The sequence below is a fragment of the Lampetra planeri genome, chromosome 1 (genome assembly GCF_965212315.1).
Source record: "Lampetra planeri chromosome 1, kcLamPlan1.2.h2, whole genome shotgun sequence".
Lineage (NCBI taxonomy): Eukaryota > Metazoa > Chordata > Hyperoartia > Petromyzontiformes > Petromyzontidae > Lampetra > Lampetra planeri.
In genome coordinates this window covers 3,926,027-4,214,384 of record NC_136107.1, presented here as the reverse complement: position 1 = coordinate 4,214,384, position 288,358 = coordinate 3,926,027, and the positions used below count along the sequence as shown (strand labels likewise).

The window sequence follows — 288,358 nt, the reverse complement described above, 5'->3', positions numbered from 1 at the left end:
TTTTTAACTGACAAACTATGGGGTTTACGTATCGAAAAAGTACACGGATACCACGCCGTATGCCCCGGGACGAGAAAGCGCTATTTGTATTTCACATCTATCAAGTTTAAAGTAGTTAAATTAACAATTTATTCCCTTTAATCAACACAGGGTGGTGCCAGAGCACGCATCTGCGCATGCGTGAGAAAGCCGGCTCCATGGTGGTGGTTGCCCGAGCAACACACACACGCGATGTGGGAGGAATTCTCATTCGCGTTAAAATGCTAAAAAAATGTGTGCACTTACTACTATAGGGTCGGTAGATGCTACTATTATAGTCCTTAGATGATATTATTGTAGAGCGGGCGGGGGGGGGGGGTAGCATCCCAGCCTGCAAAGGTGCCACCTCGGCCGGCTGGGAAATCTAGGCGAGGCCGGGGGCTCTGCACGAGACTAGGCCTCACCACTACACTGTGAAGTTAGTACTATTATAGAGTCGATATATACAACTATAGAGTAGGTAGATACTACTGTAGAGTTTGTAGTTACTGCTACTGTAGAGCGGGCGGTGGGTCGGGTGTAGCAGCACAGCCCCAGCCTGCCAAGGTGCCACCTCGGCCAGCTGGGCAATCTAGGCGAGGCCGGGGGCTCTGCATGGGACTAGGCCTCTATAGAGTCGATATATACTCCTGTAGAGACAGCAGATACCGCTCCAGTCAGCATGTACAACTATAGTGATAGCAGATACCACCGCAGTCAGCATGCATCGCTGTAGTGATAGCAGATACCGCCAGTCAGTGTGCACCGCTGTAGTGATAGCAGATACCGCCACAGTCAGCATGCACCGCTGTAGTGATAGCAGGTACCACCACCAGTCGGCATGCACCGCTGTAGTGATAGCAGATACCGCCACAGTCAGTGTGCACCGCTGCAGTGATCACAGGTATCGCCAGAGTCAGTGTGCATCGCTGTAGTGATAGCAGATACCGCCACAGTCAGTGTGCACCGCTGTAGTGATCACAGGTATCGCCACTGTCAGTGTGCATCGCTGTAGTGATAGCAGGTACCACCACAGTCAGCATGCACCGCTGGAGTGATAGCAGGTACCGCCACAGTCAGCATGCACCGCTGGAGTGATAGCAGGTACCACCACAGTCAGTGTGCACTGCTGTAGTGATAGCAGATACCGCCACAGTCAGTGTGCATCGCTGTAGTGATAGCAGTTCCCAAGCGTCCAATGAGAGGAAAGTGCGTCTGCTGAAAAAAGGCAGAGGAAAGTGTTTGAGTGAAAAGGTAACATTTTTGACGAGACACCAGTGAGAGTGTCTGCGGTAGGCCGACATTTTGCTATAAACGACTCGACTGTGAGGTCCATTAAAAATGACGCGATTGCAATCGGGGAAAGTGTTGCGGCTAGTGCTCCCCAGAGTGCTTAAACGATAAAAACTGTGGCGTTGTTATCCAACACCTGTATCTCCCTAGGAGTCATCCACCTGAATTATGCACCATCACCTCCATCGGCGCCATCTCAAAGGTAATTAAAAAAAATCCTTTTTAAATCATTATTTATTGTAGTCATTGTTATGAAACATTTACCATTCCCCCCCCCCCCCCATGTTCACTCGTACCATTGCGACAAGGTTTCTGACATTCGCGAATTCGGCATTCGCAGGCGTTTTCAAGAACGTCACCCTCGCGGATAGAAAAGGTTCGCCGTACCTAGAATTAACTCTAGACCGTACTTAGAATTAACTCTAGACCGTACTTAGAATTAACTCTAGACCGTACTTAGAATTAACTCTAGACCGTACTTAGAATTAACTCTAGACCGTACTTAGAATTAACTCTAGACCGTACTTAGAATGAACTCTAGACCGTACTTAGAATTAACTCTAGACCGTACTTAGAATGAACTCTAGACCGTACTTAGAATTAACTCTAGACCGTACTTAGAATTAACTCTAGACCGTACTTAGAATGAACTCTAGACCGTACTTAGAATTAACTCTAGACCGTACTTAGAATGAACTCTAGACCGTACTTAGAATGAACTCTAGACCGTACTTAGAATGAACTCTAGACCGTACTTAGAATGAACTCTAGACCGTACTTAGAATTAACTCTAGACCGTACTTAGAATGAACTCTAGACCGTACTTAGAATGAACTCTAGACCGTACTTAGAATGAACTCTAGACCGTACTTAGAATGAACTCTAGACCGTACTTAGAATGAACTCTAGACCGTACTTAGAATGAACTCTAGACCGTACTTAGAATTAACTCTAGACCGTACTTAGAATTAACTCTAGACCGTACTTAGAATTAACTCTAGACCGTACTTAGAATGAACTCTAGACCGTACTTAGAATTAACTCTAGACCGTACTTAGAATTAACTCTAGACCGTACTTAGAATGAACTCTAGACCGTACTTAGAATGAACTCTAGACCGTACTTAGAATGAACTCTAGACCGTACTTAGAATGAACTCTAGACCGTACTTAGAATTAACTCTAGACCGTACTTAGAATTAACTCTAGACCGTACTTAGAATTAACTCTAGACCGTACTTAGAATGAACTCTAGACCGTACTTAGAATTAACTCTAGACCGTACTTAGAATTAACTCTAGACCGTACTTAGAATTAACTCTAGACCGTACTTAGAATTAACTCTAGACCGTACTTAGAATTAACTCTAGACCGTACTTAGAATTAACTCTAGACCGTACTTAGAATTAACTCTAGACCGTACTTAGAATTAACTCTAGACCGTACTTAGAATGAACTCTAGACCGTACTTAGAATGAACTCTAGACCGTACTTAGAATTAACTCTAGACCGTACTTAGAATTAACTCTAGACCGTACTTAGAATTAACTCTAGACCGTACTTAGAATTAACTCTAGACCGTACTTAGAATTAACTCTAGACCGTACTTAGAATTAACTCTAGAACGTACTTAGAATTAACTCTAGACCGTACATAGAATTAACTCTAGAACGTACTTAGAATTAACTCTAGACCGTACTTAGAATTAACTCTAGACCGTACTTAGAATGAACTCTAGACCGTACTTAGAATTAACTCTAGACCGTACTTAGAATGAACTCTAGACCGTACTTAGAATTAACTCTAGACCGTACTTAGAATTAACTCTAGACCGTACTTAGAATTAACTCTAGACCGTACTTAGAATTAACTCTAGACCGTACTTAGAATTAACTCTAGACCGTACTTAGAATTAACTCTAGACCGTACTTAGAATTAACTCTAGACCGTACTTAGAATTAACTCTAGACCGTACTTAGAATTAACTCGAAACAAATTGGTTTGGTGTTCATTTGCCTTTTATCCTGGATTCAAAATATGAACATAACCCTTTGGTAAACGTAACGTGAAGATATACTTCATGATTGACAATCTCAATAAGCGACTTCAAATCTGACAATGGCTTATCCCAGGAGATAAGCTATCTTCACAAAAATGCTCTCTGCCCCTCAAACACATTAAATTGAGATTGGAAAAACAACATCCATAGATGCACAGCCTCACCAACAGACACGTACAAATTGAACTCTAGAAACTATCCATTAAATTATTCACTAACATTATCTGAATGAAATCGTGCATGTAAGAATTGATAGGGTTTTTTTACAGGGGTTTCATGCAAATTATTCCTAAAGATTGCAATCAATGAAACTAAAACAAAATAGAAACACAGTATTAAAGACAAACAAGACAAAGATCCCCCATATAGCCTTAATAGGCCGTTGGGGCAAGTGCTGTTCGCGAGCACCCATTAAGGCCGGCACGGCACACAAGAGGGTGTGGAGGGGTGGCCAGGACCATGCCCGGCCGCCTTTGTCTCCCAAGTGGTGATGTTTACACATCGCACCAGGTACTCATATGAGGCTGAGTCGACCTAGCGGAGGCCCAGGACCGGTTCAAATAATAGTCATTGGTATTGGCCGTGAGCAGGAATCGAACCCAGGTCGCCAGGTTCGTAGAGCAGCGCGCTAACCGCTACACTCCCGCTCCCCCTGAAAGGCAGTAAGATACAAAAAGGAAAATGCAGTCCAAATTAATCTGCAGATTAATGTAATAATGGCCCCAAATAATTTAAATGAATTTTATCGTCATGACTAGTTCATAAACATCAGGAACTCCCATAACTGAAAGAACATTAAACATTACTGTTTGACATAAGCGGTGCAAAAATTGTCTGCATACACCTCCGATAATTATTAGCACAGTTGGCTATGCAAGGTGCGAAAAACGTTCAAAATACAAAATACAAGATTGCAAGTAACTTGGTCTGCGAGTGTTTTGCAAGACGAGCAATTTTTTTAAATAAATATTAATTTGATAAACGAGCGAGGTCTTGCAATACGAGCAGTATGTGTATACTCTGTCTGCCGAGCGTCACGTGATCACAACTGATATAAGAGTACTTTGATATACGAGTGCTTTGGATTACAAACACGTTTCCGGAACGAATTATGCTCGCAATCCAAGGTTTTACTGTATATAGTTGCCATATGTCTATTGAAGCAGACCGAGTCTGACACTGATATTGCTTATACCTGAGAAATGTCTTGTGGGCATCTCACCAAAATAATTGCACGAGCAAGCGTCGACGCCACCAGCAGGAGAATATGAATTGATGTCAATTCAGTTCGTAAATGTAAACCATTCATAATATTTACAAGTAGTCATTAAATATATTCCCTGCAATGAAGCTACCAACCTGTGGCAACCTTTGATGGGAAAGATAATAGCCAAGCCCGTCATGCCTTTCAAGTAAAATTTAAAGTACAGTACCGAACAATTTGATCATTCTCAGCCTTATACTCCAAACGTACAATGTTGAACAAAAAAACACAAGTGGCCTATTTTAACATCATTCCCCAAAGTATGTGCCATCAGAGCTGAAAGGGAGGACTTTAAACAGCAGCAAATCAAAACGAATAAACGTTGTCAAAAATAATTACTGTCATGCACAGGCTCGCAAAATAAGCATTACCACTAAAATATTCCACATGCTAAAATTAAGATAAATTAAAAACATTACTAAAACGATGTGTATTATTGGACTAGAACTCAAACCATTCATGTTTATTTCGTCTGATTAGAATATAATTGACCTGAACACAAACAACAACAAAAACAGTCTGAGCAATGTAAATATCATATAGTTCGAAGTGGACAAATGCAGTGCATCTGCACAATTGGTAGAATATCCAATGCCAACTGTTCTCAGTGTCCAATTGACCCCCATGGGAAGCCAAAAATCTAATCTGTGCCCAGTATTAATCTTTAAGCACTCATCTAAGATGTGCAAGAGGTCAAACGCACTGATTGCAATGGACAGTGAGAGAGTGTACTTAGCACTGCGACAAAAATTTGATGTTAGTAACAAAAACCATTCACATTGATCAAGGCGACGATGGTGCCCACCTGCGGCTAAAACAAGCATGGGCAGGTAGGGCAGAGCAGTGGTAACACTTGTCTCACAAACATCAAGGGCCTGGGTTTGATTCTTAAATCGGGCACTTTTCTGTATGACCATTTAAATTAATCACGTAAAAAAATCTTCAGCTAACACTGCCGTTAAAATTACTCACCATCTGTTATTGGTCAATGGAATTTGGAAAATGTACATTTTGAATTGTATGGCACTCAATTCACGAGTGGTTATTAATAACGTGTGTAATTTAACAGGCAAAACACAAGTGGCGGAATTGCATAAGTGAAAACACACAATTGAACCTCGATTCATTTGACACTCACATTCGACTCTCCTCAATACGCAGGCAGGTTAACCAACACTTTAGGTGATTGTTGAGCACTATTTGTATTTTTCCATTAAGCCGTATACCAATTAATATATATCACTATGTAACACGATTTTTGTTCCTGGGTAGTATTATTTTCCAATTGCTTATGCCTCAAAAGTATAGAAAACGGCTATCATTCCCCACAAACTTTTCTTTTGTGATCAGGACTTTATGTGAAGGAATGACACAAATGCACACGCTTTCTCATTGAAAATATGTACCAGTAAATTTCAAAATATCACTGTCCTGGTCGAAAAAGCAAAGTTTGTGGGGAATAATAGCCATTTTATGTACTTTTGAAGCGTAAGCAATTAGAAATTAACACTTACTACCCAGGAACAAAAAATAAAATAAAAACTGTTACACAGTAAATTGTCAGAGGTTATGCAATCCTTCATAAAGTATAACCAAAGAGCTTTCACTGTAAACAATACTGTGCCGACTTAATATCAAGCCAAAGAACGTCGACTTTGGAAACCACAACGCACGTCTAAAAATATCCAATAGTTAACACGTTTTAATTAAAATTCAACAGCATTGCACACCCTTCATGGTGCCGAGTGGAATAAATAAATCAGCTTGGAACGTAAAAATCGCACACAACACTCAAGAGTTCACAAGCCACAGCTGAAAGCAGCAAAGCCAACCAGCCAGGCAAATACGCAGTCGGGTAATGTGCGCAGTGACCTTGCAGAGTTGCACGGCTCTCCGTAGCTGGTACAAGTTAGAGCTGGCATCGCCGCCTCGACCCGGGTACACTGCTACGCAACAGTGTAATGTAAGCACTGCAGCGTGCCCGCCCACAGCGAGTGGCGGTGTGCCGACTGCTACACACACACACGCACCGGCAACGTGGATCCTTGGGCAGTTTCAGCCACGACTTCGCTGTCCCGGTCCGATGTCATTTTGGCCCTTTTAGTCTTCGAACACTGAAAGCAAAAAAAAAAATGAAAGAAAGCAACCAAGTTATTGACAAATCGACGACGCGCAACACACAGCCTGGCCGAGAAATCAATCAAACCTTCAGTCACCAACTCTCGACCGGATTGAAGAAACGCACCTTAACTTTAAAAGGCCCGTACGGGACCACGTCTCCTGTATACGAAAGCTCTACTTCCCAGTACGCGTCCGAGCATCAACACAATGAATGGGGCCTCCCCTGCTGTGCGTGCGCACTGTCTCGCTTCAAGGGTGAAAGAAAACGCCACACACACCGAATTCGGGGCCCCCAGGCATTGTGAACGGGGCTGGTGTCCACTTTCAAACCACGCGTGCGACTTGAACAGCTGTGGTGGGTTGGCGGGCACAACCCTTTGCATTGTGAGCGGTCAAATGGCCACCTCGGCAATGCAATGAGGCCTAGTCGCGTGTGTGGCGGCTTGCGCCACGACGCAATGTCATTAACAATCTCAATTGAAGCCTGCAAAGACCGCGAAAGACAGCGTGTGTGTAAAGCATAACGCCCCCCCCCCACTCCCCGCCACTCATTCCTTCCTGCAAATGTGACGATTCGCAAGAGGTCAATGCGCTATACAACACTCGCTTCATTGAGTACCACCCCCGGCAGGGCTAAAAAAATAATGCATCATTGCGAGTTGTCGCCACCACTGTAACGCAAACATGCGGTAGGCCCTTCACCGTAAAACTGTCGCCGCCACAGCAGCGAATTGCATAAAGGCCCGTACGCGTACGTCTACGCGCAAATCTCTGGAGAGACTTTACCACGGCAGCGCTATTATTATTATTTGTACCCCCGTATTAAAAGCAAAGATTAACAAAAGCCCCACACACGATGTCGGTTGAGTCGGCAATTGCAGGCGCACTGTTTCCCCACCAGCCCGATCCGAGGGTAAGCCGAGGAGGAGGAGGGCGTAGCAGGGGCTGAACACGCCCGCAGTGAATGTCGCAGCTACAAGCAGCAGCAGCAGCAGTGCGCACACACCACGAGGGTCGGGTGTGCACCGTCAATCACCACTGTGCACACACAGACTCACACTCACCCACTGTGCACACACAGAGACTCTCACCCACTGTGTACACACAGCCACTCACACTCACTCACTGTGCACACAGAGACTCACACTCACTCACTGTGCACACAGCGACTCACACTCACCCACTGTGTACACACAGAGACTCACACTCACCCACTGTGCACACAGCGACTCACACTCACCCACTGTGCACACACAGCCACTCACACTCACCCACTGTCCACACACAGAGACTCACACTCACCCACTGTGCACACAGAGACTCACACTCACCCACTGTGCACACAGCCACTCACACTCACCCACTGTGTACACACAGAGACTCACACTCACCCACTGTGCACACACAGCCACTCACACTCACCCACTGTGCACACACAGCCACTCACACTCACCCACTGTGCACACACAGCCACTCACACTCACCCACTGTGCACCCACAGCCACTCACACTCACCCACTGTGCACACACAGCCACTCACACTCACCCACTGTGCACACACAGCCACTCACACTCACCCACTGTGCACACACAGCCACTCACACTCACCCACTGTGCACAGACAGCCACTCACACTCACCCACTGTGCACACACAGAGACTCACACTCACCCACTGTGCACACACAGAGATTCACACTCACCCACTGTGTACACAGAGATTCACACTCACCCACTGTGCACAGAGACTCACACTCACCCACTGTGTACACACAGAGACTCACACTCACCCACTGTGCACACACAGCCACTCACACTCACCCACTGTGCACACACAGCCACTCACACTCACCCACTGTGCACACACAGCCACTCACACTCACCACTGTGCACACACAGCCACTCACACTCACCCACTGTGCACACACAGCCACTCACACTCACCCACTGTGCACACACAGCCACTCACACTCACCCACTGTGCACACACAGCCACTCACACTCACCCACTGTGCACACACAGCCACTCACACTCACCCACTGTGTACACACAGACTCACACTCACCCACTGTGCACACACAGAGATTCACACTCACCCACTGTGCACAGAGACTCACACTCACCCACTGTGCACAGAGACTCACACTCACCCACTGTGCACACAGAGACTCACACACCCACTGTGCACACACAGCCACTCACACTCACTCACTGTGTACACACAGCCACTCACACTCACCCACTGTGCACACACAGCCACTCACACTCACTCACTGTGTACACACAGCAACTCACACTCACCCACTGTGCACAGAGACTCACACTCACCCACTGTGCACACACAGCCACTCACACTCACCCACTGTGCACACACAGCCACTCACACTCACCCACTGTGTACACAGAGACTCACACTCACCCACTGTGCACACACAGCCACTCACACTCACCCACTGTGCACACACAGCCACTCACACTCACTCACTATGCACACACAGCCACTCACACTCACCCACTGTGCACACACAGCCACTCACACTCACCCACTGTGCATACACAGCCACTCACACTCACCCACTATGCACACACAGCCACTCACACTCACCCACTGTGCACACACAGCCACTCACACTCACCCACTGTGTACACAGAGACTCACACTCACCCACTGTGCACACACAGCCACTCACACTCACCCACTGTGCACACACAGCCACTCACACTCACCCACTGTGCACACACAGAGACTCACACTCACCCACTGTGCACACACAGAGATTCACACTCACCCACTGTGCACAGAGACTCACACTCACCCACTGTGCAGAGACTGACACTCACCCACTGTGCACACACAGCCACTCACACTCACCCACTGTGCACACACAGACTCACACTCACCCACTGTGCACACACAGAGATTCACACTCACCCACTGTGCACAGAGACTCACACTCACCCACTGTGCAGAGACTCACACTCACCCACTGTGTACACACAGAGACTCACACTCACCCACTGTGCACACAGAGACTCACACTCACCCACTGTACACACACAGCCACTCACACTCACTCACTGTGTACACACAGCCACTCACACTCACCCACTGTGCACACACAGCCACTCACACTCACTCACTGTGTACACACAGCAACTCACACTCACCCACTGTGCACAGAGACTCACACTCACCCACTGTGCACACACAGCCACTCACACTCACCCACTGTGCACACACAGCCACTCACACTCACCCACTGTGTACACACAGAGACTCACACTCACCCACTGTGTACACACAGAGACTCACAGTCACCCACTGTGCACAGAGAGATTCACACTCACCCACTGTGCACAGAGACTCACACTCACCCACTGTGCAGAGACTCACACTCACCCACTGTGTACACACAGAGACTCACACTCACCCACTGTGCACACAGAGACTCACACACCCACTGTGCACACACAGCCACACAGCCACTCACACTCACCCACTGTGTACACAGAGACTCACACTCACCCACTGTGTACACACACTCACACTCAACCACTGTGCACACACAGAGACTCACACTCACCCACTGTGCACACAGCCACTCACACTCACCCACTGTGCACACAGCAACTCACACTCACCCACTGTGCACACACAGCAACTCGCACTCACCCACTGTGCACACACAGCCACTCACACTCACCCACTGTGCACACACAGCCACTCACACTCACCCACTGTGCACACACAGCCACTCACACTCACCCACTGTGCACACAGCCACTCACACTCACCCACTGTGCACACACAGCCACTCACACTCACCCACTGTGCACACACAGCCACTCACACTCACCCACTGTGCACACAGCCACTCACACTCACCCACTGTGCACACAGCCACTCACACTCACCCACTGTGCACACAGCCACTCACACTCACCCACTGTGCACACACAGCCACTCACACTCACTCACTGTGTACACACAGCAACTCACACTCACCCACTGTGCACAGAGACTCACACTCACCCACTGTGCACACACAGCCACTCACACTCACCCACTGTGCACACACAGCCACTCACACTCACCCACTGTGTACACACAGAGACTCACACTCACCCACTGTGTACACACAGAGACTCACAGTCACCCACTGTGCACAGAGAGATTCACACTCACCCACTGTGCACAGAGACTCACACTCACCCACTGTGCAGAGACTCACACTCACCCACTGTGTACACACAGAGACTCACACTCACCCACTGTGCACACAGAGACTCACACACCCACTGTGCACACACAGCCACACAGCCACTCACACTCACCCACTGTGTACACAGAGACTCACACTCACCCACTGTGTACACAGAGACTCACACTCACCCACTGTGCACACAGAGACTCACACTCCCACTGTGCACACACAGCCACTCACACTCACTCACTGTGTACACACAGCCACTCACACTCACTCACTGTGTACACACAGCCACTCACACTCACTCACTGTGTACACACAGCCACTCACACTCAACCACTGTGCACACACAGAGACTCACACTCACCCACTGTGCACACAGCCACTCACACTCACCCACTGTGCACACAGCAACTCACACTCACCCACTGTGCACACACAGCAACTCACACTCACCCACTGTGCACACACAGCCACTCACACTCACCCACTGTGCACACACAGCCACTCACACTCACCCACTGTGCACACACAGCCACTCACACTCACCCACTGTGCACACAGCCACTCACACTCACCCACTGTGCACACACAGCCACTCACACTCACCCACTGTGCACACACAGCCACTCACACTCACCCACTGTGCACACAGCCACTCACACTCACCCACTGTGCACACAGCCACTCACACTCACCCACTGTGCACACAGCCACTCACACTCACCCACTGTGCACACACAGCCACTCACACTCACCCACTGTGCACACACAGCCACTCACACTCACCCACTGTGCACACACAGAGACTCACACTCACCCACTGTGCACACACAGAGACTCACACTCACCCACTGTGCACACAGAGACTCACACACCCACTGTGCACACACAGCCACACAGCCACTCACACTCACCCACTGTGTACACAGAGACTCACACTCACCCACTGTGTACACAGAGACTCACACTCACCCACTGTGCACACAGAGACTCACACTCCCACTGTGCACACACAGCCACTCACACTCACTCACTGTGTACACACAGCCACTCACACTCACTCACTGTGTACACACAGCCACTCACACTCACTCACTGTGTACACACAGCCACTCACACTCAACCACTGTGCACACACAGAGACTCACACTCACCCACTGTGCACACAGCCACTCACACTCACCCACTGTGCACACAGCAACTCACACTCACCCACTGTGCACACACAGCAACTCACACTCACCCACTGTGCACACACAGCCACTCACACTCACCCACTGTGCACACACAGCCACTCACACTCACCCACTGTGCACACACAGCCACTCACACTCACCCACTGTGCACACAGCCACTCACACTCACCCACTGTGCACACACAGCCACTCACACTCACCCACTGTGCACACACAGCCACTCACACTCACCCACTGTGCACACAGCCACTCACACTCACCCACTGTGCACACAGCCACTCACACTCACCCACTGTGCACACAGCCACTCACACTCACCCACTGTGCACACACAGCCACTCACACTCACCCACTGTGCACACACAGCCACTCACACTCACCCACTGTGCACACACAGAGACTCACACTCACCCACTGTGCACACACAGAGACTCACACTCACCCACTGTACACACACAGCGACTGACACACGCCCAACAAACGTTGTGTCTAGTTCGCAGTGTACAGTATATATGCTTAGACATGCACATAAGTGTAGAAACGTGTACATGCAGAAGTGTACTTTTTTGTTTACCAATGTACATTCAATTCAAGAATGCGTACACGAAGCACCGATGGTGAAACGCACAGATAAAAACGTGCGTACCGAAAAACGTACAGATGCAGCACGGTGTACACAAACAATGCACATGCATGTCAAGGTGTGTTATACGTGTGTTGTACACGCTTAGAAACGTGTCCTCAATTTACAAACGTGTACACGAATAAACGTGCTTATATGCAACATGTACAAGCTTAGAAACACACTCTGCTTACAGTCGCGTACCTTATGAACGTATAAACGTTCACGAACGTGTCTATTATTGTACACGTGTTTTATTCAAGTGTTGGGACGGTGTTATCGAGAGATGGTGCGGTCACATGACTTATCGAACTGCACTACGAACCCGGCCACATAAATTCGATTCCTATCATGAGCCTCGACTTGCCCAACCCGCAATTACCAGCGTGGTGAAGCATGGTCAAACAACCCCCGTGAGTGACACGTGGGCAGACCACGTCGCAGTGGAGTGGCAATGCGATGTCGTTTTGACGAGTTTGGAAACGTGCACACAACCTTGTAAACATGTCCACACACTTGTACAGGTTTACCTGTAGTTAAAGCTTGCGTACGCCATTATAGACATAACCTTGAAAATGTATTAACGCGTGCATATACCGTACAATTTAAGTATATATAACCTTGCACAGGTTCAAGTGTATAATCAAATCAACATGTATAAACGTGTGTATAGCCTTGCAGTATGCATAACCTTGTACACATTTGTCAACACGCACATATAACCTTGGCACACAGATGAAATTGTGCGTATAATCGTATGCTCCTATCCACGTATTTGATGTGCAAATAACCTTGAACACCCTAACACAGTCGTGCATATAATCGCGCGTGCTTCCAGCGTGGACGTCACCCTGCACTTACAATCGTGTCAATAACCATGGGACAAGTTCATACGTGTAATTAACTTTTGTTTTGCCGGGCATTAAAGTTCGTATGACCCTGCACACGCGAACGATCACGTACGTATACACAGTAACGTAATAACCTTGCACATGGGGTATATCGGCGGTGCACGTTGCAACGTACGGGACGAAGATTCAAATACCCCCCCCCCCCGTATAACCTTAACAGACTGTAGGGGCAAGTGCTGTTAGCGAGCACCTATGAAGGCCGACACGGCACACCCCCAGTAGCGATGTTTACACACCACCGCGCCGGGTACTCATTTGAGGCCGAGTCGACCTAGGGGCAGGCCGAGGACCGGTTCAGATAATAGTCACCGATATTAGCCGTGAGCGGACGGACAATCGACCTTGGGGAGTTCGTAGCGTAGCGCGCTAACCACTGCACCACCGCTCCCCCCACAGACACACGTGCGAGATTTGTGACGGCACCGCGATGGAGGCCTGCGCTAGTCGAGCTGCGAATTGATGACAAAAAAAAACATAACCACGGTGACAGGTGGTGGTGGTAATACTATTCAGCCTGAAACCCTCCACAATCGGCGGTGTTAATCAATGCCTCCGTGTTACGGTAGCGATTTACTAATTCGTGTACGACGACGACCCTAACGGAGGCTTCCAGAACGCGCGGCGCGAATCGCCTCGCGACAAAACCGCAAAGAAGGCGCCGCCGCGCGCGGTCGTCAAAGGGGGTAGGAGGAGGAGGGGGTGGTGGAAACGTTGAAGCTGCGACATTAAAGCGAGAGCAACACCGGCAAGGTGACAGTTGTGCCGGTACACACACAACACCAATATACACAAAGCAAAGAGAACGTTTCAAACGTTGAGGCGACGTCGAACTCGTTCGCGGTCCCTTTAACATGGCGCCGCTCGGTCTGACCTCCCCCCCCCTCTCCCTCAGCGCCAGCGCGCCGCTCTTGCTCGCTCGCTCGCCGTGCACAAACGCACGACAACAACAAGAAGAACAACAACGCGGCTATACAACGGGGGCGCGTTAACTAGCCCGCTCGCCGCCTCGCCTCGCCTCACCCCGAGTAGCGAGAAGGTGAAGAAGAGGAGCGCCGCCGCACTCCACTCGCTCCCTCCGCGCTCTCAACGGACGGGCACGAGGCGGGCTCGAGCAGAGGGGCGGGGCTGTGAGGAGGAGAGGGGGAGGGGCGATGGAAATGGGCGGGGTTAAGTAATAAAGTGGGAGGGGGGTACGAGTGGGGAGGGGGGTACGAGTGGGGAGGGGGGTACGAGTGGGGAGGGGGGTACGAGTGGGGAGGGGGGTACGAGTGGGGAGGGGGGTGTAAATGGCAGGGGTGGGCGTGTTTACGAGATAAATGGGCGGGACTATGGGTGATGTCAGCGGGTCAGGGCTATAAATGGGCGGAGTTAAATGATGAGTGGGCGGGGCTATGAGTCGAAAGTGGGCGTGTTTACGAGATAAATGGGCGTGGCTATGAGGCGAAAGTGGGTGTGTTTACGAGGTAAATGGGCGGGGCTATGGGAGATGTCAGCGGGTCAGGGCTGTAAATGGGCGGAGTTAAATGGTAAGTGGGCGGGGTTATGAGGGGAGGGGGAGGGGCTGGAGGGAAGATAGCGGCGGTGTCTCGATGAAGAAGGGAAAAGAGGCCGGGGGGGGGGGTGAGGAGCGCGGTGGCGAGTGGGGACATCAAGGGGCGGAGAGGCGCGGGACTCGGCCGTGAGGGGCGGGCTGAGGGAAGTTAAAGGAGGGGAGGGAGGGGGTGTCACGAGGTGGAGGGGCGTGGTCAGGAGTTGAGGGGCGGGGTCAGGAGTTGAGGGGCGGGGTTAGAGTTGAGGGGCGGGGTTAAAGTTGATGGGCGGGGTTAGAGTTGAGGGGCGGGGTTAGAGTTGAGGGGCGGGGTTAAAGTTGAGGGGCGGGGTTAGAGTTGAGGGGTGGGGTTAGAGTTGAGGGGCGGGGTTAGAGTTGAGGGCGGGATTAGAGTTGAGGGGCGGGGTCAGGAGTTGAGGGGCGGGGTTAGAGTTGAGGGGTGGGGTTAGAGTTGAGGGGTGGGGTTAGAGTTGAGGGGCGGGGTTAGAGTTGGGGGCGGGGTTAGAGTTGACGGCGGGGTTAAAGTTGGGGGGCGGGGCTAGAGTTGAGGGGTGGGGTTAGAGTTGAGGGGCGGGGTCAGAGTTGAGGGGCGGGGTTAGAGTTGGGGGCGGGGTTAGAGTTGGGGGCGGGGTTAGAGTTGGGGGCGGGGTTAGAGTTGAGGGCGGGGTTAGAGTTGACGGCGGGGTTAGAGTTGGGGGGCGGGGTTAGAGTTGGGGGCGGGGTTAGAGTTGACGGCGGGGTTAAAGTTGGGGGGCGGGGCTAGAGTTGAGGGGTGGGGTTAGAGTTGAGGGGCGGGGTCAGAGTTGAGGGGCGGGGTTAGAGTTGGGGGCGGGGCTAGAGTTGAGGGCGGGGTTAGAGTTGAGGGGCGGGGTCAGGAGTTGAGGGGCGGGGTTAGAGTTGAGGGGCGGGGTTAGAGTTGGGGGCGGGGTTAGAGTTGAGGGCGGGGTTAGAGTTGAGGGGCGGGGTTAGCGTTGAGGGGCGGGGCTAGAGTTGAGGGGCGGGGTTAGAGTTGAGGGGCGGGGTTAGATTTGGGGCGGGGTTAGAGGTGAGGGGCGGGGTTAGAGTTGAGGGGCGGGTCAGGAGTTGAGGGGCGGGGTTAGAGTTGAGGGGCGGGGCTAGAGTTGAGGGGCGGGGTTAGAGTTGGGGGCGGGGTTAGAGTTGGGGGTGGGGTTAGAGTTGAGGGGCGGGGTTAGAGTTGAGGGCGGGGTTAGAGTTGGGGGCGGGGTTAGAGTTGGGGGCGGGGTTAGAGTTGAGGGCGGGGTTAGAGTTGGGGAGCGGGGTTAGAGTTGGGGGGCGGGGTTAGAGTTGGGGGGCGGGGTTAGAGTTGAGGGGCGGGGCTAGAGTTGAGGGGCGGAGCTAGAGTTGGTTGAGGTCACAGAACACGTGAGCGAGCGCGCCCTTCTGGCCGGAAACTCCTTGAGCTCGCGTCTTTTCCTCCTCCTCCGCGTCCTTCTCACGCTTTCCCGCCTCTTCCTCCTCCGCGTCCTTCTCACGCTTTCCCGCGGCACCCTCCCCCACCTCGACCTCCTACGAACTTCCCCACCCGCCTGCAGCACGGGACGAGTCGTTCGTTTTCCTCGAGACATTCAGTCGACCCACGGTTCTGCCCCGTGACCTCCTGCAGCAGCCAGCGGCGAGCCTTCGACACTTCACGTGGCCTCAAAGTGCACCGAGCCTAATTCTAGATTTGAAGCTTTCGTGACTGCAAGGATTCATACTCTTAGGGTTTTTTTGGTAAAGTCACGTAGGTAAAAATACAAATAAATAATGTAAATAAAATACTTATTTTTTGTTTCTATTGTTAAAATAATAGAAATAATTTATATTATTAAAATAATAATAGAAAATAAAATATTTTATTTCTATAATTATTTTTCTGATCATGTTTACTTTGGCTCCATTAGCCCAAATCTAGCGTAACCATGATCGTCTATGATGTTTACCAATCCAAAGGATACTATCCAACCCTCAAATCTGCTTAGCTTCCCCTTAATTTCCATGTGGCAATTCACTAATTTAATCAGGAAACTTTTTATTATTCATAAAATAATTATTTTATTTCTATTATTATTTTTTTATTTTTACCTACGTGACTTTACCGAAAAAACCTAAGAGTATGCACCTAGCCTGGCACATTCTGCTGGGCCACGTAGCGAGCAGCAGAGAATGCGGCGCTGCTCGATCTGTCGTTGTGCTGCACTTCTGTGCTCCTCCCTGCCATCAACTCGCTCTGGTGTATGAGATTGACAAATATGATGTACTGATCGCGTACACATCGGATTCTACGTGGGAATAATTTCCAGTGCTGTACTTGGTATGAGAAACTTGCAGAGGTGGGACAAAGTCATTGTTATGCAAGTCCAAGTCGAGTCGCAAGTCATCAAATTCATGACTCGAGTCTGACTCGAGTCCAAGTCACATGACTCGAGTCCACATCTCATAGGTGGGACAAAGTCATTGTTATGCAAGTCCAAGTCGAGTCGCAAGTCATCAAATTCATGACTCGAGTCTGACTCGAGTCCAAGTCACATGACTCGAGTCCACACCTCTGGAAACTTGGAATATGATCATGACACAACCCTTATAAATTCCATTAATTTCCAGCATTCTGAGTTACAATGTTTCTGATCATGTTTGCTTTGGCTCCATTAGCCCAAATCTAGCGTAACCATGATCGTCTGGTGTTTACCAATCCAAAGGATACTATCCAACCCCCAAATCTGCTTAGCTTCCCCTTAATTTCCATATGGCAATTTACTAATTTAATAAGGAAACTTTTTGTTATTCATGTAAAGTACCATGAAGAAAGGTTCATTGCCCAAAACGTCGCCGATTATATAATGCTTCCTTAGGGAAGTGGTTCTAAACCTGTGGGTGCGAGATGCCCTCCCTGGGGGTAGCGAGAGATGGCTAGTTATAGTAATAGGTTTTGACCCTTTCAACTGGTACAAAAACTGACACCTTTATACAAGGCATCATGTTTGTAATAACCACAACACAAGCAGTCAAAATGCAAACAAAAAGAAACAACTCTGATAATCATATGCACTGTCAGTTTTTGTACCAGTTGAAAGGGTAAAAACCTATTACTATATTTTGCCACTGGTAAAGGGGGTCTCAGTGTAAATGCTTACCCCGAGCTCTCAATACTCTGATAGTGCGCTGTTTTTGAGTTGTACGCCTTTTGGCGTCATCTGGTCCAACACCAATGGAGACTAGGCTCTAAGAAAAGCTGTCTCAGGTGTGGACCAATCAACTTCAAGGACAGCGCATATCATTATCAGAGTTGTTTCTTTTTGTTTGCATTTTGACTGCTTGTGTTGTGGTTATTGCAAACATGATGCCTTGTATAAAGGTGTCAGTTTTTGTACCAGTTGAAAGGGTAAAAACCTATTACTATATTTTGCCACTGGTAAAGGAGATGTCTCATAGTGTAAATGCTTACCCCGAGCTCTCAATACTCTGATAGTGCGCTGTTTTTGAGTTGTACGCCTTTTGGCGTCTTCTGGTCCAACACCAATGGAGACTAGGCTCTAAGAAAAGCTGTCTCAGGTGTGGACCAATCAACTTCAAGGACAGCGCATATCATTATCAGAGTTGTTTCTTTTTGTTTGCATTTTGACTGCTTGTGTTGTGGTTATTGCAAACATGATGCCTTGTATAAAGGTGTCAGTTTTTGTACCAGTTGAAAGGGTAAAAACCTATTACTATATTTTGCCACTGGTAAAGGAGGTCTCATAGTGTAATGGCTAGTTATTTTTATGATTATTAACTTGTAACGGCGTACTGAGATTATAAATGTGGCTTTGCTCTCCAACACACCGCTGTGCTGTACTAGTAACGAATTGGCCGCGTTCCGTTTACGTGACAAACCTTACTAATTGGCTGTCGGGTTTATATTTAAGCGATCTAACCCCCAATAAACTTTTATTATGGATAATTTGTCGCGAAAGCCCGCGTGTTAAACTACCACTTTGTTTAATCAAACCTAGGTTTTCATTAAACATGCATTTTCCCCTTAACTACCATTGATAACCAAAGGGGCGCAAGGCTGAGGATTAAAAAAAAGGTTAAGAACCTTTTCCTTATGGTGAATTAGTCAGAGCACGTTTGCATATAATTTACATATCATTTGCATAACTAATCGAGGGTTGCTAGGTTACGTGTTCTTGTGTTGGGGGGGGTGAAAGGGGGGGGGGTGAGAATTTCAAACGCCTCTTCCGCCACTTCACAACCCGGTCGGCCGCGGCCAAATCAGTGCGCCGCCGCCCGTGTTGGTGGGGGTTGATCGGCGCTTTTTTCTTTTTTTCAGTAATCGCCCTGCGGTTCATTTGACGCGCCGTCGCTTTCAACGATGAGGCGCTCGGGCCAAGGAAGCACGCTCATTTTTTTTTATTCGGTAACTCAGGCGATGTTTTGTTGAAACCGCTAGCGTGCAAACGCGGCACTACTTTGTTCGACGGAGCCGAACGAACGCGCGTGCGCGCGCGGCTCGTGCCGCAGTGCGGGGCGGGGCGGAGGCGGGGCGTGTCCGTGACGTCATCACGCCGGGAGGAGACGGTTGTGCGCGATGACGTCACTTCGTTTTGAATGACGCACAATTCGACTTTGGCCATCGGCAAATCCGGCCCACTTCAGCAATTGTTTCTTGCTGTGGTTGTCCCACCTGATGACGGACGCTTGTGTTGCGCCCGAAACGTCGTGATTTATTATTTTATTTCTATTATTATTTATATGAATTTTATTCTTTATTTTCATTAATTATTTTTATTATTTATTTTTTAGCTACGTGACTTTACCGAAAAAACCCTAAGAGTATGAATCCTTGCAGTCACGAAAGCTTCAAATCTAGAATTCGAGTGCAATTCCTGTATTGGGTGGCACGTGTTCGAGGCTTTGTCAGCGTCGGGGGCCGCGTGCGATGGCCCTGCAACGCTTGTGGCCCAGTGCTTTGGAGGAAAGGGGTTGGGTGGATCACGTGGAGATTTGTAAAATTAACTTGGACAGTGCAGCAAGTGGGGTTCGGGAACCCATCTGTGCGGCCCCGTGTTTTTTTTTCCACGTGTCCGTGGCGGGTTCTCTTTGGGTACTCTGGTTTACCTCCCAAACAGCAAAACAATCCATGAAGGCCTCCACAATCCTCCCCCCAACGCGCTACTGATGCGTAAGGGAAGCAGTATCACCTGTTAAGCAGCAATAAACTCAATCCCCAGTACAACCCAATTGTGCGATTCGCTTCATGTCATTGCAAGAGCATCGTTCTTCATTGCGAGGCCCGTGGGCCCTGGTGGCCTTTAGTGCGGCCCCTCCGACAATACACAACACGTGAACACCACACACCCATCATCATCATCATAGTGCTGCTGTCAAACCCAACAATGGTTTCAAATGTGTGGCGGCCCTCACCACTGATCATGTCTTAATGGCGAAAGTGCCCCCCCTCTGAAATTTTGTGAAGAATACTGCTAGAGACGACCACGGAAGCGGATCTCTATATCCCTGTATCATGGGACCTTTTTTGGCAGTATCAAAGTATGAAAAATAAGAATAGGTTTAACGTTTTCCAACAATAAAGCAGGTGTTAAAATCTTGATTTCAAGCTTTCGTGACTGCAGGGATTCATATTCTTGGTTCTTTCGGTAAAGTCACGCAGAAGGGAAATAATAAAATAAAAAATAATATTAATATAAAACAATACAAATTTTCACGACGTTTCGACCGCAACACAAGCAATCATCATCAGGTGTGAAATCCACAATAAAGTTTTCTTTCTGTGGATTTCACACCTGATGATGAAAGAAAATGTTCTTTCTATGGATTTCACACCTGATGATGATTGCTTGTGTTGCAGTCGAAACGTCGTGAGAATTTGTATTGTTTTATATTTATATGATTTTATTGTTTCCCTTCTACGTGACTTTACCGAAAGAAACAAGAATATAGATGTTAAGATGTTCAGACACCAAATAGAAACCTTTTTCAAGGAATCAAGTCATTAACCACACGTACAAGGTGAACATGCAAATTAACATGCTCTGATAATGTGTGGGCATTGTCTTTGAGACTGATTTGGCTACACCAGAAGACAGCCTTCTTTATGGCTAAGTCAGTGTCAGACCAGTACACAGCTTCGTACTGTTCGCCTCTTGGCGTTCTCGTGTAGCCCAATCAGTTTCAAAGGCAATGCATATAATAATTATCTGAGCATGTTTGTTTTAAGTGTTCACCACAACTCTGCGTGCTTAATGCAGAATTGATTCCTTGTAAACAAAATATGGTGTTGAACATATTAACACCTGTGTTATTGCCAACACATTCCTGCGGAGGGAGCTGGTAGGAACGTTGGGTTGCTCGGTCAGGGTCAACGGCGGTGTGGTGTATTCCGCAAATATGCCCGACTGTGAGGGCGGGCACAAGCCGGCGTGAGTAGGTTAAACGTTGAGTTTTATAAGGGCACCACGGGGTGACCAGCCCCTCCCCACCCAGCCCCACCCCTCCCACCCCCTACCCAGCCCCACCCTCCCCACCCAGCCCCTCCCCACCCTCCCCACCCAGCCCCACCCTCCCCACCCAGCCCCTCCCCACCCTCCTCTCCCAACCCAGCCCCTCCCTGCACGACGGACACAATAATCACCTGTGGGCTGGTGTAACCAGGAGGTTCCTACCAGTATAAATAGTTAAACCTATTGTTATATCCATGAGAATAAACTCTGTTTTACGCAGCAGGGTGCAGCACTTCCCACCCGCAATCATCGTATTGATGCTCAATTCCATGGGGGTTTTTTTATTATCAGGGCTAAAATTGTGTTCAAAATAAAGTGAAGGATCAAGTGTCTTTCTGTGTGCAGGCATTGGTGACCTCACTGAGACGATCAACTCACGAGATAGAAAACAAATTTCTCCAGTTCGAAAACTCATTTCGCTAGATTGAAAACTAAATTCTCTAGATTGAAAACTAATTTCTCCAGATTGAAAACAAATTTCTCCAGTTTGAAAACTCATTTCGCTACATTGAAAACAAATTTCTCCAGTTGGAAAACTTATGTATCTAGTTTGAAAACGAATTTCTCTAGTTTGAAAAAAATTTCTCTAGTTTGAAAACTAATTTCTCTCGATTGAAAATTAATTTCTCTCGATTGAAAACAAATTTCTCTAGTTTGAAAACAAATTTCTCTAGTTTAAAAACAAATTTCTCCAGTTCGAAAACTCATTTCGCTAGATTGAAAACTAAATTCTCTAGATTGAAAACTAATTTCTCCAGATTGAAAACAAATTTCTCCAGTTTGAAAACTCATTTCGCTACATTGAAAACAAATTTCTCCAGTTGGAAAACTTATGTATCTAGTTTGAAAACGAATTTCTCTAGTTTGAAAAAAATTTCTCTAGTTTGAAAACTAATTTCTCTCGATTGAAAATTAATTTCTCTCGATTGAAAACAAATTTCTCTAGTTTGAAAACAAATTTCTCTAGTTTAAAAATAAATTTCTCTAGTTTGAAAACTCATTTCGCTAGATTGAAAACTAATTTCTCTAGTTTGAAAACACATTTCTCTAGATTGAAGCCTAATTTCTCTAGATTGAAAACTAATGTGTCGATTGAAAATATTTTCTCTTGATTGAAAACTAATTTCGCTAGATTGAAAACTATTTTTTTTCGATTGAAAACTAATTTCTCTCGTTTGAAAACTAATTTCGCTAGATTGAAAACTAATGTCTCTAGATTGAAAACAAATTTCTCTAGTTAGAATTTTTTTTATCTAGTTTGAAAACCCATTTCGCTAAATTGAAAACAAATTTCCCTAATTTGAAAACTAATTTCCCTAGATTGAAAACTAATTACTCTAGATTTAAAACTCACTTTTCTAGATTGAAAATGTATTTCTCTATATTGAAAACTATTTTCTCAAAATTGAAAACGAATTTCCTTAGATTGAAAACTACTTTCCTAGATTGAAAACTAATTTATCTTAATTCTAAATTTGAAGCTTTCGTGACTGCAAGGATTCATATTCTTAGGTTTTTTCGGTAAAGTCACGTAGGTAAAAAATTTAAATTAATAAAAGTAAAATAAAATAAAAATCACGACGTTTCGGAGGCAACACAAGCTTCCGTCTTCAGGTGGAACCGTCACAGCCCGACAGCTGTATCAAGTAAATGAGAGATTACAAGAGATACCACTCCGTATATATAATGGTTGAGGGGGGGGGCAGGAACGGCACACTTTTTATTATTATGGTAAGGTGCGGCTTGAGACTGTGAATAGACTGCATAACAAATGACTGAGCCTTTATTATAAATTTTTTACCTACGTGACTTCACCGAAAAAACCGAAAAATATAATTTATCTTAAGTTTCAAAACTCATTTAAAACTGCTTGTTGTGTATAGTTTGTTGTCCTTCCCCCACACCTCCGATTATCACGGCTGACTACGTACGGTGTGAAAGAAGTTTAACATAAATACACTTGCCTTGACTTCCCATTTTAATCACTGCCTGAAAATGAGCATCGGCTCCCATCTCAGCCCTCTAAACATTCTCACTACATCCCAACCCTTTTACAAGCTTGCAAAGCAGCTCCTTACTGCTACTACCCCTTGTGCTAACCATACTCCTATAGTCCACCTCTGCTGGCAACTTGGTCCAGCCGCCTTTAATCTTTTTTTCTTCAGCTTGTCACATTGGCAATCACGTGTAATGGCAGGGTCCTCAATAATTGATGAGATTCGCTGGCAAAAGCCTGAGCTTCAGCAACAGGCGACGCGAGTCTGGAGGTCATCCAGGGAAGGGATGGGCTACCTTCATAAATGAAACATTCAGTTCTATGCTTTAAAAATACCATTAAATTCCCCTTTATTTAACGAGAACCAAACTAGGGCTATAATCTATTCTCATTACTCCTGCCTCTATGTATGTGTATGTCCTTGAAATATCTAGACATCGTCCCATCAGGCAGCGTTTGCTGGGTCATGTAGCCCGCATGCCCAAGCAGCTTCTGTTTGATCGAAAAGAGGCAGCTAAACGGGCGCTGCACGGATTGGAGAAGAGAAAACGCTGATGTGGTACAGGATGATGTGGAGCTGATTGGACTTTGCCGATGACCGGTACCAGCAGCGCCAAGATCAGCCTCTGTGGAGGAGGCTCGTAAAGGACGCTACTTAGGCAATTGGAGGCAGTCGCCTTCCAGCAACAACAGAGGGCAGAAGAGCGACGCTCACAACAATGAGCAGAGCGCCAGGCGACTAAAATCCTAAAATGCAGCGAGGTGGCACAGTGAGGAGCACGGATGGTGCATCTGCCAGTCATCTCGGTCGGTTCGCCCAAACGGTTTGAGTTTGTCCTGTGACTTGCCAGCATCGAGAGCCTTCCACACCATGTGATGATCTCATAGTGCACCTATCCTGGCACAAGCGTTATGGTGAAGTTACCATCACGAATTGGGGAACGGCGGCTGTGTCTATCAGGGTTGTGTCTGTCACTGCATGCATGTGTGTATGTTCGAGCTGCAATCTCCTGGTCGAGGCACCTGGCCTGGCACAGGCGTCACCGTCACTTCGTGGCGAAAGGCGGGTATTGGTATTGGCTGAAATCTCATGAAGACGTCCTGTTAATGACGCGTATACGAGCGCGTCGCAGCGTGGACTTCGGGGACCGGTGGCGCAGTGGTTGGCGTCCTTCGGTCAGGTCTGTCATTATTGGCGAGTGATATCCGAAACCGTCCTGGGCGTTCTCGCGGGCGACTCGGCTTTAAACGAATACCTGGTGCGAAGGTGTAAACATCAGCATTGTGTGTGTGGTGGGGGGGGGGAGTGTGGAGGGGGAATGGAGGGAGAGTTTGGGGGGGGGGGGGCGAGCATGGTGACATCACACCAGAGCAGCGTTTAAGAGGCCGGGATGACCGCCCCCCCCACCACCCACTCACCCACCCACCTCTTACCGCCCTCCCGGCTCCAGCTCGGCACCATGAGCTTCACGTGTTTTCGCTTCGGCTCCAACGCTGAATGCGCACAGCAAGGGGCCCAACCTGGACCCTTCATCCTCGAGACGCATCGACTCGGGGTGACCCAACGAATGCCAGATTCACCCGACCCTGGAGTGGAATCGAACTCGGTTGCGCGGAGTCTCGACACATCCCGGTGAGGACTCTTCAGCCTCGCGCTGAGCCGGGGGGCTGTTATAGACATCGTAATGCCCTCCCATCTCCTGCTCCATCGCACCTCATCCTTCTCATCTTGCTCCACGTTCTTCCTCTCATCTCACCGTCTCGTCTCCCAGGTTTCTCTCCTTCGCTCTCTCTCTCTCTCTCTGCTCCACGTCTCCCATCTCATTCTCCTGCCTCGTCATCTCCCCCCCCCCACCTCTCTCTCCGCATCTCTCCCTCGTCTCCTTTTTTTACGATCACAGGAAACAAGAAGATGCTCGGTGTAGTCGGCACTTTGCTTCGTTTATCATTTCGGTTGTTTTGTTTATTTCCAATGCTTTGCTTTATGTGCCCCCCCCCCTTTTTTTGAATGAAAGATTTCACAAAAGACTTCACGCTCTGCTCTCCTCCTTCTTACCCCTTCCCTCTCTCTCTACCCCCTCTCTCTCTCTCTACCCCCCTCTCTTTCTCTACTCTATGTCTATGTCCCCCCTATTTTCTATGTAATATTTGTAAAAAAAAAAATACTACAAGTGCCTCTCTCCTCCCGGTCTCTTCACACTCCTCTCTACATCCTCTTGTCTCATCCTCTTTTCACTACCCATCTTCTTTCTTTCACTCTCTTCTCCACGTCTCCTCTCGTCTCTTCTATCTGTCTTCCTTGTCCACGCTCTCGCGTCTCGCGGTCTCCTCCGTTGCATCCTCCTTCTCGTGATCTCTCTCTCTTTGCGAGCGCACGCAGTCCCAGAGGCAGCGAGACTCATTTTAGTGGGGGGGCGGGGGGGTGTAGCAGAGGGTGGTACAGAGAGATCCGTCGTTGTATTATACTTCTATGCGTCCACATATATGCTTTCAATTGTCAGTTTTCCAACACTGAACTCTCCTCCTCCAACATCCTCTGCCCGCGCACGCACATTACCCACATCACCAAACATCAGCCACATCACCCAACATCAGCCACATCACCCAGCGTCACCCACATCACCCAACATCAGCCACATCACCCAGCGTCACCCACCGTCACCCAGCGTCACCCACATCACCCAACATCAGCCACATCACCCAGCGTCAGCCACATCACCCAACATCAGCCACATCACCCAACATCAGCCACATCACCCAACATTACCCACATCACCCAACATCAGCCACATCACCCAACTTCAGCCACATCACCCAACATCACCCACATGACCCGACATCACCAACATCACCCGACACCACCCACATCAACCAACATCAGCCACATCACCCAACATCACCCACATGACCCAACACCACCCACATCCAGGGCTTAAGTTCTAACTTTTCGCCGCATATTGTCCGGGTCGCTGGTGGACTGGAGTAGGCAGTAAGCCAAGAGTAGCCACAGCCCTCGCGAAATGCATACTGGATGTTGTGTGCAGGGTGTGAAAATAGTGTCAACAGTACATGGGTAAACCAAAGAGTATGGATTCCTACAGTCACAGACGCTTCAAATCAAGATTGAACCGCCTCTACGGGGAGGGTTTCCACACATCTGTGAGCGCTTTTAACAGACTGCGAGACAAGAAGGCTCACGTGATCGAGTCTCTCACCATTATTTCCTGCTGTGATTGTCCCACCTGATGAAGATCGCTTGCGTTGCGATCGAAACGTCGTGATTTGTTTTAGTTTATTTCTACCTCCGTGACTTTACCGACAGAACCCAAGAGTCACATGTGTACACCACCTTTCATCAATCGGCGGGTCGCGCGCGGTGGCGCAAATTGTGTGTGCTCCCACCCCCTCCCAAGACGCCTGAAAGCAGTCGACCCAAATACTTCCCCATCGGCGTGCTCTGCAAGAAATCCCTCTTCAGCCAGCAGTGTCGCGAGCGAGGCATTGCAGAGCCGCGCCTTTACCATAACCCCCATCCCGTCTCCCGGCAGGGTGACCACCACCCCGCCGCAGCCGACCTTGACCCCGCGGGAGCCCTCGTACCCCGGCGAGCTGCTCGTGGGGCTGGCGTCTCTGCGCGCGAGCGAGGAGCTCACGGACGTGGTGCTGCTGAGCGCCGAGCCCTCGGCCCCTTTCCGCGCTCACCGCGCCGTGCTCGCCGCGGCCTCCCCCTTCTTCAGGGCCATGTTCGCCGCGGGCTCGATGCGGGAGTCGCGCAGCGGCGTGGTGGAGCTGCGCGCCGTGGCCGCGCCCACGCTCGCCCTCCTGCTCGACTTCGTCTACTCGGGCCGGGTGCCCGCAGCGGCGTCCCTGCGGTCGGAGCAAGCGGCCGCGCTGCTCGTGGCCGCGGACATGATGCGGGTGAGAGGGGGGTGCGAGGGTCGACGGCTGCGGTGGTGGTGCTGGTGGTGGGGACGTGTGGGGTGGGACGCGCGTAGGGACATGCGGAGATGCACGTGGCTGCTGCTGCTGCCTGTGATTCAAAACTGTGGAGGTAGCAGCGAGGGTTTGTGGATCACTGCGCTGATGTAGGAACCCTCCCTTGCCGTGGGCGTCGGGGAGAGGTCGTACCCTTGCTCGCCAGGAGGCGGTAGAGCAAGTGGACTGATTGCCATCTTCTTGGTTCTTTACGGTAAAGTCGTCACGTAGAAGGGAAGTAATGAAATAATAAAAAATAAAACATAATAAAATAATTATCACGACGTTTCGGCCACAACGCAAGCAGCCGTCCTCAGGTGAAGACCAGGTCTGTCGGGGAGACAGCGTCTGAAATCCCTGCAGTCACGAAAGTCACGAAAGCTTTAAATCGAAATTTAATTGCCATCTGTTTCCATCTGTATGTGTGTATTTGGAACGAACACAGGCCTCACAGCTTTCACACTATGGGAACCTCATTTGCCAGTAAAAATATGATAATTGGTTTTTTACCATTCTATCTGGCAACAAAACTGACACCTTTTTACAAGGAATCATGTTTGCTTAGACCGCAATACCTGCAGTCATAATACAAACAAAAGACTCTAAGGAAAGCTGTCTCGGGTGTGGACCAATCAACTTCAAGGACAGTGCACATTATCAGAGTTATGTCTTTTGTTTGTATTATGACTGCAGGTATTGCGGTCTAAGCAAACATGACTCCTTGTAAAAAGGTGTCAGTTTTGTTGCCAGATAGAAGGGTAAAAAAACAATTATCAGCTTTCACACTGTCCCGTCACGCGAGGACCGACTGAGCAAAGGTCCTACTGCTTGGCGGGTTATGGGTGTGGGTTGGCGGACCACGTGGAGACACCAGAGTGTGTGCACTGTTGGCGAGTCAGTCGTGTGCAGATGCATGTTGGGCTACTTTCGCACCGTACGTAGACAATCGTGGTAATCGGAGGTGGGGGGGGGGAAGGACAACAAACTAAACACAAAAAGCAGTTCTAAAGGAATGAGTGTTCTAATCCAAAGGATTTAAAAGTGCGTAGCTCCAGTGGCTTCCGAATATCGGAGGAAAAGCATTCCAGACGGCCGCATACGCGTATCTTGAAGCGCAGTGCAGTGGCTGTCTTGTTTGATGGCCTGCCAAAAGCCGCTGCTGCAAGGATGACCGGAGTTCGCGTGATGGTCTATGCTCCTTGTGACGAGATCGGCAAAGGTACTGTGGTTCATTTGTGGTAAGCTGTTTGTGTGGAATGAGTGCGAACTGATAACATTTTGGGAAGCCAATGCAGTTTGGCGAGCACTGGACGGACACGGTCAAATCGAGTGTTACCCCCTTCACTCGCTTGGGTTGTCTCCGGGTGCTTCGGTTTCCTACATCAATGTGGCAGCAGGACCCACCTGAAAACGAGTCCTACGACTCAGTGTTGCTTCCCTGGATGAAAGTCAATTAACACATTCCTGCGGAGGGAGCTGGTAGGAACGTTGGGTTGCTCGGTCAATGGCCAGGGTCAACGGCGGCGTGGTGTATTCCACAAATATGCCCGACTGTGAGGGCGGGCACAAGCCGGCGTGAGTAGGTTAAACGTTGAGTTTTATAAGGGCACCACGGGGTGACCAGCCCCTCCCCACCCAGCCCCACCCCTCCCACCCCCCACCCAGCCCTACCCCTCCCACCCCCCACCCAGCCCCTCCCCACCCAACCCCTCCCCACCCAGCCCCTCCCCCCACCCAGCCCCACCCTCCCCACCCAGCCCCTCCCCACCCAGCCCCTCCCTGCACGACAGACGGACACAATAATCCCCTGTGGGCTGGTGTAACCAGGAGGTTCCTACCAGTATAATTAATTTTAGGGTGTGGACTGTATAGAAGGACGTGGAGGGGAGGTGAGGGTGGACTCGTGCGAAATTTGGGAGGAAACACCTCTTGAGATATTCTTCAGATCCACGTGGGGCCGGTGTGAACTGATAACGCACCTGGAACAGGTGCATCATTATCAAGGCTGACACATCTCTCCCACTGGAGATGCATCCTTCTGACATAAACTCAACTAAATTAATAAAAATAGAAGGGTAAAGAACCAATTATCATATTTTTACTGGCAAATGAGGTTCCCATAGTGTAGATGCTTGCCCCGAGCTCTCATACTCTTGTAGTCAGTTCGAATTAGGTGCACACACACGCAGCTTGGAGGCAACACTATTTATTAAACGGTAAATAATATAACGCTGTACATGAGGTGGTGACCACCTTCCTCAACTCACTAACACTCTGGAACACGACACAGACTGGACCAGGCAGGCAACGGCCTGCCTGGCCCAGGACGACGACTCGGGACTTGACGACTCGTGATGTCTTCACTTTGGAGTACAGTACAACAGCCGTCTCGCTCTGCGTTCACACCACGCTTATATTTGGTTTTGCGTCGCTGGCTCCGCCCCGGCGTGGCTGGCTCTCTTCAGGCCACGCCTCCCTTCCCAGGACACGCCTCACTTCCCCCACCTCTGGGAGGGTCCGGATCCCTCCACCACGTGACCCCCCAGGCACCCCCTTGGGGCCCCCAGCCTTCGTACGGGCCGACACAGTAGTGACCTTTCTCTGTCACTACATCACCCCCCCCTGTATAAACACACAGCCGTCCCGGGCTGTAACACAACTGTGAAACATCGAAAAGGTGTGCCTCCGAACCAACAACATCAATAAATGACCGGCGACCGATAAGAAATACAATCACGTAATATATACAGAATCGACGAGGGTAAAAGGGAACCGCATAGAAAACGGGGAATTAACAACAATTATACATGAAAACTGGCTAACCCACTTACGCTCCAGCACAGCCCCCCCCCCCCCCCCCCGTTAGAATCACGCATGCAATGACAGTCACCCGTTAGCACCCCCCCCGCCTTTCCGACGTGGCGTCACAACCAGTAGCACGCGTCGGCCATATCGGGGGGATTTTAACCCAGTCTCTCTCCAAGACTCGCATCGCAGCATATAGCTGTACCGACCGAGCTGAGACGACCCAGTCTCTCTCCAAGACTCGCATCGCAGCATATAGCTGTACCGACCGAGCTGAGACGAGCCAGTCTCTCTCGAAGACTCGCATCGCAGCATATAGCTGTACCGACCGAGCTGAGACGACCCATCGTTCACTCATTGCACAACATGCACCCTAACAACTGAGGGATACAGTCCCAACATAACAGGACAACTCCACCTGAACCTTACGAATCTCCAGCCCACTGTTTCAACGCACCTCCGAGTGTCTCACTCTCCGGGCCGTCAGGTCAAGCCATCAGACACAGCATGATGGGACCACACTCTCTGAGCCATGTGAGCGCACAGCCCACTTGGCTAGACAAGCCACGGAGTGTCTCGATCTCCGGGCTGTCAGGTCAAGCTGTCAAGACAGCATGACGGGACCACACTCTCTGAGCCATGTGAGCGCACAGCCCACTAGGCTAGACAAGCCACGGAGTGTCTCGATCTCCGGGCTGTCAGGTCAAGCCATCAGCCATTGCATGACGGGACCACACTCTCTGAGCCATGTGAGCGCACAGCCCACTAGGCTAGACAAGCCACGGAGTGTCTCGATCTCCGGGCTGTCAGGTCAAGCCGTCAGCCATTGCATGACGGGACCACACTCTCCGAGCCATGTGAGCGCACAGCCCACTAGGCTAGACATACCACGGAGTGTTTCAATCTCCGGGCTGTCAGGTCAAGCCGTCAGCCATTGCATGACGGGACCACACTCTCCGAGCCCTGTGAGCGCACAGCCCACTAGGCTAGACATACCACGGAGTGTTTCAATCTCCGGGCTGTCAGGTCAAGCCGTCAGCCATTGCATGACGGGACCACACTCTCCGAGCCCTGTGAGCGCACAGCCCACTAGGCTAGACATACCACGGAGTGTTTCAATCTCCGGGCTGTCAGGTCAAGCCGTCAGCCATAGCATGACGGGACCACAACGTTCATGTTAGACACGCAACACTCACTGGGCCATCCTGGTCAGGACCTGCGCCCCAAGATAGGTGACAACCAGCAGCACAATTCCAAATTCCTGGCAGCATGTCACCATCGCAATTTAACACCATCACAACACATACAATTTGAATTATGATCCCCCACAGAACTGATCCAATGCCGAACAGGTACGCACAATTTGTGACGATCCCGAATATTCAATGGTCACAACAATACACCTCACATCCCGTATCCGTACACATCATCTCCGAGACTCGCATTGCAGCATGCAGCTGTACCAACCGAGTGGAGAGAGCAACGCAATTTGACGGCAATTAACGGAAACGCACCCCTGATCCATATAGAACACAAGGAGCATTCCCGCACAAAAGACATCATCTGTACAACAACGGACAGGAACCAACCAGCGAGTTTGAAACAAACCGAACCTGTCATTTCTAAATCCCCTTCAACATTAACCATGGGACTCAGGGCATTCGAATTTTGAGAGCAAAAAACTATACACAAACCCCAAGAATCGCCGAATTGATTAATACAGTATATGCAGTATACGAAATTCGTACAGTAAATCGTTTGGCGCAATGCTCCATCCAGTCCCCACATGGCAACACACACAATCACTACTCCAGACAATCCGTACATAGTAAATAATCACAAGCAAGTACCCAACAGTCCCTACACTGTTAACAATTCCAAGCAAAGCTCCATACGGTCTGTACCTTGGCAACAATGACGATCAAAGTTTCTTACAGTTACATGTGACAATCACGAGCGAACCTCCATACAGTATACACAATAACAATGGCGATTTCGCAACAAAACGATGTAACAACACGAGTCATTAACACGGCAACCTACAGGATATCAACGGAGCTCGGGACACCAACACGAATTAATCATTAACTACACCCAGAAGATACCGATCTCGACGCCGTATTTAACCGTCCGCGAGGAACACAAAACCGGAGAGTCAAACTGAAAAAGTCCCTCCCAGCAGTGTCTCCAACGTCGAAACCCTCTCTTCAATCACGGGCCTCTCTCGCTCTCACCACCGATGCCCTCCCCCGCTCTTCTTACTTCAATGTGGGGAGGGAGGCCCGTAATCACAGGGCTGCAGCGGCGCGCCGCCAGGCCGGCGCAGCACACAAGGCGCAAAAGGCGGGAACGCCGCCGCCGCGGGAACGCTGGCACGTAAAAAAAAATGGCGGGAACGCCGGCACGTTGAAGTGGCGGGAAACGCCGGCATGGTGCAAATGGCGGGAACGCCGGCGCTGTGAAACTGGCGGGAACGCCGCCGCAGTGAAATGCAGGAACGCCGGCACCGCCGAAACGGCGCGAACGCCACAGCTGCATCATCTTGCAATTTCGCCATCACTCACCAACACCCGGCCACTCTCTTGCCACCAGCAGCTGGTCGAGTTGACGAGCGACGTCGCTCCAACTCGCCGTCGATGGCGACCAGCCCAGTCCCGCAGCCTCCTCCCATGCAGGCTGCAGTCGCCCATCCCCCGGGGCACACCACAGGGGCCCCGGACTCCGGGGTCGTCGCAGGGAGAGGCCAGGTGCAACCCACACCGTCCATCCGCACCTCCGGTTGGGTCTTGCACTTCGCTGCCAGCTTTTACACCATGGCAGCGAAGGGTACAGCTTCTTCAAATTAATCAGCGAAAGTTCGATGACCACTTCTACACCAAATGTAGTCAGTTCGAATTAGGTGCACACACACGCAGCTTGGAGGCAACACTATTTATTAAACGGTAAATAATATAACGCTGTACATGAGGTGGTGACCACCTTCCTCAACTCACTAACACTCTGGAACACGACACAGACTGGACCAGGCAGGCAACGGCCTGCCTGGCCCAGGACGACGACTCGGGACTTGACGACTCGTGATGTCTTCACTTTGGAGTACAGTACAACAGCCGCCTCGCTCTGCGTTCACACCACGCTTATATTTGGTTTTGCGTCGCTGGCTCCGCCCCGGCGTGGCTGGCTCTCTTCAGGCCACGCCTCCCTTCCCAGGACACGCCTCACTTCCCCCACCTCTGGGAGGGTCCGGATCCCTCCACCACGTGACCCCCCAGGCACCCCCTTGGGGCCCCCAGCCTTCGTACGGGCCGACACAGTAGTGACCTTTCTCTGTCACTACACTCTGATGGTGCATTGTCTTTGAGTTGTGCGCCTTTTGGCGTCATCTGGTCCAACCCATATGAGACTAGGCTCTAAGGAAAGCTGTCTCGGGTGTGGATCAATCAACTTTAAGGACAGTGCACATTATCAGAGTTATGTTCTTTTGTTTGTATTATGACTGCAGGTATTGCGGTCTATGCAAACATGACTCCTTGTAAAAAGGTGTCAGTTTTGTTGCCAGATAGAAGGGTAAAGAACCAATTATCATATTTTTACTGGCAAATGAGGTTCCCATAGTGTAAATTAATAAACTTTTTTTTATTTTACCAGGTAAGGCCCACTGAGCTATGTAGCTCTTTTTCAGAAGCGACCTGGCTATCACAAATTATAACTCAACGCAGTGGCTTATCGTCACGTGCAAATGTATAGCAGTAGCATGCTTCTAAATTATGGAGGGAAAAAAAAACCAGAGGACTCGGAGAAAAATCTACGCGACCAGGGGGAGAGAGAACATGCACACTCCGTATACACAGCAGGCGTCAGGCTTGGGATCGAACCCATGACCTCCTGTATACCAGTCGAGATAGTTAACATCTCCCAGCCACCGTGGCACCCCTACCCACGTGTGTCCACCCTACCCACGTGTGGCCGCGCAGGTCATGAGCCTCAAGGCGCAGTGCGAGCGCTTGCTCGTGGCCTCCGTGAGCGGGGAGAACTGCGCGGCGCTCCTGGCGCTTGCGGCGCGCTTCGGCTGCCCGGAGCTGAGGGCCGAGGCCACGACGCAAATCCTGGCGGCCTTTGGGGCCGTGTGGCCCACGGTCGAGTTCCTGCAGCTGCCCCAGGACCTCGTGGAGGAGCTCCTGGGAGACCTGAAGCTCAACGTGGCGAGCGAGGAGGAGGTGGTGACGCGTTCATTGTTTCAATGGCACAATCGTTACGAGCGTACCGCTCTCAGTAGCAATCCCCACACCTGCGTTGCTTTACCGTTCTGGCCTCTCTGTGTGCTGTGAAGGACCATTGCCCGAAACGTCGACTGTTATATATAGTAATTTTTTTATTAAAACAGTTATATCTTTATTTATTTTTTTCAGGCTGTTATTGACGAATGTTTCGAGAGGTTTTTCTTACCTTTCCTTCCATTCCGGGCACCAGGGTCCATGCCAAGCACGCTATGCTGAGGGCCTCTCACGTGGCTATGCAGTCCGTTGTAATGATGACAATTCCCGTGAATGTAACTTATAGGGTGACTGTGTCGGTGGTTGTATCCACTATTTCTGCAGTAAAGCTCTAGCCCTCGATTTGCAGGCACCTGGAGGGACTGGAAGCTGGATTACCCGGAGAAAAGCCACCACACACACGGAACTAGTAGACACCGCTCGAAAGATCCGTACAGACGGGTCAACGAACCCACGTGTTGTACATCCTGTTCTCCTATAACGCGGTAGTAGTTGCGTTCCTGAAGAACACCGCGTGATGGAAAAAAAATCGCGTTATGTATAAATAATATAGGTTAAAGCGCAGTCCGCGAGGTGCCTGGGTAGCATCTAGAAGCATCCAGCAGCATCCCAATGCCTCGTGTGATGCTACGCCAAGTCGGCCGTACAATCGCCTATTCCTACTCGCGCGACGCAAGTTCTGTTCACTCAATCGCGTCACATCCAATTCGCTTCATGAAAACACGCGTTATAGGAGACCGGACTCTACTTCATTTGCTACCCACCTCCACGTGATCAACCAACCCTCGGATCACAGGCGCGTGTCGCCCCCCTCCCCCTGCCCCCCGGCAGGTGCTCACGGCAGCCGTGGCGTGGCTCAAGTGGCCCGGCACGGAACGGCGCCGGTGCGAGGACGAGGAGGCGGCGTACGGCGTCCTGCGTCACGTCAAGTTCCCGTGCCTCCCGGGTGCCGCGCTCCGAGCCGCCGAGAATCTCGCCGCCGAGTTGGGCCCCAAGTGCCGGCGGCTGGTGGAGGAGGCGTGGAGCTACAGGCTGAGCCCCGCACGGCGGGAGGAGCTCAAGTCGGAGAGGTCCTCCCCGCGTCCCTCCACGGGACGGGTCGAGGCGCTGCTGCTGATGGGCAGCGACGCCAGCGTGTGCGTGATGCGGCCCCTGCTGCCGTCACCATCACCGTCGTTACCATCACTGTCGTCGTCGTCGTCATCGGCGTCGTTGTCAGCGGTGTTGTCGGCCGCAACATCGTCATCATCGTCAGCCTCAGCGTCATCAGCAGCACCACTGCCTTCATCAACGGCGGTAGCGTTTGCATCTTCGTCGTCACCGGCAGTAGTTGTAGAGTCGCCTGCATCACCACCACCACCAGCAGCAGTCGATCACGAGTTCTCTTTTTCGACTCGCATGGCACGGCTGCCGCCGTTGTCATCGTCGGGCTGCGCGCTGCTGCCCACGTCGAACGCGGCGGCGCTGGGCGGCTTCGTGTTCGTGCTGTGCCGCACGGGGCTCGAGGGCGCCGAGTCGCTCTGGAAGTACGAGCCGTGCGCCGACGGCTGGATCGAGTGCCGCGCCCCGACTCCCACCGCGAAGACGACGACGACGACGTCGACGAGGAGGAGGAACTCCCCAGCGCTCGTGGCGGCCGGCGAGCGCCTGTACCTGCTGGGAGGCGGCGTGCGTTCCGTCTCCTCTTACGACCCGCGCAGCAACGCGTGGAGGGAAGCCGGCCATCTGGAGCTGGCCGTCGCTTCCCCAGCGGCCGTGAGTTTGGGGGGCTGGATCTACCTGTTCGGAGGGGAGAGCGACGGCACCGGCGCAGCGGGGGGCTCCCAGACCGCGGGGGGCCACGGCGGCACGGCGTCGGTGGCGACGGCGGCCGTGCAGCGCTACGACCCGCGGCGCGAGACCACGGAGCTGCTGAGGGACATGCCGGTCGCCGAGCTGGTGCTGGCCGTGGCGTTCGAGGGCCGCGTGTACCTGGCGGCCCGGGCGGGCGGCTGCCCGCCGCGGCGCCTCCTGCAATACGACCCGCAGCAGGAGGCCGGCGGCGGCGGCGGCGGCTTCACGGAGCTGCCGAGCGAGACGCCGGGCCGTGCAGCGGTGCTCACGGCGCTGGTGGTGCACGGGGCGCGCCTCTTCGCCTTCTCGGCGCGGTTCTACGCCCGGCGCGGCCGCCCGCGGGACGCGGCGTGGGAGGCGGCCCGGCCGATCGCGGGCTTCACGAGCGTCCGCGACGCGGTCACGTTCCCCCTGGCCTGCGCCACGACGCCGGGCCGAGACGCGCCGGCCGCGGCACGGCGATAGCTGCAGTGTGCGGTTCTGTAGGGGGACTGCGCGATGGGGTTCTTTCCCGTGTACGTTGAACTTCTTTCACGCCGTACGTAGCCAAACCGTGCGGGGGGAGGACAGAATGCATGACGCACAGCAGGGCGCTTTCAACACGTGTGTGTCGTTGGGAACTAATGGCAAGTGTGACGTGCTATGAAGAAGGACCATTGTCCGAAACGTCGCCTGTTGTTTCCCTTTATTGCAGCGTTATTGACGGACGTGTCTGAGTTTGCGTCCGTTGTTCGCGTGTTCCACTGCGTGCGCAGCATCAACGAGCAATGTAACGTGTTCAAGGGTTCATCTTCTTGGTTCTTTCGGTAAAGTCACGTAGAAGGGAAGTGATAAAATAATACATAATAAAAACAAAACACAATAAAAGAATAAAATAGTATAATAAAATAATAAATAACATAATATACTTTTATTATTTTACTATGTTTTATTTTTATTATTTTATTACTTCCCTTCTACGTGACTTTACCGAAAGAACCAAGAAGATGAATCCCTGCAGTGACGACAGCTTTAAATCGTGTTCAAGGGTGTCTGTGTGTCTGTTGACGCGCGCCTTGCGTGTTGTCAAGCTCGTGCAGCGCGCTCCCGTGTCCGATGAGAATAGACGGAATGGCGTTATAACGAGCATGCACGGCGGAGTCACTGCAGCTCAATGGACACGGGTCCCTGTCTGTTCACACATGAGCACAGTAGTCAGCCTACAACTGTTCGGTAAAGTCACGGAGTTCGAAATAAAATCAAACAAATCACGACGTTTCGATCGCAACACGTGTGACTTTACCGAAAGAAACAAAGAGGATGGATTCCTGCAGTCACGAAAGCTTTAAATCAATATTGAACCGTTCTACGTTTCTCTAAGTGTACTGTGATCAGTCCAAACATCATCTGCCCGTGTCGGCTTACACTACAGGGAATTCATGATGTAACGTTATGTCCGTGCGATGTTTTACGTTTCTCGTGTGACAATTGTTTTTGCACCGATTGCTTTTTGTTATTTTCGCGACCCAGGTCACTTAGCCTGGACGTGAAAAGGGAAGCAGTGGCACAGATCCACCAACAGAAAGCGCCGGTGAGCTCATTCAAGAGGCGAGGGAGGATACATTGGCTGGGTCATGCAGCCCGCATGTCCAGCCACCGCATGCCCGAACACAGCGGTCAGCAACCGGTGGCTCTTTCAGGGCTGCTTCGTGACGTTCATTATGAGGACCATCCCCTATTCACATTACGGCTCTTGAAATATTTCGTTTTTTTTACCGAATTCCCAATAAATGGTTCTTGTTATTTTGGTTGCCGACCCATAACCCTCGCAGCGTATCTTTGGCCGGACAGAGGAAGTAAAATTGGCACGGCAAGGGCTGGAGAGAGGACTAATCTGGCACAGGAGGCTGTGGAGCTGAATGGATTGCCGATGACTGGTACCGGTGGTGTCATGATCGGCCTCTGTGGAGGAGGCTCGTGAAGGACGCTACTTAGGCAATTGGAGGCAGTCGCCTTCCAACAGCAATGGGGGGGGGGCGGAGGAGCAATACTCACAACAATGAGCAAAGTACCGGGCGGATAAAATACAGCAAGATAGCAGAGTGGGAGTTTAAAATAACATAATACGGTTTAAAACAAGCCAGACTTTATGCATTATACAAACACTAAGAAGCGCATTGTGATCCGCTAGTCTTGGGCCATCAAAATTAATGTCAGCAAATGTGACCGACTGAGAGCACACAGCAGTGATAGACAAATGTAGACCGGTATCATCATTAATGGGACTCACTTAACTGCAAAGACTGCTGCTGGATACTCTGCATGCGAAGGCCCCCACTTTCACACGAGGGGGACCCGCCCATTCGCTTGGCTAATACTGTTCCGATAACAAAATAAACTTTGCTAATGATGGGAAACGCTGTTCCGATTAGTTTTTTTTATCGTCATTTCCAGCGTTGACAGTGGGGAGTGCAGGTGGAGCCATCTGGCAGTCATCTCAGTGAACACCTGGCCATGTCCCATGACCTGCCAGCGAGCTTTCGACACTGCAGGTGGCCTCAAAATGGCACACCAACTTTTTTTTATTACTTTACCAGGTAAGGCCCACTGAGCTATTTCGCTGTTTTTTTCAGAAGTGACCTGGTCACAAATAATAACGAAAGTGGCTTGTGGCATTTTAGAGAAGCCACGTACGAGCACGGCTGTCGGGTAACGTCACCGCCACTTGGTGGCGAATGGCAGCTGCTATTTCTATGCGTGGAAAGCGGTGGCAGTGGATACGTAACACATTCCTGCGGAGGGAGCTGGTAGGAACGTTGGTTTGCTCGGTCAATGGCCAGGGTCAACGGCCAGGGCGTGGTGTATTCCGCAAATATGCCCGACTGTGAGGGCGGGCGCAAGCCGGCGTGAATAGGTTAAACGTTGAGTTTTATAAGGGCACCACGGGGTGACCAGCCCCTCCCCAACCAGCCCCACCCCTCCCACCCACCCTCCCCACCCAGCCCCTCCCTCCCCACCCTCCCCTCCACCCAGCCCCACCCCTCCCATTTTTGGATGCATGACGGACGGACACAATAATCCCCTGTGGGCTGGTGTAACCAGGTGGTTCCTACCAGTATTATCACTGTGCTATGAAGCTGGTAACTTGGATTCAATTCCCAGCCATGGCTACCATCAAGTAGCAAGTGATATCTGAATTTGTCCTGGGTTACCATATATTGACTCGGCCATAATTCAACACCTTGTGCGGTGTCTATACATCAGCAATGGGGAGACAAAGGCGGCTGGGCGTGGTTTCCGACCACACCACTCGCTCGTGCGCCGTCACGTTCTTCATTCGATCCTCCCTATCAGCACTTGCCCTGACAAATCACAAAGTGGTATAAGGGATCTTTGTGTTTGTATGTCCGAGTGTGCGCGCTCTCAATTATAAAGCACTCCACCATGCCGATGAAGCTAATCGGGGATCTGTAGTACGTGTGTGGGTGGGTGGGAGTACACTTAGGGGAACACTAAGGGGAGAGAGAGAGACGACGGGACGGGAGTTAAATCGAGGGACAGGGACGGAGTGCGTCGCGAGTCTCTAAAATAACTCCTCTGCACACGCGGCGTGCCGCGAGGGAGCGAGGAGACGGCGCTGGCGGTGTCCTGGCTTCGGCGATGAGTGCGAGCGTGTCCCTCTAGGCTCATCAGCGAGCCATTACAGCGGATCGGCTGCCTGGCAGAGCAAGTGTCATCAATAATGCACCGAGAGACGCGGGCAGAGTGGCAGGGTGAGTGGGAGACGAGGCAAGGACACACGGGGGAGGAGGACTCCAATTCACATGATGGTTCAAGTGGCTCTGATCTTGTACAGAACTTCACCCAAAAGCCAGGCAATTAACATTTGTCTTCCCGATTATTAACACAAATAATTGGCCTCCCATAAAGTGAAATGCTGAAATAATAAAAATAAAACATAAAACAATTCTCACGACGTTTCGGCCACAACGCAAGCAGCCGTCCTCAGGTGAAAACCAGGTCTGTCGAGGCGACTTCCCTTCTACGTGACTTTACCGAAAGAACCAAGAAGATGAATCCCTGCAGTCACGAAAGCTTTAAATCGAAATTTGAGATGCTGAAGCTTTTGTAAAGCGGGAGAAGTACGATTTCAGTCACTAGCACAAATCTCAAAAGAGAGCTGGCTGTGTTCACAATATAAACATAAAATAGAATTTAGTTCCATCAGCCTCTGGACCTCCTGGACCAATTATTTCCACCAGCATTTGTTCAAGCAATCAGTTCACGTTACGACGATGCACAATACATCTTGGAGTGTTGATGTTCTGCCATCCACGAACACGTAACGGTCGTACCGAACGCCTCCTTGTCTTTAACATCAGGCAATCCAACAGAAATGTCTTCTTAGGCCACCACTGCGTTGATGAGACTTGGAGAAGTCGAAATCGGTGCAGTATTTTCTGTTCAAATAAATGGTGCTGAATAACCATGGTTCAGATAGCCAAGAGGCTGATGGACTAAACTGCGACTTTTTAACTTTTGCTGAAGACCCGTGTATCTTTATTATTGTATTGTAATCATGTGTAGTTTTATATTGCGTCGTCATTCATGAAAATTGCATCTCGCAATCGTCCATGAACCACAAACCGGAAGGCATCATCAGCCTGATGGCCAGCCGCCACTTCGAACAAATGCCCAAGCTCTGCGGTTCTCTATAAATTATTTTTCTTGTCAGCCAACTGTTGAGTGATCTTACATGTGGGAGGAAACTGAAGCACCCGGAGAAACCCCGCGAATAGCGAGGGGGCAACACTGTTCCAGACAGAAGAGACGAATGGTATCAGTCGCTGTACCGCCTTCTCTTGGCACGCCAGGGTATGGCATCTTCTTGGTTCTTTCGGTAAAGTCACGTAGAAGGGAAGTAATAAAATAATAAAAATAAAACATAATAAAATTATTCACAAACCAGGTCTGTCGAGGCGACAGCGTCTGAATGAAGCTCATTCAGACGCTGTCGCCTCGACAGACCTGGTTTGTGAATGCTCATTCAGACGCTGTCGCCTCGACAGACCTGGTTTTCACCTGAAGACGGCTGCTTGCGTTGTGGCCGAAACGTCGTGAGAATAATTTTATTATGTTTTATTTTTATTATTTTATTACTTCCCTTCTACGTGACTTTACCGAAAGAACCAAGAAGATGAATCCCTGCAGTCACGAAAGCTTTAAATCGAAATTTATACAGGGTATGGCATTTCGACGCCCATAGGAAAGGGAGTATGACGATTGTCATCCACCAACCCTCACTGCCTCCAGTGCTGGATTAGAGGCGTGCATAGCTTCCACCGTATTGCTCACAATCCACGAATGATTTCTCTATATCGACGGTAGATCTGAGTTTAGCGTGTACCAATCCGAATCATGCCGTCTGTGTAATCGAGGCCGATAACCAAAACATGCACAACAGGCTTGAGCCTGGATAGTGCTTGGATGGGGCGACCGCCACGTACACAATTGGTGCTCTAGACCAGCAGCATGACTACCATTTAATCAAAGGGCAGTGCAGAAATCAAAAGCTGTACTGAACTATGCTCCTACGTCTATGTTCCCCACATAGAAAGAGTATGGTCAGACAACCACCATAATTAGCACGACATGGGAAGGTCATCATCCAGCAGTAGACTGGACAAAGAGCCGAGTGCACACGGGCTTACCGTGTGCGTCAACACGAGACGACTGCTCAGTGTGGGATGCAGTGCACGGTACAGACCCCAAGGTGTGCGGTTTATCGGTCACAAAAGCTTCCCGTCGCACGCGTCTCAAACACACAGGTGAGGGTGGAGGGTTCGCACAGAGCAGTTTAATTTATTCACCGGTTCGACGTTTCCAAAGCAACAACAATTTTGAACCTCCGAGGCCGAGAGGGCCCAACTCCACAACCCAAGTGTTGAAAATAATGAGGAGAGGCGTGCGGAAAGGTGTCAGCGTCTCGCCCCCACACACCGCTGCGATTCTTTTTACGTTCAGGTCGATGGCCTTGTCCACCGACACTCCTATCAGGAAGCCACTTGGGCGAACAGCGACATCGTCGAGGGGGACGCGGAGTGCACGAGACCACGCGAGCGAAGGGGCAACTGCAGGCTAAACCGCGAGGATGCATTGCAGGGAAAAACCCAACACCCGAGCGAACATCTCGAGCAATCGCCCTCCTTCGCAAGTCAAAAAAAAAAACAGAGCGGCATTAATGAATCCGTGAATAAATGCCATTGAATGCCAATTCCGTTATGTTTTGGCCTCCTGGGTATAGCCTGCCAGTTCACCTTTCCGCGTGGGTTCGTCACGCTCCCTCATTGCTCGATTTGAAATGGCCGGGCGTGTGAGTGGTTCTGCGTCTACGACGGACACTGGTTGTGGACGGGGTCGCACAGTCACAGGCAACAAGTTCTAGAACCCAAGTTTAGAGCATTGAGCTTCCTGGACACACGGTGTGCACGTGTGTGTGTGCGCGCGCGCGAGGGTGCATTGTGTGCGCGTTCACGTGTGTGAGCATCACATTACCAGAATGTGCAACTCGGCAGAACACGAAGAGAAGCGATGCAGCCAGGCTGCCAGTAACAATATGCAAGTCCAACCCTGTAAACAGTAGAAAAACTAGGGGTGGAGCTACCGGACGCACTGGACTGGAGCACGAAGCTCAGAGGAACAGAAGGACGTGGTGCAATCTGCTCCAGTTTGCCCCCCAAGGATCCGGTCCGGGTTGCCGATTATCATTTCCTCAAACCCATTGGTGCAGTTCATGGGCTCGGATTTGAAACTACACTTGTCGGTACCACCCAATGCGGTAAAGATATTAACAACACCAATTGTGATAGGGTCAATCACTGCGAAAACCTTTTCCGAAGGTTTTTATTTTATTTTAAACACGCACCTTTTACATCAACAAGCACTGTTTTTGGCCGTGTAACAACAACATTGATGCAAGGAGTTTCTGACTTGGAGCCATATCTGCCCAGGCAGTGTAGCGAGCAAAACTTTGAAGTTTTGTGGAAATAACTGTTCATCATCGTCATCGTCATCAATATCATCGTGCCAATTGTGGCCGTGTCACCACAGCTGACGTGCTGCGCTCTGTAAAAACAACAAAAAAAACCTCGGTTCAGACTCGTGGGCCAACCTGGAGCGGAGGGGACTTGAGACGAATCTTTGGCCAACAACGGCTCAACGTACAAAAATGCCTCCGTCAAGGAGGGCGATAAAATAAAACATTTACATAGAAAAAAGAACCGTTACACCATGGTTAACGAGGGAAGGCATAGATTGCGAGGATGCAGAGGAAGGGAGGGAGGGAGGGGGGGGCAGAGTTGGAAGCGGGGTGTGAGGCAGGCGCACGTTTTCCCTGCCCCATCGCGTGCACCTCCTTCGGCGAGAGGTCGAGAATCGGCACGGAGCGCTCGAAAAACTTCACCCCCGACACCCTTCCCTCACCCACCCACCCACTCAATTCCCGGTCGGCACTCGCAAAACGTCTTCCCAGGTCCCCGGAGTGGATTCGGTTACTCGCAACAGGATTCAGTCACTCGCGACAGAACACGGGTGACTTTCACGCGGCGTCATCGTTGCGCCGTTGCGTTTCAACGGCCGTCCCCATAGGTGGTGGGGCCCCAAGTTGCATGGACAGGCTTTGCTCTCACCCGGGAAAGATCAGTGTTGGGATAACAATATTAGCAACGGTCATAAAACGATTTGCTTTGTATTTTCATTATTTGTACGTTCCGTAAAAATCCCACTTCTGCGTCGATTCCGACAATGGCATTTGCCTCCCCGCCATGAAAAGTCTTCGCTGAAATGTAAAGGTCACGGTGTCGCGCAGCTCGTCGGCAAAACGAACACACGGCCAATCTCACGGCAGCATTCGTGCGTCGCTCAAAACTTCTCCAACAAACAAAAAACATATCGTTCAGCTCTCCAACACGTGTCCGATTGACGCCGTGAGATAACCGCAAATCCTCGAGTGTGATTGGCTGCACCAACGTGCTTCACGATTGCCTCTGGATTCACTGGCCCCGGTCAGGCCCACACAAATCTGCGGAAGCACCACTCCTTTATTTTGAACATATTTAATAGCGTTGTCACCCAGTAATCACAGGGAAGCGCCGATAAAGAGGCATGCGGTGCGGTTTAACGTGGGTGCCGCGGGGAGGAATTTAGCAAGGACAATCGCTTCGTCTGGACCAATCTCTCACTCGACTCGCTCACTTTTCCCGTGGCCCGATCCATGAAAAGAAAAACGACCAACGTCCACTTCCAAAGGGATTTGCTCCGAATCGATCGCCACATCATTTCACCAACATCAGTACTGAGAATAATAATTTCCTATTAGTTTTTTTTAAAAGCAACACTGTATTCCAATTGTACTACGGTAGAGTGATGATATGACACTAATTAAAAACTATAGCCATACGAATTTTGTGTCATAGAATGGCCCCAAAGATTGTTTCTCAAGTCCCTTCAACAGGACTTCGGAGCCACAGAACAGCCCTCGATGGGCCACTGATGTCCCATTTTTGCTCAATGCGTAACGCAAATATCCGTGCCAACTTTGTCCGTAGTGTATATTCTTTCTGCACCCCAGGTCCCATCCTGCAAAAAGAGACTCTCACCTTACCATATATAATATTAATACACGTATGCATTTTCCTATGCAATCCCCAGAGCCAGATTTTAGTCGAACAAATGTGACTTTTTTTGATGCAGTTATTGGTGACCGGGCGGAAATGATCAACTCGCTACTCTTGAGAACCCAGTTAAAAGTCATGGGTGGCTGAAACCCAGATTCGAAGCCAGGATCTCTGCGACATCAGCTTCAGTGTCTCTGTCATGGCGCTGGCCTGCAGTGATTTCTCACAGCAGCAACGGCCCCACAACCGCTGGGCTTCATTCAAGTGAGCGCACCAGAAGTCGAGTAGCACAGAAGGAAGCGGCCAATGCTTTCAACACGTCGCGATGAGACCAATTGGCGAGCGCCCGCACGCTGCAGTTACTTGCTTAAATTTCTCTTCGCCATGCCGGCTCGAGGGTAAGTCGCCGTCTCCGCCACGGAGAGCGCTTGTCCGCAGTGCAAGTGGGAAGGGGGGGGGGACATGCGCGAGCCATCGCCGTGAACCCACGATGGGCGTCGCGTCTCTCTCGCGTCTGCAGCGCGTGCGTCACCCCCCCCCCCCACTCTCCCGGCCGAGACTCGCGATGACAAAATGATGCCAACGCCTCCCTGTTACGGCGATGAACTGTCGATTTCTGCGATCGTTCGTCCAGTTTCCAGCCAAGTGAAGGTTACGGACCATCGATGGTCTCTTGAACAACACGCGAGAGGAACTCAATGTTCAAAGTAGCAGTGCCCACTTGAGACATTGTGGGAATTAAAACTATAAACGCAAACTCCGTTGTTGTTGTTTAAAAAACTACAGGGTGCCAACTGCAGTGCAGTGCCAGCTCAGATCTTCATACACCAACCAGTTCCAGGGCAGCGGAGTACTCAACTCCTCTTCCCCAGGAGATCAACAATAAGTAAATGTCCCCCTGATTTATCTACGAAATTCGATGCACTGCACCGTACAACAACAGTGCTGGAACAGTGCTCTCACCCCGACACCCAAGGTCCTGCTGATGAGACTGAAAGCAAGAGACCCATCCAGAGTTTGACGCGAGAACATACGTTTGCCGGGATTGGTCCGCAGAGTTTCGGACCAAACCCAGACCGACAGGCTGATGGACTCTCAAGGCTATATGTCATTCAAATGTGGCCGTCATATCCCTAGAGGTCGGTGGGCAATGCATGCGATCGCTGGAAACTCACCGGCCAATGACTTCCTAATGAACGCGTTTGATTGGCAGGGCTCGACAAGCGGCTCACGGAAAGATCAACGGTCGCCGCAGAACTCAACGGTTCCTAGCCACGAACGGAGTCGTCGGCAGTCTGCAGCTCTCCCAGTTTCGCGACGCGCAACGCCGTCCCGCTGCGTAACGCACGAACGGGGGGGGGGGGGGGGGGAAATCGCCAGACCCCAACCAAGAACTCCAGACTGCAGACGAGGAAAGAGGCGATGGATGAGGAGGCACAGGGGAAAGGGTGGTCAAGGATGGTCAAGAGGCAGAGTTTGGTGGTGGGGGGGGGGGGTTCGGAAGGGTCTGGGGTTCTTGGGCTATAGTATGCAGTCCGCTGGAAATTATACAAATATACAAAACACGACACGGGGGGGAGGGAGGAGGGAGGAGGGGGGGTGGGCGGGGGGGGGGGGGGTCACCCTTATAATGAAGGTGCACCTAGGAAAACACTGATCAGGTGGAAAAAAAAAGACAACGAAAAATGAGCAGCAGCCACACTGCACCGATGAGGGGCTAAATATACAAAACAAATGAACGGTTTACATAGTCACACGACGTGTAGGCTGATTGATGCGTCGCAGCGCCGAGCTGTGGACGCGGCGCCGGCTGGGCAAGCGGGCGGGCGGGCGAGCGGCTCGCTATTACTTCATTACTGCACACGAGCCGTCGATGGGGGTGGGGGGGGCGGTCTGGCGCTCCGCACGCAGAGGTCACGCGGTGGTCATGGCGCAAGTAGCGGGCTCCAGCGACGTCTCAAAGATATAATTACGCACGTCGTGTGCCCAGCATGCACCAAGCGTCGTCCGTGAATGTGTCTCGGAGGGCGGGAGATACGGACAGCTGACAAACGACTTTTTCACCTAACCCCGCGTTTAACCCCAACATAATGATGCACACGTATTTTTTTATTTTACTCTTTTTTTTCCATTCGCAACTGCAATTTCGGTCAGCCCGAGGATTTGACCGAGGAGGGTCTTTGAGGTCGGTCGTCTTCCCTCGCTTCCCGTGTCGCGTTCCTCAGTCCTACTCCTCTGTCGCTCCCTCTCCGTCTCTCTCTCTCTCCGCTCGGGTGCGTTCTCGGCCCCCGCTCGCCCCTCTATCCTCGGTGTCCGCCCGCCTCCCTCCGCCTCGTCTCGTCAGTCGGGTGGGATGAGCACCACCTCCTCGATATCGTCGAAGCTGTCAATCTCCACCATGGGCGAGAGCGACGCGGGCGGCGGCGGCGGCTTCCACGGCGACTCGGCGAGGCACGACGGGTAGAGCTTCGCTACGGTGCACTTGAAGTCGCGGCCCAGGTCCCAGAGCACGCGCTCCGACACCTGCTGCAGCAGCTCCCAGCGGTCGAGCGCCGCGTCGTAGCGGTAGACGGCGTAGCGCGGCCGGTCGGCCAGGTGCGTCTCGCGCAGGAACACGCAGAGCGAGCCGAGCAGCGCGAAGGCACGCACGCACGGGTCCGAGTAGCGGCGCGCGGGGATGCAGGCGCGCATCTCCCACGCGTTGGCCTGCGAGTCGAACACCTCCACCGAGATGGAGGAGCCGTTGAGCGTGCCCGACGGCACCCTGATGCCGCAGCCGCCGCCGCTGATGTGCAGCCCGCCGATGTAGTAGATGCGGCCGTCGAGGGCGGCGGCCGAGGCGAAGCAGCGGCTCGTGCGGCGCAGGGACAGCTCCGTCCACGAGTCGGCCGCCGGGTCGTAGCAGAAGGTGCGGTCGTGCGCCATGGCGTAGACGCGCCCGCGGCACTCCACCGCCGCGCACCACTGCCACGGGAAGGGGGCCGGCGACACGGGCGACCACGCGTCGCGCCGCACGTCGTAGCGCTCCACCGAGCGCCGGCCCGGCTCCACCACCACCTCGCCACCCAGCGCGTACACCTGGACGCGCACGCACGCACGCACGCAAGCACACGTGTACGTTTCCACCCGCGAGAACGTGCGCGCGCGCGCACGGGTAATGTGTACGTGGCGGTGGTTAGCATTGTGAAGGGTGGCGGGGAGGAGAGGAGTTGAGAGTTGGGAAGGCAGAACCAGACGGGGCAACTGGCGCCCAGGAAAGGGAGAAGAGAGCAAGGGGAGGAAGTGGGTGGACGGTAAGGAGCGGTGATCGTAGAGTAGGGGGAGACGACAGGAGTGGAATGGAGGTGACGATCGCACTTCAGGGATTGTCACGGGGAAGGAGCGGAGGATGGGGTGTCGGGGGGGTGTTTTGGGGGACGGGACTGGCGAGGGCGATGTCGGCCGTGCGGTTCCACCCCCTCCCCCACCTGCGCACGGCAGTATACGAGCGCCGGTTGCGTCCGCGCCTGCAGCATGGGCGCCTTGCCCACCCAGGCGTTCTGCTGCGCATCGAACCAGTAGAAGGAGCGCACTGGCACGCGGCCGTGCGGGTGGGCTTGCTGCGGCGTGGCCGGCGCAGGCTCCGAGCCGCCGCCGCCGCCACTCGCCCCGAAGCCCGGGGAGCCCGAGAGCGCCATGCCCCCGGCAATATAGAGGTCGTTGTCCGGCGTGACCAGCACGCCCACCTTGCGCAGCTCGCCGGGGGGGCTGCACAAGCGGTAAACCTGTGGGGTGCACACGACGGGTGGGGAGGGGGTGCAACCGTCACGACCGGATGCGTCGAACGTGGAGCCAAAGAGGGGACTCGGTTGACCCAGGCTCGGGGTGCCGAGCCTCTTTCGTACAGATCATGCATTCAGATTCTTGGTGCGGCTAAATGCAAACCCCGGTTAATTGGGGTCCGGCGAGCTGAGATGTTACCGTATATCTTGCTTTCAGCCATAAAGTAAATTTAAAAAACGCCATAAATACACACATATTTATATCAAAATATATTTAAAGGGCATTGCCTTTCCGGCCTGAGGGCTGTAGCAGATGGCCGCCTGGGCTCCCGGGCGGCTGCCCTCATCCCCAACCGGCACCTCCACAAACACCACCATCTCCTCCTTGGTCATGCCCAGTCGTGGCTTGAAGAAGCGTGGCATGGACTTGTAGAGGCCCTGCACCACCACGGACTTGTCGTTGGGCGGGAGGCCCTGGAACCAGGCGCGCTGCGTCACCTGCACAGCACGCCACACGCAAAGATAGCACCACAGAGACCATCGCCACGCGGCGCTGGGACCACCTCGGCTAATGAGATTTTTCTTTCGTACGGAAAAAATCTGTGTGGCATACGTGAAGTTAGAAATCCAGTTGATGGAATCAAGGGACGGTGAATGTACTAAAGAAAAATATTTTAGATTTGACCAAGTAAGGCCCACAGAGCTAAATAGCTATTTTTAAGAAGTGACCTGGCTACAAATGATAACTCAACGAAGTGGCTTATTGTGTGGAAACTTATAGCAAACAACTACTACTCTAAACGCACGCTTTTACACATGGAGGGAAAAACCGGAGGACCCGTACAAAAATCCGCGCGACCACAGGGGAGAACATGCAAACTCCAAATATACAGGCATCAGGGTCAGGATCGAAATCACAAACTCCTGCATACCAGGCGACAGAGTTAACACCTCGCCACCGCGGCGCCCCATGTATTCCACGCAGTCCTCCTGCGAATGAGCACAGCAACAGCGCGTTCACCAAGCAGGCCATCGTTTGTTTGGCTTGCTCCATGGTGACGCGTTGGAGATTCGTTCATCTCCCATTTACGGAGCAGGTGTCCACACCTTCCGCTGTACCGTGCTGATGTGGTTCACAGAGGAGCATTGCGTGGGAGGGAGGCCGCAGACCAAGAGAGACAAGGATGCTTCGCAGGATTGGAGTTGATGCGACAGCCACTAGTAGTGGCTGGGCTCTCTCATTACAATTTTGTACTGGACGCACGTGACACAAGGCCCTGGATAGATTTTAACTGGGGCACCCCTGGCAGGATCGGAGTCATCGTTTAGTGTTAGGACCGCCAGTCGGATTAGTGTCATTCCAATTGATTTATAACTGCCTAATTGCAAATGCATCTCAAAATGCTGTACAAAACGGATATGGACTTTGCAGAAAAGGGAGGGTTCGTGTACTTCTACGGAAAGGTGTGAATGAAAACACTTCGTAGAGAAGCGACAGTCAGTCATGGGCAGAGGAGAGAAGAGGAATATCTTGTGAGCCCGCAATTGAACAGGGGCCAACCGATCAGCGTAGCCGACAAATTAGCATGGATGGCTACGTACGGTGCTAAAGAAGTTCAACATGCGTACATAGTGCGTCAGTTGGGAGGATGAGTACTAGAGGCTGGTTGGTAGCTGACTACCTGGTTAGGTTGACGATCTGGTTTTGGTTAGTGGGAGGGCTGAAACTAGTGCCAATTTGGTCAGTTGATGAGGGTCATTGTCAGGGCTCGTGATAGTGGCTAGGTGTGGTTATGGCAAGGGATGGCATTTTATTGGCTACTTGCCACCTCCTCCCCAATGCAACCTATGGCCTGTTTTGTTTTTTACCCACATTTGAGTTGCTGATGTGCCAAGCACCATCACTCAGCCGTCAGCCAAAACCGTGGCAGCCCTCACCCCGTGTCTTCTCGGGCATTGTTTAATATTATCAACAGTTACCATTAATTTAACGGTGCATCGGTACGCGCCGAACGCTTGTGCAACCGGTCATAGGGGTTAAAGGGGCCGTGCCAGGAATTGCAGCTTGTGGGATTGCGAGGTGGTGAGGTTGTGAGTTCGTGGGGCAAGGTGTGGTAGGATTTGGAGGTGAGGGGTCGCATGGTGTCATGAGGTCACGGGGCTCAGGGTCACGTGGAGGTGGGGGGCAGCACCTCAGACAGCGCGTCGATGCGGATGTGCCCGAGCACGGCGGAGAGGTACTGCGAGCGCGACGACGGGCTGTACTCCAGCCACAGCATGGCCGCTTCCCGCACCGTCTCCTCCTTCTCCACGTTGAGGTTGTCGCTGCCGAGCACCTGCGGAGGGGACGATGAAACATTGCTATCAAGTCACACCGCACGACCCGGGGTGATCAGCGCAGGTTGGTTAAGTCAGGAAGCATTCGAGTCACTTAACATCTTCGAATGTGCTGCACCACTGCCCTCTGCTGACGACCAAATGGAACAGCCGTGCGGTCACCTAAAATTAATCTCGCATGCATTTGCGAGCACTATCCCCCCCCCGCTCAACCTTGCCATCAGCTTCCGAAAGGTGACACGATCGGACACGTCCTCCTTGGTGAATAAGGTCATAGGCAAGAGGGTAACCTAAAGGAAATCACGATGATAAAAACGTTGATTTAAAAAAATCAACTGGTACTGCCCTTTCCGCTCCTGCGATCAGATCGGCTGGCTATGTACTGTGCGAAGGAAATTCAACATACATACTTAAGCGAGTTACAATTCCTCTGGTAGCACCGGGACACCGTCAGAAACCCCTAAACGGATGTTACTGTCGCCGTCGTCGATGCCATTGGACGTCTCTGTTCCGCTCACCTCCATGAGCAGTTGCGGCTGGAGTTGCAGGAAGTGCTCGTGCCGGCACAGCGCCGGGAAGCGGTGCTCCACCATGCGACGAGCCGCCGTCTTGAGCTCGCCGCACGCATACATGTCTGCAAAGCCGAGCAGATGCAGGCAGTTCTCCGTGCACACCTTCTTCACCAGGTAGTCACGGCAGCGACACACCACCTCCTCTACCTACACGAGGCAGTGCAGCGGTGGGCGGCAGAGGGTGGCGGGCGGGAGGGAGGGAGGCCAAGTGAACATGATGTTCTTGAAATGCAGACACATTTGTAATTTATTTTCATTGAAAAAAATGTTACCACAGTGTAGTGCAAATATGCTGTCAGCGTCATGCCATGAAATGGAGGAGGAACATGGAACTCCAGCACAAGAGTGACCACCCGCCCCCCACTGTGTTAGTCAACAGCTCGTGGTTTTGTTTTAATCCACACCCAAGGGGCTGAACCACTTCTCAACTACTTTCCTATGTTAACGAGCAATAACCAAGGGCCATTTCTCGAAATGTCGCCGATTATGTCTTTGTTTTTAAGGAGGTGATATTGACAAATGTGTTTAGGTTATTTGTTACTTTCCTGTTTGCATTGCAGTAAAAATGTGTTTGTTTTTTTCCAAGACGGAATTCAGTCAAATTAAGTGAAAACCGAAATTTTAAACAACGGCTTCATCATCAACAACTCACTGCAATTGAAATCATCAGATGGCTGAAGCATCTCGGCGACACCACCGAGTGCTCCGACCTTCGAGCAACCTAGCCACCAGTATCTCGAGTTTTCATTTCAATGTCAGAGTCACGGACAACACCGTGTTTACATGCCGGGTCTTTTATGAGAATGGCGTGGACTAACACGGTGCGCAGTAAAGGACAGCGGAGGAATGAGATGCAGGGCGCAGTGACGCGGCGCCAATAACATGCGATGCGGGGTGAACGTGGCGAGGAGTGACGCGGCGCGGAATGACGCGGCGCGGAATGACGCGGCGCGGAATGACGCGGCGCGGAATGACGCGGCGCGGAATGACGCAGCAGACCTGCAGGAAGGTGGCCGTCTCAAACAGCTGCTCCGCGACCCCGTCACTCATCTCCAGGTGGCCCGTGTACGCGTAAGCCACGATGATCTGCAGCGTCGCCGAGTCCACGTTGTGCAGGTTCACATGGGTCTGCTTGCTCTCACTCAGCCCGCTCATGAACATGGCCCTGGGCGGGGAGGGGGGGTTATTATTGGAGAGCAAGGCGGTTGGGGAAGGGAAGGGGGGTAAGGAGGACAACAGTAGGGAGAGTTTGTTATTGCCAAGCCAGCACCAACATAGGCATGCGGTGCTTATTTTAAAATGAACTTTAAGAAGAAAAATATAAATGCACTTGAACATCGAGAAACAATGCACGAGTCAAACCACAAGGTATCATCTTTTGCCGAGGCCTTATTTGCACAAGAAATCAATGTCCACTGAATGCTGTGGCCCACTATTCGCAAGTCAATCCTCAGTGAGCAGCGAACCTGGCAACCCGAGTTCGAATCCTGGCAATGACTAACATCAGTGTCGAGTGATACGAACCGGGTCCTGGGGTTCCGTGCTTTACCACACCGCACTGACGCAGCGCGATAAAGTACGGTCGGATAACCCCCCTGACCGGGGAAGGCTTTCATCCAGCAGTGTACTAACAAGGGGAAGCTCATTATTTTATCTGCATTTCCCATAAATATGCTAAATTCCTTTTGATATGCAAATTATTTTGTCAAGGCGCTCTTCCCCTTCCAACCCAGCTTAAATATACGCTCCAAGCGTGGTGGTGTTTCATTCAGACGCTGTCTCCCCGACAGACCTGGTCTTCACCTGAGGACGGCTGCTTGCGTTGTGGCCGAAACGTCGTGAGAATTATTTAATTATGTTTAATTTTTATTATTTTATTATTTCCCTTCTACGTGACTTTACCGAAAGAACCAAGAAGACTCATTTTACTTTATGTATTCAATCCAGTGAGAGTCCAGAGGCTCACCATCTCTTGTGCAAGCGAGGACCTGGGTAATGTGGTACCATTGAAGCCTGCATTATAGAAAACCGGCGATGCTGTCACATGGTTAATGTCAGCTCATTTGATTGACTATCGGTGTTGTCTATGTTCTGAAGCTCAAGAACACCGTCCAATAAAAATGACCGTAAATCAGTGTCCTTAATTGCAAGGCTCGCGCGGGCCAGTGGCTGTCCCTGGTGGCATTTAGTGCGACCCCTAACGTGCGGCCCCCGACAATACACAAATGTGAAAAGACCCCCATCATCGTGCTGCCAAACCCCAATGTTTTCAAATGTGACGGCCCTTACAGAGACGATGTCTTACCGATGAAAGTGCCCCCCTCCCTCTGAAAATTAGTGAAGAACACTGTTGTAAAAAAAAAAACTCTGAACCGCAACAAGGCCAAACCTAAAAACGTCATGTTTAGTCACAGATTCAAGAGTGCTCATGCCTTGTGGAAATACTATATTTCCCAGTGTTGCTTCGTACCAAGAAGGAACATTTTCTCTCATATTTTCGTCACGATGCGAAAACTTTCATCATTAGTCACCACAATGCTCTTATAGTGCTCACCCTGCATGCTAATCCCCTCCCCCAATGCATCATCCAGCCAGACTAAAAAAAAAAACAGAGACGCTGACGCAGACCCAACACTCACAAAATCAATGCAAATTATAAACTCCAGCGCGCACAGCAAGTTCTGCGGCTTGGCATGTGCAGTGATTGCAACGAGGCCTGGAAAGTTCTAGAAAGTGCTGTGTTTAAAAATAAAAATCTTCAGCCATGACCAATCCACTGCCGGATGAAGGCTTCCCAAAAAGCATTCAATATCCATTATGGTCCAGTGATGTAACAATCCACCTAGCACCTGCATAAAACCTGATTTTATCGCTCCATCTCCTCGGCGGTTATCCTCTTAAACTTGTTCAGAGTGAATATGTCTCTAAAATGCACGTGTGTCATAATCCATGTTGTTCTTTTCTATCTCTAAAATGAAACTTCCAAGCACTCATCTTAGCCAGGCGGTGGTGCCGTACACCCGAAATCCAGCACTGCGGAGGCAAGGATTGGTGGATCGCAAAAACATTGCGTAACGCCCTTTCCGTCGCTGTTGCGATGCCATACCCTGGCTCGCAAGGAGAAGGCAGGATAGTGTTGACCCCTCGCACGTGTGAGTTTTCTTCAGACGCTCCGGTTTCCTCCCACGTGTAAACGCTCAATCATAATTTGCCAACTACACTTTCGGGTAATATACAGAATATCGCAGAGCTTAGGGGAGGGACATTTGGCACCCGTTCAACCGCCCTTCCCCGCTCGTCTGTGGTTCCTCGTACCTCTGCGTCGCTCTCTCTCTTCAAGAGTGAGATATTACTCAGTGGTGCATTACAAGTTGATGATAATATTATTTTGTTATCTCTCCATGCTCTTTTGCACATTACTCTGCTTTTCTTATATTGCCTTCAGCGGTGTCTATGTGCTTATTAAGCACTTCACACAGATTCAAAACTCTGCCCTCTAGGGCAGGGGTCCCCAACTCCCGGGCTGCGGACCGGTACCGGTCCGTGGCCTGTTAGGAACCGGGCCGCACAGCAGGAGGTGAGCGGTGAGTCCGCGCGTGGCCCGCCCCCATTATTTTATTTACCACTTCCGTCCGCGCCTTCTTCCCGCACTGCGCACTTGTCTTAGTCACAGTGTTGGTGAGCCCACAAGCTGCTAACCCCTAGTAGCCACAATGAGTAAAAAACAAACGTCGCTGGAGAGCTTCTTTGAAAAGGGGGAAAGACCCAATGATGACCCCCCCCCCTCCCGGTCCGTGAAAAAATAGTCTTCCACGAAACCGGTCCCTGGTGCCAAAAGGTTGGTGACCGCTGCTCTACGAACATTGATATCTTTGTTGCTTTTTATCGTCAATTCTAGATTTCCAAAGTCCCTCCAAGTGAATGTCACGTGCCAGTTCATTTCAGATTTTTTATCGAGGTCTGCCTTCAATAACCGACCTATTGATACGATGACCAAAATCCTTTCTTTCATAATTTTTAGTGGAAAATCATTCAAATAACCATGCACTTTATTTATCCAGGAATGCCACATTTGTCACACAGGACACTCTTGATAACAGTCAAAATAGTAATGCCAACCAGTTCCAAAGGAAAGTTTCAAGATTCTTAAGACTTTTTTTTCCAAGAGGGTAAGTAATTGCATTCGGAGATTCAGCCAATTTCATTAATGCGCATTTGGCCTGTGAATGAAACCAGAGAACCAACATTTTTTTTCATCCCAAGCACACAAGGGGATAATACACTATCAACGCCATGCAGATTAGTTCATGAATCCATTTCTGTACTAGCAAACCTAATACACTCAGTATTCTCAAAATGGTAAGCGGCAGAACTATTGGTATATTAGCTCTTTTTCATTTAAATACAGGTAGAGGGGTTAAACAGTTCAAAGCATATTGCTCTGCGAACCAGATGATCTCAATTCCATTCCCGATCATGGCGAACAGTGAAGTGATGTCTGCACCTCTGAGCGATGCCAAAACCGGTCCAAGGCGACCCTTCCGCTTCACCAACCCGTACCGACCAGCGTAGCAACGTATGGTTAAATCATTCCCGTGACCGACGCTGCACGGGGGAGCCCTTCGTCCATCGGCGGAATGGCAAAGGGCAGCACATCAGTGGAAACTGCACAGGCCCCATCATGAGATCAGGGGTGAAGAACCCCGAAAAACGTCAAAATTTCCAGCTTCGCCACGAATGGCACAGAAACTGTACACGTGCTCACCGTGTCATGAAGTGCAGTTCAAACGCTTGCCCGGCTTCAACAATTCAACAGCAGCTAAACGCGGCATGGCCAGGATTCGCACATTGGGCATCCATCGCTAGGTATAAGTCATGGTCACAAAAGGAAGGAGTCTGTGCGTGTGGGCGGACATGATGCGAGTGACTCACGCAGGAATGTGGACCCGCATGGACGCCTATGTGCACGCGAGCTGCGAGGTTGAATCCTGGGTTAGAGAACACACGAACTCCGCGCGTGCTGTGCAGATCTTAATGGATGCTCGCAAACAGCCTCAACTCTCCGTCGTTTTACATGTGTGTATACGCGTGTGTTGCACTCAATCCCGTCAGATCATTTAAGTAGGGTTAAGCCTGAATAGCGCTTGGATGGGCAACCACCATGCATGATGCCAGGTTGTTTTGAGTAGCAACGGGGCTATAATGGTGGCAGTAAACGGCAGTTTAGCAAAATCCATTGTTTCACTGTACCATTCTCGAACATTCAGAGGCCATCTGCCTTCATAAGCTACACTCTCTAGCGTGACATGGCGTACGGTCAAATTACTATTCTTTGGGTCTTTCGGTAAAGCCACGTAGATACAAAAAAATTAACTCCTTTAAAAAAGTGTTTTTTAAAACAACTTCGTTTAACTCACGGTTGAGAAGTACGTCATTGGTGTCTGAGACACGCGGCGCCTGCTTTTGTGCGAGCAGATTCCACAGTTTAGGGATCGCGGCGTTTTTGACTTCCACAAAAAAAAGTCGTCCATACAAAATGAAATGGCTTTAAAGTAGCGAATTAATTTATTAATTGATGCCGATTTTGATACAGGCATGCATTTGTCACCGGATCTGAGTACGTGTGCAAAATGTGGAATTGATCGGACAACGGGAAGTGGACGAAATTTTGATTACAAGATTTGACCACGACAAACAGAGGAATCAAGTTAAGCAAAACCGTTGAACAATAAAAAATATCACGACGTTTCGATCGCAACACAAGCAATCGCCATCAGGTGAAAAGAATACAGCGATCGAAACGTCGTGATATTTTTACTATTTTTCTATCTACGTGGCTTTACCGAAAGACCCAAAGAGTATGAATTCCTGCAGTCACGAAAGCTTTAAGTCAAGGTCAAATAACTGACGACAACCACGCGCGTCTGTTTGTGTGCGTGTGCATGTACACGTGTGCGCGAATATCGGCTCCACTAACCGGAAGTAGGAGCTGCACGCGGCCAGCACAGTCCGGTGGCACGGGAACTCGTTGCCCTCGGCAACCAGCACGACGTCGGTGAGCAGCTGGCGTTCGTAGAAACCGCGCAGCTGCTCCAGCAGGCACACGGCGTACTCCGCGTCCACGCGCCGTTCGCGCCCGCACCCCTCTGACATGGTCGCCGACGCGGACTCGCAGCGGTGCCGAAAATATGAAGGAGAGGACAATCGGGCGGGACAGGAGGCAAGCCGGGCGCCTTGTGCGGTGGGACGAGGGCGACAATGGGGGGGGGGGGGAGGAGGAGGGGGAGGAAGAGGAAGGGAGGTGCGCGTTGGGCAGGGTAGAGAGACCGGGGCAGGCGATGGGATCCGGTTGCTTTGGGGGAACGGGGCAAGGGGAAGAGGTTGCACGGCTCAGGATGCGCAGCTTTCTTCTTGCCAGAAACAAAGCTCTGCAACTGGGCAAGACGGTTCTCCCTACGAGCAATCAAAGATTGCACAGGACTCGTAAAACGTTTGCTTTTTTTAAACTAAAGGTAACGATAATCCAGTTTTTTTCCCCCCCACCCCCCCCCCCCCAAATTTTTCCACGAGCAGTTCTTTGGCGAGGTGCGGTGGATGTGTTAATTTTTCAAAAGACAGCGCTCGTCAGACCTAACCTAAACAAGCGTTTGCGCTTCTGTTTCTTCATCTGTTTTCTCTGGAGGCGAACATCGCAGAGGGGCCTGCGCGTTTCTTGGAAAAGCCCGAGACGTTATCATAAAGTTGTCGTGCAGGCGGTGCCATCGTTGGCAGCGGGGCGCTCCCACGACGCGCCTCTCTGGTGACACCGCGCAATCATTTTCGTCCCCCGTTGAGTCGGCGGTCAATTTTGTGGACAGCGATGGTACTCGTTCGTGCTGCAGACGGGACCGGAAAGCGGGGAACAAATGCACGCCGCCGTCGATGCAGCAACCTGCTTCGGCCAGCCAGTCCTGCGGAAATAACAAGCGGCGTTTCAAGAAAGGATGTTGTTTCCAATCGGACAGTTTTTGTTACAAGCTTTAGATGCGGAGTGAGGCTTGACCCGATCATAATGTTTCCACGGAAATAATATCAACCATCCTCCATGGTTCATAGCATCAGTATGACACTACAAGAATCTATTTTTAATTGGTGGGACTTGTTTTATGGGCGTATCCATGTGATACACTGCATCTCTGCAGATTTCATTGTATTCAGGCTGACTCACATCTACTAAAAATCAAAACAATGGCGTTTTGCTTGGGCTGACCCCATTATACTACATGGGAACCCTTTCTACGCTGAGATTAAACACGAAGCGTTACTACGGGATCTCTGAGATGATGAAACTGTTGATGTGGGTAATACATTCGTCCCTCGGCCACCACAGCTACCACATCGCTTAGCACAGAGTGCTGGGCGGGTGCCTGTGGGTCCGGATTACTCAACAGTGTGCACATCAACATAAAATAATGAGCAGATGTGTGACCGGACACTTGATACAGAGCTCGCATGTCATCGTAGAAGATTGCTTGATGTGGAAGATGAGCCGTGTGTGATCCAAGAGATCTAAAGTCGGCCATCCTTGCCACGGGAACACAACGATGTCCTTGTCATTTCCATGGTGTGGAAATGAACCTCATGGCGGGACCTCGGGGTCCCATGAGCCCCTGGCTCTCGCATAAACATTATATTATAATGTAAAGAAAAACTTTGCTTTTTTTCACTAATGGGTTTGAAGGATGGTGGCAAATGTTGTCTTGTTAAACTATGCCTTTAAAACTGAAAACTACTTACCTGCTGTACCTCTATTTAAATACACTATCGAAAAAAGTATTTACACCCCTGTCAATCATCATGTTTCTCAGTGTGGATTTGTGAACACACTTTGTAAACAGTACATAAAATATTAAGCGTTTTCAATGCGCTGTTCATATTGTAATAAGCGTTTATACCAATGTTAGTCTACAGAGTAGTGGGTCCCCGCTCTTCTTATCCGCATTGATACAAGTGGTATGTGGGGACTATGGCTTAACCGCAAAAAAAACCTATCTACAGAGATGCATACGGACAAGATAAGTATTGAGAATAGGTTTTCCCCTTTTTTTGGCAACAAAATAGGTGTTAAGATGTCAAAACACCAAACTGAAAACTTTTACAAGGAATCGTGTCTGCATTATGTAGTCAGAATGCAAACAAAAAACATACTCTGATAATATATGATGGCCTTATAAACTGATTGTTCCACACCAGAGACAGCTTTCTTTTGAGCCTAGTCTCAAAATGTCGTCCTCTGGTCTAACACCATTTGAGACTCGGCTCAAAAGAAAGCTGTCCCTGGTATGGACCAATCAGTTTCAAAGAGAATACATATATTACTCTTTGGTTATTTCGGTAAAGTCACGTAGAAACAAAATAATTGAAATAGAGTACGACGTTTCGATTGGAACACAAGCAACCGTCATCAGGTAGAACTAGATTTGAGAGACAAAACACAGACACAGAGACACACACGCAGACAGACACGATTCCTTGTCAAAGGTTTCCCTTTGGTGTTTAAACATCTTAACACCTGTTTTTTTTGCCAGCAAAAAGGGGAAAACCTATTCTCATATTTTGGTACTGGCAAAGGAGGTCCCATGATGAAGATAAGTATTATCAAACATGAGGAATTAACGGTGCAACGCATCTCATCTGTTAAATATCTGCAGGTAATAGGATTGTCATCGATTGATCCTGGCTGCAGACATTGGTAGTTCACAAATAATAATGAAGATGAGAGCAGTTTCACTGTATTATGCATCCCGCGATGACAAATAAAGAACTTAAATCGTGTAGGCAGTTTGAGCAGCTTTGGGTAAGACTTATGATCCTGCCCATACCCCAGCATGGAGTGCATTCGCTTGTTCAGCTCTTCTGCGCTTGGACACGACAACAGAATGATCCGCGTGCCGGGTGGGTCGCGGCGTTTATGTGCGCGGTGGGACGGAGTCGCCAAAAATAAAAAATTACGATTTTTACTTCCGTTTATTCGGGACCCCGGGGTCCCGCCATAAGGTTCAAATATCCATTTAGCATGGATTTTGTGCGGTAGATTATTAAATTTCGTTGCGCGGATTACAATTCCCCCCCCCCCCCGCGTTTTTGAATGAACCACACAGCTGTTGTCCATTTCTTACAACCGCTCATTCATGAGGCGAAACGCAGGGAGAGGGCCCTGGGAGCAGATGAAACGTTTGAGTGGAGTGACCACGCATTCTTTCACTTGTGCCAGTGGCCCCTTATTACATGCATCAATATAATCCGATTTCGTTGAACCAATTTAACTTAGAATAAAAAAAGTTTCGAATTAAAAAAAAACATCATCTCAATGAGGTCGTTTAATCTCCTTTCGTAAGTAGTTTTTTTTAAACCAAAATAATTCTTTATCGTAGTGTAAAAACAACGCCGGTCGAATGCGAAAAACAACTCTAGGCCCATCAGCCGTGTCGCAGCGTTGCAACTGCAGTGACGACCACCAGCGCGCCGTCTTGTTTCCATCTCTTTCACGTCGGGAGCGAATGCAAAAAGCAGCACACAAGCGGTCGGGAGCGAGTCACGCAATCAAACAGGTCGCGCCTTTACCTCCACAAAGCTGTCACCACCGCGAAACGACGGTCAGTCACGGACACCGCATAGCCGTACAGGTGTGCATGCGTGGCCCGTTAACTCTGGGTCGCAGGCTCGAACGAAAACAATGTATGGCTTAGGATGATGCTGCGTTCATGTTATTTTAGAGCGATGTCAAAAAATGCAGTGTCAGCGACAAAGGTGGTAAGATGTTGCTGGTGGTAATTTTTTAAGGTTCCAGTTATTTCAATCGTCGTGAGCGAATGGATTCGAGAGAAACGGAGACTTGAACACAATACCTGGGGGGGGGGGGGGTACACGCAGCTGCGAAGACGTTCCAGCCAAGTGACATTACTGTACAGTAGCAACGCGCCACGCTATGCCGTGTGGTAAGACTGCATCAGTGCGCGCGCGCGTCAACACGTACGTAATTAGATATAGGAATTACATAAAAGGGGTTGTATTGCCTCATAGTACACACCGGGATCATTACACGAAACCCAGTTAGTGTGTGTAGTGGATGCAGTACATTCCTCCGGATAACACCAATGACATAATTCCTAATTACACAACAACACGACTTCCGTCTCGCTTAATGAAGGCAGATCACGCAAAACCGATGTGTTGTATCTCTCGTGTAATAAGAGAGCAAAATTACATTGAGCATTTTTATTGTTTATCGTCGAATTGGAGTAATTACACTCATGTCGGCTTACCGTCTCTTGTCATAACCGAGGGGTTACACACACGATACGGGCTACGTCTGATGAATCAAGGACACTGGACATGTCTGTCTCGTATGTAATAAACAAATGCTACTCGTAATGAACCGGGTTTGCGATTTCTTTGCTAAGGAGACGGCGATATCCCCCGCGCACAAACCAACTCATGCGTTCTCAGCACCAAAAGCAGCAAAAACAACCGCCACTTTCCCCCGCCACACAAAACCAAGCGTCATTCAAAGACCCATTCCCCTCGCGTAGGTTCGGGATTGTAAAACGAACGACCCCAACAACAACCCAACGCCAAAAAGCGCACAATCCCGGCGGAAACCACCTCCGGGCTATGAAGCCCGCCGAGAGGAGATGCAGCCATCGCCCGGGGAGGGGGGGGGGGGGGGGAGAAATCCAGGCAAGACCGAGGCTCCGTGAGGACCTCCGGCCCAACTAGGCCTTCGCTCCTCCCGCCCTCAGGCAATCGCGGCGGTGTGGCACGGAACGCGGGAGGCGGGGGACAAAAAAAACAACAGACTGGACGAGAGGCAAATACCTCGCGCGGAGAGAGCGAGCACCGCCTACGAGCGGGATGCCACTCCTAGGAGCGCGGTTCAGGAGGAGCGTCTCGAGCCGTGCGGCCGCGGGTGGAATCGGCCGGGAGAGCAGGCCAACGGTGGGGGCTGCGCCGGAAGTTAGGCCGCATGACGTCACGGACATACCGGTTCCGGTGGCCCCCGGGTTTCCTCGGGAGGGAGGATGCGGGGGCGGAGGAGAGGGGGCGGGGCGATGAGGGGGCGGGGCGATGAGGGGGAGGGGCGAAGAAGGGAGGGGCGATGAGGGGGAGGGGCGATAAGGGGGCGGGGCGATGAGGGGGAGGGGCGATAAGGGGGAGGGGCGCTGAGGAGGAGGGGCGGGGCTTGTGAACGTCGATTGTTGTGTACGAAGCCGCGACTCAAGTCAAAGTTCATGTATTAGGTATAGCCCTGTGAGCCATTCGGCTCTTGAATCGGGTGCAACCGCAACAAACAAAAAAAAACATGAACAAAAAACATCTTAAAGTGAATATGTGACTAAGTGCAAACAGAAAATCGAAGAAAAGACAGCAAAATATTGCAGAAAAAAACACCGTACACCAACGCTGTGTGCAAAAATCCCAGTGGGATGCAAGTCAAACAACAACAACAACAACCATAAGACAACTTAGATTAAGGCCATCAGTCTAACTCTGTACTACAACAAACAAACATGGCTAAACCAATACACTTTTCGAAATCACCAAAATAAAGCCATGAGAGCAATGACAAAGCAATCATAGGAACTGTGACGGAATTTTCACAATAAATGGCATAAACAACATGTACCACCAAAACCCTGCAGCCATAGCTGGCTGCATGAGTCACTCCACAACAGCAGGAACATCAATCTGAGTATTATTTGTGTCGAGTCAAACGATGGCCGGTGATCGCTTCTGTTATTTAAAATGTATTTCTATTTTAAAGTTTTATTTTCTATATACGTGACTTTACCGAAAGAACCAAGAATATGATCGCATAGCTGTCAATCCCTTATCAGTCTATTTGTGTTTCTCCCTTATGATGGTACTTTAAGGACTGTTTGGTGACGCTATTCACATGCATTGCGGCTCTTGAAATATTGCAGGTTTTTTTATACCAAATTTTGTAAAAAAATTGACTTTCTGCTTATTTTGGTTGCCGACCCCTGCTCTATGGGTTTCTGTGTGAGTCTATGGGTCTCGATGTGAGTTTGGAGGGCTCAACAAGTTTATGTGTATGTCTCTGTGATTGAAAGCTATTTTCCGTGTGCACTTTCCTTCGTAATCGCGAATCCCCGAAGAATGGTTTAACACGTATGCTTTCGCGACAAATATTATTCATAATAACGATTTTTGGGTTAGATCGCGTAAGTACGAATGTGTCGTAACCCTCCACCACCCGACACAATCAGTAAGGTTTGTAACGTCAACCAAACGCGCCAATTAGTTACTAATTCAGCCCACCGGCGTGTTGGAGAGTAAATGCACAACATTTACAAATTGAGTAGTACGACGTTTCGCTAGTAATTACATCCAGCATCATCGGCTGATTTCCGAGAAGAGTCACCCCTAAGAGCAATTGAGACTCTGCTGTTGTACTGGCTCGCCAACTTGTACCTTTGGTGCTTTACCGCACTCCACATCGTGCTGAGTTGTGAGCCTCGCCTGTGGTTCTCTGGCAGAGGTCGCAAACGGGTTTTGATTCCTTACCCGTACCTGTACCCGGCCGCACCAGGGTCGCAAACGGGTACCCGTACCCGGCCGTACCCGTACCTTACGCCGGGTACGGGTAGGGTACGGGTATCGGGTACCTGATTGCGACCTCTGGGATGAAGCCATGTTGCAGGCGCGGGTGGGTTGATTCTAGGAACTTGAATTGTGAGAAGAGACACAAGACGTTGGGAAATGAGTGACAAACAGTTACTCACCAGTGACTCACGGTCTACCCGTACCCGGCCGCACTAGGGATATCGGGTAGGGTACGGGTATAGGGTACCCGGTTGCGACCTCTGCTCTCCGGCGCCGTGATTCATCCACGCGGGGTGGTGGTGGTGGTGCCGTCACTACCGCCAGTAGCTCACACGGGGGCAGTGTGGGCACAACAATGAAAAGCGACACAACAACAACCGACGTCACCACGGCGCTTGTGCCAGGCTCGGTGCACATTGAGGCCAGGCAAGCGTCGAAGGCCCGCTGGCATGAGGCCACGAAACAGACCCAGGCGCCATGGGTTGATTGAGATGACTGGCAGATGCACCGACTGTGCCGACTTTCTGCTTTGTATCCGTCCTGCGCTCCGCTCGTTGTTGTGAGCGACGCTCCTCTGCCCTCTGTTGTATTGTTGGAGGGCAACTGCCTCCAACTTCTCAGGAACCTGCTCCACAGAGGCCCATCTTGACACCGCTGGTACCAGTCATTGGCAAGCCCTATCACCTATCAGCTCCACATCCTTCTGTACCACATCAGTCCGTCTCTTCTCCAGCCCGTACCACGCCCGTTTAGCCCCCTCTAAACACTCCCCGCCAAGTAACAATATAATCGAACAATACAATAGGCCTCAGAGGTCGCAACCGGGTACCCGATACCCGGCTACCCGTACCCGGCCGGGTACGGGTACCCGTTTGCGACCCTGGTGCGGCCGGGTACGGGTACGAGTGGGCCGTGAGTCACTGGTGAGTAACCGTTTGTCACTCATTTCGGGTAGGGTACGGGTACGGGTAGGGAACGGGTACCCGTACCCGGCCGACCGGGTACGGGTAAGGAATGCGACCGGGTACGGGTAAGGAATCAAAACCCGTTTGCGACCTCTGTTACACATAAAAATATACAAGTATTTTTTACACATCCCATCAGCTACACGGCAGTCTGGCAGTGCACAATTTCAGCAATATTGGTTCGAGCGAAAGCAAATCCTGAACCGGTTTAGACACTCACTATCCGGCTTGCTTCGTGAACTGCTTGGTGTTTAAACTAAAGTATATTTTTTAATGGGTACGGCCCACTAAACTATATAGCTCTTTCTATTTAAAGCTTTCGTGACTGCAGGGATTCATCTTCTTGGTTCTTTCGGTAAAGTCACGTAGAAGGGAAGTAATAAAATAATAAAAATAAAACATAATAAAACAATTGTTTTATTATGTTTTATTAATAAATTATTAATAAAACAATTGTTTTATTATGTTTTATTTTTATTATTGTATTACTTCCCTTCTACGCCACTTTACCGAAAGACCCAAGAATATGAATTCTTGCAGTCACGAAAGCTTCGAGTCAAGATTTCACAAGTAATAGCTCAACGAAGTGGATATCTGTTGCAGCCAAATATGTGCTCTAAAGGCATGCACGTGAATATAACAGATTGGTGGGACTCACGTATATCTGCACCTCGAAGGGTCTCGAGGACTGGAGTTAAAGACCGTAGCAGCACACCGCCCAAGCGATTCGATTGGAATCTCAACTTGTTTTCTAATCGATAATATTCGTCTAACTTTGGTCCTCTTCGTTATTCAAGTTTCGAAACGTTCGCACATCATTCGCACATATGGTATGCGTAGAATTTAAATCCATCATAAATTACCGAGTCTCAGACGCACGATCTGATGCATAGTGTGCGCGCAAGAATCGCCTCTAAACGACTAATCAATGCATCGTGATGTGCCTATGAATGACTATTTTGCGATTAAATAGCCACCGACTCCAACAACCATCACATCGACTGAGAAATTCCCTACCATAGGCTAGCAAATAAGAAGCCAGTTCTGTGTGGATCTCGTTATAATGAGGGCGCAGCAGTGCGCTACGCCAAGACAAACTTCCAAGAACACACACCAGCGTGTTCTAATGGCCCTCGTAATTATTATGGATCATCAGTGGGCCATGTCAAGCTACATCTTCGTAGGTATTAGGGCTCATTAGTGAACCATGGCCGTACACAGACTATCAATGAGAGCCCAGTCGGTGTGATGGTTGTTGTTGAGTTGGTAAGGATCATCAGTCGGTGCCATCCTGACCCCTGACGCCTGCACATTTGGAGTTGACGTGTCTCTCTCCCCGTGGTCGCGTGGATTTTTATCCGGGTCCTCCGGTTTTCCCTCCATATTTAGAATCAACATGCATTTTGAGTATTTGGCTGCAAGACATTTCCACACGATCGGGCACTTTGTTGAGATATCATCTGTGGCCAGGTCGCTTCCGATAAAGCGCTACAGAGGCTCAGTGGGCCTTGACTGAGAAAATAAAAAAATAGAGTTTTAGTTTCTAGTTTGATTTAAAGCTTTCGTGACTGCAGGGATTCATCTTCTTGGTTCTTTCGGTAAAGTCACGTAGAAGGGAAATAATAAAATTAAAAAATAAACATTATAAAATATATTAAATGTATATTTGTATTATTTCATTATTTCCCTTCTACGTGACTTTACCGAAAGAACCAAGAAGATTTTAGTTTATAGTTTAGACATAATCCACACAGTGGTGCATTCAGGGATGGATGTGTTTCATAACGCGTTTCATCACGAGCCTCGTCGACAGCTACCATGGCTGAAACCCGATTAATCGCTGAACGATTAATTGATTTCAAATTGAAATTGCAATTTAGAAAACAATGCGATTAGCAAATCGCAAAGGCTGCGATTTTTTGCGATTTGAAAAGTCCTTTTAATTTCTTATTGGAATAGTTTATTATTATTATTATAACTTTATTTCACTTATTAATTGTTCTATGTTTGATTGTTCTATTTCATTTAAAACATTTTAATAAATACATGTTGAAAGCAATACATATCTTTTAAGTTATCACCCTTGCACATGAATATATAGAGCAAAGTTAGATTTAAAGCTTTCGTGACTGCAGGGATTCATCTTCTTGGTTCTTTCGGTAAAATCACGTAGAAGGGAAATAATAAAATAATACAATTTAAACATAATAAAATACAATTCTCACTAAAATTAAATACAATTCTCACTGTGAGAATTGTATTTTATTATGTTTTATTTTTATTATTTTATTATTTCCCTTCTACGTGACTTTACCGAAAGAACCAAGAATAATATATAGAGCAGTTCATATTTTGATGGTATCATGTGGTAATGCCCCATCACATGCTTTAAATATTTGACTTAAAAAAATGTAATCGCAAATCAAATTGCAATCGCAATGTCAGAAAAATCGCAATTAGATATTTTTCCCAAATCGTTCAGTCCTAGTGTCCGGCCCAAGCCCGCGACAACCTTCCATAACCATTCAAGACGATATCTCCAACTTGCGTACAGTAGACACTTAAGTAAGAAATAGCTTCTATATTTTAACGCAAATAATCGTTTGTATATGCAACCGTCGCCCGAGCCTCGTTGACACAGTCTGCCGGCCACTTTGTTCCCCCGTTGGCCTTCAAACCACGCGGGCAGTTGGATTTAATAAAGAACTCCCTTCTCTTCTTATCAGCCGGAGAAATCTGGTATCAATTTTCGGGTCACATGACCCACCCCGCCAACCCCCCACGCGCCCGAGATATCCCCATGCAGGCAGAGACGGGGGCTGAGTTTCCCCACCGATTGTGTTGCGGTGCAGCGGTGCGAACTGGAGTGATGTGGTAGTACCGGGCGTTGATAATGCTTTTACTCGAATAAAACAAGAAAAGGATGCAGTTAAAATATAAACATCATGTATATATCTTGGTCATGTGTGAGATACGTTTTTTTTAGAGAGACGTGTGCATTTTCCAATTTTCCCATTTTCCATGAAATGTTCACACAAACAACAACACTTCGCCATCGCCAGCCACGGCCAATTCACCGGGCAGCAGTGGGTGATTATGGCGATTCCGTGCTGACGATTACTAGGCACGATGAGAACCGATGCACAATTGTGTATCTTGCCCTTCCGACGAATATAATTGTCCACAGTTTTGTCTCGATAGTCGGCGGTCCTGTCCAAGGCTGCGTTTGTTAAACACGCCTCGTGCTGGTGTCCCGTGATGGGATAAACCGCCCCTTTGGTCGTGACAATCGCTCCTTTTGCTGCCTATAAACCAGTGACGTGCGTTAATTCTAGACTTGAAGCTGTCGTGACTGCAAGGATTCATATTCTTAGTTTTTTTCGGTAAAGTCACGTTGGTAAAAAATTAAAATTAATAAAAGTAAAATAAAAAATAAAATTAAAATCACGACGTTTCGGAGGCAAAGACGGAAGCTTGTGTTGCCTCCGAAACGTCGTGATTTTATTTTTATTTTACTTTTATTAATTTAATTTTTTTTACTTACGTGACTTTACCGAGAAAAAACCTAAAAATATACAGTGACGTGCGGTGAGGTCAACGGCTGGGGAGGCACTGATTCGTGTCAGAGCCAGGGGGCGTGTCCTCACTGAGGGGGCGTGTCCTCACTGAGGGGGGCGTGTCGGACACGCCCCCCTCAGTGAGGCAGATGTGATAGCTGCCTCTCCTGGTGCTAAATATATTTATACACGTACGTGAAATACGTTACCTGGAGTATGAAAGGCGAAGACATGAGATGAAGGGGTCTACAAACATTACATTGGTGACATACTGAGAAATAGCAACAGGCACGCGCTTATTGCCCGCTCTACATCCAGTTTCTGAGGGGTTGCGCAATCAGAGGAGAGGCTGAGCTCGTCGCTGCCTCACCTCTCGTCTCTCCCTGTATTTGCAGCGGAGCTCCGCAAATTTGGCGATTTTGGCTATAAAAATGATTGGAATCGTATAGAATTGACATTTATAACATAGATCAGTGGAAAAAATCTTAATTTTTAGTTTATTGCTATAAACCACAATGTGCGTGTGTACGTAGGCAGACTCGTGTTCCTAGCCTGCACGCAACTTAATATTTTTTGTCAGATGAGTTTGCTCATCGCTTACAAGAAGTGATAGAACTCTAGTTGACATATGACACCGCCGGTGAATCAGTGGATTCATAATGGGCCTTGTCATAGACACCGAGCCGGTACCGCTGAGATCATAGGTCCGTGATTAAACCGGGTTCTCAAACGCTGTAAGTTGATGGTCTCAGCCGTGTCACCAATGAGTGCACGAACATTTTTATTACATTAGAGGCAAGGTGTGGCATTTTTTTTTCATACATAATTTCGTTAAATCCCTTCGCTGAAAATAAAAAAAAACTATTCGCTTCGACTGACGTGCAATAAATACTTTGCAGGGCACATCCAAACGACACCCCTGGGAGTGGCCCAATAGCCGACAAGGGGATGCGACTTTCTGAACGAGCTCTGTGATATCATCTTCCGAGGGCCGTTATTCCGACGGGTCTCGAGTTCGGAATTGGGAAATTATTCGGCGCGATGACGACACAGGAATTCGACAACGGGGGCGGGGGGGGGGCCCTAAAACAGACGACCAACGCGCATATCGGCGCGTCGACCAGCTGCGTGGTCGACGCGAGTGGCTTCCGCAGATTTCTTCCTCGAGATTCCTGCGCAAGGCGACACGGAGAGCGTCACGTGACCGCGCCGATATGGCTGTGTCACGTGGCCTGGATAGTGGAAGTGGGGGGGGGGAGACCGGTGGGTGGTGGGGGGTGGAGTGAATGGGATGAAGAGGAGGGAGGGGTAGGGGGGCTGTGTGGAGATGGTGGGGGGGGGATGTGAAGAGTGGAGTTGATGGGATGAGAAGGAGGAGGGGGGAGTTTGTGTAGATGGAGAGGAGGTGGAGGAGTCGTAGAGTCGCTGTGGATGTATGATGAAGAGGGCTGCTGGGCAGGGAGGAGACGGGCAGCGGCTACAGAACTATAGATAGAGTGGCGTTAGTGGTGGCAGCTGGAGGGAGGAGCAGTCAAGCTCTCGATGGGGGAGGTGGGGAAGGGGAGAGGATGGTTATAGGAGTGGGTGCGGGGAGACGCTGGAGGAATCGGAGAGCGCGGCGCGGAGAGGAGAGAGTAGGAGGAGTGGTGGTGGTGGTGGCTGGGGGGGAGGGAGGCTGTGGCGTTGTTCGCATGGTGCCGTGCACTCGTGCGCTCCAGCGTACGGCAGCAGCAGCAGTAGCAGCCAGCTCTTCAGCAGTTAGACACACGGGCAGAATAGGACACGGGCACATCGACTGACAACGCAGAGAGACGCGACACAAAGACTCGGGGGAGATACAGAGAGAGAGAGAGACAGCGCGAGACACACAGAGAGAGAGACACACACAGATCCACGGGCCAACATAGAGACGCGGAGAAACAAAGGTTACGTGAAGACACGCGGACGAAGGGACGGACGGATACGCAGACCGGGTGAACTGAGAGTCGGAGGGATAATCCCCCAGCCCCTAAGCCCAGCCCAGGCGAGGCTGCCCCTGGCCGCTGCCCCTGGCCGCTGCCCCCAGCACCGCGGGGAGAGGGAGCCCGCATGGCCGAGCGTGGGGGCGAGGCGACTCCGCGTCTCCCGTCCGACGTGAGCGCGCGCCTCGCCGAACTGGAGCTGGAACTCTCAGAAGGTACCGAGAGGGATTTGACTCACCCTGACCCACCCTCTCTCTCCCCCGACCCTCTCTCTATCCCCACCCTCCCCCCGGCCCTATCTCCTCTCCGCTATGTATCTCCCTCGTCGATCCTCTTCCCGCCCCAGCTCTCTCCGTAAATCTCCACGAGGTGTTCCATCTCTCCGCTGTGGATGCGGAGTCCTCGTTATCTGTGCCACCTCCACCACCACCCCGACCGACCGCCCCCCCCCCCCCACGAAGCTTTCTAATCTCTCCCAGCTCTTTCTCTCTCTCTCTCAGCTCTTTATGTGATCTTCGTGTTGTCTCCATTATCTGTGCACCGCGCTTCCAGCTCTAGCCGTGATCTCCCGAGTTGTATCCATCTGTGCTGCCCCAATCCCTGCTCCCCCCTCGATCTCCGTGCATTCTCCCCGTCGCCCTGAGTCTCTCCCTAACATCTCCCTGCTTGCCCCTGCTTCCCCGTACTGTCTCCCTCCTCCCTTCTCTGTGCGTTCCCCCACGTGTGTCCATGTACGGGGGTCATTGATGCGCAGCCACTGACGCGCGTGCATATGCCGATATGCATAATGACGGGTGGGTGCGATACGTGCATTGAGCAATGTGTACATGTACGGATCAGTTTGCGGGCACGTGCATCGCTGCGTCGTAGTGTGCACACGCAGAGAGGGTCGTGGCGTGCGCATGCACAGGGTGCAGATGCTTGCGTGTAAAGATGTGATTTGCAGCACATCTTCTGCGCGACGGCTGGCGTGCTCGCATGCACGCACGAGACACGGCAGATGATGAGACGCGTGCTGTGCGTGCTGTTGATGATGGGCTGCCGCTGCCGATTTTGTTCGTGATCATTGCGAGCATCGCTTTTGTGCGAGAGTCAATCCGGCTCGTTCCGCGGATCAGCTGTGACCCCCCCCCCCCGGCCATAAAAATGTGGAATTTCCACTTCTGGCTCGGGCTAACAGCTGAAGGGCGATCGCCGTCCCAATGCTTGATCGGTGACTTGATTTCACTCGTGGTGGTGGTGGTTGTAGTCGATGGATTCTGTTGAACGCGTTCGTGGTTGTGTGTGGTTGTTTGACTAAGTGGGGGGTAGGAAATTGAAGGCCGACAACATCCATTGTTGTACTGTACTTCTATGCTCCCAGCTATGTCCTTTGCCTTCACCCACCTGCCCTGAACAGCATGAAGTAGAGTCAAATAAACCCCAGCTACCCGCGTTGCGTGTGGAGGCCTTCATCCAGCAGTGGATTGAAAAAAATAGCTGTACATGTGTGTGGTTTTGTGTGTATTAAGAGAGCGGTGGTGCAGCGGTTAACAACTGAACCGGTCCTGGGCCTCCCCCAGGTCGACTGAGCCTCAAATGAGTACCTGGTGCGGTGTGTAGTAAACATCGCCACTGGGGAGACAAAGGCGACCGGGCGTGGTGGTGGCCACCCAACCCCTCGTGTGCCGTGCGAGCCCTTTATAGGTGCTCGCTAACATCACCTGCCTCAACAGTTTGAGAAAGCCCTACGGGGGATCTGGGTGTTTGTGTGAGGGCCTGTATGGTTATTCAGTTGAACAAAATATAGTATTTATAGAATCTGCATCTCAAGATACTGTACGAGAAGTAGGGCACCACTGACATCACGAGCCACGTCTGTGGACGCGCGGGTCTGTGCGCACGTGATCAGATACGTGCAGCATCGCGGAGCTACAAAATCGAAGTCAATAATCGATCCATCTCACTCCCTCTCGCACTGCTGCTCGAGTCTTTTTCGCGAATCTCGGCCACGGATCTGTCGATGTGGGGGGGGGGGCGGTGGCTGCCCGTTCCTTGCGCTTCGTGAGCCGCGTGCTGCACTCGCTCCGGTGCGCGCAATCATCGCCGTGCGATGAAGACTCGAGGCGTTTATGCGCCAGAGGAAGATCTTTTCCGTGCCGGTTCGGTGCCCATTCGGTGCTGAAGGCACCTCGGCTTGGGGTTTGTTCATTGTTGAAAACACCCGAGATGATGATGATGATGGTGGGACGGACGTTCTACTATGCGGGAATGGTGAAATCACGGCGAGGCCCATCTCCCACGATCTCCATCATCATCATCGTCGTCGTGATGGCTCGCGTAAACTGCTGTCAGCTGTTCCCTTAAAGCGTCACGGGGAGGGCGGAGTCGGCAGGGTCCCGGTTGGAGGGGATCAGCCGCGCACTGTCTTAAAGCGACCGAGGAAATGTGGTTACGTAACGTTCATCATTGCTTTCCGTTTGAACTATTAATATTTATTCAATTGTTTAATCACTCTGACCGGCGTTGGTGTTATTAATATCGCGATCTTCATCGCGATGACTGTCGTCACAATCGTTATCCTCACCACCACCACCACCGTCAACCATGGCCACCGCCGTTATCATCTCCATCACAACTACCGCCATCATCATCATCGTCGTCGTGAGAGCGTGGACATTCATCATAGCACTCTCCTCCTCCTCCCTCTTCGTCTTCCTGTCGCTGTTGAGCGGCTGAGATCGACCAAAAATAACCGTGCACTAAGCCGTGCCCACGAACGCGAAGCAATCTCTGTGCGCGTGTCCCTGCGGGGAGCGGTGGGGTAGTGGTTAGCGCTGCGCTGCGCTATGAACCTGGCCACCCGGGTAAGATTTCCCGCTCACGGTCAACAACCGGTGACGATTATCCGACCCGGTCCTGGGCCTCCTTTAGGTCTACTCGGCCTCAAATTAGCCACTAGGGAGACAAAGGCGGTTGGGCGTGGTGCTTGCCATCCACCGCCCTCGTGTGATGTGTCAGCGTTCATAGGTGCTTCTCGCTAACAGCACTTGCCCCCAACAGTCTGTAAATGCTGTACGGGGGATCTTTGCATTTGTTTTGTGTGAGTTTGCTTGCGTGTCTTTTGCGGGGAGCGTTAGTGTAGTGCTTAGCGCACTGCGCTACGAACCTGGCAACCCCAATTCCATTTTCGCTCACGGCGGCCACAGTCAGTGGCGAATATCTGAACCGGTGCTGGGATTTCTCTAGGTCGACTCGGCGTTGAATGAGTACCTGGTACGGTGTGTAAAACATCAGCGTTGGGGAGACAAAGGCAGCCGGGCGTGGTGCTGATCACACCCACCCAACCCCTCGTGTGTCGTCATAGGTGCCCGCTAACTGCACTTGCCCTTACAGTATGTTAAGGCTATACGTGGGATCTTTGTCTTTGTATATGTGTGTGTGTGTGTTTCCGTCTCGCTGTCTGTGTGTGCCTCGCACTCTGTCTCTGTCATTTTTAGGCCAAATGCGCCAGGTGAATAATGAATGGGTGCGTGTTAATTTTAAATATTAATGCGCTCCCATTCACCGCCTATGTATTACTCAAGTGCGGAGAGCTCCTGAGCTACGCCGCGTGCGTCTTGCAGGGCGAGGCCGTGGCGGGTGGTGATGGTGGTGCTGCTGCTGGTGGTGGTGGTGGTAATGACGATTACGCCGTTTATTATGTTTGCAATGATGGTCTTCATAATGGTTATCGCGCCGGCAATGACGATGCAGTAGCATCTAGATTGATATTACGCGCGCATACAGCTGCATCTCAATGCACACTTTACGGTGATTATGATGGGAGTTGCCATGATGATGATGAGAGTAGCTGGGCTGTGGTGGTGGTGGTGGTGGTGGCTGCGCTGTGTGGAGGCAGCAGCAAGGGTTGGTGGTTCACCGCACTGATGGTGTGGAACTCTCGCCAGGAGAAGGCAGTACAGCGAGTGGACTGATCGCCATATGTTTCTATCTGTAGGGGGGTGGAGTGTTACCCTCCCCCTCCCTCCCCCCAATTAATGACCAGAGTTGATAAAACATCCGACCACGTGTTTTATAAACTCTGGTCATGAATTGGCTGAAAACATCTTAAAATGAATAAAAACCCAATGTAGCAGCAAGGACCCTCCTTAAAAAAGTGTCCTACGACTCATTGTTGCTTTCATTCATAAATAAGTGAATTATTATTCAAGTGGTGATGGTCACGATGTTTATGATAGTCATTATAATCGTTGTGACCATCACTGTGATGATTGCATCCATTATCCTGGAAACAAATCTGGACTGCACTTGTGCACAGTCCCCTTAAGACAATGGGCGTGGTTTAGACTGATCCTCTCTAACAGGGACGCTGGCTCCCGTGGCTTCCCCCTGACCCTTTAAGCGACAGGAAGGCCCCGGGTCCCAGCACTTATGAAGGGGACTGCGTTCACTTCACGTGGCATCGTGTCAGTCACAGGCATGTGTGGGACGTAAGTGTCTGTGTATGTGTGCGAAGTGCATACACGCGTCTGTATGCAATGTGTGTGTGTGCTCACGGCCAACACCGGTGACGATTATCTGAATCGGTCGTGGGCCTCCCCTAGGTCGACTCAGCCTCAAATGAGTGCCTGGCGCGGTGTGTAAACATCGCCACTGGGGAGGCAAAGGCGGTCGGGCGTGGTGCTGGCCATCCACCCCCTCGTGTACCGTTCCGGCCTTCGTAGGTGCTGCTCGCTAACAGCACTTGCCCCTCCAGTCTGTTAAGGCTATACGGGGGATCTTTGTCTTTGTGTTATGGATTGGGCGGCGGTAGTGTGGTGGTTTAGCGCGCTGCGCTGCGAACCCGGCGACCCGAGTTCAATTCCCGCTCACGGCCAAGACCAGTGACGGTCCAGGGCCTGCCCTAGGTCGACTCAGCCTCAAATGAGTACCTAGTGCTATGTGTAAAAAAACATTACCACTAGGGAGACAAAGGCGGCCGGGCGTGGTGTTGGCCACCCATCCCTTCGTGTGCCGTGCCGTGCCGGCCTTCATCGGTGCTCGCTGACAGCACTTGCCTCACCAATCTGTTAAGGCTATACGGGTAATCTTTGTTATGGATTGGCGGAGAGCAGTGGCGCAGTGGTTCGCGCACTCAGCTGTGAACCTGCCACACTGAGTTCAAGTCCCGGGCCAGGTGTGTTGCGCTCTGCCAATTACCAGCGCTGGTCAGACCTTCGCGATCGGTATTGGCTCTGGCCACACCGCCCCCCCCCCTCCCCCCTTGGCAGAGGTTCTCGCTCACAGCTCTTGCCCCAACAGTCTGTTTGCAACGGTGTGTTCAATCTAGATTTGAAGTTTTCGTGACTGCATGGATCCATACTCTTTGGTTCTTTCGGTAAAGTCACGTGGGTATAAAATAAAATCAATCACGACGTTTCGGGCGCAACACAAGCGTCCGTCATCAGGTGGGACAACCTCAGCAAGAAACAATTGCTGATTTTATACCTACGTGACTTTAACGAACGAACCAAAGATGACTGTGTTTGTTTATCACTGTGCACAACTGCCGTAACTATTGTTTTAAGTTTGCATTTATGTTTGTAATACTGTATAACAACAAAGCCCCGTCAACTATTATGAATGAAAGTTATTCTTATCAGACCGCCATGGTGTAAAGTGCAGAAACAAACTCGTATTATCCACTCTTTCTCTGGCCTCTCTAAATATGCCTTATGAAAAAGGGCCATTGCCCGAAACGTCGCCTACTATATACTTTCTCGTTCAGGCCACACACACACACGCACGGTGCTATTAAACAGTGTGCTTAGTTTTATTTTTTGGTGCACCACTGCCAACGCAGCAACAGCATCAGCAGCATCGAACAATGCGTACACTACAACAAGGCCGTAGCCATGGAGTCAACATTGGGGGGGAGCAAATCTTCTAGGGTGTCTGGGGGTCCCAACCCAGAAAAAGATAAAAATTTGAAAACTCATTTTCTGCCTAAAATATTAAAAACATCACTAACACATGGGATGGACTTTTTATTTATTTTTTTACAATAATGTCTAATAGTGAATTGTATTACATTGCTCTGTTTTTTTGTACCTTTTCTTGTTTCATTGTATGCAATGGTAGAGATTAGGGATTAATAAAGTACAACCATAACCACAATCATATAAGTAGAAATCTATGCATTGATTTATATGAAGAGAAGTCCAGATATTGTGGCCATGGTTGTTGTTCTATTTACATAGCATAGCAATATATTAGGGGGGGGGCATTTTGAGTATATTTAAATATTGGGGGGGGGCATGTGTCCCCCCCAATATATATTATAATTACGGCCTTGCAATGCAATACCGTGCCACGCGCCTGCACACTCATTCCACGGAGCGCTTTTTTGCAGCACCGTGCACGTCCGCGTGTCAGAAAGTCGCTCATTAGCTGTGGGCTCGCTCGCTTGGTCTTAAGTGGCACTGCAGCCGCCACTACTGCTGCCGCCTCCTGCCGCCGTGTGAGCTGTGAGCACGCGGCTGACCTCGCATCGACTCCCCCGGCAACAGCCGCGGCAGCAGCAGCAGCACGCGGTTTTTTGTTGCTGTTGCGCCAACGCCATTAGCGGATTAAATCGGAGCCGCGGTGCGCAAAAACGCAGCCTGCCGCTCGCCGCTTGGAGGCCCCGTAACGTCGCGTGGCCGATCTGCGGTGGGCAGACGTCGCGGCGAGACGCGGGGTGGGGGGGGGTGCCCGGGGTTTTTGGGAGGTAGCGAATGCATCTCGATGGTCAGGACGCAATCGCCAGCGTGGTGAAGTATGGTCGGACAGTCACCGCGATGGACACGGCGGCGAGCGAGGAGGCCTTCGTTCATTTATGATTGACTTCTTATCCTGCGGTGGGTTGACCGTGGCTTGGTGGCTTAGGTCAAGCGTTGAATGAGTTCTAGATTTGAAGCTTTCGTGACTGCAAGGATTCATATTCTTAGGTTTTTTCGGTAAAGTCACGTAGGTAAAACATTAAAAAAGTAAAATAAAATAAAAATCACGACGTTTCGGAGGCAACACAAGCTTCCGTCTTCAGGTGGAACCGTCACAGCCACGACAGCTGTATCAAGTAAATGAGAGATTGCAGGAGCTACCACTGCGTTTATATAATGGTTGGAGAAGGTGGTGGGGCACCCTGCAATCTCTCATTTACTTGATACAGCTGTCGTGGCTGTGACGGTTCCACCTGAAGACGGAAGCTTGTGTTGCCTCCGAAACGTCGTGATTTTTATTTAATTTTACTTTTTTAATGTTTTACCTACGTTGAATGAGTGCTTGCGGTACAATGCCTTCCAGCAGCGTTTGTTGAAACGGCGAAATCGCCGGACCGGTTTAGATGTCTCAGTGTCACCGGCAGTATTCGTTTAACAGGGCCACACCCTGCTGATGATTCTAAATTGATGTGAAGCTTTCGTGACTGCAGGAATCTATACTCTTTGGTTCTTTCGGTAAAGTCACGTTGGTATATGAAATAAAATAAATCACGACGTTTCGGGCGCAACACAAGCGTCCGTCATCAGGTGGGAAATCATCGTCTGCTGCTGGGTGTAGCCCAAGGGTTATAAAGACCCTTGGGCTACACCCATTTCAAACCATTTAAAACAGTCTGACTCATATTCTTAGGTTTTTTCGGTAAAGTCACGTAGGTAAAACATTAAAATTAATAAAAGTAAGTCTGACTCGGCAGCAGACCACGCTTTCCCACCTGATGACGGACGCTTGTGTTGCGCCCGAGACGTCGTGATTTATTTTATTTTATACCCACGTGACTTTACGGAAAGAACCAAAAAGTAAGAGTCTAAAATGTTCACCGAAACGGCCCCAGGGGTTGATGTTCAGCCTTTGCCAAGCCGCCGGCGACGCGGGTCAAGCACGCCGTGTGTTGAGTCAAGCACGCCGTGTGTTGAGTCAAGCACGCCGTGTGTTGAGTCAAGCACGCTGTGTGTTGAGTCAAGCACGCTGTGTGTTGAGTCAAGCACGCTGTGTGTTGAGTCAAGCACGCCGTGTGTTGAGTCAAGCACGCCGTGTGTTGAGTCAAGCACGCCGTGTGTTGAGTCAAGCACGCCGTGTGTTGAGTCAAGCACGCCGTGTGTTGAGTCAAGCACGCCGTGTGTTGAGTCAAGCACGCTGTGTGTTGAGTCAAGCACGCCGTGTGTTGAGTCAAGCACGCCGTGTGTTGAGTCAAGCACGCCGTGTGTCGAGTCAAGCACGCTGTGTGTTGAGTCAAGCACGCTGTGTGTTGAGTCAAGCACGCCGTGTGTTGAGTCAAGCACGCTGTGTGTTGAGTCAAGCACGCTGTGTGTTGAGTCAAGCACGCCGTGTGTTGAGTCAAGCATGCCGTGTGTTGAGTCAAGCACGCCGTGTGTTGAGTCAAGCACGCTGTGTGTTGAGTCAAGCACGCCGTGTGTTGAGTCAAGCACGCTGTGTGTTGAGTCAAGCACGCTGTGTGTTGAGTCAAGCACGCCGTGTGTTGAGTCAAGCACGCCGTGTGTTGAGTCAAGCACGCCGTGTGTTGAGTCAAGCACGCCGTGTGTTGAGTCAAGCACGCCGTGTGTTGAGTCAAGCACGCCGTGTGTTGAGTCAAGCACGCTGTGTGTTGAGTCAAGCACGCTGTGTGTTGAGTCAAGCACGCTGTGTGTTGAGTCAAGCACGCCGTGTGTTGAGTCAAGCACGCTGTGTGTTGAGTCAAGCACGCTGTGTGTTGAGTCAAGCACGCCGTGTGTTGAGTCAAGCACGCCGTGTGTTGAGTCAAGCACGCCGTGTGTTGAGTCAAGCACGCCGTGTGTTGAGTCAAGCACGCCGTGTGTTGAGTCAAGCACGCCGTGTGTTGAGTCAAGCACGCCGTGTGTTGAGTCAAGCACGCCGTGTGTTGAGTCAAGCACGCCGTGTGTTGAGTCAAGCACGCCGTGTGTTGAGTCAAGCACGCCGTGTGTTGAGTCAAGCACGCCGTGTGTTGAGTCAAGCACGCCGTGTGTTGAGTCAAGCACGCCGTGTGTTGAGTCAAGCACGCTGTGTGTTGAGTCAAGCACGCTGTGTGTTGAGTCAAGCACGCTGTGTGTTGAGTCAAGCACGCCGTGTGTTGAGTCAAGCACGCTGTGTGTTGAGTCAAGCACGCCGTGTGTTGAGTCAAGCACGCCGTGTGTTGAGTCAAGCACGCCGTGTGTTGAGTCAAGCACGCCGTGTGTTGAGTCAAGCACGCTGTGTGTTGAGTCAAGCACGCTGTGTGTTGAGTCAAGCACGCCGTGTGTTGAGTCAAGCACGCTGTGTGTTGAGTCAAGCACGCTGTGTGTTGAGTCAAGCACGCCGTGTGTTGAGTCAAGCACGCTGTGTGTTGAGTCAAGCACGCTGTGTGTTGAGTCAAGCACGCTGTGTGTTGAGTCAAGCACGCCGTGTGTTGAGTCAAGCACGCCGTGTGTTGAGTCAAGCACGCTGTGTGTTGAGTCAAGCACGCCGTGTGTTGAGTCAAGCACGCCGTGTGTTGAGTCAAGCACGCCGTGTGTTGAGTCAAGCACGCCGTGTGTTGAGTCAAGCACGCCGTGTGTTGAGTCAAGCACGCCGTGTGTTGAGTCAAGCACGCTGTGTGTTGAGTCAAGCACGCCGTGTGTTGAGTCAAGCACGCCGTGTGTTGAGTCAAGCACGCCGTGTGTTGAGTCAAGCACGCCGTGTGTTGAGTCAAGCACGCCGTGTGTTGAGTCAAGCACGCCGTGTGTTGAGTCAAGCACGCCGTGTGTTGAGTCAAGCACGCCGTGTGTTGAGTCAAGCACGCTGTGTGTTGAGTCAAGCACGCCGTGTGTTGAGTCAAGCACGCCGTGTGTTGAGTCAAGCACGCCGTGTGTTGAGTCAAGCACGCCGTGTGTTGAGTCAAGCACGCCGTGTGTTGAGTCAAGCACGCCGTGTGTTGAGTCAAGCACGCCGTGTGTTGAGTCAAGCACGCCGTGTGTTGAGTCAAGCACGCTGTGTGTTGAGTCAAGCACGCTGTGTTTGACTCGAGTTCACCTTGCTGCCACATTGCTTTAACGAAAGTAGCCTGGGACGCATTGCGGTCTGGGAGGGCCATTGATCGATCGCTATAAATTACGCGTTATTGTTTGTTGTTTATTTATTTGTTTGCTTTTTCCCCCCCAATTCAATCTCCTTTATATGTTATCCCTGGAGACCACAGGTCTCCGTGTTCAGAGAGCACCCGGGAACATGACACATAGCGAAGAGGCTCGCACACCAGATGAAGCAATTCTAGATTTGAAGCTTTCGTGACTGGAAGGATTCATGCTCTTAGTTTTTTTTCGGTAAAGTCACGTAACTTGTATTTAAGAGCTTGTATCTTGGAATGTTTTGCAATCACTTGATACAGTAAATCTAGCTGTGACGGTCCCACCTGATGACGGAGACTTGTGTTGCCACCGAAACGTCGTGATCTATTATATTATTTTGTTTCTATTAATTTTATTTTTTACCTACGTGACTTTACCGAAAAAACCTAAGAGTACAGATGAAGCAATTTTAATTAACACATTTTAATTCATCATCATTACGTTCCACGGGCAGATAGCCCTTTGAAGCATGTTTGATTTTTTTTTGGAGGGGGGGGGGGCAGAACTTTGTGACGTTATATTTGAGGGAGGGTGGTCTGACTTTTTGTAACGCCGTGTGACGAGGAAGGGGGGGGGGTTCAAAAATCGTCCAAAATCGCGTGACGCCATTTATAGACGGCCCCAAATGCGTGATGTTGATTCTGAACGTGGAGTGGGCGGAGAGGGGGTGGGGGGGCAAACCGGAGGACCCCCGACAGAAAATCCACGCGACCACGTGGATCAATGCCTTTAAAATTAACTTTCATTAATTTTAATGTTTTTACCTACGTGACTTTACCGAAAAAACCTGAGAACACGTGGATCACCTCGCACCCTGCGTCCTGGCGACAACGTCGCTGCTTTGATCAAACCCCAAATGCGAGCAGCATCAGTGAGACCGCAAACAAGAAAAGGAATTAAAATCACGACACTTGCTGAGAGGATTCTAGTTTTTCTCAACGTTTGTGGCACCCCCGGAGGGGTGGCCCCAATGCGACTTGCAATGTGCGGGCAGGGGGGAGGGGTGCTGCTTAGAAATCCTCGGCAGCTGAAATTGCTCATAAAACCGTCGGAAATCCTCTGCGGAATCGTGCGTGGATAGTAGAAATACGCGGAAGCAGCAGCGGCGGCACCCGCTTTTATTGCGCGGATAGTCGCCGTTCTTCGGAAACTTACAATTGGGTGTGCGGGGACAATAGAAATCAGCGTGCAGCAGCACCAACGTGCTCACGAATTGTTTTACGTTCGGCAACATCGCGCGTCTGTGCGCGGTAGAAACCCTTCCGGCAGCGGAATCGTGAGTGCGTGGGGAGTAGAAATCCGCGGCGGCACCGTGAGTGTGTGGGGAGTAGAAATGTGCAGCAGCATCGTGAGTGCGTGGGGAGTAGAAATCCGCAGCAGCATCGTGAGTGCGTGGGGAGTAGAAATCCGCAGCAGCATCGTGAGTGCGTGGGGAGTAGAAATCCGCGGCAGCATCGTGAGTGCGTGGGGAGTAGAAATCTGCAGCAGCATCGCGAGTGCGTTGGGAGTAGAAATCCGCAGCAGCATCGTGAGTGCGTGGGGAGTAGAAATCCGCAGCAGCATCGTGAGTGCGTGGGGAGTAGAAATCCGCAGCAGCATCGTGAGTGCGTGGGGAGTAGAAATCCGCGGCAGCATCGTGAGTGCGTGGGGAGTAGAAATCTGCAGCAGCATCGTGAGTGCGTGGGGAGTAGAAATCCGCGGCAACATCGCGAGTGCGTGGGGAGTAGAAATCCGCGGCAGCATCGTGAGTGCGTGGGGAGTAGAAATCTGCAGCAGCATCGTGAGTGCGTGGGGAGTAGAAATCCGCGGCAACATCGCGAGTGCGTGGGGAGTAGAAATCCGCGGCAGCATCGTGAGTGCGTGGGGAGTAGAAATCCGCAGCAGCACCTTTTTTACATTGGCACTATAAATCCTTGCCACCGTAACGGCGTGAATTGATATAATTATGGAAGTCATCGCCGGCCTGACGTGTTTCTGGGTTGTGCAAGATTCAGCGCAGGAAAGAGCTGAGATCCATGGCATCAGTGAGGCTCATCAGAGAGAACACCGGAGATGTCCACGTTCCCATGACGGGGAACCGCATTCCCATACAACAGCGTTTCCCCCACACTATTCATTCTCGCGCTTTACCAGGATTTTAAATGTGCCATGTGTTTTACATAAAAGCGTGTCCGTTACATTTAAACACGCCCCCGAAGAAACCCGCGGCAGCTTTGTCAATTGGCAGGAGCTCAAAGTCATAAGGCTCTGTCTTCTTGGCGCTGAGCAACGCCTTTAGATATCCGCGGAAGCGCCTGCGACTCCACTTGGGGGCCGTCCATAAATGACGTCACGCACCTAGGTGGGGGGGTGGGGGGTCAGACATTTGTGACGAGGGGGGGGGGTGAGAAATGTGACGTCACATAAAAATGCGCAACTTTAAATAAATATAGACAACACGTTCTACTTAATTAAATAGACGTTTTAATAAATGTTTTCTCCTACAACATCAGAATGCAGCGCCACATTAAAAACGCACTACAATGACAATAGTTTAAAGCGATTTGAAGCATGTTTTATTTTTTTGTGACGTCATATTTGAGGGGGGGTCTGACTTTTTGTGACGCCGTGTGACGAGGGGGTGGGGGGAGGTCAAAAATCGTCCAAAATCGCGTGACGTCATTTATGGACGCCCCCTTACCAGCGTGGTGAAGTATGTTAAATAACCCTCCACAACCTGTCCGGTTGTGGCGGGGAGCCCATCATCCAGCAGTGGACTGACTACAAGAACCGGTACGTACACGTACCAAAACAAAAAAATCGAAGTATAAAAGCAGCTTAGTCGTGCGCTCGGATGAATGGATTCCGCAGATTTCTCCATCGGGAAACATCCGTCTCTTGTTCGTGCTCAAGTTGGTCAGATCGATTGCGCTCCACTCATTCCCACACCATCGGAGAGCTGGGGGGAGGGGGGGCGCTGATGGGTGGGGGTGTGCTTTGCGGGGAGGCGGTGGAGACGTGTCGATGATTTTATAACTGGGGGGGGGGGAGGGGGGCCCTTCTCCCACCACCCCCATGGTCAAAGAGACTTTGCACCAGAGGTCCAAACCGGGTACCCGATACCCGTACCCTACCCGATACCCAGCTACCCGTACCCGGCCGGGTACGGGTAGCCGTTTGCGACCCTGGTGCGGCCGGGTACGGGTAGGCCGTGAGTCAACGGTGAGTAACCGTTTGTCACTCATACTCTTAGTTCTTTCGGTAAAGTCACGTAGGTAAAAATGAAATACAAAATAATAAAATAAAATAATGAAAATCACGACGTTTCGGAGGCGACACAAGTCTCCGTCATCAGGTGGGACCGTCACACCCTGGTTAGGCCGGGTACGGGTAAGGAATCAAAACCCGTTTGCGACCTCTGCTTTGCACCCTCCTGAGTTTGGTGCCCTGCCACGTGTTCTCAGTGTAGTGGCATAGAATAACTGCAGCGTAGCAGCGTAGCGCTGGCTGCTGGCAGGGAAGGGGATCTGCGGCTTAGGGGCAGCCCTAAAGGTCGGCAGGCCACGTGACACACCATAGGGGGATCTCGGGGGGTAAAGGTCACAGAAGGGGCACACCAAGAACCCGCTGGTAGGTTCTAGAAAGGGGGCGTGGTCTGGGGCGGATGCAGGCCACGCTGGCAGTAAAACGTCTCTGGTAAGAGATGTTTTGTCTTTGAAACGGATTGGTCTAGGCCAGAGACAGCCTCCTTCTTTGGGGCCGTACATAAATGACGTCAGGCACATAGGGGAGGGGGGGTCAGACATTTGTGACGATGTGTGACGAGGGGGGGTGAGAAATGTGACGTCACATCAAAATGCGCAACTTTAAATAAATATAGACAACACGTTCTACTTAATTAACTAGACTTGTTAATAACTGTTTTCTCCTACAACATCAGAGTGCAGCGGCACATTAAATACGCACTACAATGACAATAGTTTAAAGCGATTTGAAGCATGTTTTATTTTCAAAATGGAAATATGTTTTTGGGGGGGGGGGGGGGCAGAGCTTTGTGACGTCATATTTGAGGGGGGGGGGTCTGACTTTTTGTGACGCCGTGTGACGAAGGGGGGGGGGGGTCAAAAATCGTCCAAATCGCGTGACGTCATTTATGGACGGCCACTTTAGGGCGTAGCCTCAAACAGTGTTAGGCCAGAGAACACCAAAAGGCGAACAGCACAAAGACAATGCCATATGTTACAAGAGCATGATTTTGTTTGCATGTTCACCACAAGTTCGTGAGGTGAATGCAAATGCGATTCGTTGCAAAAGGTTTCTGTTTGGCGTATGAACATATTAACACCTTGGATTTAAAGCTTTCGTGACTGCAGGGATTCATCTTCTTGGTTCTTTCGGTAAAGTCACGTAGAAGGGAAATAATGAAAGAAAAAAAATTCAACATAATCTTGTATTGCGTTTTATTTTCATTATTTAATATTTTAAGATGTTTTATTTGTATTATTTTATTATTTCCCTTCTCTACGTGACTTTACCGAAAGAACCAATAAGATATTAACCCCTTACTTACTTGACACAGCTATCGTGCTGTGACGGTTCCACCTGAAGACGGAGGCTTGTGTTGCCTCCGAAACGTCGTGATTTTTATTTTATTTTTATTTTACTTTTATTAATTTTAATTTTTTTACCTACGTGACTTTACCGAAAAAACCTAAGAATATATATTAACACATGTTTTAGTGCCAGAAAGGGTAACATCTGTTATATAATACATCATCAAACACAGTTCCGCCACGAAGTCAGCATTGCAACGTAGTCGTCATGTTAACACATCGCATGAGACGCGTTAAGCGAACGCCGCGCATGAAAGGGTCGTTGTCTGATTTTCGATGCGGCTTTCTGTGCTGCTCTTTTGAAGTCTTAAATGTTAAAGTGGCTTTAAATAAGCCATTTCAACTGCAACTTTCAGCACGGTTTAATGGCGCGAGTGGAATGTGATTGTCGTGAGCACTTCGAGTGTGCGAGGTGTGAGATTGAGTGTAAGAAATTGTGTGTTGTGCCTGCGTGCGTGCGTGATGTGTGTGTGTGGGGGGGGATTGGAAGTGCAATGGTTAGCGCTACGCTGCGCTACGAACCCGGCGACTCGAGTTCGATTCCGATCATGGCCAACACCAGTGACGATTATCTGAAATCGGTCCTGAGCCTCCCCAAGGTCGACTCAGCCTCAAATGAGTACTTGATGCGATGTGTAAATATCGCCACTGGGGAGACAAAGGCGGTCGGGCGTGGTGCTGGCCACCCACCCCCTCGTATACCGTGCCGGCCTTCATAGGTGCTCGCTAACAGCACTTGCCCCAACAGTCTGTTCAGGCTACACGGGGAGAGCTTTGTCTTTTTTGCGTGAACGTGTGCGTTTGTGGCGTGTACGCCGTATTGGAAGAGCGATGGATGGCGCAGTGATTAGCGCACTGAACTACGAACCCGGTTCACCCCAGTTCCATTGCTGGCCATGACTAACATCAGTGCAAAGTCGCATCTAGTCCAGTCCTGGTCCTCCCCTCGCTCGCCATACCGCCCAAGGTAAGCCGCCGCAGGCCTTCACGTGCTTGCCCTAACAGGCTGCGTAGGCTACACAGGGGACGTTTGTCTTTATTACTGAGTGCGATGCTTTGCAGTGATCAGAGTCCGTGCCCATGGCTTTTCCCGGCCAAATATTTTCGCGCAGCCGTTTGGTTCGGCGGGGGCAGCGAAACCCCGAGCTGCTCGGTCTCTTCGCTTTGAGGGTCTCGATTCGTTTACAGATTTGGTGGCTTCGCGTGACGCGTTGCACGTATTGCGGCACGAACCTCAACACATCCGCGCAAAAGGGACAAAAAGTAGTCAAGAGAAGGCGTTTCGGGCAATTACCCTAATTCATTCAAAACACGTAAAAAAACACGTTCTTCATAGCCCTTCATAACACAAAACGTCACCTATTATGAACTCTTCTGTACAAGGTCACACCGTGCTATTGATGGACGCGTTGAAGTGGCTGTTGTTGGCCAACGCGGCAGCAGCGTCGCTACGTAATGATACGCAGCATAAGGTGCCGTTCATAAATGACGTCACGCACCTAGGGGGGGGGGGGGGGGAGTCAGACATTTGTGACGATGTGTGACGAGGGGGGGGGGGGTTTGAGAAATGTGACGTCACATCAAAATGCGCAACTTTAAATAAATATAGACAACACGTTCTACTTATTTAAATACTTTTTAATAAATGTTTTCTCCTACAACATCAGAGTGCAGTGCCACATTAAATACGCACTACAATGACAATCGTTTAAAGCGATTTGAAGCATGTTTTATTTTGGGGGGGGGAGGTGGCAGAGCTTTGTGACGTCATATTTGAGGGGGGGGGGTTCTGACTTTTTGTGACGCCGTGTGACGACGGGGTGGGTGGGGGGTAAAAAAATCGTCTAAAATCGCGTGACGTCATTTATGGACGGCCCCCTAAATATGAATGTAATACCTCCATGATTACACACTCGGGGGAAGAAACGAGTATCGTGAGCTTATCGATGGATCTCGATGAGTCGTGCCACTCCTGTTATTAGCGCTGTCCGACTGATGCTCCCCCACGGTGGAGTGAAACGGTGAGGACGTTTGTTTTTTAAATCCACCCGCGTCCCACACCTCCGTCCACCCAGACGTGTAAATGGGTCAATCGCAGTTCGTCGATCGGCAGGCTGCGTGCGGCGGGGTAAAGCCTGTGCATAGAGACGTACAACTTGTACAGGTCAGCGTGCAAGAGCCGGGCAGTGGCGTGGCTGCAGGCTGTGATCCAGCGCTTTGGAGGCAGCAGCGAGGGTCGATGGATCACCGCGCTGATGGTGTGGAACTCCCCTTCTACTCGAGGAGGAGCAGGTAGCCTGGGCTAAGCCAGAAGCAGGCGGTAAAGTGAGTTTGGACTAATGGCCATCTGTTGTCCATCTGCACGGGGATAGAGCGTTGCTCCCTCGCGCGTGGGGTCGGTTTTCTCGGCGTGCTCCGGTTTCCTCCCACACGTGTAGAATAAACACGCGTCATCGTCGTACATTGGCTGAAAACATCTCAACATAAACCCCAATGCAGGAGCAGCAGCAGCAGCAGTACCCTCCTGAAAACAGTCCCACGACTCTGTGTGGCTCTCCTTGCTAAATAATAAATAAGAGCAGACGAAAATAAAACGCTCACCGGTCTCGAGTTTAGAGGTCATACTGCCGACAGTGAGCGCGAGTAGGCAATTGCAGGGCTGCGCCCTTACTCGGTGCCTCGCGATTCAATAGGTCGTCACGGTGGCGCGCCTCGTGTTCAGGAGATCCTGGGTTCGATCCCGACCCTGACCGCTGCTGTATATTTGGAGTCTGCATGTCTCTCTCTCCATGGATTTTTCTCCGGGTCCTCCGGTGTTTCCCTCCACATGTGGAATGAACATCACGCGTCTCGAGTATTTATTTGGCTACTGCTATACATCTCCAGGCGACGATAAGCCGCTTCGTTGCGCTGTCATTTGTGATAGCCATGTCGCTTCTGAAAAAGAGCCGTATAACTCAGTGGGCCTTACCTGGTAAAAATAAAAACATACTTTAGTTCCAACGCAGAGCCAATGGATGGAGCCCTCGCTGGTGGTCGCGCGCGACCACGCAGAGCGCGCGCGCGCTCCCAGCGGTGATCGGCACGCACTGACGTCACGTGGGAGCCGCGTGTGTGCGCGCGCGTGCGTGCGTGCGCGCGCGTGCGTGCGTGCGCGCGCGTGCGTGCGCGCGCGCGCGTGCGTGCGTGGGTGCGCATGGATAAGCGTGGTTGTGCGTAAGCGTGCGTGATTCCCGCTCACGGCCAACACCAGTGACGATTATCTGAACCGGTCCTGGGCCTCTCATAGGTCGACTCGGCCTCAAATGAGTACCTGGCGGCGGTGTGAAAAACACCCCCACGAAGACAATGTCGGCCGGCAGTGGTGCTGGCCACGCACCCCCCTCGTGTGCCGTGCCGGCCTTCATAGGTGCTCACTAACAGCACTTGCCCCCTACAGTCTGTTGATGCCACACGGGGGAATCTTTGCGTTTGTGCGTTCGTACGTGGGGAGTGGTGGCGCTACGAATCCAGCGGCCCGAGTTCGATTCCCGCTCGTGCACCAAGGACAGTGACGGATAGTTGAAGCCGACCTTGGCCTCCCCGAGGTGTCTGGTGCGGTGTGTGGGGAGATTAAAGGCGGCCGGGCGTTGTGTTGTGTTGGCCACGCAACCACCTCGTGTGCTGTTACGGCCTCTATAGGTGCTCGCTAACAGTACTTAAAAGGCCTCGCTATGCGGGGAGGATCTTTGTGTGCGTGTGTGCCGCCCTCGGAGGGCGGAGGAGCGACGCTCACAATGAGCGGAACGCCGGGGCGGCTAAAACGCAGCGAGTTGGCACGGTCAGGGGGCGCAGGTGGGAGGCATCCTGTCAGTCATCTCAGTCGGTCCACCGAATGGCGCCCGGGTCCGTCCCGTGACCTGCCGGCAGCGATCCTTCCACACTTTACGTAACGGTCTCAAAGTGTACCTAGTCTGGCACAAGCGCGCCGGTGACGTCACCGTTGCTGAGTGGTGAAGGGCGGATGTTGTGCGCGCGCGTGTGTGCGCGCGCGTGTGTGTGTGTGCGTGCGTGTGTGCGCGCGCGTGTGTGTGCACGTGTGTGTGTGTGCACGTGTGTGTGTGTGCACGTGTGTGTGCGTGTGCGTGCGTGTGTGCGCGCGCGTGTGTACGTGTGTGTGTGTGCACGTGTGTGTGTGCACGTGTGTGTGCGTGTGTGTGCGTGTGTGCGTGCGTGTGTGCGCGCGCGCGTGTGTGCGCGCGCGCGTGTGTGCACGTGTGTGTGTACGTGTGTGTGCACGTGTGTGTGTACGTGTGTGCGCGCGTGTGTGTGCACGCGTGTGTGTGTGTGCGCGCGCGTGTGTGTGCGCATGCGTGTGTGTGCGCGTGCGTGGTGATACACACACGCACGTGGCTCGCTGCGCCCGCCGGCAGGTTATTTTTAGACGCAGTCTCTTGGAGAGGAGGAAGAGGAGGAGGAACGCATTTACTGAACGGAGACGAAGACGCAGAGTGGGTGAGAGCGGAGAGCGCGAGGTGGAGGAGTGATGCGGGACGGGAACGGGAGGGGGGTGGGATGGGTCTGGGGCATTGTGGGGGGCGGGGTCGTGGTGGTGCCAGAGTGACCTTGAGCATGCAAATGAGACCGGGATGACGCTGTCCCTTGAAGTGGCCGCTGCACCACCCCTCCCCCACCCCGCCTCCTCCCTCCCTCCCTTCACTCCCTCCCACGTCCTCCCCTCTTCCCGTCTCCACTGTCCCGTCCTTCACCGCGTGTCAACCCATTCGGTGCTCTGATCAAAACACTGCCGCTGCGAAAAACACTCCGGGCCGCCAGTCACACGCGGATTCGGTGATGATCACGGCACGCTGCTGGTGCCGCAGCTGCCGATGATTGTGTATTGTTGATGGTGTTGATGGTGATGGTGCCTGTTTGCATGATGGTGACGTTGACGGTAGTTGTATTTGTAGTGGTGGCTTGTCGCGGCTGTTCGTGATGGTCTCGGTAGCGAAAGTGCCGATGCCGATCGCCGTCATTGCGGTGTTCGCTCGCCCTGATGCTGCTGCCGATGACGATGCGGTGGTGGGAGTCCTGCAGTCTGTTAAGACAACGCGGGGGGATCTTTGGGTGTCGGCGTTGAGGTGACCTCACGTCGGTTCCCCAAGTCATTTCACGAGGCTCCTCGCTCACCCAAGATGTGCAGGGCGCGTTGCGCAACACGCACCTGCTCGACTCCTCCCTCTCCCTCCCCCTCTTCCCCCCCCTCTCAACCCCCCCTCCTCCCCTCCCTCCCATCTCCACGCACCCGTCTCGCCAGCCTCATACGGCCACTCCAGCAGCAGCGGCAGCGGCAGTAGCAGCGGCGCAATTACACGAGTGTTGCGTGCGTCCTCACGGGAAATCACTCGCGAGCGCAGCCGATACGTGGAGATAAGGAGCGGAGCGAGGCGAGGAAGGAAGAGACACAAAAAGAGGGGAAGGGAGAGAGGGAGGGAGGGAGGGAGAGAGGAAGGGAGGGAGGGAGGGGAGAGCAGAGAGGTGAATCGTTGGAGCGGTGCGTGGGGCATGCGGAGGGGAGAGTTGATGCGGCACCTTGATGGATGACAGCTGAGCCGGTGCTGTCGGGAGGAGGAGGAGGAAGAGGAGGAGGCTTGGACTGGAGGCTTGTACTGGAGGCTCGCGTGGAGCGGTGCACGGGGGCGCTGGAGCCGCAGCGGGGGGTGTCGCACATGGGGCTCTGCTGGGGCTCGGACCCTTTTGTGACAGGTGACCGGACGTGAGCGTGCGCGTGGAGTGCGTGTGTGTGTGTGTGGAGTGTGTGTGTCATTGTGTATGTGTGTGTGTTATTATATATAGTGTGTTCGTGTTGATCTGGAGTGTAGCGGTTAGCGCTACGCTGCGCTACGAACCTGGCGACCCGGGTGCGATTCCCACTCACGGTCAACATCGGTGACGGTTATCTGAACCGGTCCTGGGCCTCCCCTAGGTCGACTCGGCCTCAAATGTAGTTCCTGGTGTGGCGTGTAAAAACATCGCCACTGGGGAGACAAAGGCGGCCGGGCGTGGTGCTGGCCACCCACCCCCTCGTGTACCGTTCCGGCCTTCAGAGGTGCTCGCTAACAGCACTTGCCCCTACAGTCTGTTAAGGCTATACGGGGGATCTTTGTTTTTTATATATATAGTGTGTTCGTGCTGATCTGGAGTGTAGCAGTTCGCGTGCTGCGCTACGAACCCGGTGACGTGAGTTAAATTCCCGCTCACGACCAACATCGGTGACGATTGTCTGAACCGGTCATTGGTCTCCCCTAGGTCGACTCGGCCTCAAATGTAGTTCCTGGTGTGGCGTGTAAAAACATCGCCACTGGGGAGACAAAGGCGGCCGGGCGTGGCTTTGACCGCCCCACGCCCTCGTGTGCCGTGTCGGCCTTCGGAGGTGCTCGCTAACAGCACTTGCCCCAACAGTCTGTTCAGGTTGTACGAGGGATCTTTGTCTTTGTGACACTCAGTAGCACTGTGCGTATATCGATGAGTGCCGTTGTGTGTGTGCGTTACGTTGTGTCTGCGTGTTCCGCGTGGTTGTCCCTGTGTACACGTTACCGTGTGTGTGTTAGTGCACTGCGCCACCAGAGTTCCATCCCCGCTCACAGCGGCGAATATCTGAACCGGTCATGATCCTCCCCTAGGTTGACTCGGCCTTAAATAACAACCCGATGCGGTGTGTAATCCTCAAAGACTGCCGGGCGCAGTGATGGTCACTTACATACATCCCTTCGTGGGCCGTGCCGACCTTCATCGGTGCTCGCAAATAGCTCTTGCCCCAACGCATTGTTAAAGCTATGCGGGTGATCTTTGTATGAGTGTGTGCGTGTCAGCAGCGCGCGTGTGTAGTCTTACGCTACATGGGGGATCTTTGTCTTTGTGGTCTTATTGTGTGCGCACGAATGTGCGATCTGTGATGAACAGGGTCTATGAGTGCACGCGTGTTCCTGTGTGTGCGTGCGTGCGTGTTACTGTGGGGAGCGGTAGTGTAGCGGTTAGCGCGCTGCGCTACGAACCCGGCAAAACCCGAGTTCGATTCTCGCTCACGGTCAACACCAGTGACGATTATTTGAATCAGCTTCTGGGCCTCGCCTAGGTCGACTCAGCTTCAAATGAGTAGATGGTGCCGTGTGTAAACATCGCCATTGGGGAGATAAAGGCGGCTGGGCGTGGTACTGGCCACCCACCCCCTCGTGTTCCATACAGGCTTTAAGCTCACCTCTAGGTGCTCGCTAACAGCACTTGTCCCAGCAGTCTGTTAAGGCTATACGGGGGATCTTTGGCTGTGAGCGCCCTTGCTTCACGCCTTACCCCGTGTGCCCGCGTGTGCCGCAGCGTGTCTGTGGTGTCACCGTTTAATCACGGAATTTACCGAAATGCGTGAGAAATTCTGGCGACTTCTCGCACTCTGTGCTCATACAAATCACGTCCCAAACAGCACGTGACCACTATCTCGCGCGCGCGCGCGTTTTGTCGGGCGAGCGGTGGCGCAGTGGTTGTGAAGCTCAGCGCTGGGGAGGCCGGGCGTGGGGGGCTGGCTTTAATAGGTGTTCGCTAACAGCACTTGCCCCAACAGCCTGAGGAGACTACACGGGGGAGGGATGTTTGTCTTTGTCGTGGGGGAGTGGTGAAGCGCTCAGACCGGAGACGAGTGGCGTGACATTGATTGAGTCACGTGTCTCCCCGTAATGTGCCCTGCCTGCTGAAGGCATGAGCGGCTTAGTGCGGCATTAGTAATATCATCATCATCCATATCATAATCATCAGCAGCGCTATTCGAACCAACACCCACCATCATCACCACCAACAGCAGCAGCAACAGCAGCACTACCACCGCCATCACGAGCCGCAGCAGAGCATCCACCGCCACTACCAACATCATGACCAGCATCATCAGCAGCACCGTGCTAGATGTGACACTGGCTACATGAAGATGCGAGGCGTTGGATAGCTCAGGGGTTAAAGCGCTGATCCAGAATCGCTGACTTTCTGTGTTCGAATCTGGATTTCAGCGGCCCGTGATCAAACCGCGTGGTTCTCAACTGTAGCGAATTCATGGTCTCAACAATTTACCGCACAAAACACTCATCGTGGGGAAATGTGAATTTGGTTTCACTTACTGTGGCAAAGGTCTTCACGGACATGCTGAAATCACGTTCTCTGCGCGAAGGTTCCAGAAAACCGCCCAAGTGCGGATAACAAAGAGTACTTGAAGGAATCCCAGGAGTAGAGATGTCTCAGTTGAACACGTGTGAGGCTTTCGCGACCAATGTTATTCATAATCAACGTTTTCGGGTTTAGATCGCGTTATTTATAAATGTGTCGTAACCCTCCACCACCCGACACGGCCAATCAGTAAAAAAGTGTCACGTTGACAAAAGACAAATAGTTCACTGCTTTAGCCCACCGGTGTGTTGAAGCGTGAAACCACAACATTTACAATTTGAGTACGACGTTTCGCTGGTAATTGCATCCAGTAGAGATGTCTACGCTCTCAACTTCTGCGGGCCGCTCTCCAGGACCGTGTGGGTGCACTGCTCATCGTCCGATTTACTAACGGACACCCTCGTCTTATGGCACCACGCCCAGAGCACAAAAGTGGGATACAATTCAAAAGAAAACAGTGAATGTGATCCAAAAACGCAATCAGCTGTTATCTTGTAGTTATACACCTCGGATGTGTGTCCCGGGGCGCCACTGTGGCTATGAGATGTTAACTCCCTCGCCTGGTATGCATGAGGTCGTGGGTTCGTTCCCGACCCTGACGCCTGCTGTGTATTTGGAGTCTGCGTGTCTCTCTCTTTCATCATCATCACTGTCGCTATGAGATGTTAACTCCCTCGCCTGGTATGGAGGATGTCGTGGGTTCGATCCCGACCCGGATGCCTGCTGCTGTGTATTTGGAGTCTGCGTGTCTCTCTCTCTCATCATCATCACGGTGGCTATGAGATGTTAACTCCCTCGCCTGGTATACAGGAGGTCGTGGGTTTCATCCCGACCCAGACTGCCGTATCATTTGGAGTTTGCGTGTCTCTCTCTCTCTCCGTGGTCGCGTGGATTTTTCTCCGGGTCCTCCAGCATTTCCCTCCACATTTAGAAGCAACGTCACGCGTTTAGAGTATTTGGCTGCTATACATTTCCACGCGATAAGCCACTTGGCTGAGCCATCGTTTGTGATAGCCAGTTCCCTTCTGAAAATGAGCTGTGAAAGCTCAATGGGCCTCACCCTCTCAAATAAAAGTAGTAAGTGGAATTTTATTTCGATTTAAAGCTTTCGTGACTGCAGGGATTCATCTTCTTGGTTCTTTCGGTAAAGTCACGTAGAAGGAAAATAATAAAGCGGGCATAATGACTTTAAACCCCTCGCCAAACCTCCTACGCATTTCACAAGTAGTACTAATCGCATATCTGCATTTCCCATAAATATGATAAATTCCTCTTGATATGCAAATTATTTTGTCAAGACGCTCTCCCCCCCCCTCCATCCGAGCATAAATAGTCGCTCCAAGCCTGGGGCGTGCCATTCAGACTCTGCCTTCTCGACAGACCTGTTCTCCACCTGAAGACGGCTGCTTGCGTTGTGGCCGAAACGTCGTGAGAATTATTTCATTATGTTTTATTTTTCTTATTTTATTATTTTCCTTCTACGTGACTTTATCGAAAGAACCAAGAAGAAAGGAGTAAGTGGCAGTCGTGTGCACGTGAAGAGCCGTGCGCTGCAAACCCGGCGGTCCCAAGTTGAACTTCGCAACGGCGGCGAATAACGTAACCAGTCTGGGGCCTCCCCTACGTCGACTCAGCCTTAAATGGGTACGACGAATAAACGTCGCCACTCTGGAGACAAAGGCGGGCGGGCGGGCGGGCGTGGTTCCTGCCACAGCACCCCGCGCGTGCCGTGATGTCCTTCGCGGCGCTTGGCCCGACCGTCTGTGAAGGTTATACGAGGGATGGTCGAGGAGGAGGAGGAGGGGTTCTTTCTGTACGTGTCGCCCCTGGCGTTGTTAACAGGGGCTCGCGCGCACAGCACGTGTCGCACGCCGCTGGAGGCTATCGGCGCGGTCATCTGGGTGGGTGGGTGAGGGGGGTGCCCGCCCGGCCCCCGGATTTGTGAGTTTGTTATTGCACCGTGAGACACGAGCAGCAACAGCAGCAGCAACAGGAAACAGCTGCGAGTGGCTGGTGCCGAGACGCGCGGGGTGTGTGCGCGCGTGTGTGTGTGTGCTGGGGCTTGCCCCGACAGTCCGTTAAGGCTATAAGGGGGATCTTTGTCTTTGCTGGGGCGTGTGCGCGGGGAGCGGTGGTGTAACGGTTAGCGCTACGCTCACGGCCAACACCAGTGACGATTATATGAATCGGTCCTGGGCCTCACCTAGGTAGACTCAGCCTCAAATGAGTACCTGGTGCGATGTGTAAACATCGCCACTGGGGAGACAAAGGTGGCCGGGCGTGGTGCTGGGCACCAACCCCTCGTGTGCCGTGCCGGCTTTCATGAGGGCTAGTGAATAGCACTTGCTCCAGCAGTCTGTTAAGGCTACACGGGGGATCTTTGTCTTGGGAAGCGGTATAATAGTGGCTAGCGAGTTGTACTACAAATCCGGCGACCCGAATTCGATTCCCGCCCACGGCCAACATCAGTGGCGAATATTTTCATATGTCTTGGGTCTACCCTAGGTCGACTGAGCCTTAAACGAGTCCCTGACGCGGTGTGTAGTCACAAAGCATTCAGCATACACGTGGCCTGCGTTGGGCTGGCCACATCACTGCCCTCGTGCGTGTGATGGTGTGGTGGTGGTGGTGGTGTTTGTTGTTGTGTGTGTGTGTGAATCACGTGCTATCCAGTGGCGAGATGTCAACTACCTCGCCTGGTGTACAGGAGGTCGTGGGTTCGATCTCGACCCAGACGCCTTATTTTGTTAAATATATATGGAGTTTTTATATATTCTCTCTCCCCGTGGCCGTGTGGATTTTCTCCGGGTCCTCCGGTTTTCCCCTCCACATTTAGAATCAACGTCACGCGTTTGGAGTAGAGTATTTGCTTGCTATAAATGTCCACGCGATAAGCCACTTCGTTGAGCTTTCAGTTGTGATTGCCAGGTCGCTTAGCTCAGTGTGGCCTTACCTGGCAAAATAGAAACGTTTATGTAGTAGACGCGTGGACAGGGTACAGAGAGACACGCAGCCAAATACGTGTATACAACAGCCTGCAGATAACGCGTGAATAGGCAGCTCTGTAAATAAAGAGGAAGATAGGCAGATTGACAGCTGTTTACATACATAGGCAGATAGGTGTAGAGATAGACACCAATTCGGGGGTATGTAGACAAACAGATACACGGATAGGCAGCTGAACCGTGATGACGAAGCCGGGTGGGTGACTCTTGAAACGGAGACGACCTTCGTCTCCTGAGTTCTCTCGCCTGGTTTCAACAAAATGAACGCGAGAAACTGAGTGCGACTATAGATCCTCACCCGCCGTTGTGCGGAACGCGTTCACCGGGTTCCCAAAGGGGGCCGTCCATAAATGACGTCACGCGATTTTGGACGATTTTTGACCTCCCCCCCCCCACCTCGTCGTCACACGGCGTCACAAAAAGTCAGACCCCCCCCCCTCAAATATGACGTCACGAAGCTCTGCCCCCACCCACCCCCCCAAAACCATAAAACATGCTTCGAATCGCTTTAAACTATTGCCATTGTAGTGCGTATTTAATGTGGCGCTGCTGCACTCTGATGTTGCAGGAGAAAACATTTATTAAAAAGTCTATTTAATTAAGTAGAACGTGTTGTCTATGTTTATTTAAAGCTGCGCATTTTGATGTGACGTCACATTTCTCAAACCCCCCTCCCCTTGTCACACATCGTCACAAATGTCTGACCCCCCCCCCCCCAGGTGCGTGACGTCATTTATGGACGGCCCCAAATCGTCACATTTTGAGATTTCGCACCAATAACTTGTGGATGTTGAGCTTCGTTTTTAGCGCCGCACGTAGCCGACCGTGCGAGTCGGGGGGTGCAGATGCCGGCCCGCCTCGCACGTGGAATGCGCGCGTACGCCCGCACTGCGCGTGCATCTCCAGAGAGAGAGAGAGTCGAGAGCGAGACGTGTCGATTGACAGGGCCGTGAACCAACGTGGTGAAGTATGGTCAAACAGCTCCCCACGACCGCAACAGACTGGCAGGAGGCGGGGAGGGGGGGGGGGCTTCATCGAGTGTCAGGGGCCGGCAACCAAAATAACAAGAAGAGCCATTTGTGTTCGACTTCTGAAAAACATAAGTGATATTTAAAAATAATAATTAAACACTCTTTTATGAAATGTACTAGTAATGGCAGAACTCCACGACTCCAGGAAGTGGCCCCGAAGCTTGCTATAACGTAAGGGACCGTGGCCAATTACAGCCAACGTCAGTTGACCGTGGACAATTAGACCCAAGCCGAAACATAACATATAAAAAATAATGTTTAAAAATAAATATTTTTATGATAGAATATAGTATTGTCATCAGTGTGACGTAAGTATACGAAGTTTCCAGTCGATACCAGAGAAGTGGGTTAAAATTGAGTTACAAGATTTGAGGATACAACAGCACCAGAGTTCAAAGAAAGCGTGTTAAAAACCGACCTCAGTTCTAACAAGCACCGCAATGCACCGTGCAGTGACGACGAGACGGTGACTCTTAATATTGGTAGGAACCTCCTGGTTACACCAGCCCACAGGGGATTATTGTGTCCGTCGTGCAGGGAGGGGCTGGGTGGGGAGGGAGGGGCTGGGTGGGGAGGGGAGGGTGGGGAGGGGTTGGGTGGGGCTGGGTGGGGAGGGGTTGGGTGGGGCTGGGTGGGGAGGGGCTGGGTGGGGGGTGTGGGAGGGGTGGGGCTGGGTGTGGGAGGGGTGGGGCTGGGTGGGGAGGGGCTGGTCACCCCGTGGTGCCCTTATAAAACTCAACGTTTAACCTACTCACGCCGGCTTGTGCCCGCCCTCACAGTCGGCCATATTTGCGGAATACACCACGCCCTGGCCGTTGACCCTGGCCATTGACCGAGCAACCCAACGTTCCTACCAGCTCCCTCCGCAGGAATGTGTGTCACTTAAAGAGCCGCGTGCGACTCCTGAGCCGCAGGTTGGCAACCCTCTGATCGAGTGCATTGACTTATTTTATTGACAGGGGACAAGACGCACACATGGGGACTCAGATGGCAGGTGGCTACCCCAGGGGCTTAATGTCAGCCAACCTTGCGCACCACATCCAGTGTGTGGATATTTATTTGTTTCTCACACTCTCTCTCTCTCTCTCGCCGTGGCGACTTGTCGCGTGCCACCGACTCCAGGGGCCGCGAGCGAAACCGAAAATAACGAAAATGAAATCCGGAGTGAGAATTTGACGACTGGAAGTGGAGCAGAGTGGGACGGAACGAGGCGACGCCAGAACGCAGCGTCTCGCGACAGCCCGCGAGACGGAAGGGCAGTGCCGGGCAGCGCCCCACGTTCGTGTGAGAATCAGAATCTTTAGCTCATGAATGGAGAAATCCGATGAGCCATGAAGCGCTTTTGTTTATTTTACGGGGCACCGATAAAGGATATTAGTTCACCGATTGCAAAGCTTGGGCAAAGCAGCAAAACAACAGCAGCCCCAGACCACACCAAGGCAACGGTACAGTCCCTCTGTCACATTGCACATTAAAATTGAACTATCGATCCACGGGTCAGGATGAAAGTTACCAGGGGGGGTTGGCCAAGTGTATTCCTACCTATAACATGGCAACGGTTAGTTCTGCGTCTTAGAACTCTCGCCTCCTTCCTCCCTCTCCTCCCTCCCTCTCCTCCCTCCCTCTCCACCCTCTCCTCCCTCTCTCCTCACTCCCTCCCTCCCTCTCCTCCCTCCCTCTCCTCCCTCTCCTCCCTCTCCTCCCTCTCTCCTCACTCCCTCCCTCCCTCTCCTCCCTCTCTCTCCTCACTCACCTCCCTCTCCTCCCTCCCTCTCCTCCCTCTCCTCCCTCCCTCTCCTCCCTCTCCTCCCTCCCTTTTCTCCCTCCCTCCCTCTCCTCACTCCCTCCCTCCCTCCCTGTCCTCCCTCCCTCTCCTCACTCCCTCCCTCTCCTCACTCCCTACCTCCCTCCCTGTCCTCCCTCCCTCTCCTCCCTCCCTCTCCTCCCTCCCTCTCCTCCCTCCCTCTCCTGTCTTCCCTCTCCTCCCTCTCCCGCTCACGCACGCGGTTTTATTTTTATTTCGTGCGGCCGCCGAGCCGAGACCCAAGTTTGGTGTCGGCGCGGCGCCTTCGCAGTCGTTAAGAAACGCCACGGGGAGCCTCCCGTTATGGGCATAGGCGCGCTGCGTGGAAACCACGGAGCTGGCAGCGGTGAGGCCACCTCGAGTTCAGAGCCCACGGATCAAGGGATTTGACGTTCAATTCTCGGTTGTTTTTTTGGTAGCGTTCTGCAGTGCGCCATGTGGCTGTCAGTCAACCTCCACATTGCTGCCAACCCACAGGGGGGTGGGTTGGCCCTGAGCCGCACGCTGGCTCCATGCTCCGTGCGCCTCGGAGTCTCGGGGCATAGTACAGCACAACAATGTATGTTGCTGCACGGCTCCCGACTGCTCGCGATGGAGCCGCGCACCAGCAGTCTAAACGCCCTCACGGGGGGTTGATTCCCCCTCCTCTACCCCTCCCCCACCTCCTCCCCTACAGCCCCACCCCTCCCACACCCCTACAAAGCACTCCCCAGGCTCAAAGCTGCTTAGCTTAACAGATGCAACGCGTTTGAGCTCATCCCCGGGCGATTTGTTGGAGCGGGTGCGGTTCATTTGATGTAACGTCGTTTGGAAACATCTTACCAAGAGTACGTGTCGAAGGATCTACGTTTTGCGTGTTTGGTTTGTTGTCCTTCCCCCCCGCACCTCCGATTAGCGCGGTTGGCTACGTACGGCGCGCGAAATAAGTCCAACATGCGCACACGCAGCATACAGACTCTGTGCCCACAGTAATCGTCCTTGCGCAGTGTGGAGCACGGTGCGTTTTGGGACCCAGAGTATGAGAAGCGAGTGGATGTGAGCTGCTCCACACAGCGGTGGATGGCGTCCGAACGCAGCCAGCAACAATCGGCAACGCCTCTGTGAACGCCACGTGTCCTCGTCACAGCACGCGGCGCTGAGTTGCAAATAAATTCGGGATTATGCATGGACGTGGCGGGGAGCGCGAGATGTGATCTCTCTCGTGCCCGGTGATGCAGGAGGTCGTGGGTTCGATCTCGAACCCTGACGCCTGTTGTATATTTCGAGTTTGCGCGTCTCTCTCCGCGTACTCTCGGTTTTTCCCTCGACGTTTATGAACATTCGTTTAGAGTATTTGGCTTCTATAAATGTCCACTTGATGGTGAGCCATTTCGTTGAGCTATCATTTGTGGCCAGGCCACTTATGAAAAAGAGCTATGTAGCTCAGTGGGCCTTATGCGGTAATATATATTAAAAAGATAGTTTAGTTAAAAAATGTAGTTTATGAGCCTCATGTAGCCAATGGGAAGCAATGGCACACAATGAACGGCCAATGGGAAGCGGTCCAGCATGGGTTCGATGTGTGTGCGTTTGAGCGTGGGTTTGAGCATGGGGTCGAGCATGATTTCTCTCGATTCCTGTTCCACAACTCCCAATATGGGACAGCCCACGCCCAGGGGAAACCCGATTTGGGCACGACACACCGACTTCGCGTTGTAATTTAGGCCTCAATATTTCAGTCGCTTCACAGCGCCAGAGGCGGCGGCTGTGAGCGAGCAATCGTTGTGATAAACAGGGCCCTATAGTGTCCATGGAGGGCGCTTGCCAATTACGTCTGGTGACCCGTTTGTCATTGTTTAACAAGCCTCACTCTGCTCATGTGAGACCCACAACAGCAACACCGCTGGCTCCAGAAGACTAGTCGTTCAAAAGGTCACGTAAGGACAATTGGCTTATGGATGTGCGACATGTTTCAAACTACTGCATTTAATATTTAACATGCACGTGTCATAAAAAAACGTTAGTCAATGGCTGGTGCATTAAATCATCAAGTCAAATCGCCTCTACGCCTGAACGATCCCATTCATATAGATTAGAACGCCATGAATGTGTAGTGACGTGTATTGAGTCACTACGGCGTTAAGCGCCAGTTACTGACAGAAGAGTACAACTGTGCGTGTTAGAGCCTCTCTCTGGCACCAGAGGATGTATGGCATGGAAGGGAGCCCTAGAGGGCATGGTTCTAGTGACTGTCAGAGAGAGGGCAGTTGATGACGTGACAGTCTGGGTGAACCCGAGAGGGCACGTGACCAGGACAGGATGTCGAGGGGGGCCGAAAGGTGGCGAGAGGGACACGTGATGTATGGCCCAGAACCTTCTGGTGGGATCCAGAAGGGGGTGTGGCCGAGGGCGTGGCCGAGGGCGGAGCCAGGCCACGCCCAGGGGCATAAAAGGAAGGTCCCGAGAGCCGATCCGGGCTGTCTGTCGGAATGAAACCCGTCGGTGCTACGTCTCTTCGATCCTCGGTCTACGGTCTTTACGCTCGGCATTGTGGGTCAGGCAGTGTGTTACTGACTGACCCGGTTATGTAGTTACCCCGTTGTGGTCTAGTTAACCTGTTGTACATTTATGTAGTTACCCTGTTGAGGTGTGAGAATAAACGTGTTGCCTGCAAGTTCAAGTGTGTGCCTCCGTGGAACCCACTACACATGCACAACACCGGTGAAAATGAAGATCTGAGCCTTGCTTGGGTCACCACTCGGTTCGCTCAGCCTAAAATGAAGTCCTGATTCTCTGTGATGTTTCGGGCATTATCACTGAGAAGGAAAAACTATGAACTATTTTTTATTTTACCAGGTAAGGCCCACTGAGTTATATAGCTCGTTTTTAGAAGACACCTGGCCACAAATGATAGGAGGTCAATGAAGTGGCTGATCATGTGGATATATATAGCAGCCAAATATTCTAAATGTGAAGGGAAAACCCGGAGGACCCAGAGAAAAATCCACGCGACCACCGGGAGAACATGCGAACTCCAAATATAGTCAGTGTCGGGATCGAACCCACGACCTCCTGCATACCAGGCGAGGTAGTTAACATCTCGCCATCGCGGCACCTGCACAGCCTACGAATGCTACACAGCTTTGTCGAGGACAGAGCCAGGTAAAAAAAATGAAAATCTCACGGAAGGGGGCCAGCGACGGGCAACGGATGTGTGCCGCGTTTACCACGAGGGCCTGGCACAACATCTTCCCACCGTGGTGCCCAAAAGGCGCTGCCGGATCAGTACATCACTCTTTTGTGCTGGGTGCCAGCCTAAATAGATGCTCGCTAATTGCACGTGGATATGTGTGGGTGCGCGCGTGCGCGTTGCGACGGAGGGAGGGGTGTAAGCGAGCGGCAGCTCCTGGAGTGAAGGTGACTCGGGGGCTCGGAGCTCTTCTATTTTCACCGAGCCATTCCTTCTCCCGCCGTGTTCTCAATTAGCGACTCAATTACTGCGGGGAGAGAGTGTCACTTGAAGAGACGAGACTTCACCGCCACTTGCGTTTGTGTACGCTTGCGAGTGTGTCCGTGCGTGTGTGCGTGTGCTTGTACGGGGAGCGGGAGTGTAGCGGTTACGAACCCGGCGACCCGAGTTCGATTCCCGGTCATGGCAAATACCAGCGACGATTATCTGAACCGGTCATGGACCTCCCCTAAGTCGATTCGGCCTCAAATGAGTACCTGGTGTGATGTGTAAACATCACCACTGGGGAGACGAAGCCAGCCAGCCGGGCGTGGTGCTGGCCACACCACCCTTGCGTGTTGCTGTGCCGGCCTTCATAGGTGCTCGCTTACAACCCTTGCCCCAACAGTCTGCGTTTTAGATGATTGACCTAAAAAAATCTGGCCATGTCTCTCACCCCCAGAAAGGGCATCTCGCACCCCAGGGGTTGCGTGCGTCCCAGGTTCAGAACCTCTGCTCTTACAGCCTCTCCACGCCGTGCTGGTCGTGGGGTTATTTCACCTTGCTTCACCACTGGGCCGTCCAGATTTGGGGGAGGGGGGCAAAAGGGGCATTTGTGCAGGGCCCCCCTGCTCCAGAACTGGTTTGTCGCCGCGTATGAATGAGAAGAGGTGATTGACCCCACGTGCCGTTCTGCCCCGGAGCATCCGAAGCAGCACCAAGTCCTGCAGAAACCGCGGGGCGACCTTGCTTCACCGTGTCGGTCAGTGGTGAAGTGTGGACCAGTAACATTGAACACAACAACTTTTGATTTTTTTTTTTTTACCAGGTAAGGCCAACTGAGCTACGTAGCTGTTTTTCAGAAGCACGGTGGCTGCCACAAATGATCGCTCAACGAAGCGGCTTATCACGTGGACATTTATAGCAGTAACCAAATACTCTAAAAGCGTGATGTTGATTCTAAATGTGGAGGGTAAAAAGTGGAGGATCCGGAGAAAAATCCACGCGACCACGGGGAGAGAGACACGCAAACTCCAAATATACAGCAGCAGGCGTCAGGGTTGGGATCGAACCCACGACCTCCTGCATACCAGGCGAGGTTGTTAATATCTTGACATCTCATGTACATGGGCTCCAACGTTGTGGAAGTTGATGGAAACGCGAGAAGTGATGGGGGGCCGATTAAAATACTCAAATACCAGCTCTACCCAGAAGTGACGTAAACCCCTTTGATTTGTTCGTGAAGTTTGCGGGGACGGGGGTGGTGGTGGGGGGTTGGTGTCGTGCCCCCCCCCCCCGCACGGAGCATAATGGACCGGTGAATGAATAATGCACGCACGGAGAATGAACATTGCACCAAATTGGAATGAATGAATGCGGCACGTCCGAATAACTGGGGCACGAATGACGGCGGAGGGAACATTTAGAATCCGCGGCCGTGCTTAACAACAATAATACTAAAGCCGGGCTATTTTCAGACATCTGGTGGTCATTGAGTGCGTGTGTCTTCATTGGCGGCGGCTAGTTATTTATTTATTTGCCTGCAGCCGATGTGCCCTTGGGCAATGATACATCACAACAGCAACAATACACGAGGCGGAGCCTCATGCTCGATGTCTCCTACGCGCGTGCCCGGCTCTTGTTCGCGTCATGGTAGGCCGACACTTTTTATTTGATGTAGCGTTTAGGCCAGGGGTGGGGAACGTCCGGCCAACGGGCCGTATGAGGCCCGCGAAATCATTTGGTGTGGCCCTGCCAAGGCAACCGCAGGCGGGACTCAAAATTCAATAAATCTAGGAGCAAACCTGGAAAAGCAGTTGCGAGTAGCAGCATCATCAATACCGGCTAACATCACACGCCTAGCCAAAGAGAAGCAGTTGCAGCCATCGCATTAGGGGCGAGTTAATTAAATGTTTGACCAAATATAACGGGCTAATTGTTTAATTGAAAATTTAGTATGGCCCGCGAATGATGTTCTAAATATCCAAATGGCGCTTGGCAGAAAAAAGGTTCCCCACCCCTGGTTTAGGCTTTGATGCGAGAGTTGTTTTTTGCATTCACCGGTAATAATCGTGTGAAAATCCCTGACTATTAGAATCGATAAAAGCCATCTCCGGTTTTTAACAACCCTGTGGTATAACGATGTGTAGTAGTGAACAAAGAGTCAGTGCCTGTGCCGTCACTAAAATTGAACGGCGAGTACCCATCAGCCAATGAGCTTTCTGCACCAATGCTTACTTTGGCAGAATAAACTAGAACTGAACTATGTTAATAGAACTTTGTATTTGACCAGGTAAGGCCCACTGAGCTACATAGCTGTTTTACAGAAGCGACTTTGCCATCACAAATGATCACCATCATCATCATCGTCACGATCCATGGGCAGATACCAATGAGCTCTAGCAGTGGGAACGAGAGGGGGGAAGAGGGGGGGGGGAGGATTTCCTCGACGTCTGGTGGGAGAGCGATCAAATCGGTGCTGTTCTTTCAGCCGATGAATAATCCTCATCTTAGATGTGGCCAGGATTACTGCAATCCGCACCCTCGCCCCCTGTGGTGCACCGTGCCAGGCTCAATAGGTGCTCCCAAACATCACTTGCCTCCGACTGAGGCGAGCAGCCAGGATACGCAGCGTGGCTGCAGGCCGTGATCCAGCGCTGTGGAGGCGGCAGCGAAGGTTGGTGGATCACCGCGCTGATGGTGTGGAACTCCCCTTCTACCCGTGGGCGTCGAGGAGGTGCAGCAATCGCGGTCTCGACCTGTTCCACCCGTGCAGGATAGAGCGTTGCCCCCTCGCGCGCACGTGGCTTTGTTCTTCGGGTCGTTCCGTTTCCTCCCACGCGTAAGACTGTCATGAATTGCTCGGTAACACCTTCATATGTAGAGGACCGCAGAGCTTGGAGGAAGGGGGGGGGTGCGGTGAAGTTGGCACTGACCTGCAACGTGGTTGCTGCCGCGTTCCCGCTCCTCCGTGGCTCTTCCTCCGACGAGAGCGATGAGATCATTCACTGTGCTGCGTCGGCGGCGGCGTTACAAGTTGACAGTATGATGACAACAAGGGATCCCGTGTCATTGTGGGGGCCATGTGAGTGTGCACGCGATGGTGCGCGTGTGTGTAGCGGCGAGCGCGCTGCGCTACGAACCCGGCGACCCGAGTTCGATTCCCGCTCACGGCACATCACCGGTGACGATTATCTGAACCGGTGCTGGGCCTCCCCTAGGTCGACTCAGCCTCAAATTAGTACCCGGTGCGGTGTGTAAACATCGTCAACTGGGGAGACAAAGGCGGCCGGGCGTGGTGCTGGCCACCCACCCCCTCGTGTGCCGTGCCGGCCTTCATAGGTGCTCGCTAACAGCACTTGCCCCAACCGTCTGTTAAGGCTACACGGGGGATCTTTGTCTTGTGTAGTTTTGTATGTGTGTGTTTTCTGTGAATGGGTGTGTGGCTGTGTTTGTGTGTACATTTTGTTTGTGTGTGTACATTATGTTTGTGTGTGTGTATATTCTTGCATGTGTGTGTTATGTGAAGTTATGTGCTGTGTGTGTATGTACATGTCTCTGTTCATTGTGTTTGTGTATCCATCTGTGTGTGTGTAGGCTTGTGCACGTGAGTGTTCTCTGTTGATGCGTGTATAAATATTTGTGTGTGTGTGTGCACCATGGTGATGTCACTACCTCTGAAGGGTAAATAACAGCTGTAGATGGCAGACGATGGTAGTGATGATGGTGACGGTGGTGGTGGTGGTGATGATGATGGTGATCATGGTGGTGATGATCGTTAATGGTGGTGCTCATGGCAGTGGAAACGACGATGATGGTGATGATGGTGATAATGGTTACAATGGTGGTGTTGATGATGGTGTTGGTGCCGGTCGTGATGATGATGGTGGTGATGGTGATGGTGCTGACACTCGCACACACATGTTTTGCGTGGGGGTCACCTTCCCACGCCAGTCCACTGGAGGAGGAGAAGACACCAGCCCGAGATGCTGGACAGGAAAATAAACAAATTACATCACGAGCACAAGACTGAGTCCCAAACCAAGACAAAGATCCCCCGTGTAGCCCTAACAGACTGTAGGGGCAAGTGCTTTTAACGGCACATGAGGGGTGGATGGCCAGCACCATGCCCGACCGCCTTTGTCTCCCCAGTTCGCGATGTTTACACACCGCACCAGGTACTCATTTGAGGCTGAGTCGACCGAGGGGAGGCCCAGGACCGATTCAAATAATCGTCACTGGTGTTGGCCGTGAGCGGGAATCGAACCCGGGTGAGCCGGGTTCATAGCGCAGCGTAGCGCTAGCCACTACACCACCGCTCCCCACTACATCACGAGCACAAGACTGAGTCCCAGACACACGCAATCACACACACACAGTGACACACACGCCAACGTACACAAAACACACAATGCAGACACATGCATGAACACGCACAGCATGCCACGTGTCGCACGTACGTACGAAACAAAAGGACGCAATAAACAAACACAAAGTGTCACTTCCACATTTACAAAGATCCCACGTAGAGCCTTTGAAGAACCGACTGCAAGTGCTGTTAGCGAGCACCTATGAAGGCCGGCACGGGTACACGAGGGGGTGGGTGGCCAGCACCACGCCCGGCCGCCTTTGTCTCCCCAACGACGATGTTTACACACGGCACTCGGAACTGACTTGAGATCGAGTCGATCTACTGCACACAAACACACACACACATGCGCCCCATATGGGTGTGCACAAGCGCGCGCATGTACTGGGCACATGGCACACGTGCACACAATGCACGCACAGGACACACACACAGGACACACGCAGCACAGACGCGACGCCCACTGCATAACAGATACCGAGAAAGAGAGAGATACAAAATTTTCGTTTAAACGAAACGAATTATTTGGCGATACGCTCCACCTCTCCGGACCCTCTATGCCCTAAGGAAAGTGTCCTTGACTCGTGTGGCTGGCTGGCTGGCTTGTTTGATGTTTAATTGTTGGAGCCCGACACTGGCAATCCGCCAGAGCCCTTCCTCGGCCGCAGAGTATGCGGGACGCGTGTGGTGCTCCACTAATTAAAACATCCTCTTGTTGTTATTTTACCAGGTAAGGCCCACTGAGCTGCATAGCTCTTGTTCAGAAGCGACCTGGCCCACAAAGGACAGCTCAACGCGCGATGTTGAGTCTAAGTGTGATTCTAAGTGTGAGAGGGGGAGGGGTGGGGCTAAGGGGTGAGAAGTGGGTGGGGTGAGAGGGGGGTGAGAGGAGGGGAGGGGTGAGGGGGGAAGGGGTGGGGGTGAGAGAGAGGGGGCAGTCATCTGCCATATTCTTAGGTTTTTTCGGTAAAGTCACGTAGGTAAAACATTAAAATTAATAAAAGTAAAATAAAATAAAAATTACGACGTTTCGGAGGCAACACAAGCTTCCGTCTGTGTTGCCTCCGAAACGTCGTGATTTTTATTTTATTTTACTTTTATTAATTTTAATGTTTTACTTACGTGACTTTACCGAAAAAAATTTAAGAATATGAATCCTTGCAGTCACGAAAGCTTCAAATCTAGAGTCATCTGCCAGTCATCTCAGTCGGTAAAACCATGGCACCACCTGGGGTTGATCCGTGAATTGTCAGCAGCAAGCCTTCGACAAAGTCACGTATAAAAAGATAAAATAATAAATTAAATTACATATTTTATCTTTATACGTGACTTTACCGAAAGAACCAAAGAATAATTCCTGCAGTCACGAAAGCTCCAAATTAAGTTTGAACCCTTAGACACTTCACGCGTCGGCCTTAAGGTGCACCTAGCCTGGCACAAGCGCCGTGCTGACGCCACTGCCACTTAATGGTGAACGGCGGTTGTTGTTGCAAAGGGGGGTCCTCTCCCACCGGATTGCAAATATTAATGAATGGTATGATAATAGGGTGTTTCCCCTTTCTGGCAATGAAACAGCTGTGTTAAGATGTTAAAACACCAAACTGAAACCTTTGCAAGGAATCACGTCTGCATTAACCATATTTACATGTGGTGAACATGCAAACAAACAAGAACATGCTTTGATAGTATGTGCATTGTCTTTGAAACTGATTGGTCCACACCAGAGACAGCTTTCTTTAGAGCCTAGTCTCAAACAGTGTTACACCAGAGGACGCCAAAAGGCGTGATTGCATGTGTGTATGTGTATCATGTGTGGTCTGTGTATCCATACGTGTATCTATGCAAGTGTGTGTGTGCATAGAGGGGGTTAAACGGGCACGACATGGGCTGGAGAACAGATGGACTAATGCGGTACGGGAGGATGTGGAGCTGAGTGGACTTGCCGAAGACCGGTACCAGCGGTGTCAAGATCGGCCTCTGTGGAGGAGGCTCGTGAAGGACGCTACTGGGCAGTTGGAGGCAGTCGCCCTCCAGCAACAACGGAGGGCAGAGGAGCGACGCTCACAACAACGAGCAGTGCGCCGGGCGGCTAAGATGCAGCAAGTTGGCACAGTAGGGGGCACAGCTGATGCATCGGCCACTCATCTCAGTCAGCCGACCCATGACACCTGGGTCTGTCCCGTGAAATCCTGTCAGCGAGCCTTCGACACTTCACGTGGCCTCAGGGTGCACCTCGCATGGCACCGGCACAAATGGCGGGTATTGGTGTGTGTACAATGTGGGGAGCGGTAGTATAGTGGTTTGGGGCACTGCGCTCCCAATCCGGCGGAACCGAGTAAGATTCCCGCTCGCTGCCAACATCAGAGACGAATATCTGAACCGGTCCTGGGCCTCCCCTTTACATCGACTCAGCCTTAAACGAGTACCGTGCCCGGCCCCGGTGTGTGCAGAACAACCCCCCCACTGGGAAGACAAAGGCGGCCGGGCGTGGTTGCTAGTCGACGCACACACACCCCCCCCCCCCGCCACCTCGTGTTCTGCGTTACCCCTTCATCGGGTGCCCCGCTAACAGCACTTGCCCCAACAGTCTGTTTATACCATACGGGGGGGGGTGGGGTGGGGGGCTGGGGAGCTTTCGTCTTTGTTCTTCTGCGCGTCGTGCGTGGGGTGCCAGCCCCGCGTGTGTTTTGTGTTACTGCTCCAGACCACGTGCTCCACGATCCCTGAGCTCAGCGGGATGGAATTTTGCCACGGTGGGGTGGGGTGGGTGCGGGAGATGGAGGCGGGGGAGGGAGAGTGGCTATCGATGGGCGATGGTGGAGAGCGAAAAGGGCGCTCTTGTGGGGAGCGACACTCGTGTGAGGAGGGACGCTTCCTCTCGAGATTGATTGCTGCATGCTGCTTGCCGAGGGTGATGGTGGTGGTGGTGATGATGGTGGTGGTGGAGGTGATGATGGTGGTGGTGATGGTGGTGATGGGGAGCCGCGGTGTAGCGGTTAGCGCGCTGCGCTATGAACCCGGCGACACCGGGTTCGATTCCCGCTCACGGCACAACACCCAGTGACGATTATCTGAACCGGTGCTGGGCACCCCCTAAGTCGACTCGGCCTCAAATGAGTTCCTGGTGCGGTGTGTAAAAGCATCGCCACTGGGGAGACAAAGGCGGCCGGGCGTGGTGTTGGCCACCCACCCCCCTCGTGTGCCGTGCCGGCCTTCGTAGGTGCTCGCTAACAGCACTCGCCCCAACAGTCAGTGCAGGCGATACGGAGGATCTTCGTCTTTGCTGGTGATGGGCGTGGGTGCGGCTGATCGGGAGTGGAGAAGTGGAGGGGGTTTCGGGGGGCCGTGATGTGTTCATCTCTGTAGTAAGTAATAGGCCGTGTTGATGCGCGGTGGTGATGGGAATCATTCACTCCCGCGCTGTTGCTCGAGTCACTGCGGAGGGTGGCATTGCGAAGCTGCACTGGTGACTTGGTGGGGGAGTGAGGAGTCTTCCATCCAGCAGTGGATTGAAAATGTCCAACGATTGTATGATGGCCCCTTTTGTAAATCTCCTGGCTGGATGAGGGCCCTGCTGCCCACGCCTTTCGGGTCGTGGGATGATCTTGGCCGTCTTCTAGTGGTGAAGGGTGGGGGGGGGACATAGACGTTGGAGCAGAGTACAGTACAACCGTGTTCTTATTTTTTAAATCCTTTATATTAAGTTCACTTGCTTGCTTGCGCGCTTACGACCGTGCAAATCTTTCGATCGTTTTTTAACCCACTTCCCGTGATCCAAGCGAGCTGACATTTTGCACACAGACTCGTTGTGCGTGGCAATTTATTTTCGTGAAAAATTTTTTCCAAAATTTTCCACTTTTTAGGAAAAAAAATATTTCATATTTAATTTAAAATACCAATGTGATAAAAATGAAACTCTTACTCAAGAAAAACAGAAATGAATAATTAAATAAAACCGATGCCACGCATATGAAGGATTTATAGTGAAAAACTTTGTTTTTACGGGTTAATTTTTTCTCCGCCACCCTCTACTGGCGATGATGATTGCGCGCGTTTGAATATCGACGCAGAGTGCGCCCTCGTGCAACGCCCGTGCAACGCCCGTCCAAGACGCGAGAGCTGATGGCCAAGCAAGCTATGGCGGTACAGCAATGAATGGACTTTTGAACCCAGCTGTACGGAGCTTTGCGCACTCTCTCTCCTCTCTCTCCCCCTCCATCTCGTTGTCGCCTCCCAGCACTCTGCCGCTCCCTCTCGCGTCAAGTCCAAGCCCCCCTCCCCCCATCCGCTCGCCTAATTTACCCAGCTTTGTCGAACGCTTCCCAATCCAAGAAACGCAGTCAACGCTTTATAAATGGTGCCGTTCGTTGCTGGCCGCTTCGCGTCTTTTTGGGGCCATGCGAAGGGGAGGGTGAGGCTGCGCTCAGCAACTGTAATTTTACGAAACAATGGTAGCTGTTCCCTCTCCCCCACCCCCCAGACAAAGAGTTATTTTGAGATTCCACGAAGCTCCTTTTGGGTGACATTGCGACGAAGCAACGCTTGGCACACGGCCGCCTCGTGGCGCTGCACGCAGAGCCGACAAACAAGACACGCAGCAGCAGCAGCAGCGCCTGTGCGGGTGGCAGGTCCGGCCGGGGGTACATTGGATGCGTGGCGACAGCTCACCACGTGCGAGCTCTGTTGGGTGACTTCATCTCAAAATTCCACGATGAGTGGTGTGGTGGTGCGGGGGTGGGTGGGGGGGAGTGGAGGGTAGGGGACGTGGGGGTCAGAGGGCAAGGAGGCTCGGTTGTGGAAGGTTTTGGGAGGGAATAGTTGTGGTGAGCGGTGAGGCTACGTTGGTGGGATGGGGCCGCCAGGTGTGGCTGGGTGACCCACACCTGGAGTTTGGCCACCAGGAATGTGCGGTGCCACCACGGTGGCTAAGAGATGTGAACTCCCTCGGAGGTCGTGGGTTCGATCTCAACCCTGACGCCTGCTGTATTTTTGGAGTTTGCGTGTCTCTCTCGCTCTCGCTGGTCCTTCGGGTTTTCGTCCTCCACGTTTAAAATCAGCGTCACGCGTTTATAGGATTTGGCTACTGCTTTCAATTTCCACGTGTTGATGATGATGATCGTTGAGCTACCATTTGTGATGGTCGCTTCTGAAAAAATAGCGATGCGGCTCAGTGGGTATTACCTGGTAAAATAAAAATGTGGTTTTAGTCAGGGATACGGGGGGGGTGGTGGTGGTGGTGAGCGAGCGAGGTGAGGAGTTGTTGGTGGCCAGCAGACGCCCTCGTGGTGGCCACGTGTGCAACTTGCATCAAGCGGCACTCGCGGCAAACAGAAAGAAGGCCGCTTGGCACGATGGCCCCACAGCAGGCCCAGTGTGTGGCCTAGATTCCGTGTGCAGGGGCATTGTGGGTCGTGCTGTCCTTAATAGGTGCTCGCTAAGAGGGCGCTTGCCCTCTTCAGAGGCGATACGGGGGGATGTTTGTGTTGACGTGTGGTTCTGTCTTTAGCGCGTGTGTGCGTGTGTGTGCATGTGTTTTTGACAACCAGTTTGTGTATTTTTGCGTGGTTGTTACCTGCTAATGCGTTTGTTTTATGTTTTGCACGTGCGCGCGTGTGTTGGTATGTTTTTCTATTACAAGTGCTAATCTGTATGTAAACATTTGCACCGTTTGTCTATGTGTTTTAGTACGTGTGTGTTTGTGTGCTTAATTGTGCATGCTTGTGTGCTTAATTGTGCATGCTTGTATCAATGTGTGTTTACATGCGTGTGTGTATTTATACAGCGTAATTGTGTCTGTTTCAACATTTGCCCGTGAGTCGTTGTGTATACAAAGACAAATATCCCCCATATAGCATTAACGGCCTGTTGGGCAAGTGCCGTTAGCTAGCACCTATACACACAATCGTGTATGTGTGTATGTCACTGTGTGTCTTGCCTTGTAAAGCGGGAGCACTTGCCCTAACAATGTTAAGGCTATACGGGGAATATTTGTCTTTGTGTAGAGAATGAGGAGCGGTAGTGTAGTGTTTAGTATTTGGCGCTACGATCCTGGCAAACTGGGTTCGATTCCCACTCACGGCCAACACCAGTGACGATTATCTGAACTGGTCCTGGGTCTCCCCTAGGTCGATTCGGCCTCAAATGAATAACCGGTGCTGTGTGTAAACATCGCCACTGGTGAGACAAAGGCGGCCGGGCGTGGTTTTGGCCACCAACCCCCTCGTGTGCTGCGCTAGCCTTCATAGGTGCTCGCTAACAGCACTTACCCCAATAGTCTGTTCAGGCTGTACGGGGGATCTTTGTCTTTGTTTTCTCACGCTGGTGGAATAATCGCCGCCACCTTTCGTAGAATTCGCCGTGCCCGCGATGAGATGTCTGTCTGTCTGTATGTTGAACTTCCTTTGCACCGTACGTAGCCAACCGTGCTATCCGGAGGTGCGGGATGCTCAGATGTTCAGACGAGTTCATCCATCGGTCAAGCCGCGCACTCGCACCTGGCACCAGTGATGGAGTATTATTTCCTCGGCGACACGTGCATGGAGTTCCTCACTGCACCTTTGATTAATCGCCTCTCCATAGCCCCTCCATCGCCGTTAGATCCGTGAATCGATTTTTTTTTCCACCTTCTTTGTTTCGATGTTTGCGTGCGTTGTCGCACCTTTAGTCGCTGCGGGCGTCGTAGGAGAGTTGTTTTTCTTTCTATAAGCAAATTGATCAATTATCACCCCCAGTGGCACAAATAAACCTGTGGACTCACAAGGGGCCCTTGGATTCCCACAGATTTCCAAAGACTCGCACAGAGTTATGTAGAGGCACAAAAGAACCCAGGGACAATGTTTTTACTTTTTTTTTTATCTTACCAGGTAAGGTTCTTTTTCAGAAGCAATCTGGCCGGAAAAAACAGCTCAAACGAATTGGCCTATCACGTGGAGATATATTGGAGGCAAATACTCGCACGGTGATTCTACATGTGGAGGGAAAAGCCAGAGGAGACTCGCATACAGAGACCAAGTGAGAAGCTGGCACGCGCTTGGCAGTGGTGGCTTTCATGTCAAGATGTCCAGGCTCACTCAGCCCTGCACGATTGCAGCTCTGCATGTAGACAGCTGACCTCTGTGACCTTGTGAGGGTCCGTGTCGACCCAGCATTGCGGGAACGACACCGCGTGTAGCCATCGTCTCGCAGACGCCATCCCACCCTGCCTAGCCTCGCTCGTTACATACTCTTAGGTTTTTTTGGTAAAGTCACGTAGGTAAAAAAATTACAAAATTAATAATACAAAGAATAGAAATAAGAATAGAAATAAAATAATAAATCACGACGTTTCGGAGGCAACACAAGTCTCCGTCATCAGGTGGGACCGTCACAGCTAAATTTACTGTATCAAGCTTCAAATTTAAACTTACTCACTCGTTACCTCTAATTCAGTGTTCTTTACGAATTTTCATTGGGGGAGGCGTGGGGGGACTTTCGCCGATAAGACATCATCAGTGGTGAGGGCCGCCACACATTTGAGACCATTGTTGGGTTTGACAGCAGCATGATGATGATGGGGTGTGTGTGATCACGTGTTGTGTGTTGTCGGGGGCCGCACGTCAGAGGGCCGCACTAAAGGCCACCAGGGGCCGCCAGGGGCCCGCGGGCCTTGCGATGAAGGACGCTGATCAGATTGGCCTGCAATGGGCGGTGAGTTAGTGCGACGTTTTCTAATTGTTCTGTAACGCCGTTGTTTTCTCTGTGATTTTTGTTCGCCTCATCGCTGTACGTTATTTATTCTTGGTTCTTTCGGTAAAGTCACGTAGAAGGGAAATAATAAAATAATAAAAATAAAACATTATAAAATAATTCTCACGACGTTTCGGCCACAACGCAAGCTGAAATTCAGACGCTGTCTCCCCGACAGACCTGGTCTTCACCTGAGGACGGCTGCTTGCATTGTGGCCGAAACGTCGTGAGAATTATGTTATTATGTTTTATTTTTATTATTTTATTATTTCCCTTCTACGTGACTTTACCGAAAGAACCAAGAAGATGAATGCCTGCAGTCACGAAAGCTTTAAATCGAAATGTACGTTATTTGTTTGTGCTTTTATCCTATTGGTGACCGCAGGGATCACCGTCGCCAATGGGACTCGAGCTCTTGAGTTATCTCAGCCGGTTACACAAATCAACTTGAACCATGGATGGGTGAACTCCACGCCTAGGAGATGTTAACTACCTCGCCTGGTATACGGGAGGTCGTGAGTTCGATCACGACCTTGACGCCTGCTGCTGTATATTTGGAGTCTGCAAGTCTCTCTCCCCATGGTCGCGTGGCTTTTTCTCTGGGTCCTCTGGTTTTTCCCTCCATATTTAGAAACATGCGTTTAGAGTATTATGCATGTTGAATTTCTTTCGCATTTCGCTGCTGTACATTTCCACGTGATAAGCCACTTTGTTGAGCAATCATTTGTTGGGCAGATTGCTTCAGAAAAAGAGCTACATAGCTCAGTGGGCCTTGCCTGGTAAAATAAAAATAAACATTGTTTTATTTAAGTTTATTTAGTTTAAGCTTATAGTTATTTATCCGGAACTCATTCAAGTGACAAGGACAGTCTCATCTGGATGAGTGACCCGGGTTTTTTTTTTATTTGATTTTGAATCGTTGCAGCTATTTAGTACACAAGTGAATCGGTCACCTGCCATTCTTTTAACCTGGACGCAGTGCTACCCAGGGCTTCATTTACGACCGAATATGTCCCCTGGTCTCTTCGCCGACCCGCCTAGGTGGCATGTGACTGCTGGAGCCACAGCCAAAGTAAGAGCTTCACTGTAAAATATCAGCTGGGTTGCTGACACGGACGGACCCAGATTGAGCTAAGCCCTGTGGTGTGACCTGTTCGAATCATCTGGAATGTTGCCTGATCCCATCACACCTCAGAGGCGGAGCAAGGCTGAGCCTGAATAGATCTCGGATGGGTAAGACCAGCATGTATCGAACAGGTGTAGTGGGAAAGTATTGGGCAGAGCAGCAAACATCATGTATTAAGACTCATTAATTGGCTGAAAACATCTTCATATGTCGAGGATCGCAGAGCGTGGGCGATTGGTGGTAGCGCCTCCGGCTCCTCATTGCCCGTTCGTCCAGGGCAGTTTGCACGAACGACGCTACCTATGTAGAACAAAACATTTTGTAGCCCCCCCCCCCCTCTGCCCCCCACCTTCACCAACCCGCACTGACCATCGTGGAGAATCACGCTCAAATCACCCTCACTTCCTGCACAGAGTTGGGGAGGCCCTCATCCAGCAGTGGATAGGTGAGCGTGGCCGCACGCGCTCGCGCGACCTCTAGCGCCCCCTTCGTAGGCCGGGCGGCTCGCTCCGCCATCTCTCTCTCTCTCTCTGCTCGATCTCCCGCACCTCCTCCTCGCGCGCCCTCAACGGAGCAGGAGGAGTATGACCAGGAGGGAGCAGGAGGGAACAGGAGGAGGTAGATGGGGGAGGAGGAGGAGTCGGCGTTGTTTGAACCGTCGCGATAATGCCCCGCCGTCGGCGCAATGGAAACTCTGACAATCCCTGCAAACGCAGCAGCTGCGGTCACTAACCCCCCCCCCCCCCGGTGAGCGCCAGCCCCCCCCCCCCCGGGTCGCGTCGCTCCCTCTAATGGGAGTTGTTCTCTCGCATCCAGATATTTTTTTCGGGGTCACATCCTTGCTCGTCATCTTTTTTTTCTTTAAAGATTCAGGGATTTGCATTTATAGGGCACTTAAATGCCTCCTCAAATCAAAGCGCCAATTAATATTATCACGTCTCAACTCCAGTAAGCCAAAGACCCTCTACCGGCCCTTCCCCCCCCTCTTTGGCTAGACTCTACCTGTGTGGCACAAAGGTTAAAGGCAGCATCAGCCTGAAAGCGACCATTTGGTTTCCCAGTAAATCACAATGAATCCCTCCCCATGCCGACGGCATCCGTCACGGTCCAGTGCTGCTGCCAATCCATCTCGTGCACGTGCCACTGGTCCCTTCGCTCCATCTCCACTCTGGTTGTCCTCCTGTGTATGGGTTTCTCTCCTTCGGCTCCCATTCTGTCGCCCGTCTTGCCCAAAGGAGACCGACGCCGCATATTAAGATGAACATCCAGAGCACCGCATTCAGGATGCCTCTCGCCGCAGCTGTGACTACCAGCGGCACGTGCCCACCTGCTCCGGGCACACCAGAAAGCCAGAATATATATTCGGTGCGAACCGAAGCCACTGATCGGGGATGGATGCGAGGGCGAGTCGTGAGCTGGGGCTGCCTCGTGACCCAGCGATGAGCGACTTTAATCCTCTAAGCCGCGTGGAGGGGACGCGGTAAAATGATCGAATGTTGGGGCACCGCACACTGCCCGGTCACTCCGCGCTGTGCCCCCATGGCCCTTGTGCCAGGCACCTCGTGGTAAACGCGGCACACCCGTTGCCCGTCGCTGGCCCCCTTCCGTGAGATTTTCATTTTTTTTACCTGGCTCTGTCCTCGACAAAGCTGTGTAGCATTCGTAGGCTGTGCAGGTGCCGCGATGGCGAGATGTTAACTACCTCGCCTGGTATGCAGGACGTCGTGGGTTCGATCCCGACCCGGATGCCTGCTACTGTGTATTTGGAGTTTGCGTGTCTCCCTCTCTCTTCATCATCACAGTGGCTAGGAGATGTTAACTACCTCGCCTGGTATACAGGAGGTCGTGGGTTCGTTCCCGACCCTGACGCCTGCTGTGTATTTGGAGTTTGCGTGTCTCTCTCTCTCATCATCATCACGGTGGCTAGGAGATGTTAACTACCTCGCCTGGTTTACAGGAGGTCGTGGGTTCGTTCCCGACCCTGATGCCTGCTGTGTATTTGGAGTTTGCGTGTCTCTCTCATCATCATCACGGTGGCTAGGAGATGTTAACTACCTCGCCTGGTTTACAGGAGGTCGTGGGTTCGTTCCCGACCCTGACGCCTGCTGCTGTGTATTTGGAGTGTGCGTGTCTCTCTCTCTCATCATCATCACGGTGGCTAGGAGATGTTAATTACCTCGCCTGGTTTACAGGAGGTCGTGGGTTCGTTCCCGACCCTGATGCCTGCTGTGTATTTGGAGTTTGCGTGTCTCTCTCTCTCATCATCATCACGGTGGCTAGGAGATGTTAACTACCTCGCCTGGTTTACAGGAGGTCGTGGGTTCGTTCCCGACCCTGACGCCTGCTGTGTATTTGGAGTCTGCGTGTCTCTCTCTCTCATCATCATCACGGTGGCTAGGAGATGTTAACTACCTCGCCTGGTATGCAGGAGGTCGTGGGTTCGATCCCGACCCGGATGCCTGCTGCTGTGTATTTGGAGTTTGCGTGTCTCTCTCGCCGTGATCGCGTGGAATTTTTTCCAGGTCCTCCGGGTTTTCCCTCCACATTTAGAATCAACATCACGGATGTCCACGTGATAAGTCACTTTCGTTGAGCTATCATTTGTGGCCAGGTCGCTTCTGTAAATGAGCTATGCAGCGCAGTGGGCCTTACCTGGTAAAATTACTAATTGTTTATAGGCGTCGGTGGATTAATCCCCACACATCTCGATGCTCTCATCATTTTTCCAGCTGCATACCTTGGCATCATCATCATCATCGTCACCACGAGTCCTTGCCTACGGCGGGCGGTGACGTGGCCCAGCGGTAGCGAGTTTGCTGTTCGTTGCAGAGGTTCACGGTTCGATTTCAGCGTTCGCTCCGATTCATACTGCGGGTGGAATAACTGCGGCGTATACCACGTTCCGTCTGCTTCACGGTAGGACGTTAAAGACCCCGTGGCGTCGTTCGCAAGAGTAGGCCATCGCGTGCCGGTGTGTCAGGGTCCGCATTTTGCCAAATTAGAAAATAACCGCACCTGCCAATTACTCAATTGGGATCATGCCATGCGATAATCGCCTTCTGCTGGCTGACCGATGGCCCACTTCACTCTCGCACTTGAGGTTATTCTGGTCTCTTGAGTTCTCACCTGGCTAAACACAATAAACTTCAAACCGTTGGACGGAGACCTTCCATCGTTATCGTTTAAAGCATCTCCGGGCCATCATCATCATCATCACGCTTTATCTGTCTAACCGCGAGGGTCTCTCTCTCTCTCTCCACATCATCATATTCACCATCCATTGCATATTTCAGCTACTGGAAGAAAGTTCTCCCGCGCCATCGTCGATTCATGATCCTCGTGCTTGAAGCTCGGTTCTGCCCCCCTCCCCTCCCGCGCGCACTCCTTCCCCGTTGGGAGGTTTCTGGTTGCGTCTGTCCATCTATCCATATGAAGGCATCTCCATCGCCGTCATCACCATCCCATCCATCGTCTGTCAAATGGCAGTCAGCTGTTGTTTATTCACCGCTGGATAAATGCCTGGCCCCTCCACCACCATCATCATCATCATCGTCGTCGTCGTCTTTGGCATGGCACATTGTCTATCCACTGCTGGATGAGGGCGTCCCCACGCCGGCACCCAACTCTGGCGGGCGTGCAATGCGTACAAGTCCACCTCGCTCGCTCGCTCCGCGTGAACTCGAGTGGTGCTCGCTCGCTCGCTCGCTCGCTCCGTGTGCGTTGCTCACATTTGATATTCGTCGCAGGCGCAGTGTGACTCATATTCTTAGGTTTTTTTCCGGTAAAGTCACGTAGGTAAAACATTATAAAATTAATAAAAGTAAAATAAAATAAAAATCACGACGTTTCGGAGGCAACACAAGCTTCCGTCTTCAGGTGGAACCGTCACAGCCACGACAGCTGTATAAAGTAAATGAGAGATTGCAGGAGCTACCACTCCGTATATATAATGGTTGGAGACGGCGAAGGGCCAAGCACGGCACACTTTTTATTAATATATAATATAAGCAGTGTGACTCAATGTAGTCGCGGCAGCGCGTTTTGTCCCAGCGCGCTCGGACCCGGTGCACGGTGTGCGCACAAATCACGCGGGCGTGAGAACACGGCGAAGCACACAAAGCCAACGATCCCCCGTCTAGCCTTTAACACGCTGCTGGGGTCAGTGCTGTTCGCGAGCATCTAATGAAGGCCACCACGGCACACGAGTCGGTGGGTGGATAGCACCACGCCCGGCCGTCTTTGTCTCACCCCTGCATACCTCTCCCCTGTCAACTCACTCTACTCCCCTCCACGCACTCTCCTGCCTCTCCCCTCTCATCTCAGTCTACTCCCCTCCACGCACTCTCCTGCCTCTCCCCTCTCATCTCACTCTACTCCCCTCCACGCACTCTCCTGCCTCTCCCCTCTCATCTCACTCTACTCCCCTCCATGCACTCTCCTGCCTCTCCCCTCTCATCTCACTCTACTCCCCTCCACGCACTCTCCTACCTCTCCCCTGTCATCTCACTCTACTCCCCTCCACACACTCTCCTACCTCTCCCCTCTCATCTCACTCTACTCCCCTCCACGCACTCTCCTGCCTCTCCCCTCTCATCTCAGTCTACTCCCCTCCACGCACTCTCCTGCCTCTCCCCTCTCATCTCACTCTACTCCCCTCCACGCACTCTCCTGCCTCTCCCCTCTCATCTCACTCTACTCCCCTCCATGCACTCTCCTGCCTCTCCCCTCTCATCTCACTCTACTCCCCTCCACGCACTCTCCTACCTCTCCCCTGTCATCTCACTCTACTCCCCTCCACACACTCTCCTACCTCTCCCCTCTCATCTCACTCTACTCCCCTCCACGCACTCTCCTACCTCTCATATCACTCTACTCCCCTCCACGCACTCTCCTACCTCTCCCCTCTCATCTCACTCTACTCCCCTCCACGCACTCTCCTACCTCTCCCCTCTCATCTCACTCTACTCCCCTCCACGAACTCTCCTGCCTCTCCTCTCTCATCTCAATTGACTCCACACACTCTTACCTCTCCCCTCTCATCTCACTCTACTCCCCTCCACGCACTCTCCTGCCTCTCCCCTTTCATCTCACTCCAACAAAAAACCTTTATTGTGGGTTTAGAGTGTTAAGGATTTATCGGGCTAGGGGTTTAGGGGGTTTCGGGAATTAGAAGGTGAGGAGTTTAGGGCTTTCAGGGGTTTAGAGGGTTATTACGTATTAGTTGTTGGGGTTTGTTGTTGTTGTTGTTGATACAAACGTCCCGTAGTTGTCCGTTTAGACTTGGCGAGCAGACCGGACCTTGATGTTGTTCTAAGGGAGACGCGGTGCCTCCTGCAGCCAGACTCCGCGACTGTGGAATCTCCTTCCTCGGTCCATTTGGGATTTCGAGTTTGTGTCGCTTTCTTTGTTTAAACAATGTCTTAGAGGCCGCCCGTTTGTACTTGCAGGCTTTCCCTGGAACTTGAGATTTTGAAAAAAAAATCATGTTGTCTGATTGGATTACTCTGCAATGATTATGATTCGCTTTTTTTATCGTATATAGATTTGAAGTTTTCGTGACTGCAGGGATCCATACTCGTTGGTTCTTTCGGTAAAGTCGCGTAGGTAGAAAATAAAATAAATTAAATCATAGTTCTTCATTTTATTGGAATTTGGAGAGTAGTCATTGATATTTTTTTATCAGCTTTCTATTTCGCTTAGATTTGACCTACACAGTATTTCTGAGTGTACTTCAATGTCAAAGGCGCTTTATAAAATAGAGGTGGTTATGATTATTCAAGTAAAACATTTGAATCACGCTCGGGAGAGACAAGAGTGGCTCGTTTATCGAACCACAGTGAGCAGTGACCGGTCCCGTGCATCGCCCCCTTGCCTCGAGCTCACAACTAGAGGGAGCCTTTCCTCGCAGGGTTTTAGAAGCCCTCATTATAAACTCTTGAAAATTGTTTATTTTTAACCAGGTAAGGCCCGCTGAGCAGAGGTCGCAACCGGGTACCCGATACCCGTACCCTACCCGATACCCGCCTACCCGTACCCGGCCGGGTACGGGTACGGGTAGCCGTTTGCGACCCTGGTGCGGCCGGGTACGGGTACAGGTAGGCCGTGAGTCACTGGTGAGTAACCGTTTGTCACTCATTTCGGGTAGGGTATGGGTACGGGTAGGGAACGGGTACCCGTACCCGTCCGGGTACGGGTAAAGAATCAAAACCCGTTTGCGACCTCTGCCGCTGAGCTACGTAGCTCTAATTTTTCAGGAGCGACCTGGTTATCACAAATGATAGCTCAACGAAGTGGGCTTATCGTGTGGAAATGTAGACAGATATTCTAAACACACTCTTGATTGGAAGCCTTCGTGACTGCAGGAATCCATACTCTTTGATTCTTTCGGTAAAGTCACGTAGAAGGGAAGTAATAAAATAATAAAAATAAAACATAATAAAATAAAATAATAAAATAATATGATAATATAAAATAAAAAAATATTACTTCCCTTCTACGTGACTTTACCGAAAGAACCAAGAAGATGAATCCCTGCAGTCACGAAAGCTTTAAATCGAAAAATAAAAGATCACGACGTTTCGATCGCAACACAAGCGACCGTCTTCAGGTGATGTATTATTATTATTTTTCTACCTACGTGACTTTACCGAAAGAACAAAAGAGTATTCAAAACACACGTCAATTCTCAATGTGGAGGGAAGAGCCGGACGACCCAAAGAAAAATCCACGCGACCACGGGGAGAGGGAGACACACAAACTTTAAATATACAGCAGCAGGCGTCAGGGTCGAAGCCACGACCTTCTGTATACCAGGCGAGGTAGTTGACATCTTATTACCACCATCGTCTTCGCCATCATCACCAGTACCATGATTATCATCATGAGCACCATTGTCATCTCAAGCATCGTTGCTTTTGCGATCATCATCATCATCATCGTAATAATCAGTCGTATGCACATTATCATCACTGTAATCACTCACAACATCAGTGGATATTGTAATCATCATCATCATTCTGACACTTGAATCAGTCATGTAGTTGTCACGTTTGCATCCCACTGGGATTTTTGCACACAGCGTTGGTGTACGGTGTTTTGTCTGCAATATTTTGCTGTCTTTTCTTGGATTTTCTGTTTGCACTCAGTCACATATTCACTTTAAGATGTTTTCTTGTTCATGTTTTTTGTTTGTTGTGGTTGCACCCGATTCAAGAGCCGAACGGCTCACAGGGCTATACCAAATAAATGAACTTGAACTTGAAACATGCCGTTGCTATTCTACAGCGAGCGCCCTTTTGACTAAAGGCAGCGATGTAAATGCAATTGTTTAGTGCCGATACCGAGAAGGCCATGTGTGGGCAGTGACAGTGAGGCTGGGAGCGATGTCTGTGCTCGGATAGCAACCGCAGGCACTCTGCGCGCGCTAAATATACACGCGCGTGTACATTGGCATTCCTTCACACAGACATCCCCCATGGAGGTTTTCGGGCGACCGTTTCGTGTGATAGAAAAAAATAATAATAATGTGAATAAAAAAAAATCAAATATCACGACGTTTCGATCGCAAGCACAATCGGTCGTGATGACGATAATAAAATAATAAAGTCAATAAAAAATAAAAAAAAATATCACGACGTTTCGATTGCAAGCACGACCGATTGTGTTGCGATCGAAACGTTTTTATTATTTTTAATTCACTTACTTTTTATTATTTTATTTTATTCTTCTTTTTTTTTTCTATCAACGTGACTTTACCGAAAGAGCCATAGAATATGAATTCTTGCAGTCGCGAAAGTTTTAAGTCAAGGTTCGTGTGATGTTGGTACTCAGCTTCTATTGAGATTTGAATGTCGCATGGGGGGGGGGGGGGTGGAGATAGCGTGTCCAGAACCACGCTCGGCAGTCTTTGTCTCACCAGTGCTCATGTTTACACACTGCACCATTTTAAGTCTGAGTTGACCCAGAGGAGGCCCAGAACAAGTTCATAAATCACTCGCCACGCATGTTTACCTTGGCTAGGACTCAAACCCAGGTCGGTCGCCGGGTTCATAGCGCAGTGTGATAACCACTACACCACCGCTCCCCAACACACACAGCCAAAGATCCCCCGTGTAGCCTAAACAGACTGTTGGGGCAAGTGCTGTTAGCGAGCCCCTATGAAGGCCGGAACGGTACACGAGGGGGTGGGTGGCCAGCACCACGCCCGGCCACCTTTGTCTCCCCAGTGGCGATGTTTACACATCGCACCGGGTACTCATTTGAGACTGAGTCTACCTAGGGGAGGCCCAGGACCGATTCATATAATCGTCACCGGGAATCGAACTCGGGTGAACCGTGTTGGTAGCGCAGCATAGCGCTAACCACTACGCCACCGCTCTCCGCGCACACGCCCCCAGCAAAGACAAAGCTCCCCCTATAGCCTTGACAGACTGTCGAGGGCAAGTGCTGTTAGCGAGCGCACACACACAGATACACTTGCACAGTTCCATACAACTCACGCAGACACAACAACAACCGCCGGCATTGTATGAGATGTACCACCACGCGGCAGTGACACGCACACATTCTCTCATTCCACTTCGCCCGAGGGAGATGCTCTGATTGCCCACAACCAACACAACAGAGGAGCTGCTGGGGGTAGGGGGGGGGGCATTGTGCCCCCCCTCCTCCTCCTCGTCCCCTCCTGGGGCCTGGCGCGGTTGGCACGGGTCCTGGTGCAAGGAATGTGTCTGTGTGTGTTTGTGTGTGTCTGTTTGTGTGTATGTGTGTTTGTGTGTGTGTCTGTGTTTTGTGTGTGTGTTTTGTGTGTGTGTTTTGTGTGTGTGTTTGTTTGTGTGTGTTTGTTTGTGTGTGTGTCTGTGTGTGTGTCTGTGTGTGTCTGTGTGTGTGTCTCTGTGTGTGTTTGTGTGTGTGTCTGTGTGTTTGTGTGTGTTTGTGTGTGTGTGTGTCTGTGTGTGTCTGTGTGTGTCTCTGTGTGTGTTTGTGTGTGTGTGTGTCTGTGTGTGTGTGTTTGTGTGTGTGTGTGTCTGTGTGTGTGTTTGTGTGTGTGTGTCTTTGTGTGTGTGTGTGTGTTTGTGTGTGTGTCTGTGTGTGTTTGTGTGTGTGTGTTTGTGTGTGTGTTTGTGTGTGTGTCTGTGTGTGTTTGTGTGTGTGTGTTTGTGTGTGTGTGTGTCTGTGTGTGTTTGTGTGTGTGTGTGTCTGTGTGTGTGTGTGTGTTTGTGTGTGTGTGTGTGTTTGTGTGTGTGTGTGTGTGTGTTTGTGTGTGTGTGTGTTTGTGTGTGTGTTTGTGTGTGTGTGTTTGTGTGTGTGTGTGTGTGTGTCTGTGTGTGTGTTTGTGTGTGTGTCTGTGTGTGTTTGTGTGTGTGTGTTTGTGTGTGTGTGTGTGTCTGTGTGTGTTTGTGTGTGTGTGTTTGTGTGTGTGTGTGTGTCTGTGTGTGTGTTTATGTGTGTGTGTCTTTGTGCGTGTGTGTGTGTCTGTGTGTGTGTTTGTGTGTGTGTTTGTGTGTGTGTGTCTGTGTGTGTGTGTGGTGGGGGGGGGCGACTCAGGTGGGGGGGGGCGAGGTGGTGGGGGGGGGGGCGACGAGAGGGGGGGGGACGCAGGGTGCGCAGTTGTGCGTCATGGAACGCGTGTGTGCAGATTTAAATGACAAATTGCGTATTTAATTTGGGATGTTTTGTTTATTGTACGATGAAAACTTCACGCACGTGGCAACTCATGTTGTCTTCCCCGGCATGAGTGACTTTGCGCAACGATGTGATGGGACCTTTCTTGTCAGTATATTAAAATATAACAATAGCTTTTACACTTGCTGCCAATCAAACCGGTGTCAAGATGTTAAAACACCGTGCAGAATCCTTATTCAAGGAATCCCTGTCTGCATTAGGGGTCGTCCATAAATGACGTCACGCACCTAGGGGGCGGGGGGGTGGTCAGACATTTGTGTGACGATGTGTGACGATGGGGGGGGGGGGGGTGAGAAATGTGACGTCACATCAAAATGCGCAACTTTAAATACATATAGACAACACGTTCTACTTAATTAAATAAATGTTTTCTCCTACAACATCAGAGTGCAGCGCCACATTAAATACGCACGACAATGACAATAGTTTAAAGCGATTTGAAGCGTGTTTTATTTTCAAAATGGAAATATGTTTTTTTTTTTGGGGGGGGGGGGGGGGGCAGAGCTTTGTGACGTCATATTTGAGGGGGGGGGGGGGTCGGACTTTTTGTGACCCCGTGTGACGTCAGGGGGGGTCAAAAATCGTCCAAAATCTTGTGACGTCATTTATGGACGGCCCCTTAACCACGCACAGTACAACTTTGTGGTGAACGTGCACAACAAAACACAAGCTCTGACGTGCTGCTTCCCGAGTACAGATGCTGACGGGAGTACAGGGGGCTACAGGGGATGGAGCTTTGTGCTTCGGTGGAGTTAGGGGCATGGGGTGTCCTGCTGTCGGCGTGCGTACACGCGGGACGCCGTGTTCTTGTGATGCCAGCAAATCCCATCAGCGGCGTGTGGACCCGGCAGCAAGGCTGCCTGAGCAGAGGTCACCTGGTCGCGGCGGCAGTAGCACGGATCGTGATGACCTTTCGCTCTCCATCCCTGCAGAGGAGACGGCTCTGTGGGCTCTCATTCGGTTCCCACGTGGCTGGGTTTGAAGGTTCGCAGGTGTCGTCATCAAGCAGTAGCAACAGCATCAGCAGTGGCAGCAGCAGCAGCAGCAACAATGGTGGCGGTGGCGTTATTGTCGTCATCGGGAGTAGCAGGAACAACAATAGCAGCGTTATCTACTACAGTGGCAGTAAGTCATCATCATCATCATAAGCAGCATCAACAGCAGCAGCAGCAGCAGCATAGTCATCGCCAGTTATCACCACCGTCGTCATCATCATCATGACTTTATCATCAGGGCAGCATCATCATTGGCGTTGCCTCATCCGGAGGTGGGAAAGGTAAAACGATTACACATCGCCACGCACGTCCGAGCAGTGAGTTGATCACGTTTGGGACGTCCAGATATTTCAACCCACAACCACGGATGCCTTTAAGGAGTCGCTCGAAGTTGCCGACCCACGCGCGCGCGTGAACCTTGCGTGCGACGGCGTCGTCCGGGGCCTTCCGCGGATTTCCGTGCGTCCCATTGTTGTGGCAGCCGCTTGCTGCCGGGGGTCGTGTCGGGCGGGGGTCAAGGATGGAGTTTGACCCTCGCCCCCTCCACCCCTTCCACGCCTCCCCCCTCTCTCTCTCTTTGTTCAAGAAATCTCATTGTGTTCACCGCGACTTCGTGAGGACAAGTGGAGCGAGTCGGGATGGCGGTGGGCCAATGATTAGCCATGGACAATCGATCACGGATTTTGATTTTTTTTTAATCGATGTTCCGTTGCAACCTGGTCACGTGTTTTCATTGTGTGCCTCGCTGCTGCTGCTGCTCGGAACAATGGAGTGGACTTGAGGCGTCCAGTGGTCTAACCCTCGCCGTGCCCACGCGCACACTCACGGGCCCCACTCGCCTTCAAACGACTCCCCCCAAGTTCTCTCTGTTCATACTCTTGGTTTTTTCGGTAAAGTCACGTAGGTAAAAAATGAAATTAAAATTAATCAAAATAAAATAATAATAAAAAATCACGACGTTTCGGAGGCAACACAAGTCTCCGTCATCAGGTGGGACCGTCACAGCCAGATTTGCTGTATCAAGTAAGGCAGGGATTCCAAGATGCAAGTTCTTAAATACAAGTTACGTGACTTTACCGAAAAAACTATGAATCCTTGCAGTCACGAAAGCTTCAAAATCTAGAATTCTCTCTGTTTCTCTCGCTTTGTTCGTATCACTCTTTGTGCGTCTGTCACCGTGTCCCCGTCATTAACACCATCGTCGCCGCCGTCGTCATCATCATCAATATCAATCAACGCGATTAGCGCCGATGTCTTGATCGACCCTGTCCGTCCAGTGCTCGCCGAGCTGCATTGGTTTCTGGTTACCAAACGAATACATCGTGAGGTCGCGCTCATTACGCACACAAAGTGCTCGCCACAAATGAACCACGACACCTTGCTGATGTCGTCAGGAGCACAAACCATCATCACGCGAACTCCACTCATCCTCGCAGCGGCTTTCGGCGAACCGTCAACCAAAGGCGGTCACCGCATCGCGCGCGTTCAGATGCGTTTCTGCGGCCGTCTGGAACGCACTCTTCCTTCCGATATTAGGAAGCCACTGGAGCTACGCACTTTTAAATCATCTAGGTTGAAAGCTAATTTCTTCGTCGCTGCTTTTTGGTGTTTCGTTTGTTGTCCTTCCCCCGCGCCTCCAATTAGCGCAGTTGGCTAGGTACGGCGTGAAAGAAGTTCAACATACAGCATCATTGTCAAGAGGTTGTTCATCATCTCTTGTTGCTACCATCATCATGATTATCTACCGCCGTTGTCACCATCATCTCCGTCGCTCATCAGCATCACTAAAGCCACCACCGCCAGTCGTGGCCACGTCAAGCACAGGCGAGGTCCTGCCATAGATCCATGGAATTGGCGCCGCTGGCTAAAGGCCACACCTGCGACTTGCACGTGGGGTTGGGGGGGGGGGCAGGGGGGGGGGTGCCCGTGACCGCCTGCGAGCTCGTGAGAAATGCTGAGAGGGTGGCGTGGAGCTCACTCCACTGGGAGCCGAGAGGAGTCAAGTGCGAGGCGAGAGGGGGGACTGCGTGATTAGGGAAGGGGCGGTGGGGGGGAGGGGGGGGGTCAGTGGGAGGTGAAAGTTCACGATTTAACAGCTGTTGCAACGCTCGCGTTCGCACTTTGGTATAAATAACCGCGCTGCTGCTGCTGCTGCTGATGCTTATGAAGGGAATTTTGCGTGGGAGGCGGGGGGGGTAGGGGGTTCGCTGCTACCGACTTTGAACGGCGCCCGTACGACTTCGCGACGCAGCCGGCGATCCGGCTAGTGGAGGCAGCGGCGAGGATTTGGTGGATCGCCGCACCGATGCGGTCAAACCTCCCCTGCCCTCCCCTGCCCTCCCCTGCCCTCCCCTGCCCTCCCCTGCCCTCCCCTGCCCTCCCCTGCCCTCCCGAGGAGGAGCCGTGTCCCGACTCGCCGGGAGAAAGCGGCACGGCAAAATGTGGGATAGGGTGTTGCTCCCTCACTGGCACGCGTGGGGTTTCTTCAGGTGCTCCGCTATCCTCCCACTTGTTAACGCTCATGAATTGGCTGATAATGCCTTCATATATAAAGGACTGCAGATCTTGGAGGGGGTGGTGGTGGGGGGGGGATTTGGTGCCGACTCCTCACCCGCGTGGCTGCTCTCTGCGAGCGTGAGGAGGGAACGCTGTGCGGCGAGATTCTAACCTTTGGTTGCCAGCGTTCGGTTAAAATCTCGACTGATTGACCTTTAAAAAAAAACCAAATAGCTCAGGTCACGCTGCGTCCTGAGCTTGGCTTCTGTCAGAGTAGGCGAACCCGGCTCACACTGCAACCCACCGTGCCTCTCGCTCTGGCCACGGCTACTGCCATTGACTTAACTCCACCAGCGAGCGACCTTCGAAAATATCGAGCAAAAAAATTACGTCCCTATTCTTAGGTTTTTCTGTAAAGTCACGTAGGTAAAAAAAATGTAATTAATAAAAGTAAAATAAAAATAAAATTAATTTTAATTTTTTACCCACGTGACTTTACCGAAAAAACCTAAGAATGGTGAATCCTTGCAGTCACGAAAGCTTCAAATCTAGAATTACGCCCCTGCACACAGCGCCAACATGGCCGTCACGTGACCCGACCAAGTGGGGTTCATCTCGTACTGACATCTCACAGACCGCAGCAAGCCGTGCGACTCGTAGCCAGAGCCATCGCGAGGGCGGCCACGGTGGGTGCGGTGCGTCGGCCGCGCAAATATCTTCCGTGTCACCGACTCTGATGCATCCCGGCTGGGATGACGCCTCTGGTGATGGAGTCGATGTAGCAGCCCCAGGTCACCCGAGCAAAAGAGGCGACTTTTCACGAGCCTCGATTGGTAAAGGTCTGCTCCTGGGGGGTGGCTAAATAAAAGACCCCTGGCTTCTAAATGTTCCTCCTGCTTGATTAACTTGTACGTTGAAGAGCGCGGTGACGTCGGTGCGGCCAAGGGTTTTGCCCGCCGCGAGCCGTCCTGGCCCCACGTGTCCCGCCACCGGGGCACCGGCCTCGCGACACGAGCGTCCTCTCGTGTCTTCGGGAGGGGCCACGTGGTGCCAGGTCCCAGCCACCGTCCATTCGAGGCTTTTGGGGTTTTGGGAGAGGAGCGACCTCGCATCCTGCTCTGCGTGGGCCCCGTTATGAAACGACTCGAATTCAATTCGTGGTAGTGGCCCGCGGATTAAATGCGGGCTCGCTCGAGACATCGGGAGGCGCAACGCAGACGCATTCATAGACAAATCACTTTAGGGGGGTTCGATTACCATCTCGTCATCTCTGCGGAGCGTTCCCGCGTTCCCCGCATGCCCGCCCGCCTGCGCCCTACCTGCTGCCCGTCCTTCGTTCGCTCGCTCGCTCGCTCGCTCCGTCCGTCTCGTGTTTTTCTGATTTTGTGATGCCCCTCTTTAGATCCAGATGCCAGAGTGTGTGCGCGAGTGCGTCACGTGACTGTCCGTGCCTTTGCGTTACAAACCCGGCTAGATTTCTGGCTACGACTAAACATTTGTTGCGAGTGATACGAAGCGGTGCTGGCCTTCCCCTGGGTCGACTCAGCCTTCAATACACAACTGTTGCATGGTGTAAACATCAGTACGGGAGAGACAAAGGCGGCCGGGCATGGTTTTGGCCATACTGCGCCGTCCTTCCTAGGTGCTCGCAAACGCCCCAACAGTGTGTGAAGGCTACACACGGTGGCTCTTTGTATGTGTGCGTGTGTATGTGTGTGCGTGTATGTGTGTATGTGTGTGCGTGTGTCGTGAGTGCGTGTGTATGTGTGTGTGTGTGCGTGTGTATGTGTGTGCGTGTATGTGTGTGTATGTGTGTGCGTGTGTGTGTATGTGTGTGTGTGTCGTGAGTGCGTGAGTGTGTGTGTATGTGTGTGTATGTGTGTGTGTGTGTCGTGAGTGTGTGTGTGTGTATGTGTGTGTGTGTGCGTGTGTGCGTGTGTGTGTGTATGTGTGTGCGTGTGTGTGTATGTGCGTGTGTCGTGAGTGCGTGAGTGTGTGTGTGTCGTGAGTGACTTCCACAGATGCCTTGCGATGCCTCCCCCCAGGCTGCTGTCATTGCCGCAGCACGCCATCTGCTGTTAAGTGAACATTAACGACCCCCGTGACCCCAATTCGTCAGGTCAAGTCATCACCGACCGTTGTGTCTTTGGATGTCGCAGCCAAATCCTAAAATCGTGAAAGTTTTCTCCGGTTGAGAGAGAAAACTCAACACATCCATCAAGAACGCTGGCATGATGTGGAACAAATACAAGCTAGCGTTCGGGGCAATGGATCTTCTCAATAGCAAAACACTGCTTTTGTGTTTCGTGTTTTGTCCTTCCCCGGCACCTCCAATTAGCACGGTTGGCTACGTACGGTACAAAATAAGTTCAACACACACACATACATATTTACATAATAACATACAAAACAGAGAGACACAGGATGGATAATACAAGTTGGAGACTGCACTTTACACCAGGGGATTTGATGATGATGATAATCACATTTTCTAAAATGCTTCCTGTCGCACAGGTTTCAAAAATGACACGTGAGTGGTTTCCTACGAGCAGCTGATGAGTTGAGAGATGCGCGCGTGGGATCCCACTGGGGAGACAGGAAGAGAGGAGAGCTCACGGATAGCCAGGACATACGCACGTTGACCGTTGAGAGCAATAGGTGTGGACTTGGGCCTGTACGGGGTTCAAGTTCATGTATTAGGTGTAGCCCTGTGAGCCATTCGGCTCTTGAATCGGGTGCAACCGCAACAAACAAAAAACAAAAACACGAACAAAAAACATCTTAAAGTGAATATGTGACTGAGTGCAAACAGAAAATTGAAGAAAAGACGGCAAAATATTGCAGAAAAAATCACCGTACACCAACGCTGTGTGCAAAAATCCCAGTGGGATGCAAGTCAAACAACAACAACAACTACGGGGTGGAAGCCGACTGACCGTGAGGACATCCACCGCGGAGATCCAGCGTTGAGGTCGCCTCACGGCAGAGGTCGCAAACGGGTTTTGATTCCTAACCCGTACCCGTACCCGGCCGCACCTGGGTCGCAAATGGGTACCCGTACCCGTACCCGGCCGGGTACGGGTACCCGTTCCCTACCCGTACCTGTACCCTACCCGAAATGAGTGACAAACGGCTACTCACCAGTGACTCACGGCCTACCCGTACCCGGCCGCACCAGGGTCGCAAACGGCTACCGGGTATCGAGTAGGGTAACGGGTAGGGTACGGGTATCGGGTAGGGTACGGGTATCGGGTAGGGTACGGGTATCGGGTAGGGTACGGGTATCGGGTAGGGTATCGGGTAGCCTACGGGTGTCAGGTAGGGTACGGGTATCGGGTAGGGTACGGGTATCGGGTAGGGTACGGGTATCGGGTAGGGTATCGGGTAGCCTACGGGTGTCAGGTAGGGTACAGGTATCGGGTAGGGTACGGGTATCGGGTAGGGTACGGGTATCAGGTAGGGTACGGGTATCGGGTAGGGTATCGGGTAGCCTACGGGTGTCAGGTAGGGTACGGGTATCGGGTAGGGTACGGGTATCGGGTAGGGTACGGGTATCGGGTACCCGGTTGCGACCTCTGCCTCACAGGCAGGCGCCCGGCGGGGCGTTGCACCGCAGGAGGGATGACGGTGGCTTGGAGAGGCCTTCGTGCGGCAGTGGATTGAGCGTCGCCCCGTGATCACGTGACGGTAGAGGTTGCGTCATTTTAGAAGTATTTTCAGCACGCGACCCGAAGATATTTGACGGCATTCGTTAATAACGCCGTGGGTGCATGTGTGTGGCCATGAACGCAGAAGTATGTAATAGGCGACGTTTCGGGCAGTGGCCCTTTTTTTTTATAGCGCATCAACAAGCATAGTTTAGCTTCACTTATGTGCTGTGAAGGGCCATTGCCCGAAACGTCACCTGTCATATACTTTTAAGGCAGTGTTGGTGACGATTGTGTTGAGTTTTTTTAGAATATACACTGTTGTGTGTGTGTGTATCTCCATGTAGTGTAGAGCGATAGTGCAGCGGTTTGCCCGCTGCACTACGAACCTGGCGACCCAAGTTCGATTGCCGCTCATGGCCAACACAAGTGAAGATTATCTGAACCGGTCCTGGGGCCTCCCCTAGGTCAACTCAGCTCTCAAAATGAGTACCTTGTGCGGTGTGTAAACATCGCCACTGGGGAGACAAAGGCGGCCGGGCGTACGAGGTGTTGGCCACCCACCCCCTCGTGTGCCGTGCCGGCCTTCATAGGTGCTCGCTAACAGCACTTGCCCCAACGGTCTGTTCAGCCTATACGGTGGATCTCTGTCTTTGAGCTTTGTGTCTCCATGCAGAGACAATGGGGAGTCACCGTGGCAACTCCGCCGCGAGGCGTAAATGCCAGGATCGCCTGGCAATGGGGAGGATGTTGCTCCGTGGAGTTGTCTGGCTCTTCGCCTGGAAATGAAGGGTGCCGTTAACCCATCTCATCAGAAGGAGTAATTTAGACCTAAATAGCAATCGCTGCTTTTGTCTGCCACGTAATTGTTGTAAGGATTTTGTTTAAACAAATTGATCCACGTCTGGGTGCGAACAGCACAGAAACTTTCAAACTTTAGTCGGGTTTCGTGTGCGCGCGTGCGTGCGCATATCTGGTTGTGTGTGCGTGTGAATGCGTGTGTGTGCGTGTGAATGCGTGTGTGTGTGCAAAAACAACCCCCTACCTCCTCGTGGTGCCGGACGGCAACGCCGTGGTGGGCAGTGCCGTGGGTGGAGGGCCAATTTAAATTGGCCTTTCCGCTCATGGCGTTTGTAACCACCACAGTGGCCCAATGGGGGCTCTGGACGGGTGCGAGGGGCTGGTAATCCCTCCACCTTCAATTAATTACCAGTAAACCACGACTGAAAAAATGTAATTAATAAGCTTGTGCCGGAGGCCCCGGGGTGACAGGCGTCTATGATGTCTCCTGGCCAAATCCCATTTGGCGGAGCCAGGAGACTGAATCCTTACCCTCGGGGCTCCTCCAGAAACAACAAAAACCATTACGTGTGGCCACGTGGAATGTTCGAACGCTCACTGCAGAGGAGAGGTAGCCACTCCTTTGTCGGGAGTTGGACCGGGACCGCCTGGATCTCTGTGGTATTCAGGAGGTCTGGTGGATCGGCTCTGGCTCCTGCCATCATGAGGGGTGGACAGTCCTCTTCTCGGGGCAGGAGACTGCCAAACAACAGGGAGTGGCTCTTCTTCTGAACAAAAGAATGAAGGGGGCGTGGGAGCGTGGTGGCGAGGTGTGGGAAGCTGTAAGCCCCAGGCTACTCTGGGCTCGCCTTCCCATCAACCAGAGGCGAGGAGTGTTGGTCGTGCGACAGGGATGTCCTCTGGCTCCCACATTATTCAACATAGATTTCGACCACGTAGTTCATGAAGCGTCCAATAGCTGTACTGGAGGAATTTCCATCTGGTACAGATACAATGGGAGGCTGATCTATGCCCAGGTGTGGTCAAGGCATGGCTCGCTATTGCTCAACCATGCCGATGATCTGGTAATTGCTGCTCACTCAAAGGAGGAGTTGAAGGCGCTGCTGCTGGACCTGGAGCTTGCCACTAAGAGGTGGGGCCTTACTATCATCCCCACCAAAACTAGCCACCTGCCAGGGTATTTTGTACCATCGGACACTCCACCCCCACAACTCCCAATTGGTGATAGGGCAGTGGTGGAGAGAGTGGAGAGTTTTTCATACATGGGCAGTGTGCTCATGACCGGCACCGGTTTAACAGCAGTTGTCTCACTGAATCAGTCAAGCGGCATTTTATTTTCATCGGTTGTATAACGCTGTGTGGAAGTGAGCTGATCTGTCGCACGAAGCTTCAGGTCTTCTCGGCCACAGTCATTGCCTTCCTTCTCTATGCTTACGAAACATTTAGGCTGGCCTGCCTACGATCCATCCTGGGTTTAACCAGGCTAGATTGTGTGAGGAGCTCACAAATCCTTGAAAGATCTAGACTAAGTCCCATCGGTCAACTCCTCCAGCAGGCAAGGCTGCATTGGCTGGGTCATGTAGCCCGCATGCCCAGCCACCACATGCCTAAACAGCTTTTGTTCGGGGCGCGCGTTTCACGACACATTTATGTATTTACTTGATCTAACACAGAAAAAAATTAATCCGTAAAAACAAAGTTTTTCACTATAAATCCTTTATATGCGTGGCGGCTAGAGTCCTCTCGTCCTCTGGCTTGAGATGGCTGCCACCTATGGGTCAGATGAATGGCTGCCACCATTAAGCAATTGGTAATTAAATATTTATTTATTTTCCCCTAAAAAGTGTAAAATTTTGGAATTTTTTTTCACGAAAACACATTGTCACGCACAACGAGTCTGTGTGCAAAATGTCAGCTCGATTGGATCACGGGAAGTGGGTTAAAAAACGACCGAAAAATTTGCACGGTCGTAAGCAAGCAAGTGAACTTAATATAAAGGATTTCAAAACCTCCATCATGGACATTACACCGCCGCACCAATGGCGTGGTTGGTAACACGCTAACACGCTAACACAGTAACACGCTAACACAGTAACACGCTAACACGCATGCCGCACAGCCTCCCGATCCTCTGGTCTCCTCCCAAGGGAGACCGTAAACTACATTGGTCAACACACTTTTTCTGGCATAAGGTATTCCAACGGGTTTAAGGTAATTTTGGGGTGCTGATTCCAAATCTGGCATCAGTTTTTGTCTATCACATCAGGTTTTTGAGATATAAAATATTGCATTTTCAATAAAAACTGCAGAAGAAAAATATTAAATAAATGTGGATATCTACATAAAATTATATTATAAACACACTATCCTAAAAATACAGCACCATATTTTAACACTAAAGCAGTCATTGACTCGCAACAACTTGCAATCATAAGTGACAGAGTTAATTTCGGGTAAAATCAATGGAAATGGGGTATGCCGATAGCATAAAAATGAGATGATATAGAGCAAATCTGAGATCAGATTTGGAATCAGCACCCTGAAATTAGTCTAAACCAGCTGCAAAAGTCCAGGCCAGAAAAAAAATGTTTTTTTTGTTGTTGACCAGTGTAAGTAAATAGAACCCACACAAAACTAATGGCGTTGGCCAAAAACGCCACAATGCTGAAAAATCATCCGCAGATTACTCGATTGGGATTACAGGCAGCAGCAGCAGCATCGCCTGCTACTGTAGAACCTGGCAGGACCCTCCTGAAAAAGAGGCTGGAGACTCGGTGATAAAGTGTGTGCGAGGATATGTACTGTACATTACTAAGCATGGTGGTGGCGAGGTGTTAAATAGCTCGCCGGGTTTACATGAGGTCGTGGGTTTGATCCTGATTCTCTTGACGCCTGCTGCATATTTGGAGTTTGCGTGTCTCTCTCTCTCTCTCTCTCCGTGGTCGCGTGGATTTTTCTCCGGGTCCTCCGGTTTTTCCCTCCACATTTAGAATCAACATGACGCGTTGAGAGTATTTGGCTGCTATATATTTCCACGCGATAAGCCACTTCGTTGAGCTGTCATTTGTGACCATGTTGCTTCTGAAAAAGAGCTACTTCGCTCAGTGGGCCTAACCTGTTAAAATAAAAAATAGTTCATAGTTTTTACAAGTGCTTGGCTGATGCCACCGTCATATAATGGGGAATGGCAGCTGTTGTTGTTGTTGCTGTGTTGCTTTGCGCCTGTGTCTATGTGTATTGCAGTGCTGTGTTTGCTATAAGCTGTGTAGACAAAGCACGTGTGTGTGATATAAGTGTGGGGAGCGGTAGTGTAGCGGTTAGCGCGCTGCGCTATGAACCCGAAGACCCGTGACGATTATCTGAACCGGTCTTTGGCCTCCCCCTAGGTCGACTCAGCCTCAAATGAGTACCTAGTGCGATATATAAATATAGCCACTGGGGAGACAAAGGCGGCCGGGCGCGATATTGGCCACCCACCCCTTCGTGTGCCGTGCCAGCCATCATAGGTGCTCTCTAACAGCGTTTGCCCCTGCAGTCCTGTTCAAGGCTATATGGGGGAATCTTTGTCTTTGATATGTGTGTGTGTGCACGTGCCATTTGTACGTGGTGTGTTTTCCAAGCCCTACCGGGGATTCGTGTCACTTGGGTCTGTGACCCCGGAAGTATCTCAGAAACCCGGCACGCGACACCCAGCATGCCTCTTTCGCTGGCTGCGGGCCCCCTTGGTCACGTTCCCACTCCCAGACGGCCAGAAATGAAGCCCCACGCCGCGCGCGCACTCACTTGTGACAGCAGAGGTCTCACTCCGATTCAGTCGAGCGGCATGATGTTTTCATCGGCTGCGTCATGCTGCGTGGAAGCTACCTGCCTGGTCTGTCGCTCAACACGAAGCTTCGGGTCTTCTCGGCCAAAGTCATGACCTCCCTTCTCTACGCTTGTGAAACGTGGGCCCCTCTGGTGAAACATCTGCGCTGGTTGGAAACATTCAGGCTGGCCTGGCTACGATCCTTCCTGGGTTCAACCAGGCTGGATTGTGTGAGGAGCTCACAAATCCTTGAAAGATTTGGACACATTCCCATCAGTGAACGCCTCTGGTAGGCAAGGCTGCGTTGGCTGGGTCATGTAGCCCGCATACCCAGCCACCGCATGCCCAAGCAGCTTCTGTTTGCCGCATAGAGAGGACTAAACGGGCACGTTATGGGCTGGAGAAGAGATAGAGTGATGCGGTACGTGAAGATGTGGAGCTGGGTGGACTTGCCGCTGACTGGTACCAGCGGTGTCAAGATCGGCCTCTGTGGAGGAGGCTCGTGAAGGATGCTAATGGGCAGTTAAGAGGCAGTCACCCTCCAGCAACAACTGAGGGCAGAGGAGCGACGCTCACAACAACAAACGGAGCGCCTGGCGGATAAAGTGCAGCAAGTTGGCACAGTGGGGGGTACATATGGTGCATCTGCCAGTCATCTCAGTCAGTCAAACCATTGCACCTGCTGGGTCTGTCCCGAGACCTCCTCCTGTCAGCCAGACACGTCACGTGGCCTCAATCTGCACCCGGCCTGGCACAGTCGCCGTGGGACGTCACCGTCACTTAGTGGCGAATGGCGGCTCTTGTTATCGGTGGGGAGCGGTAGCGTCGTGGTTCGTGCACTACACAATCAAGCCGGAGACCCAAGTTTAATTCCTGCTCACGGCCAACAAGATTGGCAAAATATTTCAACTAGCCCAGGGCCTCGCCTAGGGTGGCTGAGCCTTAAATAAGTACCTGGTGTGGTGTGTAAGCATCCACACTGGGGAGACAAAGGCGGTCGGGCTTGCTGTTGGCCACCAATCCCCTCGTGTGCTGTGGCAGCCTTCATAAGTACTGTGCTCGCGAACAGCACCTGCTCCAACAGCCTGTTCGAGGCGACACGGGGGCTCTTTGTATGCGCATGTTATACTGTATATATAGTATACTGTGTGTGTGTTTGTGTGTGTGGGGAGCGGTAGTGTAGTGGTTAGCGCGCTGCACTACGAACCTGGCGACCCGGGTTCGATTCCCGCTCACGGCAATCACCAGTGACGATTAACTGAACCGGTCCTGGGCCTCCCCTAGGTCGACTCAGCCTCAAATGAGTACCTGGTGCGATGTGTAAACATCGCCGCTAGGGAGACAAAGGCGGTCGGGCGTGGTGCTGGCCACCCACCCCCTCGTGTACCGTTCTGGCCTTCATAGGTGCTCGCTAACAGCACTTGCCCCTACAGTCTGTGAAGGCTATACGGGGGATCTTTGTGTGTGTGCGTGGGGAGCGGTAGTGTAGCCGTTAGCGCGCTGCGCTATAAACCCGGCCACCCGGGTTCTACTCCCGCTCACCGCCAACACCGGTGACGATTATTTGAACCGGTCCCGGGCCTCCCCTAGGTCGACTCAGCCTCAAACGAGTACCTGGTGCGGTGCGCAAACATCGCCACGGGGGGGGGGGGGGACAAAGGCGTTCGGGCGTGGTGTTGGCCACCCACCCCCTCGCGTGCCCGTTCCAGGCCTTCGTAAGCGCTCGCCAGCAGCACTTGCCCCAACAGCCTGTTGAGGCTACACGGTGGGGGGGGGGGACCTTTGCCTTTGTGTACGAGGAGGCGACAGCTGCCAGATGCCTCGCGTCGTTTATTTGGGAGAGCGACTGCGAGCGCCGCGCGGAGGGCGGGGGAGGGCTCGCGGGCGCCTCCAACCGCTCACCGAGGACGGCGATAAGCGCCCCCTAAAATTAAACCGCTCGGAAAATGATCGCGAATCCCTCGGGAATATCCTTCGTGCGGCTGCCAAACAAAAGTGAAACTCGCCTTTCACGGCCGCCCGCCCGCCCGCCCGCCCACCAGGCAACGAGCAGCCCAAAGGCGGCGTTCCCTCTCGCACGCCCGGGTCGCCGGGTCGACCGCGGCTGGTGCCGCCTAACGATTAAGTAGCCCAGGGGCCATACGGCGCCGAGAGGTGTGTGCACTCTGGATGTGGTGTGCCGGGCGTGGAGCGGTTCCCCCGCGATGGCCAGAACGCTGCGCGCAAGAACCAACCGATCCCTGTGGCTCCGGGCCCTCCCGGTGCCACCCAACGGGAGCAGATGGCCAGACATGGGGCGGAGCGTCACGCAGAGATGATGAATTGGCCGTGATTGGCAGCATTAATGAGCGCTAATTGGAGGGGGGATTGTTGATGGGGGTGAGCTCACGTGAGGTGCGTTCACCGCGAGTGCCACAGGGATCGTTCACCCCCCGTGACCGCCGCTGCCGCTGCTGAGTTCCAGAGGTCGCAACCGGGTACCCGATACCCGGCTACGGGTAGCCTTTTGCGACCCTGGTGCGGCCGGGTACGTACGGGTAGGCCGTGAGTCACTGGTGAGTCACCGTTTGTCACTCATTTCCCAACGTCTTGTCTCTTCTCACAATTCAAGTTCCTAGACTCAACCGACCCGCGCCTGCAACATGGCTTCATCCCAGAGGTCGCAATCGGGTACCCGATACCCGTACCCTACCCGATACCCGGCCGGGTACGGGTAGCCGGGTATCGGGTAGGGGGTACGGGTAGCCGGGTATCGGGTAGGGTACAGGTACGGGTACCCGTTTGCGACCCTGGTGCGGCCGGGTACGGGTACGGTAAGGAATCAAAACCCGTTTGCGACCTCTGGCGTGGCTCCCGGTTGAAACGGGGTGCCCACTGCCTTTCGCTTCGGTTGGCCGAAAGAGAACAGCTTCAAGATGACTCCTGCAGCCAGCCCGGCTGTTTGGCCTGTTGGTGGATCGTGTGAGCACCGCTTGAACTGAGTGGGTCATCAAATAATTCAAACTTTATTGCCATGCACATAAATCGGTACCTTTAAAGTCTCGCGACGGGATGGGGTTAGGGGCCGTCCATAAATGACGTCACGCACCTAGGGGGGGGGGGTGGGGTGTCAGACATTTGTGACGATGTGTGACGAGGGGGGGGGGGTTGAGAAATGTGACGTCGCATCAAAATGCGCAACTTTAAATAAATATAGACAACACGTTCTACTTAATGAAATAGACTTTTTAATAAATGTTTTCTCCTACAACATCAGAGTGCAGCGCCACATTAAATACGCACTACAATGACAATAGTTTAAAGCGATTTGAAGCATGTTTTATGTTTTTTCGGGGGGGGGGGGAGGCATAGCTTTGTGACGTCATATTTTAGGGGGGGGTCTGACTTTTTGTGACGCCGTGTGACGATGAGGGGTCAAAAATCGTCCACAATCGCGTGACGTCATTTATGGACGGGCCCATTAGTTGTCTCGTTCGTGCAGTCTTGAATTGCAGTCCCTACTCTCTCGTCCTTCACCTTGTCCAAACAAGCACCGTCTTCGCATTCTCTTGGTGTTCGCTAAAACGTTGCTCGCTTTGCGACTCGCAGATGGCAGTGAGGCGGTGCTCACCGAGCGGTTACTTCCCTCGGTGCAGTGATTATTGCTGCCCTCCTGGTCAAGTCAGGAACTCTCGCATGGCGAGCACACATCTTGAACATCGCGGCGGTTTGCTTTCATGATTTTCGCGGATTCGCTCGTCACTGGAATTTGGAACGTTAACTACTCGCCGTCAATACTTGTCCCAGGAGTACATCCAGGCGACAACAGGGGAGATGTGTGCAGGCGTGCGCGTGTGCGTGCGCGCATCTGCGCGTGTGCATATGCGTGCGAACACGCGTGCGTGTGTGTGTGTGTGCGCGTGTTGTGCGTGATCGTTGCAGGGGACATCACACAGAAGGGCTATGAGAAGAAGAAAGCCAAGTTGCTTGCCCCATACCTGCCACACCCACCAGGTAACTGGGAATCGTTCCGAGTGGCTTGGCGTGGTGCTCTGGGTGGAGTTGGTTTGAGTTGGGCTGCCGGAGTGCTTCCTGGTGGCGCCGTGCTTTGTCTGGCGAGTATTGGGTGGCTGTGCAGTGATTCGCTGTGGGGGGGGGCGGCGTGGTGGTGGTGTATGTGATGTTGATGTCCGATGTGGCACTGTGTGTGTGCGTTGCATGGCGCTTGGCGGGGCATGGTGCGATTGTTTCGTCGCTTGGCATGGGCATGGTGTGGAGTGGCGTTGGATGGTGTTGATAGCACGGCATCATTATTAACAGCGGTCTTACAATGTGCTCCTGCTCGCCCAGTAGGCCTTGCCGAGTCTCAAGACTCTTGCCGGAGTCGGCGTCGATGTTGCTCTGTATTTTCCCAAATCGAGTAATGTGCGGTGAAATACTCGCAGTCTTGGCAAATTTGAAGCTACGTCACCAGCAGACAACGGCCTATTCCTCCGCGAACGACGAACGACGCTGACGGGATATTTTAGCGTCCACGGTGGCTCAGGCGGCGCCGAGTAATTTAAAGGTTGATCCGCACGCCGCTGTATTAACCGGGGGAGAGGGGGTGGGGGGTGGGGGGTGGGGGGGGGGACTGCCAGATTTCAGACTGCGGACCTCCTGCAACGAGCAGCGACGGCGCTAGCGCCCGGCCCCACCACGGCTCCCGCAGCGCCGTGCGATGGCGTGACGCAGCGTGGCCCGGCGTGACGGAGGGCGGCTCACGTCGCCGCATTCCCCAGCTGCTCTCGAGAAACGCCGCCGCGTTGTCTCGCTTGCGTGGGAGCGGGGGGTGGGGGGGGGCAGCGCCCCGGTCTATTGAACGAACGCTCACGCACGCCAACTCACGCGCACGCTCGCGCATTCACATGCAAACGATATGCGGCATCTCCCTCCCTTTACTCCGTGACCGCGCCCCCCCCGTGCTCGGTTTTTGTTTCTCCATTTCGACGTTTTTGTTTTTCGTGAAAGGTGAAAGGGCCTTGACCGAGGCCTCGCGACTCAGCCCCTTGGTGCATCCTGGGCCCTGGGGGCCTCACGTGTGTCGAGTGGTCACGGGGCCTTCCCGGTACGACGTCCAGTCGAGCGACGTCGTCACCAAAATGACGAGGCGTGACGATGAGCTGTTCCTGCTGTGACTATGAGGTGTCCGTAGCGTCATGGTGGTAAGCTCCTGTGACGCCGAGTGGTCCATGTAGGGTAGGAATTACATTTCTCATAACACCCCACGGACAATCTCCCTTTGCTTCATGCAAGCTAAGACGTGACACTTTGCCGGCGTCTGATCATTTCTCAAGACTTCCCGTGTGACGCGCAGGGGCACCAGTTCACATTGACAGGGCCTTGGTTATCATCGGCGCTGTTCATGCCGCGCGGGACACACTTTGTACAAACGCAAAGGTCCTCCATGTAGCCCACACACGCTGACAGGGCAAGTGTTGTTAGCGAGCAGCACCTATGGAAACCGGCCCGGTCGCACGAGAGGCTGATCTGGCCAGCACCGTGTCCGGCCGCCTTGGTTTTCCCAGTGCTGATGTGTATTAAGGCTATGCGGCGGATCTTTGTCTCATATTCTTTGGGTCTTTCGGTAAAGTCACGTAGATAGGTTCAAAGAAAATAACTAAAAATTAAAAAACTACGGCGTTTCGATCGCAACACAAGCGTTCGTCATCAGGAAGATGAGGGGGTAGTTTTTTGTATTTTTTTGTTATTTTCTTTGAACCTATCTACGTGACTTTGCCGAAAGACCCAAAGAATATGAATTCCTGCAGTCACGAAAGCTTCAAGTCAAGATCTTTGTCTTGTGTGCGTTTTCTGGGCCTCTTTTAGGTCGATGCAGCCTCACATAAGTAGTCGATGCTCATGGCCAACAGCCTCCATAGGCTACAGCGGGCGGAGGGGAGGATCTTCATCTGTGTACGTGTGTGGCAGCGGCTACGCGCGTATCATCATCGCCAATCGACGAGGGCCAGTAAAAGTGCCGTCTCCTCTGCTGACCGCTGTCCCACCTGCTGCGCTCAGTGCCAGCGGGGTTCTTCCTCCTCAGCTGGGAGTTGTCGCTGCCATGGGGAGACGCCGGCACCACCTCCCCTTCCCCGCGAGGGGTCAGGGTTCATGAGAAACCCGCCTCCATGTGACATGGGAATGTGGGCAGCACAAGGGGGGGCGGGGGGGGGGGGCAGAGGGCAGTGGGACCTGGCGACATGGGGAGCCGGTTGCTCCAGGGCCCAGTTTTTGACACAGGAAAGGCGCCTGAATCTGGCAGTCCATGTCACCAGCACATATGGTTAATACAGCGAGTCGGAGATCGAACTCAGGGGCGCTTTTGCTGTACGGCACGAGTGTTACCGCCACGCGAACTCCGCTCATCCTCACAAGCGGCTTTCGGCTAGTCCGCGAACAAAGACGGTCACTGCATCGCGAGCTTTCAGATGCGCTTCTGCGGCCGTCTGGAACGCTCTTCCGTCTGATATTAGGAAGCCACTGGAGCTGTGCACTTTAAAATCATCTAGGTTGAAAACTAATTTCTTTAGAGCTGCTTTTTGTGTTTTAGTTGTCCTTCCTCCGCACCTCCGATTAGCACGGTTGGCCACGTACGGCGCGAAAGAAGTTCAACATACGTGCATACATCTTGACTTCAAGCTTTCGTGACTGCAGGAATTCATAGTCTTTGGGTCTTTCGGTAAAGTCACGTAGATAGGTTAAAATTAATTTAAAAAATTATTAATTTGAACCGTCACGTAGATAGGTTAAAATTAATAAAAATATTTTTATTAATTTGGTTAAAATTTATAAAAATCTTTTTATTAATTTGAACCGATCTACGTGACTTTACCGAAAGACCCAAAGCAAATACGTGCGTACAGACATACGCCACGCAAGCTGCGGTCTAATCTCGTCTAAAACAAATGCATTTAAGAAAACAACACCCCCAGACTCTCACCTGAAGATGCCCCGTGGTGAAAAAGATCCCAAATGTGGCACGATGCTGATGCTGTTGCTGCTGCTGCTGCTGCGACTGGTCCCACTTGGCTAGCTGTGAAACCTTTTTGCCATTGCCAGGATCAAAATGACGAGAGTGGAAAACAAGGACAGGCTTTAGCCTTTCTGGCAATAAACAAAGGAGGTATTAAGGTGCTGAAACACCAAATCGGTACATGTTTTGATTGGTGTAGGCCAATCAGTTTCAAAGGCGGTGCATATATTATAATCAGAGCATGTTGTTTTCATCTTTTGCCACAGGTATGTGTGGTTATTGCAGACTTGATGCCTTGTAATAGTTTATTTAATTCGTCTTGGAGCATCTTAACACCTTTTAGGGTAAAGCCTATTCTTATTTTTTCCCCCAATTGAGTAGTTTGCAGGTACGTTTTTCAGCATCGGGATGTTTGGCCAATATAGGTGACACTGTATGTTCTTCTTGGTTCTTTCAGTAAAGTCACGTAGAAGGGAAATAATAAAATAATAAAAAGAAAACATTTTATTTTATTATTTCCCTTCTACGTGACTTTACCGAAAGAACCAAGATGAATCCCTGCAGTCACGAAAGCTTTAAATCGAAAAAAGACACAATTTTAAAAAAAAATCAGAACATGGAGAGAGAGAGAATATCGCAACGCCACACAGCAGCAATGTTGTTGTGAGGCACGAGGAGTGTCACCACTGCGCCATACCCTGCCGCCCACTTGCACAGCGACACCAGCCGCACAAGTCCACGCACGACTGTACTTGTACTTGTGCGCACACGAGATGATTGGTCTAAGGTGAAGTGGAAGAACGAATCGGGTCGACATTTGCGGCACTTAACAGCACCTCCCTCCCCTGGAGAAGGCAGCGGTTTATTAATAGCGCGCAGAGGTTTAAACGTCACTGTGAAAAAACGATAATCACAACATCCCTCCACGCTGGCGCGTGCTCACAAGACGCTCAGCTCCGCAGCAGCAGCAGCAGCAGCAGTGACAACGGCCGCTGCTGCAGCGACAGCGGCGGCCTCGCCTGCCGCCATCGGCATCCCCGGCCACGGGGTCGCAGGGTCAGCCGCTGAGATTCTAGCGGAGAAAATCAGTGAGTGTCACCCGTTAATTATGGCTGCTTAACGAGCTGTTGTGGGGGGGGGCGGGGGGCGGTGGGGGGCGCCGTAACGGGGGGGGGGGGGGGCAGCCCCTCCTGGAACGCTACGTTCCGCAAAAAAATGTCACGGCAACCAGAGCATCGCCCTGGCAACGGATGCAGGGATGATGGAGCTGAGAGAGGGGGCTGGGAGCGGGGGAGGGTGTTGGATGGGGGGGGGAGGGGGCGGGAGAGGAGAGCGGAGGGTGTAGTGGTGGGGGGAGCGCCTTTGGGGGAGTGGGGGGGGGGGTGCTGGCGACGAGGGGCAGGGGATGATGCCGGAGGGGAGGACGGGAGTCTAGGGCAGAAGGCGGCGGAGGATTTTGTGAGAGGAGGCGGAGCGGCCGTGAGGCGTGACGGTGAGCGAGCGTTACGGACAGCAGGGAAAACAAATCGGCTGCGATCGTCGTGTCCTGTGCTCCTGATCGGGTGCGCGGGTGCGTGCGTGCGTGTGCGCGTGCGTGCGCTTGCATGGAGCGGGTGCGCGCAGAGCGAGCAACGTAAGACGTGCACGCGTGGAGAGTGCGCGGCAGCGTGCGTGGGCTTGGAGAGCGAGCCATCGAGCGAGCGCGCGCACGCGGGAGTCTGCGGCGAGCGAGCGAGCGAGCGCGAGATTGTGCGCGTCTGGAGACATGGTCTCCGTGCGGCCGAGTTCGTGGAAGGAGGGAGAATGTCGCCGGGAGCAGTGGAGGGCATCGCTGGCGGTGGCGGCGGTAGCCGGACGGGTCGCGTTTGCGTGGTCACCATCTCTCGGCCGGGCGGCTCCTCGGCTGCGCGCGTGATCGCGTCCGCGAGGGTGAGTTTCCGACGTCCACCACCACCACCGGGGATTGGTTTTCTCGCCGAGCGTCGTACGGGTCCGCTGGCAGGCTGGAGTAGGCGGCACGTGACCAGTAGAGGCATACTGGATGCGGTGTGCCGAGTGTGGGAATATATTTTGGGGTCGCTAACCCAGACAGACCTGGGTGAAATTAAACCCCAGGTGCCAGAGTGCAGGAAATGCTCCTGGTGCGGCAGGCTACGATTGTAGCAACGGTCACAAATGCCCAGGACGGCAATGGTACGAATGTCCTCGCGCGCGCCAGAAGGGACCAGGATGGGTCACCGCCAGCAGTTAAGATCCTCGTTAAAGCTGGGCGAGGGTGCAGTAAGACTGGAAGTCTCTGGGGAGATCCGTCACCCAGGTCTCCAGGTCCCCAGGTCCCCAGGTCTCCACTGACCTGAGGCCGTGGCGTGGCGTGGCCCGGCAGCGGCGCCACGTCGACGCTTGTTGCCGAGGTTCGAGGTTCCAACCCAGCGGCCGCCCTGGTCAATGCTGCAGCGTGAGTTAACCGTGACAGTACCACACATCGTCTGCTTCACTCGCGGTGGACGTTTACAGATCCCTTGGCATCGTTCGCAAGAGTAGGCCGTCGCGTGCTGGCATCAGGGTCCACATTCGCCCAATTCAAAAACTACTTGCGAATGACGCAATTTGGATCATTCACAGCAGCGATCATCGCACTCCCACTGGCAGGTTCGTGCCCCAGGTCACTCTTACCAGAGAGACGCTTCTATTCTTTTGCGTTCGCACCTGGTTAAACGAAATGAACTTGAAACTGGGTAACAGAAACTGTGGGTGAATTGAAGGTCAAATACTTTCAGGGTCAAGCAACCAACAAGCAGCAGGGTAGCAACATCACGGAGACACGTTGGCAGTACGGTCGATGTAACTGCGAGGAAAGCGTGAGACAAATGTTGGAGCAAAGCCAGAAATCTTTCCATGCCAGGAATTCTCAGTAAAGACAAACGCGGTTTTTGTTCATGGTTGCTGAGAAAAGGCCCAAAGCCCCCCAAAAGCATCCAGCTGCCAGTAACAAGCCGCACTATTGGAGGTGGAGGAAATATGAGTTGAGCAAGGTGTTGAAAATTTGTAAAAAAAAAAAGAGATGGTGGGAGGAAATTTCAGAGTCGGGCGACGGTACGCACAAGACGAAACGTACAGCAAATGAAATAAATTCCAAGTTCGTAATTAAACTTGCATCCCCAGTGAGATGCATTTCTAACCGCGCCACGAGCGTCCGCGTTCACAGCGACCAAGCAACGAGTCCCGACTGCCCACTCCGGGCTGGGGGGAGAGGGAATGGATTTGAAACGAGCAATATCTTGTGAGCGCCGTTGCAGTGAGCGGTGGAGGTTCGTCCTCCTTCAGAGAGGGACCATCAGAGGTGGCTGACGTCGTCATTCTTTTTTTTCGATTTAAAGCTTTCGTGACTGCAGGGATTCATCTTCTTGGTTCTTTCGGTAAAGTCACGTAGAAGGGAAGTAATAAAATAATAAAAATAAAACATAATAAAACAATTCTCACGACGTTTCGGCCACAACGCAAGCAGCCGTCTTCAGGTGAAAACCAGGTCTGTCGAGGCGACAGCGTCTGAATGAAACAGCACGTCGTGAGAATTGTTTTATTATGTTATATTTTTATTATTTTATTACTTCCCTTCTACGTGACTTTACCGAAAGAACCAAGAAGATGAATCCCTGCAGTCACGAAAGCTTTAAATCGAAAAATAATAACTGTTATTTACAGCCTTTGGTAAATCCATTGATGGATGAAAGCCTCCTCCGTGCTGTGTCGTCGGTCACGGTGGTTGTTTGTTGACCAGCATGGTGAAGTGTGGATTGGTGAACGTGGAGGGTCAGAGCGGCAGTGGAGGGGGGACCGGTTGAGATATCACTCGCCACTGATATTAGCCGTGCCAGGGATTCAAACTCGGGCTGCTTGATGCATCGTGCAGTTTCGATAACCGCTCCCCCACCGTTGCACCCCAGTATGTCAGTAATTACATTTAAAATATATATAGTTTACGTGTTTCCACAGTCTTCCTTTGTTGTATGTAAAAAATATGCTCTGTATATCACAGGGTAAAGTACCCGCATTGCCATGGGTGATGAGAAACGTTGCGGAACCCACGAATGCGCACGACCGCTTTTCGTTTAAAACGCAGAATTTTTCAAATTTGTTTCGTTTGCCACTCGATGGAAATGCGCTTGCGCTTCTCTTTTAATCGATTCGCAAACACGGATCGTCGCGACGCCGTCATCGTGCCGCCGTGGCGGCCTTTTGCGACGTTCCCGTTCTCGGCCGTGGCCGCTGATGTAATTAGCAATGGCCGCTCGCCGTGACTTGCTGGCTCGCTTCACACGTCGACGGAGAGCGCGGCTCCGGGTCTCGCGTCCCGGCGGCACCGGTTGAATGGGCGCTTGCGCGGGGGACTGCGCCGGGGTTATTTTCTGTCTGGCTGCGTCGCACAGGTTTACCTGCCAACCCGTGCGGTTTTTACCCGTCCGTATTCTTGTACAGGGAAATTGAGTAACAAAAATTGTTTTTGTCCATTTTGTTTGTGTTTCTCCCTTGTGATGGGGACTTTGTAGGATGAACTTTGAGATTCATAAGGGGCACGGGGTGACCAATAAAGTCTGATTTGGTCTGTAATAAGGTAGGGCACTGATAAGGGGTTGACAGGTATGTAGTGGTGTAGTGTATAGTGTAGTGTATAGTGTAGTGTATAGTGTAGTGTATAGTGTAGTGTATAGTGTAGTGTATAGTGTATGGTAGTCTGAATTGGTCTGTAATAAGGTAGGGCACTGATAAGGGGTTGACAGGTATGTAGTGGTGTAGTGTATAGTGTAGTGTATAGAGTAGTGTATAGTGTAGTGTATAGTGTATGGTAGTCTGAATTGGTCTGTAAATAAGGTAGGGCACTGATAAGGGGTTGACAGGTATGTAGTGGTGTAGTGTATAGTGTAGTGTATAGTGTATGGTAGTCTGAATTGGTCTGTAATAAGGTAGGGCACTTATAAGGGGTTGACAGGTATGTAGTGGTGTAGTGTATAGTGTAGTGTATAGTGTATGGTAGTCTGAATTGGTCTGTAAATAAGGTAGGGCACTGATAAGGGGTTGACAGGTATGTAGTAGTGTAGTGTATAGTCTAGTGCAGGGGTCGGCAACCTACGGCTCCGGAGCCGCATGCGGCTCTTTGCGGGCTGCTTCTTGACGATATGTACGTATGTACAGTATGTACTCAGATGCATTGCGGCTCTTGAAATACTGAATTTTGTACCGAATTGGAAAGAAATGGCTCTTCTTGTTATTTTGGTTGCCGACCCCTGGTCTAGTGTATAGTGTAGTGTATAGTGTATGGTAGTCTGAATTGGTCTGTAATAAGGTAGGGCACTGATACAATAATTAAGAGGTTGACAGGCATGCACAGGCATGCGGCATGCAGAGCCGCTGCGCTCGTAGACATGCTTCGCGTGATCCCCGGTGCCACGGTTCCCCCTTTCCATGGTCCTACACTCCCATCGTATCTCGGTTCCCTGGTCTCCCAGACCCCCTGGTCCCCCAGTCCCGCCGGTTATCCCCCAGTTCCCCGTCCATGCGGTGAGTGTGCTGCTTGCCCGCTCACCTTGCCAGCGCACGCTGCGTGTGTCTCTACACATTCATGCCCAGGTCTCCCTGGCAGAAAAAAAATACTTTTATTCTAAACGGGCAACCCCCCCCTCCGCCCCCCCACGACAATAATAAATGAGGTGAATAATTCGTAGCCTTTTGTCAATTCGCTGCTGGGTGAATGACTATCCGCAGCGTGTTGGTCAAGGGGATTTGTTTGACCATACTTCACCGCACTGGTTCGTGCGGGTTGGTGAAGGGTTTAGATTCAACTCGCCGCTTGGGTGGCCGAGGCTCATTGTGCAGTGTGCTAACCACTGCGCCGCCGCTCCACCCTTGCGATGAACTCGTACTTGTGCGTACATGTCTTGATTTCTAAGAGGGTTTATTTATCTTTCACTAAAGCGGGCTCTCTTACGTGGAACGTATCTTCTTCGCGTTCCAAGCATCACCTTGCAACAACAACGACGACGGCGGCGGCGGCTTCGCCTTCCCGTGACATAAAACATTCCGCGCACGTTTGCTGCACACGAGATCCGGTCCCTTGAGGTTCAAAATGTCACCGTCTTCGAAATGTTCCCCGTGTTTTTCTCGGCACCGCATTGTAGAATGCTGCCAGAATCCCCCCCCCCCCCCCTTGTTCCACGAGCCCAGGCCACAGATGCTGCAATTGTAGGCCCCACCTGAGGTGGCATAACTTTAATGGTTGCAATATATCTCCGTGGCCAATAACAGTGAATTATGTGATAACCATTTGAACTGAGTGGGGGTTATATCAAGTCATTCACTCTCATAGCCATACAACTACGTCGGTGCTGCTAGAGGTACAATAAAGGTTTTTTTTGGGGGGGGGTTAGATCACGTAAATATAAGTGTGCCATAGTAGTAGGTTTTTACCCTTTTAAACTGGTACAAAACTGACACCTTTATTCAGGGCATCATGTTTGCAATAACCACAACACAAGTAGTCAAAAAAGCAAACAAAAAGAAGCAACTCTGATAATGATAATAATATGCACTGTCCTTGAAGTTGATTGCATATTATTATCATTATCAGAGTTGCTTCTTTTTATTTGCTTTTTTGACTACTTGTGTTGTGGTCATTGCAAACATGATGCCTTGAATAAAGGTGTCAGTTTTGTACCAGTTTAAAAGGGTAAAAACCTACTACTATATTTTGCCACCGATAAAAGAGATCTCATAGTGTAAATAGTATAAGAGTGCCGTTAAACCCGCGACCACCCCACCACAGCCAGTTAGTAAGGTTTGTCACGTGAACCAAACATGCCAATTAGTTACTAGTACAGCACACCGGTGTGTTGGGGAGTAAACCCACGACAACATTTACAATTCGAGTACGACGTTTCATCGGTAATTACAACCAGCCTCATCAGGCGACAGACAGAATTGTGTGAGGGATCCTCCGTTGTCGGTCTTAAACAGAGGGATAGACGTGATGTCGTCACTTGCGAGCCAATCAGGTACAGGTTATATATTACGATTTGGGATATTCACAGTTAATGAACATACATTATGTACGTGCATTGTGCTAATCTAATAGTATGCAAGATGATATACAAGGCCTATTATTGGCTACTCACAGTTAATCACCGTCGACGTATGGTGATCTGTATCGTCATGCAATGAAACAGTGTAGTATCGCTTGATAATACGCTTACAAAAGCCGTGCTGCCCTTTTGTGTTACCGATTTCTGTTTCGGCCCATGGGCTGCCTCTGGCTCGACAATCGTGAGAAGGGCCATTGCGCTAGACGTGTGCCTAATCCATTCGTTCACACGGCTAAAAGTGCACCTGATTTAATTTGAATATCATAACGCTCGGCAGTGTTGAGCCCCAAGTGTCGCAGGCATGGAGCTGCGAGGTGACCGGGAGATGTCGGTGCTTAGAGTTATCTCCTCGCATGGGTGGTGAGTTTTGCTCCGGGGTTGATTTTCTATTTTTTTGCTCCCACATGAAGCCAAATGCTCATTCGTGGCAGGACCCCGCTGAATAAGCTGGTTGAGACTCGGGATTTCCAGAGTAAATCATTGTGATTACCATGATGATTTAGTTGCCCTCGTATGCGTACATCTATATACTGTATATATAAAAGGGAAATTTGTGAATGTGTGTGTCTGTTCGAAATGTTTAGCATACTTCCCGACATGCAACACACTTGAAATTTGGTATGTGGGTTGGGTAGCTTCCAGACTGTACACAATGCAAAAAGTATAAAAATAGACTTTTGTATTTCGGGGGGGGGGGGGGGGGGGCACAATAATGGATATATTTTGCACGGCAAGTGAGCGGTGACGTCACATCTGTGATGTCACCCGCATGCGGCAGCGTCACGCAGTGTGCCTGCTGACGTCACGCCCCCCCCACCCTTCGCGTAGGCCATGTATTAATCAAAGACAAGAATCCAAGTCCCGGGCGAAGCCGGGTAGTACAGCTAGTCTGTTGTAATGCAGAGTGGTGACAGCCACCGGAGTTCCGTTGAGAAGGAGAATAAGTATAACCCGTAAAAACAAAGTCTTTTCACTATAAATCCTTTATATGCGTGGCAGCGAACTTAATATAAAGGATTTAAAAATATATTCGCCTGTGGAGGACGCGGGGATCGATCCCGCGACCTTTGGCATGGGAAGCGAGGGCGCTACCAACTGCGCTACTCCGCTACAGCCTGTGGAGGGGTTACGCTCTGGGCTCTTACACTGTGACGTTCAGCCAAAGCCATGAATGAGTTCTATTTGAATATATGTAAAATAAAAAAAATTTGCCTAAAAAGTGTAAAATTTTGGGAATTTTTTTCACGAACATTAATTGTCACGCACAACGAGTCTGTGTGGAAAATGTCAGCTCGATTGGATCACGGGATGTGGGTTAAAAAACGACCGAAAGATTTGCACGGTCGTAAGCAAGCAAGTAAGCACGCAAGCACGCAAGCAAGCAAGCAAGCGAACTTAATATAAAGGATTTAAAAAAGAATCTCGAGTTTTTCTTAATCAAAATCGTCCTCTGTGTTTATTTAACTGATTCGAGTAATCTGCCATCTTCCAAAACGGAACTGTTTCGTGAAATTTAGCTTTGAAATTATTATTTACTTTTTTACAGCAGAGTTCCGATTACAAACTGTTTATTAATTGGGTGGAATTCGTCAATTGTAGCCGATTACAATATAAAACCGCATTGCGTGGTGTCACGGGCAATAGATATGTTTGGAAGTGGGATATGTTTTTTGGGACTCCTTGTACCTTATTTTTGTATCCTGTCAAAAGCAATTTCGATTTCGAATAAACAACACTAATTTTAATAAAATTGTACAACGGTAAGCGGATACATTATGATTGATGTGTTTTTGATCTGTGGATCGAAAGTAATCGCAGCCTCGTGTGAACGGATGAGGGCCCCCCCCCCTCTAGCCACGGTGGTCGAGGGGGTTGTGTGGTCATACTTCACCACGCTGGTCAGCACGGATCGATGAGGCAATTATATATTCGCAACCAGGCGAGAGCCCATTCGAGGGAGACATGGGCCACTAAAGCAATAATTGCTGGACAAACAGCTGCCGTAAGCAAAGTGCAAATGACTGCAAACCATATTCAAGTGTATAAAAAATATATTATGAGACGTCGGTGAAATGTCTTGCAGTGGGGAAAAATGTGGTGAAGTATGATCAATTAACCCTCATAGCCGAAACAAGTTGGGTGGGTAGGGGGGGACGTGGGTTCTTCATCCACCAGTGTAGGTAACACTCTGGTCCTGATGCGCAGTTATGAAGAAAAACCAAAAGTGTTGTGGGATGCTATTAGCACGTACTCGGTTTGTAAATGTTGTGGATTTGCTCTCCAACACACCGGTGTGCTGAATTAGTAACGAATTGGCCACCTTCTGTTTACGTGACAAACCTTACTAGTTGGCTGTGTCGGGGTGGTGGCGGGTTTAACGACACATTTATATTCGCGTGATCTAACCCTAAAAAAAACGATATTATGCTTAAGCATGAATGATCCTTATCTAACATGTACAGTATTGTTGTTATTATTATTTAGGGCCACCTCTGTTAGAACAGAAGTTTTAGATTTGAAGCTTCCGTGATTGCAAGGATTCATACTCTTAAGCTTTTTCGGTAAAGTCACGTAGGTAAAAAATAAAAAAAAAATTAATAGAAGTAATAATAAAAATAAAATAATAAATCACTATTTTTTATTATTTTATTTCTATGAAGTTGCTCACTGACTCTTGGGCCCATGGAGGTCTTGCACGAGGGGCCCGGTAGTTTGCAATGTGACCACAAGCCAGAGGAAATGCCTGGTTACCATGGCAATGCCCCGCTGGTCACCATGACGACAGCCCCATCGTCACCTTGACAAGGGCGGCTCCCTCTTGTCAGCTCGACGAAGACGTCTCTCTGATCACCTCGGTAGCTCCCACTCGGTCACCATGGCAACCGCTCCTGGGTTACCTTGGCCGAGGACCGCTCTGTCGCCATGGCAACGCCTCCTTGGTCATGCATTGGAATTCCAGCCGCAACAGCCGTTTCAAATTGGATGTTCGTTGTGTGGTATGAGGCAGCTATTTGCCAGTTGTGACTGCTCTTTAACAGAGGCTACAGTATTTACACTACGAGACCTCCTTTACCAGTGGCAAAATATAGTAGTAGGTTTTTACCCTTTAAACTGGTACAAAACTGACACCTTTATACAAGGCATCATGTTTGCAATAACCAAAACACAAGTAGTCAAAATGCAAACAAAAAGAAACAACTCTGATGATGATAATGATATGCACTGTCCTTGAAGTTGATTGAGTTGTACGCCTTCTGGTGTCATCTGGTCCAACACCAATGGAGACTAGGCTCTAAGGAAAGCTGTCTCGGGTGTGTGGACCAATCAACTTCAAGGACTGCGCATATCATTATCATCATCAGAGTTGTTTTCTTTTTGTTTGCATTTTGACTGCTTGTGTTGTGGTTATTGCAAACATGATGCCTTGTATAAAGGTGTCAGTTTTGTACCAGTTGAAAGGGTAAAAACCTACTACTATATTTTGCCACTGGTAAAGGAGGTCTCATAGTGTAAATGCTTACCCCGAGCTCTCAATACTCTGATAGTGCGCTGTTTTTGAGTTGTACGCCTTCTGGTGTCATCTGGTCCAACACCAATGGAGACTAGGCTCTAAGAAAAGCTGTCTCGGGTGTGGACCAATCAACTTCAAGGACAGCGCATATCATTATCAGAGTTTCTTTTTGTTTGCATTTTGACTGCTTGTGTTGTGGCTATTGCAAACATGATGCCTTGTATAAAGGTGTCAGTTTTGTACCAGTTTAAAGGGTAAAAACCTACTACTATAGAGGCTACAGTGTCCTAGCTACTCTGTTCTAGGCTACTTGTGTTACGGGGATGCTGTATTCGAGGCTGCCGCTGTTCTCTAAGCCATCCCGTGCTGACCGCAGGAGGTCGTCACGCACCTGCACACCTCGTATTGTCGATCCACTGCTGGATGAGGATGGACCTCCCTACCCCAACAAGAGCCGTGGGGGTTGCTTGGCCGTGATTTCACCCACGCTGTTGAATGCGGGTTGGTTAAGGCGGGGAGCAATAGCCTACGGAGCACGGTAGAGGGGTCGGCAACCTGCGGCTCTGTATGAGGACTGCTTCGTGAGCGTTGCTTATGAAGGGCCGGCCGGCCGGCTCGTATTCACCATGGGCACTGCGCCTCCTGAAATATTGAGGTTTTTTTTTTTTTTAACCAAATTCGGAAAAATAATGCCTCTTTGATTTAAATCTTTCGTGACTGCAGGGATTCATATTCTTGGCTCTTTCGGTAAAGTCACGTAGAAGGGATTTAATTAAATAATATTTATATAAAATAATAACAATTCTCACGACGTTTCGACTGCAACACACCTGATGATGATTGCTTGTGTTGCAGTCGAAACGTCGTGAGATTTTTTATTGTTTTATATTTATATTATGTTATTGTTTCCCTTCTACGTGACTTTACCGAAAGAACCAAGAATATAATAATGCCTCTGTGTGTTGTTTTGATTGCCGAACTCCCGGTACAATACAACAATGGGGGGTTTCTATACAGCGGCCGAAAACTGCACCCGTTCGTATTCACTGTGCGAGGCTCAAGCCCCCCCCCCCAGCTTGGCTTGTTGAGATCTGATGAGGTGCGGACGAGTTTGGTTTCAGCGAGGCACGGCGGGGCACCGTCTGTAGTTCCCAGGATTTGGCTCTGCTGCCCGTCGCCAGCGCAGGAATCGTTGTGGAGGTGGCCGAGCCACGGGAGGGTCAGTGACGAGTGTTAAGAGACCCAGGGAGACATCAACCTCGGGGGACGAGAGGTTGTTGCTGCCGCCCAGGCGCCCGTGGGTTTGCCTGGCCACGTGCTCCTCTGCTCTGATGGGGTTATTATTATATTCTTAGGTTTTTTCGGTAAAGTCACGTAGGTAAAAAAATTCAAATTAATTAAAGTAAAATAAAAATCACGACGTTTCGGAGGCAACACAAGCTTCCGTCTTCAGGTGGAACAGTCACAGCACGATAGCTTGATACAGCTATCGTGCTGTGTCCGAAACGTCGTGATTTTTATTTTTGTTTTACTTTTATTAATTTTAATTTTTTTTTACCTACGTGACTTTACCGAAAAAAACCTAAGAATATGAATCCTTGCAGTCACGAAAGCTTCAAATCTATAATGGGGTTATTATTGATTAATTATTTAAATTTTCAGGTTTGCATCGGGTTTTATAAGCTCCGAGTCAACACGACTGTCAACACGAATGTCAATCGCCCAGGCTGCGTTGGCCGCGCTGATTTGTCCGGGTTGGTGAATGCAGGGTGGCGCGTAGGGTGAGAAGACACAGGCGGTTTGAAAGAAGGGTGCAAGAATCCCTTCGTCACAACGTGTCCGGCCCAGGCTGATCGGCAACGGTGACGACCGTCTCCTGTGGGGGCACGGGACCGGTTCAGACGTTACTTGCCACTGGTCTCAGCCGTGGCCGGGGATTGAACTCGGCTCGCCGGGTTCACAGTGCAGTGCGCCGACCGTTGCGCCACCGCTCGCTGCTATCCCCCCCCCCAGCCCCCGTGAGTTTACACGGTGGAATCTAACGCTGTGGGCTTAATCTGCATTGCTTTACATGGCCGTCCTTGTCTCTCACTTCTCAAGGGCATGCGCCCTTGTGATGCGCATGAATCCACTGGTGTTTGTCAGTGTGTGTGTGTGTGCGCCTGTAATTACGTGTGCTTCCCTATCCGTAGGTCAGTGCATGGGTCAGTAGGTGTTGGTGTATATTCGTGTATGCGTTTGTATTCTTGTGTGTGTGCGTGTCATAGTGTGTGGGGGGGGGGTAGCGGTAGTGTAGCCGTTAGAGTGCTGCGCTATGATCCTGGCGACCCGGGTTCGATTCCCGCTCACGGCAAACAGCAGTGGCGATTATCTGAATCGGTCCCGGGCCTCCCCTATGTCGACTCAGTCTTAAATAAGTACCTGGTGCAGTATTCAAACATCGCCACTGGGGAGACAAATGCGGCCGGGCGTGGTGCTGGCCACCCACCCCATCGTGTGCTTTGTCAGCCTTCACAGGTGCTCGCTAACAGCACTTGCCACAACAGCCTGTGAAGGCTATACGGGGGATCTTTGTCTTTTTGTGTGGGGGGAGCGGTGATGCAGTGGTGAGCACACTGCACTACGAACTCGGCGACCTGATCCCAGAAAACAGCCAACATCTTATCTTATCTATTATGTTATATTTATAGAGCGCATTTGATCTGTTATGATTGATATCTGAACCAGTCCTGGGCCTCCTCTGATTCAACATTGACACCTTCTGGTATGGTGTTGCTGGCCTTCGTAGATGCTCGCTAACAGCACCTGCTCCAACAGTCTGCTCAGGCTTGAAGGGGGATCTTTGTCTTTGTCCTACGGAGTGTGTGGGTGTACAGGTTTGCATGTTTTATGTGTTTCTGCGATTGCGTCCTAGGTCAGCGCACTGCACTGCGAACCCGGCGGTCTCGAGTTCGATTCTCAACCGTGATGATTAATTCTAGATTTGAAGCTTTCGTGACTGCAAGGATTCATATTCTTAGGTTTTTTCGGTAAAGTCACGTAGGTAAAAAAATTAAAATTAATAAAAGTCAAATAAAAATAAAATAAAAATCACGACGTTTCGGAGGCAACACAAGCTTCCGTCTACTTGATACAGCTGTCGTGCTGTGACGGTTCCACCTGAAGACGGAAGCTTGCGTTGCCTCCGAAACGTCGTGATTTTTATTTTATTTTTATTTTACTTTTAGTAATTTAAATTTTTTACCTACGTGACTTTACCGAAAAAACCTAAGAACGTGATGATTAATACCCACTCTGGTTTCTGGGCCCTTCCTACGGGTCAATTCGTTTAGAGGGCTTGTCCCGATGGTCCGTGCGGGTCGCACGGAGAACCTTTGTGTTACGCACACGCAGAACGAACGGCGCTTACGAGCTGCCGCGGCGGTGACTCACGGCCCCCCGTTGTGCGATCTGCGCACGGCGTGGGCGGTGCGGCGGGGGGACCTGCAGAGCGGCGATGTCGAAGAGAGGCAGTCGAGGTGCGTGGGGGTTGGGGGCGGTGAATGGGCGCTTGCAGGTAGCGCGATCCTTCCCATCGCTCGTCCCACGGGTGCCTTACCCGGCCGTATGGAGAGACAGCTGAAGCTGTCTCTCCATACAGCCTAAAACGACTGCCATCAACATCACCGCCGTCGTCGTCGTCACTGCCATTATTGTCTCTCGCACGTAAGTGCCGCGCTTTTACCAAAGAGGTACTCCAGCTCACAACAACTGGAGTTGAGCCATTCATCTTTATAATCGCCATCGTTATCACATCTATCCCTCTATTAAAGGAACGAAACAGGACTTCTCCACAAATCTGGCCGACGATGCTAGTTGTAATTACTGGCGAAACGTCGTACTCAGATTGTAAATGTTGTTGATTTGCTCTCCAACACGTTATTAGTACAGCACCGGTGTGCTGTACTAGTAACGAATTGGCATGTTCTGTTGACGTGACAAACCTTACTAATCAGCTGTGTCGGATGGTGGGGTGTGTAACGACATTTACGCGATTTAACCCACGAAAAAAACCTAGCACAGCAATTGGACAGAGGCATCCCTCCCAATGCTACATGGGAATTTAGCCGTCATATCCGTTGTCGTTGTAATCATATCACCGCGATCGTTATTGTTATCTTCATCCATGAGCAAAGTACCTGTGTACGTTGTGGGCCCAGAAATATTCCTCCAAATTGAGCCTGAAATTATTATCTGAGAGTGTCAGTTGAACACGTAGGCTTTCACGACCAATATCATCCATAATAGAGGTTTTTTTTGGGTTAAATCGCGAAAATATGTGTCGTTAAAACTCGTCACCACCCGACACAGCCAACTAGTAAGGGTTGTCACGTAAACAGACCATGCCAATTCGTCACTAGTACAGTGTTGGAGAGCCAAGCCACGACATTTACAATCTGAGTACGACGTTTCGCCAGTAATTACAACTAGCTTCATCAGGCGACAGCCAGATTTGTTGGAGAAATCCACCTGTTTCGTTCCTCATATAGAGGCGTAGATGTGGTGACCACGCTTCTGCACTCTTGTGCCACGTGTGGAGGGAGATTACTGAGGCAACGTACATTATGCATGTTCATTATGCGAGCCCTTGGAACTTGTTCTTCGGTCTATAGTGTGTATTTAACTGGCCGGTAATCCCTATTGAAGTATGCTGCCTTTTGTAGGCACGCATTTAAATAATGTATTATTTGATGATTCGCTTCCACGCAGCACTAAAGCGGTAGCTATCCGAACGGTTAAAGTTAGTTTTTGTTTATTTTAATTTCCATAGATTCTCTAATTAGTCTTGGCCAGTAGTAGCTATTTTTGCACAGAACTTCAACATCATCAAATCAATTGAGAGTCCTTGTTGGTTCTGCTACTGCTGACAGTTGTATTTGGGAGAATTTCATATTTCTCTGATGTTCTTTTAGTCTTGTGCTGATCATTCGTCCTGTTTGCCAAACATAACATTTGCCACACGTGCAGTTAATCCTGTACACACCTTCTGTTGATAACTTTCGTAATACATCTTTTGTACGAGATATTAATTTCTGTATTTTATGTGCCATGCCAAATCTGACTCGGATGTTTTGTTTCTCCAAACATCTGGCTAGTTTATCAGTTACTCCCGCAACGTATGGTATCTTGATCGTTTTAATTACTTGGGCAGTTTCAATGCTCGTGTTATTTTATTTGGTTTTGGCATTCAATGCCCTGTTGATTTGTGCATCATTGTAACCGCTCTTTGGCAGCGCTTCTTTAACATGTTGATTTTCACTTTTCAGACTGTCAGCATCTGACACTTTAATCAGCTCCATGAATGAGCGTCTTGATAAGAGGAAATTTCTGTGCGGGGTGATGGTGTGACTCTGCATTCAGATAGGCGTCAGTATGTGTTTTCTTTCGGTCAACACTGTGTGTTATTTTACCATTTCGACAAATACAACCCTCCATCGGTTGGACCTCTTCGTTCATAAAAAAAATCTCTGAACATCTCGTAAATATAATCAAAGATATTAAGCTTAACCCTAATGATATTCTCGTAAGTTTTCATGTGACTTCTCTGGGTTTCGGTCAACGAGTCAATTAAATTACTCGACACTCTGGGAACGAACAAAGGTTTAGCCAAGGATATCTCAAGACGAGCTGAACACTGTCTAAAGAACACCTACTTCTTTGACAAGGTGACTTCTATAAACAAAAGGAAGGAGCAGCAATGGGCTCTCCTTTGTCTCCTGTGATAGCGAATTTGTACATGGAAGATTTTGAAACAAAAGCAATAGCTTCAAGCACACTAAAACCATCTGCTTGGTTTAGATATGTGGATGACACATTGGTGGTCTGGCCACATGGCAAAGATACACTGAACACATTTCTAAATCAACTCAACTCTCAAAACCCATCTATCCAGTTCACCATGGAAGTGGAAGCTGACAGAACTCCACCATTTCTAGATATTCTGCTCGGACGGGGTCGAAATGGTAAAATAACACATAGGGTTTACCGAAAGAAAACGCATACTGACGCCTGTCTGAATGCAGTCACACCATCACCCCGCGCAGAAATCTGCTCTTATCAAGACGCTCATTCATCGAGCTAAGAAAGTGTCAGATGGTGACAGTCTGAAAGTGAAATTCAACATGTTAAATAAGCACTGGAAATGAACGGTTACAGTGATGCACAAATGCCAAAACCAAATCAAATAAATTTCGATTTAAAGCTTTCGTGACTGCAGGGATTCATCTTCTTGGTTCTTTCCCTTCTACGTGACTTTACCGAAAGAACCAAGAAGACAAATCAAATAACACGGGCATTGAAACTGCCCCAGTAATTAAAACGATCAAAATACAGTACGTTGCGGGAGTAACTGATAAACTAGCCAGATGTTTGGAAAAACAAAACATCCGAGTCAGATTTGGCACGGTACATAAAATACAGAATTTTATATCTGGTACAAAAGATGTATTACCGAAGCTATCAACAGAAGGTGTGTACAGGATTAACTGTACGTGTGGTAAATGTTATGTTTGGCAAACAGGACGAATGATCAGCACAAGACTAAAAGAACATCAGAGAAATATGAAATTCTCCCAAATACAACTGTCAGCTGTAGCAGAACACGCGTGCCAACAAGGACACTCAATTGAGTTTGATAATGTTGAAGTTCTGTGCGAAACTAGCTACTGCTGGCCAAGACTAATGAGAGAATCTATCGAAATGGAAAGAAATAAAAAATAACTTTGACCGTTCAGATAGCTACCGCCTTAGTGCTGCATGGAATCAAATAATCAAATAACACATGTTTTAAATGCATGCCTACAAAGGGCAGCATACTTAAATAGGGATTACCGTTATTTTAATACACACAATAGACAAGAAGGTCAAGTTCAAAGGGCTCGCATAATCCACATGCATCATGTACGTTGCCTCAGTAATCCCCACACTTTGCGCAAGAGCGCAGAAGCGTGGTCACCACATCTACGCCTCTATATAAGGAACGAAACAGGTGGACTTTTTCACACATCTGGCTGTCGCCTGATGAAGCTAGTTGTAATTACTGGCGAAACGTCGTACTCAGATTGTACATGTTGTGGCTTGGCTCTCCAACACACCGGTGTGCTGTACTAGTATACTACACTATACACTACACTACTATACACTACACTATATACTACACTACTATACACTACACTATACACTACACTATATACTACACTACGATACACTACACTATACACTACACAATATACTACACGATACACTACACTATACAATATACTACTATACACTACACTATACACTACACTATACACTACACTACTATACACTACACTATACACTACACTACTACACTATACACTAGTGCTGTACTAGTGACGAATTGGCCACGTTCTGTTTACGTGACAACCCTTACTAGTTGGCTGTGTCGGGTGGTGGCGGGTTTTAACGACACATTTATATATTTACGAGATCTAACCAAACAAAAACCTCTATTATATCAGAGAGTGTATCCATCATCGCATAATCACCATCATCACTCCATGAGTCCATCTTGGCCTCAACACGTTCCTGCGAGCTCCACCTGGGATGTGGGCCACAGCGAGAAACAAGGGTTGGAATATTGATGGTGCCGGGAGGGTTAGGGGCCGTCCATAGATGACGTCACGCACCTAGGGGGGGGGGTCAGACATTTGTGACGATGTGTGACGAGGGGGGGGGGGGGGGTTTGAGAAATGTGACGTCACGTAAAAATGTGCGCAACTTTAAATAAATATAGACAACACGTTCTACTTAATTAAATAGACTTTTTATTAAATATTTTCTCCTACAACATCAGAGTGCAGCGCCACATTAAATACGCGCTACAATGACAATATTTTTAAGCGATTTGAAGCATGTTTTATTTGTTGGGGGGGGGGGGGGGGGGGGGGCAGAGCTTTGTGACGTCATATTTGAGGGGGGGGGGGGGGGGTTTGACTTTTTGTGGGTGGACAGGGCGTGGGGTGCTGGGACCTGGGGGATGATGTGCGCAGGATTGCTTGTCCTCGGAGATTTTTCCAGACCCGTCGTTGTTGTCGTCGTTGTTCGAGTTTGCAGCAGTCAAATGTGCCACTCGTTGGTTGAGGATTTAATGAGGGCCTTTCAATCACGATTAATGAATGCTTGGAATCGCGCCGTCTGCGCGCGAGACAGGGAGAGAGAGAGACACGGAGATGAACACCTCGATCAGAGGGCATACGCAAGTTCGAGACATCATATTTACCATAGGGAAAAGAAAATAAAGGATACAGGAGACCGAGAGAAATGACAAAGGCCTGGGGCAGTCCTCACCCAGCAGTGGATAACCCATGACTGATGACGATGACAAATGCAAGGAATCAGTGAGCAATACCAGCATCTGTATTTAGCTAATTGGGTCTTCCCCTTCTTACACAATTGACACATCCTTCAAGGGCCGCTCTTACAGCTCCGCCGTCATCATCGCCATCACGACCTTCACTGCCCCGTGCCACCATTCTGGCCGTAGGCATTCCTCATATTCCACGGGGGCGGCGCGAAGGGGGGGGGGGGGGTGGGGGGTGGGTCGTCCGCAGGGTTCCTCGGCGCAGCAGGGCCACTGAGGAAGTTGCGGTCCCGTGCGTCGTGCGGCCGCGATGAAGCGATGGCGGCGGGCGGCTCGATCGGCGGCGGTTGTTGAGAAGCGAACCCGGAGGCCCATTAAGACAATCGGTTGCAATCCCCCGCCAAGGAAGCCGGGCGGGTGGAGCGGGGGCAGCAGGTCGCCGCGTCTTTGGATTGCCGCGTGGAATAAACCCGCCGAGATTTGACGTCGACAGCAGCATCTTCTCGCTCCATCATCGGACGCAATCTGTCCGCTGCCGGATGACTCGCCAAGTCGCCGTGACGCGGCGCTTCTTGTGGTCTCTTGTTCCGACTGCTTTGCGTCGTCGCCGCAAACTTGGTTTCGTTTGCGGTTTGCTTTCGTCAATTTGGTGACCCAGGTCACTCTTGCACATGACGCGGATTCCCGTTCTCTTGACTTCTCACAGCTGGTGACACAAAACTCACAGCTGGTTACACAAAACTCACAACTGGTGACATGAAACCAACTTGAAGGTTGAACTCGGAGTGCGACGCCTGGTTACATCCGGCTCGTGAACCCTGGTGCAGTTACACTGCCTGCACACACCCCACTCCCCACCCTACCGACTATCTTCTCAATGGGCGGGGGGGGGGCTTGTATGACACCAGTACAGTCACAGCCACGAGCCAGTCTCGGTAATTGCACCGTAGGTAATTGTACTGCAGTCACAGAGGCATAGGACACTTTATCTCAGTGTTCTTCATCGCAAGGCCCGCGGGCCACTGGCGGCCCCTGGTGGCCTTTACTGCTGCCCCCTGACGTGCAGCCCCCAACAACACACAACACGTGATCATCACACACACACATCATCATCATCATCGTAGTGCTGCTGTCAAACCCAACAATGGTTTCAAATGTGTGGCGGCCCTCACCACTGACGATGTGTTATCGGCGAAAGCGGCCCCCCTCTGAAAATTAGTGAAGAACACTGCTCTAAAGCTTGATCTGTCACGGTGCTGCCATGCAACAATCCGTATAGCACCTGGGCATGAGCCGATTTCAGCACTCCATCTCTGCAGAGGATGTGCTTCCAATTATTATTTTAGCCAGAAAGGCCTCACTGAGTGTCATGACTAATTTTCAGGTGGGCCCTGCATTTTGTGTTTGACCAGTTCCATTCATGGATGTTTGGCTTCATGTCAGAGGAATCTGCAGTACTGACCCATGCATTTTGGGGCGATGATTAATTACTGCTTTTAATTATTCGGGTCCTCTACCAAACTAAACAAAAAAACCCAGGTAAGCTCCACTGAGCTATGTATTTTTGTATTAGAAGCGACCTGGGCACAAATCACATCGCAATGAAGTGGTTTATCATATGGAAATCTATCGCAGCCAAATACTCTAAACGCATGTTGCATCTAATTGTGGAGGGGGGAAAATGGAGGACCCGGAGAAAAAATCCACGTGACCACAGAGAGAAGTTGCATACTCTAAATATGCAGGAGTCAGGGTCGGGATCGAACACACGACCTCCTAGATTTGAAGCTTTCGTGACTGCAAGGATTCATATTCTTAGGTTTTTTCGGTAAAGTCACGTAGCTAAAAAAATTTAAATTAATAAAAGTAAAATTTAAATAAAATTAAAAATTAAAAAATCACGACGTTTCGGAGGCAACACAAGCTTTAGGTGGGACCGTCACAGCACGATAGCTGTATCATAGATACATATCATAGATACATATCATAGATACATATCATAGATACATATCATAGATACATAGATACAGCTATCGTGCTGTGACGGTCCCACCTGAAGACGGAAGCTTGTGTTGCCTCCGAAACGTCGTGATTTTTTTTATTTTATTTTTATTTTACTTTTACTAATTTTAATTTTTTACCTACGTGACTTTACCGAAAACACCTAAGAACACGACCTCCTGAATAGCAAGCTATGGAATTGATATCTCGCCAACTGCGGAATGCAAGTCGCACAACATTCAAGTTGTGCATAATCAGTTGGTTTTGTAGGGGAGGCATGAGTGATGCAAATTGGTTGACACGCTTGGTGGCACTCGGTCATTGATAGACTGTCAAAGAGATGCGAGGCACTTCAAGGATGCCCCAACCATGCAAGGGTCATTAAAAGAGAAGAAGGGGAGGCAGCACATGGACAATGTGACGTGAAGCCACTGAGAGGGACAGAGAATGATGTATCTTCAAGCCTCTCATCTCACTCTACTCCCCACGACGCACTCTCAAACCTCTCCCCTCTAATCTCACTCGACTCCTCTCCCCTCTAATCTCACTCGACTCCCCTCCACGCACTCTCCTACCTCTCCCCTCTCATCTCACTCTACTCCCCTCCACATAGTCTACTACCTCTCCCCTCTCATCTCACTCTACTCACAACGACGCACTCTCCTACCTCTCCCCTCTCATCTCACTCTACTCCCCTCCACGCACTCTCCTACTTCAGCAACCAACATTTTATATCGAATCCCCCAGTCAACTTTCGCTCAGTAGGAGGTCGCTCATCCTCCTTTGCTGCTCCCACAGTCTGAAACTTCCTCCCCCCTGCAACCTGTGCTATCGACTCCCTGGCCCTGTTCAAGTCCAGGCTCAAGATCTTCCGTCTGTTCCTCTGCCTGAGACTCACTACCTATTTCGATAGCCACAAAGTAAACACGTCCACTGTTTCTGTGCAGCATCTTGAGATGTGGCCACATTTAGAAGCCTTATCAATCCAATTTGTATTGCATTGGGTCGTCGATAAACTTAAATCAATTGAGTGTGCAGGCGAGGGCCACTATACGATGCCTCTGGGCTCACGGAATTACTTTGGTTGCCACGGTTTCAGAGACAACAGAAATACTGTGGAGTCTGTGTGTCTGCGATGGTCGGTGTGGGTGTTGCGGTTGGTGTGTCTGCGATGGTTGTTGTGGTTGTTGTGGTTGGTGTGTCTCTGCGATGGTCGGTGTGGTTGTTGTGGTTGGGGTGTCTGCGATGGTTGTTGTGGTTGTTGTGGTTGGTGTGTCTGCGATGGTCGGTGTGGTTGTTGCGGTTGGTGTGTCTGCGATGGTCGGTGTGGTTGTTGTGGTTGTTGCGGTTGGTGTCTCTGCGATGGTCGGTGTGGTTGTTGCGGTTGGGTGGAATGACGGCTTCGTGGCGATTGCCTCGGCTGGTGTTGAACCCTCGTTGTGCGTCGGGGGTCGGTTTTCCCGGGAACCCACGGGCCCCCGTAGGTCCCTGATGCCCCCGTGGATTAAGCAGCGCGTGCGGTTGCCCGATGTCCATCTCCCTTCTCCGCCCTGTTTGCACCGGGCACGATGGCGCATGCCTGTGATCCAGCGCTTCGGAGGTGAGGGTTCGCGGATCATACACGGGCTTGGAGAAGGCCAGGAGATGGGAGTACAGCAAGTGTGCGCAATCTATCTGTGTGGAGCTTCGAGTGTTGTGCTCTCTGGTGAGATCCATCTGGTGTGATCTATCAGGTGAGGTTAATCTGATAAAGACTTGTCTGATGAGGTTTGCCTCATCTGGTGGGATCCATTCAACACAATTTATCTTGCGGGCTATATTTGGCATCATTCATCGAGCCGAGTTCCAGCCCTGCACGGTTGTTTTGGAGTACCGTGACAATGCTACGCTCCATCTGGCATGGATCATCATCTGGCGTGTTTCATCTGGCACGGTGTTATCCGGTGGGGTTCGTTCAACACGCTTCACGTGGTGTGCACCGGATGAATTGTGAGATGCAACACACACCACACAAACGATGTTAAGCGAAGGGCAGCCCTTGAGTGACGTGACGTGAAGCACACCGGATGATTCACGCGGTCTGCTCCGTTGGACGCAATTCCCTCCTGCGTGCCACATGAGGCAACATTGAATCTGATTGAGTTCCGTCTGGGGAGTTCTATGCGGCTGGATTCATCTGGTGGACTGCTCCACCTGACGCCGCTCGTCATTGCCCAACCCCCCCAATCCCCATCCCACCCGTCGCTGTCACCGCCGCTGGCACCGTCACCGTCGCTCTGCGCGTCTCTCGTGGGGCGGCCCGAACGAGCGCTCCCACCGCGCTCGCCGCACCGCGCCACACCAGAGGTCGCAAACGGGTTTTGATTCCTTACCCGTACCCGTACCCGGCCGCACCAGGGTCGCAAATGGGTACCCGTTCCCTACCCGTACCCTACCCGAAATGAGTGACAAACGGTTACTCACCAGTGACTCACGGCCTACCCCGTACCCGTACCCGGCCGCACCAGGGTCGCAAACGGGTACCCGTACCCGTACCCGGCCGGGTTACGGGTAGCCGGCTATCGGGTAGGGTACGGGTATCGGGTACCCGGTTGCGACCTCTGCGCCACACCACACCGCGCCACTGGAGCCACAACGCGACGCGAGACCCCAGGGATTGAGGAGGAGGCCGCGGTGGTCAGCGCCCGGCCTCTCGGCGCGTGTCGCGGCACCTGCTGCAGGGCCTGTGGCCTGCCTCACGTCGTTGCGAATCGCTTTCGCATGCTGCGTCTCCGTACCGTGAAGTTTTTTTTTGGTTTGAATCTTTACTTTCTTGCCCCTGCCGCAATTTGTACAAGTTTATCGACGAACGAACACGCTCGTGACGATTTAGTTGCGTTTGTTAATGGGGGCCTGGCTTGGTGGGCCGTGGCTAAAGCCAGGTCTTTAAATTCTGCACGCTGTCAGTCGTGTCACTACCGTTTGTGATTAGAAGGGCGGTTGAAAAGCGTAATTCCACGTTGGAGGTGTTTTCGTTTCTGTGTAACTGTTGAGACAATAAGTCTGCTCAATTTGTTCCAACGTGGGCTCCTGCTTATCTGACGATGTTGACAGTTTCTACAGCGATCCCCTCTGGTCTGGCAGCTCTCACTTCTGTAACACTGCAGAGGGCAGTCGCTTCTTATTTCTCTTTTTGCAGAAGACCTTGCCATATAATTCCTCTCTGGTTTTATCATTCTGCCTTTTGTGCCCTAAGATTCCGTTTTTGTCTCCAAGGGCTGTTGTTGTGATCTATCAATCATCATTGTCCTTTTTCCTTGCTCTCACGCTCCCCATTGCTTGCCGTGACATCATCAACAATTTTCGTATTGCGTGCTGATTTATATTCTCATTGTTGTGCTAAACGGATTTTCTGTAATTCTGTGTCTTGGGGACTTTTGTTTGGCATTTCCATCCCTATTATTAAGTCTCCTTTTTGTGTGGAAGCAGAACTAGCTTCTTGTCTTCGTAACTTAACTTTCTGCCTCTACTCTCAGGCCATTACTATGGCAGTGTTTTTTTTATTCCAGTGGTGAACAACCCCTTTCATCATTTTGCCTCTCTCGCAGAGGTCGCAACCGGGTACCCGATACCCGTTCCCCTACCCGATACCCGGCTACCCGTACCCGGCCGGGTACGGTTACCCGTTTGCGACCCTGGTGCGGCCGGGTACGGGTAGACTGTGAGTCACTGGTGAGTTACTGTTTGTCACTCATTTCCCAACGTCTTGTCTCTTCTCACAATTCAAGTTCCTAGAATCAACCCACCCGCGCCTGCAACATGGCTTCATCCCAGAGGTCGCAATCAGGTACCCGATACCCGTACCCTACCCGTACCCGGGCGGGTACGGGTAGGGTACGGGTACCGCCGGGTACGGGTACCCGTTTGCGACCCTGGTGCGGCCGGGTACAGGTAAGGAATCAAAACCCGTTTGCGACCTCTGTTCTCTAATTGGCTGTGTCAGGTGATGGCGGGTTTAACGACACATTTATATTTCTGCGAACTAACCCAGAAAAAAAAACTATTATGGATTGGTTGCGAAAGCCGGCGTGTTAAACGATATATTTGGAGTTCACGTGGTCTCTCTCTCTCCCCGTGGTGGTCATGTGGATTTTTTTCCGGGTTATTCTGCTGTTCGCCCTCTTTCACGTTGAGAATCAACACATTATCTGGCTGCTGCTACAAATTCCCACGTGTTGATGCTGACGACGATGATACCTGCCACTTCGACGAGCCATCACGTGCGGCCAGGTCGCCTCTGAAAAAGAGCTCGAAGCTCAGCGGGATTTCACCTGGTTAATATCATAGTAGTAGGAGTAATTGGCTGTCTGGATTCCGCCCTTTCTCCCATTTGCATCTCTGTCTCTCCCCACGATTCCAGCCTCCTCTGACTTTCTCTCTCTCAGTTTTCCTCTTGGCCTGCTGCCTGCCTGCCTATCCGTCTCTCTGCTGCCCCCCCCACCACCAATATCCCTGTGACGCCGACTCGGATGCAGGTCACGTGGAGACGGTAGTCATGGAGATGGGCTTTGCAGGCAGAAGGGCGGGAGGATGTGGAGGGAGGGAGGGAGGAGGGGCCGGCGTGCGGGCGGAGAGTGACGGGGAGGGGGTAGGGCGAGAGGGAGGGGGGATAGGGCGAGAGGGGGGGGGCGAGAGGGAGGGGGGGATAGGGCGAGAGGGGGGGATAGGGCGAGAGGGGGGGGGCGAGAGGGAGGGGGGGTATGGCGAGAGGGGGGGGGGATAGGGCGAGAGGGGGGGGGGGCGAGAGGGGGGGGGCGAGAGGGGGGGGGCGAGAGAGAGGGGGGATAGGGCGAGAGGGGGGGGGCGAGAGGGAGGGGGGGTAGGGCGAGAGGGGGGGGGCGAGAGGGAGGGGGGATAGGGCGAGAGGGGGGGGCGAGAGGGAGGGGGTATAGGGCGAGAGGGGGGGGCGAGAGGGAGGGGGGATATGGCGAAAGGGAGGGGGGGATAGGGCGAGAGGAGGGGGGGCGAGAGGAGGGGGGGCGAGAGGGGGGGGGATAGGGCGAGCGGGAGGGGGGATAGGGCGAGAGGGGGGGGATAGGGCGAGAGGGAGGGGGGATAGGGCGAGAGGGGGGGGTATAGGGCGAGAGGGAGGGGGGATAGGGCGAGGGGGGGTAGGGCGAGAGGGGGGGGGATAGGGCGAGAGGGGGGGATAGGGCGAGAGGGGGGGGGGGCGAGAAGGGGGGGGGATAGGGCGAGAGGGGGGGGGGTCGAGAGGGGGGGGCGAGAGGGAGGGGGGATAGGGCGAGAGGGGGGGGCGAGAGGGAGGGAGGGTAGGGCGAGAGGGGGGGGGGGGGCGAGAGGGAGGGGGGATAGGGCGATAGGGGGGGGCGAGAGGGAGGGGGGATAGGGCGAGAGGGGGGGGCGAGAGGGAGGGGGGATATGGCGAGAGGGAGGGGGGGATAGGGCGAGAGGGAGGGGGGGATAGGGCGAGAGGAGGGGGGGCGAGAGGGGGGGGGATATGGCGAGAGGGAGGGGGGGATAGGGCGAGAGGAGGGGGGGCGAGAGGGAGGGGGGGATAGGGCGAGAGAAGGGGGGGCGAGAGGGGGGGGGATAGGGCGAGCGGGAGGGGGGATAGGGCGAGAGGGGGGGGATAGGGCGAGAGGGAGGGGGGATAGGGCGAGAGGGGGGGGATAGGGCGAGAGGGGGGGGATAGGGCGAGAGGGAGGGGGGATAGGGCGAGAGGGGGGCGAGAGGGGGGGGATATGGCGAGAGGGAGGGGGGGATAGGGCGAGAGGAGGGGGGGCGAGAGGGGGGGGGGGATAGGGCGAGCGGGAGGGGGGATAGGGCGAGCGGGAGGGGGGATAGGGCGAGAGGGGGGGGATAGGGCGAGAGGGGGGGATAGGGCGAGAGGGGGGGGGATAGGGCGAGAGGGAGGGGGGATAGGGCGAGAGGGGGGGGATATGGCGAGAGGGAGGGGGGGATAGGGCGAGAGGAGGGGGGGCGAGAGGGGGGGGGGGATAGGGCGAGCGGGAGGGGGGATAGGGCGAGCGGGAGGGGGGATAGGGCGAGAGGGGGGGGATAGGGCGAGAGGGAGGGGGGATAGGGCGAGAGGGGGGGGTATAGGGCGAGAGGGAGGGGGGATAGGGCGAGGGGGGGTAGGGCGAGAGGGGGGGGGATAGGGCGAGAGGGGGGGATAGGGCGAGAGGGGGGGGGGCGAGAAGGGGGGGGATAGGGCGAGAGGGGGGGGGTCGAGAGGGGGGGGCGAGAGGGAGGGGGGATAGGGCGAGAGGGGGGGGCGAGAGGGAGGGAGGGTAGGGCGAGAGGGGGGGGGGGCGAGAGGGAGGGGGGATAGGGCGAGAGGGGGGGGCGAGAGGGAGGGGGGATAGGGCGAGAGGGGGGGGCGAGAGGGAGGGGGGATATGGCGAGAGGGAGGGGGGATAGGGCGAGAGGGAGGGGGGGATAGGGCGAGAGGAGGGGGGGCGAGAGGGGGGGGGATATGGCGAGAGGGAGGGGGGGATAGGGCGAGAGGAGGGGGGGCGAGAGGGAGGGGGGGATAGGGCGAGCGGGAGGGGGGATAGGGCGAGAGGGGGGGGATAGGGCGAGAGGGAGGGGGGATAGGGCGAGAGGGGGGGGATAGGGCGAGAGGGGGGGGATAGGGCGAGAGGGAGGGGGGATAGGGCGAGAGGGGGGGGATATGGCGAGAGGGAGGGGGGGATAGGGCGAGAGGAGGGGGGGCGAGAGGGGGGGGGGATAGGGCGAGCGGGAGGGGGGATAGGGCGAGCGGGAGGGGGGATAGGGCGAGAGGGGGGGGATAGGGCGAGAGGGGGGGATAGGGCGAGAGGGGGGGGATAGGGCGAGAGGGAGGGGGGATAGGGCGAGACGGAGGGGGGATAGGGCGAGAAGAGGGGGGGCGAGAGGGGGGGGAAAGGGCGAGAGGGAGGGGGGGATAGGGCGAGAGGGGGGGGGGATAGGGCGAGCGGGAGGGGGGATAGGGCGAGAGGGGGGGGATAGGGCGAGAGGGAGGGGGGCGAGAAGGGGGGGGGGATAGGGCGAGACGGAGGGGGGATAGGGCGAGAAGAGGGGGAATAGGGCGAGAGGGAGGGGGGATAGGGCGAGAGGGATGGGGGCGAGAGGGGGGGGGGGGGCGAGAGGGGGGGATAGGGCGAGAAGAGGGGGGGCGAGAGGGGGGGGATAGGGCGAGAGGGAGGGGGAATAGGGCGAGAGGGAGGGGGGATAGGGCGAGAGGGATGGGGGCGAGAGGGGGGGGGGCGAGAGGGGGGGATAGGGCGAGAAGAGGGGGGGCGAGAGGGGGGGGATAGGGCGAGAGGGAGGGGGAATAGGGCGAGAGGGAGGGGGGATAGGGCGAGAGGGGGGGGGCGAGAGGGGGGGCGAGAGGGAGGGGGGATAGGACGAGAGGGAGGGGGGGATAGGGCGTGTGGGAGGGGTGGGGGGCAGTGGGGGGCTCTTGGGGGCTGCGGGGGCAGCGCTATTACCGCGTTACCACGGCAACGCGGAGCAGCAGGGCTCTCTGGGAAGATGGCGGGAAGAAGAAGAGGAGGAGGTGGAGGCGGCTGGGCGGTCGCTACCGGCGGCGGCGGCGGCAACACTACGGGGGCCTAGAGGCCTCCCCATGGACGCAGGTGGGCGGGCGGGTGGTGATGGGTGAGGAGGATGAGGGGGGTGAGTGCGTCAGGACCCGCGCCGTGCGTTCGCCGCGGGCTGTGAGCCTCATTCGCTCCCTGGTCGCGCGTGGGCAGTTTGGTTCGCTCCTAAAATCCCTCTTCCCACCTTCCCTCCCCTATCCTCGTTTTGCTCTGATCCTCCCTCCCCTCTCCTCCCTGCCCTCTCCTCCCTGCCCTCTCCTCCCTGCCCTCTCCACCCTGCCCTCTCCACCCTGCCCTCTCCACCCTGCCCTCTCCACCCTGCCCTCTCCACCCTGCCCTCTCGTGTCTCTCCCCGCTCCTCTTTGCCATTCTCACGTCTCTCTCTCTCCCCGCTCTCCTCGAATTTTATTTTTCTCTCTCTCTCCTTTTGATTTTCTCCTCTCCCGTTAGAGTTCAGGGCAGCTGCTGTTTGTTGCATGCTGTTTGATAGTCGTGGCCATGGTGTGAGTGATGGCAGTCGACGATCGATAAGGTGATGGTAATCATCATCAACATCATGTCAATGTTGATGATGGTTCGTGACGGTTGATCGTGATGCTCAAAATGATGTTGGTCTTGGTGATGTTCATAATGATCATGATGATCACCGTCATCAGTAGAAGTATTACTGGTACGAACCTCCTGGTTACACCAGCCCACAGGGGATTATTGTGTCCGTCCGTCGTGCACGGAGGGGCTGGGTGGGGAGGGAGAGGCTGGGTGGGGAGGGGCTGGTCACCCCGTGGTGCCCTTATAAAACTCAACGTTGAACCTACTCACGCCGGCTTGTGCCCGCCCGCACAGTCGGCCATATTTGCGGAATACACCACGTCGCCGTTGACCCTGGCCATTGACCGAGCAAACCCAACGTTCCTACCAGCTCCCTCCGCAGGAATGTGTTTAACCACGACAATAACCTCTCAAATCACAAAAATTTCACGTATATATTATACACAATTATATACCTATCCCCCCCCCCCCATCACAACGATGGTGATTGCTACTGAACGTGTTGGCCTCCCTTTGACATTTGACACCGTGCGTGTTGTTTATTGTCCTGTTCTTTAAGGTATGAATATATAGATATTGTATTTGTCGTAATTAAAACGACTCAAACCGAGGCAGCCCACGTGCTTAGTTGACCGACAAGCTCGTTGGTGAAATGAGTCAGAGGTCGACCGTTCTCCACAGTGACGAATTGCCTCCCCCAGCCATCTGTGCTGCAAACTCCCTGCCCTGGCTCAAATCCCAGTGTCCAAGACCTTGGGGGCCGTCCATAAATGATGTCACGCGATTTTGGGCGATTTTGGACGATTTTTGACCCCCCCCCCCTCCCTTCGTCACACGACGTCACAAAAAGTCAGACCCCCCCCTAAAATATGACGTCACAAAGCTCCGCCCCCCCCCCCACCAAAATATAAAACATGCTTCAAAGGGGCCGTCCATAAATGACGTCACGCGATTTTTGACCCCTCCCCCCCCCATTCGTCACGACGTCACAAAAAGTCAGACCCCCCCTCAAATATGACGTCACAAAATTCTGCCCCCGTCCCCCCACAAAAAAATAAGAACATGCTTCAATTCGCTTTAAACTATTGTCATTGTAGTGCGTATTTAATGTGGCGCTGCACTCTGATGTTGTAGGAGAAAACATTAAAAAGTCTATTAAATTAAGTAGAACGTGTTGTCTATATTCATTTAAAGTTGCCCATTTTGATGTGACGTCACATTTCTCAGCCACCCCCCTCCCCCCCCGGGGGATCAGCCTCTTGTTTTTGGTGCCGAAGCAACACGATGAGGTCATCGGGAAATCTCTAACCTTCGTTCTCGCTGTCACATTTGTAATCATTAGGGGTGCAACGATGCCTCATTATTGATTAATATGGATTCTTAAACTCACGAGGCACGCATCGAATTGCGTGCGTAAGAGATGCTGTATGTCTCAATTCGTACGTCGGTTGTTATCGTCTACATCGTTAAGGTCAACGTAATCCTCATGACCCACCGATACCATTATTATCATCATTATCCTCACAACCACCACCATTGTACATGCCAACATACCTTCCTCACGATCAGAAAGTTGCATATTCAAATCCTGGTATCCAACTGTAGTTGGCCTATGCACTTATATACTCCTGCCATAGGAATGTGGAATATCCACAACTATACCTCGGGGTCGCCAGTGGAGGGAGATGAGCACCGCCCAGCGCTCGTTAAAAGATGGAGAGGCTTCTCGCTTGTTAGCAATGATCTTCGATGGGAGATCTCATTTACGATTTATGGAGGAGATGGGATGAGGGCTTGGGTGACGTGAGGTTATCACTGTGCCTGAAACTCACTGTCGTTGCGGACAGGAGTGGGGAGCGGTGGTGCGTTCGCTGTTAGCACGCTCACAGCGAACGCACGAGTTCGATTCCTGCTCACGGCCAACACCAGTGACGATTATCCGAACTGGTCCTGGGCCTCCCCTAGCTCAAATTAGCCTCAAATGAGTACCTAGTGCGGTGTGTAAACATCGCTAATAGAGAGACAAAGGCGGCCGGGCGTGGTGCTGGGTACCCACCTCCCCTCGTGTGCCTTGCCGGCCTTCATAGGTGCTCGCGAACAGCACTTGCCCCAAGTATATTAAAGCTATACGGAGGATATTTTGTCTTTCACACAGCGATGATCGGTGTGAGCCCAGTCGGAACTGCGGCCAATTACTGAGTTAGCGACACAAAGCTCGCTCTCGAGGTGATTATGGTGATGGATGATGATTGTACGGTGGCGCGTTGTTTTTGTAATCCAACGCTTTGGAAGCTATGGTTGGTGGATGCAATAATATTTGTTAAAACGACCAACCTCAATGGAACTGCAATATGGCTGGGAAGTGACAGTACAGGAAGTGTGGTCAAGTGGGGTCATTCATCCGTCTGTGTGGATATATTTGTGTTAGCCCCTCTTTTGTATAATCCTATCCCGATTTCTCTGGGTGTCTCCCACAAGCAAAATACTGATTTAAAAATTCAACCGGCTAAGCATCTAAAACTAAACTATTTTATTTTACCAGCTAAGGCCCACTGAGCTATACAGCTATTTTTGAGAAGCGACCTGGCCACAAATGATAGCTCAACGAAGTGGCTTATCATGTGGACATGTTATAACAGCCAAACATTCTAAACGCACGATTCTAAATGTGGAGGGGAAACCCTGAGGAGGAGGACCCGGAGAAAAATCCATGTGACCATGGGGAGAGAGACATGCAAACTCCAAATACACAGGTGTCAGGGATTGGGATCGAACCAGAGGTCGCAACCGGGTACCCGATACCCGTACCCTACCCGATACCCGGCTACCCGTACCCGGCCGGGTACGGGTACCCGTTTGCGACCCTGGTGCGGCCACGTACGGGTACGGGTAGACCGTGAGTCACTGGTGAGTAACTGTTTGTCACTCATTTCCCAACGTCTTGTCTCTTCTCACAATTCAAGTTCCTAGAATCAACCCACCCGCACCTGCAACATGGCTTCATCCCAGAGGTCGCAATTAGGTACCCGATACCCATACCCTACCCATACCCAGCCGGGTACGGGTAGGGTACGGGTACGGCCGGGTACGGGTAAGGGTACCCGTTTGCGACCCTGGTGCGGCCGGGTACGGGTAAGGAATCCAAACCCGTTTGCGACCTCTGGATCGAACCCACGACCTCCTACATACTTAGGCGAGGCAGTGAACGTCTCAGAGCCACCGATGCCTTTCTGGCCTCCTGCCAGAATGAAACGACGACGGGAGCTTAATCAGGAACAGTGTATAGCTGCCGCGGCGGTGACTCTTCGGCAGTGAATGTCTCGTTCCTGCGCCTCGGATAGAACGCGGCATTCCAGCGTTCCCTTGGGGTGTGCCATTCACCGGGAATATACGGCGTGATGCAGCGCGTGCCCGTCCCCTGATCGTCGCGGATGTTGTTCGGGAGCACGAACAGACGCGGATGTTCACAAAACGGAGGCTGTAGCACGCTGAGCTTTGAGGCCTTTAAATATTTCTACATATAAATTCAATTGTTTTATTATGATTGCGCTATCGGCGTTGTAACAATGAAGAGTCCATCTGGATCCCTCACAGCGGTGCAGCCCTTCACGTTAAAGAGTGACCCGTGCAAGTGGATACTGCAGAGCAAGGGGCCGTCCATAAATGACGTCACACGATTTCGGCTGATTTTTGACCCCCCCTCACTCCCTCGTCACACGGCGTCACAAAAAGTCAAACCCCCCGATATTTTCATTTTGAAAATAAAACATGCTTCAAATCACTTTAAACTATCGTCATTGTAGTGCGTATTTAATGTGGCGCTGCACTCTGATGTTGTAGGAGAAAACACGTATTAAAAAGGAGGCGTTGGAAAGCTGAAATTTAGCATAAAATTCACTTGAAAATATTCAACGTTTAACTAAAACTGCAGATGTTCAGAATATTATATTGAAATTCTCTTATGAAATATTAAAGTGATTATTACTATAAAAAAATACTTGAAACTTTGTAGTAGAACGAAACAAAATGGAGAGTACAATCATAACAATCACATTCATTCCACATAATGAAAAGCCCTGGTAGAATCATTAAAATCTAAATCTTTAATAACAATCATTCAAAAAATTTACAAAATGTATGTTTCTCCATTCTCCCATGGAGAAGCAAAATGCTCCTTCATGGAATAAATTAAAGGTGACCTTAGTAAATTTAAATAATAAAATAGTTAATCATGAAAATTAATCAAAATTGTGTTGTTATAACAATTCTATTTAATTAAGTAGAACGTGTTTATATTTATTTAAAGTTGCGCATATTGATGTGACGTCACATTTCTCAAACCCCCCCCTCCCCCCCTCATCACGCATCGTCACAAATGTCTGACCCCCCTCCCCCCTCCTTGGTGCGTGACGTCATTTATGGACGGCCCCCAACCTCTGAGAGCCCTTGACATCTAGTTCAAACAAAAGGGATGGGGGGGGAAGCGATTCCCACCCACTCTGCCTCCAAGAATAATGTTCGTAATGTGGCAATCAAAGTGAAATGTTTAATTCTCAGAGCAGCAATTTAGCCAAATTCTGTGAATTTTTTGTTATGAGACTGACCAGATTGAGATCATCACCGTTGAGAACCCGGTGTAATCATGGGCATCTTCCTGGATTAAATCCCAGGATCTCGGCAGTGCAATGAATTGGAAGTCTTAACTGCAGGACAAGTGTTTTCCCTGAGGCAAGTGAGAGTTCACTGCCAGGTACGAATGCTGCATTGCACTGCAACGTGGCAGCGACGAGTCTGGATGCCGTGGGGTTTCTCTGTCATTTTTGCCGTTGGATGAACGTTCTTAGAGTGTGTTTTTAGACAGCAGATCCACGATAAGAGGATTCGCTTATTGAGTGACTCTTAATTGTCGTGTTGTAGCGCTGGGTTGGCTGGCGTTGCCGAGATTCTGTGACCAGGTTGAGACTCCGTGGTGGCGTGGTGTTAACTGCCTTGCCTGGTATACAGGAGGTCGTGGGATCGATCCCGACCCTGACGCCCCCTGTATATTTTGAGTTTGCGGTATCTCTCTCCCCGTGGTTGCGTGGATTTTTCTCCGGGTGCTCCGGCTTTTCTTTCTACATTTATAAACGGGCATGTAGAAATTTTCGGCTGCAACAAAATCTCCACGTGATAAGCCACTTCGTTGAGCTTCTGAAAAAGAACTATTTAGCTCTTCACCGCTTCTGGCCGTGATGTTTCTCACCCAGGTCCGCGCACATGCGTGCGTATGTTCTCTAATCCACGTGTTCCTCCTTTTTGCCTCGCAGGTGTAATTTTCAAATGTGCATGAGAAGCGTTGTTCTTTGTAAAATGGTCATTTAAGTGACTTGTGTATGAACACACATTGTGTGTGTGGACAGACGTTGTTGTAGTTTAGTTTATTCTGCGTTCTCATCCAAACCACTGTCAGTCATTGAAATTTGGATTTTGAAGTAGGTGGCCGGGTGGCTCAGGGTTCAGAGCCGGCACTGCTGAGGGCCTGGGTTTGAATCCAGGTTTAGCCTCCCTGTGACCAAACCGGGCTCTTAAGTGTAGTACGCTGGGGAGGGTGGGGGTGGTGGGGCTGGGTGGGGAGGGGCTGGTCACCCCGTGGTGCCCTTATAAAACTCAACGTTTAACCTAATCACGCCGGCTTGTGCCCGCCCTCACAGTCGGCCATATTTGCGGAATACACCACGCCGCCGTTGACCCTGGCCATTGACCGAGCAACCCAACGTTCCTACCAGCTCCTTCCACAGGAATTTGTTAAATGTTTTCTCCTACAACATCAGAGTGCAGCGCCACATTAAATACGCACTACAATGACAATAGTTTAAAGTGATTTGAAGCAAGTTTTATTTTGTTCGGGGGGGTGCAGAGCTTTGTGACGTCATATTTGAGTGTGGGGGGGTCTGCCTTTTTGTGACGTCGTGTGACGAAGGGAGGGGGGGTCAAAAATCGTCAAAAATCGCGTGACGTCATTTATGGATGGCCCCTAAGTATACCAAGTTTGCAGTCGATACCACATTGGGAAGTGGGATTAAAATTGACTTACAAGATTTGAGGATACAACGACAATGACGACAACAACAGACAGAGTGAGTTAAATAAAAGCGTGTAATAAAAAAAAAAATATTTTTAAAACACGCTTTTATGAAATGTACTAAAAAGCTCAACGTAAATATTTTCTGTTCAAGTACTTTGCATTACGTACCTTTCATATACTCTTCGTAGGCGCGTTGAGGCTCAGGCGGTGTCGGCCAACAGCAACGGGGTCCCCGCCAGAGGTCGCAAACGGGTTTTGATTCCTTACCCGTACCCGTACCCGGCCGCACCAGGCTCGCAAATGGGTACCCGTACCCCGCCAGGTACGGGTACCCGTTCCCTACCCGTACCTGTACCCTACCCGAAATTAGTGACAAAACGGTTACTCACCAGTGACTCACGGCCTACCCGTACCCGTACCCGGCCGCACCAGGGTCGCAAACGGGTACCCGTACCCGGCCGGGTACGGGTAGCCGGCCGGGTACGGGTAGCCGAGTATCGGGTAGGGTACGGGTATCGGGTACCCGGTTGTGACCTCTGGTCCCCGCTCGTGGCTCTGTGGATTCGGTGCCACCACCGCAACGGCGCCGCGAGCCTCGACAGGTGGAGGGGGGAGGGGGAGGAGACTCACGGACGCCTCGAGACCGACCCCCAAAAAACTGGAGGAGACTCGGGAAAAAAACCACCCCGAGCGAAAACAAGACGACCTCTGTCTCGCCTCGTGCACGCGTGTCGACGTGGGTTGGCGCGCTTGTGTCCAGCAACACTTGCGCGTGTCAATGCGTGTACACGGAGCGGTTTGTGTGAAATCAAAGTGATGATGCGTGGAGGGATAGAAGGGGATTGAGCCGGCAGCTGGCGGTGCCGATTCCCTGGCTCCAGTGGAATCCGCTCCACATTACGCGTCCCTCTCTGGGGGGGGGCGGGGGAGGGGTTTGCGTCTGTGTCTTCGTATGTGTGTGTGCGTGTGGTACACCTCCGATTAGCACGGTTGGCTATGTACGGTGCGAAACAAGTTCAGCATACATACGTGGCGTAGTGGCTAGCGGTGGCGAAGTGGTTCGCGTTCTGCGCTACGAACCCGGTGACCGAAGTTCTATTCCCGCTCACCAGTGACGATTAATTGAACCGGTCCTGGGCCTCCCTTAGGTCGACTCGGCCTCAAAATGTGTACCTGGTACGGTGTGTAAACATCGCCACTAAGGAGACAAAGGCGGTCGGGCGTGGTGGTGGCCACCCCACCCCCTCGTGTACCGTCGCCGGTCTTCATAGGTGCTGTTCGCTAACAGCACTTGCCCCAACAGTCTGTTAAGGTTATACGGGGATCTGTATCTTTGGGTTCGTGTTACGGGGCCCCTTTCACAATTGTGGTTCCTCCCTCCCACGTCCTTCCTCCTGACATAGAGACACATAGAGATACATAGAGACCCACAGAGACACGTAGAGTCACATAGATATACATGAAATACGCACGCCCCAGTCGTGTGATTGTGGGCATTCTACCCACGCTATGGACCCTTTAGTAAACCACACTGGTCAGCGCTTCTTCGACGGAGGAGGAGGAGGAACGGCAAGACGAGACGAACTCTATCCCGAAGCCCTCTCGTCACGGCCAGCAGCAGACCGCGACATTGGCGTTTGGCTAACGGAGCCAACATTTCTGCCGGTGGCACACGGACGGAAAGAGTTGATGAATAATCGTGCCGATGAGAAATCGTTCGAGCAATCGGTCGCTCGGATAATCGCGAGCGCCCAGCTTCTGCACGCGTGGTGCACACCGGCAACTTACAGTCGCGTAGACAAATATGCAGGTGTTATGTAAATGTGTGTGAACGAGTGCACACAAGGCCAGGCCGTGCTGTTTGCATGGTTTGATGCTGTTTGTTTTTGGGAGGGTGGCGCGGGGTTGTTTTTACATGGGGGCAGGGGGGGGTGTGTGAAGGTGTGCCGTAAATTATAATGCCACACACACACACAGAGACCGCACCCCGCCTACACAAGTTGATGATGGGGCAAGTTCTGTTTGCGAGCACCTGTTAAGGCAGTCACAGTGCACAAGCAGGGGGTGGTGTGGCCAGAACTGGACCACGCCCGAGGGCTGCCTCTGGCTTCACCCAGGGCTGATGTTTGCACACTGCACCAGGTGCTCGTTTTTCAGGTGGAGTTCACCTGGGACTGGTTCTCGTACGCCTCTGATGTTAGCCGTGACCTAGAGTCAAACTCATGCGACCCGGTCTGGAGTGCAGTGCACTAACCACCACTACGTGACACAAGGCCCGCACCTACGATTCGCACGGTTGGCTACGTACGGTGCGAAAGAAGTTCAATGTGCATACAAATATGCCCCGTATAGCCTTAATAAACTGTTGGGGCAAGTGCTGTTAGCAAGCGCCTATGAAGGCCGGCACGGCACACGAAGGGACCGGTGGCCAGCACCATGCCTGACCGCCTTTGTCTCCCCAGTGGAGATGTTTACACACTGCACCAGGTCCTCATTTGAGGCTGAGTCGACCGAGGGGAGGCCTAGGACTGGTTGAGATAATACTAACTGTGTTGGCCGTGAGCGGGAATCGAACTCGGCTCGCCGGGTTCGTAGCGAAGCACGCTAACTGCTACACTGCCGCTCCCCACACACACACACGCAGCGCGCTAATTGCTACACTACCGCTCCCCACACACACACGCAGCATGCTAACCGCTACACTACCGCTCCCCATTTAACATCTCTACGTGACAGTACACATGTGCAGGGCCACCTACACTCACCCATCCAGTACTCCCAACAAGAGGAGCCGTATACTACTACGGGGCCCGTGGTGTCATCTTGGTGTCATCATCATGGCGCGAGATGCACTCTACTCACTGGGACGGGGTCATGAGATAGGCACAGGTGTTATGCGTTACATGACGAGGGAGGGTGACTGACAGATGCACACAGACACACTCATGCGCAGATCGACAGATGGGTGCACCTGTACTTAGGCCTTCATTTCTCACTGAATATTTATTTTCTGGGCTGCTGGTAGACTGCAGTCGGCAGGTGACAGGTAACCACAGCAGCGCGAGAGGTATAATGGATACGGTGTGCCGAGTGTGGGCATGTTTTTTGGGATGCTCACCTGGACAGACCCAGCTTCAATGAAGCCCTGTTTGGTGGGACACTGCTACACATACCCACAACGTTGCAGCGTCCACCACAAATGGTTAGCACACACGGCCACACACACACAGGAGCCATGCATATAAACTAGCGGTGTCAAACAACAACAGTCACTAAACCCATGACCGTTTTCAGAATTGATTACCGGTTCCCGAAAGTCAGGAGCCGGTCACTGATCCCAGTGGAATGTTCGCCATGAATGTGCGGATTGGCTCGCGCGAACGTACCAACCGCACGGCGGTCTAAGTCACCGCATGGTACATTTGCCATCATTGCTCGGTCAAAAGGTCAAGGCGCAAAACTCAAATGTCTTCATTGCTCACGCCACTGCTGGCGAAGGGCCTCCACTAGAAGGGAGCTCTAGAGCAGGGGTGGGGAACATCCGGCCCGTGGGCCGTATGAGGCCCGCGAAATCATTTGGTGTGGCCCTGCCAAGGCAACCGCAGGCGGGACTCTAAATTCAATAAATCTAGGAGCAAACCTGGAAAAGCAGTTGCGAGTAGCAACATCATCAATACCAGCTAACATCACACGCCTCGCCAAAGAGAAGCAGTTCCAGCCATCGCATTAGTGGTGAGTTAATTAAATGTTTGACCAAATATAACGGGCTAATTTTTAAGTTGATAATTTAGTATGGCCCGCGAATGATGTTATCAATATCCAAATGGCCCTTGGCAGAAAAAAGGTTCCCCGCCCCTGCTCTAGAGGGTATTTGGCCGACTCCTCCATGCTGGCTGTGTGCTCTGGGAGAGGTGAGAGCCACCCGCACTTTAACCCCAGCACACGTGACCTGCCGCTGATCCACTCACTGCGTTGTAACCCATTGATGCTGCTGGGCAGCAAGAGGCAGCGGTTCAACTGCCGCGTCAGGAGATGGAATCGAACCGGCGGTCTCTGGATTTTTCGGGCCCACTGTGCCCACCGTTAACACCGCTGTGACGGCTTCCCTGCGTTTGCCCATTTAATTTTTTTTTAAAAAAGGTTCTGTCTGTTGCTTCAGATTACTGTGTGCGCGGAAAACAGTAACCGCTTTTAGTTTCTATACACGCAGGTGCTTTTTGCGGTGCGGATCTCCCCTCCCTCTCCCCTCCTCCCTCCTCCTCACCACCCACCCATCCACCCACAACACCTCTCGCTCCCAGCCACACCTACCTGCTGCTTCTGCAGCAGCCATGGGCCGGCATGCTAATGGACACCGCCGTCTTCAAGACAAAGGGTCACTTTCCTAGTTTTATTGATAGCGACGGCTCATGCACTCGGGGATGGCGGTGGGGGTGGTGGTGGCGTGGTGGTACTCTTGTTGCTGGTGAATGTTGCTGCTTCTGAATGTGATGCTGTTGATGATGTTGTTGGTTCTGACGATTCGTTTTTTCGTTGGTGAGGGTAATGGTGGCATTTACTTGGAAACGGCTGACATCGTTTTTCCAGTGGTTGGTGGTGGTCGCCCGCGTTGTTGAACGCTGTTCGCATCCGCACCGGGTGTGCTGTGAATGGCGTTGCTGATTTGTGATGGTGACGATGGTGGTTTCTCGTCCCCCCCCCCCGACCCCCGCCCCCCTTCCCTCATTGCCGACAACGGTGGGGTTGGCTCGGTTGCCGCGGCAACAGTGTCGGATGCGGCGTACGGAGGGGAGCGCCGCGCCTCTCCCGTCACTCCTCTCTCCTCCTCCTCGTCTTGCTCAAAGTACGGCCGACGGCGCCGTCCCTCCGGCACTCGCGATGAACGCTACCGCTCCGGTGAGGCCTCTCCCAGACCCGCCACTGCACACCGCGTTACCGCACCGTTACCGTACCGTTACCGCACCGTTACCGGACCCTTGCTACACGCCGGTACAGAAACTCGCAGCACGGCGTGCACCATCGCAGTGGGGAGTGCCGATGCCGCAGCCTCTTGGCGGCGTGCGGGGGGCGCACACTGCGGCTGCGACGATGGATCAAGTGCCCCCCCCCCCCCCAAACCGAGCCCCGCTTACTCCGTCTCTGTAACCCCTGTGACCCCCACCCCCCTTCTCACCTCCGACCCCTTGCGACCCGTCCCAGATGTACACACGGAAGCAGTGCAGGCGGCGCTAGCCAAGCACGTGGACAGGAAGATGCCCATGCCGAGCAAGCGGCGCTCGCTCGTCGCGCAGACGTCCATCGACGCGTACACCCCGCCCGGTACGCACCGCCACTGCCGAGACAAAGATTCCCCCTAGAGACTGCTGGGTCGAGTGCTGTTAGCAAGTAGCAGCACCTACGGCACACGATGGGGTGGGTGGCCAAGCCGCCTTTGTCTCCCCAGTGGCAATGTTTACACACCGCACCAGGTACTCATTTGAGGCTGAGTCGACCTAGGGGAGGCCCAGGACCGGTTCAGATATTCGTCACTGGTGTTAACCGTGAGCGGGAATCGAACCCGGGTTCATAGCGCAGCGCGCTAACTGCCACACCACCGCTCCCCACACACACACACGCAAAATGACATCAACCACACCGTCCTCCCTCCACATCTGACAGCAGATCACATCCTGATGGTTAAAGTACAAGTCTATCTTTTCTTGTGCGGCCTCAAAATAGACGTTAAACGTACGATGCGATAACACAATGAATAGCGGGTCAATTAACATAATAACAGGGTGTTGCATTGGCGCTGAGAGAAAATAAAGATATCGACGTTTTGGTCGACTGGCCTTTATATCTCCCTAAGAGTGCCAGTCAAGATATTTATTTTTCTCTCAGTGGCAATAAAACACCCTGTTATTATTTTTAATTAACCTATTATACACTCTGTGACTTCACAGAAGCAGCAGCTTCGTGCGTTACTATTAAATAAGGCAGGAGGGCAGAAATAGCTACCTAACCCTTTCCCGTTCCGAAACTTCTGCAGGTTGCAGGGTATGTGTCCCGTTCACCGCTGAATTTCGGAACGCGCAAGCGGATCAGCGTTAATTTAATTAACGGAGGCGTCGAGCCGTTGTTTTTAAAGACATTGTACTCGTCGCAGAGAATCCTAGCAACACGACCGCAACTGTACGATAGCCGGCACCCAACTGTGCCACACGCCCTCCCGCATGGCGTTGTGGGAGACTCTGTACGTCTTCAGGTTGGAAGATGTACCGATAAAGTTTTTGACACGTTACGTCATCGGAATGGGAAAGGTTAAGGCCTGCCCAAGTTGTCACCACATCGAAACATAGAAACGCGAACAAAACGCACGTTATTATAATTACTAAACTTGCTTACGGTAGGGGGCGATGTTGCAATGTGTCATCCCAATTGAGTAATTTGCAGGTAATTTTTCAGCGCTGGCATGTTTGGTGACCCATATAAAAAAAGACTCAACAAACATAAATGATTGATGTGCTATGAAAAAGAGCAATTGCTCAAACATCACCTATTTATATAAGTTTCCTGGTAAGGCCACAGTGTTATAAACAAAACATGCTTTTGCACCACTGCCAATGCAGTGTCACCAACTAATTTGTTTAAACAGACTTATCTCATCGATTCATATCGAGATCCATAGACTGTCATTGACACCCATTGGCAAACTGAACTGGGCTGGCAGTGGCTGCATTATCTCCGCTTTCTGCTGCGTCCAAGTCAACCCTCGCAGCCCAGGTTGCAACATCATCATCACCACCACCACTGCCACCGCACATTGCCTTCACGTTCCATTTATCAAATAGTCAATCTGCACCAACACGTTATCAGTTGAGGCTGGAAATCCCGGGGCGGACTTTGTTGCTTCCTCAAATTGAATCGATGAATCGGCTCCGGTACGCATGTAACAGTGCACTACAGTATATCAGGCGGTCGGCTAGCCGGGGTAAACTCCACCAACCGCACGCTCGGGCGGCGTCCGACGGTCAAAAGCGCCGTGGCCTCATTCGTTTTGGCGTCAGGCTGGCTTCTGTTCGGCAGGAGGTACTCAGTCCAGTGACCCCGCTGGGGGTTAAAAACGCCATCCGGTACTCAGGACGGGAGCCTGGGTGGTTAATGTCGCTGGTCGCGGTCGATGGGTGTGATGGGTGCGATGGGAGCGATGGGAGCGATGCGCTCTTTAGCCCAACCTCACGAGCGGCTGCACTCTAGGCACCGCACAGTGCGGAGTACCCGGAAGGTCGCTGTTGGTAAGGAATTGGTCGCTGATTTCTAATCACCTGCTTTTTTTACATGAGTAAAGTAACGTAATATTTGGTATTGATTCGGAACGTAACGCAATTGCTTAATTACGTCACCCACTTTTTTTACAAAAAATGTTTTTGTGTGATGCAGTTAATTCCGATTTAACACCATTATATTCCGTAGGTGTTATGCCTTGAACAATGCTCAATCTCTAAATCTACACATCTGTACACATGGTGCGTGATCCGAGTGAGTCGTTATTCCAAGTTCTTAGCACCTAGTGTTATTCAAGAAACGCATTCACTCTTGTCTACTCCAACTTTTTTCGTGATGTTTTTTTATTGGCCGATTGTTAGTCTTTCTGCTCTCTCAGCCGTGCGTGCTCAGCAACCGTGTTGTAGAAATCAACTTGGCTGTCGCCATCCTTGCTTCCGCACAAAGTGCAACAAAGTTATGTTGCTCCATTCAAAAGTTTGTTTGCATTTTCGAATTCAAAAAATTCAAACAAACTCAAAGAGCAACGAATCGGTGACATCTGAATTAGTCCCAGGCCACCTTCTTCACCGACCGACACTGACGGGCATGGTGACCAACGGCATCAGGAGGCCTTCGTCCAGCAATGCACTGATGAAGGCCGAACAATGACGCATCACCATAAATACTACGCAGTGCAAAACTTTACGGCCACCGTGGTTTCATACCGAGGCGTTTATAGTCACGCGACAGCGACAATACCATCTTGACGATTGCGGTCCGGTTGTACGGTACGCACTGTCGACCGGGAGCCGTGTTGTTGATGGCCTCGGGCTGGGAAGTTTTGCGCATCGGCGCGTTGGTGTGGGCGAGTGGACCTCGCGTTCCAAGTCACAGAGCAAGCGGCTGGACAGGGTACATCATGTACATTTGTACACTTTGTTCATTAGGTTGGTGAAGAAGGTGGCCTTGGACTAATTCAAATGTCACCGATTAGTTCCTGTTCAGCCTGCTTTCTATCCACTGCTGGATGAAGGCCTTCCGCAGGCTGTGTCGGTCATTGTGGTTGTGTGACCTTATTTTACGATGCAACTTGGTGATGTGTCAGGCCCAGCACCGGTGCAGGTGTCAATCACTGAGTTTTTATTTTCAGTTAAATTTTAGTTTTAGAATGCAAGAGACCAGGATGAGTCCCAATTCTCAACAACCGTCTGGCTAGCTGCTGTTCGCCGCAGCGAGTTGCACCGCTCTGTCGCGGTTCGCGTTCGGTGGTGCCGGATTCCCTCTCCGCGTTTTGACCCCGGCGCCCGTTGTCCGCGGCAGACACATCGTCGGACGAGGAGGCCGACGGCGGCAGCGGCAGCGGCAGCGGCGGGCGGCGCGCTGAGCGCGGGAGCAGCGGGGGCAGCCGGGGCAGCCGGAGCAGCCGGGGCGGCGGAGAGGAGAGGGGGGGCGGCGGCGCCGCCGGCAATGGCGGCGGCTCCCAGCGGCCGCCTCCTCCGTTGCCGGCGGCGGAGGCGGCTCGCCGCTCGCGCTCCCGCTCCCGCTCACGGTCGCGCTCGCGGGCGCGGTGCCGCCCCTCCTCGAGCCGGGGAAGCCTCGGCCCGGCGGCCGCCACCACCTCCGCTACGCTCCACGCCTCCTCGTCCACCTCGTCCTCGGCTCACTCCACCTCGTCGGCGCGCTCGTCCTCCGTCACCGCCAGCACGGCGTCGCGAGCGTCCTCCTCCTGCAGCCCCGGCACCGGGGACGGCCCCAGCGGTTTGGACACCGGGGGGGGCGGTGGCGGCGGCGGCGGGGATGGAAGCGAGGTGGTGGGGGATGGGGAAATCGTTGAGGGAGTGGATGACGACGACGACGAGGTGGAGAGGAAGCAGGCGTCACCCGGGGGGGGGCGCGGTGCCAATAAAGCGGTCGTGGAGGACCTCGCCGATGGCGTCGGCTGCTTGCACATAGGTGGGTCATTCGCTCCTCCCGCTTCCGTGCAGACGCAGTGTTCAGAAGGTGGCGTCATTACCGAGCGTGCAGGCGGCGCGCCTGGAACCGGGCGGCCCACGGGCCGGAGCGACCCGAGGCGCCAAGCGGCGAAGAGAGTTGGGAGGAAACTTGACAGGGAGGTGTCCCGTTTTATTCCTCGCGTCAGGACCCATGTCAGCCGTGCTACTGCATCGCTGGTGTGCAGGCACACGAGGGAGTGTGCGGTGGGAATGCATGTACAGCAGACACGATGGTCTGAGAGTCTACTGCTAAATGAAAGCCTCCCATATCGTCGCCATCTCCCAAGGGCAGGATGAGTGTCCAGTGGAACTGAGCGTCCGCTGGTCACGAGCGCTGTGCAGAGAATCATGCCGAGTTGTCGGCCGTGCCGTGCGACCGTGGGGTCACGGCGAGGAGTCAAACCCCGTTTTTCTGAGCTCCGCTGCCGAGCCTGGCGAATGCAAGAGCCGTGATTAGCACCGTCCTGCCGGTCGCGTGGACCGTATCTCTCCAACGCCCCGTGTGGTTTGCGCCGCGCACCAAACCCAGAACGCACCGGTCGCTCGTGCACGATGAATTATCAATTCGTCCGTCGACCAATTTGATCTTTGCTTTTTGGTTCTTTCGGTAAAGTCACGTAGGTGAAAAATAAAAATAAATAAAAGTAAATTCAATCACGACTTTTCTGGCGCAACACAAGCGTCCGTCATTAGGTGGGGACAACCACAGCAAGAAACAATTGCTGAAGTTGCCTACTTGGTTTGATGTTCATTGAATTTTCTTTCGCTGCACATCCCAGATCGTTTTTACCAAACTTGCCCTCCCCCACCTCCCCCGCCCCCTGGTTCACTTTCCTCCCGCTCCAAAGTAGAGGCCCCCCAGGGCCCCCCAGACGTGGCGACCCACGGGCCCCCCGAGCGGCTCCCTTGCATGGAGCGGGTGCAGGTGTCGTCCGTGCGAAGTCTCCCGCGTCAGCTGGGCAACGCGCAACTCATGGAAACGGGAGACGGTGGGGATGCACGCACACGCATGCACTTGTGTACGCACACCTGTACGCGCGTACACGCACCTGCCGCACGTTTGCATCTTCACGCGTACATGCGCGCACGCTCACAGATGCACGCACGCGCTTACATACATATCATTTTTTGTTACTAATGTCATGATTATTATTCCAATAATGTGTCTATGTCGTGCCCATATTAGCCTGTAGCCACGGTTAACAATAAAACAATGTGACCCCCCTCCCTCCTTCCTGCCCACCCGAGTGCTCCCCCCCCCCACCCCGACCGCCCCCTGTAAAAGCGCTCGCCGCACGTTTACGACAGCCGTGGGGAGGATCGGGCGGGCGGCCCAGGAAGGGACGTGGCGTGGTGCGGCGGGGGAGGGCGTTCACTGCCTCGACAAATAAAAAAACTAACAAAAAAGGAGGAGAGAACAGAGTGAAGAGATGAGGTCGTTTATGGGCTTTTTTTGGGGGGTGGGGGTAGGTGTGGGGGGGGGGCGGTGTATTCGTGTCGTTAAAACCGAGGGGGCTCGTTTAATTTAAACGAGCTGGTAAACACTTCGTTCAGCGGAATGCAATTATCCGTTTACTGCAGCGAGGCATCCTTTTGGCTATGGAGGTGACACGCCGATGGCGTTGGTAGCCACCGAGTGTGCCAGATGCCATTCGAGGATGAATTGGACGGGGGCAGTGGGGGGGGTGGGGGAGCTACATTAATTTTTTTTTCGCCAGGTCCTGTGTTAACCACGCTGCGCCCACTGTGGTCAACACGTGGGTATTAACACCGCCCTGAGACACAATTCTGCGGATGTTGCTGTAATGTTTATTGCAGAAGCTATAAGCCGGTTTGGTCCAGGTTTTGTTCTTGGGATGGGCGACTGCATGGGACTCATCAGGTGCTGTAGGCTTGGACTGTTAGGGGGGAGCCAGGAGATGGTAGTTCAGCACTTGACCTTGAATCCATCTGTAGAGAACTCTTGAGTGTCGCACGGTAGCTTGTCTCCCAGATGTATCCACCCACTCAATAGAGGAACCTCCTCAACGAGTCTTGGAACTCGATGAGGCTTCCCTGGTTAAACGAATATCATAATGATGAGTGCTGTTGGTCGGCTGTCAATCAATTTTTTGCCCATCGCTTCTACCCACCCGGCTGCTTGTAACGGATTTTGCTTGACGTGGGGTGATGTTTGTTCTATGGCGGCGTCTTGCCTCGGGGTGAAGGCTGATGCTCGTCACCGGTGCGTTAAGCCCAAGGTTTAGCCAGAGCAGATCTTTGTTGAATAAAGTTTTTTTTATTTCAACACATTCTCAGTGCGCTGCTGGCTGGAGGCCATCCCCCATTCGGTGTCGGTAATAGATATCGAGTTGCAATGTTTTGTCACGTTGTGGGATGCTGTGTAAATCTAAACCATATTGCGTTGCACGTGCGCCTGTGTGTGATAGTAGGGAGCGGTAGTGTGACGGTTAGTGCACTGCGCTACGAACCTGGAGACAAGAGTTTGATTCCCGCTCACGGTCAACACCAGTGACGAATATCTGAACCGGTCCTGGACATCTCCTAGGTCGACTCAGCCTTAAATGAATACCTGGTGCGGTGTGTAAACATCAGCACTTGGGAGACAAAGGCGGTTTGGCTGTGGTGCTTGGCCACCCACCCCTTCGTGTGCCATGTCGGCCTTCATCAGTGCTCGCCAACAGCACTTGTCCATACAGTCTCTTCATTCCATACAGGGGATCTTTGTCTTGGCCCTGAGCCAAAGCAAGAGACTGGTCTCTCTCATGGACCACCGCTGTAAGTAAACTACGTGGCTTGCGTATAGGATGGGGAAATCTGTTGACCGGTCGATTAAAAACCCTTTGGCCAAGCGAGCGTCAGTCGCAGAAGTTGGCCGTTGTGGGCAAGTGTGTCATGCGGTTGATGGCCCAGTCCCAGTTGTTTTATTCACTCCACTGCTGCATCTGACTCTTGGCGCAGCCACCGAAAACCTCTAAAACTTCCGCAACCCAAGTTGCACAAATGCCATCGTGTACCTGACTTGAACACAATCCAATGCATTTTAGATTTGTGTCGCGTCTGAATGTGACCGCATGTGAAGAAGCTGGTCAGAAGCGGTGGGCGTGTTTGTTGTGCAGAGAGGGAAGGCGAGTCGGTCAAAGGCAGAGGGAAGTAGAGTGATATGAGAGGGGAGAGGCAGGAGAGTGCGTGGATGGGAGTAGAGTGGGATGAGAGGGAAGAGGTAGAGTGTGGAGGGGAGTAGAGTGATATGAGAGGGGAGAGGTAGGAGAGTGCGTGTAGGGGAGTCGAGTGAGATGAGAGGGGAGAGGTAGGAGAGTGCGTGTAGGGGAGTCGAGTGAGATGAGAGGGGAGAGGTAGGAGAGTGCAATGAGGGGAGTATTGTGAGATGAGAGGGGAGAGGCAGGAGAGTGCATGGAGGGGAGTAGAGTGAGATGAGAGGGGAGAGGTAGGAGAGTGCGTGGAGGGGAGTAGAGTGAGATGAGAGGGGAGAGGTAGGAGAGTGCGTGGATGGGAGTATAGTGATATGAGAGGGGAGAGGCAGGAGAGTGCGTGGAGGGGAGTCGAGTGAGATGAGAGGGGAGAGGTAGGCAGGGGCGAGTCAATGGACGATCTTGAAGATGGTGAGCGTGATCTGAATTTCATCCAGGGTTAGATTGGGAGCCAGCGGAGCGATCCTCTGTCCTTAAATTGAGGGCATCAAAGTTGAATAGGGTCACCGCCCGAGAGCCTAATAATATCTCAATCCAAAGCATTTGGTTGATCAATTCCATCCCCATCCAAATCCATTCTATTCTCTCACCGCATTCTACGCCTTTGACCTCTGAACTGGTCCTTTGTTATCCCCACTGCGGCAGGAGTCCCCGTGAGCAGCCGCGTCTCCTCCAAGATCCAGCAGCTGCTCAACACGCTCAAGCGGCCCAAGCGGCCGCCGCTCAGAGAGTTCTTCGTGGAGGACTTTGAGGAGCTCCTCGACGGTGAGACGAGGCAACCGTCCACTCTACCACCGCCACCATCAGCACCACCAGCACCACCACTGCCAGCACCGTCCCCACAACCACCAGCACCACCATGAGCACGATCAGCATCACCACCACCAGCACCGCCACCAGCACCGCCACGTCTACCAGCACTGCCAGCGCCACCACCGCCAGCACCACCAGCACCACCACCAACAGCACCACCACCATCAGCACCACCAGCACCACCACCAACAGCATCACCACCACCAGCATCACCAGCACCACCAGCATCACCAGCATCACCAGCAACACCACCGCCAGCACCACCAGCACCACCACCAGCACCACCAGCATCACCACCACCAGCACCACCAGCATTACCACCAGCACCACCACCCACCCATCCACCATGTGGCAGTGCTTTGCAGTTGTTCTGCCGTGATGAGATTCGAGCGTGCGTTTGGATGGGTGACTGCCATGCATAACAGGTGTTATAGGCTGCTGTGGGGTTACGTGGGTGGGCGTGGTAGCACTGTACTTGTATACTTCCCCCACCCTCACCGACCCGAATCGACCAGCGTGGTGAAATCAAAGTGGCGTTCTGTCTCAAATGACCATTGGGGCAGTGCTCATCTCCCGTTTACAACCACCGTAGACTTCCACGCAAAGTGGTACCTATTTTAATGACCCCCCAGGGGGATTGTGGCGAGGTTTCAAGTCTCGCTCGCTTCGTTTCGCGCAACGTCTTGGCGGGCCTAGAGAAGTGTTGGGCGACGAGCGAACGAACAAACGAACGCGACTCCACTTCCTCCTCGCCACGGTGGCGAGGAGGGTGCCGTGGTGGAGAGATGTTAGCTATCTCGCCTGGTTTACATGGAGTCGTGGGTTCGATCGCGACCCTGACGCCTGTATATTTTGAATTTGTATGTTTTCCACCGTGGCCGTGTGGTTTTTTTCTCTGGGTCCTCCGGTTTTTTCACCCTCCAAATTTAGAATCAACGTGCTTTTAGAGTATTTGGCTGCTATGAATTTGCACGCGATAAGCCACTTCGTCGAGGTGTCATTTGTGGGCCAGTTCGTTTCTGAAAAAGAGCTGCATAGCTCAGGGGGCCTCACCTAGTAGAATAATCATTAAAATCAAGATAAATCCTGGACGTTACTTCCTACACCTGAATTCCTAGAGCAACGAGTGCAAGGCTGCGGGGGCTGGTCACCGAGCCGGATACGTCCCGTCACGGTCGTCGCCGATTGGCATGTGGACTTGGCATAGCCAAGCCCCGTTGCCCTTCTCTGCCTGTTGTGTCGCGACGGAACAGCGACGTGATCAGCGCTCCCTTGAGCCAAGCAGCTCTGTCACGAAGATGATCACAGCCCGAGGCCGTCGGCAGGGAGGGAAGGAACGTGCAAATGAACCGGAGCAAAAACAACAACAAATAGTTTCAACGAAACCCACTCCAGAAGTCACTGCAAACAGGATAGACACCAAGTAATAATATCATTGGTGCTCAGATACAAATCGAAAAAGGTTGCGACAAAAATGCCATCTCAGAGGTGTGTGAATGAAACCGAATAAGCGCGGCCTGGCGGTCGCGTATCGTGCCACGTAGGTGAAGAATCTCTACTGAAGCGGACGTTGGCACCGGGCTCACGTGCGCCACAGACTCAGAGAGAGAGAGAGAGACAGACAGCGAGGGAGAGAGACAGAGAGGGAGACAGAGAGGGAGACAGAGAGCGAGAGAAGGGGAGAGAGAGACAGCGAGAGACAACGGGCACCGGCGGGGTACCACAGGTGCCGGGTGGTATTAGCGGGTAGCAGCGACCCAGAAAACGATTTCCGTGAGACGTGACAGCCGCGTGTGTCGGCGGTGTCGACGGTGCGGCGGTGAGCAGTGCAGCAGGCCGACCCGAACCAGCCGCGGCCCGAGGGCGCGATGACGAGCGTGGTACGCGGCGAGCCGCTGGGCGCCGGTGTCACGGCGTGGCCGCCCGCGCTGGAGGCAGCGCTGCACCGCTGGGGGACCACGTCCGGCCGCATGCCGTGCCTCACCGCCCTCGACACGGCCGGCAAGCCGACCGTCACCCTCACTTACGGTGCGGCCCGCTCGTGTGCACGCTCGCTCGCACGCTCGCACGCACGTTCACCCACGTGCACCATCACTCGCACACTCGCATGGTCACTCGCACACACGCTCGCTCACACGCACGCTCACCCACACTCATGCTCACCCGCACGCTCACTCGCACGCACGTTCACCCACATGCACCATCACTCGCACACTCGCATGGTCACTCGCACACACGCTCGCTCACACGCACGCTTACCTGCACGCTCACATGCACGAGTATGCACACTCACGAACCCTGACGTTTCTAAAAACCCCTTTCCCGAGTTGATTGTGCTATCGACATCGCTATGAGATGAATAATTCATCTATTTGAATCTCTTACGGCACAATGCAGCCCGCACTGTTAGAGAACTGCCCTTGGAAGTGGATATCGCAGAGCCACTACTGAGATCCCATTAAGTGCCCTCTGGTCCGCACACTAAGGGGGCAGCACTTTCCCACATGCCATGGCCCTAAGAGTGATATTCGTTGCACGTGAGTCAATCTGTTATTTAACTTCTGTGAAATTTAGTCAAATGAAGTGCAAAATTAAAGTAAATGTCATGGGTTTTTTTGCCCAATCGTTGGTGACTGGGCTATGAACATCAACTCATCAGAGGTGGCTGCCTGGATTCGAACCCAGGTCTTCAGCGGTGCCGGTTCAGATCGCTGACCTTTGAGTCACTAGCTTTCCCACAGTGTCCTTGCCAACACCATCATCATCGGCCATGATCTATTTACTGCTGGATGGAGGCACCACCCCAAGCAGTCGCCATCCTCACAATCTCGTCATGCAAACATTCGCCCATCTCCTGCACACAAGCTGATTCCATCACCGCATCTCTCGCAATGGGCACCCTCTTGAGTGTCCCACCCCCCCACCCCTCTCTCTCTCAGCCGTCTGGTTGCTTAAGATGAAATGATTTTGCCGGCCATTCGCAGCTTTGCAATTCATTTTTTGTAAAGTCACGTAGAAGGGAAATAATAAAATAATAAAAATCAAACAATAAAATACAATTCTCAGGACATTTTGGCCACAACGCAAGCAGCCGTCCGTTGTGGCCGAAACGTCATGAGAATTGTATTTTATTATGTTTATTTTTATTATTTTATTATTTCCCTTCTACGTGACTTTACCGAAAGAACCAATAAGATGAATCCCTTCAGTCACGAAAGCTTTAAATCGAAAAATTCATTTTTTGTACTAAAATAAAGTCGCCATCGTCCTGTTGAAAAAAATTTTTCAGAAGTTTATAGAACAGGTACAAATGCACACATCCTTCCCAACAATATATCTTGTGGACAGGATGGAACTTGATGTGTAAATATCAATTTCGTCTCGTTATACAGGAGGTCTTGGATTCAATCTCAACCCTGACGCCTGTATATTTGGAGATTGCATGTTCTTCCCGTGGTTGCATGGATTTTTCTCCGGTTTCCCCCCTACACATTTATAAAGATACATTTAGAGTATGTGGCTGCTTTAAATTTGCACGTGATAAGCCACTTCGTTGAGCTGCCATTTGTGGCCAGGTCGCTTCTGAAAAACATCTATATAGCTCAGTGGGCCTTACCTGGTAAAATAAAAATAGTTTTTTAGCCTTCACCCTTTTCTGACCGTGATGTGTCCCATCCAGGTCTGCGTACAAATGTGCATGAGAAGCGTTGTGCTTTTTAAAATGGTCATTTAAGTGACTTGTGTGGACACACATTGTGTGCGTGCATACACTGTGTATGGATAGGCGTTTGTGTGGACAGACTGTATGGATAGGCGTTGCGTGTGGACACACGTTATGTCTGGACAGACATTGTGTGTGGACACACGTGGTGTGTGGACAGACATTGTATGTGGACAGACGTTTGTGGATAGACGTTTGTGGATAGACATTGTGTGTGGACAGACATTGTGTGTGGACACACATTATGTCTGGACAGACATTTGTGTGTGGACACACGTGGTGTGTGGACAGACATTTTATGTGGACAGACGTTTGTGGACAGACATTGTGTGTGGACACACATTATGTCTGGACAGACATTTGTGTGTGGACACACGTGGTGTGTGGACAGACATTGTATGTGGACAGACGTGTGTGGACAGACATTGTGTGTGGATAGACATTGTGTATGGACAGACATTGTGTGTGGACACACATGGTGTGTGGACAGACATTGTATGTGGACACACATTATGTCTGGACAGACATTGTGTGTGGATAATCGTTGTGTTGTGCACGCCCAGGCAAGCTGTGGAGCCGGAGCGTGAAGCTGGCGTACACGCTTCTGCACAAGCTGGGAGGCAAGCAGGAGGCGCTGCTCAAGCCCGGAGACAAGGCGAGCGTAGCACCCAGCCGGGCCCCGCGCCCCGCGCCCCCCACTCAAACAAAGACAAAGGTCCACATCTTGTGGAGCCTTTCTAGACTGTTGGTGCAAGTGCTGTAAGGCCAGGGGCAGGGCGCGAGGGTGCGGTGTGGCCATCACCACGCCCCGGCTGCCTTTGCCATCCCCGAGGTCTGATGTTTACGCACCGCGCCAGGTACTCGTGTAAGGCTGAGTTCGGGCTAGGGGAGCGCCCCATTCGGTTGGGATGCACACTTTGCAGCGATGTCCAGGAATTCAACTCGGGTTGCCGTGTTTATGGCGCACGGAGCCAACCGATGCACCGCTGCTCTGGCCCGGTTGGGTCGATCGTGGAAGTGGAATAATGACGTCGCCTCGGTGTACAGGAGTGTGCTGGTGACGTGTCCTGAACGTCGTCATCGAGTGTCAGCAGGGACCCGGCGTGCGTGTGTGCGTGCTGCGTGCATCCGCGCGTGCGTGCGTGAGGAGCGGTGGTCACAGGGTCCGTAGCTCACTGCGCTCGAAACCGTGTGACCTGGATTCCGTGAGTGTCTGAACCAGGCCTGGACATCCCCCTGGGATTGTTCGGCTATTACGAGTGCACGCACACATGCCAGAGAGCTGCCAGTTGGCGGTGTTCACGGTCAGCGCGCTGTACTCGCAATCTGGAGGACACCGGATCGATTCCATCTCCCGACACGGCAGTTGAAACTATGGGGCAAGATTCTTAAGTCTACACCCCACCACCACCACTGCCTCCCTCTGCCCAGCAGCATCAACGGGTTGCACCGCAGTGAATCGATCAGCAGGACGCGCGTGGTGGGTTAAAGTGTGGCTACTCCCACGTCTTCAAAGACGTTTCAGAATCAGAAAAGCTCACGACGTGGCATGCGTGTGTGCGTGGTGTGTGTGCGCGCGTTGCGTGCGTGTGTGCGTGTGTGTGCGCGTGTGTGTGTGCGTGCCTGCATGTGTGCGTGCGCGTAGGTGGCGCTCGTGTACCCCAACAACGACCCGGTGGCGTTCCTGGTGGCCTTCTACGGCTGCCTGCTCGCTGAGCTGGTGCCCGTGCCTATCGAGGTGCCGCTCACGCGCAAGGTGGGGGTGGTTTCATCTTATTTGTGTGCTGTTGGATGATTCGGTTGCCCTTCTTGCACCTTGCCCTCCTATCGTGTTTTTGTATTGTTTGTTGTTGTAACGTTCTGACCCGCCCCTACTGGACTTCTGCGAGCTTTATAGCTCATCGGATTCCCCCAGTATGAATCAATATTCTGACTCCCGAGTGCGCGCCCCACACCCCTTCTTCAGCGCCCGCCGGCACACGTGACAACGCACGTCGAGCTTACCCACGTGCGCGTGTGTACTGACGTGCGCGTGTGCGCGTGCATGTGTGTGTGTGCGTGCCCCCCTCGTGTACCGTTCTGGCCTTCATAGGTGCTCGCTAACAGCACTTGCCCCCCTACAGTCTGTTCAGGCTATATGGGGGAATCTTTGAATTTTTTGTGTGTGCATGTGTGCGCGTGCGTGTGCGTGCATGTGTGTGTCCGTGCAGGATGCCGGGAGCCAACAGATTGGATTCTTGCTGGGAAGTTGCTGCGTTACCGTGGCGATGACGAGCGACGCCTGCTACAAAGGCCTCCCCAAGACGCCCACCGGTGACATCAGCCAGTTCAAAGGTCACTGCCTGCGTGGGGTGGAGGTCGCTGTCGGTAAATGGGGCGATGTGTGGCGGGTGCGGCGCGGATACAAGGTGGTTATGATGGTGATGATGTAACGATTGATGATAGTGATGGTGAGGGTGATTATGGTGGTGATGGCGATGATGGTGGTGATGATGGTGAAGAGTTGGGCATGCATCACAGCGCGTGCGATGTGCTGCTAGGAGGCTGCGTTACCGTTAGACTCCGGGCTGCATCTTATTAGGGCATGGTGAACGGCGAGCAGAGAGCGACGCTGTGTGTTGTGTGTGTGTGTTGTGTGTGCGTGTCGTGTGTGCGGGTCGTGTGTGTGTCGTGTGCGTGTCGTGTGCGTTTCGTGTGCGTGCGTGTCGTGTGTGCGTGTCGTGTGTGTGCGTGTCGTGTGTGTGCGTGTCGTGTGTGTGCGTGTCGTGTGTGTGCGTGTCGTGTGTGTGCGTGTCGTGCGTGCGTGTCGTGTGCGTGTGTGTCGTGTGTGTGCGTGTCGCGTGCGTGTCGTGTGTGTGCGTGTCGTGTGTGTGCGTGTCGTGCGTGCGTGTCGTGCGTGTGTGTCATGCGTGCGTGTCATGTGTGCGTGTCGCGTGCGTGTCGTGTGTGTGCGTGTCGTGTGTGTGCGTGTCGTGTGTGTGCGCGTGTCGTTTGTGTGCGTGTCGTGTGTGTGCGTGTCGTGTGTGTGCGTGTCGTGTATTGTGTGTGCGTGTCGTGTGCGTGTCGTGTGCGTGTAGTGTGTGTGCGTGTCGAGTGTGCGTGTCTTGTGTGCGTGTCGTGTGTGTGCGTGTCTTGTGTGCGTGTCGTGTGTGTGCGTGTCGTGTGAATTGTGGAGTGTGTGTTTGTGTGTCGTAACTTCTGGCCGATAGTGGTTCGCTCCACTGCATTAAGAACCAGGTGACCCGTGGTCAATTCCTGCTCACGATCCATTACATTCACGAATATTTCAATTGGTGCTGATCCTCCCCTGGGTCAACTTAGCCTTAAATAAGTACCTGGTTTCCATGTGTAAACATGAGCGCTGGGGTAGATTAAGGCGGCCAGGCATGGTGTTGGCCACCCATCCTCTGATGAGCCGTGCCGGCCTTTATAGGTGTTTGCTAAAAAGTACTTGCCCCAACAGTCTGGTGAAGGCTGGACGGGGGATATTATAGTAACTTCACCGTAGCAGCACCAACGTGTGCAAGGTGTGAGTGAAATTTGGCACGTGCTACCAGTTGCATGTTACGTGTGGTGTGGTGTGTGACACTGCTGGGTGTGTCACTGCTGCGTGTGGTGTGTGTCACTGCTGCGTGTGGTGTGTCACTGCTGCGTGTGTGACACTGCTGTGTGTGTGTGTCACTGCTGCGTGTGTCACTGCTGCGTGTGTCACTGCTGCGTGTGGTGTGTGTCACTGCTGCGTGTGTGTCACTGCTGCGTGTGTCACTGCTGCGTGTGGTGTGTGTCACTGCTGCGTGTGGTGTGTGTCACTGCTGCGTGTGGTGTGTGTCACTGCTGCGTGTGTGACACTGTTGTGTGTGTGTGTCACTGCTGCGTGTGTCACTGCTGCGTGTGTCACTGCTGCGTGTGGTGTGTGTCACTGCTGCGTGTGTGTCACTGCTGCGTGTGTGACACTGCTGCGTGTGGTGTGTGTCACTGCTGCGTGCGGTGTGTGTCACTGCTGCATGTGGTGTGTGTCACTGCTGCGTGTGGTGTGTGTCACTGCTGCGTGTGTGACACTGCTGCGTGTGGTGTGTGTCACTGCCGTGTGTGGTGTGTGTCACTGCTGCGTGTGTTGTGTGTCACTGCTGCGTGTGTTGTGTGTTACTGCTGCGTGTGGTGTGTGTCACTGCTGCGTGTGGTGTGTGTCACTGCTGCGTGTGTTGTGTGTCACTGCTGCGTGTGTTGTGTGTCACTGCCGCGTGTGGTGTGTGTCACTGCTGCGTGTGTTGTGTGTCACTGCTGCGTGTGGTGTGTGTCACTGCTGCGTGTGTGTCACTGCTGCGTGTGGTGTGTGTCACTGCTGCGTGTGGTGTGTGACACTGCTGCGTGTGTGTCACTGCTGCGTGTGGTGTGTGTCACTGCTGCGTGTGTGTCACTGCTGCGTGTGGTGTGTCACTGCTGCGTGTGGTGTGTGACACTGCTGCGTGTGGTGTGTGACACTGCTGCGTGTGGTGTGTGACACTGCTGCGTGTGTGTGTCACTGCTGCGTGTGGTGTGTGTCACTGCTGCGTGTGGTGTGTGTCACTGCTGCTTGTGGTGTGTGTCACTGCTGCGTGTGGTGTGTGTCACTGCTGCGTGTGTGTCACTGCCGCTTGTGGTGTGTGTCACTGCCGCGTGTGGTGTGTGTCACTGCCGCGTGTGGTGTGTGTCACTGCTGCGTATGGTGTGTGTCACTGCCGCGTGTGGTGTGTGACACTGCCGCGTGTGTTGTGTGTCACTGCCGCGTGTGGTGTGTGTCACTGCCGCGTGTGATGTGTGACACTGCCGCGTGTGGTGTGTGTCACTGCCGCGTGTGTTGTGTGTCACTGCTGCGTGTGGTGTGTGTCATTGCTGCGTGTGTGTCACTGCTGCGTGTGGTGTGTGTCACTGCTGCGTGTGTGTCACTGCCGCGTGTGGTGTGTGTCACTGCTGCGTGTGTTGTGTGTTACTGCTGCGTGTGGTGTGTGTCACTGCTGCGTGTGTTGTGTGTTACTGCTGCGTGTGGTGTGTGTCACTGCTGCGTGTGTGTCACTGCTGCGTGTGTGTCACTGCTGCGTGTGGTGTGTGTCACTGCTGCGTGTGTGTCACTGCTGTGTGTGGTGTGTGTCACTGCTGCGTGTGTGACACTACTGCGTGTGGTGTGTGTCACTGCTGCGTGTGTGTCACTGCTGCGTGTGGTGTGTGTCACTGCTGCGTGTGTGTCACTGCTGCGTGTGTGCCACTGCTGCGTGTGGCTCCCCAGGCTGGCCCAAGCTCACGTGGTTCGTGACGGAGTCGAGGAACGTGGGGAAAGCTCCCAAGGACTGGACCCCCCACATCTGTGACGCGAACGGCGACATCGCCTACATTGAGGTGACTGGCCACTTCATCATCGACCGGGTACCGGGGATGACAGTGATGGTGGGGTGATGGTTGCGAGTGGTGATGATGATGATCGTGGTGGTGGTGGTAATGGCGAGGATGTCAATGGTGATGGTGGTAATTGTAAGGATGATATTGACGGTAGTGTCGAGAGTGATGGTGATGGTGGTGACGATGGTGATGATCATGCTGACGATGATGATCGTCGTGGTGGTAAGGGTGCTGATGATAGTGGTGGTGATGGTGTTTGTAATGGTGAGGATGTCGATGGTGATGGTGGTGCTGATGATAGTGGTGGTGATGGTGTTGGTAATGGTGAGGATGGTGATGGTGGCGGTGGTGCTGATGATAGTGGTGGTGATGGTGTTGGTAATGGTGAGGATGGTGATGGTGGCGGTGGTGCTGATGATAGTGGTGGTGATGGTGTTGGTAATGGTGAGGATGTCGATGGTGATGGTGGTGCTGATGATAGTGGTGGTGATGGTGTTGGTAATGGTGAGGATGGTGATGGTGGCGGTGGTGCTGATGATAGTGGTGGTGATGGTGTTGGTAATGGTGAGGATGGTGATGGTGGCGGTGGTGCTGATGATAGTGGTGGTGATGGTGTTGGTAATGGTGAGGATGGTGACGGTGGCGGTGGTGCTGATGATAGTGGTGGTGATGGTGTTGGTAATGGTGAGGATGGTGATGGTGATGGTGGCGGTGGTGCTGATGATAGTGGTGGTGATGGTGTTGGTAATGGTGAGGATGGTGATGGTGGCGGTGGTACTGATGATAGTGGTGGTGATGGTGTTGGTAATGGTGAGGATGGTGACGGTGGCGGTGGTACTGATGATAATGGTGGTGATGGTGTTGGTAATGGTGAGGATGTCAATGGTGATGATGGTGGCGGTGGTGCTGATGATAGTGGTGGTGATGGTCGGTAACGGGGGTGATGACGCGCGCGCTCGTGGTTCGTGGGTGCGGCTCAGTACAAGACGAGCAAGGAGGGGAGCGTGATGGGCGTCACGGTGTCGCGAGCGGCGATGCTGACCCACTGCCAGGCACTCACGCAGGCCTGCAGCTACATCGAGGGTGTGCGCACGGACACGCACGCATGCACTGCACGCACACACACGCACTGCACACGCACGCGCACACGCACACATGCACACACGCAGGAGGGTTGTGCGATCGCGGTGTTGCTGAGCGGGCAACCGTTGTCTCCCCCACGCAGGAGAGACGCTGGTGAACGTCCTCGACTTCAAGAAGGATGTGGGGCTGTGGCACGGCATCCTCACCGTGAGGGCGCGCAACTCAACACACCACCGACCCCTCTCGTCTAGATACACCGATCCCTCTCGTCTAGATCTACCGATCCCTCTCGTCTAGATCCACCGATCCATCTCATCTAGATCCACCGATCCCTCTCATCTAGATCCACCGATCCATCTCATCTAGATCTACCGATCCCTCTCGTCTAGATCCACCGATCCATCTCATCTAGATCCACCGATCCCTCTCATCTAGATCTACCGATCCCGCTCTTCTCGATCCATAAATCCCTCTCGTCTGGATCCACCGATCCTACGCGTCTAGATCCACCGATTCCACTCGCCTAGATCTACCAATCCCACTCATCTAGATACCACAGATCCAGGGGCGGTTTCTTCATTAGGGCGATTGGGCGACGCACCACCAATCTCAGCCGTTACTGTGCCTCTGGATATAGTCCAATCAGCGTCATGTCACGTTCTGTGGAGTACCGCCTCTTTTTGAGCGATTTCACTCCGGCTGAGAATCGCCCAGAGTGTTCCCATAGACTTACATTCAAATGTGTTTTTTTTCGAACGGCGGGCGCTGCAATGCATTCTCTATGGCTTCCGGGAGGGCTCGCACTAACGTGCTTACGTCATCATACGTGCTTACGTCATCATACGTAAGCACGTTTCAGTCAACAATATTATTTGTCGCCACTTAGTGGAATCTTTAATAAAAGAAACTGAGTGGATTTTAATAATAGTGAGATAGAAACAAACAAGATGTATTGTAAGAGTCACTTTATTTTTCATTAATATTAAAGAAGTGAAGTTGCCTTTACATGCTTAAGCTGTTAATTTATCCATTGCATGGGTGGACCTTATCCTTATCAATCATCCAGACATTTGCCCCCCCTGAGAGATTTTGCAGGATCCGCCACTGCACAGATCCCTCTCATCTAGACCCATCGATTCCACTCATCTAGATACCACAGATTCCACTCGTCTAGGTCCACAGATCCCTCTCGTCTAGATCCACCGATCCTACTCGCCTAGATCTACCAATCCCACTCATCTAGATAGCACAGATCCCACTCATCGAGATCCAACGATCCCTCTCGTCTCCGCTTGGCTCTCTCCCTTCTCCTCGTGCTGCGCTGTCACGGAACGGCTGTCTCTCTCCGATGGCTAAGGAGGCATCGGAGAAGCTTGGTGGTTTTTTTTCCGTGCCGAAGCCTCGTTCTGCGACCCCCGAGCGATCGTCGCCGCGGCCGTCTAGCGTACAATTGTTACAGCAGCTGCACAGATGTGGGGTGCTGCACTCAGCTCCGACCTCGCTGCACTGTGGGTAGAATTCGACGTGAAGGGAGCCAGGCTGAGTGAGGGTGCAGCACTCATCGATTAACGCCCGTCGCTCGCTGCGTCATGCTGTGTGCGGCGCGGTGCTGTGTGCGCGGTGTTTTGCCGTGTGTCTCTAGTTGTGTGTAGGGGAGCGGTAGCGTGGCGGTTTAGCACACTGCGCTACGAACCCGGCAACCCGAGTTCGATTCCTGCTCATGGCCAACGCCAGTGACGATTATCTGAACCGGTCACGGGCCTCCCCGAGGTCGACTCAGCCTCAAATAAGTACCTGGTGTGATGTGTAAAGATCACCACTAAGGAGACAAAGGCGGGCAGGTGTGGTGCCGGCCACCCACCCCCTCGTGTGCCGTGCCGGCCTTCATAGGTGCTACTGACTAACAGCACTTGCTACTCGTTAAGGCTGTACGGGGGATCTTTGTGTGTGTGCGCGTGTGTCTGTGTGGCGGGTGCACAGAGCGTGATGAACATGCTGCACGTGGTTTGCGTGCCGTACTCACTCATGAAGGTGAACCCGGTCTCCTGGATTCAGAAAGTCTACGCCTACAAAGGTAAAGCATCGCTCATCCGCCACCTCACTTTGCCTTCTCTTCCTCAGAAGAGGGTGAAGGCAGTAGTTGCTGGTAATTGTGGCGGTGAATGCGGTAACGAATGGAAGCAACGATCGGCAGTGATGTACAGTGAGGGAAAAAAGTATTTGATCCCCTGCTGATTGTGTACGTTTGCCCACTGAAAAAGTAATGATCGGTCTATAATTTTAATGGTAGGTTTATTTGAGCAGCGAGAGACAGAATAACAACAACAAAATCCAGAAAAACGCATGTCAAATAAACCTACGATAAAAATTATAGACTGATCATTTCTTTGTCAGTGGGCAAACGTACAAAATCATTAGGGGATCAAATACTTTTTTCCCTCACTGTATGTACTGTATGTTGAACTTCTTTCGTACCGTACGTAGCCAACCGTGCGAATGGGAGGTGCGGGATTACGGTAACCTGGCGCGGTGTGTAAAGATCATCGTGGTGCATAATACGGGTGTTTTGGGTTAGATCGCGTAAATATATAAATGTATCGTTAAACCCGCCACCGCCCGACACAACCATTTAGTAAGGTTTGTCACGTAAACAGAACATGCCAATTCGTTTTATACCAGGCGATTATGGATGATATTGGTTGCGCATAGGCCTGCATGTTAAACTGATCATCATGGTGATCAAGATGGTTTTGATGATTAATTTCGGACATTGAAAATTGTAAAAAAAAATACATTAAAATTTTTAAAAACAAATTTTATAACATAAAATTCCCAGCAACAATTGTCCATCTTACCTTCCAGAGTTTGTTTTGCATTGCTCACAGGTGAAATCAGGTGCTCAGGGTTTGTCTTGATCCCCGACAGGCATGCCGAAATATGCCTTGTAGGCCTCGCACATCTTAGCAGATGCTTCCACAGAGTACTTTTTCGCTTTAATCTTGATAAATTGGCCGCAATCGTAATGATGATGATGGTGACAATGACGGTGTTCATGATAATCGTAGTGACGATGACGATGATGATGTCGATGGTGTTGATGACAATCGTAACGACGACGACGACGACGATGATCATGGCGGTGATAATAATCGTAGTGACCATGATGATGATGGTGGCGGTGGTGGTGGTGATCATCCTCGTGACGTACGATGACGATGCTGCTGCTGTTGATGATGATGGTGGTGGTGGTGCCGTGCAGCGCGGGTGGCATGTGTCAAGTCACGGGACATGCACTGGGCGCTGGTGGCACACCGAGACCAGCGCGACATCAACCTGCGCGCTCTGCGCATGCTCATTGTGGCGGACGGAGCCAACCCCTGTGAGTGACCACTCACCCACGCACTCACACAAGTAATCGCCTTGCACTCGCCTGCACACGCCTGCACTCACGCATTCACACGCGCGCACAACGCTCTTCGCATGCACATTTTCCCCGATCACAAAAGCGCGTCGCGCGACGGCGCACAACAACGCGCAGCTGTACACAACAGAGGCAAAGGTCCCCCGTATAGTCCGCAATGGACTGTTGGGGCAAGTGCTGTTAGCGAGCACCTATGAAGGCTGGCACAGCACACTAGGGGGTTGGTGTCCAGCACCACACTCGGCTGTATACAACAGACACCGCTGCTTACTCGTGCACACCTACGCTTGCGCGTGCACACCTTTACTCCCCCCCGTGCACTGTGCATCCGCATTGTGCACTGTGCCTGGCACGAAATCCTTGGTCACATTGTCACCAGTTCTTGGTGATGAGTTAATGATCCACAGTTTACTAAACTAAAAACTAGTTTTTTTATTTTACCAGGTAAGGCCCACTGAGCTGTGTAGGTCTTTTTCAGACGCGACCTGGCCACAAATGATAGCTCGACGAAGTGGCTTATAACTACGTGGAACTTTATCGCAGCCAAATGATCTAAACGCGTGATGTTGATTCTAAATATGGAGGGAAAAACCAGAGGACCCAGGAAAAATCCACACGACCAGAGGGAGGTCATGCAATCTCCAAATATACAACAGGCATCAGGGTCGGGATCGAACCCATGACCTCCTGTATACCAGGCGAGGTAGTTAACATCTCATAGCTACCGTGGCGCCCCAACTAAATGGAGCCCGCGAGTGATTCGATCTCACGGCGGATCCGCCTGCACTGCTGTGTTGATGAGTAAGTTGGCCCTGTGAGTGTGCGCAGGCGGTGACCGTCGGCCACAAAGCAGAGAACAAACCCCTGTGAACAAATTCTACAGAGGCATTGAAGCGATCCACTGCACATCAACCGAAGCGATCTAATTCGAGCAGAGCCTTGTGCGTTGTTATGCATGCAGCCGTACGCAAGAGGAGAGAGAGACAGACAGAGGCAAATGGTGATTGTTGTTGGTGGTGATCGTGTTGCGAGAGACTGCATGTGTGTGTGCGCATGCCTGCGTGTGTGTGCGTGGCGTAGGGTCGATCTCGTCATGCGACGCATTCCTCAACGTGTTCCAGAGCAAGGGGCTGCTGCCCGAGGCAATCTGCCCCTGCGCCGGCTCCCCCGAGGTGCTCACCATCGCCATCCGCAGGTTCGCACCACCGCCTTACCACCGCACCACCACCGCACACCACACACCGCACCACCAACACATGCGGCACCACACCACCGCTTTACCACCGCACCACCACCCCACACCACACACCGCACCACCAACACACGCTGCACCGCACCACCGCCGCACACCGCACCACCACCACACACCGCACCGTACCACCACCGCACACCGCACCGTACCACCGTCAAGCACCGCACCACCACTACCACACTCGCACTACCACATAGCGCCATTGCGGCACACAGCACCATACTGCCGTGACTGTGTGTGAGGGTTCACACGTGGCATGCTGGTGCGTGCGTGCACGCGGGCATGTGTGCGTACGTGCGTGCAGGCCGAGCGAGGACGGGTTGCCCCTCCCCGCGGGCCGCGGCGTCCTCTCCATGCACGGCCTGAGCCACGGGACGATCCGCGTCGACTCGGAGGAGAAGCTCTCGGTGCTCACGGTGCAGGATGTGGGCAGCGTCATGCCGGGAGGTGCGTGTGGCTGCGTGCGTGCGTGTATGCGTGCGTGCGTGTATGTGTGCGTGCGTGTATGCGTGCGTGCGTGCGTGTATGCGTGCGTGCGTGTATGCGTGCGTGCGTGCGTGTATGCGTGCGTGCGTGTATGCATGCGTGCGTGTATGCGTGCGTGCGTGTATGCGTGCGTGCGTGTATGCGTGCGTGCGTGCGTGCGTGTGTGTATGCGTGCGTGCGTGTGTGCGTGCGTGCGTGCGTGTATGCGTGCGTGCGTGCGTGCATGCGTGCGTGTATGCGTGCGTGCGTGTATGCGTGCGTGCGTACATGCACGTGTGCGTGGGGAGCGGCAGTGTCGCGGTTAGCGCGCTGCGTTACGAACCTGGCCACACAAATTTATATTTCAACCGATCCTGGTGGATGTCCCCTATGTCGACTCAGCCTCAAACGAGTACCTGGCGTGGTGTCTGAATATCAGCACCGGGGTGACAAAACGTTATCCCGGCGGGCGTGACGCTGGCCACATCACCCCTCCTCGTGGGTGCACCGTTCCCTCCTTCACGACAGAGCTTGCCCCGAAACGTTATACAGCCTTCGTGGGCGATCTTTTCGTTGGTCTCCAGCCGCGGTGTGCGTGGTGCGGCCGGACGGGGTGCCGTTCCTGTGCCGCACCGACGAGGTGGGGGAGCTGTGCGTGTCCTCCCCCTGCACCGGCACCTCCTACCTGGGACTCGCTGGCATCACCAAGCACACCTTTGAGGTGCCCCGCCCTTCACAGCCCGGCTCTTGCTTGCCATTTCTCTACCCTGCTCTTCCGTGCTCTACCCTTACCCTGTCCTACCCTGCCCTGCCCAACTCTTACCCTGCCCTGCCCTTACTTTACCCTGCTCTACCGTGCCCTGTCTACTCTGCTCTACCCTGCACTGCTGTACCCTGCCATTCTATACCCTGCCATTTCCCTACCTTGCTGGATCCTGCCATACCCTGCTCAGCCCAGCTCTGCTCTTACCTGCCATTGCCCCACCCTGCCCTGCTCTACCCTCCCCTCCCCTACCCTGCCCTACGCTACCCTGCTGTACTCTTACCCTGCTGTACTCTTACCCTGCTCTACCCTCCCTTCCCCTACCCTGCCCTGCGCTACCCTGCTGTACTCTTACCCTGCTGTCCTCTTACCCTGCTCTACCCTCCCCTCCCCTACCCTGCCCTACGCTACCCTGCTGTCCTCTTACCCTGCTGTCCTCTTACCCTGCTCTACCCTCCCCTCCCCTACCCTGCCCTACGCTACCCTGCTGTCCTCTTACCCTGCTGTCCTCTTACCCTGCTCTACCCTCCCCTCCCCTACCCTGCCCTACGCTACCCTGCTGTACTCTTACCCTGCTGTACTCTTACCCTGCTCTACCCTCCCCTCCCCTACCCTGCCCTGCTGCCATGTCCTGCCCAGCCCAGCCCTGCTCTTCTCCACCTCTTGTAACCTTCCCATTTCCACCCGCTCTACCTTGCCCTCGTGTACCCACCTCTCACCTGCCGCTATACACCCTGTCCTGCCATACTCTGCTCTGCCCTACCCAGTCCTGCCCATCCCTATTGTGCCCCGCTGTCTGCTGCCCTGCACAGCACCACGTCAATTAATTTGTGGCTTGCCACAAATTAACCACAGTACCTCGCTGATCTCGTCAAGGCGCGTAAGCCATCATGGTCATCCTCGCAGCGGCTTTTTGGCTAGCCGTCGAACAAATATGGTAACCGCATTGAGTGCTTTCAGATGCGCTTCTGCGGCCGTCTGGAACGCTCTTCCTTCCATTATTAGGAAACCACCGGAGCAATGCACTTTTACATCATCTAGATTGAAGACTAATTTCTTTAGAACTGATTTTTGCGTTTAGTTTGTTTTCCTTCCGCCGCACCTCCGATTAGCACGGTAGGGCTACGTACTGTGCGAAATAAGTTCAACATTCATACTGAGCCATTTATAAAAATAATATTCTAACAGGTAAGGCCCATTGAGCTTTAAGGGTCTTTTTCAGAAGCGACCTGGCCACAAATAATAGCTGACCAAAGTGGCTTATCACGTGGAGATGTATAGCAGTAGCCAAATACTCTAAACACGTGATGTTGATTCTAAATGCGGAGGGGAAAACCAGAGGGCCCGGAAAAAAAGCCACGCGACCACGAGGAGATAAGACACGCAAACTCCAAATGCACAGCAGGCGTCAGGTTCGGGATCGAACCGACGACTTCCTGTATACCAGGCGAGGTAGTTAACATCTATCCACCTTGGCGCCCACACATACGGTCACCACCACCACCACCACCATCATCACCGCGTCGTGCGTTGTATCCTTCTGCCCCCTGAACCGGGCGTTTGCGTGTGGGGGCGGCAGGTTTTCCCGGTGGACGACGCGGGAGTCCCCGTCAGCGAAGTCCCCTTTGTGCGCAGCAGCATGCTGGGATTCCTGGGGCCCGTGAGTTCCTCGCACACGGACAAAACGACAGAGACGCACGCAGAGAGAGAGAGACGCCTGCCCGAGCAGCGAGCGACCGCAGCCTTGCGACGCGACGAACGCACGAAACTAAACGCGAGCTCGTTCACTCGGATAGCGGCCACCGAGTCTGAGAACAAACTTGTCGTCGCTGTGGGTGGACATTGTCACGGCACGTGTGGCCAGACAGGAACAGCGCAGCCCGCGACGGCCTAGATGACCGCGCGTGCCGTGTGTCGGAAATGCATTTGTGTGTGCACGTGTCCATATCTGCGCGTGTTTGTGCGCATGTGTGCGTCTGCATGCATGTGTGTTTGTGTCTGTACGTATGTACGTAGCGGCAGCATAACTCGGCAACCCGAGTTCGACTCCCGCTCATGGCCACCAACACCAGTTACGTTTACTTGACCTGGTCCTAGGCCTCCCCTAGGTCGGCTCGGCATGAAATAAGTACCTGGTATGGGGTGTAAATGCACTGGGGAGACCAAGGCGGCCAGGTGTGGTGTTGGCCACCCACCCCCTCATATACCATGCCGGCCTTCATAGGTGCTAATAGCGCTTGCCTCAACAGCCTGTGTGAGGCCTACATGGGAGATCTTTGTCTTTGCGCAGGGCGGACTCGTGTTCGTGGTGGGGAAGATGGACGGGCTCATGGTGGTGGGCGGCCGTCGACACAACGGGGACGACATCGTGGCCACCGCGCTCGCCGTGGAGCCCATGAAGTTCGTCTACCGCGGACGGTGAGCTTGCGTGTGCATGTGTGCGTGTGCGTGTGTGCATGTGTGCATGTGTGCGTGTGCATGTGTGCGTGTGCATCCGCACATGCGTCTGTGGGGAGCGGTAGTGTATTGTAGCGGTTCGAGCGCTGCGCTACAAACCCAGCGACCCAGGTTCGTTTCCCGATCACGGCCCAATGCTTTCCCCTAGGTCGACTCAGCCTCAAATGAGTACCTGGTGCGGTATGCTCACTAACAGCACTTGCCCCAACAGTCTGTTCAGGCTATACGGGGGATCTTTGTCTGTGTGCATGCGTGTACAACGGAGAGCTGAGAGCGGCACTCTCAACAACGAGCCGAGCGCCGGGCGGCTAAAACGTCAGCGAAGGCGGCGCATTGGGCACAACAGGTGTTGCGTCTACCATGTCCGTCAGTCAACCCATGGCGCCGCGGTCTGTCCCGTGACCTGCTGGTGCAGCGTGCGGCACACGTGGGCGTGCGAGGGCACGCGTAGCAACGTAGCCGTCACGCTGTGCTGTACGCGAGTGCGTGAGTCGATCGTCTCAGCCTGGTCACCATCGCGTTAAATTTAGTTGTGCACTCAAACGGGATAAATTCCAGCTGACAGAAATTTTAAAAAAATTATCTAGTTTGACTGTCATGTGACAAACGCAACTCTCAGTGGCGAGCACAGCGGGTGGGGAAGGTGCTGCCCCCCGACCGTGTGGAGTGGAGGTCACTTGAAAAAGGCAACTCGGAGGGTGGCACTGAGAGAGATACGGTAGCCTCGTGCCATGGCGCCGAATGCACGAATAGCATGCAAACGGGGGCAAAATATTAAATGTTAAAAGTGTGAGCTTGTACGGGCACTGGGGTACCTCTGAGGTACAAATAACCTTGACATATTATGATGTCTGGTCAGTATAGAAGGCCAAAGATTCCAGTGGCATGCGCAAACAGTTGCAGAGCCATGCCTCTCACGATAATTATGCAAATTGACAAAATCTTGGGCTTATTATAACCAGCGAGCGTGCGTGTGTCTGTGCGTGTGTGGGGAGCGGTAGTGTTGAGGTTAGCGCGCTGCGCTACGAACCCAGCGATCCGGGTTCGATTCCTGATCACGGCCAACACCAATGACGAATATCTGAACTAGTCTTGGGCCTCCCCTAAGTCGACTCAGTCTCAAATGAGTACCTGGTGTGGTGTGTCAACATCATCACTCGGGAGATCAAAGTGGCTGGGCATGGTGCTGGTCAGCCACCCCCTCTTGTTCCATGTCAGCCTTCATAGGTGCTACTCATGAACAGCACTTGCCCCTACAGTCTGTTAAAGGCTATACGGGGGGGGGGGGGGGTGGATCTTTGTCTTTTGCGTGCGTGCAGCATCACGGTGTTCTCCGTCACCGTCCTGCACGAGGAGCGAATCGTGGTGGTGGCCGAGCAGCGCCCGGACGCCTCGGAGGAGGACAGCTTCCAGTGGATGAGCCGCGTGCTGCAGGTACAGCGCTCGCTTGCTCGCCCGCCCGCTCGCTCGCCCGCCCGCCTTGTTAGCCGCTAACGAGGCAACCTGCCAGCCGCCACGGCTCGGCGGGCTGCGTGACCTTCGCGGGGTCGGCGATCGATGCCTGTGGCCCCCAACGTGGGCATCGTGAAACGCCCCCGCAACGCCGTTGGCGCCGACGCAGCCGGAAGTCGCCTGCCGTCGCAATTGACACCCTTCCCACCCCCCGCTGCGCATTTTTTTAATTGCCCAGCCATTAAAGTTGTGATAATTCATAAAGCTCCTCCTTGCGTGGCCGTAGCTACCCCAAGCGTTATTTGACGAACAGATAACAAATCTCAGTGGAGTATCAGGAGGTTAAATGAAAGGCATCGGTTTATTGATTTCACTCGTGACCTCCTCCTCGTCCCTCACTCTTATCTCTCTCGCTCTGCTCCGCACTGCCTCCTCCCTCGTCCTGACCCCCCCTCCCGCACCCCTTCCATGCTGTACCCCTCCCTTCCCACCCCTCTACATTACCCCCCCTATCTGCCCCCCCCCCCCCAGGCCATCGACAGCATCCACCAGACGGGCGTGTACTGCCTGGCGCTGGTGCCGGCCAACACGCTGCCCAAGACGCCGCTGGGCGGAATCCACCTGTCGGAGACGCGTCAGCGCTTCCTCGAGGGGGCCCTGCACCCCTGCAACGTGCTCATGTGCCCCCACACCTGCGTCACCAACCTGCCCAAGCCGCGGCAGAAGCAGCCAGGTGCGCGTACGTGTGTGCGTGCGTGTGTGTGTGTGCGTGCTTGTGGGTGCGTGCGTGTGTACGTGCTTGCATGCTTAGGGAGCGGTAGTACTGCGGTTAGCGCACTTTGCTACGAACCCGATGACCCGAGTTGGACTCCCGCTTACGGCCACCAACACCAGTGACGATTATCTGAACCGGTCCTGGGCCTTCCCGAGGTCGACTCAGATTTGTAAACATCGACACTGGGGAGACAAAGGCGGCCGTGCGTGGTGCTGGACTCCTACCCCCTTGTGTGCCGTGCCGGTCTTCATCGATGCTCGCTAACAGCACTTGCCCAAACAGTTTATTAAGGCTGTACGGGGGATCTTTGTCTTCGTGTGTGCTTTTGTGTACACGTGTGCATTCTAGATTTGAAGCTTTCGTGACTGCAAGGAATCATAATCTTAGGTTGTTCGGGAAAAACCACGTAGGTAAAAAATAAAATAAAAAATAATAAAAGTAATAATATAAATAAAATAATATAATAAATACCTACGTGACTTTACCGAAAAAACCTAAGATTACACGTGTGCATGTTGATGGTCTCAGCCAGGTCGTCAACGGCCGCACAAAAAAATTTGGTTCTGCAATTAATTTAGCCAATTTCCATATCTGAGAATTAAAACATATATCGGTTTGGCTATTACTGCTCTCACATGGCAGATCGGATGGGAAAGTGCGCCCTCTGCTGTGCGGGCAAGGTCATAGGCAAAAGGGATCTCGGAGGTAGCTCTGTGAGATCTGCTTTCTCCGGCCGGTCTCTGACATTGGTGGGGCTGTACCGCTCTGCGAGGAATTGGAATGGACGCTTTTTCGTATGGCATGATGCTGACAGCACTAAAATGAGCAACCAATTGCACCCGCTTTTGTTTTAATTGTAACGCTCCGTGTTAAGCTGAGCTCTTAACAGTTTATGATGCTGGATCTAATCTCCAGAAAAAGGTAAAATAAAAATTGTCAACGTATACCACTTTATATGCTGATAAAACCAAATTAATGTGCATATTTGCCCACGTGACAACTTGAATCGATTAACTGTGTCGGGTAATGGGAGGTCGGTTACAGTTAAGATTTGGCATCGGACCTTCACGGTGATCCGACCCGAAAGAAACTCAGAAGTGAATGGTAATGCTGGCCGAGAGAGTCTGCATATGAAATGCACCTCCCTGCATGCAAGGAGGGCTGAACGTGGGGCTGGGCGTCCATATGTGGGTGGCCCCTCGTGTGCGCTCGTGCAGAGGTGGGGCCCGCCTCCGTGATGGTTGGGAACCTGGTGGCCGGGAAGCGGATTGCGCAAGCGAGCGGGCGAGACGTTGGGCCTCTGGACGACAGCGAACACGCAAAGAAGGTGCCGGCACTCTGCACGCTCCACATTGCCGTGGCCACGTTACCGTCTCATGTCGTTGGATCACCACGTGCAAAAATATAGTCGAGTCCTGCAGTTTTTCATATCAGGGCTCTACGACACATTCGACCACTATTGAGTCGTGTTGTAGGCAACGTGGTGACGTGCAGCAGAGCATCGACAAGGCTCGATTATTGCGATTCGCTACTCTACAGGTTGGCTACGTATGGTGCGAAAGAAGTTCAACATACTGTACATACATAGGGCCCAGAGCCGCTGACCATGCTGTTGCAACCATCAGGCTGCGACAACGCAGTCTTACACAGCGTACGACGGCTCACACACGAGTACGGCACTTCTGGTGGTCCGTTGCTGGATGAGGGCTTCCCCAGGCTGTGTGCTGTTGGTGTGGATTATTTGACCATACTTCGCCACACCGGTCAGTGCGGGCAGGGTGGTGAATGGCGGTTGAGCATCGATGTTAGAGCAGAGAGATACAGTCCGTTTGTTTTCGCTGCACTGCCCTCTGCTGCCCATCACCTAACTCTGCAGCAGCAGCCTAGAACAGGCTCAAACCTGCATTCCAGGTTATTTGGGCCTTACCTTGTAACATAAAAAATTAACCCGTAAAAACAAAGTTTTTCACTATAAATCCTTTATATGTGTGGCGGCTAGAGTCCTCTCGTCCTCTGGCTTGAGATGGCTGCCACCTATGGGTCAGATGATTGCCTGCCACCATTAAGCAATTGGTAATTAAATATAAAAAAAAAATTCCTAAAATGTGTAAAATTTTGGAAAAAAATTTCACGAAAATAAATTGTCACGCACAACGAGTCTGTGTGCAAAATGTCAGCTCGATTGGATCACGGGAAGTGGGTTAAAAAACGACCGAAAGATTTGCACGGTCGTAAGCGCGCAAGCAAGCAAGCAAGTGAACTTAATATAAAGGATTTAAAAATAGTAGTGCTGTAGTAGTACATCGCCCATAATTCTCACAATGAGCGCGTGTCCCCGGAAAGCGAAGAGTGATTTTTTAAACTCCCCGCGTTCCCTCCCTCGCTCCCTCGCTCGCTCGCTCACCCCGCTGCTCTGTTTCTCCACGTGTCTCTCCGCCGTGTCCACAGAACCTGTTCGTCGCCGAGCTGCTGCAGTGGCGGGCACAGAGCACGCCCGACCACACGCTCTTCATTCTGCTCAACGCACGGGTACGACGCGCGTGCGAGCACACGCGTGACGCGCGCCGACGCGTCGGTCCGCACCCAACGTGCTCATGTTGTTGTTGCAACTTTGTGGATCACTTGCTGTTGTTGTTGTTGTGGTTTGGATTATTTACAATTACCCAATGTGTGCGAACTTCCATTTGCGAGCTGTAACGTTCAAGCTCATGGCATCAATGGAGACAAATGTTGGTGATGGAGACGTCGAAAAACGCAGACGGAAAGAATCGCCATTCTGTCAATGAGTCCCTGCTGAAACACAACGAGCCGGTGATGGAAACTCCACACTGTTATGGCGGGGGCCAATCTTATCAACAATGTAGTTTCGGTAGACCCCACATTTTTTTTTATTTCATCACGTTGGGATATAGATATTGATTATCACGACAGCATGGATGGGGATGATAATGGTGGTCATCATCCACTACACCTACGTAATTTCAATAATGTAAGTGTCGTGGATGATGATGATGATGACATTGACGACGACGACGATGAGGAGCCAACCTAGGCAGGAACTTGAATTCTGGGTGGGACAACCCACCGACAGCTTCCCCACGCTCCCAATGACCCCTGTGCCTGCCCCCCTTGCCCCCCTGTGCCCCCCACCCCGGCGTCTTCCCACAGGGCGCCGTCGCGAGTGCCGTCACGTGCGTGCAGCTGCAGCGGCGAGCGGAGCGCGTGGCGGCCGCGATGGCCGAGAGGGGACGGCTCAACCCGGGCGACCACGTGGCCCTCGTCTACCCGCCCGGTACTCGCACGCAAAGGCAAAGATCCCCCGTCTAGCCTGAACAGACTGTTGGGGCAAGTGCTGTTGTTAGCGAGCAGCGCCTATGAGGACCGGCACGGCACACGTGGGGGCGGTGCAGCCAGCATCTAACTCGGCCGAGTTTCACTCGACATTGCTGTTATTTACACACCGCACCAGGTAGCCATTTAAGGCTGAGTCGACTGAGGAGAGGCCCAGGACGGGTTGCAAATATTCGCCACTGTTATTGGTCGTGAGCAAGAATAGAACTCGGGTCGCCAAGTTCATGGCATAATACCCCAACCATTGCCCCTTCGCTCCCCGCAAAGATCCCCTGTGCAGCCTTAGCAGACAGTATGGGCAAGTGCTGCTAGCGAGCGCCTATGAGGGGTGGGTGGCCAGCACCACGCCCGGTCGACTTTGTCTCCCAAGTACAGATGTTTACACACCGTGCCAGGTACTCATCTGAAGCTGAGTCGACCTAGGGGAGGCCCAGAACCGGTTACGATAATCATCACTGGTGTTGGCCGTGAGCCGGAATCGAACTCGGGTCTTTGGGTTCGTAGCGCAGCGCGCTAACCGCTACACTCCCGCTCCCCACACACTTGCAAGCACACGTATGCTCACGCTCGGACGCGTGTGTTGGTGTAAAGCTTTTGACCGTAGCTGTGTGCGTGTGTGCGTGTATTTGCGTGTGTGCACGTGACCGCAGGCATCGACCTGATCGTGGCGTTCTACGGCTGCCTCTTCCTGGGCTGCGTTCCTGTGACCGTGCGGCCCCCGCACCCCCACAACATCCCCAGCACCCTCCCCACTGTCAAGATGATCATCGAGGTGTTTGCCGTACACCCTCACCTGCTTATACACACCAATGCCAAGACCCGCCATTCGCCACTAAGTGACAGTGATCTCACCATGGCGCCTGTGCCAGGCCAGGTGCACATTGAGGCCACGTGGAGTGTCGAAAGCTCGCTGACAGGATTTCAGGGGACAGACCCAGGTGCTATAGGTTCACTGACTGACTGAGATGACTGACCGATGCACCACCTGTGCCCCCTTTTATGCCAACTTGCTGCATTTCTAGCCGCCAGGAGCTCCGCTCATTGTTGCGAGCGTCGCTTCTCTGCCCTCCGTTGTTGTCGGAGGGCGACTGCCTGCAACTGACCAGTAGTAGCGTCCTTCACGAGCCTCCTCCATATCAGGCCCATAATCACCCTCAATCCACTTGTGAGAGCCAACTTTCATTACAGGGAATTTTTTTACGTCATATTTATGTTCATGCAGAAGGTTTTTGGGTTAAGTCGCGTAAATATAATTAATGCGATGACATTAACCCCCCTTTGATCTTCGCACCTGATAGGCACACGTTGATTTCATCTTCTTACTCTAGTTGAGACCGAAACAGGAGGACTTGTTCTTCATAATTCTGGCAAATCGCCTGATGAGGCCGGTCCTAATCACCAGCGAAACGTCGTACTACTCTTAATTGTAAATGTGGGTTTACTCTCCAACACACCGGTGGTGCTGCAGTAGTAACTAATTGGCACATTTTGTTTACGTGACAAGCCTTACTAATTGGCTTCCTCGGGTGGTTGTGTGTGAAGGACATATTCATATTTACGCGATCTAACCCAAAAAACCTTGATTACCTTTGCCCTGGCTCTATTTTGTAGCGTTCGCTCCGATTTCCGTTTGCTTCGTTGTTGTTGTTGTATTTTTTACATATTAATTTTTGGTGACCCAGGCCACTTGCAAATGAGACTCACGTCCTGGTCTCTTGAGTTCTCACCGCCTGGGTGAAATCTGAGTTGACCCATCATTTCGCCTGTACCTCTTCCTCCTTCCACTGGAACTCAAAATCCCACATATAATGAATGAGTTATCACAAATACAACATCATAATTGATGTATCTGCTTCACACTGAACCGGAAATAATGGATCACTTGAAATTCTACCCAATTGAAAGATTCCACGTCCGGCTGGGACTATATATAGAACGGCAACCTGACCGCTCTCTGTGTTTTGTCTCCTGTGGTGCCGTGACCTCCGTGGTCCCGGGGGGGTCAGGTGAGCCGAGCAGTGTGCGTGCTCACCACGCAGACCGTCATGAAGCTGCTTCGCTCCAAAGACGCGAGCGGCACCGTCGACATGAAGACGTGGCCTCCCATGCTGGACACCGGTACGACTGCTCGCTCACTCACTTGCTCTCTCTCTCGCTCACTCACTCGCTCGCTCTCTCTCTTGCTCACTCGCTCGCTCTCTCTCTCGCTCACTCGCTTCACTTCCTCGCTCTCTCTCTCGCTCGCTCACTCACTCGCTCTCTCTCTCGCTCGCTCACTCACTCGCTCGCTCGCTCTGTCTCACTCACTCTCTCTCTCGCTCACTCGCTTCACTTATTCGCTCTCTCTCTCGCTTACTCACTTGCTCGCTCTCTCGCTCGTGTGCTCACTCGCTCGCTCGCTCTGTCTCACCCACCCACTTACTTGCTTGCTCACTCGTTCGTTCACTCGCTTACTCACTCACTTGCTTGCTGTCTCTCTCACTCGCCCGCTCACTCGCTCGCTCGCTCGCTCACTCGCTCGCTCACTCACACATTCGTTGAAACACGTGCTGACAGCAGCAACAACCGCCATTCGCCACTAAGTGGCAGTGACATCACCACGGCGCTTGTGTCAGGCTATGTGCGCTTCAAGTACACGCGCTGACACGCTCGCACATACACACGCACTCACGCGCACGCACAATCTCACGAACACGCGTTCACACGTGCAAGAACGCACGCACACATACAGAAGAAATCGTATGTAAGTTTTGTCACATTTTGTCATAGAACACCCTCGGGCACGTGGGTGTGAGCGCCGCACCTTGAGATTCGGTGTGAAATTGAAGATGAGTGACAGTGATGAAGGCAACTGATCTCTCACGGGAGGCTTTTCATCTAAGAGTTGTGAAAACTTCTATATATACGACTTGGATATGATCGCTGCGGGATCATCGCGGCGAAATGTGTGCGCGGTTCGCAAACACGTGGATAACACCGGCGAGATGAATTCGACCTTGTCATGGGACTCCCCTAGGTCAACTTGGCCTAAAATGCGTACCTCAGTGGCGTCTTGTAAACGAGCACCGTTAAGACAAAGGCAGTCGACAGCGTTCCATACGCACAAGTGCGTGAGGCTGCCCGCGTGACGTTTGCGCGTGCAGACGACCTGCCGAGGAAGCGGCCGCCACAAATCGTGTCGCTGGGCAGCGCGGACGCCCTGGCCTACCTCGACTTCAGCGTCTCCACCACGGGCATGCTCGCTGGCGTCAAGGTGCGTGCGTGCGTGCGTACGCGACTACTGTTGTCTCTCTGAGTGTAGGTTCAACTAAAAGCTAAACCATTTTTGGCGGTTTTTGTTGAAACGAGCGATGGGAGAAAGGATGAGGCTGCTTGGGGAGCGGGGCACGGTGCCACGTGGCGTTGTACACGTGGTGTGCCACACGTGGATTAAACTAAAAACTGTAGCCTATTTTTATTTTACCATGTAAGGTCCACTGAGCTATGTGGCTCTTTTTGAGAAGCGATCCCGGCCACAAATGATAGCCCAAATGAAGTGGCTGATCACGGTGATGTTGATTCGAAATGTGGAGGGAAAAACCGGAGGACCTGGATAAAAAATCTCCGTGACCACGTGGGAAAGAGACATACAAACTCCAAATATATAGCAGGTGTCAGGGTCGGGATCAAACCCATGACCTCCTGTCTACCAGGCGAGGCAGTTAACATCTCGCCACCGTGGCTGGTTAACAGTACTGGGTTGTGGCGCTGGCTAAACCGTGCCCTGCTGTGCCGTGACAGCCTGAATAGGCCTTCGCTCTCGGCTACGCCTGTCTGCCTTGGGGTGCGTGCAATCACGGGCTGCGTGCGTGTCTGCGTGTGCCGTCTGTGCGTTTGCCGTGCATGCGTGTCCGCGTGCGCGCCGCCCAGATGTCGCACGCGGCCACGAGCGCGCTGTGCCGCTCCATGAAGCTGCAGTGCGAGCTGTATCCGTCGCGCGAGGTCGCCGTCTGCCTCGACCCCTACTGCGGCCTGGGCTTCGTGCTCTGGTGCATCAGCAGGTCGGTGCCGCCCGTTGCCACTATAATACGCACCTTCCGATTAGCGCGGTCGGCTACGTACGGAGCGAAAGAAGTTCAACGCACACACTCCGCGTCGACGACGCTCGCCTGCGTCGCGTTTGCGCGGTCGCCGGCTCGCTGTGACGGCACGTGTGTACGTACGTACGTGCGCGCGTGTGCAGCGTGTACTCGGGCCACCAGTCGATCCTGATCCCGCCGTCGGAGCTGGAGGGGAATGTGTCGCTGTGGCTGTCGGCCGTGAGCCAGTACCGCGTGCGCGACACCTTCTGCTCATACTCCGCCATGGAGCTGTGCACGCGAGGCCTGGGCGCGCAGACCGAGGCCCTGAAGGTCAGGTTTTCGGCGGATCTTGCCGCCATTCCGTCCTCTTGTGTTTCACGTGCCCGTGTGCGTGTGAGATGATACGTGGACATCGACTAAGAAGCGTGCAACGAATGCGCGCTTCGAATTGCGCCAAGAGACCAAAGGCGAACACGTGGACCGGTGAACACACGCAAGTTAGAGGCGTCACATTGACTGTTAAGAAATAGTCATTGGGCTTGGGCCCGACGCATCGCTGAAAGTGCTGGAAGTGGTCGACAATGACGGTGAAGTGGGAACCAAAGGAGGACACACACCCGAGAGAACGCCTTCCTCGGAGATGGAGTTACAACATCAACGCATGTGTAGAAGCGAGATGGTTTAATTGCATCAAAACTCGTGAGAGATGGAAACGTCTTGGGAATTGATTTGTCCACCAGTGGATAGCTCGTGGCTGTTGATGTGTGTGTATCGTTGTGGGGAGCGGCAGTGTAGCGGTTAGCGCGCTGCGCTACGAACCTGGCGACCCGGGTTCGATTCCCGCTCACTGCCAACACCAGTGACGATTATCTGAACCGGTCATGGGCCTCCCCTAGGTCGACTCGGCCCCAAATGAGTACCTGTACAATGTGCAAACATCGCCATTAAGGAGACAAAGGCGGCCGGGCGTGGTGTTGGCCACCCACTCCCTCGCGTGCCGTGGCGACCTTCATAGGTGCTTCTCGCTAACAGCACTTTCCCCAAGCGTCTGTTAAAGGCTACACGGGGGATCTGCGCGTTTGTTGTGGCGTGTGCAGGCACGCGGCCTGGACCTGTCGCGCGTGCGCACGTGCGTGGTGGTGGCCGAGGAGCGGCCCCGCATCGCCCTCACTCAGTCGTTCTCAAAGCTCTTCAAGGACCTGGGCCTCCACCCGCGTGCCATCAGCACCGCCTTCGGCTGCCGCGTCAACCTCGCCGTGTGCCTGCAGGTACGGGAGCCGTCGCCCACGCGCGCCCTGCCCGGGGCCCCCCGCCATCCGAAGGCGGCTAGGGCCACCCCCACCGTAGGCCTTCAGGGTCTCCTCCAGGACCCCCACCGCCACCCCCGCCCGTCCGCCCGTCCGCCCGCCCCCACTGCTCCCCGCGGCTGAGGCCGAACTGAGCGGTGTGAGGGGAGAGCCCGGAGCTGTGATTTGAGTTGATGTCGCCATCTCGCTCCCCTTTCTGCACCTCAATGTAAGGTGACCCCGTGCCCCTACTGGACATCTGTGGGAAATGAGCTTCATAGCTCATCGGATTCCTCCAGGATGGATAAGGATTCCGATTGCTCTCGATCAATTTTTTCGCACGCGTGCGTCACCGGGAGTCTGCGCGCACCTCACCTCTGACCTCATCTCAAATCCACATGGAATTTATTGTAGCTGCAGACATTTGTATTTTACTATTCTACCTTCTCCCTTTACTATGTTCTATGATTTAATATTCATCCTTTTTGTCTGGCTTTGTTACACGCCGTTTTGGATGCGATGATATTTTTAAATCACTTTACCGGTTCGTGGCGTACGCTTGAGAAAACGACTTTTGGGAACTGCACATCGAGGCTTGTGCTGAGAACGCGCATTAAAAATAGAGATGCTGCTGCTGCTGCGTTAGAGATCTGTTTTAGCCGGGCAAGAGTTTGTGGAAATGGGGCGATCATAAATATTGACGGGAGTAGCTCCTTAACATCGGCGGCGCGCAAATTCTATTCAACACTGAAATGTGAGGTGGGGTGTTGGTGCATTGGTTAATGGACTGTGCTGTAAACACACCGACCTGAGGTTTTATTTCCCAGCCACGGCTAACACCAGTGGCGAGTGATATCCAACTGTTCCTGGGCACTGGACCAGCTTCGTGAGGCAGGGCTGAACAAGCCCCGCGACAGCAACAATGGGCGGCTAGAGAAAATCGGCGCGTGCCGTGGGGTCTTGCCGTGAGATGAACATTAGTCTGGGTTGACCCTTTTCAATACCGCGCGCTCTACAAATCGCGCGCGCACGCTTGCATGCTAGCTCTTTTTTACAATTACTCACACAAACAATGAAGACGAGCGGGGTCGGGTTAGGTTTTCCGTTTTGTTGACTTCTGTGAAATCTCCAGCAGCCCAGACGAGTATGTCTCGGGGAGGCAAGCTGGGCTCAGGGGTTTATTTCTGTCACCGGGCCAAGAATTTTGCCGTCACTGGGGCAGAATTTTCCCGACGCCTCGGCCTGTGACTCGCACGACGGAGACCGCGAGGGGTTCACCCCGGCCCCCGACTGCTTCCAAGCCGTCCGTGTTTCAAGTGTTTGACTTATTTCTCTCTTCTCCATTTTTCTCCCTGGCTTGCAAATGCCCCAATCCTCTTTCCATGCACATTGCCACCTCATCCCCCCCCCCCCCTCCAATATCTCTCTGTCTCTCCCCATCCCAATCTCTCTCTCTGTCACACGTACATTTTTAAACATAACCTTTTTCCTTCTTGGTGGTTTTACAATCAAACCGACCTCATCTTTCATCGTTAAGTGTACCATGACGTGTTGTGTTTATTGTTGTTTTATTTTTGTTTCTTCCATCATACATCTTACCACCCATCGATTGACGTTTGAGCAAACGTGCATTCTCATCATTCCTCCACTTCCACACGTGTGTGTGTGTGTCTCCTGCGTCCACCCATGTGGACTGGCAAACTAAACCAAACCCATTACGTTTTCCACACCACACTTTTGAAACGCCACGGATAAAACTCGGCGACGCCACCCGCTGTCCACCTCACGCCATGCCCATGTCCCATTCCCCGTTATCCTCCACTAACCACCCCCATTCCTCCCCCCCCCCACCCTGCTCGCCCCTCCCTCCCTTTCCTTGCCTCCTGCTTATAGCCTCACAGACTGGGGAAGTTGGCAGAGCAGGTACGGTTTTAAGTTGACCAACTCTTGACTCCCCTCCCGTCCCCTGCCATCCTGCTTCTGTGTCTATCCTGTCGCCCCCTCACTTGGCCAACATTTATTCCGCTGCTCCCCCCTCTCTTTCTTTTCCCGTCCAATCAATCGTGGGCATGATCAATCATGGGCGCAACAAATCAGCTGCTCGCCTTGCTATCGCGATCCCCATGCTGTGTGGAGGTGCTCCGTTTCATTCTCTCCAGGCTGGGTGCACTTTGGGCTACATGGCCACGCCTGGTCCAGTGACACACACCAGCCATGCTGCTTATGTGCGTTTGTGCGTTTGTTGTGTGCGACAGGCTGTGTGCGCGGCGGTGAGAGCTGCTAACAGCTGCCGTAATCCTCCGCCTTCCTGCCCCCTCCACTGCGTCCCCACCTCGTGACCCTGGCCCCCCTCGCCCCCCCCCCTCTACCACCATATGATTGCTAAACGGTGGTGGGGGGCCCTGTCTGTGGTCGGTGAAATCCTCGCGAGCGTGAACGCCGCTTGAGCGTGCATCGGCATTCATCGCTGGAGACGGTTCAGAACTTTTCCAATCCACGAAGGAGAGCCAAGCCTGGTGGCTCAAAGACACTGAGCTGGTACCGCTGAGATCCTGGATTCCAATCCACGCAGCCACCTGTGACTAGACCAGCTTCTCAAGTGCAGTGAGTTATATATAAATGTGGTTATAATTTGGCACACAAAAAAACGAGCCCTGAGAATAATAAGTTATGTTTTGCGGGGTGAGTGGGAAAGAGATTTAAAAAGTAGTTATGCGATATTTGCTTCTGTGGGCAGCTCCCAAGCCTGAGGGGTCTCACTGCTCTGCAAGAGTTTTGTTTGGATCCTTCACTTGGTGACGTGGTACCAATAGGAAAATTGGGATAAAAACAAATTCACGGGGGAATGTGCAATGGCTTGCTCCAGCGACGAATGAAATTGCCGCTCCATGTGAATTCATGAATGTGCACCGGACCCTGCTGAAAATTTCCCCTGCGATTCGTGAGTTGTGGCCAAATTGGAACCTGCGGAGGCATCTGAGATTAAATTTGAGTTTTTATCGCATTCATCATAATACCGCACAACCACATCCAAAGTCATTCGCTCGATTTAGTGCTTCCACGGAGTTTTATTTTTCCTCAATTTGTGTATGGTAATGAGATAGTGTCATAATCTTTTCATAGTTGTGGAAGTCAAAATCATCTTCCAAAACCCAAATTATCCAGTGACCAACTTGAACGTTTTACGAAAAATATCGCCTTTCAGCTGTCCATACAACGCTGGATATACTGAACCAAAAGGCATTGCAAATGCCCCTTTAAGAAAGAAGGCTGATCACGTGTGAGGCTGGTACAGGATGCAACCAATCTCACATGTTTTTACCACCATTTCCAAGATTGCATGCACTTAGATCGACTCAGCTTGAAATGAGTACTTGGTGCAGTATGTAAACATCAACACTGTGGAGACAAAGGCGGCCAGTCCGTGATGCTGGCCACGTCACCCTTTCTGGGCAGTGCCGTCCTTCACAGATGCTCGCTATCAGGACTTGCCCGAACAGTCTAAATGGCTGTGCAATTACACTGTACGTATTTGTGTCCGTGCATACATGCGCGCGTGTGTGTGTACATGTGTATATACGTTCGTCGTGCACTGCTGTGCTGATGCAGGGCACGGCTGGACCGGACCCCACAACGGTTTACGTGGACATGCGCGCACTCCGCCATGACAGGTGAGGCCCTGCAAGTCCCACTCTAATAAAGCCGCCATCGCTGTTTGTTCTCGAAAATGTCGCCTTGGCAATGTGGCGTGCTGTCAAGTTGTGCCGTGCCAAGCCATGCCCCGTTTATGTTGTCACCGTGTTGTGTTTACTCGTTTCTATTTTGAGTTATTTGGTGCACCGCCATTAGGGTTTTTGGGCCTATATCGAAACCAACATATGCTAATATTGAGGCCGTACAGTGGCCCTACCGCAATGGATGTGAAATCACGTGAACGCACGACAACTTCAACACAAACAAGTAAACCTGTAAAAACAAAGTTTTTCACTATAAATCCTTTATATGCGTGGCATCGGGGCGGCTAGAGTCCTCTCGTCCTCTGGCTTGAGATGGCTGCCACCTATGGGTCAGATGATTGTCTGGCAGCATTAAACAATTGGTAATTAAATATTTAAAAACATTTCCATAAACAGTGTAAAATTTTGGAAAAATGTTTTCACGAAAATGCATTGTCACGCACAACGAGTCTGTGTGCAAAATGTCAGCTCGATTGGATCACGGGAAGTGGGTTAAAAAACGACCGAATGATTTGCACGGTCCTAAGCAAGCAAGCGAACTTAATATAAAGGATTTAAAAAAAACCGAATTGCGGCATGCCAATAGTCACCTCTGACCTCACGTGTTGTGTTTTTTTGCCCGGCAGGGTGCGGTTGGTGGAGAGGGGATCGCCACATAGTTTACCACTCATGGAGTCCGGCAAGGTAAGGCTTGAAAGGCGCAAAGGGACCTTAGTGATGAATAATAGTAGGCCTGATTATGCATGAGGCTTCTGAGAGGAAACCTAGGCCGAGGATTTTAAAAGGTCAAGAATTACTACAGCAGGCCAAAGCGCAAGGCCTTTGAGTGTAGGCCAAGGCTTGCATCAGCAAACCGAGCCCAAGGTTGAGTTCACAGCTGCCAGGGCAATCGGCAAGGTCCACTGAATGCCTCTACCACACGCTCTGCTAGCGCTCCCGAGAATTTGCCTTCTGGAGGTTTTACCGTATGCGCTGTGTTGAATGCTAGCCGCTGAATAGCTTAAAGGGAGTTGAGCTCCGTGTGCCCTCCGCTAGCCACGTACCACTCAGCCCCGTCGCGGCCCGCGCGTGGTGGCTGTCTGGGTTTCCGTTGCCATTGCTCCCGACGGTGAAAACACGATGACTGTTGCCATTGACAGATCCTGCCGGGTGTGCGCGTGATCATCGTCAACCCGGAGAACAAGGGCCCGCTCGGAGACTCGCACCTCGGGGAGGTACGCAACGCCTTCACCTGAATGGGCGGTTGTGGCCTTGATGACGGCGATTGCAGGTTCTGGGTCATCCTGCGTTAGGGGCCATCCATTTAGTACGTAAGTCGAAAACATCCATTTAGTACGTACGCAGAAATCTGTCAAAACTTGACCCCCCCCCCCCCTCCTTGTACGCACGCGTACTTTTTACACCCCCCCCCCGCCTGCGTACGTACGCTTGACGCACCCGCCCCATCTCCCCCGAATCCTATAGAACGGCCGATATTTAATCCACGCAGAAACGATCAAGGATTAGTAATATTAACGTGTTGAACGGATAGTCCACACCACCGGACTATCTAACTCACTTGAAGGCCAATGGAGGCAAATTATTATCGAGGCTTCACCGCCCCCCCCCACCCCCCGTTTCCTATGCGTACGTACATTGTCAGTAGACCCCCCATACTAAGCGTACGCATTTGGATGAACCCCCCCCCTCCCCCCTCCATGCGTACGTACTAAATGGATGGCGCCTTAATGCGTGATTATCACGCTCTTGCCATTTCTTTGGTGCCCGCGTTGGGTCATGCGCTTTACGTGCGGTGCGTTTTGTGTATTTATATATGTGTGTGTATGTATGTTGAACTTCTTTTGCACCGTACGTAGCCAACCTTGCGGGGGAGGACAACAAACTAAACAGTGTGTGTGTATTAAGCCCGGCACAGTAAATGAGGTAGTGGCGTGATGCTAGCCACACCGTCTCCCCAATCGACATACCGGCCTTAATATATGCTCGCTAACAGCACTTGCCCTGTACGATTATGTTGGGGATCTTTGTTAACACCAGTGGGTCTCAAACTTTTTGGCATGGCGGCCCTTCAATCAAGACCATCGGTCCCTGCCGCCCCCCCCCCACCCCATCGTGCCCCAAAACCACAAGGTTACTAGGGCCACGGGGAGATCACATGTCCACGTCTCCAATGAACGTGGTGTTCGGGAAGGCATTTGTCTCATATTCTTTGGTTCTTTCGGTAAAGTCACGTCGGTAAAAAATAAAATGAACTCAAAATAAGAGATAAAAATGTGCGGTATTCATGCCACAGCCTGAACCACCCCCACCTCACCCACCCCCTCCTTGCAAAAAGTCACGGGGGGGGGGGTGCGTCGTATGGGTATAAATAAATATTCCTCTGATTCTGAGATCTGCCTGAGAGTAGCCCTAAAGTTAATCTTCATTATTGTCTTTTGTCATTAAACTCCTTATTAAGTAAATTTTGTAATATTAAAATTATTTTTACTAAGTATAAAATGTATACCTATTTTGTAAATCTAGGGCTAAAAGAATGAAATGATAATACAACACCAATGACGATTATCTAAACCGGTCCTGGGCCTCCCCTAGTTTGGCTCAGCCTCAAATGAGTACCTGGTGCGGTGTGTAAACATCGCCAAGTCGCTGTCATGGGGTTTTTCAGGAAATGTCTGTCTTAAGTCGACCATTTTGTGATATTTCTCTTTGTCATCACGAGACACGATAAGAAACGCTCCGTGTGTGTTCATTATTTTCCTGCTGAATGTTTGCCCTGTGTGCAATCGTTTCAGAATGTGTGCGTGTGTGCCGTGCCAGCCTTCATAGGTGCTCGCTGCACTTGCCCCAACAGTCTGTTAAGGCTATACGGGGGATCTTTGTTTTTACGCACGCGCGAGGCAGATCTGGGTGAGCAGCCCGCACAACGCGAGCGGGTACTACACGCTGTACGGGGACGAGCCGCTGCACTCCGACCACTTCAGCGCTCGCCTCAGCTTTGGCGACACGCAGACCGTGTGGGCGCGCACCGGCTACCTGGGCTTCCTGCGCCGTACCGAGCTCACCGACGCCAGCGGGGGTGGGTCCGCCGACAGCGCCGGCGTAGCGGTTAATGCGCACCGCGCCACGAACCCGCGCGACCCGAGTTCAAATATCTGAACCGGTCCCTGGGCCTCTCCCCTAGGTTGACTCAGCCTCAAATGAGTACCTGGTATGGTGTTGACATCAGCGTTGGGGAGACAAAGGCGGCCGGGCGTGCTGTTGGCCACCCACGAACAGCACTTGCCCCAAGAGTCATAGGCGATACGGAGAAATCATTGTCTTGTGCCTCTGAATGTCCTTGTTTGTGCGTGCGCATGTACCCGTGCAAGCCTGAGTTTGTGCATTTTCCACACGTTGCCACCGTTGATTCATTTTGAGAGGTTCTTTCATTTTGGGTAGAGACTTATCAGTACAAGGCCATGCGGGAGGGCGTGTGGCACCGCTTGGCGCCAGCTATCATAGAGTGCGGTCATGTCACTACAGTTTTCTGCGGGGAGCACAGCACAATGTCTTTAAAAACATAACTGCGCTATGCCTGTAAATAAAATGAACGCTAACCGCTCACGCATTCTGAAATTCAGCGGTGAACGGCACCCACCCTGCAACTTGCAGACGTCTCCGAGTGGGAAAGGGTTAATAGAGATCTGCACGCTGCGTGGTTCTGTCAGCATCTACCTTATCTGATTGGTCGGGTACGAGCGTGGTAGATGGCTGCTGTCATGGTATTTCTCAGGAAATGTCTGTCTAAAGACGACCTTCGTTTTGTGATATTTATCTTTGTCACCACGAGACGCGATAAGAAAAGCCCTGCGTGTGCATTCGTTTCTTGCTGAATGTTTGCCCTGTGTGCGTGCGTGTCAGAATGTGTGTGTGTGTGTGTGACGTGCCGGCCTTCATAGGTGCTGGCGAACAGCACTTGCCCCGACAGTCTGTTAATGCTATACAGGAGGTCTTTGTCTTTGTGCATCCTCACCCTAACCCGACGACCCGAGTTTAATTTACGTTCATGGCCAACACTAGCGATGATTATCTGAACCATCCTGGGCCTCCCCCAGATAGACTCAGCCTCAAAATGAGTACCTGATACGGTGTGTGAACATTGCCACTAAGGAGACAAAAGGCTGCTGAGCGTGGTGCTGACCACTCACCCTCCTGGTGCGCCCTAGAGCGTGCGCGAGCGCGTCCCCTAGAGCGTGCGCGAGCGCGTCCCCTAGAGCGTGCGTGAGCGCGTCCATGCTGAAGGGTGCACGCGAACGTTCGTGCGTGTGTGCATCTTGGAGCCTGTGCATGTGTGTGCGCACGTGCATCTGCAGAAGGGTGTGTGCATGGCAGAATGTGTGTGTGTGTGTGCGTGCTTGTGTGAGTTTTCAACAGCGTCTTGTATTTGTTTTTTTTCCCCCCGTAATATTTATCGAACCAGGAAATTAAATAACCACAATGAAACACATGCAACAGCATCACCTCTTTTCAAAAGGCATTTCAGGATGTATGATTACCTTACCCAGTTGCCAGCATAAAAAACATATCCTCCTTTGCTAACTGTTGACCAGTAGGGCGATGCTTTGCGTCAACTCATTGTTTGCGCCGTGACCACCTGCCAGAGACACGGTGCCAATTCTTGTGGCCCCTGCTGTCCGCCGTTCTTGGCACTGGGGGTTGTGGTGATGTCACCGCCGCTTAGCAACAAATGGCAGCTGCCGTTGTTGTTTGTGTGTCTGTGTGCGCGCGTGTTTGCGTATCAGTGTATGTATGATGAACTTCTTTCACACCGCGCACATCCAACCGTGCTAAGTTCGTGGGCGTGGTGCTGGCCACCCCACACCCTCGTGTACCGTGCCGGCCTTCATAGGTGCTCACTAACAGCACTCGCTCCAACAGTCTGTTAAGGCTATACGGGGGATATTTGGCGCTGTGTGTACTTTACATGTGAATTTGTGGTTGTGTGTATAATTGTATGTGTGAGAGCAATAGTGTCGTGGTTTAGCGCACTGCGTTACATATCCGGCGAGCGACCAGCGTTCGATTGCCACTCGCGACCAATAACAATGGCGAATATTTGAACCTGTTCTGGACCTCGCCTAGGTCAATTCAGCATTAATGAGTACCAGATGTGGTGGTTAAACATCAACACTGGGGAGACAAAGGCAGCTGGGCATGGTCCTGGCCACAACACCTGTGTGCCATTCCGACCTTCATAGTTGCTGACTAGCACCTTCATAGGTGCTAGTCACCTAACAGGCACCACGGTGGTGAGATCTTAACTCCCTCGCCCAGTATGGAGGAGGTCGTGGGTTAGATCCCGACTCTGACGCCTGTTTATCTGGAGTTTGCGTGTTCTCCCCCTGTTCGCGTGGATTTTTCTCCGGATCCTCCGGTTTTTCCCTCCACAAATTATAATTAAAATGCATTTATAGTATTTGCCTGCTATACATTTCCACGTGATAAACCACTTTGTTGAGCTATCATTTGTAGCCAGGTCGCTTCTTAAAAGAGTTAACAAGCTCAGTGGGCCTTTACCAGGTAAAAACTAAAGTTTAGACTAAGCGAGTGCTGCATACAAAGGCTAACGAAGAACACATTTGTTTGTGTGTGAATATGAAAGAAAATGTGTTTAATGTTCCGCGTAAGTGTAAACTCCGTCACGTGCCGCTTCCAAACTAGAAGGGATTGACGTGGGCAACTCTAAATTTGCGTTTTGACAATCTGCGCAGTGTCATTGACGATTCAGCGGTGAACGGGACACCCACCCTGCAACTTGCAGGCGTCTCTGAACGGGAAAGAGTTAACGAAGGGACAGCCCGGCCATTGCCTGCTCACTCCACTGTTGCTCCTCAGGAGCAGTGGTTCCCAACATATCCCCGACCTTCGCGTAGTGAACGTTCCAGTGTTCTGTGATCGGAAATGGTATCTGTGTGGGTCCCGCGGACCTCTTGCCATGGCCTTGCGGAGCTCCCGTGGTCTGCGGGATCACAGGTTGGGACCCGCTGCTCTAGAGGTTATGTAGCTTCAAAGTTGAACTATTTTATTCAGCATTTGAATCGGCTTTGACTTATGGAGGCCACGTTAATTCGAATTTAATTGTACATCTCCCTGTCTTCTCACGCACCCAACTGTCACCTCTTGCCTTGAACGCACGAACTCACAGGCTGTCTGTATGTGTGGATGTGTCACTTCGCATAATGGGGAGCGGTAGTGTAGTGGTTAGCGCTACGCTGCGCTACGAACCCCGCGCCCCGGGTTCGATTCCTGCTCACAGCCAACACCGGTGACGATTATCTGAACCGGTCATGGGCCTCCCCTAGGTCGACTCAGCCTAAAATGAGTACCTGGTGCTGTGTGTAAACATCACCACTGGAGAGACAAAGGCGGCCGGGCGTGGTGCTTGCCACACACCCCTTCGTGTGCCATGCTGGCCTTCATAGGTGCTACTCGCTAACAGCACTTTCCCCAACAGTTTGTTCAGGGTACACGGGGGACCTTTGTTTTTGTGTGTGTGTGTGCAGAGAGGCACGATGCGCTGTACGTGGTGGGCTCGCTAGACGAGACGATGGAGCTGCGCGGGATGCGCTACCACCCCATCGACATCGAGATCTCGGTGCTGCGCGCCCACAGGAACATCGCCGAGTGGTACGGCAGCCACTGCCAGCGGCGCCTTCTCTGCCAATCGAAACGCTCCGACCCACTCCCAACCCCCTGACCTCTAACACGACACCGCAAACACACTGAGTACTCGGGGTCAGCGTTTGGTGATGGTGCTGGTAGAGCTGCAGTGTCTGTCGCGCTGTCTCGGCGTGCTGTTCACACGCGCAAATGTTCCCGGTGGTGGTTGCAGTGCGGTGTTCACGTGGACGAACCTGCTGGTGGTCGTGGTGGAGCTCGACGGCTCGGAGCAGGAGGCGCTGGATCTGGTGCCGCTGGTGACGGGGACCGCGTTGGAGGAACACCACCTCCTGGTGGGTGGAGCGTAGCACGCCACACCCCACCACACCGCACCACACCGCACCACACAGCACCACACCGCACCACACCGCACCACACCGCACCACACCGCACCACACAGCACCACACAGCACCGCACCGCACTGCACCACACCGCACCACACCGCACCACACAGCACCGCACCACACCACACCGCACCGCACCATACTGCACCGCACCACACCGCACCACACCACACCACACCGCACCATACTGCACCGCACCACACCACACCGCACCACACCGCCCCACACCGCACCACACCGCACCACACCACACCGCCCCACACCGCACCACACCACACCGCACCACACCGCCCCACACCGCACCACACCACACCACACCGCCCCACACCACACCACACCACACCGCACCCACCACACCACACCACACCGCACCACACCGCACCCACCACACCGCACCACACCGCACCACACCGCACCGCACCACACCGCACCATGTGGCACACACCGTATCGCACGCAGCACACGGCACCATAATGGCAATCCACGGTGGCGAAATGGTAACTACCTCGCCTGGTATACAGGTGGTCATAGTTTCGATCCCAACCCTGATGCGAGTATATTTGGAGTCTGCGTGTTCCCCCCGTGGTCACGTTGATTTTTCTCCGGGTCCTCTGGTCTTTCCCTCCACATTTAGAAGTGCGATTCATTTGCACATTCTAAGCCACTTCGTTGAGCTATCATTTGTGTCCAGGTTGCTTCTGACAAAGAGCTATATAGCCCAGTGGGCCTTACCTGATAAAATATAAAGTCTATAGTTTTTAGTTTAATCCACGTGTGGCACACCATGTGTACCACGCCACACGCCACGTGGCACCGTGCCCCGCTCCCCAGGCAGCCTCATCCATTCTCCCATCGCTCATTTCAACAAAAACCGCCACACCGCCGCAGGCCGGTGTGCGGGCATGCACAACAACGGCCGCACGTCGTACAAATTGCACGCCGCACTCCGCCACGCGCATCACGTGACAGAACCCACAGCGCGACACCTCCACCACGACGCGCCTCGTATGACGGTTGCCGGCTGCCTCCCGGGGGGCCGCGTGTGGCGCAGGTGGGCGTGGTGGTCGTGGTGGACGTGGGCGTCATCCCGATCAACTCGCGCGGGGAGAAACAGCGCATGCACCTGCGGGATGGCTTCCTGGCCGACCAGCTGGACCCCATCTACGTCGCCTACAACATGTGACGCGGGCGCGGCGAGTGACATCCCGCCAGAGCGCAGCGTGCCCTCGGCACGCCTCGACCCGGCAGTGTACGGCGCGACGTGCCGCCGACGGTGACATGCGGAACAATGGACACTCTCCCCCCCACCCCGCCCGACCACGACGATCACGCCCTCGTTTAGCGTGCATCACGCCAGGTGCCAGCGTGCGGAGCGAAGTGGACTTCAGCCCGGTTGGCTGCCGGCTTGTCGGCCTCGAACGAACATGACTCGCCAAGCATGAGGAGTCCGCGATCGGCCGGCCGCGCGTTCACAGTCGCGTGCAGCCACCTTCCCCATTCTGCGCGTTTCAGCATGAGGCCGCACGGATGGTTCCTCTGATTAGGTTTTTTTAATTTTATAATTTTTTTTTTAAAAAGCGTTCATATCGCAGGACGGCAGATCGGCCGGCGATGCCATGCTTGTGCTGCACGGACGGACGGACGGACGCGCGCTGGAAGGGATCTGCGCTATGGCGGCAACGTCGCCAGGCCGCGGCAAAAACCACCACGGTGGACCACGTGACTCCCCCTCCACATTGCAGAGAGGGCATCCTTGTCGGGCCTTGGGGGTTGGGGATGAACCGCAAACGGTCGGGTTGGGTCGCCCATCGCGACGAGCACTGAAGAAGCCAGAAAAGGAAGTCTCACCGGCAAACATTTCTTCCAGCCCATTTAAATTGTCGTTTTCTTTTCAATTAAAAGACAAACAAAGAAGATTATGCTTTGTCCATCGCGAGGCGAGAATGTGGCTCGGTGTTGTTTTATTTTGTAGCTGCTGTACGGTGTGCTCCTGGAGGGGGGGGGGGTGGTTTTGTAATGGGGTCACGTTGGTCTGTGCTGCGACCGACTGCACGGTCCGATGTGAAGGGGTTCTTCTTTTTTGGTTTGGCTGCAAATCGGATTTGTGCTTTAACGTGCCACTTGCCCACTCGCTCACGCATGGATTTTTCCACCTCAACCTCCCCCGAGTGTCGGTCTAAGTCAGTTAGAAAGACACTGTCCCATACAAGAGTAATGTTTAAAATTCAATAATTACCGTTAAAGTGAAATTAACCACTTCGATCGCGATGATGAATGACACCGTTCTGTTTCTCTCATTCCAAATCTACTTGGACGTCTCTTTTGGACTACTTGTGCCACTGTTGGCACTGGTATAGTGGTGGTGGTTTTGATTGTTCTGGTAGTGGTGGTGGTGATGATAGTGATGGTTCAGGCAGTGGTGATGGTGGTGATAGCCTTGGTGGTGGTGATGATTTTGATAATGATGGTGATAGAGTGGTGGTGGTGGTGGTGGTGATGGCTTTGCTGCTGCTGATGGTGCATGCAGGGCCTCCACGTTGCGTTGCTGGGATTGTTGTGGGCAGTGGCGGTGGGGAATCCATGGAGATCCGGGCTTCAGAGATCACACCCCAGCTGAACCGGCCCCTGACCCCTGACCCTGTACCTCGGCTCCCTCTGGGAGGCAGGGAGGAGTTGATCAACTCCATCCACCTCCCTCTCCCCGCCTCACTCCCTGCGGAGACGCAACCAGTGGATGGACAGAAAGTGTTTGGAGTGTTGCTGTGATGCCGTTCGCAGCAGACATTGTCATACAGTATACATAAGGGAGTGGTCAAAGAATATTGAGAACGAGTCAATAGAAAAGCCACACCTATCTAATGTTAGGCTTGTTTTGAAGCCCCCCCATATTTCTGTATTAATTATATCACGTGATGACGAAAATGACGATGAAAATAGTAATATATTACTGAGAGCGATTATATTGAAACAGGAATGCGCTTGAGTCCGTGTTTGCTTTTGTAATGTCACATTCTCGAAGGGTTCTTTGGCCGAGCCTTGCGGTATTCGTGCGCGCCGAGATGAGAGGAGAGGGGCTTGTACGCGCCAGGCAGTTTCATCCGCGATGCGTTCGCGCCCGTCGGCTCTTGCCACGAGCGTGGCGGCCCGGCGTTGCGTGCCGTCGCGAATCGCGGTTTTGATTTTCCTCCTGCACACTCACCGTTTTGTGTTCACGTTTGCCACGGCGTGGCAACCTGCCGGTCAAGCCGTCGCCCCGCGGTCACCTCCGTTGGAACTTTTACAACAACAACAATAACAACAAAAAGAACACTCCTTGCATTCGCCAAAGCTCAACCACGATTCACATTTTGGCCGACGGGTGATCGTTCAAATTTCAGAGACCTGCAGCGACCGTGGTGTACCGATGACTGCCAAGAGCACGCAAACGGTTCGAGCAGCTTTTGTCCCGCGGTCAATACGCGAATAACGAGGGTCTCCCACGCTCAACGGAACGGTGGGGCGGTCTCTCACCTTAAGGCTTGCAGCTCGGAGCCAGTGGTGGAAATTCCATATTCCCGTGGTGGAGGCCAGTCCATCCGTAAACACAATTGCCGTTAATCTCTCGTCAAGTCATCCATCGAGCCCTCTGGGTAATGCGGAGTGCCGGGCCGACCTCGGTCCAGGTTTGAACTTTGAACTCCCCGACCGGTGGGGTTCACCGTTCGAATGCTCTTGCCAGTCGTGCCGCCCAGCTGGACATCGCTGATGGACAGGCCGCGGATCTCAGTGACCAGTTCGGCTGAAATCATGATGATCTCGTTCAGCTGCTCGGTGCTCTCTTGTTTTTGAACGTGTATCATCATGAGCATGTGTTTGAACGCGTGTCCACGTAGTTCATTTGCCCAAGGCAGCAATTTGTATTGGTGACCTTCTGCACAAGTGACTTATTATTATTATCATTGTCGTTCATGGATGGATCAGGGACTATTCTGTCTTTTTTTAAAAATCATTATTTAAAGTCTTATGTCGTGTTTTTTTTTAATGGATCCACTTGAGTTAGGGTTGTTAAGATGTGTTTGGTGATTGGTCCTGTTCATGTTGTTGCTGTTGTTATCATTGAGTTTGGGGGTGCTTTTTAAACTCCTGATTTCTGCAGACGGTTCATTCTTAGTAGACAGATTTGTCAGATAACCATTGGTGCATTGCATACACGTGCATATTAGGCGTTTATGCACACGCGCAGAATAGCATATATAATATGTCGCACACAGTATGCGTTCATGTGCGTATACATATGTATGCGTATACTGTATTCTATTGTATAGACTATAGTCACTTTATAAATATATATGTATATAGACCTAGATGTGTATTGGCATACGTACACATACTATGGCACTGTATATACATATAATGTGTATATAAACATATACATGCATATGTATACACACGTGATCCATGCTGTGTGCATTCAAGCTGTCGGTGCCACATGTCAAAGTATACACATCCCCGCACTATTAAAAGTATAATAATAATTATAATAACGTGCTTTCTTCAGGAAAGCATGAGTCCCAAAGCTCTTTTTTCAGGGGGGTCTTGCTGCAATGGGCTGTTTGGATAATTATTTCCTTCTTTTTTTAAATGACTTTATTAATGAGTGTTTTGCTTCGCGTGAAATATAAATCGTAGAGCCCAGGAGAAACCCACGAAGGCGGCGGGTTCGCGAACCCCACTTGTCCTGCTGCCGTTTTTTTGTGGCCACCTCGCAGCCCAGCAGATGTGGCTAGATAACCTGCCAACCTTACCGATGGCCGAAGCGATAAGCTGCCGATGATTTTGTTTTTTTTATCCTGCGACCCCCCCTCCCTCCCCCCTATAAGGAGCTTCAGAGCTAATCGCACCGCTCTATTTCAACATTCTGCAGAAGAAAAATTGTAGCAACTACTGCTTTGAAAATTCGTATGCGGTGAAAACGGTTTGAACATCGACAAGCCTGCCGCTTAAATCTGGAGGGTCAGTCAAGTATGTTAGCGCCTGTGAATCTCTAGATGATCCATCAACCCCCCCCCCTCCCCCCCGTCTCCTAATGACCACTGCTTTGCTGTGGTGCCACACACGATCGCACCTCCGATGAACACTGTTGGCTACATACGGTGTTGACGAACTTCAACATACACGCAATGTGTATGCACACACACACACGTGTCTCACGCATGCACTCACTTCGTATCCCTCCTCCCTCCCTCCCTCCCCCCCGTCTTGACGCACAATAAGTTTCACAGTTTGGTCCTGTAACAAATAAAAAAAAACGAGCAGTGTCTCGACAAGTTGGCAAGAAAGTCACGACGTTTTGGGCGACCAGCCACCTTCAGGACAATGCGTGTCGCTTTCGTGTTCGTTATATAACGTGAAAACCATTGTCCCTGGTGTGAATGGAACCACTAAGTGGTGGTTAGCGATCGAGTGTGCCGGCGGTACAACTGCCATCAGGAGCTCATGGGACGGACAAATGGGAAGGAGACTGGACAAGGCGCTCCAATTAATTCCTGTGAACAGTTCCCATGTCAACCCACACTGTGCTACCGAATCCATCCTGTGTGTGTGTAAGCGTGTGACCGCTTGACGGTGATCCGTGCGGTGAGCACCACTATATGGGAAGTGAAAATTGGCAGTGCGTGTCCTCGAGATGGATGATGCACGGATGAACTTAACATCGCCCTAAACAATGTGGACTTTCCACCGCTGGTTATCTGCAGCCATTGTCCCCAGGGCTTGTGTCGATTCGTTTATACCATTTAAAGCACCTCCGATTTACAGAGGCGTAGCAAGGGGGGGGGGGGGGCAGGGGGGTACATATGTCCCCGGGCTCCAAGGTAAAGGGGCGCCAAAATGAGGCTTACAACGTTACATTATAACTTATTGCGGCGACAGCCTACATGTCATGTAATTACATTTTGGTATGTGATTAAACGGGGGGGGGGGGGGGGGGGGGGGGCGCCGGGCGCCAATTTTATAGTTCGTCCCCGGGCGCCAATTTTATAGTTCGTCCCCGGGCGCAAAATATCCTAGCTACGCCACTGCCGATTTAGCACGGTGGGCTACGTACGGCGCGAAAGAAGTTCAACATACATAAAGCCCGCTAAGACCACAATTATACTTTTTTTCAAGGGAGACCTGGGATTAAATTGAATGCAACAAACAGCATCAGCAGCAGCGGGGTTGCTGCAGGAGCAGAGCCGGCCCTAGACCTTTAGGGGCCCTAAGCAAAATTTAGTTGGAGGCCCCTTTGATGTATGCTTTTTTTCACCCACTCGCTAGCAATGACTCTAGGGGGCCCTCTGCTGGCCACGGGGCCCTTTGCAATTGCAAGGGTCGCTTAGTGGCTGGGCCGGCTCTGTGCAGGAGTGAAACCAAACGGGAGCGGGGAGGAGGAGGGGGGGTAGACACCTCGACTCGACGGCTGCAGCGTGCCTGCAAGTGCCCACTGGCGTCGCCACAGATGCCCCACCACCACCTCACCGCGTGAGCTTCACGGCAAGGAATGAGCAGCGAGACAAAATTAGCCGCGTGGCAAACGGCGGAGTGGCGTTTAGCCCCCCCCCCCTCCGGAATGGTCTGGCACTGCAACATTTCAGACAGAGAAATGAATACAAGTAGCAGCAACAGTGATGATGATAATTGTTTTTTTACCCTTCTATCTGGCAACAAAACTGACACCTTTTTACAAGGAGTCATGTTTGCATAGACCGCAATACCTTCACGCCTTTTGGCGTCATCTGGTCCAACACCATGTGAGACTAGGCTCTAAGGAAAGCTGTCTCGGGTGTGGACCAATCAACTTCAAGGACAGTGCACATTATCAGAGTTGTGTCTTTTGTTTGTATTATGACTGCAGGTATTGCGGTCTATGCAAACATGACTCCTTGTTAAAAATGTGTCAGTTTTGTTGCCAGATAGAAGGGTAAAAAACCAATTATCATATTTTTACTGGCAAATGAGGTCCCCATAGCAACAATGATTTTTCGCGCCACGGGTGGGGGGGGGGCAGCCAAAACCTTGGCTGTACCACGGCCTCCCACGCCATCCATCCGTCTCGCTGCTGTACACGTGGGGAGCGGTGTGGGGAGGGTCTCCCCGGCGTGTTGCAATAGCCGGAGGGGATCTGCAGGAGTCGGAATGTTTTCCCACGGACAAAAAATTATTGTGGAGGAGCGTCTTACATCGGCGGACAAGGTGAGATGGGGGATTGGCGGTGGGTGGTGGGAGGGGTCTATGTGTGATTTCATATTTGTGCACCATCGCTTTTTCTAGATTTGAAGCTTCCGTGACTGCAAGGATTCATATTCGTGGGTTTTTTCGGTAAAGTCACGTAGATAAAAAAAATAAAATTAATGAAAGTAAAATAAAAATCACGACGTTTCGGAGGCAACAAGCTTCCGTCTTCAGGTGGAACCGTCACAGCACGATAGCTTGATACAGCAATTGTGCTGTGACGGTTTCACCTGAAGACGGAAGCTTGTGTTGCCTCCGAAACATGATTTTTCTACTTTTTTTAATTCTATTTTTTTTATCTACACAAGAATATGAACACCATCGCTTTCTTAACAGGCGCTCGCTAGCGGCACCCCAGGAGGCATAGAGCGGCCCAATGTGGCGCTCGACTGCCCCACGCCTTCGAGCGCCCTGTTGTAGGTACTTCCAGTGGCGGATTGAGATCGGTGCGGGACCTGTAGCATGATGTTATTAAGGGGCATTACATAAAAAAAACACAAATATAAAACACATTTTTTTTTTTACTTACATACTAAAGTACTTTTATTTTTTCATTTGTTATACAGCCAGATAAAACGACAAATCTCTCACCTTAAACGCCCAGTCGTTCATAAAAGTTGAAGGCAGTATAGTACTATAGTAATAGAGCAAGTGCAGAATCACTGAACCGGAATTGATAGCTTGACATAATTTAGCGCGGGGCCCGTAGTATATGTAGCTACTTTTGCTACTAGGATAATCCAACACTGGGTACTTGCATAAGTGCTCGCTAACAACTCTCATCCAACGGTGAATATTTTGACGCTGTAATTTGTATGTTTTGCGACCGACAGAGGGCGCTGTTAAACGCATTGCACCCACCTCGTACGTGTAGAGAACTGCAGCGGCGCAAAGATGCACTCGACGTTCAGTTCCTACGCCAGCGACGCACCGTGGATGGAATCGCACGCGTAAGAACATCGCGGACTTATAATGTAAACTTGTAACGGTCACACAGAAGCCGCTCACACTCGTAAAGAGATTGTGGTGGGGGTGACGAGAATGGGAGACCACAGATGGAGCGTGGAAGGCAGCAGCCAAAGCGGCAAGCCAGCGCACACCAATATTAGCGGTTACCACACCGGTGCAGCATAACAACACACCAGACCTCATAAACGTCTGACGATGTCGCTGTTGCCCCTTGAGCGAGCTGCAGGACTCCTCCATGAGAAGTTCCACTGGGATTCAACAGCCGATTTCCCATTCGAACGTGTGACGCCACGAGCTCGTAATCTTTGATGTCACCGTTCGCCGAGAAATGATTCCGGAAATAAATCGAGGAACCGTCCGATCAAGTCTAAGGCACGAGGAGTCAAATCTTGCCTTTGGAACACGGAGCCAAGGGTCTTCAGGCTGGGTGCTATCATGTGATGTTTCTTGTTCGGCCGCTCATAACGTTCGTTTTCCGACTGCCTTCGACATCACGAGAAGTGATGTTGACGCACCCCGCAAGATTTTCCTGACCGGGGTTGTGAATCGCAGGAAAATAAATCATCATTGCGCAAGAAGGTGTTTTTGTTAATATCGCGTGCATCACCGGTGTACCGCCAATACGTTCATTTCGCAAAGCTCTGCGGTCCGCTACCTGTGAAGGGTTTGTTCGGCAATTGATGAGTTGTTTATACATTGTGGGACTTGAAATATTTAGGCGACGTTTTAGGAAATGGTCCTCCATGTCACAGATCGAGCAATGTGCTCTGGAAATAGGAGCAGTGCCCGAAACGTCGCCTATTCCAATTAACCCCTTTTAGAGCTGAGATGCAGCACAGTAGTGTGCACATTTTGTTTCGAAATGGCGGGCCGAATGAAACAAAGTCCCGTGTGGTTTTAGATTTGAAGCTTTCGTGACTGCAAGGATTCATATTCTTAGGTTGTTTCGGTTAAGTTACGTAGGTAAAAAATAAAAAAAATATTTAAAATTAATAAAAGTAAAATAAAAATTCTAGATTTGAAGCTTTCATGACTGCAATGATTCATACTCTTAGTTCTTTCGGTAAAGTCACGTAGGTAAAAAATTTGAAAAATATTTAAAATTAATAAAAGTAAAATAAAAATTCTAGATTTGAAGCTTTCGTGACTGCAAGGATTCATATTCGTAGGTTTTTTCGGTAAAGTCACGTAGGTAAAAATTAAAAAAAATATTTAAAATTAATAAAAGTAAAATAAAAATTCTAGATTTGAAGCTTTCGTGACTGCAAGGATTCATATTCTTAGGTTTTTTCGGTAAAGTCACGTAGGTAAAAAATTAAAAAATATTTAAAATTAATAAAAGTAAAATCAAAATTCTAGATTTGAAGCTTTCGTGACTGCAAGGATTCATATTCTTAGTTTTTTTCGGTAAAGTCACGTAGGTTGACGGCCCGCGGGCAGAAGATCCCCTCCACCAAAGCTGTTCAAATCCCTTTTGTCTTCACCGCATTCCTAAACACGCACAGTCACTTGGTTCAGTAGTGGGTAATAAACTGGAGGAAGCTTGCTCTGAGACAACACGTTTATTATAACATCAACAGACTGCAACACAAAAGGAGTAACGGCTCCTTCCACCCGATACTCTCTGGAGGTAGTCCCTTAGGTCTCGCTCGCCTCTCACGAGCTATCACTACGCCTACCATGGGTGGAAAAAAATTAACCCGTAAAAACAAAGTTTTTCACTATAAATCCTTTATATGCGTGTTCAATGGGCCACAACCCAGACCACATTGGTCTTTGAAACGGGCGGCTAGAGTCCTCTCGTCCTCTGGCTGGAGATGGCTGCCACCTATGGGTCAGATGATTGCCTGCCACCATTAAGCAATTGGTAATTAAATATAATTCTTTTTTTCATAAAAAGTGTAAAATTTTGGGAAAAAAATTTCACGAAAATACATTGTCACGCACAACGAGTCTGTGTGCAAAATGTCATCTCGATTGGATCACGGGAAGTGGGTTAAAAAACGACCGAAAGATTTGCACGGTCGTAAGCGCGCAAGCAAGCAAGGAAGTGAACTTAATATAAAGGATTTAAAAACCCGATTTTTCCAGCGGCAGGCATCGGGTTTTTTCTTTAATACAATTAAACCCGATTTCGGGGAATTAAACCCTGGTTTAATGAATACGAAACTCTGATCCAAGGCTTAGGCTGCTTCCTCGTCGGTGCTGCTATCGTACTCGGGGGGGGGCCGTCGGGCACGGGGTAGTCGTAGAATGCGGCGGGCAGGTTGGTCTTGATGGACACGAGCTTCTCCTCCACAATCGTGGGCGCCAGTGAGTTCCTTAGCTTGGAATGGATGAAGCCCATCGTTGAGAAGTGCGGTTCTGCAATTAGAACCAATTAAACAGGATTTCTCACAATCTCAGATGATCGGGTTTAATATAATAAAAAGACAATTAAACCCGATTATAAAAAAACCCAACTGTGCCACCCTTGACGCCTACACTGCCGGGGCTTGAGTCTTCCCTTGACTCTTCACTGGCTATAAGTCGGAGCTTTCACCGGTACAAGCTCGAGCCGACCCTAGCCAGGGGTTCGACTCTGCCCATTGGGTTCTTCTCTTCAGGGCACCAGGTGAGGCTCTTCAATCTTCGGCCGGACGATGACTGCCGGGACCGTTCAGAGGTCCCGCTTTTATACAGAGTCCGTGGCTCGCTCCGCCCCGGCCACACCTTACTTCTAAAACCTTCGAGCAGGTTCTGGGAGGGTGACGTCAGCCCCCTCCTGGGGTCTGGGTCCCTGGATCCGCTATCCCATAAAGGTGTTACCGTTGGTCCCTTGGGCTGTCGTCCTTAGACGCTGGGATCTGTCACTCTTCCGCCCCCTATTGACACGAGCTAGTACTGCCGGCTATGAGTAGTGGCGATAATGTCCAACCATGCCACTAAATACCATTTGGATCTTTCGGTAAAGTAACGTAGGTATAAAATAAAGTATAATTTTATTTTAAAATAAAATAAAATATTATTTTAAAGTAAAATAGTATTTTTAAATTTTACTTTAAAATAAAATAAAAGTATTTTATTTTAAAATAAAAAAAGTATTTTATTTATAAAATGTTATTTTTAAATATTGTATTTTATACCTAGGTGACTTTACCGAAAGAACCAAAGAGTATGGATTCCTGCAGTCACGAAAGCTTCAAATCAAGATCATTCCACTACAGTTCTATGACTGGTCCGCCCGTGTGAGTTACTGAGTGGCGGATGTGGGTTGGTTCAGGACACGTGATGGGCGATAATAACTACGGAGTGCAAACTTCAATAGATAAAGCTATGCATGTTGAACTTCTTTCACACCTTACGTAGCCAACCGTGCCAATCGGAGGTGCGGGGGAAGGACAAGAAACTAAACACAAAACGCAGTTTTAAATCAATGAGTTTTCAATCTAGACGACTTAAAAGTGCTTAGCTCCAGTGGGTTCTTAATGCAGTATCGAGAGGAAGAGCGTTCCAGACGGTCGCAAAAGCGCATCTGAAAGTGCGCGCTGATGCAGTGAACCACCGTCTTTGTTCGACGTCTCGTAACGGAGATGGAGCGACGGAATCAGCTCGTGGGCAGGAGGTGCTAGGTGGATACGGTTTTTTTTCTTCCTTTTGCAACATCGCAAGACCGTGAAGGATGGCGATGGCTAGGGGATGCCTTCATCCAGCAATAGATCAATCGTGGATGATGGTGAGGTTGTTTTAAAATCCTTTATATTAAGTTCACTTGCTTGCTTGCTTGCGCGCTTACGACCGTGCAAATCTTTCGGTCGTTTTTAAAACCCACTTCCCGTGATCCAATCGAGCTGACATTTTGCACACAGACTCGTTGTGCGTGACAATTTATTTTCGTGAATTTTTTTTTCCAAAATTGTACACTTTTTAGGAAAAAAAAATATTTAATTACCAATTGCTTAATGGTGGCAGGCAATCATCTGACCCATAGGTGGCAGCCATCTCAAGCCAGAGGACGAGAGGACTCTAGCCGCCACGCATATAAAGGATTTATAGTGAAAAACTTTGTTTTTACGGGTAAAATTTTTACGCGGCTGGGTACGTGGCCGCAATGCGATGCATTCAAATGAAGCGACATTTCGTGCATTCGCGCAACTATCCCACGATTTCCACCGAGCTGAGCTGCTCTGACGGATATCCACACAGCTCGTAGGCAGTTGTAGCAACTCGGGGTCGGTGGAGATTCGACAAAATCTCAACGTTTGTGGACACAGTGAGTGGCAGGGTGAGCGCCGTGGCTGGGGTGGACGTGACGAGCGCTGCTCCAGCGGCAACATCTATTGTTGTACACGTAGCCAGCTTTCGCGACCAATATCATCCGTAATAGAGGGGGTTTTTGGGGGTTAGATCGCGTTAATGTTTGAATGTGTCGTTAAACCCGCCACCACCCGACACAGCCAATTAGTAAGGGTCGTCACGTCAACAGAACGTGGCCAATTCGTCACTAGTACAGCACTAGTGTGTAGTGTAGTGCTATAGTAGTGTAGTGTATAGTGTACTAGTACAGCACCACCGGTGTGTTGGAGAGCCAAGCCACAGCATTTACCATCTGAGGACGATGTTTCGCCAGTATTTACAACTAGCTTCATCAGGCGACGGACAGATTTGTAAAGCGAGTTGTAATTGCTGGCGAAACGTATTATTACTTTGGTTCTTTCGGTAAAGTCACGTAGAAAGAAAATAATAATTAAATAATTGCATACGACGTTTCGATTGCAACACAAGCAATCGTCATCAGGTACAAATGAAAGAGAAAACAAACCTAGTAAACTTAGAAATATAATGCAATACAACACAGAGAGTCGGCTAACATAACAGTCAACACTCTACCTGGTTGATTACGTTCTTCCAAAGATTGCTAAATTTGAGAGAGAGACAAAACACAGACACAGAGACACATAGACAGACACATAAGCAGAGATAAATAACACAGAGACACACAGAGAGAGAGAGAGAGAGACGCGCACATAGGCACACAGAAAAACAAAAAATGTCACACTTATCTTCTAATTTAGCAATCTTTGGAAGAACGTAATCAACCAAGCTATGTGTTAATTGTGTGTTGACCGACTTTCTGTATTGCATTGCATTACATTTACAAATTTTACTAAGTTTGTTTGATTAAGTGTGTTTTCTCTCTCTCTGTGGTATTGCTCTAGTATTTCCTGCATTCACGAAAGCTCCAAATCTCTCGTTGGCATGCTAATTTCTCTACCCCCCCCCCCTCTCTCTGCCCCCCTCTCTCTCTATTTAAGGCCTCGACACAGAGGCGTTGTTTTTCTGTGTGCCAATGTGCGTCTCTCTCTGTGTGTGTCTCTGTGTTGTCTCTCTCTCTGCTTATGTGTTTGTCGATGTGTCTCCGTGTCTGTGTTTTGTCTCTCTCTCAAATTTAGCAATCTTTGGAAGAACGTAATCAAGCAGCTAGGGTGTTGACTGTTATGTTAGCCGACTCTCTGTGTTGTATTGCATTATATTTCTAAATTTCGATTTAAAGCTTTCGTGACTGCAGGGATTCATATTCTTGGATCTTTCTTTCAGCGTTCATTAGGACGCTGTCTTTCCGACAGCTCTTTTCTTCACCTGAGGACGGCTGCTTGTGTTGTGGCCGAAACGTCGTGAGAATTGTATTGTTTCATTTTTATTATTGTATTATTTCCCTTCTACGTGACTTTACCGAAAGATCCAAGAATTAGATTTCTAAGTTTACTAGGTTTGTTTTCTCTTTCATTTGTACCTGATGACGATTGCTTGTGTTGCAATCAAAACGTCGTATGCTATTATTCAATTTATTTTTTCTTTCTCCGTGACTTTACCGAAAGAACCAACGAGTAATTCCTGCAGTCAGTTTGAAACGTATTATGGATCCATTGTTTGCACTGTACGTCTAGGCTCCCGTGTCTTACCTCCCCGCCTTCACCAACGCACAAATGACCCATCATCTGTCGTTCTCGGAAGCACTTGAACACGCGCTCCTGTGCGGATGGCCCTCACACACCCACACCACACTCAAGTCGTTCGAGTGGTCTTGGGATTGGCGAACCCGAACGCAACACATGGCAAGATCATGATGAGTTACGATCTATTTAAAAACTGAAACATTTAAACTATTTTTTTTACTTTAGCAGGTAATGACCACGAGCTCTTTTTTACAGAAGCGATCTGTCCACAACTGATAGCTCAACCAAGTGGCTTATCATGTGGACATTTGTAACAGCCAAATACTCGGAACGCGTGATGTTGATTCTAAATGTCTGGGGGAAAACCGGGAGGACCTGGAGAAAAATCCACGCGACCACGGGGAGAACATGCAAAATACCAAATACGCAGCAGGCGTCCGTGTCGGGATCGAACCCAGGACCTCCTGTATACCAGACGAGGGAGATAACATCTCGCCACCACGGTGCCCCCCCCCCTCGATCGCCCAGGGCGTAACAGAGAAATTAAATGCAATGTTCACAAATCAAATGTCACGAGGAACTGCTCTTGGTATTGCAGAAGCAGTGTGAAAAACAACGAGCCGCACCACCGTCATTGGCAAACACACCGCCTCTGCCTCAACAGCCGTGTCGCCAGGGATCCATCTCCCACTTCAAATGTTCGTCGACTTGAGCAGGTGGTGGTGGTGGTGGGTGGCATACTGGATGTGGTATGCCGAGTGCGGACTATTTTTTTTTCGTCCGGGTCACCGACCCGGGATAAAAATTAAGCCCTGCCTCCCCAACTATACACATAACAGGGACGTTTTGTTATCCACAATTCCTGTTATACACAATTTAGCGGATAACAGGAAGACGGTCAGAGGGCTTTAACCCCTAAACCTGCCGGGACGCAGCGAGCACAAAAAGGCCCCGCACCTCGAGCCCCCACGCCCGGCCGCCTTTGTCTCTCCCCCCCCCCCAGCACCGTATGGCTCAGCGAGCACAAAAAACCCCTGGCAGCACCTCGAATCCCCACGCCCGACCGCCTTTGTCTCTCCCCCCCCCCACCCCAGCGCCGTTTGGCTCAGCGAGCACAGCACCCGCGTCACGCGCGGGTCGTGACGCCCCGCGCGTGACGCTCCGGGCACGGAGACGTCACGAAGCCGAGAGACGCGGCGGCGGAGGAGGAGACGGGACGCGAGAGACAGAGACAGCGAGACAGAGAGAGACAGCGAGAGACAGAGAGAGAGAAACACCGGTGGACAGAGGCACCGCGCGTAGCTGAGATCCCGGCCAATACATCGGCGTGCGAGCGTGCGGGCGCTGCCAAACGAGAAGACACATTCGCGTGCGCGCGGACGGACGGAAGAACGGAAGAGGCGACGGATCAACAAGGGGGTGGGGGGGGGAGACGGGCGGACCGGCCGATCGCTGGACACGGACAGGCGGCTGGTCGGGCGGACGAGGAGGGCTGAAGGAGGTGGGGGGGGGCCAGGCAAGCAGGCGAACGGACCGCGCAGTGCGGCTAAGGGGTCCCGCAGACGGACCGACGGGCTGATAAGCGGGAAAGGCGGTGAGCGGAGCGACGGCCGAAGGCGAGCGGGGGCACGCGGAAGATGGACGGAGCGAATCCCGCATCTCCCCCGATGACGACGTAGCCGCGAAGAGGTGAGGGCACACGAGGGGGTGGGGGGGCGGCATTGTGCCACACGGGGTCGTACCCCCCCCCCCCCCCCGACACTGCTACACTGAGCACGAAATGCGTGAATAGCCATGTACACACCGGGGCATTGCGGCAATTGATACACTGCGGGGGGGAGCATTGGGCATCATTGAGGGGGGGGGGGGCAATGAGACACACAGGGGCATCATACGTGGCGTGTGTGTGTACACGGTGTGTGCGGGGTGGTGCACGCAGATCGTGCACGCCGCACGGGAGATGCTTGTGTACGCCGGAGGGTCTCATCGGCTGGATCGTCGAGCTGGGCAGGATGCTAGTGGTGGGGGTGGTGGTGGGCGGGGGGGTCACAGGGACGTTTGTATAGCCGAGGGTGTAAGGGACACTCCGGAATAATTGGCTCCAAGGGGCAACGGATCGACACCAGCCCTGGGCTCTTCCCCGATACGGCTGCTGTGGCAGCTGTTGCTGGTGGTGGTGTCCGTGTGAGCCGTCATCGCTGTCGCTGCTGTTGGCATTACTTCTGCTCGACGATTGATTCTGTCGCTGTGTGTTTGCTGGTGATCTCGGCGACACGGCTGTTGTTGCGCTAGACATCGCTGCGTTCATGGGTCTGTCCAGGTTTTGCGGCTATTGTTGTCGCCGCTGCTGCTTCTGCTGTTGCCGTGATATGGCTCCTGCCGGTGTTGGCGTTCTTTCTGCCACCACAATTGATCCCTGTCGCTGCCACCGTCCCATGCAGAGGCTGTTTTCACGTGGCTGGAGCTTGCCTTGCTACCTTTGCCATTGCTAATGTAGCCATTGCTCGCTGCTGTTACTGGCTTCGATTATGACCCGCTGAGATTTTTATTATTTTGCTTCCGTTGTGGTCGATGCTGATGTTGCCCAATGGTGCTTGCTGCTGCTGCTCAGTAATCTTTCATTGTTCGTGCTGTCGTTTGCGCTGTTTCTGATTGTCACTCTGTCGCTGCTGCTGCTGCTGTTGTTGTTTATGTTTGTAAGAGAACAGATTCCCCAGGTTGTACACACACACGCACGCACACGCGCGCGTCTCCGATGTCGCAATTTGGGGGCCTTCCCCTGTAGCGTAAAAACAATCTTCTGGCAACAAACACAGCAGTGGTGGTGCATTGCTGGCCAGGGCTGGAGCTATTTTCGGAGCCTGCTGCTTCCAATGGCTTAAGTGTGCACGAGCCTGAACATTGAATCCCAATAACCATAACAACAACCCCGAAGGTGCCTTCGTCTGGCTCTTGTGAGCCTCAGTTATTGACACCGGACCCTCAGAATGTCATTCAATGTTGTGGAAGTGTCATTGAGTCTCAGTTCGTGACGGCGAACACGAAATCATCGCAAGCGTGCCTCGGTCTGTGTTCTGTTGTGAGCACCGAATCAGAAGAAATCCTGAAGGTGCCTTGGCGTGTCCTCTATGAACCTCGGCCGCACTGAACCTTTTGCGATCGAGAAGGGGTTGATGAACCCGTTGCGTTGTTTGATCGAACGCTGGTGGGCAGTGCAGGCTGGTGAAGTGGCGGTTAAGAGCGCACGCCAGAGGTCGCAAACGGGTTTTGATTCCTTACCCGTACCCGTACCTGGCCGCACCAGGGTCGCAAATAGGTAGCCGTTCCCTACCCGTACCCATACCCTACCCGAAATGAGTGACAAACGGTGACTCACCAGTGACTCACGGCCTACCCGTACCCGGCCGCACCAGGGTCGCAAACGGCTACCCGTACCCGTACCCGGCCGGGTACGGGATACGGGTAGCCGTGTATCGGGTAGGGTACGGGTATCGGGTACCCGGTTGCGACCTCTGGCGCACGCACTGCGCTACGAACCCGGGGCACACGAGTTCGATTCCCGCTCACGGCCAACACCGGCGACGGTTTATCTGAACCCGCCATGGACCTCCCCAAGGAAGGTCGACTCAGCCTCAAATGAGGACGTGGTACGGTGTGTCAAAACGTCGTCGCCACTGGGGAGACAAATGCGGTCGGGCGTGGTGCCGGCCACCGACCCACCCGCCCACCCCCTCGTGTACCGGGCCGGCCCTTCATTGGTGCTACTCGCTAACAGCATTAGCCTCAACAGTCTGTTACGGGCTATAGGGGGGGATCTTTATCTTTGGGGTGGGGAGGGGGAGGCGCCTGGAATGGTTTCACGTATCACTCATCACCACCCAGCCCTAGCCGGGAATCGAGCTTAGGTTTTGTGGGTTCATAGCGCAGTGCGCGTACCAAGAGCGCCACTGCTCCACCCCCTTTGCCGGTTGCAAGCATTCGACTCAAAGACAAGAACACTGCGTCCTGTACGGATAGGAGGAATAAGCTCGGGAGACCGACACGGAGACACACACACAGAGAGAGAGAGAGATACGGAGAGAGACAGAATCCCGGGAGGCAGACACTGAGACAGACACACGAGTGATATATTTGGAGAGAGACACAAAAACAAAGACACACACACAAACCAGAGAGAGAGAGAGACACACACACACGCATCGATACAGACTTAGACACAGATAGAGAGACGCTACAGAGACGAAGCACAAAGGCGTGTTCAGAGAGTTGCCGATAGAGAGAACATTCTGGGAGACCCTGTGCACACGCACAGCACAAGCACCTCGGAAGCTTCGTTTCAGCCGGGTCTGTCCGGGCAGGTGACTCGCAAAACGTTTCCCGCACCTGGCACATCACGTCCAGTATCGCCCTTCTAGCCACGGCTGCTGTTGGCAACGATGCACGTTGCCTCCTCTCTTACAGCAGTCTACCAAATTCAGTGAGGGATGACGCCCCGGCGACACAGCTGCCGGACAGCAGAGGTGGTGTTTGCCGAATGACGGTGGTGGGGCAGTTCGTGACGTTTGGATGAGATTGTGACGCCATGGATGCTCATAACTCCGTGTGTCTGTTTTCATTGTAATCGTGACCCCGCCGGTGTTGTGTCCGGGTTAGCCTTGACCCAAAACAAGCAAACCCCGAGACCACTCGAGTGACTTGTGTGTGTGTGTGTTTTTGTGGTGTGAGGGCATCTGCGGAGGAGCGCCGTGATTTTTTAAAGCAAAGTTAACCACAAGTGTATCTGTGGTCAAAGCTGGTGGTGGTGCTAGAGGTCCCCACAAGTGGAACTGTGGTTAAAGCTGGTGGTGGTGGTGCAAGAGTGAACCACACGTGGCTCTGTGGTCAGAGCAGTCAGCTCACGATAGGGGAAACTTGCGAGTTCAAATCCCAGCTGGTGCGTCAACTCGGCGTATTCATCCTCAACTGATTGATTAAACGAGTGCCACTTTGTGGCAAGTCAGCAGTGGGTTGTCCTTTGAAGAAACTGGCCCCTGTCATAGGAATGTGGAATTCCTACCAATGTTTAACATGTAGGCTATTGCGACGAATATTATCCATAATAGAGGTGTTTTGGGTTAGACCGAGTAAATATACATGTGTCGTTAAACCCGCCGCCACCCGACACGGCCAATTAGTAAGGTTTGTCACGTAAACAGAACATGCCAATTCGTTACTAGTACAGCACCCCGGTGTGTTGCAGAGCAAATCCACAACATTTACAATCTGAGTACGACGTTTCGCCAGTAATGGCTTCCATTCCTACCAATGGAATCGAAAACGCCTATGGTGACGAGCACTGCCCCATGTGCATTCGAGTGTGGACACACCCTGACCCTTCATTTAACCTTGTCCCAGCACGGGGCTTCACCGATGTGTTTACCTAGCTTTATTCCTGCAGATAACGGGTATTTGTGTGACCTCATCGATACCATAGTGCTGCACACAGCGCGTTTATGTGTTTCCCCTTCTGTCTTCTTCTTTTATTGGAGCTCTGCCTTGATACCTGCTCCTGGGCTGCCACCTCCTCTGTCCTCTGCCCTCCTCTACATATTCCACAGCTCCCTTCAGCTCTTCGCCTGTATTTGTAGATCATTATTTCCTTTCTGAAAGACCATATGAGTGACCTGTGGTGGTGGTGGTGGTTATGCTGCTGCTGGTAGCGATTATGGTGCAAGTGTAGTGATGGTGATGTTGTGTTGGTAGTGATGGTGATGATGATGGTGCCAGTGGTGGTGGTAGTGATGGTGTGAGTGCGGATGATGATGGTGCTGGTTATATTATTCAAACCAGTGATCCCAGTTGGCATTTCGAGTCTCCAGATCCATGCTGTCCCACTCCCCATGACAGGACCTCGTTCTCGATAAACAACGCACACACCCATGCAGCGCCTTCCTAACAGGCTCATTAAATATTGAACGTTTTTTTTGTTTATTTCGTGCTGCCAATTTAAATGCGAATGCAGCCCTTGCAACCTCTGCACCAAATATTGGCCTGTGCTAAAAGTTGCCCCAAGTAGAACTGGTGTTGCTTATTCATGGATTAATGGTCTCTCCACTAGCCCTGTCTCCAGAGCTTCTGTGTGGCGGGTAACCACTGCAAAAAAATATTCACAACTCTAGGCAGGAGAGTCTAAACTATACTAAACGAAGGAATTGTTTTATTTTAACCAAGTAAGGCCCACTGGGCGACGTAGCTTTTTTTCAGAAGCAACATAGCCACAAATGATAGCTTCAACGAAGTGGCTTATCAAGCGGAAATATATAGCGTCCAAATACTCTAAGCGCGTGACTCTAAACGTGGAGGGAAAACCCGGAGGACGCGGAGAAAAATCCACGCGACCACGGCAAGAGAAACACGCAAACTCCAAATATACAACAGCAGGCGTCAATGTCGGGATTGAACCCACGACCTCCCGCATACCGGGCGAGGGAGTTGGGGAACCAAAGGGACGATGGATGGTGTAAGGCCCATCCCATCGACGCCCGAGCGTCGGCCCTCCTGCTCCCCACGTTGTGCGGGCCGTGGGGGCTGTGTGACCATGCATCCCCACGCTGGTCAACGTGGCTTCGTGAAAGTGGGGAAAGTGAGCGTGTGAGCGTAGAAAGTACGGCGCAATAATGGATGCTCCTCGTTACAGGAGGTGAACTCCGTGGCATTGAGCGATGGTTCGCTCGTGCTCTGCCTTGCGTGGGACTGGCTCGTGAAAAATAAAAAATAAAATTTTCCTCGTATTTGTCTTCGTTATCTGGATCTCCCTTGCAAAAATAATTGACGGGCTGATCGTATTTCATGTCTAAATTGGTTGGGGAGCAGTGGCGCAGTGGTGAGCGCATTGTGCTCCTCGTATAAACCGTACACAGTGTGCATAAAATCGTATCCTACTTTAGCATAATTTATATAGCGCCTTGACCAAGGTGCTTTACAGAGAATTAGGTAGAAATTAATGTAATGGTGAAGATGACTTGAATAAAATGGATGAGAGGAAGTAATGGGCGAACCTGTGATGCGTGAATTAAGGCCAAGTGAAATTGATGAAAGGAAATAACGACGAATGGATTGGATGGATGGGGAATGAGTGGCAGCTATAGAGAGAGATTATGAGGAATGAACAGGAACGGAGGTATTGGTTCAAAGAGGAGATCAGGGGATCGTGGGATGAGCTCGGGGAAGAAGAAGTGAGTTGAGGGAGCAGTGGAGACTGATGAGCGAAGATCCACGTGGAGGGGGAGTTTATTCCAGTTAAGATGGGGGGGGGGGGGTAGCAAGAAGAGAGATTGCTTGATTGGGCACAACGAGGAAGAGGAACAGAACGGAGACAACGAAGATTGAGAACGTAGAGGGCGACAAGGAGACGGAAGGATACGAGAGCGGCAAGAGAGGGTGGGGTGAGACCATGGCGGGATCTGTAGACCAACACCAATGGGGGCTAGGCTCTAAAGAAAGCCGTCTCGGGTGTGGACCAATCAACTTCAAGGACAGTGCATATTATTATCATTATCAGAGTTGCTTCTTTTTGTTTGCTTTTTTGACTACTTGTGTTGTGGTTATTGCAAACATGATGCCTTGAATAAAGGTGTCAGTTTTGTACCAGTTTAAAAGGGTAAAAACCTACTACTATATTTTGCCACTGGTAAAAGAGATCTCATAGTGGTCAGCAGGGAGTCTGTGGAGTTGAGCGAAGCGCGTCGAGGAATGGGAGTTGTAGGGAAGGTTGCATATGAAACGTGCAGAGGCGTTTTGGATTTGTCTAAGGGGGGCAACGGTGTTAATGGGGGAGACCGAGCTTACGATAGGTACAATTTCAGCAGTCCAGACGAGAATGGATGAGGTCGAATTTTGCGAACGTTGAACAAGTAAAACCGGCAATCGCGGGCAGTGGCGGAAATGTTATCGGTGGGGGAGAGGGATGGGTAAAACAATAACAGCGAGGTTGCGGGCTGAGGAAATATTGAAATGGGGGAAGAGATGGTGGGACGGGTGGGGGGAGGGAATGGGATGCAGGGAAAAATATAATTTGGGTTTTGGAAGGGTTGATGGACAGAAAGTGACGTGATGGAGACCAGGCAGGATGAGATGCGGTGAGTGAGGTCAGGGGAAAGGGAATGGAAGGGGAATAAAATGTGGATGTCATCCGTGACGAAATTATGGGGAAATGTCAGCGAAGAAAGGAGAGATTCGAGTGGTGAAATAGAGAGAGAGAGAAAAGTGGGGGGACCGAGAAACTCTGACCCTTGGAGAACACGTCCAGTGAATGCACGCGCATCGAGCTGGCTGCTGGACATCGCGGCTTCACTCGTGTGTTCACTCGTTAACTCATCCATCGGGATTCCATGCACGTGATTACGCTCAAATGTGTGTTTTTTTTTAATTTGGTTTGTTGTTGCTGCTGTGCTCACGCACCACGGATCTCCCTTGTAAAACAGCCGGGCATCTGGCTAAACGGGACCATCATCCGTGTGGCAAATCAACTCGACTCTACACTCAACAAGACACAGTCCCGTTTACATTTGGGTCCTGGGATGACCGCACAACTAAACACGCCGGTACGGTCGCCAAACTGAGAACAGAAACAAGTTAGGAGAAGTCATACATACGCGCGGACCCTGCAACGTGCTCCAACTCGCGTTTGCAGCCGCGTCGTAACAACATCGTCAGCTCAGGGGGTGCGACAATTGGTCAGGTGGGGCTCCCAATTTTTGATTTGTCTCGCCTGGTCGCACCTAGGCTATTGTGTATCTCCTCCTCTTGACTAATCACATCACGCTCACGGTCTCGAACATTTGACGCTGTATGGGGTGCTCCGTCTTCGCAAAATGCAAGCGCGACAGCTCCATTAGTGCCTCTTTGCAGTATTACGTCGCTGCTCTAAATGAAAGTCATTTCTCTTCTTGGTTCTTTCGGTAAAGTCACGTAGAAGGGAAATAATAAAATAATACAAATAAAACATGCTTTACCGAAAGAACCAAGAAGATGAATCCCTGCAGTCACGAAAGCTTTAAATCGAAAGTAATTTCATTTAAAAAAAATGTAAACCGCTTTTCGAATAAGCGTTGTTCGTTCTTTTGCACTGTTGTCGAAAACAAAATCTCATGGTAGTTGTCAAGGGGGCCCTAACGCGTAGCTTTTGGCCACCAGGGAGGGGGGCCAAGGCATCCCCTGCCTGCCCCCCCCCCTCGTTACGACGCTGCACGTTTGTCTTTACAAGGTAGCAGTGCGGAAGCTGACGGGAGGGGGGGAGGAGGGGTGCTGTCAGCGCAATGAACGATTGCATTTGTTTTGGGTCTCAAAGTTTTGGATCAACCCTTGGGTAAAACGGCGTCGCGTCTTGAGTATTGGGTCATCTTCACGCGAGCCGTCGTTACGACAGTTGTAACGTGCCCACGCGCGGCAGACGGTCGGAGCTCACGCACACGAAACGCTCTCAGAGTTATCTCGCGAAGCCGTAGGAACCACAAAGAACCTCCGAAACACAGCACCAAACAAGCGGAAAATACAGCGACAAATATTCCGTTTGGCGTGGCGCTTTGCTGAACGCTCACGTTGTTCACGCCGGCGCCGCGCGTCTGTATCGGTGTCAACAACTCGGCCCAGTGGGGTGACACACTTCAAACCGGCCGGAGAGTGTGGGGGGTGCTGGACTGCTCAACATCTCGAGAGCTCCAAGTTAACCCCGGAGAGCGGTGCTCTTGGCTTTGCAGACCCAACAAGGGTCCGCCCAGGCAAGGAAGTGCTAGAGAGAGAGGGGTGGGGGGGCGGTGTTGGGTCCAAGCACGGGCACAACCCGGAGCTCAAAATAGCGCCAAGTCCACGTTGAGTTGAGCGAAGGGGGCTCTTGAGTTGCCGAGAGCAGAACCGCAGTGGCCCTCGAGGGCCACTTCCCTCGCTGTAGGACTTTGATGACAGGGATTGAAAGGCGACGTTGACCTAAGAAAGCAGAGTCCCCGTGTGTCTCCGCCATGGCAGCCTTGGGTGCGATACGAACACGGGGCCAGCCTGGAATATGAATGCAGTCTGCTTTCCTGCGTGTGTTTTCATAACGCGAATTGGATACACGTAACGCGATGAATGTATTAGGGAACACGTTTTGTTAATAACGCGGATGCGTTATAAAACCACCCACGCGCCTCAGTCTTTGTTCAGCCCGAGTTACGCATCTCACGTGTTGTCACCGTGGACTGTGCTTTACCCTCTATTATATATTATTATTTATTATAACGCGGTGTTCTTTAGGAACGCATCTACCGAGTTATAGGAGAGCAGACTGTACCTGGGATGTGGTGATTAGCTCCCTTCCTCTGCTCAGCAATTCGATTAATCGCCACGATTCGGGGTCAAGGTTTTTATTCAAGAGCCGATTCTTCGCTGTCTTGTTTGTATTGTATGTCATTCGTATTCTGCCTCGTTTGTAAAGTTCTGTTCAGTCATGTTTCCATCAGCACGGCCGCTTATCACCTCCCAGATAATGTAGCTCATTTTAGCAACGCCTGAAGAACCGAATCATTGTTTTTTTTCAGTTGCCAAACGAATATATTATAAGGTCACACTCCTCATCACTCGCCAGGTCCTGCCACAAGTGAACCACAAACACCTCGCTGGTCTCGTCAAGCAACACAAACCATCACGCGAACTCGTCTCATCCTCGCAGCGGCTTTTGGCTGAGCCATCGAACACGCTCGCCTTCAGATGCGTTTCTGTGGCCGTCTGGAACGCTCTTGCTTGCGATATTAGGAAGCCACTGGAGCTATGCACTTTTAAATCACCTAGGTTTAAAACGAATTTCTTTAGAACTCCTTCTTGTGTTAAGTTTGTTGTCCTCCTGCACCTCCGATTAGCACGGTTGGCTACGTACAGTGTGAAAGAAGTTCACATTAAAGCCGGTAAATCAGCTTACGGCGTTGATCACTTACCCTTTGTTATCTATCAATTTCTATGCTTATTTACCACACCTGAATGAACGTCCCCCTGCAAACACATGGGGAGAGACGGAGAGATACACACGGAGACACACGGGGAGATACACGGGGAGACACACGGAGAGACACACGGAGACACACAGGGAGACACACAGGGAGAGACACACGGAGAGACACACGGAGAGACATACGGAGAGACACACCGAGACACCCGGAGACACACAGGGAGATACACACGGAGACACACGGGGAGACACACGGAGAGACACACAGAGAGACGCACAGGGAGATACATGGAGAGACATACGGAGACACCCGGAGACACACACGGAGAGACACACGGAGACACACGGAGAGACATACGGAGAGACATACGGAGAGACACACGGAGACACACGGAGAGACATACGGAGAGACATACGGAGAGACACACGGAGACACACACGGAGACACCCGGAGACACACGGGAAGACACACGGGGACACACAGAGAGGCACACGGAGAGACACACGGAGACACACGGAGAGACACACGGAGACACACACGGAGACACCCGGAGACACACGGGAAGACACACGGGGACACACAGAGAGGCACACAGGGAGACACACGGAGAGACACACGGAGAGACACACGGAGACACACGGAGAGACACACGGAGACACACACGGAGAGACACACAATGAGACATACGGAGAGACACAAGGAGAGACAAACGTGGAGAGACACAGAGAGACACACGGAGAGACATACTGATAACACAGTGGTCGGCGTGCTGCACTATGAACCATATGACCTGCGTGATATAACCTGGTCATGGCAAGAGATATTCAAACCCGTTTTTGCGTTCCCCTTGATCACTTCAGCAGCCCGCATTGACCAGCGTGGTAAGGTACGGTCAAACAACCCCCATGATGGACGGACACAGCATGGGGGAGGCCTTCATCCAGCATCAGATTGTCAAACGGTGGTAAGTTGTTGTTTACTTTTGACATTTTTTTTATGATGCGGGGGCCCAATCCCTATCGATAAGACAAACACTGTTGGCGTACCACAGGGTGAACTTTGAACTCCGTGCCTCAGTGGCAAGGCAACAAAATAAAAAAATATTCCCTTTACGTGGCGAGTTCCACGACCTTTATCTCCGAGTGTTCGGGGCGCGGACATCTGGCCAGGCTCCCTGGCCCCTGTGCTCGGTCAATATTGCCGAGGAGACTACACGCACACCAGGGGCACAGGTGCGAGTGTGCCGGGGAATTTGGTGAAGTTGGCGGGGTTCACGGTGGATTATCCTCGTAGCAAAAGTCGCGACACATGCTACGGGTCCCGGAACTTTTCAAAGGCCCCGCGCTAAATGCTTTCAAGCTATCAATTTCCGGTTCAGCGATTCTGCACTTGCTCTATTACTGTAGTACTATACCGCCTTCAACTTTTATGAACGACTGGGTGTTTAAGGTTAGCGATTTCTCCTATTATCTGGCTTTATAGCAAATTAAAAAATCTAATGACGTACTTTACTATCTAAGTAAGAAATGTGTTTTAACATTTGACTATGCAAGTACACATTTTGTGTTTTAATATTTATGTGTTTTTAATTTTTTATTTTGGGCCCCTTGATAACATATGCTACAGGCCCCGCACTATCTTAATCCCGCACTGGCGCGCTCCCTCCCATTAACGGTGTGATAGAGGGGTCAGTGGAGTCAGCTGACCTCATCACTCCCCGAGACACTCGTCGCTGCAAGCTGTTTCTGTCCAGGTGAAGAACGCAAATGGGCTGTGTGACTGGCTGATTGTTTGGGTGACTGGTTGTCTAGAGAGCCACCTGGATGGATCACGTGGTGGGAGACAGGTACGCTGTGTTGGTGGCTGTCTTTCTGGTTGTATCTTGCATGTATGTACGTTTAACTTTTTTCGCGCCGTACGTCGCCAACTGTACTAACCGGAGGTGCTGTCCGAGTATGTGGCTGGGTGGATGGATATGTCTCTAGCTGGGTAAGCGGGTTGCTTTTTGAGTGCCTGGGAGGGTTATTAGCTGGATGGGTAGCTGGAAGGTTATCTCACTAGTTGTGTGAGTGAGTGCCAGGCTGGGCATGTGCTGGGTGGGTGAGTGGCTGACTAAATGGGTCGGTGAATACTTTGGGTATATGTAGCTGGCTGGATGGCTGGCTTGGCTGGCTAGGTTCGTGGGTGCCTGGGTGAGTGGCTGGCTACCTTGGTCGATAGTGAGCACCAGAGTAAGCGATTGGCTGACTTACCGGCCGGCTAAGTGGATGGAGAGCTGGCTGGCTGTCTGATAGGTCAAGTGGGCGGGTGGGTGGGTGAGTGGGCGGTGGTGTAAAGGGTGGCGTGAGGGATAAAGTTCAAAGTGGCCTCATGAATATCTTGTCAGGAGTGAGCGAACGAATCGCACACTCGACTCCCCTCGTTTACCGTGACCCTATTTTTATCCCCTGACATCATCCACCGGGCGGGCGTTCTCCCGTTCAGAGTCAGTGCACGTGTGGATCTCTATTGCCTCCTTCAACTAGGTCACTCGAAATCCACCTGCTCGCGCCAAACTTGATTTAAAAACATTATTCAAGATGTTTTTTTTTTGTAAATCGGCCATCGTTAAGGATGAATGCAGTGCGATTATACAATTGTATACGTGTAGGTAGGTGTACATCCTGGATGTCGTGATGGAGCTGCGTGGTCAGTGCTCGGAAGACACAAAGCACCACTCTACAACATGGTCATGAGATTATAGACAATGGCTATTGTGCGTGAAGCTATACCGTGTGTAAAGTAATTTGTGGCGATAGTAACATGCCTATCTTGAGCCGTATTCTTTGTCTTTGCAAGAAATTGTCAAGTAGTGTGAATATCGTGATATCTGCATAACTAGATGAAGACATTTACGGTCGGTTTTCTCAGGGAGCAGTGAAACAGCTTGTTTCAGCAGAGACTGGCTCCTGACTTTGACGTCACAGAACTAATTTAAAAGTCACTTTAAGTAGATATCTTTATCCATGCCGTGGTTATAGCTTTCGTGTGCCCTGCAGAGAGCTTCGCCCGCACGCAAATTAAACCTGAAATAATTCGTCCTCAGAGCCAGAAACGGCAAATTAATTATAAGAGTATATTTAACCAAAATAGAGGGGAGGGGGTTTTGTTGGGTTAGGTCGCGTAAATATATAAATGTGTCGTTGAACCCGCCACCACCCGACACGGCCGATTACTAAGGTCTGTCAGGATAACAAAAAAATGCCAATTCGTTACTAGTTCAGCAGATTGGTGTGTTGGAGAGTAATATTGGTCGCGGAAACATACGTGTTAAACCGTATTTGAACGTGAAAGATCTTTTTTTACACGCTTTTATTTAACTCACTCTGTCTGTTGTTGTTGTTGTTGTTGTTGTTGTCGTATCCTCAAATCTTGTAACTCAATTTTAACCCACTTCCCAATGTGGTATCGACTGCAAACTTGGTATACTTATGTCTTACTGATGACAATACCATATTCTATCATACATTTTTAAAAATATATATTTTTAAACCATCTTTTTTACATGTTATGTTTCGCCTTGGGTCTAATTGTCCACGCTCAACTGACGTTGGCTGTAATTGGCTACGGTCCCTTACGTTATAGCAAGCTTCGGGGCCACTTCCTGGAGTCGTGGAGTTCTGCCATTTCATTAAAGCGTGTTTTAAAAAAAAGTATTTTTTAATATTACTAATTTTTCCGGCAATCATTCGATAAGCCCTGTTTCACCACCAGCTGCTGCCGAGACAATTCTCAGACGACGACAATCGGCCTCCCTCCGAGCCACCCGGATGCCCCAGTGCCGGCGGATTTTGACAAAATACGAAAATTACTCCATAATGTAAGGCTTATTATGGCTTTACGTCGGGGTACCTACAGTGGTGCTACCGTGGAATAACGTTGAGCAACCCTCGACTCGAAATTCGGTGGAGGTCTCCAGTCTGTTCCCCTCCGGCTCGGCAGTTTCAATGTGTGTCCGAGAGTCTTCAATCCCCACCGGCCCCTGTGCATTGAGCAGCATCTATCGGTCCACTGCAGTCACAGTTCCGAATCCCTCGATCGTCTGAGGTCACGTCTCTTGAACTTGTTTCAAACCAACGCCACACTTGATCAGAATGCATAACTCATTTAAACGTGAACTAAACTATGAACTCTATGAGACCTCCTTTACCAGTGGCAAAATATAGTAGTAGGTTTTTACCCTTTCAACTGGTACAAAAACTGAAAAACTGACACCTTTATATACTCTGATAGTGCGCTGTCTTTGAGTTGTACGCCTTTTGGCGTCATCTGGTCCAACACCAATGGAGACTAGGCTCTAAGAAAAGCTGTTTCGGGTGTGGACCAATCAACTTCAAGGACAGTGCATACCATTATCATTATCAGAGTTGTTTATTTTTGTTTGCATTTTGACTGCTTGTGTTGTGGTTATTGCAAACATGATCCCTTGTATAAAGGTGTCAGTTTTTGTACCAGTTGAAAGGGTAAAAACCTATTACTAAACTATGAACTGTTTTCTCTTTTCGATTTAAAGCTTTCTTGACTGCAGGGATTCATATTCTTGGTTCTTTCGATAAAGTCACGTAGAAGGGAAATAATAAAGTTAAAAAAATGTTTATTTTTATTATTTTATTATTTTCCTTCTACGTGACTTTACCGAAAGAACCAATAATATATTTTATCTTTATTTTACCAGGTAAGGCCCACTGAGATATAACGCTCTTTTTCAGAAGCGAGTTGACCACAAATGAGAGCTCAACAAAGTGGCTTATCATGCAGAAATGTATAACATCCAAATACTCTAAAAGCATGTTTTAAAATGCGGAGGGAAAAACCGGAGGATCCGGAGAAAAATCCACGTGACCACCGGGAGAAAATACAAACTACAAATATACAGCAGCAGGCGTCAGGGTCGGGATCAAACCCATGACCTCCTGTATACCAGGCGAGGTAGTTAACATCCGACCACTGCGAGATGTACACCCAAGTCAGGTGGAACTGTAATGTTGACCACAGAGATAGACGACTGGAATTGGAGTTGAACTTGGCACATTGCATCCTCTGGGGGAGGGGGGGGGTGTTGATGGATCGTCGCGGTTTTGTTGACGGCAGTTGTGATGCGAGTCGGTGGCTTGTGGTGCGAGATTCGGGTGTTTCACTCTTCTCACCGCTGATATCCCTCTCCTCGCCTTCTGCCTTACAGACTCAGCCATCTCTTTACCATCCCTTCCCCCCACCCCCCCTCAACCATTATATATACGGAGTGGTAGCTCTTGTAATCTCTCATTTACTTGATACAGCTGTCGTGGCTGTGACGGTTCCACCTGAAGACGGAAGCTTGTGTTGCCTCCGAAACGTCGTGATTTTTATTTTATTTTACTTTTATTAATTTTAATTTTTTTACCTACGTGACTTTACCGAAAAAACCTAAGAATATGAATCCTTGCAGTCACGAAAGCTTCAAATTTTAGAATCTCTCTCGCTCCCTAAATTATGATCCAATTAAACTCGTCTCTTTCACAGCTGATGTTAAGGGTGAAAGCTCTACATAGATACGCATAAACACACACACATACCCACACATATACACATATCTATATAAACACCGACATACGTACACGTATACACGCACCAATATAGTGCGTACACACAGAAACAGATCCCCCGTATTGCCTTTTAACAGACTGTTGGGGTATGTAAACGCATTCATCTACAAAGGCACCTTCACACACAGCAATGGATGAATGATTAATCTCCGTACAGCTGTGTCTGAATGTGGGGCTCGGTGTCCTTTCAGACCTCCTTTGAAAAGGAGACTCCCCCAGGTTTCAATTAGCTCTTAATCATAACGATGGTAGCCTCTGCCCAGCCCCTGCTGGATGAAGACCTCCCCAAACTGTGACGGTCACTGCCGGTGGGCTCATGCCTGTTCGTAAACAAATGTAATCCAGCTTAACACCGAGTACGAGGATGCTTTCGCAACCAATATTATCCATAATAAATGTTTTTGGGTTAGATCGCGAATTGTAAATGTTGTGGGTTTACTCTCGAACACACACCGGTGTGCTGTGCTAGCAACTAATTGGCATGTTTTGTTGACGTGACAATCCTTACTAATTGGCTGTGTCGGGTGGTGGCGGGTTTAACGACACATTTCTTTTTACGTGATCTGACCCAAAAAAACCTCATGGATAAATAGAATCTATATTGTATGTATCTGGCATATAACTTGTATGCACATGGTATCTACCTGGTATCCCAGATCTAGAGCAGCGTTCTTCACTAATTTTAAGGAAGGGTGGGGAGGGGGCACTTTCACCGATAAGGCATCAGTGGTGAGAGCCCCCATATATGTTTTCAAATGTTGTGTATTGTCAGGGGCTGCACGCAGAGGTCGCAAACGGGTTTTGATTCCTTACTCGTACCCGTACCCGGCCGTACCCGTACCCTACCCGTACCCGGCTGGGTACGGGTAGGGTACGGGTATCGGGTATCCGATTGCGACCTCTGGGATGAAGCCATGTTGCAGGCGCAGGTGGGTTGATTCTAGAAACTTGAATTGTGAGAAGAGACAAGACGTTGGGAAATGAGTGACAAACGGTTACTCACCAGTGACTCACGGCCCACTCGTACCCGTACCCGGCCGCACCAGGGTCGCAAACGGGTACCCGTACCCGGCCGGGTACGAGTAGCCGGGTATCGGGTAGGGTACGGGTATCGGGTACCCGGTTGCGACCTCTGGCTACACGTCAGGGGCCGCCATTGGGCCGTGGGCCTTGGAATTAAGAACGCTGCTCTAGAGGGACGTATTTAGCCAGGAAGCACAGTACTGTAATGGAAGCACAGTAATGGATTTCGCGAGAGCCAATTGCTTACCAGTCGGGTGTTAACCAACGAAACACGGGCACAGCTGACGGCAGGCAGCAGATGGGAGGTTGCCCTCCAAGCCCGCAAACCACCGTACAATCTGCCAGCCCACTCCTGCTGCAGCCTACTCCGAATAATCGACCCAGCGTGTATCACAGTTGCAGGTGTTAACGCAGTGCGCTGTGTGGCTAACTGCCTTGCTTACTGCAGAGCCAATCCTTACTGGGACTTCAGGAGAGAGAAAAAACCTCAGCAAACTACAGCGGCTTCAAAGCAACTTCTGCCGTCTTCTGCATGGACGCGGCCATATGGCTTCCAAGGCTTGGCTAAAAAAAATACTTGCGCTGGTTCCCATATTAAATCAAGGATATAGTATAAATTCTAGATTTGAAGCTTTTGTGACTGCAAGGATTCATATTCTTAGGTTTTTCGGTAAAGTCACGTAGGTAAAAAAATAAAAATTAATAAAAAAAAAAATGTTTTTCTTGATACAGCTGTTGGGCTGTGACGGTTCCACCTGAAGACGGAAGCTTGTGTTGCCTCCGAAACGTCGTGATTTTTTTTTATTTTTTTTTATTTTACTTTTATTAATTTTGATTTTTTTTTACCTACGTGACTTTACCGAAAAACCTAAGAATATATAGTATTAAACCACTATCTTGTGCCATCTAGCTGTCTCTCAAAGTCTCCCCCATACCTATCCACCCTTCTCACTGCACTGACCGTAGCAAACCGCCACGTCGTCCTACGTAGCACGTCCAATAATCTGCCTCATCGTACCCGGAACCAGGACCATCCTGGTTAAGCCGCGTTACTCCTCCGTAGCTGCACTGGCAGCCATCTGGAAATCCCTCCCACTGCACACACGCAGCAGCATCCAAGCGCCATCCACCTTCACGCAGCAGCTCAAGCTTCTCACTTGTTCAGGCCCTCATCTGTTGAGGCCTCCACCTGTTTCAGGCCTTCACCTGTTGAGGCCCCCGTCTGTTGAGGCCCTCATCTATTGAGGCCCTCACCTGTTCAGGCCCTGGTTTGTTCAAGCTCGCATATGTGGGAATTTTAAGCTCCGGCTTTTCGCCTCTGAATTCTCCATCGAACTATGCGTCCCATTCGCCAAATATACACGCAGTATAAATCGTGTCTTTTTTAAATATTATTTTGTGATGATTCTCTCTTGACTATTTGTATCAATAAATCACAGCACATTTGTCAATAACGCATTGGCGATGTCCCTTCACAGCACAGGTGTTATTGACGAATGTGTTCATTGCTATCTGTGCTGTTCACCATCGCCAACACAGCAGTAGCGTCATCAAATCTTTGTTTCATTGTAGTGAAGAGTCGATTCTTCTTTGCTCCATGTGTATTATCACTTTAATATTGTCTATTGAATGCCATGCCTCCTCGGTTGCTCTATGAGCAGAAATACAACACTAGCATATAATATAAGTTGTATAAATAATTAATCATTTTGATTTATTCAAACACACACAGACAATTTGTTGGATGCATTCCGAGCGTAAGAAACAGTTTAGATGATGAATCAACACGTGTGGTCGTGCCTGGCTTCCACTGTTTGCATCGACTTAGGGTTCCATCATACCTCCGGGGTTGATAAAATAGCTAACACTTTGTGGGAAGTCAAAACAGTGGTTGTCTTTCCGGGGAGACCGGCTTGCAACGTAACAATGTGGAATTTTCATCACTGACTCAGGATCTTCAAGAGAGATGTACAACTGCCCGATGCTCGTTCATCAGCATGGCAACTGAATTACAATGCGGACTCATTAGAGCTGTGTAAGTTCGTTTATAATCTTCATACCAAACAAAAATATACAGACCTTTGTTGTCAACTGCAGGGTTGGTGAAGGGTGGAAGGCCAGCAGCTGTCCAGACATCACTCGCCACTGACGCTAACCGTGGCAAGGAATCAAGCTCGTATTGCTGGCTTCAGAGCCCAATGTGCTAACCACTCCATCATTGCGTTCCTGGAAGGCTGTCCCATTCCATAATTCTATTACCATGGAAATAACCATGTACAGCCAGAGTATACAATATCCAATGAAGTGCTATGATGGACCACAAGACGGCAAGTTTTGACCTTTTTTTTTATTCACAAAGCTTTAAACTCGTGTAGGACAGCAACCGACACACAGCTGAGGTGTGTGGCTACAAAAGAAGAGCTGTTTCTCATTCGCAGCTCCAGCGGAAAATGTCACCACCACGATTGCGCATTTATCAACTGTTGTGCCACATGCGCCCTTGAAGGCACTGTCCATGGTCCTGACGCTGAGCAGCTGAACAGGACCATTGCAGGAGAGGTTCCAGCCAAACCCACTCACCATCCCACACCGCTCACCATCCCAAACCACTCACCATCCCAAACCACTCACCATCCCAAACCACTCACCATCCCAAACCACTCACCATCCCAAACCACTCACCATCCCACACCGCTCACCATCCCAAACCACTCACCATCCCAAACCGCTCACCATCCCAAACCACTCACCATCCCAAACCACTCACCATCCCAAACCACTCGCCATCCCAAACCACTCACCATCCCAAACCACTCGCCATCCCAAACCACTCACCATCCCAAACCACTCACCATCCCAAACCACTCGCCATCCCAAACCGCCAACCATCCCAAACCACTCACCATCCCAGACCACTCACCATCCCAGACCACACACTATCCCTAACCGCTCACCATCCCAAACCGCTCACCATCTAAAACCATTGTTGGGTGGCACTGTTTTTCGATGGCAGGGGAAGGAGAGGCTGAGACTGAGCTGGGAGGGCGGCGGGCGGAGGGGATGGTGAGGGGGGAGAATGACGTATGTGGTCGCAGCTGTGTCCTCGATATTCCTGTAAATGCGATTGCCATTCCCTTGTGGCCACGGGGCTGCATGGAACGATGTTGTAGCGTGTGCACAGAGAACATTAAATGCAGCCACAGAGATCCCTGGCTCAGCCCCGAGCGTGCGTGCGTGCGTGCGCCTTTGTGGACCCGGTGCCGATGTGCTGACGTTGACTGTAAAAATGCACTTACAAATCATTTTAGGCTGAGTGGACCCAGCGTAGGCTCGGGCCACCTTCGTATGCCAATAATGTGACGGGCATTGTGATGGGGTGTTTTGGTTGGTAGTGCACGCACGTATACACATGCGCGCGCCCCCGCACGCGCATGCATGCGCTCAGACATAAATCACACATCCGCACAATTATAGACGTACACGCGCAGTTATACACACTTCCATATTGTTCGACATACACAGCCAAATACATTCGAAGACGTGTTCATAAAAAGACATGCAGCTACGCACATGCATACACACACAAAGACAAAGATAGCCTTAGCAGACTGTTGGGGCAAGTGCTGTTAGCGAGCACCTATAAAGGCCGGGACGGCACATAAGGGTGGCCAGCACCACACCCAGACGTCTTTGTATCCCCAGTGGCGATGTTTACACACTGCACGAGGTACTCATTTGAGGCTGAGTCGACCTAGAGGAGGTCCGGGACCGATTTAGAGAATCGTCACTGGTGTTGGCCGTGAGCGGGAATGGAACTCGGGTTGCCTGGTTCGTGGCGCAGCGTGCTAACCGCTCCCCACACACACGTACACCCATAACTGCACACATCTCATCTCCCTATAATTGGCTTCAGAGCTCGTCAGCAGTGTGAGAGCCACGTTTTCAGGGAGTGGATGAGCCATTCTCCCCATTTTATTCCACAGCAGAGACATAGTTTATTTGCTCTGTGCAATGCTGACGACATTCATGGCTGCACCGGTAAAATTAATCACAATCCCTGAGGTTTGCTGTCTCAGTTGCTCATTTCAAGGCTCGTTATAAGTGGAACATGCCTCTTGCTCGCACTTCTCCTCCTCCTCCTAATCCTCCTCCCCCATTAGGGCTTTGATGACGTGGCTTTGGTGCATGCGTGCCTTATTTTGTTTCACATTAAATCGATTTCCTGACACACTTCGGTACGAAGACGGCAGTCATGGCATTGTTCTCGGTACGCAACGGACCGGCGCCCAGTTGAAATCTCGCTGAATTGTTTTTCAGCGAGTGTCCAGTGCAGAGGTCAGAGCACCCAACTCCCCGTCGGACGAGAAAATGTTCAAATGCCGGCCGTGGTTTAATTCGGGCAAGCGCACGCATCCTGTGGCGATAAAACTGTGTGGCAGTAACGGGGCTCGTCCTGTGTAGAAACAAGCCCTTGCCGCAATACAGCTTGATAGACTACACATAATATGTAATAATATATATACCCACGTGACTTTACCGAAAGAACCAAAGAGCATGGATTCCTGCAGTCACGGAAGCTTCAAATCTAGATTAGACTACACATTGTGCGGCTCTTCGTCAGCCCCTACAAAACCAGCTCCGTGCCATGGAGGTTGTTTGACCATACTTCACCACACTGCTCGAAGCTGAATGGTGATAGGGGGGCCCAGGACCAGTTGGACATATTTTTCCCCTATTATGTTATCCTTGGCAGAGAATAAAACTCATGCCCGTGGGTTCAGAGCGAAGTGCGCTAGCCACTGCTTAATCTGGTGAAAAGTATCTCAACAGATTTGTGGGGTGGAATCGACGGTGGTGACGCACGCTGGTTTGTGATCTGCGTCGTTTGGCTGGGGTTTTGTGGTTCATCAAGGGGCTCATAAAATCGACAATGGCAGTGGGATAAGGCACGGGTTGGGTCTGTAAAATGTATTGAGCAAACTAACCCACATGACCACCACAACCACCACCAACATCGCCACGACCACCGCCACCACCGCCTCTCAACCACCACCGTCTCTGCCACCACCCATCAACCAGTCTACAACATTCACCTTCCTTATACGTAAGAGCATGTACGTGCTGTGTTCGTGTTTTTTTATGTTGTGTTTTTCTGGTTTGGTTTGTGTGCGTTGTGTGTTTGTGTTATCGGTTATGTTGTGTGCTTTTGTATTATGTTTGCGTTGTGTATTTTGTGTTGTGTGTTCTGGTTTGCGTTGTGGATGTCTTATGATTGTTTTGCGTGATGTTGATTATGGTTTGTGTGTGTGTGGTTCATGCTGTGTGTTCACGCGTGTGGGTTGTGAGCGTGTGTTTTGGAACCCTCACTGTTCTCAGCCAGGTGGCACACAGCTCACGTTTCCACTGTAATGGCTGCGATGGCACAACTGAGCAACGGGGCCTCTGATCATAAAACCATATGTTCAAACCCGGGTCAGGGTCATGCCACACTTGTATTGAACAGGGGGTCAGTGACACGGGAACCATCTGACACTGCTGCACCGCTTCTTGGAGGAAACAATCGCTATACTGTGAGACAGCAGACAGGACCGGAGATAGAGACAAGCTATTAACGACAATGCGATAACTAAACTTACCTAAAATAAAAAAAAAATTTTACTAATATATACTGTGCCCTAGAATTGGTTATATTTTCTGCTAAAATTATCCTCAAATTATTCACATTTATTCGTGGACATTAAGAGGCGTCACACAGAAGCGGTGTAAATCCATCCCGTTGTCGGCGATTATCCGTGTGGTTAAGAGATAAGTGGCAGCTTCAAAATAAATATCTGGCAAGAATGCCCCTCCTACGTCATCGCTGAAAAGAGGCGTTTCTCCGCAGATAATACTTTTATAACCAAAACATCTCCCCTCTGGGCGAGATGGCGTTTCCCCATATCAGTAACAGCATCGCACCCTATCTACTCTCTCTTGTACCCACCGGTCTGATAACGGAAACGAGACTCGACGGCATCGCCACCCGGCGCCCGCGGCCACTCGCTTGCAGGGCCTCCATCTGTCGGGGTCATCAAACTCCGCACCCAGTGGGACTGCACGGATGCCGGGGCTGAGGACATGCAGAGGGACGCAGCTGTACCGAGATCCACGCCACAATGGCTCTCCCCCCCCCCCGCCCCAATAAGCCCTAGCGACGAACTGTAAAAATTATTTAGAAAAAATTAACCCGTAAAAACAAAGTTTTTCACTATAAATCCTTTATATGCGTGGCATCGGTTTTATTTTATTATTCACTTCTGTTTTTCTTGAGTAAGAGTTTCATTTTTATCACATTGGTATTTTAAATTAAATATGAAAAAAAAATGTTCCTAAAAAGTGGAAAATTTTGGAAAAAAATTTTCAGGAAAATAAATTGTCACGCACAACGAGTCTGTGTGCAAAATGTCAGCTCGATTGGATCACGGGAAGTGGGTTAAAAAACGACCGAAAGATTTGCACGGTCGTAAGCGCGCAAGCAAGCAAGCAAGTGAACTTAATATAAAGGATTTAAAAAGCCCTTCAGTTATCCAGGACACCCTCGCTGAGTCTCAAGGCTCTTTTTCAGCAGGGTGCTGCTGCATTATAAATTATCGTCAAACATCCAGAGTGAGGCCTTCATCCAACACTGGATTAATAAATGGGCTGGATGGCTACCTTGGTGCTAATCAGAGGTGCTGTTAGCAAGCTCCCACCGAGGTCAACACAAGCGCACGAGAGGTTTGGTGTGGCCGGAGCCAAGCTAGACTGCCCCAGGTACTCATTCCATGCGGTGTTCTCCGAGGGAAGGCCCAAGACTGGTTCTAGCCGTCACTCAGGAAGGCTGCGGGATTCGCAGGATATGTGTGCTAACCACTGCACCACCGCTCCCCAGCAGGAGCTTGTGTAAATGATGCATGGGAACTGAACACGGGCGAGTGTTGGGTGTCAGGGTGCTGCCCCCTGGTCATTGTTGGCGGCGAGCGGTGATGTAACCGCCGGTGGATTGTGTGGGCCACGGCCACTTGATTTACAAAAACACACCTCGTGTGTGTACATCCTCAAACATTTTACGTAATCTTGATTTGAAGCTTTCTTTCGTGACTGCAGCAATCCATACTCTTTGGTTCTTTCGGTAAAGTCACGTAGGTAGAAAAATAAAATAAAACAAAACATAATATATGCGCGGACGATACTCTTATGCGGCGACGGAAGCTCATTTCATGCTAATCTCTCTCCCTAATCTCTGTCTCTGCCTAATCGACCTCATTAACAACACAACTGACGTGCTTGCGTCCGGAGATGGAATTCCTTTCCAGCTCAGACCCCCGCCTGCTTGCCCTTCGCCAACATACATAACCTATTGTTGTAACATCTCTCTCGCTGGTTCAGCAGTTCCACTGCTGGATGATTTTTTATCCACCTGAGGACGACCGCTTGTGTCTGCGTTCGAAACGTCGTGATTTATACGTAATGTAAAGTTTCCCTTTATATTGCGTCGGCGTCCATGAAATTCGCATCAAACAATCGCCGATGAACCACAGGCAAACTGAAGGGCAGTCAGGCGGTGAGCCGCCGCTTCCGACAATCGCCCGAACTCTCCACGTATCGAGATGCCTTCAGCCGACCAATGAGTTTTGATACGTTCGGGGAAAAACACAGATCACGCGGACGAGCGGGCAACACTCCATCCAGCACGGAATGGACCGATGGCGCCAGTCCACACTTGGCCCTACCGCCTTCTCGTGGCGAGCAAGTGAACGCAGGGGCTTCTCCTTGACGTTCACTACTGACAGATAACGAGCACAGCGATGGACTGCCTCTAATGATTTATAAGGTTCCTTTTCCGAGGCGCTTTACAGCAATTATGCAATTGTATGATAATTGTATTTTTTACCCTTCTATCTGGCAACAAAACTGACACCTTTTTTTTTTTACAAGGAGTCATGTTTGTATAGACCACAATACCTGCAGCCATAATGCAAACAAAAAACATAACTCTCATAATATATGCACTGCCCTTTATTATCAGAGTTGTGTTTTTTGTTTGCATTATGGCTGCAGGTATTGTGGTCTATGCAAACATGACTCCTTGTAAAAAAAGGTGTCAGTTTTGTTGCCAGATAGAAGGGTAAAAAAACAATTATCATATCTTTTACTGGCAAGTGAGGTTCCAATGGTATACAATTGTACATAAGATGATAATGAAGTGAAATTATGAGGTTTATGACCATCCAAATGGTAATACTAATCGGAATTGTCTCCTCCCTGTCTCCTTTTTCACTTTGTCTCACAATTACACACCCCTACACATACACAACGATTCTCTGCATGCCTTATCTCTCTCTCCCTGCCTGCCCCCCCCCACTCCCCCTCTGTCTTTTTTCCTCCCACGTCCTCCTCCTCTGTCCCCCATTAAAGGCAGGCCAAAGTTCCACGCTCTCCTCCGCTCTCCGCTCTCCTTCGCTCTCCGCACGTCGCCATGCACACGCAGAACGGCCGCGGCGGCCCCCCTGTGATGCTGGGGGGCGAGCCGGCCCCCCAGCGCCCGGCGGCCGCCCCCCCTCCGACCGACATCGTTGCCTGCACGCTGGGGCCCCCCGACGGTTCCCGGGGTCCCCGCCGCGGCGTCTCCCCGAGCAAGCCTGGCGACGACCGCGGCTTCACGGAAATCTGCGGGAAGGAGCCCGACTCGACGAAGCAGCGGCGGCAGCGGCAGCAGCAGCAGCAGCAGCGGCAGGTGGATGGAGACCGATTGGCATTGCTTTCGTCATCTCCGGAGGAGCTGGCGTCCACAGGCCGGGCGATGAGCACCGGGCTCTTGTGCCGGCGCCAGGAGGTGGCATTGGGCGACAGCGATGCCGGCGCCGGCGGGGACAGCCTCGTCACGCTCACCATCCTTGACGGGGGCGGCGAGGACGCGGGAGAGGGCGGCGCGCGGGGCCGCCCCCCCGCGGATTGTCGGCGCCCGGAGGTTGGCGGCAGAGGGGGCGGTGGCGGCGGCAGCGTGGGGGAGGGCGGCAGCGCCGGCCTCCGCGACGCGACCACGGTGGAGCTGCCCTCTTCCAATTCGTCATCGTCAGCATCCTCCTCTTCTTCGTCGCGGAGAGTCGCTACCTCCGTTCCCGGAGGGGGCGACTTGGTGCGGCCGCCCCGGAGCGACCTTAGGGACGAAGATGTTTACGACGATGACGAAGGGCAGGAGGAGGAGGCGGAGGAGGAGGATGAGGCGGAGGATGAAGGCAAGAAGGAGTACGGAGAGGGGCAGCCGAACGGCGGGCGCGGGGACGGCGGCGAGAGCAGCCTCGAGGGCATGCGGAGGAAGATGCAGCGCAGCAAGTCGACGGGCGGCAGCTTCCTGGAGGGGCTGCTCGGATGTCTGCGGCCTGTGTGGAGCATCCTGGGCAAGGCCTACTCCACCGAGTACAAGCTCCAGCAGCAAGGTGATAGGCCATCCCTTACAAACCCCCCGAACTGATTGCGATCTAAAATGTGTAACCTCAACCATTAATCTCTAACCCTACGCTATAAAGCTAAACTTATACAACCTATTGCCAAACTAACCTCAACTGGTAAACTCCGACTATTTAACCCCGCCTCTCATTGGTTGGGGCTGTTTGGGTGCTTGGCTGTTAAATGGGCGAGCGGTTTAACCCCCGACTGTGACCCCCAGCAGTGACGCCACGATTTCCGTTCTCCAGGGTGAGCGGAGGGATCCCCCCCATCCCCTCGTTCCCCCACCAGCCCGTTACCTTCGCCCTGTTTGCCTCGGCCGGTCTCTCTCACCGCCATCACTCCTCCGCCCCTTTTTCCTCCCTGTTATTTTGACCGTCCCCCCCCCCGTGCCGGCGCGCGCAGACAAGTGGGAGGTGGCATTCGAGGAGATTGCAGAGCTGCAGTGGCTGGGCAGCGGCGCCCAGGGCGCCGTCTTCCTGGGCAAGTTCCGCGGCGAGGAGGTCGCCATCAAGAAGGTGCGCGAGCAGCGGGAGACGGACATCAAGCCGCTGCGCAAGCTGAAGCACCCCAACATCATCGCCTTCAAGTACGCCGGGGCTGCCCGTGACCCTCCCCCCTCTCCCGTACCCTCTGACCCATCGACTTTGTGCCCCGTACCCTCTGAACTCGAAATCTTCAACCCCATGCTCTCTGAACTCTCACCCTTTAATCCGATATCTGTTGACCTTTACACCGCATGTCCTCCGACCTTTTTGCCGTTCATCTCTTTGCACTTTGAACTCTCACCCTCAGAGCTCACACTCTTCAGCCCGGTGACCTCTAACCTCTCTCGCAATTCCGCCATGTTGCCCTCCGCTCCCCCTCCCTTCTCCCACAGGGGCGTGTGCACTCAAGCGCCGTGCTTCTGCATCATCATGGAGTACTGCGCGCAGGGCCAGCTGTTTGAGGTGCTGCGCGTGGGCCGCCTCGTGTCCCCGCGCCTCCTCGTCGACTGGACATGCGGGATTGCGAGCGGCATGCACTACCTGCACACCCACAAGATCGTCCACCGCGACCTCAAGTCGCCCAAGTGAGGATCGTAACAGCTGAGTGGGAGACGACGCGTCTCCCTGCCACGTATTGGCGGTATGCCGGTGGTACGCAGTGTAACAAATAAATAAACACGTACTCTTTAGGTCTTTCGGTAAAGTCACGTAGGTATAAAATAACATTTAGATAATCAAAAATAAATTAAATCACGACGTTTCGGAAGCAACACAATTTATTTTAGATTATTTTTATTTTATTTTATACCTACGTGACTTTACCGAAAGAAATAAAGAGTATGGAACATTGCAGTCACGAAAACTTAAGATCTAAATAAATACATAATTCGGATAAAAAAAATGTTGTCTGCGATTCGCAACCCTGGTCAGAAGATCTTGCAGGATGCGTCAAGATCGTTTCTCGAAGCGGTCGGAAGACGAACGTTTATACGAGCAGTTGAACATGAAGCTTTGCACAAGTGTGTTGCCGTATCGCAGCCCCCAGCCTGGTGACGATTGGCTGTTCCAAAGGCAGATTTTACTTCTCGTGCCCTAGACTTGGTAGGACGGTTCCTCGATTCCACGGACCCAAATCATCGGTCAATATTGAGCTTTTGTAGCAAGTCCCAGTACACAGAATAAACCTTGACGACAGGGTCAATTGATTTTAGACTTGTATGAGGACCGGTGTGTTATGCTGCACCGGTGTACCACCGATACGTCCATATGTCCCTTCACATAAAACAAATTAATACTTTAAACTCATCTCATCAGCCACGCGGCCACTGGCCACTGGTTCAAGTGACTTTTGGTGTCTGAATCTGGAGTCGGGAGCTCAAGTTGGAAGAATGATCTAGATGCGGCGTGGCAAACAGCACTTGCCCCAAAAGTCGTTATGGGAGGTTTTGTAGATATGTGCATGCATAGGTGTGCATGAACATTTGGAGTATGTGCATCATGAGTGTCAGAATATATCTGAATCAATGAATTGATTGATAAAATATGCATAGTGTGTGCGTTCGTTTGCGTGTCTGTGTGTATGCACTCAGGGAGCGGTGGTGCAGTGGTTTGCGCATTACGCTGCAAACCTCGCATCTGAGTTCCATTTCCAGCCATGGCGACATCCAAACTGGTCTCGGGCTTCCCCTAGGTCGACTCAGCCTTAAATAAGGACCTGGTGCAGTGTATAAAAAACATCAGCACAGGTATCGCAAAGGCGGCCGGGCGTGGTCCTGGTACCACTCCGGTCTTAATAGGTGCTCGCAAACAGCACTTGCCCCGACAGTCCGTTAAAAAGGTCTACGCGGGGGAATCTATGCCCTCTCTTTGGCGTTGCTGCCGCGTTGCTACATCGACCTCGCACGTCGTGCCGCTTGCCCTCCCCTTGCGCGCCAGCGTGCTGGTGACCCAAGACGACAAGGTGAAGATCTCCGACTTCGGGACGTCCAAGGAGATGAGCGATAAAAGCACCAAGATGTCGTTTGCCGGCACGGTGGCGTGGATGGCGCCGGAGGTGATCCGCAACGAGCCCGTCTCCGAGAAGGTGGACATCTGGTGGGTCCCCCCCGTGGTCAGAGTGCACGTAGTCCCGCAAGGGGTGCCCCGGTGGTGAGGTGTTAACTACCTCGCCTGGTATACAGGAGGTCGTGGATTCGATCCCGACCTGGACGCCTGCTGTGTATTTGGAGTTTGCGTGTCTCTCTCTCTCCCCGTGGTGAGGTGTTAACTACCTCGCCTGGTATACAGGAGGTCGTGGATTCGATCCCGACCCGGACGCCTGCTGTGTATTTGGAGTTTGCGTGTCTCTCTCTCTCCCCGTGGTGAGATGTTAACTACCTCGCCTGGTATACAGGAGGTCGTGGGTTCGATCCCGACCCTGACGCCTGCTGTATATTTGGAGTCTGCGTGTCTCTCTCTCTTCATCATCACAGTGGCTAGGAGATGTTAACTACCTCGCCTGGTATACAGGAGATCGTGGGTTCGATCACCAACCCTGACGCCTGCTGTATATTTGGAGTCTGCGTGTCTCTCTCTCTTCATCATCACAGTGGCTATGAGATGTTCACTACCTCGCCTGGGTATACAGGAGGTCGTGGGTTCGATCCTGACCCTGGCGCCTGCTGTGTATTTGAAGTTTAAGTGTCTCTCTCCCTTTGGTCGTGTGGATTTTTCTCTGGGTCCTCTGGTTTACCCTCCACATTTAGAATCAACACGCGTTTAGAGTATTTGGCTGCTATAAATTTCCACATGACGATAAGCCACTTCGTCGAGGTATCATTTGTGAGCAGGTCGCTTCTGAAAAAGAGCTACATAGCTCAGTGGGCCTTACCTGGTAAAAAAAAACAATTTTATCTTGACTTAAAGCTTTCGTGACCGCAGGAATTAATATTCTTTGGGTCTTTCGATAAAGTGAAATAGATAGGTTCAAAGAAAATAACAAAAAATACAATTAAAATAAGTTTATTTTTAGTTTCAGCAAATCGGAAGGTCGCAAATTCAAATCCCGTTGGGAAACGGTCCAACCCAGCGCTTAGTTGTCGACTTTTACAGGTTCGATATGAGTCCCACTTTGAGGGAAGTCAACAGCAGTTGTGATGATCTCTGTCACAGAAATGTGGAATGGACACCGCTGAGCGTGGGGATGTCGACTGCCACCGTACGCGCGTTTTTATTTTTAAATCCTTTATATTAAGTTCACTTGCTTGCTTGCTTGCGCGCTTACGACCGTGCAAATCTTTCGGTCGTTTTTTAACCCACTTCCCGTGATCCAATCGAGCTGACATTTTGCACACAGACGCGTTGTGCGTGACAATTTATTTTTCGTGTAAAATTTTTCCTAAAATTTTCAACATTTTAGGACAATTTTTTTTATATTTAATTACCAATTGCTTAATGGTGGCAGGCAATCATCTGACCCATAGGTGGCAGCCATCTCAAGCCAGAGGACGAGAGGACTCTAGCCGCCACGCATATAAAGGATTTATAGTGAAAAACTTTGTTTTTACGGGTTAATTTTTTTTTAGTTTCAGCAAATCGGAAGGTCTCAAATTCAAATCCCGTTGGGAAACGGTCCAACCCAGCGCTTAGTCGTCGACTTTTACAGGTTCGATATGAGTCCCACTTTGAGGAATGTCAACAGCAGTTGTGATGATCTCTGTCACAGAAATGTGGAATGGACACCGCTGAGCGTGGGGATGTCGACTGCCACCGTATGCGCGTTTTTAAAATATTTTTATTCATCGCTCAGCTCTAACTTCAGCTTAACGTTTTATAACGCCGCGTCCTCGCCGTGCAGGTCGTTCGGCGTGGTGCTGTGGGAGCTGCTCACCGGGGAGGTTCCCTACCGTGACGTGGACTCGTCAGCCATCATCTGGGGCGTGGGCAGCAACAGCCTCCACCTGCCAGTCCCCGCCTCCTGCCCCGACGGCTTCTCTCTGCTGCTGCAGCAGTGCTGGTAAGAGGCGGTGGTGGTGGTGGTGGTTTTAAACATGCAATGTAATTCCCACCCCCTACAGTGTGCAGGTAGTCCCCGACTTACGATGGAGATGCGTTACGACGACCCCATCGTCGTAAGTCGAAAACATCGTAAGTCGAAGATGGCCTCGCCTAGCCTAGCCAGGAGTTTTAAAGAACGGTGATAATTTAGCAAAACAGAGCAATTTACAGTCGCGTACTGTATAAACTATATACTGTATGTATGTATTAATTACAATACTGTATTACACAGTAAAATGTAAAGTAAAAAAAACAAGGTAAATTCTTAGCCTACCTATATGAACTGCAATTTCATAGAAAGTTTTTTCAGCAAACATTCCTATCTGCTATAATTTTTTTTAACATGCATTGAACACCGAGACAGCTGGTGAGAGTGAGAGGCATCACCACACAAGGCGGGAGATGCGTACAGAACATCCCGGCAGCGTCCCAACGTACAGCATCGTACCTCGTACGCTGCTGCGTTTGCCTGCCGCGCGAAATGTAAAATATTTAACAATTTTGTCGTATCGCTATCGCCATCGTAAGATCGAAATATCGTAAGTCGGGGACTACCGGTATATATACGGCTCCGTTGCGTAAGGGCGGTTCTCCGTGACTGTTAACTCCTGGACTTGGGAGTTGTGCGACGTGTTTTGTTCAATAAAAATAAAATAAAAATGCGTGAAATTACTATCAGCAATGATTTATCCACGACTGGATGAAAGCCTCCCCCAGCATGCCCGTCATATGTCGCTGTCCTGGGATGCAGCAACCCGTTTGGCGCCTGCACGCGTCCGAAATTCGTCATTCCACCCACCTTGCCGAACCTTCCCGAACCGCCCGGCGACCGCCGAGTGTGAGGTTTTTGAGCTTCGCTCTGTGGGAGGGGGGGGGTCCCTCCCTCCTGATCCCCACCTGTAAATGCGCGCACGATCGTCCTTTCTCCCACCCCCTGCCCCCTCCGTGTGTACATTTATGTTTGTGTGCGTCCTACGCGGACAGGAACAGCAAACCGCGGAACCGGCCGTCGTTCCGGCAGATCCTGTTACACCTGGACATCGCAGCGGCGGACGTCCTCGCCACGCCGCACGAGACGTACTTCCAGTCGCAGGTGCGGGCACAGCAGGGAGTGCGCGGCACGCGTGCCCACAGCGGCCAGCATGCAAAGACAAAGATCCCCCGTGTAGCCTTAACATACTGTTGGGGCAAGTGCTGTTAGCGAGCACCTATGAAGGCCGGCACGGGACATGACAGGGTAGGTGGCCAGCACCACGCCCGGCCGCCTTTGTCTCCCCAGTGGCGGCGATGTTTACGCACCGCATCAGTCACTCACTTGAGGCTGAGTCGACCTAGGGAGGCCCAGGACCGGTTAAGATAATGGTCACTGCTGTCAGCCGTAGAACGGGAATCGAACTTGGGTTGCCGGGTTCGTAGCGCTGTGCGCTGACCGCCACACTTCCGCTCCCCACACTCGCGAGAGCACCCTACACGTGCACCCACACTGCAGTTTGTGTACCCACGAGGGTTGGGAATCGCCGCTCTACGGCACGGCGCCCTGCACCACGCCCGCCCCCAGCCATGCCCGTGTCACCGCGCTGCGTGCCGCAGCAGTGACGTTGCCGCAGCAGTGACGTTGCCGCAGCAGTGACGTTGACGCAGCAGTGACGTTGCCGCAGCAGTGACGTTGACGCAGCAGTGACGTTGCCGCAGCAGTGACGTTGACGCAGCAGTGACGTTGACGCAGCAGTGACGTTGCCGCAGCAGTGACGTTGACGCGTGCGCGGGCGCAGGCGGAGTGGCGGGAGGAGGTGCGCGCACACTTTGAGAAGATCAAGAGCGAGGGCACCTGCATCCAGCGTCTCGACGACGAGCTCATCCGACGCCGGCGCCACGAGCTCCGGTCCGCTCCCCTCCCTCCCCTCCCTCTTCCCTATCTTCCCCCCCACTCCACTCCCTCCGTCCCGTTTTCATCCACGTACACGTGCAGTCCTTTTTGTCAATCTACTGCTGGACGAGTGCGTCTCTACACAGTGCAGTCCCTGGGGAGTTGTTTGACCATACTTCACTACGCTGGTCAATGGGGATCGGTGAAGGTGGGGAGCATCGCGCAGTAAAGCAATGGATGTTTCCACAGTGCCCTCTGCTCACGATGTAGCCCACGGCAGCACCCTATAACCCCTGCTATGCACAGCGGTCGCCCAATCCAAGCACGACCCATGCTCAACCCTGCTTAGGTTCTCACGAGATTTGGAGCATTCCGATTAGCACGGTTGGCTACGTACGGTGTGAAAGAAGTTCATCGTCCATACATGCAGACATTTGCTAATTTGGTTTCTTGTTTACCCACCCTCTCGTTTGTCCTGCACGTTCTCTCCATCCCTTCATCGATGTCTCCCCACTCGCCGCCACCCCTGACCCCGCCACGTGATCCAACCGCCTTGCTGTCGCTGCTGTTGCTGCTGCTGCTGCTGATGCAGGCACGCCCTGGACATCCGCGAGCACTACGAGCGCAAGCTGGAGCGAGCCAACAACCTCTACCTGGAGCTCAGCGCTGTCATGGTGCAGCTCGAGGCCTGGGAAAAGGACCTACTCAGGTGGGCATGAGCATATTGGAACACCTGCACACCTGCGTGCCTGTAGCAGTTGTGGGTGGAGAGCAGTGGCGCAGTGGTTAGCGCGTTGCGAAACGAACCTGACGACCCGAGATCTTTTCGCGCTCATGGCCAACACCAGTGATGATAATCTGAATCGGTCCTGGGCCTCCTCTAGGTCGACTCAGCCTCAAATAGGTACCTGGTGCGGTGTGTAAACATCGCCATTGGGGAGACAAAGGCGGCCGGGCGTGGTGCTGGCCACCCATCCCCTCGTGTGCCGTTCCGGACTTCATAGGTGCTCGCTAACAGTACTTGCCCCAAAAGTCTGTTAAGGCTATAGGGGGGATCTTGGTTTGTTTGTGAATACTTGTGTGCGTCCACGTGCTGATATTTACAGAGTGCCTTGCTGGCCAAACCACCCATTCATGTCCTGAGCCAATCTTTATGAGTGCTCACTTAACTCCACTTACTCCCAAAAGTCTCTATAACTGGGCGATGTAAAAGTATGTATGTGCGTGACGCAGGCGTGAACAGGACCTGGAGAGGAAGTACCCCGGCGTTTACAAGCGGCTCCCGGCTCGTCCGGCCCTCCGGCCCTCGGCCGTTGAGCGTCTCATCAAGAAAAAACCCTCGACCCACAAACCCTCGTCGCACGGACGCAGGTGGGGTCACGCGGGGCGTGACAGCAGGTGGGCGAGCCAGGCAGCGCACCATCACCTGCGTGCGCGCGTACGGGGGCCGCGACAGATGCGCGCGGGCTGTGACGCGTAGCACTCCCGCCCTCCTGCGTCGACAGACCCGACTTGCTGCGCTCGGAGGGAATTCCCGGCAGCATGGAATCAAGCCCCGTGCCGTCTCGCGCGCCGCCCGCGCCCCCCGTCGCGTCCGCCGTGCCCCACAAGCCGCAGCTGTCCACGCCGCCTGGCAAGGGCCGCTACCGGGGCCGCGCACGCCACCGCCGCACCAACAGCCGGGGCAGCCACGGCGACTTCTCCTGGCTGGTGGCGCTGCCTCGGCCCGACGCCGACAGCGCGGCGAACGGGACGCCCGCCCGGCACCGTCGAGACGACGGTGCCAATCTCGCGGAGGACGGCGCGCGTGGTGCCCCCGCGCCGCCGCGGCCTTGCGCCGACCCCGACCTCGTCGGCGCGGCCAGGATCGGCGCGGCCAGGATCGACGATGACGGCGCCCCGCGGCCGGACGGCGACCCGCGGCGAGCGGAGGCCGGCGGTGGCGGCGGGAGCGACGCCGCAGCGGGCCACGGCGTTGGTTCGGCGAGCCAGCCGCCGCGAGTTTCCGGAGCGGCGGCAATGCTGCCCGGTCGCGGTAGCAGGGCGGACGCGCCTCATGACGTCACCGCAGCAAGTGTAGCGGGGAAGCATCTGAGGCTGCAACAGCGCACGAGCGCCGACGCGGTGAGGGCTCGGGGTGCAGCGCTCGGGCATCGGCGTGGGAATGGCGGTCGCTTTGCCGAGGCTGATTCTTTTTGTTGGGTTTTGTCCGGCGGTTGACGCGCGTGCCTGTGTGTACCTGTGTGTGTGTGTGGGTGTCACGCTAATGCGACGTCGTGTTCCATGGCTGTCGTGGGCAGGCCCAACCGGATTCGTCCGAGGAGGAGGAAGGGGAGGTGGACAGCGAAATCGACTTCCCACGCAGGCAGAGGTGGGAGCCATGCACCTCAGTGGCCATGCTGCATTACGGCCACGAATGGTTAATTTCCAGCAGTCTTGAAGGCAGTGGTTAAGAATCGGGCTGCAGTGCATGGAAAAACAAAGATGAAAGATTGCCCATTTAGTTGCACGGATTTTATTTCACCCACAATGCTTTACACCCTGAGCTGCACTCACACCTCAGGATGAGTTACCGACAACATTACCAAGTCTTCCCTCCCCCCATCTCCCATCCCACCACCAACAGGCCACACCGGTGCGTCAGCGGCTTCCAGTCATACTCCACGTTCAGCTCCGAGAACCTGTCGGCGTCGGACGACCTGGAGGAGGGCAACACCAGCGACCAGTCGGAGCCGCCCCCGCCCACTCATGCCCCGGTGCCCCAGCCGGCCCGACCCTTGACCCCGCCGCGGGGAGCGGGTGGTGGCACGGGGGCCACCGAGGATGGGCGCGATCGTCGGCGGCGCGACGACGAAGACGACGAAGATGAGTTTGACGACGAGGAGGAGGATGGCAGCGGGCGAGGGCTTGCGTCCAAGTCCCCCGAGGTCCCCATAGAGATCTCGACTCAGTCGGACGGGCTGTCCGACAAGGAGACGGCCGTGCGGCGCGTCAAGACGCAGATCTCGCTGGGCAAGCTGGCGCGCGACGAGATTATGCACCCGCCGGTGCCCAGCCCCGTGCAGGTGCGCGCACGGCCGTGGCACGGGGTTTATGGATAGGGGATGCGGCACGGGGGTTCGTGGAAGCGTTGCATGTGGCCGCAGCCATGCTTGGACCACCTTTAAGTCAACTTAGCCTCAGCCCCCTGCCAGCCTTGATAGGCGTTCGTCAGCACCGCTCGCGCCGATAATTTTGGATGACGCGGCGTTCCATGTGTGCCGCGTGTGGTCGTGCAGAGCGCGTTGGCCTTCCGTGACTCGGGCTCAGACACCTCGGAGGGCGAGGCCTCCGACTCCACCGTGGCCACAGCCAGGGCTCGCGTCTTCAGTTGGTGACCCCTTGACTCCCAGCCACCGAGGTGGACGTCACGCCCCCGGGACCTCACATCAGCATGGCTCAACATCGGCGCACAGCCTCGCCTCCCACGCAAAGCGACGCCGACTCCCGAACTTTGTGTTCAAACTTACATTTTTTTCAAGCACTCGCTCAAACATTCCCACCGATTCTCGCCCAAACCTCATTCCCCTTCAACCGCTTACAACGCAACCCAAAAGCTGCCCGGCGTTGCTCCCTGTATTGTGGTTTTACAAAATCAACATCACCTTCACCCACGCACTGCTCACCACCACCAACCATTTCTCACCACCCATCCCCATACACGGTTGGACGGGGCCAATTTGCAACTGGAAATTATCCCGGTAAACTTATCATCGCATTTGGCAACGTCATTAGGAATCATCAGCTCAGCAAGTCGTCAGCAGCACGGTGTTTTCGCACTTGAGGATACCTTCCTTTGTCGTCCCCACGCTCGCATCGCTGCAGACCACATTGCACGCCATCAAGATGACGTAGCTCTGCTTCTTGGTCGTTGACAATTTGCTGCCCCACAGGTTTTGCAATTTACGTAATCTGATTTTCGGAGCAGCAGCGTCTAGACTAAAAACTCCTCAAGGGAGCAACGCAGTGATGTCCGTATCACGTGTGCAGGTGGTTCACCTACACCGGGGCCCACAGCTCTGAGGGGTCCATGCCACGGGCTACGAAGATGGACGAGGGAAATGGTCAGCCCCTCCCATTTCATTCAGCGCACCAGGGTCCATGCCAACCACGCTACACCGCTGGGGGCCATCCGCCCCATCTTAATTGTACACTCTGCCTATGCACGAGCGTTTCCTTTACTGCTTCAACATGTCCATGGGCTGTATTATCAAGCCAGCTCAGTCTCCGCCACTTGTGTGTGTCCTGTTTAACAAATTGGCAGCACAACGCCAGCAAGTTCACTGTTTGTCCTGAAGCACTCGGTGAAAATTTCCCGTGCGCACCAATTTGCACTGAGTGGCTCCGTTTGACGATTCCAGGAGTGAAGTGCAGAGTGAATTTTTACGATGATGTAACATGTGTGCAGGGGAAGGGAAGTCGATCAAGACGCCGGCCCTCATTTGCTAGGCTGCGACAGCGAGTACGCATCACAGTTTAGTGACGCGGACACTCATTCCTATTTATTTGTTATGGTCCGAGGAAATGTATCCAAACGCGAACTGTAGGACATGCGAAACAAATGTCTCATAGTTGTAAAAACGTAACACAGGTTGTGTGTTCCGGGTTTATTTAACACAAATCTGAAATTTTCGCTAATGAAGAAAAAATATTTTAAATTAAATTTAAAGCTTTCGTGACTGCAGGTATTCATCTTCTTGGTTCTTTCGGTAAAGTCGCATATTATTTCCCTTCTACGTGACTTTACCGAAATAACCAAGAAGATTTTAAATTCATGTGAATGAACTTAATGTTTTTTTTTGTCGCCGATATATATTTGTTTTTGAGTGAGGCCACGTAGTAGGTTTAGGCAAAAGTTATTATCATTAACCCTCAGCCACCCGACAACATTGCCACGTTTACAAAACGATTCAATTCAGCAGTGAAAATTCTGAAGCCAAACGTCGAAATCTTGTCGGGTGTTGCCGGGTTCATGACAAGAATCTTGCCCACAAAACTACCACCACGTGTAGCCTAATGCAAAAACAAATGTGGCTGCCGTAAGAGATGTTTATTTTTCTGGCCATGTTTTTCCGTCGTGTGGAACACTACGGAGCTGTGCTCGAACCACCCCGCAAGCTCCACCGCTTGCGCGCACACTCTCATCATGGCTTTGTCATCTGCACCCAGGTGACAAAGATCACAGGACGTCCGCTGATGCGAGCGCCAGTTGTTTGCTTCGCGGGTGCCAGTGAGTTCGATAGCCACGGGCGCGGCGTGGACGATCGAGGGAGCGTGAAAAGTTGGAGCGTGACGCTGCCTCCATAAACTGAGCGTGGCTCTCACATTGGCCCGTGGTGTTTTCGGGAGACTGGACACCGGTAAACAAAAATATTACACACTCGCGCGTCCGTATAAATTGATCAACAAACACTTGGGGGGGGGTAATTCTCGTGTTGGCGGAAACACATTTTTGCGTCACATTTTGGTTGGGAGAAAAATTGGCAAATGTGCAGGAAAATTGTGATTTTCTTTTTCTTCAAGTGGGGCAAAGATACGAGACTGCGTCCTCTGCAGAGGACATTGCAGCAAGATCTATTGTACTGTCCTATCCCCCCCACCCCCCCAACGACTGCTCGCAGCCTTTCCTAACCCTCACGGTGATGTACGGTCAAATAACATCTCAAGATCTGCACGGCGTAATAAGGCCCTAATCCAGCAGTGTATTTGCACAAGGGCTTTAAGTGTACATCGGTAGAATATGCCCGTTTTAACACGTAGGCTTTCGCGACCAATTTTATCCATCATAGAGGCCAATGTTAGATGTCCATTGTAATGTATATGACGACATTAACCCCCCTCTAGTCTTTGCACCTGATTAGCTTACAGTGACGACATCACATGTATCCCTCTATGTAAGACCGAAACAGGAGGAATTCTCCACAATTCTGGCTGTCACATGATGAGGCTGCTTGGAATTACCGGCAAAACATTGCAGTCGAATTGAAAAATGCTGTGGGTTTACTCTCCAACACACCGGTGTGCTGAACTAGTAACTGGTTGGCATATTTTGTTTGCATGCCAAACCTTGCTAATTGGCTGTGTCGGGTGGTGGCGGGTTTAACGACACATTTATAATTATCCAATCTAACCCCAAAAAAAAGCCTTGTGTAGAATATGCCCTTCCCGCTGGCACGCACGTGCCAAACCCCACGTGTTCATTTGGAAATCTATTTTCAATTGGCAAGTACTGCATGTGTAAATTATGAGTCCAGGTTGAAGTTCGTGACAGCTTCGGGAGTTACTGTCCATTCCGCCATAAAACGGGCGTCGAATGCAAGTTGCTCGCAATACGGTCCGTTGTTTGGTTCGGGCAGCTGCAGTCACACTGCAGGTCACCTTTAACTTCCCACTTGTGGAGGGAGTATTGGGCGCAGCAAACCAGTCGCTGTTCTGAAGCGGTGAATGGAGCGCCGCAGGTTTTCTTGCGCAGATCAAAGCCGTGCGGAGCAGTGGTGGGCTCCTCCGAGGAGGGTGTGATTAGGAACCTCGGCAGAACTCCACAGCGTTCGCCGCGGTCTTCATTCGACCCTGGGATTGATGGTCATTGTGTGAGACGAGCGGCAACGACGATCAATTGCAGTGGCTGCGCTCCGCACGCAGCCCCACACCGAACTCCACCACCACGAGGACTTTGTTTCAGTCGTGTCTGTCCAGCTCAATGACTTGGAAAATATTAACACATTCCTGCGGAGGGAGCTGGTAGGAACGTTGGGTTGCTCAGTCAATGGCCAGGGTCAACGGCGGCGTGGTGTATTCCGCAAATATGGCCGACTGTGAGGGTGGGCACAAGCCGGCGTGAGTAGGTTAAACGTTGAGTTTTATAAGGGCACCACGGGGTGACCAGCCCCTCCCTCCCCACCCAGCCCCACCCCTCCCACCCCCCACCCAGCCCCATCCTCCCCACCCAGCCCCTCCCCACCCTCCCCTCCCCTCTCCACCCAGCCCCTCCCTCCCCACCCAGCCCCTCCCTGCACGACGGACACAATAATCCCCTGTGGGCTGGTGTAACCAGGAGGTTCCTACCAGTAATATATGTATGCTCCTGGCACAGCACATCCAGAATAGCGCTCAACCTCCTAGGGGAGCTCCTGTGCAGAGTGATGCCAACCGCAGCTACGTGT

The 288,358-nt window shown here is 51.8% G+C and overlaps 4 protein-coding genes across 6 annotated transcripts in view; 2 read left to right on the top strand and 2 right to left on the bottom strand.

Moving 5' to 3' along the window:
- The window catches only part of LOC144730908 (la-related protein 4-like), a 44,353-nt gene extending 29,525 nt beyond the window's left edge, over nt 1-14,828 (bottom strand). For all 3 annotated transcript variants that reach the window (XM_078611802.1, XM_078611974.1, XM_078611885.1), the window contains exons 1-2: nt 14,714-14,828; nt 6,664-6,747 (exon numbers count right to left, since the gene is read on the bottom strand). In XM_078611802.1, the coding sequence (XP_078467928.1) occupies nt 6,664-6,723 (60 nt within the window). In that variant the 5' untranslated portion in view covers nt 6,724-6,747; nt 14,714-14,828. The remainder of the gene's footprint in view (nt 1-6,663; nt 6,748-14,713) is intronic.
- Nucleotides 14,829-47,131: 32,303 nt separating this feature from the next.
- KBTBD2 (kelch repeat and BTB domain containing 2) lies at nt 47,132-62,982 on the bottom strand. The gene is made up of 8 exons (XM_078611664.1): nt 62,810-62,982; nt 57,930-58,902; nt 52,952-53,117; nt 51,899-52,099; nt 51,236-51,379; nt 49,332-49,541; nt 48,750-49,046; nt 47,132-48,360 (listed from the first exon to the last, which is right to left on the bottom strand). Exons 2-8 carry the CDS (start codon nt 58,103-58,105, stop codon nt 47,623-47,625), a joined length of 1,932 nt encoding a protein of 643 aa, XP_078467790.1. The 5' UTR covers nt 58,106-58,902; nt 62,810-62,982; the 3' UTR covers nt 47,132-47,622.
- A 7,492-nt stretch (nt 62,983-70,474) lies between these two features.
- On the top strand, nt 70,475-238,856 carry LOC144723131 (disco-interacting protein 2 homolog C-like). The gene is made up of 40 exons (XM_078601714.1): nt 70,475-71,256; nt 141,754-141,825; nt 184,800-184,928; nt 185,232-185,351; nt 188,598-188,716; nt 188,792-189,230; nt 190,120-190,260; nt 193,129-193,248; nt 195,124-195,324; nt 197,581-197,672; nt 198,663-198,773; nt 199,228-199,351; nt 202,281-202,390; nt 203,371-203,473; nt 203,616-203,680; nt 205,454-205,547; nt 206,733-206,852; nt 207,975-208,089; nt 208,451-208,593; nt 209,196-209,332; nt 210,954-211,034; nt 211,665-211,792; nt 213,151-213,265; nt 213,815-214,016; nt 215,276-215,385; nt 216,507-216,587; nt 217,227-217,350; nt 218,060-218,181; nt 219,416-219,527; nt 220,553-220,662; nt 221,319-221,449; nt 221,632-221,800; nt 222,568-222,738; nt 226,366-226,427; nt 227,120-227,177; nt 227,633-227,707; nt 229,395-229,569; nt 233,036-233,159; nt 233,365-233,485; nt 234,589-238,856. The coding sequence occupies exons 1-40, from the start codon at nt 71,169-71,171 to the stop codon at nt 234,718-234,720; spliced, it is 5,046 nt and encodes a 1,681-aa protein (XP_078457840.1). The 5' UTR covers nt 70,475-71,168; the 3' UTR covers nt 234,721-238,856.
- Nucleotides 238,857-249,151: 10,295 nt separating this feature from the next.
- LOC144730768 (mitogen-activated protein kinase kinase kinase 13-like) lies at nt 249,152-285,120 on the top strand. Its single transcript, XM_078611551.1, has 14 exons — nt 249,152-249,382; nt 273,735-274,756; nt 275,172-275,355; nt 275,647-275,838; nt 277,190-277,348; nt 279,090-279,248; nt 280,274-280,382; nt 281,062-281,171; nt 281,749-281,865; nt 282,390-282,554; nt 282,662-283,280; nt 283,457-283,527; nt 283,783-284,221; nt 284,435-285,120. The coding sequence occupies exons 2-14, from the start codon at nt 273,796-273,798 to the stop codon at nt 284,531-284,533; spliced, it is 3,384 nt and encodes a 1,127-aa protein (XP_078467677.1). The 5' UTR covers nt 249,152-249,382; nt 273,735-273,795; the 3' UTR covers nt 284,534-285,120.
- Nucleotides 285,121-288,358: the final 3,238 nt, after the last annotated feature.

Excerpts from the sequence above, each read along its gene's own strand:
- KBTBD2 (XM_078611664.1), bottom strand. The coding sequence starts at position 58,105 with ATGTCAGAGGGGTGCGGGCGCGAACGGCGCGTGGACGCGGAGTACGCC. Across the intron at positions 52,100-52,951 it reads AGACGGCCACCTTCCTGCAG|GTAGAGGAGGTGGTGTGTCG; the intron begins GTCTGCTGCGTC and ends TGCCTCGTGTAG. Across the intron at positions 51,380-51,898 it reads AGCCGCAACTGCTCATGGAG|GTGCTCGGCAGCGACAACCT; the intron begins GTGAGCGGAACA and ends TCCCCTCCGCAG.
- LOC144723131 (XM_078601714.1), top strand. The coding sequence starts at position 71,169 with ATGGCCGAGCGTGGGGGCGAGGCGACTCCGCGTCTCCCGTCCGACGTG. Across the intron at positions 209,333-210,953 it reads TCACCAAGCACACCTTTGAG|GTTTTCCCGGTGGACGACGC; the intron begins GTGCCCCGCCCT and ends TGGGGGCGGCAG. Across the intron at positions 222,739-226,365 it reads ACCTCGCCGTGTGCCTGCAG|GGCACGGCTGGACCGGACCC; the intron begins GTACGGGAGCCG and ends GTGCTGATGCAG.
- LOC144730768 (XM_078611551.1), top strand. The coding sequence starts at position 273,796 with ATGCACACGCAGAACGGCCGCGGCGGCCCCCCTGTGATGCTGGGGGGC. Across the intron at positions 275,839-277,189 it reads CGCGACCTCAAGTCGCCCAA|CGTGCTGGTGACCCAAGACG; the intron begins GTGAGGATCGTA and ends CTTGCGCGCCAG. Across the intron at positions 279,249-280,273 it reads CTGCTGCTGCAGCAGTGCTG|GAACAGCAAACCGCGGAACC; the intron begins GTAAGAGGCGGT and ends CTACGCGGACAG.